This window comes from Armigeres subalbatus, chromosome 3 (assembly GCF_024139115.2).
Source record: "Armigeres subalbatus isolate Guangzhou_Male chromosome 3, GZ_Asu_2, whole genome shotgun sequence".
Classification (NCBI taxonomy): domain Eukaryota; kingdom Metazoa; phylum Arthropoda; class Insecta; order Diptera; family Culicidae; genus Armigeres; species Armigeres subalbatus.
In genome coordinates, this window is record NC_085141.1 from 172,940,792 (window position 1) to 173,191,630 (window position 250,839).

Genomic DNA, 250,839 nt, shown 5'->3' on the forward strand with positions numbered 1-250,839 from the left:
AGAAGTTGATCCTGAACAGACTGTCGCCGTACGTCGAGGAGGTAGGAGGATTATCGAGCGAGCAATTCGGCTTTCGGAGAGGAAGGTCTACTCTGGGTGCCATTAAATCGGTGGTTGACACTGCAAAGGTCGCCATCGAATGCAAGCGGCGCGGTATACGTTACTGCGCAGTAATAACACTCGACGTGCGGAATGCATTCAACAGTGCGTGCTGGATGGAGATCGCGAACTCGTTGCTTCGGCTGGGAGTACCGGTAGGGCTGTATAAGATTCTGGGAAGCTACTTTCAGAATCGATTATTGATCTACGAGACAGACGAAGGCTTGGCTACCGCCCCCATCACGGCAGGTGTCCCACAGGGATCAATTTTGGGTCCATTGCTGTGGAACGTGATGTACGATGGCGTGCTGCGGTTGAAGCTCCCGCCAGGAGTCAAGTTAGTGGGATTCGCCGATGACGTAACCATGACCGTGTACGGAGAATCCGTCGAAGAGGTCGAATTGACTGCAGCCTATTCGATCAGCCTAGTGGAGGAATGGTTGCGCAGCAAGAAGCTACAGTTGGCGCATCATAAAACGGAGATGATAGTCGTTAACAATCGGAAATCGGTTCAGGAGGCGACAATTAGAGTCGGCGGCTGCGATATCACTTCTAAGAGATTTCTGAAACAATTGGGTAATGCTCGATGATAAGTTGAGCTTTAAGTGTCATGTCGACTATGCCTGTAAGCGCGCGTCGACGGCGATAGCGGCACTATCGAGGATGATGGCGAACAGCTCTAGGGTGTGCTCCAGCAAGCGCAGGTTGCTGGCAAGCGTGGCGGTTTCAATACTACGATACAGAGGACCAGCCTGGGGATAAGCGTTGAGTGTAAACTGCAACGTGCGAAAGCTGGACAGTACTTATAGGCTAATGTGCCTGAGAGTCATCAGCGCATATCGCACCGTATCTCGCGAAGCGGCATGTGTACTCGCGGGCATGATGCCTATCAAACTGGTGGTGAGGAGGACGAGGAGTGCTACGCCCTTAGGGGCATCGATAACGCTCGAATGAATATCATGACAGCAACGGTAGCCAAATAGCAGAGGGAGTGGGACAACTCGGCTAAGGGAAGGTGGACCCATCGCTTAGTCCCAAGTGTGTCGGCATGGATAAGCAGACCTCATGGGGAGCTAAACTTTGGCTTGACCCAGTTCTTAACAGGCCATGGATGCTTCAAGTGATACCTACATAGGTTTGGTCACGCGGCTTCTCCCACCTGTCCGCAATGCCCAGACGTGACAGAAACGGCTGAACACATCCTGTTCACATGTCCTCGGTTCGAAACGGAGAGGAGTGCGATGTTGGGGGCATGCGGAACGGACACCAACACCGATAACATCGTCATAAAAATGTGCCAGAACCCAGAACAGTGGAGAGCGGTTGCAAGAGCGACGTCCAGGATAGCCGACATCCTGCAACGAAGTTGGCGCATAGAGCAGCAGCAGGCAGCCGTTACGGATAGCGGACCATGAGTCGTGGAAGTCGTGAATATATATGTCGATAATGGATGGGAACGACAGCGTCGCAACTGTATTCAGCTTGCGGCGAGCGCGTAGCCGCAGAACGTGGCGAAACGGCCGGGTTCGGAGGAGCTCCCGCTTTCGGGGAACTTCTCGTCGGAGTAGGTTAGATCCGCCGTCGGGGACTATCCGAGTCGTTCGCTATCGCGACCGAGGCGGGAGCTAAATGGCTCAATGAATAAGGTGAGAGCTGAATGGCTCAAGGCAAATGAAACTCGGTTATCGGAGTAGGCTAGGTCCACCGCCGGGGATCAGCTGAGTAGACCGTGGCGTGCGAATGTACCGGCTTCGGGTCGTCGGGGCACCATTGAACTGGAAGTTATCTCCACCCGGAATCTTTGGATTGACCTCGGCACTCGCCCGGTCACCCGTTGAGACGGGTCGTCGGTTACGGGGAAGCTTCCGACGTCGGGGAACTCCCTGTCGGAGTAGGATTGATCCACCGCCGGGGACTATCCGAGTAGTCCGCGACCAAGGTGAGAGCTGAATGGCTCATCGGTTAAGCAAGAAGCTGAAAGGCGCAATTCATGGGAAATCGGTTAATCGGAGTAGGCTAGGTCCACCGCCGGGGACCAGTTGAGTAGATCGTGCCGCGTGAATGCACCTGCTTCGGGTCGTCGGGGCACCACTGAACCGGAAGCTATCTCCACCCGGAATCTTTGGCCTGACCTCGGCACTCGTCCGGTCACCCGTTGAAGTGAGAATGTGCGTAGGACTTGAGCGGATCTATGAACATGCATACCAGGTGAATGTGTAGTGTTGGTAATGTAACAGCCATCCACGAATGCGGGTCGTCGGTATCGGGGAGCTTCCGCCGCCGGGGACTCCCCGTCGGAGTAGGGTAGATCCGCCGCCGGGGACTATCTGAGTAGCTTGCGAGCACGTTGAGAGCTAAATGGCTCTAAAATAAAAAGGAAAGTAGATGCGTTGCTGAATGGCACAAGGAAAAAAAGTAAAGGGCTTAAGGGCCCACGCTTTTGTGTGCTTGCTGGCACCAATAAGGAGCCAAAGGGCTCAGACGTATGACAAAACATCGAAGAGAGGCACTGTGAAAGGTGTTGTTTTGGGAGGAGTACTTTTAGTACTGCTTTCCCCCACAGAAGTAATACTGAAAGGTAGTCCCGGGGGGAATTGTGCATTAGAAGAGAGGGTAACTCAAGTAACCTTCTGTTGCTTGGGTGGGTTTAGTGGGTCCGGCGGTCTGGCCTTCTGCCAACCGCGTCAACCCCACTCCCTGAGTGATAATTTCAGGTGTCTGTATGCAGATTTGCCTTCATCCCTCTATAAAAAAAAAAAAAGCGGCATACGACAGTATAGACCGCGTAGAGCTATGGAAAATTAGGGACGAGAACAGCTTCCCTGGGAAGCAGGACCGGATTTCGACGGAAGGGGGCCCCGGGGCCGACAGCTTGTGGGGGCCCCAAAATGTACAAAAAAGGTTGGTTTTGGTACATAATATTTGTGGGGGCCCAGGGCCACGGCCCCCCAGCCCCCACTTAATCCGGCCCTGCTGGGAAGCTTACCAGACTGATCAAAGCAACGGTGGATGGTGTGCAAAACTGTGTGAAGATTTCGGGCGAACACTCCAGTTCGTTCGAATCGCGCCGGGGACTAAGACAAGGTGATGGACTTTCATGCCTGTTGTTCAACATTGCGCTAGAAGGTGTCATGCGGAGAGCCGGGGTACTATTTTCAACAGATCCAGTCAATTTATTTGCTTCGCGGATGACATGGACATTATCGGCCGAACATTTGCAAAGGTGGCAGAACTGTACACCCGCCTGAAACGTGAAGCAACAAAAGTTGGACTGGTGGTGAATGCGTCAAAGACAAGTACATGCTTGTGGGCGGAACCGAGCGCGACAGGGCCCGCCTGGGAAGCAGTGTTACGATTTACGGGGATACTTTCGAGGTGGTCGAGGAATTCGTCTACCTCGGATCCTTGCTAACGGCTGACAACAACGTTAGTCGTGAAAAACGAAGGCGCATCATCTGTGGAAGTCGGGCCTACTACGGGCTCCAGAAGAAACTGCGGTCGAAAAAGATTCGTCACCGCACCAAATGTGTCATGTACAAGACGCTAATAAGACCGGTTGTCCTCTACGGACATGAAACATGGACAATGCTCGAGAAGGACTTGCAAGCACTCGGAGTATTCGAGAGACGGGTGCTTAGGACCATCTTTGGCGGTGTGCAAGAAGACGGTGTGTGGCGGCGAAGAATGAACCATGAGCTCGCCCAACTCTACGGCGAACCCTGCATCCAGAAGGTAGCTAAAGCCGGAAGGGTACGATGGGCAGAACATGTTGCAAGAATGCCGGACAGCAACCCTGCAAAAATGGTGTTCACTTCCGATCCGGCAGGTACGAGACGGCGTGGAGCGCAGCGAGCGAGATGGGCAGACCAGGTGCAAAACGACTTGGCGAGCGTGGGGCGTATCCGAGGATGGAGAGATGCGGCCTCGAACCGTGCATTGTGGCGTCAAAATATACTGTTTTTAAGACCATACAGGAAGTTGTTTGTGTGCACAACATCTTGAACATCAATTATTAATTTTAGAAATTTTATACACGAATCGGGAAACTTAGTGTTGGTGATGGAGAATCGCGAATGAGTTTTGAAAAGGCCGGAACACATTTTTTTCAGTTTCCGAAATTAAAATTTGAAATATCTCAAAAACGGTAATACTTAGCATAGCATAGCATATGTGATTGTACAAATCGTGGGTGGCTATACAATGCTCAATTGAGCAATCTACTGTATATTGTCGCAAATTGGTACTTGGGATTAGTACCTTTTCCTATACAGTAGCAGTCGTATACCTGGCCACGTCCTTACAATCACGGAAGGAAGGGAAGGAATGTTAGTTCAACATCTACTAGTGAAGATGCAGGGCACCCATACTACCTTCATAGATGTCTCGGGAAGGAAAATTTGTGTTAGTGGGTAAGGTGAATAATAGGGAGCTCTATTCGACAATATAGAGCGTTTGTCAATAACAGTATATGCTGAAAAAATATTAAAATATATTCATCAATTTACTTACGAACCGTCCAAAGGAGGACAAAGTAGCCTGGATTTTACAAATGTTTCGCATTATATACAAAACACGTCCAACCGCACACTTATTCACCGAACATTAAAATCAGAACCAAAAACTCGGATTTTACGAATGTTCTAAATTCTACATGAAACACGTCCGATCACGCACCAATTGTTTACTCACTCGGCCGCGCGAACTATCTGCTTACTGAGCAGAAATACGAGAAACAGGCACTGACGGCCGCGTAATGCAAAACACAAAATTTCGGCAAATCGCGTGATTGTTCTGCCGTCCGAAACAAGAGCCAACTCGCACTGAACTAATTAACTTTATTACCGGCTGCGTAATGCAGAACACAAAATTTCGGCAAATCGCGTGATCGTTCTGCCGTCCGAAACAAGAGCCAACACGCACTGAATTAATTAACTTTATTACCGGCCGCGCAATCCAATACACAAAATTTCGGCAAATCGCGCGATCGTTCTGCCGTCCGAAACAAGAGCCAACTCGCACTGAACTGATTAACTTTACTACCGGCCGCGTAATGCAAAACACAATCATATCTCAAAAACGGTAATACATACTTAGGAAGAAAATATGTACCAGCTTTTTTGTTCAAAGATGACCAAGGAATCATAATTCGGCGTCAAATACATGTTTTCTTGTAAATAATCAATGTTTCAAAAATGAGCAAAAAATAGCTTCCACTAAAACTTTATTTTTAACTTCTTCATTGACCTGATGTTGTTAAAATGTGTATTTTGAAGTCAAGTTTTTGTGGTAAAAATTTGGTGAAAATATAAATACAGTGTTGACCCGATTTTGTCACTCCTCGATTTTGTCTACCCCCGATTTTATCATGTTTTCGACTCGATTTTATCATGTTTTCGACCCGATTTTGTCATTTCATTTTTTTTCATTTCATTTTTTTTATTTGAATATCGATTTTTTTCAGTGTAAAATATTTTATGTAACACTGGTAGTGTTATATTTTCTCTATAAAGTCCCCTACAGTTTGTTCTCAGACAGTTTTTTTCGTACAATGGACGGTTTCGGAGGTGCAATTTTTTTTTAAATTGATTTGCTCGAAAACACATCAAGACAAAATTTTCAAAACGACTTATCTGCTTTTGTAAACAAAGATTGAAACGACGATTTGACGAATCTGATAGCACTCCCACGCAAACCAACACCATCAACAGGTAGCGGAAACCTTCACCTATCTATTGGTGGTGTTGGTTTGCGTGGGAGAGCTATCAGATTCGTCAAATCGTCGTTTGAATCTTTGTTTACAAAAGCAGATAAGTCGTTTTGAAAATTTTGTCTTGACATGACCTCTTAATAAATTACTCGAGGGTCGATTTTTTTTTAAATTAGTTTAGGGCCAATTTCTTCACCTTCGCTTAACTCTTAAGCGGTGCTTACCCATACGTTTAAACCTGGTTTAAGGCCTAAGCGGAGGTGAAGAAATCGGCCCTTAGAATAGTCTTTCTCCAATACCGAAAATGTGTGACAAGTTTCAATCGAATCAACAATAATCAAGTTTGGTCGGTGTGTCATTCTGCGTGGAATACGTCAATAATAAGTGTACTTGCATTGTTCGATGTTCTATTTTGGTATGCTGTTCGCTGGGGTGGTCGCTCACGGACCGATCGGGGACATTGGAAGCGGAACTAAGGCTTGTCGGTTGGCTTCGGAGCGACGAAGACGATGTTTTACACTCCGAGCGAGCTTTTCAAACCGTTTTCGACTGGCTGGATGGCTGCAGGTCACGTTCTTGGAAACAGTACGCTGGCTGGACTGGCTGGCTGTGGACGACGACGACTCTTTTCGATTCAAGCAAGAGCTTCGAGGCGTGTTCAACTGGCGTTGTCACGTTCGGCGACTGCGGGGGTTTTGGTCGACGATGTTATGGCGTTGCACGGACCGATCGAATATCTTGGAAGCGGTACGCTGGCTGGAATGACAACCAAGATGACAATGCCAAATACCAGGTTTTTGTTTCAGTGTATTGAAGATTTACAGGCTTGCGGTAGAACTTTGATAGCTGCGAAAGAACTTTGCGAAATCCACAAAATGGAAAATTTTGAATAGATCCGCAATACCGGGTAGAATAAATTATGCCTATTACGCCCTTTTCGAATGTTTGTCTAGAATTAATATATTGACTTCTCCAAATGGGTAAAAGTGTGCCTGATTCCACTGTTTTCCTCTCAAAGTGTTTGTGATATTTTTTTCTGCAACCCTGCAACTGGATTACCACCCACTTTTATTTTATACATCCTACACAGTGACATAAGTGTTGGTGATTCTGGCTTTGGAGAACTCAATAGAGTAACTTAATGTAAATGTTCATACATCTAATAGTTTCCACCTGAAAAAATGCATATGACATCTCATGTCAAGATTCGCTTTATGAAGTAGAATAACTCATAATTTTCCAGAACAACACTGTGAAAACTCTCGACAGCTGGACATACAAAGTACGAGTGAAGTGACAAAAACGTGTCATTTCGCAAAATGATTTTTCTAGACATTTCCCATTCCGCGGAATGGCATTCCGCAATTTGTCATAAAACCGATTTTTCAGTCTCCTCCCCAGTTTTGTGACCAAATGTAATAATATGAGGGGAATTTCGAAATGCTATTGGGAAAATATTATCGCACTTTCATAGAAAATCTTGATGAATTTTTCGATTTTATCTAGGCATTTTTTATTTTATTTTCGCCCACGCCCTTTAGCTTAACTTAGCTAGCTTTCTTTCTAGCTTTGACTGATTACAAACTTAAGGTGGCTCAAAAAAACTTTTTCAAATTTTTTGATGTTTGCCCTCTGCTCATAGCTTTGCCGGGCAAACACTAATCTTTTCGCGGTTTTCAGCATTACATTCTGCATTAAATTCTTGAAGATCTAAATAAGTACCATAGTTCTTCATCGTAAATTTTGCCGTCTAAGGGAGCTATAAATTACGTAACCCTTAGAGGGGGAGAGGGGTTGCTCGAAGTGTGACAATCCATACAAATATGTTAGAGTCTTCCTACAAAAAGTGTGACATAGTGGAGAGGGGGAGTTGAAAATGGTCAATTTATGCGTTACGTTATTAATGGATCTTCCCCAACTGCAAATCAGTGTTTTTTATGTTACATTTTTGCTATAAACTTCCAACGAGTTTAGCACCGCCCAAACGTTGACCGATTTGGCTGAAATTTTGGGCGGCCCATCAAAAAATTGAAAAATGTTTTTTCCATACTGATTTGGGCTACCTCAACACACATATATAATTGCTACTACGTGATTTAGTGACTGACATGGATTATTCAGACATCTCAGTGTGCAAGCTTTAGTGACTCAAACTTTCAAATGATCAATGACGACGCCGGCCACGGCTTTGTAGTCAATTAGGGAAATGGAAGATATATTAGTAGGTGGTTTTTGCTGTTTGAAGACCAATGGCTCTGCGTCTTTACAAAAACCACAGGAATATTTATTAGTTGGTAGGTATCGTTGGATGATGCGACCGTGTCAGTTTTTTACTACAAAATTATTTTAACGAAATATTTACAAACCGTATCGATGGCTTCGGCACAGTGGAGGATATCGCTTATTTCGATCGAAGCGACGCATAATCTAAACACAAACACGGATGGCTGCAACCTGGTTGGAACTATCTCCATATTGAGAAGCAACTTGATCAAACGCGCACTAATGAATTTATTTTTCGTTTGCACAAAGCAGAATAAAACCGGTTAGCGCGAACTTTCTGCGTACCGACCTGAAACACCGTCAAACGAGCACTGAAATGGTTCCGATCTTACAGGTAAATGAGCCAAATTATCAACTACATATTTGATTGTAGAGTTAGTATTCCTAGAGAATACCTTTTAGCGAGCTTTTAGTAATGCTAAACTAAAGGTAAAATTTCTAAAGACTTTACACAGTACATTATGATTTCACTCTTTAGCGATATTTTGGGGTTGGTGATGTAAAGAAAAAAAATCGTTAATATTTCCGCTTCAGAGACACAATTTAATTGGAAAGTCTATTTAAAACTAGGCGACATAAAAAGTGAACATAACTTTTGAAAATAAAAGTTTACTATCATGTAATATAAACTATTCGGACACCGTATCCTTATTTGGATCACGCTCGGTCAATCTCAGTAAAAGTGGTATACAATTAAATAATTATAAGAGTAGCGCAGTGAACCTAATCGGCGATGATAAAGCGTTTCTTGAGTGTATGTGTGTAAAGTGTAGTTGTTGGAGTCTTGTATATTTTCCAGTGCTCGGATAATATGCTTTCTGGGAGAGAACGATGCTGTTTTTCTTAGTAGAACTGGGCACCATGGATGGGTTGTGAATGGTGGCTGTTGATGATTTGTTGAGTAGGTGTGGTGAACAGGGATGGAGAAATAGCGCCACCAATGAGTTGTTGTTGGGCTACATTCTGCGTTGAAGTGGCCGCACATGCGATCGTTGGGTTCATTGTCAGCTGTTGTGCCGGTGTTGTTTGCTGTTGTGACTGTTGCCTTCCAGTGCTGGAGATGAGCCCTGGATGAATGTTCGGTTGATTTCCGATCGGCATTAGGTTGGTGTTGATCATCGTCATGTCTACTTCCCCAAGGCCGTTCACTGTGATTCCATTTACGAGATTCACTGCATTTCGAGCCCCTTGAGCATCGAGCTGTCCCCAATACGCCTCACTTGGTGATGTAGTATTTGAGCCTGGCGGTGCCGGAACAGGAGCACCAGTGTATCGGAAGTACGGATTTTTAAGATCTAACGTGTTGGTGGAAGTTATCATCGTGCCTTCCAATTTCAAGTCGATTTCAACATCATAGCTTTGTCTTTGATTAGCTGCCAAAACTACTTTACCGGATAAAACCTGCCCTTGCTTAACGAATATGGGTGTTTGTAGTAAGCAGCGAACCTGATACCAATGGGTTAATGATTCCGTCGGAGCCGTTGATAGCCAAACTTGAGAGCAGGAGCCAGCAAACTCAACATCAAACCAGAATGCCAGCCCATGGCAAGTTCCTGTTTCAAGAATGTGAAATTCAACGTCTATTTGTATGCGATGCAAATCTTTTTCATCAGCAGTTAAAAAATTAGTGGTGTGTCTTATTGATTTTGCCATGCAAATGCGAATATCGAATGTATCAACGATAGGCTGACGGAAGTATTCCTTCATTGCAGCGTCCCTAAGCGACACCAAGTTTACGCCGTGAAACTCGGTTTGCATCCAAAAGTTTGCTTTATTGTATTGCTCCATGTAGAGAGCCTCGTCAGTGAATGGGGCCACATGTAGATCGCCTCGCGAAGGAAACATTTTTCCTTCTGGTCTAAGCCATTTTTTACCATGCAGATAAGTTTCCAACATGCGCTCATTGTACAGCATGTAGCCCATTGGCTCCGAAATGATGACATCAACCATCTCCGGGAGCTCAATTTCCTCAATCTTACCAGCGATTACGGTAATTTTTCCTTCTAGATTATTTGAGTGGACGAGTTGCTGCGCGTACTGGGCCATATTACTGGCTTCTACTGCGTAAACTTTAGCTGCACCTGCCTGAACGGCGAAAAAGGATAGAATGCCTGTAAATATGAGAAATATAAAGTTATGTAATTACTGTCATTACAGTTTATCAATCTACAACATCTAAACAAAATTAATATCTACAGCAATATATTCACTACCCAGGAGCTTTTTTAACTGGACTGATTTTAAACTGCGTGTTCATATGCCACGTGGTCAGTTTTAGATAACTCATATAAATTTTAAAAAAATGTGTATCGTGGACATTTGCCATTTGGCATGTTCTATTTGCTTTCGTGAATAATAATGGAGAAATTACAAAACAAACGAAAAACTTTGTTTTGGTATGTGCGTGGCCTACAAACTATCCTTGAGTTCAGAACTTGCAGTCTACAGTTACGATGCTAACTTCTTCCATCAAATTTCTTTGACTTTTATTAACTTTCTGAATTCTCCATGGACCTTAGCGATTCAATACCAATAAATCGTACCCCTTGTGAACCAGATTTCATACGCACTTTGGGATGAATTTGATTCCATAGATTTCAATAAATCCTTTCAAGTTTCTTTTTCACGTAGACCTCTAAAATCTATTTAAACTTGCTATGATTATAATGAAAGGTTGAAAATTTGGAATTAATCATATTTTTAGATTCCTGTCACTTTTCTAACTTCCAAAAACTTTGACAGACTTTTGAGCGCTTTTGGAATTGGAAAATAATTCCTATGGTCTTTAAAAACAATAAGTAAACTTTTTTTTAGGATCTTAGAAACCTTAGATGACTTCATACATAAACTACAGAACTATCTAACGTTTGATGATATTTCAAAGACTTAGAAAATCAGATTACCAGACAATATTGCAAGTAAAATAGTTACCTAGGTGATATGTTTCTACCAGCACAATGCCTGTCCCACCCAGGAATATTCATGCGTAGGAGGTGTCCTACTTGTCCTACCCACTCCCGGAGCCACTGACCATTTCCATAGCATCTTCCAAAAGATAAACAGACATGATAAGATGGTTTTGAGATATTGGCAATGTCCCAGTGGGGGATGTAATGCCAATAAAAAGAAGAAGAAGACCTTCTAGAAATTCTATATAAATGGTAACACAATTTTAGAGTGTAATTTTTGTTTAGGCTGTCGTGGGTCATCCGAACTGTGCTTGCATTAATAACTAGTGATCTATAGGTACGATATTAACTTTTTTTCACTCATAGTTACAGTATGTATTCAACATTTGTTTGGATGACCCAGAATATCCCAAAACTATCTGACGATATTTGTTGACCTTCCACGAGATGCATATCAAAACTTTGAGTAAAGGAAAAAATATCTCAGCAGTTGTAGAGTCCCGAACTCAAATACAGTTTGGATTATCAAGATTTTCCAGGAGATGTAATGGATACAACTCAATGTATAAAGAAACTTTGAGTAACGAAGAAAACTTTACAGCTGCTTTAGATTTCACTTCACTCTCAACCAGCAACTCCTATCCCTACCTCCCTGTGGTCCCGCCCGAAGTACGAGCAACCTTAGGGAAGATAAGGTAATCAATCCCGGTGGGAACTATGGTCGTATGTAGACAGTTCCCCATGTTAGGGGCGTTTGATCATCGTCTGAGTGCCAGCAGAACTATGCACCATGGTCAACCGAACATTAAGGGGCAGAGAATTATTTTTTCTTGTATGCGCATGGGAAACAAGCTCCAAAAGAGCCAACGACAAAGCTTTCACTTTCATTTATATAGTTTATATCTAAACAGATAACACTGAATCAACAATTTGACGCCACAATACACGGTTCGAGGCCGCATCTCTCCATGCTCGAATACACCCCACGCTCGCCAAGTCATTTTGTACCTGCCGGATCGGAAGCGAACACCATCTTCGCAGGGTTGCTGTCCGGCATTCTTGCAACATGTCCTGCCCAACGTACCCTTCCCGCTTTAGTTACCTTCTGAATGCTGAGTTCGCCGTAGAGCTGGGCGAGCTCGTGGTTCATACTTCGGCGCCACCCACCGTCTACTTGCATACGGCCAAAGATGGTCCTAAGCACCCGAGTGCTTGCATATCCTCCTCAAGCATTGCCCATGTTTCATGTCCGTAGAGGACTATCGGTTTTATCAGCGTCTTGTACATGACACATTTGGTGCGTTGGCGAATATTTTTTGACCGCAGTTTCTTCTGGAGCCCGTAGTAGGCCCGACTTCCGCAGATGATGCGCCTTCGTATTTCACGACTAACATTGTTATCAGCCCTTAGCAAGGATCCAAGGTAGTCGAAAACAAAGCTTTGTTTTTGTTGAATATAATAATGACAGAGGCGTCGCGTCCGCATGTGCAACCTGTGCACTGCACATGTTGCAATTTTATCCCCAACATTTAAACTCTAGATAGATTTCTTGTTTTTCTAAGCTAAGCATGTATTTGAATTATGTGCATTTGAAAGATGTTTCTTGCAAATTTGACTATTAGATACATAAACGCAAAGTATGCTTGTTTTTTTTATAGGCGGCATGTGATGTAAAGCAACCAAATGCTGCGATGGGAACGCGTTATATTTTTCTCTACGATACCGAACCGACCCACCGACACCACATGTTGTATCAAAACGGAACTTTCAGCCGAGAACGTTTTGTCATGCGTCATACACGCATTATTTTGTATGTGTGGATCATCTGATCTAACCGCAATCGGCGATGTATAGGTAGTCAAAGCGTTCCTCGCAGGCAGTGCACGATTTGGTGCCTATTGAGAACAGCTTCAAACAGCGCATGCGCGATTCGGTGAAGAGAGCGCGATCGGAACAAAATCGAAAGAGAAGAGTGAATCGCGAGCATTTCTGCTTCCTCAAAGCGTTCCATGATGAAAGTTCCGCTTTGTATAAGCAACGCGAAGCAAAAGCGCTTTTGATATTTGATGTTAAATGGGAAGGCCCGTTTACAATTCGAGAAATCCAATATACTGGCATACCTCGATTATATGGACTTTTTCGATGCAAAAAAGTCCATATAATCGAATTTTCCATATAATCGAAGCAAAAAAAAAATCTCAAAAAAAAATTTAAACTATGAAAATAGTTTTAATACAATAAAAGAAAATATCTATTTATTGCCTTACAGTGTAATCCGCATGTTTGGGCCCATTTTATGATGATTCAGAAAATTTTGATCTTTTTTTTAGATTGTAACCGTTTTTAAGTCGCTAGTTTGCAAACCATTCTGAGATTAAGTTAGTAATAAGACTTTTTTTCAACCAGTTCATTGATTTGGTAGGCTCAGTCGTGTGTGACAATTTGCGGAGCCACGATTCTCAGGTATGCTCATCCGGGCGTTTGACGTTGAAAACGGTTTTGCGTGGCGTCACGCTCACGATTTTGGTTTGTTAGGTAGCATCTTTCGGATGGCCAGTTTCGTGGTACACGCTACAGATAAACATAAGTAATAAAGACTTCTAGCTTAATGTGGACACAAAATTACACTTGTTTAAAAATACAGTTTACGGAGAGCTATATGTTCGCTTCAAAAACAAACTTTATATGGAAGCACTGGCACTTATCCATATTCGTTTTGATCGCAGCAAATTGAATTCGACGGGGATTTTTTCTCATTGTCTCCTATTGAAAATTGGCCGGATCAGACTATGGGCTCTGATGTTATGGCCTAAATACTTTATATGCAAAAACGCCTATAAACAATCACACTTGTCTGACACTTTTAAACCGATCCGCTTGCAACAAGTTGCGGTTGATGGGGATTCTTACAATTATTTTAAATGCATGTAAATATGGATCCTCAGTCCCCTATCAGTGACATTTTTTACCAGTGTCTATTGCCTTCACACCTTTAAAGTGGATATCAAGGTTTATATTTTGGACTATGTACCTGGGTGCTTTTGTTATTGGCAGTCAATTTCTAACTGAACAACGGAATGAAGAGGTGGACACCGTAACCAGAGGTCACGGTTATAATGATTGTAAAATCTAACTGAGCATATTCTTGATTATATTGTCGCAATTGAATCCTTCCTATCAATTTAAAATCATCATTAAATTCAAATAATTCTTGCTGCCTGCACCATTGGTAATTTTCTTTAAACAGCAAATCATTTAAGAACTGCTAACTTCTAACTAACCATATAATCGAAGTCCATATAATCGAGGGTCCATATAATCGAGGTATACCTGTATTTAGTTAGGGAGGGGGTAAGTCAAATGTCAATGGTCCACACAAATTTATGAAATTTTTTATGAGCAAGTTCCATGCTGATGGACGGAAAACTTCTCGACATCTGTCCAGTCCAGAATATTGATCAAAGATTTAAATTGTTAATAGAATAATTATTAATTGAGAAGAGTAAGGGCTATGAACTTCATTGTTCTCTTTATTGTACAGACTTTGTTTTTCTGATATGACATGCTAATTACAAATTATTATTAGAGCCTTTACATGATTGATATAGGGACACGGCAGGTATTTCCGTCCATCGTCATAGGGGCTAAAACCAAAGAAAGCAACGTACATTTGCTAGAACTCCACTATAGCAGAACGTTTCTCCTGAGCTTACGATTTGGTACGTATGAGTTTTACAAAAAAGCGTCTCTTTTATTGGTTTTCGAGACTATGACGAACAGACGAAAATACCTGCCGTGTCCCTACTCCAATTTCCTTTTCTGTATTTAAAACTTCGTCTCATTTTACGAATAACTCAAATTAGAATTGAAAGTGGCAGCTCAATAATTTCCGAATAGATATATTGCTTATTTGTCACCTTGGAAACGATTCTGATGATAGTAATTTTTAATTTTACTTAAATCACTTTGAAGCTTAGTTAAGTTTGAGTTAATTCAGAAAATAAGAAGTAGCTAAGAACTAGTTAGATGCAACAAAATAAGCAAACATAGAGGAGGACGGGGCAAGATGAGCACCCCTTAATTTTACCGCAATTATGTCTTTTTCGCTCTGAATAACCCCGCACACTGTTAAACTATAGTCCAACAAAAAGCTTGACACTGAAAAAATATTATAAAAATATAATTAATCTGAAATACAGATAAATTAGCAAAAGTTTGTAAAAACTTGGTTTTTCTTATAAGAAACCAGCATTAGAAAATAAAATTTTTAAAAACATAAACATTTTTTAATAGAAAAGTCTTAACCAACTAAACATTGTATATGACGTTCAAGCATATTTTAGGGCCATTTGCCTAGGGCGTATTGCGAAACGCGCTGGAAAATTATTTGTTTATCATTTCAGGTCCCTTATATGTGTTTTTTTTTTCGAATTATTGAAAAAGTGCACAGGTTGAAGAATTGATCACGCGACGCCTCTGAATAATGACAAAGATCCGAAAAAATTGTCAGCGACAAAAAAGAAGACAATTTTGTTGCTATTTTATCATTCCATTATTTTGCATTATCTTAACAGCAAATGTCAGTTTTATGCTATCATAGTTTCTGCTTTTATGGAAATATTCTATCTAACTAATATCTAACTATGGTTACAAAATGAGCATGTTATTCTCGGAAATATCAGAGTATGCAGGGCAAATGAAACTTGTCATATTATGTTTGGGTTCTGACAAAAGCTTGTTTCGAGGTGCGTTTGTCAGTAACAAACTCTGTTGACGACAAGGGTATATTGTTAGGCGTTGCTCGAATATTGATTCCCTATTAAGGGGAAACGGTCCTCTGGAAATTTAGGGGGTTTAGTGTCAGGCCCTGCAAGCCAGCTTCCATAATGATGGGCGATAAGCAAAAGCGCGTGATCGGGAGATGGCCGATCAATAATAGAATTTGCATGTTGAGGATCAAAGGCCGGTTCTTCAACTTTAGTATAATCAACGTCTATAGCCCACACTCCGGGGCCCCCTTAGCCGTGCGATAAAATGCGCGGCTGAAAAGCAAGACCATACTGAGGGTGTCTGGGTTCGATTCCCGGTGCCAGTCTAGACAATTTTCGGATTGGAAATTGTCTCAACTTTCCGTGTGTTTTTATCACAACGAAGGGAAACTTCAACAGGTTATAGGCCCAGCGGATAGCTGTAAAACCCAGACGAGCTCTAGATTCAGAGAGGATGGACCCGGAAGCGAGCGGTAGAGGAATCGGCGGCGGCAGTGGACTCAGCGGCAGCAGTGGAATCGCTAGCGACAGCGGCAACAGCGGAGGTGGTAGCTCTGGTGGTCAACCGAGCGATCGAACCGGCAGGGTCACTGTCGAGAGATCGTACACGGCGGTAGGATTTTTCCGTGGCGATCGAACACACATCTTCGATGGCAACGAGAAAAATTTCCCGGCGTGGAAATGGCGCATGGAGCACCATCTGGTTAAGATGAAGCTCATCCTTTGCCTCCGACGAACGCCGGACGAAGAGATGTATGCCGTTCCAGTTGCTGGTGCAACGCCGGAGGAAGAAAGAGAGCGTTTGGAGAAATATAGGAAGAGAGTAGAGGAAGACACCGACGCTATTGACGAATTAGTCATGGCAATCAGCAATGATGTATTGAATAAAATAGTAGGGGCTACCTACGCGAAAGATGCGATGGACATACTCATCCGAACGTATGAAAAGACAGGCACGGGTGCTCTCATGAGTATGCGTCAGCGGTTATGCATGCTCCAAATGAAGCGCTTCGAAAGCTTAGAAAGACTGTTCGATGAGTATGATCTAATCATACGCGAGTTAGATCGCATGAACGCTAACCTAACAAGCTCCGAAAAGTTCACGCTTTGCTGATGGCTGTACCGGAAAAATACAGCCATGTAAAAGGCGCTCTGGCTGTTCTTTCGAACGAGGAGCTGTGTCGTAAGCCGATTTACGACATCAAGCGAATGCTGCTGGATGCCGAACTCGCTTCGGTCCACATCGGAGGTCGTCCGGATGGATCCAGTGTTGCCTTGGTTAATAAATCAGGGAAGAAGAGCGCGGTTAAGTGCTTCGGATGCGGTGAAGCGGGGCACTATAAAAATCGCTGTCCGAAAACGAAGAAGCAGACGAAGAAGAATCATGGAGCGTACGCGCTGTTTGCTGGAAGAAAGATGACGGCGCAGAAGAAGAAGAAGGTTCGCTTCATTGTAGACTCTGGGGCAACCGAGCACATGGTCACCGACGAGTCACTTTTGGAGGACGTCAAGGTGCTGGACAAGCCCGTTGCAATTTCGACAGCAAAATCCGGTCAGGTACTTCGGGCTACGAAGAGTGGGAAAATGAAATTGAAATCGGTCATTATATTCAATAAAATAACAACCATTGCACTGTACAATGTTTTGTTTATTCCTGGTCTGGATTCGAATCTTCTTTCGGTGAGAAAGGCAAAGTTGCAAGTTCTGAGATGGGGAAGAAAGTCGGTTTTGTAAACGACAGTGTTTTTTCATTAGCTTTGGTGAGGTTATTGCTAAAGGAAGAGTGGTTGATGGACTCTTTTGTATGGAATTTCTCCACAATTCGATTGTCGACCCGTCAGCGCTGGTTGGTGCAAACTACGTAAGTAAGGAAAAGCTCCTTAGGCGTATGGGGCATTTGAGTTTTCTGGGATAGAAAAACTGATAAAGCATAACATGGTTGAGGGAATCAATCAATGTTCATCTACAGCAAAAGTCCAGAGGTATGTGAGAGTTGTTTGGCAGGGAAACAAAGCAGCAAGCGATTCGAGCATCAGGAGCTTCCAAGATCCAACAGGCCGCTTGAAATCATACATTCAGATGTATGCGGTCCTATGGAAGCGAAGACGTATAATGGCTATCGGTATTTCGTTACGTTTACCGATGATTATACACATTTTACTATTGCTTATTTAATAGCACGGAAAAGCGATGTCTTTGAGAAATTTCAAGAGTATATAGTCTTGGTAGAAGGACACTTCAGTCGAAGTATCTCCAAGATCAGGTGTGACAATGGCGGTGAATACATTGGAAATGAATTCCAAGGTTTTTGTAGAGCTAACGGAATTCAAATGTTATTCACAATACCCTACACTCCTCAACAAAACGGAGTAAGCGAGAGATTAAACCGGACTTTGATGGAAAAAGTTCGTGCGATGATACACGAAAGCGGAATGCCAAAGGAAATGTGGGGGGAAGCTCTACATTGTGCTGTTTATTTCACAAACAGATGCCCAACGAATGGACTTGTGGAAAACAAGACTCCATATGAAATGTTTTTCAATAAACGACCAGATGTGAGTAATCTGAGAGTTTTTGGGAGCACAGCTTATGCCCAAATTCCTAAGGAAAAACGGCTGAAATTAGATTCCAAGACTAAATGTCTTACTTTTGTGGGTTACGCAAATAATGGATACAGGCTGTGGAATAATAAATCTCGAATAATTGAATCATCACGAAGTGTAATATTTGATGAAGAGAAACTATTTAAAAATCATTCAGACAATCTTGGAGATGAGAAAGATGAAAGTTCCCCTGAAGAAAATATCACAATCGAGTATATTCCTATTTCACATGCAGAAGAAATTCAACAGCCTGAAGCAAATAGAGAAAGAGAAGAAAACATCTCTAGACAGACGAGTGTTAGTGATGAAAATACACTAACAGAAATATCACTAGAAAGTGATTATGAAAGTACTTTCGAAGATCAGTATTCAGAAGATGAATCTGATACGCAAGGAGTACGAAGAAGTAATCGAGAAAGAAAATTACCGGTTAGGTACACTGATTATAAAATGGCCAAAATTGCATCATCGCTTTCGGAGGTTGATCCGATTCCTCAAAACATTGAAGAATTGAAAAAGCGAGACGATTGGGAACAGTGGAAAGCTGCAATCGACAGTGAAATGCAATCTTTGGAAGTTAATCAAACTTGGAGAATGGCAGAGAAAAACATCACCAAGAAGCCAATTCAGTCGAAATGGATTTTTAATATTAAGGAGGACGGGCGATATAAGGCACGGCTAGTGGCCAAAGGCTGTTTGCAACGTCCCGGGTTCGATTATGGCGAAACATTTTCTCCAGTCGCAAAGATGGAGAGTGTTTGAACAATTTTATCCATGGCTAATGAGATGAAATTACAAATCCATCAAATGGATGTTAAGACGGCGTTTCTTAACGGAAACTTGGAAGAGGTTATCTACATGCAGTTACCGAAGGACTGTATGGATTAAAACAGGCTAGTAGAAGTTGGAACCAACGGTTTGATATAGCAATCAAAAATCTGGGATTTGAACAGTTAAAAAGTGATACTTGTGTCTACAAAAATAAAGAAAAAGGATTGATCCTTATTTTGTATGTAGATGATCTTTTAATTGTCGGAGCAAATCTTGACAGAATAAATTGGATTAAATCTGAGCTTGGAAAGTTATTCCACATGAAGGATTTATCCGAAGTAAGACATTTCCTGGGAATGGAAATAATACGAGATTTAAATAATCAAACATTAAAAATCTCTCAAACTGGCTACACTGAAAAGGTCTTGAGGCGATTTAGGATGTTTGATTGTAAACTCAATAGGAACACCGCTGGATGCGAATGTCAAATGGACAAAGAGTGATGGAAATGAGACACGACACCCATACAAGGAACTATTGGGTTGTTTACAATATTTAGCAATAACAACCAGGCCTGATATTTGTGCTGCGGTAAGCGCATTGAGTAAATATCAGAGCCATCCGTCGAACATCCACTGGACCGGACTAAAACGAATACTACGGTATTTGCGTGGAACAATGGACACATGCATAGTGTATCAACAACATAAGGTTCAAAGTGTGTTGATAGGATATGCAGATGCAGATTTCGCAAATGATGAGGATAATCGCAAATCTGTATCTGGATATGCTTTCCAGGTTTATGGAAATCTTGTCGCATGGGCGACGAAGAAACAACAAACAGTCAGTTTGTCCTCTTCTGAGGCAGAGTTAATAGCATTATCATATGCTGTTAAGGAAGGTTTGTGGTTAACACACCTTTTGGAAGAATTGGATGTGGCCAACATTCCATTAATTATCATGGAAGATAACATCCCTTGTATAAAGTATGCGGAGCAACCCAGGAGTCACCAAAGGATGAAACACTTGGACGTCAAGTACATGTTCATCCGCGATTTGATCAAGAAAGGTCAGTTAAAACTGAAGTTCCTTTCTTCTGAAGAACAACCTGCAGATGCCTTCACTAAAGGACTACCCAGGACACAACACAGATATTTATTTGAACGGCTGAACGTTCGAATTGAGGGAAGTGTTGAAATACCAATCGATTCACTCGAGTAGAACACTTGATAAACAATAACAACTCTCGTGAGGCCATCACGATTGTTTTGTAAACAATTCTCTTTTCACCCGTTCCCTTAATATACATGTAATAGTCAACTGTGGTAGGATGTATTTTATATGACATTTGTAGAGTTTCAATTTCGAATTATCCAAATGGCTGCACGGGCAGTGCAGCCAGTTCAGCTGAAAAACAACTTGTTTAATAAATAATATTTTATGTTTCACAACCATAACATGTAAAATATTAGCCAATACGGACGATGAAATTCAATATAGTTATCAGTTCTCAAACCTATTCCGTGTGTTTTTATCACAACGAAGGGAAACTTCAACAGAATCATCATTTTTCTGTGGGGGCTGCCTATCCGATTCTGTTTTTTGCACTTGTATAATGCCGTCATACGCATATTTGTCCCATGTTTGCTGGGATTTCCTATATACATGGGACAGTTATGCGTATAACGGCAGTACAAGTTTGATAAATTTGTTATCATGGCTTGTTATGATTCGGAACAGTTTTTGCCTCTCTTTTATCGTTGTTCGTTATCTATTGAGAGCGATTTCTGCAAACCCTGGTGACTGGTGATGGTTAAACTGCGCCCGAAACTCTCCGTCCGACGGCCGTCCCGGTACGACCTAGAGCGGCGGAAGTAACCTGATGTCGCCGCTGCATACGCACAGTATCTCGATGCAGCGTTGCCGGAAGAGGGTGAGCTCGATTTATTTTATTTATCATCAGACTAAGGCCGGAGTGGCCTGTTGTGCACATAAAAGACTTCTCCATTCAGCTTGGTTCATGGCTGCACTTCGCCAACCACGCAGTCTGCGGAGGGTCCGCAAGTCGTCCTCCACCTGATCGATCCACCTTGCCCGCTGTGCACCTCGCCTTCTTGTTCCCGTCGGATCGTTGTCGAGAACCATTTTCACCGGATTACTGTCCGACATTCTGACTACGTGCCCGGCCCACCGCAGTCTTCCGATTTTCGCGGTGTGAACGATGGATGGTTCTCCCAACAGCTGATGCAACTCGTGGTTCATTCGCCTCCTCCACGTACCGTCCGCCATCTGCAACCCACCATAGATGGTACGCAACACTTTCCTTTCGAAAACTCCCAGTGCGCGTTGGTCCTCCACGAGCATCGTCCAGGTCTCGTGTCCGTAGAGAACTACCGGTCTTATAAGCGTTTTGTAGATAGTCAGTTTGGTACGGCGGCGAACTCTATTCGATCGGAGCGTCTTGCGGAGTCCAAAGTACGTACGATTTCCAGCCACTATGCGTCTCCGAATTTCTCTGCTGGTATCGTTATCGGCGGTCACCAGTGAGCCCAAGTACACGAATTCTTCAACCACCTCGATTTCGTCACCACCGATACAAACTCGTGGTGGGTGGCTCACATTGACCTCTCTTGAGCCTCTTCCTATCATGTACTTCGTCTTCGACGTGTTGATGACTAGTCCAATCCGTTTAGCTTCGCTTTTCAGTCTGATGTAGGCTTCCTCCATCCTCTCAAAGTTACGTGCCATGATATCAATGTCGTCGGCGAAACCAAATAACTGGACGGACTTCGTGAAAATCGTACCACTCGTGTCAATCCCTGCCCTTCGTATTACTCCCTCCAAAGCGATGTTGAATAGCAGACACGAAAGACCATCACCTTGCCGTAACCCTCTACGGGTTTCGAAGGGACTCGAGAATGCCCCTGAAACTCGAACTACGCACATCACCCGATCCATCGTCGCCTTGATCAACCGTATCAGTTTATCCGGAAATCCGTTTTCGTGCATTAGCTGCCATAGCTGGTCCCGATCGATTGTATCATATGCGGCTTTGAAGTCGATAAATAGATGATGTGTGGGCACGTTGTATTCGCGGCATTTCTGCAATACCTGACGTATGGCGAACACCTGGTCTGTGGTAGAGCGTTCACCCATAAATCCCGCCTGGTACTGCCCCACGAACTCTCTTGCAATTGGTGTTAGTCGACGGCATAAAATTTGGGAGAGTACCTTGTAGGCGGCGTTCAGCAATGTGATTGCGCGGTAGTTGCTACAATCCAGCTTATCGCCCTTTTTGTAGATGGGACACACGACACCTTCCATCCACTCCTGCGGCAGAACCTCATCCTCCCAAACCTTGGTAATCACCCAGTGCAGCGCTCTAGCCAGTGCTTCACCACCGTGTTTAAACAGCTCTCCTGGTAGTTGGTCAACTCCAGGGGCTTTGTCGACCGATCTCCTTCTGGATTTCCTGGAGATTCGGAGCCGGAAGTCGCATGTCCTGCGCGCGTGCTCCTAGGTTCATTACCATACCGCCACCGTTGTCTGCCATATCGCCATTCAGGTGCTCTTCGTAGTGCTGCCGCCACCTTTGGATCACCTCACGCTCGTTTGTAAGAAGGTGTCCGTTTATGTCCTTACACATATCGGGCTGTGGCACGTGGCCCTTACGTGAACGGTTCAACTTCTCATAGAACTTTTGTGCGTTATTAGCGCGGTACAGTTCCTCCGTCTCTTCACGGTCTCGATCTTCCTGCTGGCGCTTTTTCCTCCGGAAAATCGAGTTTTGTCTGTTCCGCGCCCGTTTGTATCGTGCCTCGTTCGCCCTCGTGCGGTGTTGCAGCAATCTCGCCCATGCTGCATTCTTCTCCTCAACTAACTGCTCACATTCGCCGTCATACCAGTCGTTTCTCTGATCCGGAGCCACCGTGCCTAGTGCAGCGGTTGCGGTGCTTCCAATGGCGGATCGAATATCTCTCCAGCCATCTTCAAGAGATGCTGCGCCTAGCTGCTCTTCCGTTGGGAGTGCCACTTCCAGCTGCTGCGCGTAGTCTTGGGCTAGTCTACCGTCTTGTAGCTGCCCAATGTTAAGCCGCGGCGGACGACTCCGACGCGTGTTGATCACCGTCGAGAGTTTTGAGCGCAGACATACTGCGACGAGGTAGTGGTCGGATTCAATATTCGCACTGCGGTAAGTGCGTACGTTCGTGATGTCGGAGAAGAATTTACCGTCGATTAGAACGTGGTCGATTTGGTTTTCCGTTACTTGGTTAGGTGATTTCCATGTGGCCTTGTGGATATTCTTACGGGGAAGAAAGTGCTTCGGACTACCATTCCGCGGGAGGCTGCAAAGTTTATGCATCGTTGGCCGTTGTCGTTCGATACGGTATGCAGACTATCCGGTCCGATGACCGGTCTATACATTTCCTCCCTTCCTACCTGAGCGTTCATGTCACCGATGACGATTTTGACGTCCCGCAGTGAGCATCCATCGTATGTCTGCTCCAGCTGCGCATAGAACGCAGTGCACGTTGATGATGCTATAGTTGAAGAAACGGCCTTTTATCCTCAGCTTGCACATCCTTGCGTTGATTGGCTGCCACCCAATCACGCGTTGGCGCATCTTTCCCAGCACTATGAAGCCGGTTCCCAGCTCGTTGGTGGTGCCACAGCTTTGGTAGAAGGTAGCCGCTCGATGCCCGCTTTTCCACACTTTCTGTCCTGTCCAGCAGATTTCCTGCAGCGCTACGACATCGAAGTTGCGGGGATGTAATTCATCGTAGATTATCCTATCGCAACCTGCAAAGCCTAGCGACTTGCAGTTCCATGTTCCAAGCTTCCAATCGTGATCCTTTATTCGTCGCCTAAGTCGTTGCCGATTGTATCGAGTCGTATTATCTTCTATGTCGTTCGTAATAGTTGTTTTAAAGGCGGCTTATTGGGCCTGCGCAAACCTCCTGTCTCGTCGGAGGGCCGTCGTGTCAGGGCTGTTTAGCGTCCCACCTAACACCAGGACTTGGGCTTGTGCGCTTTGAGCGGCACACGGTCGCTTTGGCGGAGCCTACTTGCGGATACATGCAGCTTTTTATAGAGGTTCAACAGGGCCCACTGTCAAACCCCACCACATCCTAGGCAGGCGCCACAACTCGCAGATGGCCTGGGGAGGGATCGTCAAGCCCTTGGACATAGTCCCTGCTGCCCCCGGGTGAGCTCGATGGGACCTCTTTTAAGGACTGCAGGAGTACAGTTGAAACAGCCATTAACGACACAGCAGAGAGCAACGTCGGGCACGTGGGACGAAGTCGACGGAACAATTGGATTCTGGAAGAAAAGGACGCAGCGCTGGTGGAACGTGGAGACGGAAGTGGAGACAGCAGACCCGTCGTTTCAGGAGAAGAAACGCCGCCTAGGAGAAGCGGAGTTCGAGGAGATGGAACAGCTGTGCCGTTCTCAAGAAACACGCAAGTTCTATCAGAAGCTCGACGCATCCCGCAAAGGCTTAGCGCCACGAGCCGAGATGTGCAGGGATAAGAACCGACAAACGTGTGGTGATCGAAAAGTGGGAGCATCACTTCAAGGAACACCCAAATGGCACTGAGAACACAGGCAGTGAAGGTCAAGGTAGCGGAGCAGTTCTTGAGAGACCGCTCAATAACAGTAAAGCAGCTGGTAAGGATGGTGTCGGAGCTGAATACATCAAGACGGGCCCCGAAAAGCTGACTAATTGTTTGCACAGGCTGATAGTCAAAAACTTAAAAACAGGACATCTAGCGGAGGAGTAGAAAAAAGATGTCATCTACCAGATAGGCGACAATCTTTCGATCGATTACTATCCTAAATGTCGCCTTCAAAGTGATATCCCAGATCATTTTCTGCCATCTGTCAGTACCGATCTCATTGAAAATTGAAAGCATCAGTTGATAACGATAAGATTTGATTTCAATTGCCTGACTAGTATGCAACCGCAATTACTCAGAAATACTTCCAGTATTTTCCCACCAATATAGATAAATGATATTTAAGACAATGAAGATCAATGACCGATGTAAATAAGCACATTTTAAGATAAACAATAAGCTATTAGATTCCATATATTTCGAAGGGTATTTAACCCTAGTCCGCAACTAAGAAAGTTAATAGTCCGTCGTAATAGACCGTAATAAATAGCCCGTCTAAATAGTCCGTCTCAATAAACGAATCTTCGCGTGATGTCCAGGCTTATGTCCAATCACTATTCACTAAACGCACATCTTCACCGAATTAACCTGGTCGATAGCAATCTATGTAGGTGCGGAGCCGGTTACGATGACATCGATCACGTAGTTTGGTACTGCACGGAAAACGGCGCCTCCAGAGAGCAACTATTGGATACCCTTGTGGCCCGAGGTAAACAACCCTTCCGGGAAGTAAGAGGTGTTTTGGGAGACCGCGATGTGGTTTATATGCAGGCCATCTATGCCTTTCTTTGCTCGTCTGACATCAAAGTCTAATACTTCAATTTTTTGTTTCATTCTCAGTTTTTGTTTTGTCTCTGTCTTATTGTTCCGTGTACCATGAAGCACTGGCCATCCGGGAGATGCTCCCTGAAGTCAAAAAGTCAAATACCCGGATGAGCAGCTGAAATACCGTAAACCTAAATCCCAACCCCGTCCGTCCTCAAATTACGCAATCTAACCTTGAGTCACCACGAGTATCTTGGTCTATGTCCCTTCCCTTTTACTAACTGTAAATAATAATGATATCAATTGTAAATATCATAAAGAATTTCGGCTCCGTTAAGTGTTATACACACCTGAGCCTGTAAAATAAATTCAATAGATAAAAAAAAATAACGAGTCATAGTGAAAGAGTACGAAATAGATAGTCATCATTGTTAGTTACTGTACTTCCGTCAAGTATTACAGTCCAGCTTCCAAGTTTATGAAATACAAGTCAATGTTCTTGTGTTAAGATAAGTAGCTGTGTTTAGTCATAAATAGAAATAGAAGCAATCTGTTCTGTGTAAAACCGTATAGTTCTGACCCGCTAATCAATAAACCGACTCGTTCAGACTATCATCGCGATCGTTATTCAATTATCATTTGTGGAACTCCAGTGGTAATCAAATACCGACAATCCACCAGAGACGCTCTTATGTGCGTTAACAGAGTTCGTGAAAAGCATTCGTTGACGGCCGCTCGACAACGGACCAGATCTGTAATACTGTACGACAAATCTTTCAAAAATGCCGTAAATATCAGGTCCCAACGCATCATCTGTTTATCGATTTTAAGGCGACATACGATTATATAGATCGCGTATAGCTTTGAAAAAACATGGACGAGCAAACTGCCCCCAGTCGCATATCAGTCCCATACCGTTTTTTCGCATACTAAAATAATAGCCTTTGAAGTTCCAAAGGGCATCTTCCACATACAACTTCAAAAAAAATATAATAAATTGAAACATCGTCGGATCTTGTTGAAATTTTGCTGTGATGTTCAACATTCGATAAATTACCGTAAAACGATTTAGTTTGATCGAAACATTGTTTAGTTTTTTGCAATCAGGTCACGTAAATTCTTAATGGGACTGTTATGCGGGTACTTTCTATATGGGACGCATCTGCCGTCGGACGCATACAGTGACCGGCATAATAAAAAGCCCACTCGCCGTTTTTCATACAAAATGGTCAATTTTGGAGATCTAGATCTCGATTGCGTGTGAACCAATTTTGCTGAAAATTTGACCAGAGCTCTGATATAACTTGGATTTTACCACACCTTAGTTTCGACCATATTGATTCATATAGGGTAAAAAATTATTGCGGTAATACCAAAATGATTTTTTGGCAAAAATTTATTTTTTAAATGTCTCGAATTCTATAGGTTGTAAACTGATGACTTATTCAGCAAAAAAGCGTATTTTGGCAGTACAAAAAAGTTTGCGGAATATACTTGTATGTACACTAAGAGTTGTAGTTTTCAAGATTGTTGTGTCCTACACCGTTCATGTGCGATCCAACGGTGAGTTCGAATGAGATTATAAATCTAGTCGAAGAAAGAAAGACAAAGAAATGGAGTTGAGTTATAGACCTGAACACGAGTGGTTGTATTAATTGAACATTGGAAGAAATATTGAAACACTAAAGTGGCGACGAGGAGTGAAAGAACCTTATTAATAGATACGTTTTAATTTTTTATATTTTGAATTTATTTGAACTAGATACCAATATTTATTAGTTTTAATTGCTGAGCCGTTTTGTTGAGCTGTAAATCGGAGTTTTCTATACGTGTGTCTCTGGGCTGCCAATGTAAGTGTTTTGTATATAGTAGAATTAAAAAAAAAAATTGAACTGAATTAGAAATTGAAATAAATTATTTTATTAAAATTAGTATACATAGTTTGTTATGAATTTAGTGAAGATTGATGTGTAATTTTGTTCACATAGTGAAAAACAAATTTTGAAAGTCAGTTGACTAGAGATTACATTCCCGCCTTGCATAGACCACGCTTCTACAATCGCCATAGCAGTATACTGCCGTGAATCGCATATCTGTCCCATCTTTGCTGGGTTTCCTATTCATATGGGACAAATATGCGATTCACGGCAGTATAGTCATTGCATTGTGATAGGCTGTGATTATTGTGGACATATCTCACACGATATAAGTGAGCAGTGAGGATGACTACTTTCATTGGCTCGGTAGAACCATATATCCCAGGTACGTCATTCGGTGACTACGCAGAAAGACTACAATATGTGTTCAACTACAACAATGTGCCAGACGCTCATCGTAAATCGCTTTTCATTACGGTGAGTGGCGCTGCTGTGTTTACTGAGTTAAAAAAATTATATCCTGGTACGGACATAGAAACACTACAGTAGGTATAATGACATCATTACGAGACTCAAGAACCGTTTCGACAAGAAAGAGGGAAAGATGGTCCAAAAATCTCTTTTCTACGAACGGTGCCAGGATTTGATGAATCTGCCGAGGATTTTATTTTGGACGTAAAATTATTGGCTGAAAACTGTGGTTTTGGCGTTATGAAGGATGCTATTATCAGAGATCGTCTAGTGTTTGGTGCATATGATAAAAAAGTTCGAGAAAGATTAATCGAGGAAGAAGAACCTACTTTAGCAGATACGGAGCGCATTTTGATCACCAGAGAGCAGTTGGAAAAACAAAAACAACGTGTAGAACAAAATACAGAAAGAGTGAGCGCAATTGAACGACTAGGACCCTTCCAAAGTCGACGTGAGGATTACAGCTATAGAAACAGCCGAAGAGAAATGCACCCTAGAGCACACCGCGGTGCAGACAGACACTATTGTGTATCCGGAATAAATTTATACCGCTTTTTCGGAAGTCCCGACTTCCGAATTCTAACTTGGTGCTACGCCGACAATATTACCGCAGTCGAAGCGGTCGAAGCCGATCCGGATCGAGTGGCAACAGGAAGAGTGTTTTATGCAGTTACTGCAAGATACGCGGTCATGTGAGGAAACAATGCTTCAAACTACAGCGTTCACGTCAGTCAGTGCGTTTCGTTGATGATTCCATGGAAAATGATGCCATCGCTGATAATGGATATGACTTCAAGCGAAGAAATCATGTTTCGCAGAGTGACTCGGAAGGAGAATTGCAATACATGTCGGTTGGATTGAAGGTAAATGATCCTGTTTTTTTATATGCATTGATTTACGGAAAAAAGTTTTGCATGGAAATTGATACCGGCTCCGCGGTATCAGTTTTGAGTGAAAACAAATTTAACGAACATTTTAGTCACTTAACACTTCAAAAATGTAATAAAAAGCTATCTGTTGTGAATGGGGATAGACTCAACATATTAGGATATATTTCTGTGAACGTTACCATCCACAATATAACAAGCATTGTATATTTAGTTATTTTGGAAGGAGGTAATAAATTCTCACCCTTAATAGGGAGAGATTGGCTTGATATATTTTTTTCAGGCTGGAGAGTGAATTTTAATATTTCTCCGTCAGTGAATAAAATAGAAACAAAAGACGAACAAAATGCAATTGTGAATGATATAAAAAGCAAGTTTAAAACAGTCTTCAGCAATGATTTTACAACGCCAATTTCAGGTTATGAAGCAGACCTCATTCTTAGGGATAGTTACCCTATTTTTAAAAAAGCTTACACGGTTCCTTTAAGATTGAAAGAAAAAGTCATTGATCATTTAGACTTTTTAGAAAAAAGCGGAGTTATCACGCCAATACAAGCCAGTGAATATGCTTCACCAGTAGTGGCCTTAATTAAAAAAGATAACGACATTCGATTGGTGGTGGATTGCAAAGCAAAGTTTTTTGTAAATTGGATTTAGCAGGAGCATACACCCAATTGCAATTATCTAAGAGATCTAAAAGGATTATGACAATCAATACAATCAAAGGCCTCTACACATATAACAGGCTTCCTCAAGGTGCAGCTTCATCAGCTGCCATTTTCCAGCAGGTTATGGACCAAGTGCTAATAGGAATAGAAGGAGTTTCGTGCTACCTTGACGATGTATTGATTGCTGGAGAAGATCTGGAAGATTGTAAAGCTAAACTGTATAAAGTCTTAGAAAGATTGAAAGAAGCAAACATTAAGGTGAAACTAATGTGAATTTTTTGTTGATAAACTACCATCATTTCTAGGCTACAAGGTGACTGATGATGGCTTGAAGCCTAATCCTGATAAGGTGGACACAATTGCTAGAGCTAACCCTCCCAAAAATGCGACCGAACTCAAGGCTTTTCTTGGGTTGATAAATTTTTACGGGAAATTCATACCTAATTTATCATCTAGATTGAACTGTTTCTATAATCTTTTAAAAAAAGATACCAAATTTGAGTGGGATCCAAACTGTCAAGAACAATTTGAAAAGTGTAAGACAATGTTGACCAAACCAACTGTTTTGGAATATTTTGATCCAAAGAAACCTTTGATAGTGGTGACGGACGCATGCAGCTACGGAATTGGCGGTGTGTTGGCTCATGAAATAAACGGACAGGAAAAACCGATTTGCTTCACTTCGTTCACTTTAAACGACGCACAGAAGAAGTACCCGATACTGCATCTGGAAGCTATGGCAGTGGTGAGCTGCATAAAAAAGTTCCATACATATCTTTATGGTCAGCCATTTATTGTATACACCGATCACAAACCGCTCCTAGGCGTGTTTGGAAAAGAAGGAAGAAATGCAATTTTTGTAACTCGTTTGCAAAGATTTATTATGGAATTAGCAATTTATAACTTTCAAATTAGATATCGACCTTCTAACAAAATGGGAAACGCCGATTTTTGTTCGCGTTTTCCTTTGCCTTGCTCAGTACCTGATTATTTAGATAAAAGTTTTGTAAATAGTATCAATTTTTCAAGCGAACTACCATTAGACTTCACCTTGGTAGCCAGTGAGACAAAAAAAGACGTTTTGCTATCACAGGTCATGGAACATCTTGAGAGAGGTTGGACAAATCATGTAGACAAGTCGTTAAGAGACTTTAAAGCAAAATCACATGATCTTGAAATGTCTTTTAACTGTTTGCTGTTTAGGGGGAGAATAGTTGTTCCAAAATCGCTACAAAAGAAAATTTTACAAATGCTACACTCTAATCACGATGGCATTGTTAAAATAAAACAATTAGCCAGACGTACCGTTTTTTGGCTAGGAATAAATGCCGACATAGAACGTTTCGTGAAGGATTGTAATGCATGTAATCGAACGCTTGTTACGCCGAAGAAGAGGATAGAAACGTCTTGGACACCTACTTGCCGGCCCTTCAGCAGAGTGCATGCTGACTTTTTCTATTTTGGCGAAAAAGTATTTTTACTTATTGTGGACAGTTATTCAAAATGGGTCGAACTGGAATATATGAAATACGGAACAGATACAAAAAAGGTAATAAAAAAGTTTTTAACTGTGTTTGCTCGATTCGGTCTTCCAGACGTCTTAGTAACGGATGGCGGACCACCCTTTAATGCATCCGAGTTTGTATATTTCATGCAAAGACAGGGTATAATAGTGTTAAAAAGTCCACCATACCACCCAGCCAGCAACGGTCAGGCGGAGAGGACTGTAAGAACGGTAAAAGACGTATTTAAGAAATTTTTGGTGGATTCAAAAATCAAGTTTGCTGATATCGACGATCAACTAAATTACTTTTTGATCAACTACCGGAATAGTTGTTTAACAAATAGTGGAAACTTTCCTAGTGAACTTGTTTTTAAGTATAAACCGAAAACACTGTTAGATCTGTTGAACCCTAAAAGTCATTACAAAAATAATCTAGCTCCGATTCAACAAAAACCTATACCAAAGAAAGATGATTCATATGAACAAAAGAAAGTTGTTGATGATACTTTTGATAAATTAATTCCAGGCGATATACTATGGTATCGCAACCATAGTTTAGGCCTTAGGAAGCAGAACGTTGGTTAGAAGCTACATACGTGAAGAGGGTTTCCTTAAATGTTTTTCAAGTTTCGGTAAATGGACATATAATATCAGCACACCGAGAACAATTGCGTGTTACTAACAATAAAAAAGTTACTAGATGTGTGTTGTATAAACAAAATAGTAAAAGAAAGCGTAGCGAAGACGATGAGCCAGAATTCCTAGGGTTTTCCGAAGAAAATCTCTCAGAGAGCTCTAATAATCAGATAACTAACGAACATTTCAATAATCTTCTTTCAGGAACTAGAAGATCTGAGCGAATAAAGGCAAGACAAGCATGTTTAGGAATTAATAAGGAATCAGTTTTAAATAAAAGCTATCGATTTGGATTCAAAAGAAGAAGATTGTAAAATAAGTTAAAAGCATAAGATGCTATCGAACTTTGGATAAATCTAATTATTATTTAATGCTAAATGAATTATTCGATCAATTACTATTCTATTATTTTGTTATGTTACTGAGAATTGACTTATTAAAGAAGGGAGGACTGTTGTGTCCTACACCGTTCATGTGAGATCCAACGGTGAGTTCGAATGAGATTATAAATCTAGTCGAAGAAAGAAAGACAAAGAAATGGAGTTGAGTTATAGACCTGAACACGAGTGGTTGTATTAATTGAACATTGGAAGAAATATTGAAACACTAAAAAGATATTATAAAATCAATTTTTTGCCAAAATAATCGTTTTGGTATTACCGCGATAATTTTTTACCCTATGAATCAATATGGTCGAAACTTAAGTGTAGTAAAATTCAAGTTTTCTAGAATAAAACCTCTGCTTTGACAAAATATTTCAAAAATACGTATCAAATTAAGACATCAAAATCTCAAAAATTTTAAAATGTAGCATGTGACATTTATGCGTCCAACGGCAGCGACTTGCTATTTTTTTCACTCATGGACATACAAAATCACAATTTTTATTATGTTTTATAAAAGAACGTTAGAAAGGAAAACTATTCATTGGGTTAACTCAAAAGTGACGAAAAGTCAAATGGGACTGTTATGCGAGTGGGGGCAGAAAAGGTTTTCCCGAAAAGCATACGATAAATTGTGTCAAGATGTGCGGCGAATATAACAGTTCGTTCAAATCCCGCCGGGGACTACGACAAGGTGATGGATGTTCGTGCCTGTTGTCCAATATTGTGCTAGAAGATGTAATGCAAAGATCCGGGTGTAACAGCCAAGGAACGATTTAATAGAAAATATAACTAGTCAATTTATTTGTTTCATGGGTGATATGATCATTGTCGGCCGAACATTGAAAATGATGGAAGAACTGTACACCCGCCTGAAACGTGAGGCAATAGATCGCCTTTTGTCTCGCCTTGTCTTAGCCCATTAGCCATAGCCTGTATTTACCAAGCAATTATTTTGATAAGAATATTATTTAGAACTTTTTTGTGGAATATCTTCACTTGTCATTTAATTCCACCACTTGAGTCAAGTATGAAACACTGAAGATGGCGTTACTGTTAGAGTCGAAATACGTATCTGCAAAATAACAATCAAATGGTGGAATTAAATGGTATAGTACTAACTAGTTTTATGGCATGTGAGATCGTCTTTGTTGCGAACGATCTGTTTTCAAAAACCGGTTAAGTTAAATGAAAGTATTTACTATTCACAGATATGCCGAAAAACGGCTGTATATTGACAAAGCAATGCTTCCAACACCCACCACCCAGTCTGTATGTGACTAAAAGCCTCAAAATACCATGATACAAACATAAAACCTACTTTTAGGGACATTTTGAGGTTTTGGCCATCCTTTGTTCTTGAGCGAACCACTGTGCGCTGATAAGACCGGTAGTCCTCTACGGACAAGAAACATGGGCAATGCTCGAGGAGGACTTGCAAGCACTCTGAGTATTCGAGAGGCGGGTGCTTAGGACCATGTTTGGTGGTGTGCAAGAAGACGGTGTGTATCGGCGAAGAATGAATCACGATCCCGCCCAGCTCTACGGTAAACCCAGTATCCATAAGGGGAAGGGTACGATGTGTAGGGCATGTTGCAAGAATGCCGGACAGCAACCTTGCCAAGATGGTGTTTGCTTCCGACCCGGCGAGTACAAAAACGAGAGAAGCGCAGCGAGATGGGCTGACCATGTATAGAACGACTTGGCCAGCGTGGGGCGTTATCGAAGATGGATAGATGTACCTAGAACCGTGTATTGTGGGGTCAAATGGTTGATTCAGTGTTATCTGTTTATAATATTAACAATATTCAACAGAGAACCAGATAGAGGCCGGCGATTTCGTGGAAGGCCACGAACACGCTGGCTGCCGCCGGTGGAAACAAACCTGAAGGAACATCCCCCAAGATCGACGATGATGGAGCTCTACAATACGCCAGGCATAGTGTATCGACGCTGAAGCCAACCAGGTATCCAGGTAGGTTATCTTTTTAGATGTCAACTAAATAAATAAAATGAAGCCGTTGCAAGCTGCCTTCGGCTGATTTTAATTTTTTTGAAAATTCAATTTCAAATGAAAATGGTAAAGAACTCTCCGAAAGTTTTTGGATAGGAATGTAGGTACAAAATATCATCGCCATTCGGGGCTATCATATGATTTATTTTCACTTCATTCGAATATATCTACTCATGAAGGGTCAAAAATATCCTAATGTGTAAGAATGTTTTCGAATCTACTCTTAACCTGATCTACAATAGGACTAATGATGTCTAGGCAAATATGATAGTCACTCTCAAACTGCGTTTGAGACCCGTGTTCGAGTCAAGTATGAGACACTGAAGACGGCCTTAATGTTGAGGTCGAAATACGTATCTGTCAATAGTTACATAAAGTGGTGGAATTAAATAGGATAGTACGTCTTATGACAAGTGCAGACATTCCATTAAAAGCTTAAATAATTTTCTTATTATACTCGTACCTCCCTCTAAGTGCTGGGGTAGGCTTTTGAGATTTTATTGTTCATCAATTCTTCTCGACAATCATATCAAGCAAAAATGATATGCACCTTTGTGCTATTTTAAATCATCTTACCCTAAACAATTGTATCAATCTTCATCATTAAATTCATAAACAGGACCAATAAGTAAACTGCAGGACAAACAAAAGGGTAACAGATTCGATGCAAGCCAATTCCAGTTCACCACCCAGTTCGTAATTTGGTATATTCCGCCGATTTAAATTGATAGCGTGTCACCGTAACATTCAGTACAAGTTAAATCGATTGACATACTGACGAAACATAAATAACCTTAAATATGATTGATTTACTTACCGGAGCCCGCGCCCACATCCAGCACGATCTTGTTGTGGAAGTCCTGTGAGTTGCTGTAGATGGCTCGCTGATAGGTGCTCGTTCGGACGAAATCCTGCATCATGTTTTGCTGCTGCGAGAGATAGCCGTAGAACTGAAAATACTGTGATGCTGACGAATCCTCCGTGCGGAGGTTGAATACTGAGTTGACCTTGCCGGACATCTTCTGCAGTAGCTGCCGGAACAACTGACAGTCCGACTTGGTGCCGAATTTGATGTAGATCATGTCGCCCCCGACGACGAGAATGTGTGATGTGATGCCATGGTTCAGATGGGTCGTTTTCGCGTTGACGGGGTACTCTTCCAGCTGCTGATTGCCGCCTTCCCGAAACACTCGGACACTCATTCCTTGCGGATCGTAGCCGCATACGATTGCTACGTTGTGGCCATATTTGTTGACGAGGTTGTCATTGTCGCCGATGACGAAAATGTTACAGCCATGCAGTCTTGCCAATTGTTCGCACATTTTCCACAAAATTTTGTTTCGACTTAAATAGTAGCAACCGAATGACGCCTAATTTACGTCCGAAATGCTCGGGTTTTGCGTTAAATTATATTTTTGCACCGCCTCCGTGCGCGGATAGAACTTCTCAACTTCACAGTCAGTTTCGGCTCGGCTGTCGCCCTTTGTAGCTCAACTCCTTGCGTGCATACGCACGTACACCAATTTAAAACCGCCGCTTATTTCAATGTGTGTGTGTTTATGCACACACAGCTTCGACAACCGAATCCCATGCAGCATATCGGAAAACAAAATTCGACACTGTTGTTTCATAAGGGCCAATGAATGTAAGGGATTTTATAATGTCGAATTCGTTTTTAAAAAGTTCCAACCTAGGTTGGAACCAGTTCCAACCTAAGTGCTGTCAAAGTGTTTTTTTATTCGCTCAGGTTGGAACTAGGTTCGCACTAGTTCCAACCCAAAAGCGGTCGGGTTCGCACTGTGTTGTTTCACGGTTTCGCACCGGGTTCACCAATACAACTGTACTACAACTGTCAAAACCACGTGGGTGGGTGGGACTGGGCGGAATAAACAAGCAGAAGGGAGAAACGAAACTGTCTGTTTATTAAAATAAAATGCGCATTGAAAATATTTTTTCTGGGAATGTTGTGATATTTGTTGTTGTAGTTTAAAATTAAATTAATCCGGTACTGTTGTCTAGATTCAGTTTTAAAAATAATTGTTAGGGAAGTTATGTATTCATAAGTTCATTCAGGTTTTCCTCACAGATGGTGTCCTAAATTAGGTCGGTGGATGGAATTATGTAGTTTGGGAATTCCTCCTGAAACCCGTTCACAAAATCCGCTAAGAATTGTCAGAAAAAAATATTTGAGGAATAAATACCGAATAGAATTATTTCTTATGCAGTATTTCTTTTGAAATTCTTCCAAAAACTCTTTCGCGCGTTTCAGAATTTACTTCGGGAATTCTGCCAGAAACTACTTCAGAAATTCTTTCTTGAATTTTTGGCGATACATATCTTTCAGACATTCCTCCATATTTTTTCCAAAAGATCCTTTCGAGATAAATTCTTTTGAAAATTCTTCTAGGAATATCTTTGAATACTGTTCCAGGATTTTCTCTGGAAGTTGCTCCATGAATTATTTTGGAAATTCCAACAATATAATTCCTTCAGGAAATCCTTCTAGAATACAGGCACATACTCGAAGTATCCTTCGGGAATTGCTACGCAAGTTTCGTACATAAATTCCCCCGGAAGTACCTTGAGCAATTCCTCCGGGAGATTCTTGAAAATTGAAAATGCACGGGGCCCAAAATCCGGCGGAAAATTTTCCCAAGGTGTGAGGCTACCTTTATCAGGAGAGGTAGCGAGGAAAAAAAATTAGCGAATCCTGGACAATTTTTATTACATGCTTCTGAGTGTTCTCCGAAAAAAAAAACTTTTGCAGAAATAGATGAATTTACGGAAATACGGAAAATACGGAATTCGTGGTATAAAAATGTGCACGGGATTATTGAATATAATTAAATAGGGGAACTGTATCGATCTCCATCTCACTGAACTTATATTCATCTCAACGGGAAACAAAGAAATGCAGCACCAATTTCGTCGCCTCTTTTTGTCAACATGCTTGTTCTCACTGCTGAGAAAAATCACAAAAATAATAAACAATCCAAAGTTTCCCTGTTTATATCCACCCAAAAGTTATTTCCACTATCCGCAAAAATCAGTTCACGCACTTAAACATATTTTTTTATCATGATCTGATTAGTCAACGCCAACTCACTGCCAGTGCACTGGATGTCCTGGATCATATGTTTCGAATCAAAACAAACACGATGCTACGCACACCAACATATCCAATGACAGATGGAACTGAAAATGTTTTTTTATTCAGGGTTCGGGTTGGCACTGACCCAGGTTTAAAAACGAATTCGACATAAGACAGTTCGAATCAGCTGTTTTCTCCAACCCGCATATAGTGATGAACTTAATTTTAAAATTTAAAAATCACTTGAATAAAGTTTAAAAAAATCCAACCCGGATTACCATTAGATCAATAGTATAAACAATTAATTGAGTTGTTTAGCAAAGTGCTCTAGGAATAATTCGTATTTCGTTTACTTTTTAATTAAATACAAAAAATAATAAAAAGGTTTTTTCTAGGACGCCTAGAACAGATGCTACTTGGAAATCCTTTCAGATTCCTAGGAAATCGGGAAGAGCGGAACATAGCTTCGGATGTATTCGATCGGCTCAGGCGAAATCTTAAACTGTTTTTATATTGGACAACGACTTTTTTACAGGTCGGAAGCCTATTATGAGTTATTGGTATGAGCAGGCTTCAGGTTGGTCATCGATTCTTGCGGATTCTGACATCTGGGTAATATGTGATAGCCGATGGCATTGGACAAATCAAAGGTCGAGATCGTTTCGTTATACAATACTATGAGAACTTGAAACTATCCCGATTCAATGGGGAAGTGGGCTATGCGGTGATGGGATGTATTCATTTATATATCGGAATCAAAAATTGTTTTAGGTTATATTAAATTGTATACTACTTTGGAATTCCTGTTTCATTTTAGTCCTATCGTTCTGCGATTTATTTCAAATCGTTTCATTAAAAAACTAAGAGCGATTCATTAATTTGGTAAGGTTTTTTCTCTCTTCATCCTCATAATAAATTTCATGAAATTTTCTCGAGTGTTAAGCATCAACAACTGTCAGACCGCTATTCCTTCCCAAGCCCTTCCGTGATTATGTATTGTAGTTTACCTGAGAATTCAATCTTCCCCCCGTTCAACACTCTTTAGAAACTTGCAGTGTTTGTCCATGATGTCGTTGAGGTAACTCTCAGGTTATCTCAGAGGATGGCAGATCCTAACTTTTAAGTCAGTTGCGCGGCTGTTAGATGATCATTAAGACGGCTATTGGCTTGCCTTTTGGTTTTTTACATCACCCTGTGACCACGAATTCATAAGGATTTTACATTAAAAATACCATTGGAGAAAATTTACAAGAAAACGAATTGCTCCCGTCTATAAGAAAACAATTTTCTGCAGCATTCCAGAGTTTCACATAATGCACATTGCAGCAGTAATAATTATTGTTGTACAACGCGCATATGCTGGTCATATATATTACGAAAAACGGTGCCCCGGAGAAAAATTGTGAGTAATATTCAAATGCATACCCCTGAATCGTGCCAGACATATATCTTTCTTTTCTTCCATTTATTTCTACTATTAGTTATCATACATCTTTGTCCATCCGGGCACACAGAAGAAGCAGACATTAAAAATATGTTTATAAGAGTATAACCATTGACGAATACATAGACCTCAATGTCCGGTACAAACTGTTGTAATTTCGGGCACCATGTCTTCTTCTTTATTTTACGAAAAATACCCCTCGGGAGTGACGAATTACATTTAATTTCGCGACAGTTGGCTTACCCCTCTCGATGGTCTGACATTTTGTTGCTGTCAAAAATCGGCAATGCGAGGTGTCAAACTCTTTGTTTACTTTAGTAATTGAATTGTGGTCTTACGTCTTGCGACTAATTAAAGTTTGTAGAATATTTATTTAGTTAAATAGTGAATAAGTTATATCACGATTTATGAGGCCCGTCCGATTGAAAGGCGATACGGGTCGTGCGAAGGATAGGTAACCTAAAACCGCTTCCAAAATGGGACCGGCTCGATACATCAACCATCTGCGGCTGCTGCGGGTGGAGCATACAACCTACAGTGGATGTCCAGCATGTTACAGTAGCTGCTGTAGTAAATAGAATCTTTGGCTTTGCATCGGACAGTTTGGCGTTGCAGCAGCACCCCGTTATTCATCCAGGTGAAAGCTCACATAAACTGTTGAGCCGCGAATGAATTGCTTACTTTTAAACAAACGGCGCAGTCTGGACCGATTCTTCGATGTAAAAAAACAAGAGCAGTTAGCTTGCCTCGCCTTATGGGAATGGGACTGCAGTGCTAAACTCCCGGAAATAAACCGAAAAAAGCGACTGACATATCTTGGTTTAGTAGGCTATGGTATGGCCGGAATCTATGTTGACGATCGTATTCTACCGAAATTTATCGGAAACATTATTTCAAAACCGTTTGGCAAAGACATCTCTCGGAATAGTAGGTACGCAGGTACGGTAATGCTGTTGATTAATATTATTTATATGAAATTTATACTTCAGAAACTAGGACATGACCGGTAGCGCAAACTCTGTTGAGAACCTGGCGAGCATGCGAAAAATAAATGGGAACAGTGACATCTGGATCGCAAGAGTAAGCCATCAGGTGAGTAGTTTTCCGAAATAGTTTATTGCGGTTCCAGTTGAAAATCGTTATGAGCTCACGCGACAATTAAAATTTCTCTCATTTACGGATGTCGCAATTGCCTCCCGAATAGTACGTATATAAACGCACAACTATGGCATAAATTCGAACTACTGGGAAATGGGAGAAAACTCGATTCGTTGGTTCAGCTCACTTCGATTTTCAATCGTATTTATTATGTCTTCCGGTTCCTGATATATTTACGGTTTTATTACAAACTGATTATTCTGAACTTGTAATATGATTTGTAAAGCGCTTATTTTTCATAAATACGTTGGGTTTAGTTATTCGAGTTTGACGTGGTTAAACTTGATTGTTTTTATTGATCTCGATTCAGTTTAGTTCAAAGAGTGAATTGGTAAATTATTTTCAATTCAAGTAATTACAGACTTTCCGGTCAATTCACATGAACCATCTTACCCTGGTTACCCGCAATTTGAAAATTCCCATCTTGCGGCTTAGAGTAAAATCAGCAGTGATTCAAATCGTTCGGGGCTGTCAGTTTGAATATGAATCTGAATCATGCACTTTCCCAGCAGTGGCTCAAGATTCATTTTTTATAACAGTCGAGATTCAAAAGCTTAAAACTGTTATACCGCTCAGTTCTATTTTCTGCAGATTTGAACCACGAATGAATCACGAGATTCAAATATTTTTCAATTGTTTTGGTGTATGAATGCGTCATTTTATGTACAGATCAATCCACTTTGCATTAACCGCACCTTCCTCAGCAGCAACATAATCATTTCATTTAATGGAAAAAAAATCAAACATGAATAGAACACTGCTGTGGAAGCCTGTGAGTTTGTTCTATTTTGGCTCATATTCAAACTAGAATAGTATTCGAAAATTTGCAACCAAACTGAATCACTACTGATTTCACCCTTAGTGTTCATTACGACTCCTGCAGTTATAACTGCGGGATTTTAAATCAAGTTACCTTTTATGTTTTCGCATTATGACTAACACTAGTATTGTGACTGAATATTCTTATGGGAAGTCGAAACCGAAGTGGGAGGAAAAGAAACACGGTCGGACGGATAGACATGTTCAGTTCGTCGAGCTGAGTCGATTGGTATTTAACACTATGGGTCTACGAGCCTTCTAAAAAAAAGTTCGTTCTCGGAGTGAAATGATAGCCTTTCGGTACAACTTTGTTGTACGAGAAAGACAAAAGCGCAGCTTAATGTCTTCTAGGTACTTCAAAGGGAAACATATTGGGATCCCGAAGAGCATCGTTTTAGAATCAAAAGGGAATTCCTTTTGGCATACTTAACCTTTTCAGAACGCCCGCCCATTTTTGTAACACGAGCACGCGTGCGTTGTATTTTGTACTACACTTTTTGTATTTATTATGGTTATCATCTCTAAAAGCTAAGGAAATAAACGCTTACAATCTTCAATAAACTTGTTCAGAACATCCAGACCTTTAACCTAAAATGCAGAATAGTTGGGAATTAATCCGTTTGGCAGCGCTAGCATATGCGCGATGATTTAATGTGGTGGATATTTTAAGACCTATTATATAACACATAGGCAGCTTTGCCCTAGAATGTGGTCCTTCCATGATTTCCAAACGCTAGCGATCCTCGCGGTGGAAGGCAAGCTTCAATGAACAACGCGTATTTATAAGACAGAGCAGCATCGCATGCTTTGCTGTCTCTTACTTTCGCCTTGGATATATGGGAGTGCCGCCCGTCAATTGTTGATATGTACACAAAGAGCTTACTTTGAAAATAGCAGTTTGTCCTATGATGCCTATCTGTTTTGTGCCTTTTATTTATTTTCAGACTAAGGCCGGAGTGGCCTGTGCAGTGCATAAAGCCCCAAACGCAATACAACGGAACGGCGACGGAAACGGAAAATTTGACAGTTAGTCCATATATTTTCTGTCAAATTTGCCGTTTCCGTCGCCGTTCCGTTATATTGCGTGAAACTTGCCAACTCGAGGACTTTGGGTTTGGAATCTACAGGGTCGTTATTGCTATGATTTTGAGCATAAACATCGCCACTTGTCGGCAGGGGGTACACATACTCGGCAGGAACAGTACTTACATTTTAACTTTGGGTGGAACACTGGTTAATTATGAATTCGGGAAAATGGAACTTGTGGTGGAGCTACAAGTAGGATTTGTAACCGACGGTTACAATACCCCATCGTCCCTCCTTCCAAAATGATTGAATTTTCATTAGAGTAAATTTTATTTACGGGTTTTAGCATTTTATGCACATCATTAGCCCTTTGCAAATCTTAAATCTTCATCACTCATGCGAGGAAGGAAAGATACAAACATGGTAACTCAGTTCTGCCTTCGGAACTGTCAAACCATTGACTAATAAACCAATGTTTACCTTTCGACGCGAGTCAAAACAAAAACGATTTCGCGATTCTCCGTTTTTCCCAGGTGAATCTTACACCAATCGCGCGTTATATGACGATTTTCCGCGGGTTAACCGGTTTCGTGAACCGAAAACTACTCGGCCGGGTTCCCATTTGTCGGTAAATGGCAACGGTGAGAAATGCATCTCCTTTTCGCGGCCGAGGATAATTGGTATTCACCTGGTAAGAGAAATGTTTTTTGTAAACAAAGGTATCTAATTGGTTGCTTTTTTTTCAGAATCTCAACCTCATTCATTAACATCCGCGTCCGGACATCTGAATGGTGAGTAATTAATGAGATAATACGACTGATCTGAAGAAACTTCAATGACCAGTTTCGGTTTCAGATTCGGAATTTTGATCGTCCGCCGAATATTTGGGACGGGATTGCCGGCAGCGCCAGTTCTCCTCGAACTGGTCCCGTTAGAAGAAGATGGGAATCATTACCAGCAGAGCACACATCCTGTGGAAAGGATGGGTCCGCTACAAATTTGATCGGATTGTTTCATCCGGATTAACCCTCAGGTGGTGACCCGAGAAAAATACTTTTTAATACTCTCGCTGTATTTCAGGAGAAAAAAATAAAAGTCATTGTAGGTTGTTTTCATACTTTTTTCAGGAAAATATCCTTAGTCTGAATGTCGACGCGTCCGGTAAATGCGTTGTTATTTGTCAACATGATAAATGTAAACGAATGAAATAGTCGAAATAGGTGCCACTGATTACGGGCGTGGAATTTACACGGATTCGGAAATACTTTTAACGAGCTAACTACTTGATCTGTCGATGGAACTAAAACGAACGAGAAAACGTCCGCGATCAATCGTCATTAGTGCTGCCGTTTTGGCGCATATTTCGCGTTTGTTTACCGCCGTAGACAATATCGATCATTTTAATCGCGCTATTGGTTTACTTTCACGTCGAGTTCCGCGCCGTATGAGCTTTTTATCGGGTTTGCTCAATATGCTATTGAGATTTCCCATTGTGAATGAATAATCATCCGGCGTTTCTACGCGAATGAATGAAAATCTAATTAAGTACGCAATACACTATCGTTTAATGGGCCGCTAATTGAAATATCCTAAAATTTGTTCAAGCGTTTCCTAATTTATTAAACTGCGCTTTGAAACGCATTTGGGGAATAAATTTCTGAGAAATTTATCACTTTTCAAAACAACTGTTCCAAAAGAACCTTCGTTTGGAGAACGAAGCAAGTTACCAAAAACAAATAGGGCTTTGTTTTTCTCGTCCCCACCGGGGGAAATGAAAATTCAAAATCATTTTGGTTTAGTCAGGCGCCAATTGAAACTTGCCAACTCAGGGACTTTGGGTTTGGAATCTACAGGGTCGTTATTGCTATGATTTTGAGCATAAACATCGCCACTTGTCGGCAGGGGGTACACATACTCGGCAGGAACAGTACTTACATTTTACTTTGGGTGGAACACTGGTTAATTATGAATTCGGGAAAATGGAACTTGTGGTGGAGCTACAAGTAGGATTTGTAACCGACGGTTACATGCGTTTGGGGCTTAAAAGTCTTCTCCATTCAGCTCGGTCCGCAAGTCGTCCTCCACTTGATCGATCCACCTGGCTCGGTGTGCACCTCGCCTTCTTGTTCCCGTCGGATCGTTGTCGAGAACCATTTTTACCCGATTGCTGTCCGACATTCTGGCTACGTGCCCGGCCCACTGCAGTCTTCCGATTTTCGCGATGTGAACGATGGATGGTTCTCCCAACAGCTGATGCAACTCGTGGTTCATTCGCCTCCTACACGTACCGTCCGCCATCTGCACCCCACCATAGATGGTACGCAGCACTTTCCTTTCAAAAACTCCTAGTGCGCGTTGGTCCTTCACGAGCATCGTCAAGGTCTCGTGTCCTTGGAGAACTAGCGGTATAATAAGCGTTTTATAGATAGTCAGTTTGGTACGGCGGCGATCTCTATTTGATCGGTTACGATTTCCTGCTATGATGCGTCTCCGAATTTCTCTGCTGGTATCGTTATCGGAGGTCACCTGTGAGCACATGTACACGAATTCTTCAACCACCTCGATTTCGTCACCACCGATAGAATCCGTTTAGCTTCCATTTTCAATCTGATGTAGGCTTCCTCCATCTTCTCAAAGTTACGTGTCGTCGGCGAAACCAAATAGCTGGACAGACTTCGTGAAAATCGTACCACTCGTGTCGATCCTTGACCTTCGTATTACCCCCTCTAAAGCGAATAGCAGACACGAAAGGCCATCACCTTGCCGTAATCCTTTGCACGTTTCAAATGGACTCGAGAATGCCCCTGAAACGCACATCACCCGATCCATCGTCGTCTTGACCAACCGTATCTGTTTATCCGGAAATTCGTTTCGTGCATTATAGCTGCCATAGCTGGTCCCGATCGATTGTATCATATGCGGCGTTGAAGTCGATAAATAGATTATGTAGGGGCACGTTGTATTTGCGGCATTTTTGCCTATAGGATTTATAAAGTTATTACTTTACTTATGGGTCCTGTACACCTCCAGTGTTGCAAAGGGCCGACTTGAATTTCCATCCTGAGCGATTTCCAGCTATCGGTTTAACCCGTTTCGGTCTGACCTACAAATCAAAATTAAAATAACCCGTGTGGGCTCATTTTTCGTCCGATTGCCATGAAATTTTCAGGGAAGAAGCGTCATCATGTCTGGGGGGTTCTGGGGGGTGCAGTCAAAAACGGGTCATGTTTTTTAAAACCATTGATAAATGAACAAAAGAGCCCAGAATGTTGATCCAAACGTGGTTAATCATCATTGACCAGCACCAGAAGTAAGTTTTGATACAATTGGATCACCAGGACATGGTTCCGGATGTTCCGGGAACCTGGTTCCCTGGGGTAGTGGACACTTTTCAAGTGGTGTAAAAACCAGTCTTGCGACATATCAAACTTCATGATTTTGGAAGACAATCTCAATAGATGAGTTTTTGAAAGGTTTTGGATACATTGGTCACGGCCGGAAGTGTTCCCGGAAACCTGGTTCCTTCAAAGAAGTGGACAAATTTCGATTAGCACCGAAACCAATCTTGCGACCAGTCTTCCCAACAAACATCAAACTCGCTCGGTACAAGAGTACGCGTCCTCGGTTTGTACTCTCTCCTTCCGTTCGAACCGCAACGCACGATGATATACTCAAACCCGAACTTGAGTTCGAGTTCATTTTCAAACCCAAGTTCAAACTTTGGTACGGTAAGGGTACACCTGACGTGTTGTGTTTTACACTTAGTTTAGTTTGTCGCTTCGTGTGCTGTGCATGTATTCTGCTCAAGTGCTTTGGTTTGCGGCGGCAATTTGCGTCTATAAGCTAGTGAATAGTGAACTTTATTGATAAGTGGCTCTAATCTGTGGTTACGAAAAAGTGAATATTGAGATTTCATCACACTACCAGGGTGGCGTTGAGGGTGAGTAAATACAAAAGATATTTTAGTTACTAGATAAAGATTGTCGCTGTCGTCGCTGTCCGGAACATCTTTTGCTGGCGAGGATAGGGGAGCTAAATGTCAAAGAAGAAAAATCCATACGATTTGACAGGTATGTACCACACATGTTTCGGACAGCAGAACAAAGGGAACCGAAGCGACAATCTTTATCTAGTAACTAAAATATCTTTTGTAAATACCATAACAATACAACAAATATCCACAAGCGCATCAATAAGCTGATCCTTTTGAAGAGCCGCACTGCAATGAATCCTCATTCTTGTTACTCGTTAAAGCATTGGTGATCAACATATAATTTGGGTAACATCTAAATTTCGCTAATATATGGCTTCCAAATTTTTGGGAGGAACCAAAAAAATGTCTGGAGAGCAACCAACAAAATGCTATTTATTCAGCGATTTAACACCTACGATAAGATGCACCATTATGAGTGCCGAAGTATATGGATAGTGCTTTTTTCAATGCGATTGCGTACTCGGATCATGGCACTACCACCAAACCAGCGACTGGTTGAAAATAATACTCGCCAGCAAAATCAGATGAGAATGTTTTCAACCCGCAAGCTGCGTTAGTATCTGTGACGTCGCGTGCGCAGTGCGTTGGCAGCATGGTTTGAAAAGTCAGAGGCTTGAGCCGAATGCGTTTTTAGACATGTTTATTCATCTTCTTCTTCTTATTGGCATTACATCCCCACACTGGGACAGAGCCGCCTCGCAGCTTAGTGTTCATTAAGCACTTCTACAGTTATTAACTGCGAGGTTTCTAAGCCAGATTACCATTTTGCATTCGTATATCATGAGGCTAACACGATGATACTTTTATGCCCAGGGAAGTTGAGACAATTTCCAATCCGAAAATTGCCTAGACCGGCACCGGGAATCGAACCCAGCCACCCTCAGCATGGTCTTGCTTTGTAGCCGCGCGTCTTACCGCACGGCTAAGGAGGGCCCCTATGTTTATTCATCAGTAATGTTAAATGTCGTGTGAATCAATACAAAACGTTTGTTAAATGTCACTATCACTATATATATTGTTTAAAGACACTGATTTTTCCTTTTACTATGGATTTTGTTGAAATGGTGATAGAATTAATATTTTTTTAGCGACTTCTTTTTAAATATTTTTTTTTGTTCTAAAAGCAGTTTTAATAGCTGTGGCATTTATTCAGAATACGAAGGCATTCTAAAATAAATTTAAAAAAATAATGCATATTGGAACTCGTTACCAAATGAACTCACTATAAATTCGTCAGGGATGGGATTTAGGCGTAGATGTTTTGAGCACTTCGTGTAAGTAAACTTTAAAGCAAGTTATTAATTGTTAGTTTTTCAAATATTGTTCAATTAAAACGTGACACTTATTCTATTTTCTTCTATGTTATGTTACAAAGGCAGTATGTCTTAAGTTGCGAATTGAATAAACAAATAATAATAATAATAATTAGAATTATTACACTTTTAGCATTATTGTAATGACAAATTGTATTTAAATCTGTCAGGCGTTGCTTACCTGTATTACAATAATAAGGAATTATTATTTAAACAGTGGACATTCACTGGAAAAGATATAATCTTTTTTTAAATCTATATAAAATTTTCAGATTTTTACAAAAAATAAAAAATAACTCATGTGCAAAAAAGTAAATGGCTTTTAATTTTTTTACGAATTATTTTGAAATAAATACACGTTAAATGCTGTATATCAGCCCATATGAATTAATAAAGAGGAAGAAGTCCTAATCAGTTATCCAATTTACCAGGTTTAACAACAAAATGTCGCAAACAAAGCTTGACATCAAGCAAAAGTTTTTCAAGCATGACACAGAGAATGGTCTGTACATATGTACAATTGACCAATGTGGCGTAAGCTTCAAAGGTGCACTGAATTGCTTGAAAAGGCACATCGCAAATTTACATCCAGATGTTGCTAAATCGGTAGGACTTGACCATTACAAGACAAACAAGAGCTGCAATAAAGATAACGAGCCGAAATCGAAGAAATCCAAAACTGTACCTGTTGAGATAGATCCGGACGAGTTTGTTTCAGGATTGGTCGAAACGGCAGCATTTTCAGGGGTGGCTCTTAATTACTTCGACAGTTCTGGATTCAAGAAAACTGCTGGGGTGCTGGCAAAGGCACTTGGACTCCCCAGCCACACGGATGCTGTTGTGGTCTTGATCGACGATGTCGCTGTAAGGGTCCGTGAAATGATTTCAGCAGAAATGCAAAACACATTGGTTTGCCTCAAGTTTGACGGAGCGTGTCGGCGGAACCGAAAATTTTTGGGGATATCGGTACAATATGCTATAAACGGCAAAATCGTATCGAGGATCCTGTCAGTAGAAGAAATGACAGTGCGTCAAACCGCAGAAAATATAAAAGAAAGGATTAACAAAGTGCTAACCCGATTCAGACTGAACCTAAAACATGTTTACGCATCGACTACCGATAATGGTAAGAACATGGTCAAATGTACTGAAAATATGCGGAAGCAGCAGGAGCTTGAAATCGCGGAGGATCCAACGATAATTTCCGGAGAAGAGGACATCGAAATAGATCTGGAAAGAACAATTGCCGAGAATGATGAGGACGTGGATAATTTGATAACAACTGTTGATGAAATCATCGACAATGGAGAAGGGTGCATTGAATCCATCAAGTGTGGTGCGCACACTTTCAATCTTGTTGTAAAAGACGCCCTGGCAACGGTTAGCGACGATTGGCTGAAAGAGGTACGAAAGATTGTTAAAATGGCGAAACGCATGGAATACCGAGCACTGTTTGATCTTGCCAAAGTTTCTCTTCCAAAAATTGATGTTGAGACAAGATGGTCGTCTACCTGGGATATGATAGAAAGTATTCTAAAGCATGAGATAATGGTGAAAGAAATTGCAGCCAAATGTTCCGCTCTGAGAATTTCGGAAGGGACCTGGACTAAAATGAAGGAGTTTCAAAATGCGTTTGACGAAATATATGGTGCATTAATAAAACTGCAAAATGATAATATTGTAATGGGAGATCTGCTCAAGATTATCAAACAGTGCCAATTCCACGTAAAAAAACTTCCCTCTGACAACCCTTTCGCTAAAGGCCTACATGAGGCGCTCGAAAAACGTTTGAAGAATCTCGTGCAGAATAATGCATTCAGGGCAGCAATTTTATTTGATCAGCGTTGGTGCTTTCTGGATTCTCCCTTTTTCTCAAGAGAAGACAAGCTTCAGGCAATTGTGAGTATATATCATTAATTTCGTAATATTTAAGAGTTATATATATAAATAGTACTGGTCATAAGTAAATCACCTCGATCAATTTATTTCACTTTTCTATACACTTTTTCACTAATTTGAGCCACCCTAGCCCAGATGCATAGGAGTGGAAGTGATATTTTTTTATCGGAAATGTGTTAAAAATTCTTTTCATTTGTTTCAAATAGGATCATGTGCTCAAGGTTGCGAATTTGCTTAAGACTGTGAAAAATACGCTTCCCGAGGTTTCACCACAAAATACATCAGGCCAAGGCCAACATGACGACTTCGAAGATATGTTGCAGCAGGAGTGTAGTGTGGCATCGACCTCAGTCAGTTTTTCACAAATCGATCTAAAGGTAAAATTGATCCAGCTAGCAAACACAAAAACTCGACTGCCATCATCGACAGATATTTTAAAATACTGGGAAGCTAAACGTTACGAGGATCCAGAACTATATGAAATTGCCATGGTAGTTCTGTCTGCTGCCGTGACACAGGTAACTGTAGAGCGCTGTTTTTCAGCAGTGAAACTGCTACTGGAAGATCATCGTCTGAATATGTCCTCAAAAAGATTGGATGATTTGCTAATTATTCGATGCAACAAAGACCTTCTGCCAGATGCGATTCAGAGATACCAGCAGAAGTTGTAAGATAGTATTCCGGACTTTTGCTGAACTTGCCAACATTCATGCTGTTTGCTTTTATTATTCTTTTCGATTCTCTGACTAAAATAAAACAAATAAAAACAAAATGATTCTAACTTTTCTTTCGGCATATAAAAAGAACGCTGGTTCAGAACACTAGCATTCAACTCTAATCTTTTCAGCTGTTTCTCCCATTCTCCCTTCGCTTCTTTTCGTCGAAGTTTACAGTAACATACTTCGTCTTTCGCTCGGACATAGTTCGTTTGTGTTTGGTGCACCACAGTTCGAACCGAAGTTTTGTACTTCAGTTTCAACATGTACCGCTCGGTACACGGTATACACCCGAACCTGAGTACAGCAGCGATGCGGGTTTAGTGTTCAACTCAAGTAAAGAAAAATATACTTAAGTTGAACTCCGTTCAGGTTCGTGGGAAGACTGCTTGCGACATATCAAACTCCATGATTTTGAAAGACAAGCTCAATAGATGAGTTTTTCAGAGGTTTTGAACACATTGGCCACGTCCGGAAGTGTTCCCGGGAACCTGGTTCCCTCAAGGAAGTGGACAAATTTCGATTAGCGCCGAAACCCATCTTGCGGCACATCAAACTTCATAATTTTGGAAGACAATCTCAATATATTAGTTTTTTAAAGGCTTTGAATACATTGGCCACGTCCGGAAGTGTTCCCGGCGGCCTGGTTCCCTCAGAAGCGGACAAATTTTGATTAGCACCGTAACCCATCTTGCGACATATCAAACTCCATGATTTTGAACGACAAGCTTCTTCTTCTTCTTCGTTGGCATTACATCCCCCACTGGGACATTGCCGCCTCGCAGCTTGCGTTCATTAAGCACTTCCACAGTTATTAACCGCGAGGTTTCTAAGCCAAGTTACCATTTCTGCATTCGTATATTATGATGCTAGCAAGATGATACTTTAATGCCCAGGGAAGTCGAGACGATTTCCAAGCCGAAAATTATCTAGACCGGCACCGGGAATCGAATCTAGCCACCCTCAGCATGATCTTGCTTTGTAGCCGCGCATTTTACCGCACGGCTAAGGAGGGCCCCAACGACAAGCTCAATGCATCAATTTTTTTAGAGATTTTTAACACATTGGCCACGTCCGGAAGTGTTCCCGGGAACCTGGTTCCCTCAGGAGACCGGACAAATTGCGATTAGCACCGAAACCCATATTGCGACATGTCAAACTCCATGATTTTGAAAGATAAGCTCAATACATGAATTTTTGATAAATTTTTGGACACATTGGCCACGTCCGTAAGTGTTCCCAGGAACCTGGTTCCCTCAGTGGACCGTACAAATTTCGATTAGCACGGAAACCCATTTCGCGGCATGTCAAACTCCATGATTTTGAATCACAAGCTCAATAGATGAGGTTTTGAGGGGTTCGGACACATTGACCACGTTCGAAAACGTTCCTGAGAACCTGAATCCAAATCCGGAAGTCAAGGAGACCTGATTCGCTAAGTGAGGTAGGCAAATAACAATTAGCGCCGAAACCCAATTTTCGACGTATCGAACACCATGACTTTGAAAGACAAGCTCAATAGATTAATTTGAAACTTTGACCATATCGGCCATATGGAGTGTTCCCTGCAGCCTGGTTCTCTCAAGGAATTGGAGGATTTTTAGTTAACCACGAAACCTACTTTGCGATACATTAGAATTCATTATTTAGAAAGACAAACCAAGTGACAAGTACAATTGATAAACTATGCCCAAGAAGTCGATAATGTTTCCCATCCGTAAACATCCTTGGCCGGACCAAGAATCGAACTCGCCATCTCCGAATTGACAATCCTACGTCTTTTCTCGCAAGGCTAACTGGAGACCCGGATCCATCAGTATAGTGGACAAATTTATATTTGCCTCGAATCCCATTTTACGAAATAATTAATTACATAATTACGAAAGACAAGCTCAGCAAAGAGTCCGGTCAATATGTCTGAACTTGAGAGCATCAACTCATCTTGTTTTGACTTTCAAAATCTAAGTTTGATTCGTAGCAAGATAGATTTCTGAGCTAATAAAAATGTGTGCACTTTCCCATGAACACTTCCGGACGTGGCCAACGTGTCCAAAAAATATTAAAAAATTATCTATAGAGCTTGTTTTTCAAAATCATGAACCAAGAAAATTATTTAACTTTTTTTAGTGGAATGTTTTTACTGTCATAAGACGAGTATACAGTATAACCTCCTTGAGTCGATATTGAAGGGACCGTCGACTCATGGAAATATCGAGATGTGGAATAGAAAATCCTTCAAGTAGCCGTTTGAAGGGACCAAAGTAACCCCGACAATATTTTTTTTTTATTATTGAATAATAATGAATCAAGGAAGCAATTGAGTCGATATCGAGTCATAGAACATCGACTCATGGAGGCTTGCCTGTAGTACAATTCCATTTAATTCCACTACGACGTGGTGGAATTAAATGGAATTGTACTAAACTCATCTTATGATAGTGAAAATCATGGAGTTTTATATGTCGCAAGATAAGTTTCGTAGCTAATCAAAATGTTATCGCTCCCCTCAGAGCACCAGGATCCAAGGAACACTTCCGGACGTGGCCAATGTGTCTTAAACATCTCAAAAACTCATCTATTGAGCTTGTCTTTCAAAATCGTGGAGTTTGATAAGTCACAAGATGGGTCCCGCAGTTAACCAGGTTCCCGGGAACACTTCCGGCCGTGGCCAATGTGTCCGAAACGCTTGAAATGCTCATCTTGTGAGCTTATCTTTCAAAATCATGAAGTTTGACATGTCGCAAGATGGGTTTCAGAGCTAATCCAAATTGTGTACTTTCCTGAGGAAACCAGGCTCCGCACGTGGCCGCATGTGTCCAACATCTCTCAAAATTTCATTTGTTGAGATTATCTTCCAAAATTATGAAGTTTGATATGTCGCCTGATAGGTTTCAGGGCTAATCGAAATTTGATCGCTTCCCTGAGAAAACCAGGCTCCCGGGAACACTTCCGGACGTGGCCAATATGTTCAAACCTCTGAAAATCTCATCTATTGAGCTTGTCTTTCAAAATCATGGAGTTTGATATGTCGCAAGATTGGTTTCGGTGCTAATCGAAATTTGTCCACTTTCTTGAAGGAAACAGGCTCCCGGGAACACATCCGGATGTGGTCAATGTATCCAAAACCTCTCAAAAACTCATCTTTTGGGCTTGTCTTTCAAAAGCATCCCTGAGGGAATCAGGTTCCCGGGAACACTTCCGGACGTGGCCAATGTGTCAAAAATCTTTTAGAAAAATGCAAGTATTGAACTTGTCTTTCAAAATCATGGATCAAGATGGGTTACGGTGCTAATCGAAATTTGTCCGTTTCTGGGGAACCATGCCGCCGGGAACACTTCCGGACGTGGCCAATGTATCCAAAACCTTTCAAAAACTAATATATTGAACTTGTCTTTCAAAATCATGGAGTGTGATATGTTGCAAGATGGGTTTTGGTGCTAGGCGAGATTTGTCCACTTTCTTGAGGGAACCAGGTTCCCGGGAACAATTCTGAACGTGGTCAATGTGTTCAAAACCTCTGAAAACTCATCTATTGAGCAAGGTTTTGGTACTAGGCGAGATTTGTCCACTTTATTGAGAGAACCAGGTTTCCGGGAATACTTCCGGATGTGGCCAATGTGTTCAAAACCTCTCAAAAACTCATCTATTGGGCTTGTCCTTCAAAATCATGGAGTTTGATATGTCGCAAGATGGGTCCTGCAGTTTACCAGGTTTCCGGGAACACTTTCGGCCGCGACCAATGTATCCAAAACCTTTCAAAAACTCATCTAAGGAGATTGTCTTCCAAAATCATGAAGTTTGATATGTCGCAAGACTGGGTTTTATACCACATGAAAAGTGTCCACTACCCCAGGGAACCAGGTTCCCGGAACATCCGGAACCATGTCCTGGTGATCCAATTGTATCAAAACTTACTTCTGATGCTAGTCAATGATGATTGACCACGTTTGCATCAACATTCTGGGCACTTTCGTTCATTTATCAATGGTTTTTTAAAAAAAACATGACCCGTTTTTGACTGCACCTGACCCAGGACCCCCCTCAATAAATCCTGCCGGATTGGCACCATGGTCAAATCAAGTCATGTACCAAAAAATAGACATGTTGACGCTTCTTTCCTGAAAATTTCATGCAAACGGACGAAAAATGAGCCTACACGAGTTATTTCAATTTTGATTTGTAGGTCAGACCGAAACGGTTGCCAGGCTAGATTTCGGTCGACTTGAGCCTCTGGGTCTGCATCTGCTGCGATGTCCCAGGGGGTTCCAGTTTAATGCTTGTTTATAGAATTCGTTTCCCGCCCCTACGCAAAGTGTGTCTTACCCAGTCTCACTTCCGATCCCAAATTTCTGTTGCTATCGGCCTCTGGTGACAACGACGATGAAGCTCTTTGTTTGAGATCCAGTTGTGAGGCCACCAGGCACGAATTATTTATCGCGGACATCTGTTGATGAATACCTGCACTGTTGTTCTACGCATAATTGTCCCATGTACATAGGAAATCCCAGCAAACATGGGACAAACATGCGTATGACGGCAGTGACGCTATTTTGCTACCAAGATATTGAAAGCTTTCAACATTCTTCTCTGATTGCCTTGCTACTATAAAACTGTAAGTTGTCGCCGTGTTTACATCGAACGATTTGGTTTTGATGACTAAACCTGCCGAGGAAGAGTGCTCAGAGCATATCAGAGCGCCGTTGAGCGGAATATCACACCCCCTTGCGTCTCAGGGCGCCCCACATATTATCTTGATTGAGACGGTCAAAAGCTTTTTCGTAGTCAATGAATATCAAGTAAAAGGACTCTTGGAATTCGTTAACCTGCTCCAGAATGATGCGAAGCGTGACAATACGGTCCACGCAGGATCCTCCGATACGGAATGGACCGGAGATTCGCAGCGATCTTCTCCTGAATCCGGGCTAGAATAACTTTGCATCGAACTTTGAGAACGGTACACAGCAACATAATGCCTCGCCAGTGCATACAGTCAGGCCACCTTTTTAGGGCACCTTCACTAAGATACCTTGCCTTCAGTCGACCGGTTGCGGTGTCCCAGATATTACGAAATAAACGGTGCAGTAGTTAAGCGGATGGCATGGGGTCAGCATTGAGCACCTCGACTGATATGTGATCGGCCCCTGGAGCTTGGTTCTATTTCATTCTTTGGTTGACTCGGTCAATAACTGACCATTTGCGTCTTTCACAGGCATCGTTGCATTCATCTACGGCTTAAGCGTCGTGAGATATCGTAGAGGAGACAAATGTCCCCGGTTGCTGCGGCTATCTCTCCTTCGTCAACCAGAGAGTCCACCCCCGCTCGCTTGTCCCGTCGACATGACCGTTTCAGTTCCTTCTCCAAACCCGAGTATCGTTGGCGTGCTAAATCTTTGACTTCTCTGGTTATTGTTCGCTCTATCGCGGCTATACCTTCCTCCATGTCTCATCGGTTATCCATTGTTTTCTCTGGGTGCGCAGTTCGCCCATATCTGCCAGGTAAAGCCATTCTTGATAGCGGTCCATTAGCTTAGTTTAGCTTTTAGCTTTAGCTTTGACTGACTACACATATCTATGGTTGCTACTCCGTGATTGACCAGAATCAGTGAAATTGCACAAAGAATTAACTGAATGATTGACTGGGATTGTTCAAGCATTGATTCTTGATAGCGGTCCATTAGACTTCAATACTGCCACCTCCGGAATATCTGGAGCACGTGTCTCCAGTTTTTCAATAAAGAACCGTCTCACTTAGAGGCCTAGATAGTATCCAGGCTCTAGTTTCACCGTAGCATCTTCCAGTCGAGGGGTCTTCAGTAGCCTTGCGAGCAAAGGCGTAGGATTGCCAATCCGGGGATGGCGAGTTTGATTCTCGGTCCGGTCTTGTGTTTTCGGGTTGGAAACTTTCTCGACACCCTGGGCATAGTGTATCCATTGTACTTGCCACACAAGATACATACTCTTGCAATGGCGGGCATAGAAAAGCTTACAATTAATAACTGAGGAAATGCTAATAGAATACTAAGTTGAAAAGCCAGGCCAAGTTCCAGATGGCCTGTAGAGCCATGGAGAAGAAGAAGAAGATCTTCCAATCGAAGTGTTGAACCGTCGTCCAACTCTCTCTTCCTGACAACGAATCCCTCAGGTACCTGGAGATTGTCGAAGGAATTTCATGAAGTTATTTTGTGAAGGAATTCCCGAAGAAATTTCGAGTGGCAATCCTAAAGGCATCGATGCATCTGAATACGAGAACACGTGTTCGTGTTCAAAACGTTCTGAACACTGCACACTGTTCAAGAGCACTGACCTAACTTAGCAACTTGACAACTTAATTTATTGGCTTTCTTCGGCTGCTAATCTTCAGTTTCTATTCATTTCACACTTGCCGCTCGCTTGCGGCAACGAATCCGCTCCAAAATGCAATGCTTTGAAAAAGTAACCTTATGAAAAATGTATCGCTTTTTTCAGACTGTTAACGAACAAATTATTTAAATATGATACTTTTTAAAATTAAATGGTAAGTGTGAACTAACTGATTTTCTTGATGCGATTCTATTCTAGCAGGGTCTATACGATCGTACACGACCAATACATCAACCACCACCAGCTAAATGGATTCGGCATTCTCCAACCTACGAGTCAGAAAAGGGTCCATCGCCTAAGCCCAGAGAATCGTTTGTGTATAATAGCGCTAGCTGGAGCTTCCAGCGCTAGCTGTAACCGATCGCCTTGTAGAAAGATGTAAGCTATATGCTATTGGAGCTTCGACACGTGTCAAAATTCAAGGTTAAGTGGAACCACATAGACCAAACAATATCCATCCATCCGGCTTGAAGGAATCTATTATTGAATGCAGTAGGGAATGATTAGGAAAAATAGTCTACTAGATTTGAGCAACAAGAAAAATATGCGCATAACAAAGAACAGAAGAAACGAAGGCTCCTCCGCAAGCTCGATATTCTATTGACCAATTGTTCCTGTCTTTGAGAGTACGTGTGCGTGAAAAATATTACCAATGTGAAGGTAATCTGCGACATCCTGATTTACAGGTAACATTTGGACTACATTCAATTATTCTAAGTTAACCTACATTTATTTCCTTCAACAGGATTGAATCGAATGGGAAGAATGATGGCAGAATCACTCAGAACTCTACTAACTAAACCACCAATAGTGATTTATGAAAACAACACAACCATATGCAGAACTCTTAACCCCCGGAGGCACAGAAGGAAAAATCTAAAACGATGCCGAAAGCACTGTCTCATATCACGATGTTAGAAACGAACATTCATCGAAACTCTAAAGGGGAAAGGCATCACTGATCGTCCTTGGAGCTCATCAAGAACTTTATATCGGTTTACTACAAATATATCGCCAGTGCACTTTGACTTCAATCATAGACCAATCATTCAATCATAGGCCTAATAATCAATCAGACCAATCAATCAATTATAGACAATCAATCATAGACGAAACAATCAATCATAGACCAATAAATTATTAATAAACCAATCAATCAATCCCGTGATGAACTTATTTTTAAGATACAAAATCTCGTTAATAAAGTATTAAAAAACTCAATCAATCATGGATCAATCAACTATAGGCCAACCAATATCAATCATAGGGCGATCAATTAATAATAAACCAGTCAATCAATCATATACCAATCAATTAATCATAGGCCAATCAATCAATCAGGTCAAGCAATCAATCATAGATCAATCAATCAGTCATAAACCAATCAATTAATCATAGGCCAATCAATAAGTCATAGGCCAATCAATTAATCATAGGCCAATCAATTAATCATAGGCCAATCAATCAATCATAGACCAATAAATCAATCATAGGCCAATCAATATCAATCATAGATCAAGCAGGGAGCCCTTCTTAGCCGTGCGGTAAGATGCGCGGCTACCAAGCAGTACCATGCTGTGGGTGGCTGGGTTCGATTCCCGTCGCCGGTCTAGGCAATTTTCGGTTTGGAAATTGTCTCGACTTCCCTGGGCATAAAAGTATCATCGTGTTAGCCTCATGATATATAAATGCAGAAATGGTAACTTGGCTTAGAAACCTCGCAGTTAATAACTGTGGAAGTGAATGATCACTAAACTACGATACGACAATGCCTCAGTGAGGGAATTAATGCCAATGAAGAAGAAGAAGAAGAAGATTAAGCAATGAATCATTTTAGTTCTTTATTTAAGTGATTTTTTAATGTGAAATTAAGTTCATCACTGCAATCAATCATAGGCCAATGAATTAATCATAGACCAATCAATCAGTCATAAACCAATCAATCAATCACAGATCAATCAATCAATCATAGGACAATCAATCAATCATAGACCAATCAATCAATCATAGACCAATCAATTATTCATAGGCCAATCAATAAGTCATAGACCAATCAAATAATCATAGGCCAATCAATCAATTGTAGATCAATCAATCAATCATAGCCCAATCAATTAATCATAAGCCAATCAATAAATCATAAACCAATCAATCAATCATAGACCAATCAATTAATCATAGGCCAATCAATCAATCATGGACCATACAATCAATTAATCATAAGCCAATCAATAAATCATAAACCAATCAATCAATCATAGACCAATCAATTAATCATAGGCCAATCAATCAATCATAGACCAAGCAATAATGGGCCAACCAATCAATCATAGGTCAATCAATCAGTCATAGGCCAATAAATCAGTCATGAATCAATCAATCATAGGGCAATCATAGGCAAATCAATCAATCATAAACCGATCAATCAATCAATCAATCATAGGCCAATCAATCAATCAATGATAGACCAGTCAATCGATTATAGGCCAATATATTATAGACCTATCAATCAATCATAGATCAATCAATTAACCATAGGACAATCAATCAATCATAGGCCAATCAATTAATCATAGACCAATAGATTCGTCGATTGATATTTATATTACACTATGGATCTCCGGCTCCTCTATCAAAAGTGCGTTTCGAAGTGAGTTGACACCGTATTATGTATGAAATATATATTGATTTGAAATAAAATAAAGTGATTTTAAGATAAATCTAAATTAATCTTCTTCATCTTATTGGCATTACATACCCACACTGGGACAGAGCCGCCTCACAGCTTAGTGTTTATTAAGCACTTCCACAGTTATTAACTGGGAGGTTTCTAAGCCATGTTACCATTTTTGCATACGTATATCATGAGGCTAGCACGATGATACTTTTATGCCCAGGGAAGTCGAGACAATCTAAATTAAATTGAAGTTAAAAAGTTAAAATGAAACGAACTTTTCACTTTCGGACTACACACATGGACTACATTCAAACACAAATGCAAACTACTAAAACTAAACCAATTTCAATGAAACTTCATAAAATTTTCGTATTGCTAAGTAACAAATTTAAGAGTAGAGTGCACTAATTATTTTTTTAATAAATATCTCAGTGTATCATCTCATTTGGCTCTCTAGTTTTCCATGCGAGCACAAGTATAGCATTAGCTATCCAAAGATCCAAAGATCCCATTCGGCCTAGGATGTTTTCGGGTGGAAAACATACTCTGCTCCCAGGGCATAAAAAAGCTGTTAATAATAATTCTGGAAATGCTTAGAAAACACGTTGTATTTAAAAAAAACAGGGCAAGTTCAACATGATAATAATATAACTCCTTTATAACTCTTCAATGGCTCAGGAACATGACCTGCTTTTCTATTTAGGGTTCTTCAAAGTACGAAATTTGATGTAAAAAAACGTTTGGCACTAGTTATTCATGACTGTTTATTATTACGTAAGCTATTTTTTATTAAAGTATTAAACTTCATGCACATTTTGTTTGATTTCAAAGTTCACACAATTAGCCATGACCATGGGCACAAACCTGTTTTGTTTTCAGATGACTTTCATAACTTGCACATGAATACGGTGGAATGGCAAAGGTTCGAATCAACCGTGTCGCATTTGGTTGCCGCCAACCGAAAAATTACTGATATTTCAAGCCTATACCTTTTACGTCTGGAAGTCACTCTCAGATTTTTGATTATTCTGGTTTATTTATCTGATTTCCTGTGGTGATATATGACATTATTCATAATGCTTCTCTACAACCTGCAAGAAATTAGAATGTTTTGTTAGTGTATTTGGTCAAGTTGCGATAGTAACCCGGGCATACCTGATGTGTCTGATAATCTTAACCGGTGGCAATATAGCCGACCGCGCTGGATCTGACATGTAATAATAGAGCGATTCCAAGCAACAGCATCAAAATTTAAGAAAATTTTTAATTCATGATTTTCTATTGAGTTGAAACTTTGCACAGTTTTTCAATTTCATCTAAATCGTCATTTTTCGATATCAAATCTTCATATTGAGTCACGACTAACTTTTCAAAAGGGTGTATGTGAAAATGGTTCAAAAATATTTAAAAAGCTGCACAGCAAAAACGGAATGTTCGATTGTTATGATTTTTTCAGCAAAGTTAGACAACTAAATGGTGATTCTTAAGAAAATGTGCACAGTAAAAAAAAAAAAATTTTTGCCTTTAAAAATATTATTTTTGTCACAAAAATTCAAATATCTCAAAACACTATCTTTTTTCGAACGTAATTTTTTTAGGGAAAACGGTCCATTATATTAGCTATCTACCATAAAAATTTGGTGATGGTAAACTAATAAACAAAAAAGTTATGACATTTCAAACATTTCACAATTTTCACATATAGTAAACAAAAAAAATTTCCGTGTATTTTTTTTTCAAGAATCGCAGTTTGATGCTGATTTTATTGTTAAGGGCCTTGCGTGAGTTAAACAAGTTGTTTGTATGATATTCCATATTTATGTATTCATCGATATTATGTATATTATATGTATAAATATTATATGTATAAATAAATAAAAATGAATTAATATTATCCTAAGTATTAAATTAAATGTGGCAGTTACACAATGTTGTTATAGAAACTCTAAGAGTTTTGGGTTTGAATTTTGGTATGGGTTATGATATCATGAAAACAGTTTATTAATACTTATTTTTTATTTATTTTTATTCAATTTTTTTAAAATATCGAACACTTTTGACACAGAGAAACAGACGTCTCACTTAGAACAAAATGCAATCAAAATCATCGTCGCGGAAGCATTATCGCCCAGTGCTAAATGCAGTGTGTGTGGTCAAACGGCAACCAGATGGCGGTAGTGTGCAAACGTCAAACACAAGCAAATCCGATGGAAGCGCCATCGGTGGCCGATTGACCACCTACAAAAATTTGAATCCTCCGTTAAAAAGGTGAACGATGGAACATGTGTTGAGTGAGACGTCTGTTTCTCTGTGCTTTTGAATTATTATCAGCACAGTTTGAGTATAGTTTTGCTTTAATTTTATTTTCCGACAATGGAATGAAACAGTGAAATTTTTGGGTTCCTTGGATCGTTTTCGCGTTATTAAATTGCTCGCTGAGCTCTGAAGCCTTTATTTCGTACTCTTCAGTAGTAAAGCCTGTCCACGTTAAATTTCGGACACCCATCATCCCAAGCAATTTTTTAAATTTTCACAAACCACTGAGGAGATCAATTTACACGACAGTTGAATCTCTCCGCTTCATGTTATTCTTTCAGTGGGTTTTCCTTCTCGTACAAAGAGATAAAATGGCTACAAATCAGTTGCACATTGTCTCAGTGTCCGAAATTTAACATGGACAGGCTTTAGTAAAACAAAATGATAATTTGGTTAAATCTTTTCTTTTCTACGATTTGCCCAATCAAAAAGTTCTTTCGCAGTTTTAATTGGATGCTCACGTTCTTTGGCTAAACTTGCTCTTGTGGCCATGCGCTTTATTGTTCCTCCAATAGCATCACAAGGACCTTTGCCATGTGATGTAGCAAAAAATGCCATTCTGCATCAATTCCGTACATTGATTTAAATTGACATAGGCTCGAAAAATTCTTACGATTTTTGTACTGCGACGCTGCTCCATCAGACATGAAATATATCTTTTGACTTCTTTATGCTTATCAAAGCGTAAAAAGTTAATCATTTTCAATGAACAAGTTTACGGATACTGAATCGTGTCTTAAATCTTCGGAAATTATAATAAAACTTAAGTGTTAAATTTGCGTACTTCCATTAAAATAAATAACGAATGGATGAATTGTAGCTTGTTGTACGTTCCAGTGATGGGACTGCACTTCATCTTGCAATACAAAGCTGTAATTTTCAGAAAAATCACAAATGACTAAAATTCACCATTTTGTAATGTATTTTTCGTATTTTTAAAAAGCTGGATTGTTCTGTTTTAATGAAATCGTGAGGGATTAAACTTTCTAATTTAAAAAAAAATATATGACACAAACTCATCTACAGGTTTTACAATAGTTTCTATGTCACACCTATCCGTGGTCACCCATTGCTCAAATGATAACTGATCAATATATTTTTCTTCAAACTCAGCGAATAAAGTATTTTCCAATGATAAAGAATCTGGACAATCCGAACAAGATCGTAGATAGCAATTTGATGTTGTATTTTCACACTACTTCACACACTACACCACTTTTCAGACTACCAGTTAACATTTTAATATCCTTTGTTAAATTGATTCTTTTCAAACTATGTAAAATAAGATTAATATTCTCATGGGTTGTGCACACACACACATTATGTGTTCCTGAATTGGAAAGAAGCTTACATTGCCTTGGCCGAAGGCTTGCAAATGAGGAAAAACCTATTTTAATATTATCGTGAATTTCCTTGAAGCGTGTGTACGCTTCTTTCAAAGTCGTCATCATTAATCGTTTTTGGATTGCTTGACGCTTTCCATCTTTTTTACTGATACATAATCTTTTGACCAGGCATAGCTCGACTTACTTCATCATCTTCAAAATATTGAACTACTATTTCTTTTGTCTCATCTGTTAATGCAGTACTAGACCTAGTATTTTTGGTTGAAAGACAGTTATTCTTCAATTGTTTTGCCTCTTTTACTGTATTTCTATTGGTTTTGAACTCATCAATGGCATCCTGAATAGACCACGAACTTGGCAGCATCGACAAAATCAATAATTTTTCTTTCCTTGTCGTGGCTGCATTCGAGAACCTTTCCTTCATATTTATAATTACCTCATCGTAGTCTGTATTTTCCACATCATCAGGTCCTAATTTGAAGAGGTTTCTTCGTACAGCTTCGTTTATTTCACGGTATTTTTTCTCCGGGTAATAAACGTAGTCCATCTTACTCCATTTAATCGGAGTCACTTTTATCCCAGCTATGCCCTCGTTAAAGCGTTCGATGTTGACCTTTTGGATACACTCATCTTCCGATTGATTTGTTGAAACAGATTTCGCTGATGGTACGGTGGCAAGGCTCTCAGCACTTAATACTTTTGGTAATTCCTCAGTTGTTGTCGATACATCTGGCAATTCCTCAGTTGCTGTCGTTTTCGAACTTCCTGCGCTCTGCTCAACCGATGATATACAGATTGCTCTTTTGTCAACGTTTAGACGGCAGGACGTGCAAATGCGTAAATTTGTATTCAATGTGGACATTGGAGCATAACCAGTCGCTTTCAGTTTATCTATGGTGCTTTCGGTGAGATTTCGTAACTCTTTTGAACACTTTTTCCATCAAACGGCCTACAACAGTTGAGAAAGCGGCTACTCATGTTGTTCGTAATATTTCAATAAACAAAATCACTTTTAAGTTTTTACTGACTAGTTTGGTGTCATTTGCTTGACTGAAGAAAAAATTACTATAAGATCTTTAACAACCTTAGTAGTAGTAATTTTTTTGCTTTTTCGTGAGCATTGTCATGGTATGTACCTATCATGCATTTGTTGTTGTTGAAGATACCCGTTTCCTCCCGATCATAAAGTCTATTCTCTAAGAGGTATATTTTTTGCAGGTAAACTATAGACGTACACATGTATATAAATCTTTGATTTTGCAGCTTTTGTCTTAAAAATAACATTTCTGATATGTTTCTATCAACGTTATTATCAACAGGTTTCAACACTATTAAAAGAATTTTTCGCCAGTCACGTGCAATGAAAATTATGACACTATCAATACTTTTGATCACAACACTGGATCATGTCTAAGTTTCTTATAGATGCTATGAATAATTAAATCAAAATATCATGAAAACAACTTGTTTAAATCACGTCCCTTAGGATCTGTCTCAATTGGATAATTAAACTGAAATTAAACTTAGAAGTGACATTTCCATAATTATCGAATAACCCTGCTCGCAGAGCAAGATTACTTTTGACAGATATCGAATCATTTTCCATCGATGTCCTATTGGAATTGCTGGGTAGCACCAGCCATTTTTATAACGGGGTGATTTTTTAATTTTCGAACTGTCACTTTTAAGTTTAATTCTCCAAATGAGACAGACCCTTAACAATAAAATCTGCATCAAACTGCAATTCTCGAAATAACTTACACAGAAAAAAATTTTTTTTTACTAAATGTGAAAATTGTGAAATGTTTGAAATGTCATAACTTTTTTGTTTATTAGTTTACCATCACCAAATTTTTATGGTAGAAAGCTAATATAATGGACCGTTTTCCCTAAAAAAATTACGTTCGAAAAAAGATAGGGTTTTGAGGTTTTTGAGTTTTTGTGACAAAATGATATTTTTAAAGGCAAAAAAAATTTTTTTACTGTGCACATTTTCTTAAGAATCACCATTTAGTTGTCTAACTTTGCTGAAAAAATCATAACAATCGAACATTCCGTTTTTGCTGTGCAGCTTTTTAAATATTTTTGAACCATTTTCACATACACCCTTTTGAAAAGTTAGTCGTGACTCAATATGAAGATTTGATATCGAAAAATGACGATTTAGATGAAATTGAAAAACTGTGCAGAGTTTCAAATATTTTCGAAATGGTCGCTCAGGATCGACTGACATGCCCCCGTGGAATGCCTCAATAGGGGAATTAATTTCGGCCAAACAGTGATTTGTGAATTAGCAACCGGGGGTGATTGTTCCATTTTACGACAAACATATGTGATAATCAGTAATGACAGGATTCCAAGCTTGACAACCTCCTGTTTTCAGCCGTTGAGCAAACCGACTGAACATATCATGAGCCGGACCAAGCCGCATGTAATACGATTCGAAAAATTTCGATCATAATGAGAGCAAATGTCGTGCTGCCTGACATGAAGTTACTGTTTTTCAATTCTATCATCGTTTGATAATCGTTGCGTTGGTGTGAGATAAGTACTTTCAATATTTCCAATATTTTTTCTTAAATGTTATTACAAGCACTCACTTCCGTTATGTACTTCGGCTATGGCCAAGCTTCCGATTGATATGGAAATCCCGGTGTAATTGATACTTTCACGGCAGCAGCAGGCAGAAGAAATTTCCTTTATATTTGGATGGGACCGACTCAGATAGAAAGAAACAACGTACAAAATCCGCGGAAACGAATAAAAATTTTTGCACGCCGTCACTGGATGCCGATAATTTCGCCACGATCCCTGACAAATTCTCAAACGTAACTTGGAACTCCGTTTACGTTGGAAATAAAACTCTCACGCAAAATAATGTAAACAAATGAACTGTCAATTTTTTCGTAAATTTAATTGGGGGGCTTCCCAATGGTCGAATGACTGTAATAATTGTAATCGGTCACTCCCCAGGGGTACTAAGTGGTGCTCCGAAAAATGGCCACCACTCCGTCTATGTATTCGTCAATGGTATAACAATTATTAGTTTTAGGGAAAAACGGAAAAACTAGTATTTGAAACAAAATGACAGTTTAATGTTTTTACTGAGAACTTCAACCAGTCACAGATTGCTATGACCAAATTATAAAAATTATCCAGTATTGTGCGCTCGATAATGGCGGCCTGGTGAGTTCCGACGAGTTCCTTTTTGACATTCAAGAGGTAGAAAATATTTACATATTTTGATCAATGTAGGCTTTGATTCATTGACAAAAATTGGCACTCACCGGGATTGTTAAAAACAAACATAACGTCAAAATATTTTACTCAAGAATTTCATTGCTTACACACTTAAAATAAATCGCCGAATTCGGTAAAATTTTACCGAAATCTCAACAGCAGAACTGTTCGGTAAATAATTTAACTGATTTTCGGTGATTTTGACAGTTGAGCAATGGAAAAAATTACAAAAAATCTGTAAAATAAATTACCGAACAGTTCTGCTGTTGAGATTTCGGTAAAATTTACCGAATACGGTGAAATGAGATAAGTGTGTAGGTTCAACTCTTCCAATATTTAAATTTTATTATCTAGGAATGTAAACCCCATAATAAATTGATAAAGCCAGGACATGGGCCAAGCTATGGAAATATTGATAGTTAATAAGTGTGCATCTCAAACTCAAACTCGCAATTTCAACCAGAGTTTCTGATCTGAGTTTGGACTGATGTCAATTTTATTGTAGAATCCCGCGAAACAAAGGTAATTTGGAAACCGACGAACAACCAGAGGGAAACCATGTTTACCTTTGTTTCGTCGGATTCTACAGTGTTGACTATAGACTGTTGCAAATTGATAGTGATATTATGCACTGGGAAACAAATCCTATGCCCCCCTAGGCGCTTATTAGGCGGAGCAACTACTAAATTACGGCTAGCATGCTCATCTTCATAAGACCCTCCAATAATTATCAGCATTTCTATTAACATTCACCACATGCCCAGCTCAGAATATCATTTTATTGTGCACTATGCTGACGTCAGAAGCATGGCGGTTTCGACTACTAGTAATTTTGCCATGTAGGTATTTCAAATGAAGGATTTCACAATTTAGGAAGACTCGTTCAATTAAGGGATCTGGTGGTGTAATAAGCTACACATAAAAAAAAAATAAAATGAATTGTCCTATTTGGAAAACATTTTATTTTTCCGTTATCGATAACTGTTCTTTAATGCGTGGCTTCAACTCGAAAACGTAGAGTGTAAAAAAGTATTCCTTCGAGAGTGAATATTGAGGATAATGTTTCTGATGATTCCTCCCATCATAATCAATTCTTGAAATCCATTGATGAGATCGCATGATGCCTACAATAAACCAAAATATGTATTTGAATTAAAGCAATTTGGATTTGAAAATATTTCAAGCCTTGCGTGTTCTTTGACATCTGTTTATTTACGAATAGTTTTCATGCAATTCAAGGCTAACCTGATGAGTGCCAATGTTTTCTACCTCTTGAATGTCAAACTGGGAGGAACTCATGCCGCCATTACCGTGCGCAAAATACTGGATAGTGGACACAGTATGTGTCAAAAGGGGTGATTCAAAGTATTATGGCACATTTGTGTAAAAAGCTGGATAGAGGACAATTGTCGCTGCAATTCCCTTTGTTATCGTCCCCAAACATACCTATACCTATCTGCCAAAACGTACTGATTTTTCCTTTGTTGACATTTAGTGCCCTATCCTCGCCAGCAAAAGATGTTTCGCCAGTGACGACTGCGACAATATTCCTCTATAGTTTATTAGCTCTATTCGAAAGATGTTTTAGTTACAAGCAGTGTTGCCACATGTACAGATTTATCTGAAAAGGTACAGATTTTTTGGCAAATTTTGGTACAGATTCTGTACGGTACAGATTACAGATTTTCTCCAATAAGTACAGATTGGTACAGATTTTTTTACAAACCAAGCCTTAGAAAAAAGTATTTCATTGCATTTTTCTTCAAATAGTTGCTTCTGCTATAAAAAATATTTAATTAATGGAAATCAAATCGAAGAGTTCGTATTATATTCTGTTTTACAGTTTCAATAGTATCGTGACAACGTATTTTATACTACAGTCATACATATTTTTTTTCCTAGATTATATTCACATATAAATACTACGGAGACAAGAAGGATTTTTTGAAAACCGGATAATCCTCTCGACAGTTAATTCGTGATAAATGAAATGTCAACTCATCGTTATTAATTCAGACGAAAATCCTAATCCAAATTTATTAATATTTAAATTCCAACAACATTTCAGTATTGATTATTGGAAGGCTCGATTATCCGTAAAAAATGCTTGACTATATCGCTTGTATGATTACATTAACAAAACAACCATTCCAGATTCCTAAATCTACATTTATATTTGATTGTATATGAGAGGATGACAATCAGAAACAGATGGAAATTAACATGTTTTATTTATAAAATTTGTTTGGCGATTTATTTTTATATTTCCGGATAATGAATCGCCTGCTTTGAGCGTGCATACAGCGGCACAGAAGGAGTTAACTTTCTGAAATCAGTATGGCGAAAGGCATCTACGGTTCGATTACTCGAAATTAAGCGCCTTAATCGAAAAAATATTTGGTAGGCGTAGTAGCGGACACCATCCTTCATAACCGGTACCAAATAGTTTTTCATGAAAAGTTCATAATCTTGAGAAAACCCGCGTTAGATATCTTTCGCCATACAAATTTCTGGCGGTTAACTCATGCTGGCTATTTTCGCATATACTATAGCGCCGGGATGTGATAGCGACGAGTAGAAAATCAGCCACTGCCAATAATTCATTGTGTCCGACTTTCATAATAATTTACTCTTCCAAACCCTCGCAATTTTTTTAGAGGTATTTGCTCCAAAAAATTATTTTATTATCATTATTATTATTATTATTATTGTTGTCTTTATTAAAGAGACTTCCAGCCCTCGGCTGGTTCATCTCTGAAAAAATATTCCAAATAAGATATTAGAGAATTTAATTATACACTTTTAGATGTTGTGAAAAAAAACTTGGAGATACTTTTCAAAAATTAACCAAGATTTTTTCATCTACGCTCTCAAAGAAAATCACCCAAATTAAAAAAAAAAACTTTTTTCAATAATAAATTGGGTTGCATTGCATATTTGTCCTATGGTTTTTAGATATTTACTCACAAATTTTTCATACTGCCTGGTACAGATTATGGTACAGATTTTTGAAGATTTCGGTACAGATGAAAAAGATTTTTGAGCACATGGTACAGATAAAAATGTGGCAACACTGGTTACAAGATAAAGATTGTCGCTTCGGTTCCCTTTGTTCTCCTGTGCGAAACATGTCGGTCGGAACACTGTCAAATCGTATGGATTTATCCTGTATTGACATTAAGCGCCCTATCTTCATCAGCAAAAGATGTTCCGGACAGCGACGACTTGTCGCTGTCTAATCTAATCATGTATTGCGCATAAATCCCAAAATTGTATTCCCACCTTTGGGTTTCCGCGCCGAGCACTCAGCGCCAAGACTCGGCGACAAGGGAAAAGTTATCAAGTTGGTAACCCTGATTTTTGACAATTAATGTCGATTGGTTGTGTGAGTACACCGATGTCAAAAAATAGAGCTTTTAGCTGAATTTTTTATTGTCAAATGCAAGTTTTGACAGTATTATTTATGTATGAGTGGATAACATGTACAAATGGTCTATCGAGGAAGCAGTTTCTTTTTTTTTCCTCAACAATGGAGGGGGAATCTGCTCAACAGACATCCTGGGTTGTCCAGGAAGTGCGGGGTTAGGGATCACCTCCAACAGCAAACGAGGCAGGACTACATCCCCGACCCGCTAAACCGTTTCCATTGCCGCCAAGCCCATAGTCCCTTAGGTACAACCAGAAAGTAATGCTTCAAAGGGGGGCCAGTCTTATTCGATGTACGTCGGCGCTGAGTTCACCGAGCTTGACGTCACTCCTCATCGCCTTCAAGACGTCCGAGTACTTAGCCTCGTCCGTTTTGATGACTAGGGCATCGCCCCTGGAGCGATTGGCGCCTACCCTAGACTTCTTGCTACCCTCATTCCCCTGGGCCTTCTTTTCGGCCCTTGACGTCTTCGGTTTCCTCTTGTACTTGACCAGGGTCCAGGAGGCGTCACCCCCTCTATTTCTCTGGTCTGGTGCGGCTGGGAGCTCTCAGCCTGCCGTAAAGGTTACCTTACACCTCGGGAAAATTTTCCGCCGGAATTTGGTCCCCATGTATTTTAAATGAGACCGGGATTTGGATTTTCAGTGCTCAAATCCCGAAAACACTACCCTTGTTCGGGGTAGTAACCCTCCTCTTTTGGAGCGGCCCCCAGGGAGCTCATCCCCTGGAGACTGTCTCCCCCGTTTTTGTGTCTGCTCCGTTGGAGCAGTCACCCCCGACGTACCCGCAAATACTTGAGCCTCAGTCTGGGTAGACTTTGGTACCACCGTCTTCGCTGGCACCCCAAGTAACCATAGAGCTATATATGATTGCAAATAATACAGCCATTAAAGTTGACTTAAAGTGGAAAAAGGGCCTTTTACGACCGAAATAATGCTTCATTACTTTGATATGTTGGAATAAAACATAAGTAATGCATCGCTGCATTCGTAACGCTAAACTAGTGTATCGTTGCTTGACAGTTGATGAATAAATGCATCTTTACATTATTATTATTTATTCAGACTAAGGCCGAAGTGGCCTGTGCGGTATGTAAGAGTCTTCTCCATTCGGCTCGGTCCATGGCAACACGTCGCCAGCCACGCAGTCTACGGAGGGTCCGCAAGTCATCTTCCACCTGATCGATCCACCTTGCCCGCTGCGCACCTCGCCTTCTTGTGCCCGTCGGATCGTTGTCGAGAACCATTTTCACCGGGTTATTGTCCGACATTCTGGCTACGTGCCCGGCCCACCGCAGTCGTCCGATTTTCGCGGTGTGAACGATGGATGGTTCTCCCAACAGCTGATGCAACTTGTGGTTCATTCGCCTCCTCCATGTACCGTCCGCCATCTGCACCCCACCATAGATGGTACGCAGCACTTTCCTTTCGAAAACTCCCAGTGCGCGTTGGTCCTCCACGAGCATCGTCCAGGTCTCGTGTCCGTAGAGGACTACCGGTCTAATGAGCGTTTTGTAGATGGTCAGTTTGGTACGGCGGCGAACTCTATTCGATCGAAGCGTCTTGCGGAGTCCAAAGTATGCACGATTTCCAGCCACTATACGCCTCCGAATTTCTCTGCTGGTATCATTTTCGGCAGTCACCAGTGAGCCCAAGTACACAAATTCTTCTACCACCTCGATTTCATCACCACCGATGCCAACTCGCGGTGGGTGGCTCACATTGTCTTCTCTTGAACCTCTTCCTATCATGTACTTCGTCTTCGACGTGTTGATGACTAGTCCGATCCGCTTGGCTTCCCTCTTCAGTCTGATGTAGGCTTCCTCCATCTTCTCAAAGTTACGTGCCATAATATCTATGTCGTCGGCGAAGCCAAATAGCTGGACGGACTTATTGAAAATTGTGCCACTCGTGTTAATCCCTGCTCTTCGTATTACCCCTTCCAAAGCGATGTTGAATAGCAGACACGAAAGACCATCACCTTGCCGTAACCCTCTGCGGGTTTCGAAGGGACTCGAGAATGCCCCTGAAACTCGAACTACGCACATCACCCGATCCATCGTCGCTTTGATCAACCGTGTCAGTTTATCCGGAAATCCGTTTTCGTGCATTAGCTGCCATAGCTGGTCCCGATCGATTGTATCATATGCGGCTTTGAAGTCGATGAATAGATGATGTGTGGGCACGTTGTATTCGCGGCACTTCTGCAGTACTTGGCGAATGGCGAACACCTGGTCCATGGTGGAGCGTTCGCCCATAAAACCCGCCTGGTACTGCCCCACGAACTCCCTTGCAATTGGTGCTAGTCGACGGCATAAAATTTGGGAGAGTACCTTGTAGGCGGCGTTCAGCAATGTGATTGCGCGGTAGTTGCTACAATCCAGCTTATCGCCCTTTTTGTAGATGGGACACACGACACCTTCCATCCACTCCTGCGGCAAAACTTCCTCCTCCCAAATCTTGGTAATGACCCAGTGCAGCGCTCTAGCCAGTGCCTCACCACCGTGTTTAAATAGCTCTTCTGGTAGTTGGTCAACCCCAGGGGCTTTGTTGTTCTTCAGCCGGCCAATCTCCTCCTGGATTTCCTGGAGATCCGGGGCCGGTAGAATTATGTCCTGCGCGCGTTCCCCTAGGTCCATCACCATACCGCCATCTTCGTCTGCCACATCGCCATTCAGGTGCTCTTCGTAGTGCTGCTGCCACCTTTGGATCACCTCACGCTCGTTCGTAAGAAGGTTCCCGTTTACGTCCTTGCACATATCAGGCTGTGGCACGTGGCCCTTACGTGAACGGTTTAACTTCTCATAGAACTTTCGTGTGTTATTAGTGCGGTACAGTTGCTCCGTCTCTTCACGGTCTCGATCTTCCTGCTGACGCTTTTTCCTCCGGAAAATCGAGTTTTGTCTGTTCCGCGCCTGTTTATATCGTGCCTCATTCGCCCTCGTGCGGTGTTGCAGCAATCTCGCCCATGCTGCATTCTTCTCTTCTACTAACTGCTCACATTCGCCGTTATACCAGTCGTTTCTCCGATCCGGGGACACCGTGCCAAGTGCAGCGGTTGCGGTGCTACCAATGGCGGATCGAATATCTCTCCAGCCATCTTCAAGAGACGCTGCGCCTAGCTGCTCTTCCGTTGGGAGTGCCACTTCCAGCTGCTGCGCGTATACTTGGGCTAGCCTACCGTCTTGTAGCCGCCCAATATTAAGCCGCGGCGTCCGACTTCGACGCGTGTTGTACACCGTCGAGAGTTTTGAGCGCAGGCAAACTGCAACGAGGTAGTGGTCGGATTCAATATTCGCACTGCGGTAAGTGCGGACGTTCGTGATGTCGGAGAAGAATTTACCGTCGGGGCAGCAGGGACTTTGTCCAAGGGCTTGACGATCCCTCCCCAGGCCATCTGCGAGTTGTGGCGCCTGCCTAGGATGTGGTGGGGTTTGACAGTGGGCCCTGTTAAACCTCTATAAAAAGCTGCATGTATCCGCAAGTAGGCTCCGCCAAAGCGACCGTGTGCCGCTCAAAGCGCACAAGCCCAAGTCCTGGTGTTAGGTGGGACGCTAAACAGCCCTGACACGACGGCCCTCCGGCGAGACAGGAGGTTTGCGCAGGCCCAATAAGCCGCCTGGAAAACCAATAATTACGAACAATATAAGAGATAATGCGACTCGATATAATCGGCAAAGACCTAGGCGACGAATAAAGGATCTTTACATAGTTAAAACTGATATAATGCAAATAGCATTTAATATGCTTATCTGTGATTGAATACATGCATTAATTAATGCTTGGTGGTTACTTGGGACGCCTTCGGTCGCCTGCTTCCTTACCATCTTCGATCTACATCTACAGCGAAGCGTCGCACACTACCTGATATTCCAAAACTCTTCCTTAGTGTGCACGCCTCGCAACTCTCATGGCTCCTTCTAACACCGAGCCTCCCGTCCAGAGCACCTCCTCGCCGAACAATTCCGCCTGGCCCAATCCGTTGCCCGTACAAATGGCCTCTATCCGAAGTTTGCACAGCACCCTCTGTTGACCAGCTCTTGAATGTTCCGACGCTCCTCCTGGACGCCTGCTGACCAGCCAGCATCCTACCGAACGTTCCAACCTCCTGATGAATTCCGTCCGACGCTACCCAAGACTTACGTGGCTGATCCATGATCCCACTGCGCCACGCCACTTATGCGGCCGATCCATGATCCCACTGCGACAACGTCGACGGCAATAACATCCCACTAAGCTGGAGAACGGGAATCGTTCCTGGGCCCATAACCTGTTGGCCAGATAAGGGAACCCCCTCACGAAGAACAACAAATACTAGAGTTCCCTCTCTACACCACGGCAGGCTACTGACTGATAATTCTGCCAGTAGTTGCAGTTCTCTTTATTCAACAATAGATATTGCTTTTTGCATTGAAACTTTTCGTTTCGTCACTGAAACCATTGACACTTGTCTTCAGCGGCTGCTTCCGCGATAGAGCATTTGCACATTTTATTCACTCATACATCTATATTTCTGTCAAAATGTGCATTTGACAATTAAATTTTCAGCTAAAAGCTCTATTATTTGACACCGGTGCACTCACACAACCAGTCGACATCAGTTGTCAAAAAATCAGGAGTACCAACTTGACCAGTATTCCTTGTCGCCGAGTCTGGCGCTGAGTGCTCGGCGCGGAAACCCAAAGGTGGGAATAAAATTTTGGGGCTTATGCGCAATATATACAATACAACCATAATAATATTCCTTAATCTACCCATGAGCAACTACAACCAACTGGCGCCTGCTTCCTTACCATCTTCGATCTACATCTACAGCGAAGCGTCGCACACTACCTGATATTCCAACAATTTCACCCTCCTGGCCATGCATCCCCTTGGCACGGGTCGCTTGACGCCTTGGGATTAGGGGTTAGGGACGATGGTCCCGGTCTAACTCGCAGTGGCCATGGGGAGGGGTCGTCAAGCCCTTGGATAAAGTCCCTGCTGCCCCCACGGGGAAGCAGTCGATGAAGACAAGTGTCATTGTTTTCAACGACGAAATGAAAAGTTTCTATGCAAAAAGCAATAACTAAAATATCTTTTCTCTATTCCCTAGTAAATAAACCGAATTATGGCTGTTTCGCCATTTGTAAATGTTGGTCTAGACTTTCAGTTTTCCGTGTAATAACAACCAATATTCTGCAAGGGCAGAAATTGAAAAAAAAAAAAAACAATTTTGACAGTAGTTCGCGTCATCTTACAAACTCGTTTGTTTTCTCCCATCGTTTTTTCTGGTTTTGTTCGAGAAATTGTTGAAAAGGTTCTTATTTCTAATTTGAATTCAATAATCAATTATTACAAAACAACTTTATCAATTTTAATAAATGTTCACAGATACACAATCATGTTTGAAGTTTGCTGTCGGCTTTGCTTACAACAGGTGCCTTTGCAAAACATTCATTCGCTTTACGGCAAGCACAAGGAGTTTCTAATCCGGGACAAAATTTTCGAACTGTTTGAAATTGAGGTAAAATCGGATACTGATTTTTAATTCCTATTAAATTTTAATTTCATCCATTATATCAGTTTTCAGACACGGAAAAATTGTCAGCAGTTTGCAATGATTGTTTGGAAAAAATCGAAACTGTCGATGCGATTCGAACTTTTTTCTTGGATGCAGACCAGAAGTTTAAAAACATCTTGGCCGGGTAAGACTTATAAGACGTAAACTCTATCCAAAAGTGGGTAGTGATAGCAAGTAGTATATTTTCACTTGATTTCTCTATTTGAAACCGGAGTGGAGTAACCAAAAATGAAATTTTTCTTTGACATGAATCTAAAATCCATTGTATCGTACTGCAAATCGTTTTCCTAAGTATGATAAATTACTAAGGAATTAGATTATTAATGTTTTTTTATGTTTCAGAACAACTGGTACATCATCCATCAAGTCTCATGATGAGGAAACTAACGCAAAACTTGTTGAGAATGAAAATGAAGAGCAAAGTAATGAACAATCTGAAGCTCTCATCCAAGATAACGAAGATTATCTTTCCAACTCAAATAAGATTGCCAAAACAATCAAAGCAGAAATTGAATCACCCAATCACGATCTGGATGATGTTGAAATTCTTCAAATTGAGCAAGAATCCGATAATGATTCGGTTATCCTTAACGTTTGTCAGAACGAAAATCTCTCCGATTTGGAAGTGTCACTACTTGCTATGAACAAGATACCTGGAACTCCCCACGAAAGTTTAGAAAATGACGATGATGAAGAATATATCATGTCCCAAAGTGGAGTTATGTATGCCTCAGATCAAAGCTGCGATCTGACAACTATAGATGATCCAGCATCCATGTCAGATATTATAACAGATGAAGAAGCTTCTAATATGAGAGATTTTACAGAACAACCGGAAAGTGTTTCGGGAGAACAAGTTTATGATATAGTAACACTCGAATATCAATGCAATGTGTGCAATGACATTTTCGAAACTGCTGTATCCTTAATCGAGCACATAAACTCATTTCATATTAATGAATATCCTCATCAGTGCAAGCATTGTCATTTGGTTTACAAAACTAAAGAGGAATTGCACGTTCATGATTGTTCAGTGAAGCCGAAGATATTCAATTGTTCAAACTGTTCAGACTCCCATCGGACACTAAAAGATTTGCGCAATCACACCCGAAATTGCCATGGATCCACTCAAGCTCTTAGCAAAGCGCCTAAGAAAGATAACCTATTCAAGTGCGATTACTGTACCTTGACCTTGAATAATAATCAACATTTAATAGACCATGTTCAAACACTTCACCCAAACGATTACGTCCTACATCCGTGCGATCAATGTGACAGAACATTTGGAAACACACAGTCTCTGAGGGCCCACCTGGCGGCCCATGATCGCAATTACAAGTGCAGTTTCTGTGGCAAGCTGTGCCCAACTGCTGTTTCACTAGCTGGTCACGAAAATACGCACACGAAGGAACAACCGTTCCAGTGTGCTCAGTGTGGCCGAAGCTTCGCGCAGTACACCAGTATGCGCCGGCACATGAAAATTCATTTCAATGAGAAGGCATATCAGTGCGATATGTGCCCGAAGCGCTTCCGTCAGAAGACGGTTATGCAAACCCATCGCCGAATTCACACAGGGGAAAAGCCGTTCGTCTGTGACACCTGTAGTAAAACGTTCCGTGACCACAGCACATTGGCAAAGCATAGGAAAATTCACGAGAAGAAAATAACGAAGGTTGAACGGAAATAAATGATTTTTCCATTTTTTTTACCGAAAATTCAATAAAGAACTGTATGAGCTTGTAAATTACAAGTTACAATTTAATTCACGTTTATAAAGCCTAAAAATCCGAAATGCAACTACAAAACCCATTCAATTTTGGCAGCACAAAAAATGAGTGTCCTAAAAAGGCAGAAACACGAAAGTGGGCTTTAAGCCTCAAACGCAATACCAGCGGAAACGGCAAATTTGACATAACATACATGGACTAAATCAAATCTTGCCGTCCCCGTTCTGTTGCATTGCTTGAGGGCTTTAGGGTCTGTCTCTCTTAAGAAAAATTACAAAATCACCCGCGGGCGCCAGCTAAATCATCATGTTATTCTTTTTCTTCGGAAAAAATTGTGTTTCTATCTTCCTTTATCAGCGGCAGGGATTGAGCTTATCATTTCATTATCATTTAGTATTCAGCCAATAACTCATTCCAGAGACGGAATTCCGAAAAGTGTTGTATGGCGGACTTTTAGCACTGATTTTTTTTTTTTTTTTTTTTTCTTCTCCTAATTTTGGCACAGACCTGTTGATCCATATTTTGCCAAGGTGTCAAGTGATGTTATTTAAAATGACAGTTTACGACGCGAAACAAAAATTGGTTTTCTTCGCAAGAATTGTTCAAAAATATTCTGAACAGGTCTAGTAGTCTTTCTATTGTTGAATCAGTGTAGATTTTTATTTAAATTGTGTCAACAGCTCGCGATTTTAACGTATTCAAACATTTACTCTGGTCTCCTCCAAAAAGCCGGCAATCTGAGCGTATTCATCACATCTTTTATTTTTTAGGATGTCGTATAGTAAACATTTGTTACTGAGTATGGGGTACTTCCTCCTTACAGACGACAGTTTAGAGCAATCGAAGAGTATATGGAAAAGGTCCTCTTTAACCTGGCAAGATTCACATAAGTCTGACCTAATAAGATTCCACTTCGCTAGCCGATCCTTTGTAGCTGTATGAAAGGTGCGTATTCTTCCTAAAGTAATTATTTGATATGTTGGTAAATCTATATTTCTAAACCAAGGTTCTAGTTGTATTTTTGGCATTATCTTAAAGTGTTCCTTTGTCTTGAGATGTTTCTACGTATTCCTCATTCCATTCTGTTGCAATTTCTTTTTTAAAACCCAAAAGGCAGTCACTGATAGTGAGGCGATAGTTTTCTATTTCTAATCTATTTATCCCTAATTTTGCTGCTCTGTCTGCTCTATCGTTCCCCACTATGTCTATGTGCCCTGGAATCCACTGTATTATCACTTCCTGTATATTATTTAAATGTAATATGGTGTAAAGGTGATTAATTAGGTAGTTATCTTTCTGTCTATTATTATTTAACATATTGCAACTACTTTGTGAATCTGTGAAAATAACGATTTTGAATTCATTCATACTGATTGCGTATTCTATTGCTTCTATAATTCCAACTAGTTCTGCGTTCATTATGGTAAAGTTTTGGTTCAATCTGTAGCTAAATGATGACTTGGTTTGATGATCATAAATTCCATACCCTACTCCATCTGAGGTTTTTGACCCATCTGTAAATATTTGATAGTGTTGCTGGTATTTTTCATTAATTAGCTGTAGAACTATTGATTTTTGAATTTCCTTTGGGGTGTTATTTTTGTTTATTGAAGTTATTTTAGAAATTATTATTATGTTATTTAGTGGAGGTGTATTTATTGGGTTTTGATTAAGATTGCATTGAAGTATGTGGTAGTTGTTTATTGACGCTATTTTAAGAAGGTAACTTGTGAATTTCGGCATTTCATCTGAAGTAATCAGTTCATTGAGATTTGTAGTAATGGGGCTATTATTATAGTATAGATTTTTAAGTATTTCTTTCATTGCTAGATATTGCGCTCTATATTTGAATGGTAATTCACCTGTTTCTGCATATAGTATATGGTTTGGAGTTGATTGTAAATATCTAAATGCGGTTCTCAAAGACAAATTCTGGACTTTCTCTATTTTTTGAAGATCTGTTTTACATGCTGCTGAGTATATCGTAATTCCATAATCCAGTTGTGATCTAACTATTGCTTTATTTATGTTGCCTAATGTTGTTGGATGAGTTCCTCCTTTTTTTCTGCTAAGCATTTTGAGAATATTGATTTTCTTTTTTGCCTTGTTAGTCGTTTCCGTTATGTGTTTTTTAAAATTTAGTTTCTTGTCTATCCAAATTCCTAAGTATTAATGGAAATATTTAATTTCTACTGGACTATTGTTTATCTTGATGGGTAAGTTATCGGGGATATTATTATTAAAACAAATAGCTGCTGATTTACTGGGATTAACTGTTAGTTCTAGATTATGCAAAGCTGTATAAACTAAATTCAAATCGTTATTCATGTTATTTATGGCTGTTGACAAGTTTATGTGTTTAATAAATAATGCAAAGTCGTCTGCAAATTGTATGAGAACTCCTTCTGTGACTATTTCATGGATTGAGCTTGTGTAGATGTTAAAAAGTATGGGAGATAGGGGGCATCCTTGAGGAAGCCCTTTATTTGTTGTTCTTTCTATTATTGTACCGTCGTTCATAGTTATTTTAACCGTTCTTTCTCTAAGGTAATAGTAACACCAATCTATTATTTCGTCTGGAATTTTTTTCTGTTTTAGGATATGTAGAAGCTTTTCGATGTTTACACTGTCAAATGCTTTTGATAAATCTAAGAATGTACATATTGAATATTCCTTTTCATTTCTCGCTTCATTGATTTTAGTTATTAACATATTTACACAGTTAATTGCGGAGGTTTTTTGCTTGAAACCAAAAGATAGTTGTGGAATTAGTTCGTTCAATTTTAAGAAAGTTACAAGTAGTTTTTTGTAGGAGATGTTTATTGTTTTAAGGAACACTGGAAGTAAACAAATTGGTCGATAGGAATTTGAATTATTTTCATCTTTGTCTGGTTTCAAAATAGCTATTGTTTTAATTTCAAGCCAACTTTTGGGAATTACTTTTGAAGATGCTACTGAATTGCACATGTCTGTTATTTTAATTATTAAGTTTAAATTTATTTGTTTCAAGAAATAATACGAAATGTTATCTGGTCCTGGAGCTGAAGTTTCCTTTTTTGTTTTAATTATGGATTGAATTTCTTTTAAAGTTATTCGATTTGTAACTATTGGGTTAGAAGGGGTAAAATTGATATCATTAATTTTAGTGGGAAAGTTTAAGTCCATGAAACTTGTAGCTAGTTTTTTATCATTTAAAAGTTTAATATTATTTTTTTTCGGGAAACCTCCACTTATCATTTTTACTGTCGTCCAGAGTTGTTTTAAGTTCATGTCTGGAGTGAGACTGTCTGTTAATTCTCTGTATGATTTTCGCTTTTCTTTTCGAATTGCAGCCTTCATTATCGTTCTTGCTTTTTGAAAAAGGAGAAAATTTTCTAACGTCAAATTATCAAAGTATTTTTTTAGTTTTTCGTTTTTATCCTCGTATAATTTTTTAATTTCAGTATTCCACCAGTGGTCTTTTAGTATTGGATGGTTTAAATTTAGCTTTGTTTATGTTTTCTATAAAAATTGTACTTAATTGTTCCGGGTTTTCTATTTCTTCTGGTTTAATCTGGTTCAAATATTCTATTGCTTTCTTTTTGTTTATTTGGATTAAGTTGTATTTGTATTTTTTTGCCTGGTCTATCAACTCGAAAAGTATAGCCCTATGTTCACCGCATATTTCTTCGTCTAAAACTGACCATTCTATTTTTGGTGCTATATTGGAAGATACTATTGTTAAGTCTATTGCTGATTGTGTAGAATTAGGGGATCTGATCGTTGTAGGATTTCCATCGTTCATTACTATCAGATTTGTGTTTTCTAGTATTTGAGCTAACATTTCTCCCCGAGGACATGATTTATTTAAATTATTCCATGTGGGGTGATGCGAGTTAAAATCACCTGCCAAAATAGTTGTAACATTTGATTTGTCAATTAAATCTATCAGATTTAGTAAAGAGGGCTTTAATTGACTATTTCCTATGGATGGTGGAATATAAACTGAGATGATCATGAGTGTATCTTTCGTATTGATTGTTTTTATTGCTATTGCTTCGATGGGGTGTAGTTGTGGTAATGAAATCACTGAGTAAGCGATCTCGTTACTGATCAACAATCCTACTCCTTATCCCTTATCTCTGCATTTTTTAACGAATTTATATCCAGTGAAATTAAAACTTTCATCAGATTTAATCCAAATTTCTGAGAGTATAGCTATGTCTATTTTATGTTGTTGTAAAAGGTTTGTTAAAAGTGAACGGTTTACTGCTGGTCTTAAGCTATTAATGTTATTTTGTAAAATGGTTAAATTTCTGACAGGATCCATTAATGTTTATTTGGTTGAGTTATTCGGGGGTTAATGCTTGGTTTAAGAGATGTTGGGTTCACTTGTGTTGGGTTGGGATCAGTACTCGGTTTCAGAAATTCCGGGTTTATTATTTCATTGAGTTGTTCGCTGATATTTTTAAGTACTTGGACATTGTTTGTTTTTGTTGGTTTGTCTGTATTTATGGCAACATCGATCTGCCCTGCGATTTGTTTTATTTTACTTATTAGTTTGTTCATATTCAGTTGTTTTACTAGTTCCATTTTAAGTGAATTCACGATTTTCTCAAGTTCGGATTTGGTAATGTATTTTTCTGTTGGGTTTTCATGAGTGTTCTTTCCTGACCAGTTAATTTCTGCTTGAATATTTTCCTTATTGCTGTCAATTGGGGGGAAATCTTCGTTCGATTGTAGTCTTATTTCTGTTTGTGTTTGTCTTGGGTATCTTTTTTCTGCTTCACTGAATGTTAATTTGTTGTATGCCATTGATTTATTTATATTGTCCTGTCTGAATCTTTCTTTGCAGTTGACATCAAAAGCTTTATGCGACCCTGCACAGTGAAAGCATCTTACATCAAGTGATGTACAGGTGTTTCCCTCATGCTCTGGATTCGCACAGACATAACATCTCGTTTGCCCTGACTTGCAAGCTTTAACTCTGTGGCCGTATCTGAGACATCTCAAGCAGTATTTCAAAGGAAAAATGAACACATCTACAACCCTAGGAATACCAAAATGGACACTTCTTTGGGCAATTTTTCACCTTCTGCGAATATTTTCACACTGTAGGTTGGTACTAATTTCCTTTTACCATTTTCTGAATCCTTTCTACCTTAGTGATCTTAACCCTCTCTGATTCAAGCTTTTCGAATATCTCTTCATCTGGTAAACTCGGTGGAATGTCCCTAACTACGCCGATGGTTTGCTTGAACATGCTTGGTACATAAATTCTGTATTTAAAGGTTTCCGTTAGAATTTTTGAATTAATCAAGTTTTCTGCGTGTCTTGGGTTCGAGAAAGTTATCTTGTATCGGTTTTTCCTGCTGTCTTCAATTCCGTGTAGTTAGTGATTTTGATGCTATGGAGGGTGCGGGCTATTTCCATGATATGAATGTGCTTGCTTTCCTCTGTTGGTTCAATGAAAAGGTTTTGAATGTCTTATTCTGTTCCCAATCATGTTCAAGAAAACCATCGCGTTCCCTGTACTTGTCTCCTGTGTCCTTTTTCGATTTCACTTTAGTTTTGCTGGGTTCGCCATCTTGTTTTTCCCTGTCTTTATCCTTTCTCCTTTTCTTCTTTTCTTTTTTCTGATCATCCTCACTTTCGCTACTCATTTTCCTACGTTGGGTGGTTAACCCTTCGCAAGCTGATTCGTATCCTGTACCTGAGTCTAGCTCCTTATCTTTGCCGTCTGGAAGGTTCGAGGGCCTTCCACACTCTTCATGTTCCGACATCCAACGAGGTTTTGCAACCTCGTGGTTTGGTGATTCCTACTAAGGCTTGTGCGCGATAAAATCTGGACACCTTTACACACGTATAACTTTTGAAATACCTTATCAACGAGTGAAATAGTTTGTAGAGTGATGAATATATGTCCATACTTACTGAAAATATATTTCTTATAACTGTTACAAGTACTTAGTGAATGATTGCGTCGAAGAAATTGGAGATTCGAAAAGCAATTGTGTGCAGCCGCAATAAAAATTCGGGACTCTCAATCCGGAAACTGGCTGAAAACTTTTTGTATTCATGTGAACACTGCTCATAGCGTTTTGAAATTTGTCGATGCTTGTTTGACAATATCTAACACGTCGGAGAGTAAAACAAAAACAGATTCTATTGAGGATACAAGACCTTTCGGCACGTATTATTTATCGGGAAAATCAAATGTCATCAACTTTCATGCATACATAGAATCATCGACAATGAATGAAGCCATTTGAAGTGAAAACTGTGCCGGATTAAACCAACTACAGCTTATTTTTATTCCTAAAGATATGTGTCCAGATTTTGGCGCGAACAAGCCTTACAAACGCCAGCCCCACGGAGGGCGCCTGAGAAACGATCAGCGGATATGTATCTAATTGCTTTAGAGATCGAGCAGATGCATAATTTTTGTTGTATTTTGCTGTATTTACCGTAATCTGTCCCGATTCCGCAAACCGCCTAATACCGTGGTTTCTATCAGAAAAGATGAATATGGAGAAACTGACCATCTTCTGTTATTCTGTTATTATCAACGTATACCTGGTGGAGGACCTCGGCCAATCTGCGATGTCTTAACATCACGTCTACCCAGTTACGTAGCCAGAAAATTGGTGGGGGGGGGGGGTGTTTTCTTAACATTTTTTCAATTCGGTTCGAATTGAAGGTTCGAAAAAAAAATTCTTCTAAAAATTTGTCTCTGGGGAGGAAGTCTATGTCCAAAATACAAATAACTTGAGTCCTGAATGAATAAACTTCAAAAGTACGGAATAACTTCGGAAATAACGTAGTTCCCGATATGGTGAGTCCGTTCCATGATTGTACATATTGTAAAAAACTGATTTCACTAAATTTCACTCACTCACTCACACGCTAGGATTAAAGATATATATCATTGACATACAATTTTAAATCCCGGAAATGTAAATGCATTGCATATATCCATTTGATATCTGGATGTATTTATGTGGCGCTCACTGTGCTGAAAATTACCTTATATCTACAGGACTAAAATTGTAATGTTTGCATCAATGAATAATAAAAATTATCAACTAGTAGATGAAGACATTTTATTCATTTATTAAGGCCGGAGTGGCCTGTGCAATACATGAAAGTCTTTTCTATTCAGCTCGGTCCATGGCTGCACTTCGCCAGCCACGCAGTCTGCGGAGGGTCCGCAAATCGTCCTCCACCTGATCGATCCACCTTGCCCGCTGTGCACCTCGCCTTCCTGTTCCCGTCGGATCGTTGTCGAGAACCATTTTCACCGGAACTAGCTACGTGCCCGGCCCACCGCAGTCTTCCGATTTTTGCGGTGTGAACGATGGATGGTTCTCCCAACAGCTGATGCAACTCGTGGTTCATTCGCCTCTTCCACGTAAAGTCCGCCATCTGCACCCCACCATAGATGGTACGCTTCTTCTTCATCTTCTTCTTATTGGCATAACATTCCCACACTGGGACAGAGCCGCCTCGCAGCTTAGTGTTCATTAAGCACTTCCACAGTTATTAACTGCGAGGATTCTAAGCCAGGTTATCATTTTTGCATTCATATATATCATAAGGCTAACACGATAATACTTTTATGCTCAGGGAAGTCGAGACAATTTCCAATCCTAAAATTGCCTGGAACGGCACCGGGAATCGAACCCAGCCACCCTCAGCATGGCCTTGCTTTATAGCCGACTTTCCGCACGGCCAAAGAGGGCCCCCAGATGGTACGCAGCACTTTTTTTCGAAAACTCCCAGTACGCATTGGTCCTCCACGAGCATCGTCCAGGTCTCGTGTCCGTAGAGAATTACCAGTCTAATAAGCGTTTAGTAGATAGTCAGTTGGTACGGCGGCGAACTCTATTCGATCGAAGCGTTTTGCGGAGTCCAAAGTACGTACGATTTCCTGCCATGATGCGTCTCCGAATTTCTCTGCTAGTATCGTTATCGGCGGTCACCAGTGAGCCCAAGTACACGAATTCTCCAACCACCAGGCTTCCTCCATCTTCTCAAAGTTACGCGCCATAATATCTATGTCGTCGGCGAAGCCAAATAGCTGGACGGACTTATTGAAAATTGTACCACTCGTGTTAATCCCTGCACTTCGTATTACCCCTTCCAAAGCGATGTTGAATAGCAGACACGAAAGACCATCACCTTGCCGTAACCCTCTGCGGGTTTCGAAGGGACTCGAGAATGCCCCTGAAACTCGAACTACGCACACCACCCAATCCATCGTCGCTTTGATCAACCGTGTCAGTTTATCCGAAACTCCGTGTTCGTGCATTAGCTGCCATAGCTGGTCCCGATCGATTGTATCATATGCGGCTTTGAAGTCGATGAATAGATGATGTGTGAGCACGTTGTATTCGCGGCATTTCTGCAGTACCTGGCGAATGGCGAACACCTGGTCTGTGGAGCGTTTGCCCATAAAACCCGCCTGGTACTGCCCCACGAACTCCCTTGCAATTGGTGCTAGTCGACGGCATAAAATTTGGGAGAGTACCTTGTAGGCGGCATTCAGCAATGTGATTGCGCGGTAGTTGCTACAATCCAACTTATCGCTCTTTTTGTAGATGGGACACACTACACCTTCCATCCACTCCTGCGGCAAAACTTCCTCCTCCCAAATCTTGGTAATGACCTAGTGCAGCGCTCTAGCCAGTGCCTCAACACCGTGTTCAAATAGCTCTCTTGGTAGTTGGTCAACCCCAGGGGCTTTGTTGTTCTTCAGCCAGACAATCTCCTCCTGGATTTCCTGGAGATCCGGAGCCGGTAGAATTAAGTCCTGCGCGCGTTCCCCCAGGTCCATCACCATTCCGCCATTTTCGTCTGCCACATGCCATTCAGGTGCTCTTCGTAGTGCTGCCGCCACCTTTGGATCACCTCACGCTCGTTCGCAAGAAGGTTCCCGTTTATGTCCTTACACATATCAGGCTGTGGCACGTGGCCCTTACGTGAACGGTTCAACTTCTCATAGAACTAAGTCCCGTAAGTCCCGTATCCTACCAAAAAAAAAGAAGGAATGAAAAAACTTTAACGATTCCACGCACAGAGCTCTTGGCGGCTTTGCTTTGCTTTGTACTGGCGTGGATTAGGAAGTCGCCGCACTTGCTACACACCTACGTCTCAAATCGGGTAAATGAAATCCAAAAATTATCGTCAAATTACTGTTGGAGCTACATACCCACGCACGAGAATCCTGCCGATCCCGTGGAAAGCAACCTAAAAAGCTTGTTGCATCCAAGATGTGGTGGAATGAACCAACAATTTAGAAACTGTTAAGCCGATAGAAGAAGAAGAAATACACGACGAAAATCTCCCTGAAATGCGAGCAGGCGTGGTACTGGCACTGGCGACACCCACACGAATGGCGATTTTTGACAAGATGAGCAGTTTTACAAAGGTCGTGTGTTCTATGGCCTACTTGACGCGTTTTGCAAGTTACATCAAATCCGAGAAGAAAATAGTGATGAAAGGTCCACTCACTGTTAATGAAACTAAGAAAGCGATCCTGTTGATAGTAAGGTTGGTCCAACACGAAACATTCCACCCCGAAGTTCATGCGTTACGAGACGGCGCGGATGCGAAAAATCGACTTAACGGACTGAAAGCTTTTCTAGATCCAGATGACGGCATACTAAGAGTAGGAGGTCGAATAAAACGTGCCTTCATTCCATACGATAGTCGTCACCAAATGCTGCTCCCAGCAAAACACCCGATCACCGAAGCACTCGTTAGACACTTGCATCTGCAAAATCTGCACATCGGACAGCGTTACTGGCCACTCAACGCAAAGACCACAATTAGGAAGGTGATTCGAAATTGTGTAATTTGTTTCAAGGCGAATCCTCGATTGATGAGCAACTTACCGTCATATCGTGTACGACTAGCACCAGTCTTCTCAAGCACCGGTGTCGACTATGCTGGTCCATTTTGAATTAAGTCATCTTCTACAGCGCGCAAACCATTTATCACCAAGGCATACGTAAGCCTGTTTGTATGTATGCAGACCCGTGCTATTCATCTCGAATTAGTCTCTGACTTGACGACAGATGCGTTTCCTGCACCATTGAGAAGCTTCACAAGTCGACGCGGGTATCCAAGAACGATGCGCTCCGATAATGCAACAAATTTTGTCGGGGCCAAAACAGAACTTCACGAGCTATGGAAGCTACTTCAGTATGAGAATACCATCAAGAAGATCACGAGTTTTCGCACCGAAAAAGGAATAGAGTGGTGTTTCATTCCGGCGAGAAGTCCCCATTTTGGTGGCATATGGGAGGCCGGTGTAAAGCAGGTCAAGCATCATCTAACCCAAATAGTTGGTGGTCGTAAGCTATCGTACGAAGAATTATACAAAACGTTGATGCAAATAGAGGCGATACTAAATTCACGGCCGCTGGCGCCATGCTCTGAGGACCCTAGCGACTACACTGCCATAACTCCAGCGCACTTTTTACCCGACCCATCCAGGCGACGATGGCGTGGTTCGCATCGTTACGGTGAGAGCTCCAAACAGAGGAGAGTTTAAGAGGGCGGTTACCGAAATCTGCTTGCTGCCGTTATATTACGATAATGTTTGAGATTAGTATTTCAACCCGGGGAGTATGTTGACTTCTTGAACACCCCTACATAATGTGTATCTCTATTTCAACTCTACACGTAAAAAAAATTAATGTTGTTTATTATTAATATTTCTAATACTTTTTTGCCAAAGCAGGCGCTTAATGACATGTATAAGAAAAAACTTATACATCGCATTAGTCACATATATTCGGAAACTTATACTTTTCATTAACTTATGAATGTTATTAGCTTTTTGATATTGGATCATTCATTAGGTGGCATAATGAAGAGTATAAGTATTTTCGAATGGTTTTTTGCCATAACATATAAGGTAATTTTTTTACGTGTACACATGGTTGTATGTCTATAATTTTGACGTAGAATACGTCCTTCGGGAAAACATAGGGGGGTCATTCTGCAGAATCAAATTTAAGACCGACGCGAAAAGTGGTCAGGAAGTATGGGCTAAGGGTCTGTCTCAATTGGATAAATAAACTGAAATTAAACTTAAAAGTGACATTTCTTTAAATATCAAATAACCCTGCACGCAGAGCAAGATTACTTTTGACATATATCGAATCATTTTCTATCGATGTCCTATTGGAATTGCTGGGTAGCACCAGCCATTCTTGAAACGGGGTGATTTTTTAATTTTCGAACTGTCACTATTAAGTTTAATTCTCCAAATGAGACAGACCCTAATAACTCAGCCATCTGCCAACCGATTTTGATGATTTGTATATCAATCGATTGACAAACTCTTTAAGATTTTGCACAACTATTAAAAACAATTCAACAAAGGCGCTAAACGATTGAAAAATTGAATTACATCAGGCATTGTTGAAAACTTGTTATACACAGTTAATTGCCTACATTTCGGCTATTAGTCATCTGGCGCGTGAATTGATAAATGTTAAAAATCAAATTAAAAAAATGATTAAAGTCAAGAAACTTATAATTACTGTTCTGAGTCGCTACACTCTAATACGTAATTCTACGTTGATTTTGCTGTCGTGTCTCTGATACAACCTTCTACTTTTTTAACCTAAATAAATAAGTTTTTATGTATGAGCACTCGATGGAATAAGACTCGTTTGTTTTCTCTCGAACCAAAACCTGAAAAAATAGGAAAATACAGTCCATTAAGGCTACCTTACACCTCGGGAAAAATTTCCGCCGGAGTTTGATCCCCGTGCATTTTAAAGGGAGCCGGGATTTTTATTTCCCGTGCCCAAATTCCGAAAACATCGCATATGCAAAAATACATGGGGACAAAATCCGCGGACCAAATTCCCGAGGTGTGAGGCTACCTTTACCTAAATCAGTAGGAACAGTATTCGAAGAACATAATGCCGTGCTGGATGTTTGGAGGCAGCACTTGCAGCGGCACAAACCCTTACGCTTCTGTGATAACGACCAATAATTATTGACTGCCATAAGACGTTTTATGACAATTGACAACATTCCACAAAAAGAGCTTAAATATTTTTTCTCAATAATTATTGCACAAAATGGTTCCGAACAACGTTTCGAGATTTTAATAGCTTTGCTTAGCTTAGCTTAATTGACCGTCCACAGTTGCTATCTCATTATGACCAGATCAACTGTTCCTGCACAGAGAACCAACAGATGCTTGCTTGGGACTAGCACTCATCTTCAACGTACAAGTACTGGTGATTTCAATTGTTTGGTCACACTAGTTGCCTGTAAGTCAGAATGCAGTCAATGTGGGGAAGGGGTAGGAAATGATGATGCAGTCACTCGCCCACTGCAAGCTGTGTTTACCTCTCATAGGTACCACGGAAGGTTTAGGAGCTGGTAGCTGGTAAAGCAGAAGGAATAGTTTCGGTGGAACGTGAAACACAGAGAGAACTACAGACATACAGCATAGGAAAAGGAAGAGCATGCGATCGAACCCACGACCTCCTGCTTATAGGCAGAAGCAGTTTACAACACAAATATATTTTTCTTAATGTATGTATGTGTATGTTCTTATGTATCTTAATGTAATATTTAAGTACATGAAAAATTGAAAATTGTTAGTTTAAAATACCTACGATGCAAGATCTACTCATATTCTTTGTATCGAGCTAACAATACCCGAAATCGGATGTAAGACGGCGAAAATACGACCAAAAATTTTTGCCTATATTTTTCGAGGCTGAACCCATTTTTTTGGCCGGGAGTGTATATTTTTTTTTCTTCCTAAGCAATGGAGGGGAAATCCGCTCAACAGACATCCTGGGTTGTCCAGGAAGTGCGGGGTTAGGGACCACCTCCAACAGCAAACGAGGGAGGCAGGACTACATCCCCGACCCGCTAAACCGTTTCCATCCATGCACATGTGGTGCATGGGGAGTGTCCCTGCTTCGGCAGGGTAGCGTGTGGTCTGCTTCGGCAGTGGTGTGATTGATCTGCTCGTGCTGAGGCAGGAGTGTCGTAGCGTAATATCTGTAGGCCCAGGCAGTTACGGCTATTGACACCTCGAGGCATGGCAGCGGAGCGCCTGGGAGAGCATCCAAGTAAGACTCAAATGGTGTGAATGGTGTGCGAGCACCCAAGTCAGTCTCGCATGGGACGGGTGCCTGTGTGAGCGATAATGAGCGAGTACGTTTAGTACTGCCATCCCCCAGAAGTAGTACTGGGAGGTAGTTCCTGGGGGAAACGATGGTGGAGCCCAAGGGAGTTTAGTCGGTATTACCGGTATTACCGGTATGGTCCAGTACACTTCCGTGTGGTAGTTTGGCAACTACAATGCACGTGTACTGGGTAAGTGTGTAAATGCAATCTCCCTTGTAAAAAAAAAAAAACCGTTTCCATTGCCACCAAGCCCATAGTCCCTTCGGTACAACCAGAAAGTAATGCTTCAAAGGGGGGCCAGTGCACAACGCACCCTCGAGGCTAGCTGCGTGTCCTTGCAGCACCGAACATCGTGACTCGCTTTTTTAGAAGAACACCATGGTATCGGTGCCAGCGCATTGCCGGCTTTCCAGGTGGCCTTACCACGCCCTATGTCCTCGGAAGGTGGAAAGGGTCGACTTCGCGCCTGCTTCCCTCTGCACGACTGGTATCAAGAATGATGATGCCGCGTGCACCCCAAATTGACCTCTCTGCGACAGGGTCTATTCGCCAACACACAGAGGGACTTGCCGACGCGGTGCCTACGCCTGCCCCAGCCTTGACGAGGACCCCTTTCCGTCCTCGGGCTCGGAACCCGCCCGGTTGACCGACGCCGCGAAAGCGACGATACCATGTTGTTCTTCGCGCGGCCACTTGTTCAATAAAAGGATCGAGTTCGACCACAGAGCATGACCACCGGTATGACCCATGAAGCCGACTCCGATCCCTTGGACCACCTCTTATTTGCGCCTGAACTAGCCATCCTTGAGTCCACGCGCCACCTTCTGTGTAGCTCCGAGACGATTAAAACGGCGTTCCAGCCAACTTCATTTACACATCCTCCGAACTAGGTTGTCCGGGGTAGTGTCCAGACCACATGTGGCAAGCATGTGGTCATGCATTGCGCGAAAACGTGAGCACACGATCAACGCGTTTTCCACCGTTTCCTCTAAACCTGCGCATACCAAACACTCGGGCGAGGCCGAGCAAGCCAGCTGCGTTACCTGCACTGTGATTTTGCAGCACGCTTAAACGCCGGGCACATCGAACCCCCCATGGGGTGCTTGCTGTTCACAGCTTTGCTGGAACAAATCAAACAATTGGGAGGGTTCGTACAGCATTGTGCCTTATGTCCCTCCAATCCGCAGCGTCGGCAGAGATTGCTTCTGTCAGGGCCTTTGCAGTCCCATTGCTTGTGCCCCGGTTCCAGGCACTTGAAGCAAACTTCGGGTTGCTCGTATATGCCCACAGGGCATACCGACCATCCCACCTTGACGCTCCCTAACTTGACTACCTTGGAGGCGTCCGCTGCAGATAGCCGAACCAATGCTACCTGCGTCCCTGCCGGACCTTTCCGTAGCCGAACGGCTGCGGTTGGCGTCTCCACTTCACACTGTCGCCGCAGTGCCGTGACGAGCTCTTCGACTTCGGTGATCTCGTCCAGGTCTTTAACCCTTAGATTCACCCTCGTCGAGAGTGCCCCACCTTGACCGTCTCGCCTAGGACTTCCTCCGCCAACTTCTTTTGCGAGACGCCCCGTTTCAGCTCGAGGATCATCTCGCCCATCCGGGTACGTCTTATTCGACGTACGTCGGCGCCGAGTTCACCAAGCTTGACGTCACTCCTCATCGCCTTCAAGACGTCCGAGTACTTAGCCTCGTCCGTTTTGATGACTAGGGCATCGCCCCTGGAGCGATTGGCGCCTACCCTAGACTCTTTGCTACCCTCAATCGCCTGGGCCTTCTTTTCGGCCCTTAATGTCTTCGGTTTCCTCTTGTTCTTGACCAGGGTCCAGGAGGCGTCATCCCCCTCTATTTCCCTGGTCTGGGGTAAAGAGGTCCACCACGCCAGAGCCCAGCATGACGCGGTAAGGGATAATTACTGTGGAGGGTGCCCAGGTACCCCACAGGCTCCGTTAAAGGCCTAGCTCATTATTTCACCCCCCTGGCCATGCATCCCCTCAGCACGGGTCGCTTAACGCCTTGGGATTAGGGGTTAGGGACGATGGTCCCGTTGGTCGCACCCACTCACTCTAGCTGATGTCAGAAGGACAACAGTGCCCAGGCTGCACTACCAGCTAAGTACGCAACCCTTAGCTGGCGGTCAATTGTCATCGGAAGACCCGTGGAAGCGTGAGATTGGAACTTGTGAGGACCAGAGCTGTGTAGGTCGATCCTTCTCAGATGTCAACTCACCATTTCGCAGCCCACCGGGAGTGTATATGTATTTGTGTATATGTATATATATATATGTGTGTGCGATTGTGTGGGTGCCTGTTTAAATATGTTTACAGTTAATCAAAGTATTACCTCTGTCTGTGAGGACCACCCTATTCTCCGTTCAAGTAACCACCGCACGAGCTGCAGTAGCAGCTGCAGTACACACAGCAGAAGAGCAAACCACAAACGGCATGAAGTTAATTGCCAGTTAATAAATACAAGCGTAAGAAATCTTGACCGATACACACTCGATCATTTGGAGGCTGACCGATTGAGAGCACAAGGAGAGGATAAAGAGAGTGATAAGGATAGGATAAGAGGGAATTGGGTCAGTGCGCCATAGCAATAGGTCAAGAACGGTCCTGCGTGTCCGAAATGTGATAATTTAAGTATCGATGTTTAGCAGTTAAGAAAAATAAATGTAGTGTTTTTGCATTTAGTGTTTCCTTAAAAAATGGACTTTTAATGTGACCAAGAAATAGTGAACCGAATCGTTACTTCCCTGAATGACGAGTAGAGACGCCGCCAGTAATCCAGACCAAAAATATTCGTCCGTCCCAGAAATAACAATTGGAGCTCTATGGCATAAGAGCATAGAAGAACGAAACGGAACCAATCTGTTAGTGGTTCAGGTGTACTACAACCTCTTTTCCTCAATTATTCTGATGCTGAACATGTTTGAGCATTTACAAAGGCTTGATCGCAATATTAGCAAGGGCATTGCCCTTGATAACAATTGATCAGCCATGGCATGCCCGAACATGCGCGCGTCTTCAATAGCTGTAGCATTTTTTTTATCTAATTTTATTGCACTACACATTTGTTTCGACCGTGCTTAATGAACACTAAGCTGCGAGGCGGCTCTGTCCCAGTGTGGGGATGTAATGCCAATAAGAAGAAGAAGAAGAAGCAGAACTTGAACATTGATGCCCGACGCCATTTTGAAATCCAAGATGGCGATCGAAATTCAACATGGCGGCCATATGGACCAATTATTTAACCTGAAACCATGCAAAATGGGATCATCAAGCCCTTAGATATAGTCCCTGGCTGCCCCTAAGGTGGGTGCTATGGAAAGGGATATTTACGATCGACTTTTCGCGATATGCGGACTAGGGACATGCAAAATTTGAGCTCAATCGGACATGATTGGGGTGCCTAAAATTCATCAAAGTTTTTAAATTTTTACCCATGAAATTTTTTTCAAAAGGGGACCAAATGAAAAGTCGAAAATCGAATTTTCGTTTTTGATTTCAAATGACCTAGAAATGCATGAAACGTCGAGATCTAATGTAATTTCAAAAAATAAATTTTGAAAAAATCGTTTTTTCTCTTAGAACATTTTTGGGACTTAGAAATTGTTTCAGATGATGAAAATTTTTTTCATCGGGTTTTAACACCGGACGATGCACAAACGTTTTCGTAGCCAAAATTATCCCCCTATGCCAAATTTGAGCTAAACTAAAAAAAAATTAAAAATTTATGGTTGATCAAAATTAATCAAAACTTTTTTTTTCTCACAAGGGGGAATTTTTTTTTTTTTGGTTTTTTGATGCCAAAGAACTCAAAATGCATGAAACTTTAAGAATATTTTTTTTGAAAAAATCGATTAAAAAGGGGACTGGAAAAAAATCTTATGGCGAAAACAATTTTTCATCAAATTTAAAGGAAGTTACGCAAACATTTCTTGAAAGTAGCCTCGGACAATCCGCGGATTTTTCCCCATGTGTTTTTACAGGGTATACCCCGTTAGGCATAAAGACGTTAGGCATAAGTACGTTAGGCATAATGGACGTTAGGCATAACGGACGTTAGGCATAATGTACATTAGGCATAATGGACGTTAGGCATAAAATGACCCAAATAACAGCCTATGACATAAAGTAGGCAGAATTATGCCAAACGTCCATTATGCCTAACGTCCGTTATGCCTAACGTACTTGTGCCTAACGTCGCGGACCCGTTTTTACATATGCGATGTTTTCGGGATTTGGGCACGGAAAACCTAAATCCCGGCCCCATTTAAAATGCACGGGTACCAAAATCCGCCGGAAAATTCTCCCGAGGTGTAAGGTAGCCTTAAGCCCTAAAATATGCCCCTATGCGAAATTTGAGCTCCAGCGGTCATGATTTAGGGGTGCGGGTAAAGATCAAGATGTAAAAACACGATTCATGTCATTGCGGAACTTTTTTTTAATGGTTTTATTTTTATCGGATTTTTGAAATAACCCGATTTTTCACGTCGGTTTTTTTAAACAACGCGGTTTTGATTTACGTTGAAAAAAATCGACGTAGAAAAAACCTTTGTGTATTGATCTAAAGTGAAATAGATGATCCTGATTTGTAAAATAAATAAGTAAAGAAGTTTGAAAAGTAATTCAATAAATTACGTGAGTAATGTGAAAAAGGAGTTGCTATATTGGCATACTGTTTTATTCAATAAACTACATGGTTCTTCTAAATGAGCTAAGATTTTTTCGGACTTTTGTATATTTTTCGATGTTCTCAACTAACTGTAGAATACACTGTTTTTGATCCTCATCTACTGAGAGTTTGAAATAGGACGGGGTCAAAGGTGCTGATTGAAAGAGATGACGCCACACCATTTGAAGTAAAAATGAATTTTCTCGTATGTATAAATCACCCGTTCTCACTAACTACGCATCACGGCGATATGTGACCTAGGTAGAAAAGTTACAAATATTTTTTAGATTTTTCATATCCTTGTTGCATTTTGCAGCTCCAAACAATAAATGAGATCTGATTACAGCTCCATACAAAACTCGAGCGGTTTACTACAAATTTCTTTATGACTGCTCTCCACCTAGAGCAGCGATTCTCAACCTTTTTCTTCAGAGGTACTCCTTCGAACTTTTGCATATATTGAGGTACCCCTATTAAATAGAGCCTATTTTGTTCGCTGTAAAAAATAAGCGTTTTTCACAAGATATATGCAAAACAGACCTGAGAACTAACTGCTCTCCAAAAAAATGTCTGAAATGTTCGTAATTCCATGAAAGTTTCCAATTAAATTTACGTTTAGACATCATTACAACTGTAATGGCATTTGGAGTCTTCCGAGCCTCTTAAATGAAGGCTTCCGAGCCTCTTGAAAGGAGGCTCAAGACCATCTTGGAAAGAGGCCTTAAAGCCTCTTGAAAGAATAATTTCTATCCTCTTGAAAGAATATTTCCAAACCTTTTGGGAGGACGCTTCCAAACCTCTTGAAAGAAGGGCTTTCGAAATCCATGAAAGGAGGGTTCTGAGAGAAGGCTTCTGACCCTCTTAAAAGGAGGCTTCCGAGCCTCTTGGAGGGAGGCTTCCGAGCATCTTGAGAGGAGGCTTCCGAGCCTTTTGAAAGTGGGCTTCCGAGCCTCTTGAAAGGAGGCTTCCGAGCCTCTTGAAAGGCGGCTTCAGAGCCGCTTGAAAGGAGGCTTCCGAGCCGCTTGAAAGGAGGCTTCCGAGCCTCTTGAAAGGAGGCTTCCGAGCCTCTTGAAAGGAGGCTTCCGAGCCTCTTGAAAGGAGGCTCTGAGCCTCTTGAAAGGAGGCTTCTGAGCCTCTTGAAAGGAGGCTGAGCCTCTTGAAAGGAGGCTTCTGAGCCTCTTGAAAGGAGGCTTCTGAGCCTCTTGAAAGGAGGCTTCTGAGCCTCTTGAAAGGAGGCTCTGAGGCCTCTTGAAAGGAGGCCTGAGCCTCTTGAAAGGAGGCTCTGAGCCTCTTGAAAGGAGGCTTCTGAGCCTCTTGAAAGGAGGCTTCTGAGCCTCTTGAAAGGAGGCTCTGAGCCTCTTGAAAGGAGGCTTCCTGAGCCTCTTGAAAGGAGGCTTCTGAGCCTCTTGAAAGGAGGCTCTGAGCCTCTTGAAAGGAGGCTCTGAGCCTCTTGAAAGGAGGCTTCCTGAGCCTCTTGAAAGGAGGCCTGAGCCTCTTGAAAGGAGGCTGAGCCTCTTGAAAGGAGGCTTCCGAGCCTCTTGAAGGAGGCTCTGAGCCTCTTGAAAGGAGGCTTCCTGAGCCTCTTGAAAGGAGGCCTGAGCCTCTTGAAAGGAGGCTTCCAGGCCTCTTGAAAGGAGGCCTGAGCCTCTTGAAAGGAGGCTTCTGAGCCTCTTGAAAGGAGGCTTCCGAGCCTCTTGAAAGGAGGCTTCCGAGCCTCTTGAAAGGAGGCTTCCGAGCCTCTTGAAAGGAGGCTTCCGAGCCTCTTGAAAGGAGGCTTCCGAGCCTCTTGGAAGGAGGCTTCCGAGCCTCTTGAAAGGAGGCTTCCGAGCCTCTTGAAAGGAGGCTTCCGAGCTGCTTGAAAGGAAGCTATTGAGCCTTTCAGAAAAATGCCTTCATGTGTCTCGAATGAAGTCTTTCGAACCTTTAGATTCTATATTACAGATCTGAGACATATTCTTAACATATTACAGTCGCCTCTTTACATCTCTAATGAAGGGACCATCGAGATAAGGAGAGATCGAGGAATGGAAGGAAAATTGAAATGGGTACCGTCAACTGGGGGGAAGCTGATCATTGAGGTGAAGATGATCATTCGATGTGTCAGTCAAAAGTTCCAAATTTTTTTATGCTACCGCTAGGTAGAAATCCGAGTTTTTCGATTATAATCATGAAAATGTATTTTGTGGAAGAAAGAGAGAGATAGTCATAAATGACGCTATTTTCGTTTCAAATATTGACTTCGTAGACTTCTTTACGTAGTAAATTCAACATTCATACAAATAACCTAGTGTATTTAGACTACTAGGTCATAACGATTTTAGTAGAGCTGTCTTGATCAACTTCACCCCAAACCAGATTACTCAAAAAACGTGTGATAATTTAATTTATTTTAATAAATGCGAACGTATTTCAGAAAACTAAAGTTGTTGATTATTGCAACGTGTAGCAGTACATGTTTTGAAAATATTTGTTTCGATTTAAAATGTAAACACACATTGTTATTGCATGTTTTGTCTTAAAAATGATCATCTTCCCCCCAGTTGACGGTACTAGATCCAAAAAAGCTCGTTGCTATGAAAAACAACAATAAAAAAATGTCGTTTCCTGTTGTTGATGTGTTTGTTATTGTCCAAAGATGGTCTAGTAAGTAGCCTGAAAATCTGACCATATCGACATAAGGAGAGTGAATCCTGAACAAAATATGATCAGAACCCATCGAGATAGAGAGGTATCGAGATAGGGAGGTTATCGAGATGTAGAAAGCCCAAATGTATGTAGATTAAAGGGACTGAGGAAACCATCGACATAGGGAGAGCTATCGAGATGTAGAACATCGAGATGTGGAGATTCGACTGTATTCAACATTCTGTCTCGATCACGTGGATTACATTGAAGATTGTCTATTCTACGTTTTGTCCCTTTGTTTATTTTGTCTTACACTCCTTCATTTAGTGTGCTGGTTCGGGTAAGCATGATTCAAAAGTCTTTGATTTACTGATCGCCATTCATGTCAAGTACAATGCAAAGTTTTAGAATCATAATTTATTGAAACTTTATCAACAAGTTTGTATTAAAATTGTTATACGCCCGCCATTACGCATCTTTTTCCGAGGTACCCCCTAGGGCCAGTGAAGGTACCCCCAGGGGTACATGTACCCCAGGTTGAGAACCGCTGACCTAGAGTGTACAAAAGTAACATTCATAACTTACGCCATGCACCAACAGTTGTCATTGCTGTTTATGCAAAATCGCACGAAATAGTGCAACTCGATCGTTGAAATTTCATGCGCCTCAACTATAGATTTTGCAGAATCAATTTTCTGTGTCTCTGTAAATGATAAGATAATTAGAAACTCATAGTCTAAAAAAAATACCTGGTGCAAAAATGTCTTAGTTCTGTAGATGGGTTAAAAAGCCTTTGTGAAGTAATTTTGCAACATTACATTATTACATTACATTATCCTGATCAATAATTTTAATAAATTGAGGTTTATTTGCCGATATTGCAGCACATGAGCTAATAAACCAGTTTTTCAAATAAATGCTAATCGATCTCTAGTGTTGTTAGGCATATTATACGTGTATTATTTGTGCTAATCACCGCGTGTTTACTTATTAATTAATCTGCTAGATTGGCTTTTCTCGGTGATAAATATCAGCGAGAAAAGCCAATCTAGCGGATTATTTAATATTATACGTGTGCCTATAAATGAACATTTTTAAAGAGTAAATAATTTTTGCCATCCACCTTGCATTATGGAAAGCACCAGGAGCTCTAATTTGCAATTTTCCATCAGGTTTTCCACCCAAAAACATTATGCCAAATTGGAAAACTTCCCGATAATCTTCGCGGTGATGTCGCTCTTTAAGCTGTCGTCCAAAAAATTCTAATAAGGAACTTCTCTCGTTTTCTGTTATTGATGATTTAATGAATGTATCGTTCATACCTGAGTGACACAAACTCTTTTGTAGGCCATTCCGTCTGAAATCGCTTAAAAATGTCGATATTCGACTTTGTTTAGCAGTTGGTTTCTCAGCTCGCAAATGAAACGAAGAACTTCACCATACGACGGCAAATTAGATGACTTGGGAAACAATGGCAAATATTCCCCAAGAAACAGAATGTCCTCCATTTCATAAAAAAAAAAAAATAAACAGTGTGACTGCTTTCACTTCTAAAGTTCAAATAAGTACAGGTAATGAGAAAACCTAGAATGAAAAAAAATGTACTACCGTGACCTGCCCTAATTCCGCGTATCGCCTAATACCGTGGTTCTCATAAAAAACCAGAACCTGGCTATCATGGACATCGTATTATTTGGTGAAATGTTCAAACATATTATGTTTGAACATTTCATCAAATAATGTGATGTCCATGATAGCCAAGTTATGATTTTTTTATGAAAACCACGGTATTAGGCGATGCGCGGAATTAGGGCAGGTCACGGTATAAGAGATGTTAATGGTAATATATATGGTATATATGGTAATGAACCTAGGAGCACGCGCGCAAGACATGCGACTTCCAGCTCCGAATCTCCAGGAAATCCAGGAGGAGATCGGCCGGCTGAAAAACAACAAAGCCCCTGGAGTTGACCAACTACCAGGAGAGCTGTTTAAACACGGTGGTGAGGCACTGGCTAGAGCGCTGCACTGGGTGATTACCAAGGTTTGGGAGGATGAGGTTTTGCCGCAGGAGTGGATGGAAGGTGTCGTGTGTCCCATCTACAAAAAGGGTGATAAGCTGGATTGTAGCAACTACCGCGCAATCACATTGCTAAACGCCGCCTCTACCAAATTTTATGCCGCCGACTAACACCAATTGCAAGAGAGATCATGGGGCAGTACCAGGCGGGATTTATGGGTGAACGCTCTACCACAGACCAGGTATTCGCCATACGTCAGGTATTGCAGAAATGCCGCGAATACAACGTGCCCACACATCATCTATTTATCGACTTCAAAGCCGCATATGATACAATCGATCGGGACCAGCTATGGCAGCTTATGCACGAAAACGGCTTTCCGGATAAACTGATACGATTGATCAAGGCAACGATGGATCGGGTGATGTGCGTAGTTCGAGTTTCAGGGGCATTCTCGAGTCCCTTCGAAACGCGTAGAGGGTTACGGCAAGGTGATGGTCTTTCGTGTCTGCTATTCAACATCGCTTTGGAGGGAGTAATGCGAAGGGCAGGGATTGACACGAGTGGTACGATTTTCACGAAGTCCATCCAGTTATTTGGTTTCGCCGACGACGTAACTTTGAGAGGATGGAGGAAGCCTACTGAAAAGCGAAGCCAAATGGATTGGACTAGTCATCAACACGTCGAAGACGAAGTAAATGATAGGAAGAGGCTCAAGAGAGGTCAATGTAAGCCACCCACCACGAGTTTCTATCGGTGGTGACGAAATCGAGGTGGTTGAAGAATTTGTGTACTTGGGCTCACTGGTGACCGCCGATAACGATACCAGCAGAGAAATTCGGAAACGCATAGTGGCTGGAAATCGTACGTACTTTGGACTCCGCAAGACGCTCCGATCGAATAGAGTTCGCCTCCGTACCAAACTGACTATCTACAAAACGCTTATAAGACCGGTAGTTCTCTACGGACACGAGACCTGGACGATGCTCGTGGAGGACCAACGCGCACTGGGAGTTTTCGAAAGGAAAGTGTTGCGTACCATCTATGGTGGGGTGCAGATGGCGGACGGTACGTGGAGGAGGCGAATGAACCACGAGTTGCATCAGCTGTTGAGAGAACCATCCATCGTCCACACCGCGAAAATCGGAAGACTGCGGTGGGCCGGGCACGTGGCCAGAATGTCGGACAGTAATCCGGTGGAAATGGCAACGATCCGATGGGAACAAGAAGGCGAGGTGCACAGCGGGCAAGGTGGATCGATCAGGTGGAGGACGATTTGCGGACCCTCCGCAGACTGCGTGGTTGGCGAAGTGCAGCCATGGACCGAGCTGAATGGAGAAGACTTTTATGTGCAGCACAGGCCACTCCGGCTTTAATCTGTTAATAAATAAATAAATAACGGTATAAGAGAAACGGTATAAGAAACAGCCATAGACCGAGTGGAATGGAGAAATCTGTTACGTACGGCACACACCACTACAGTAGAAAATAGATTTAAAAAAATCGTATTGCACGAGAAAAGCAAAAAGCACTGCTTTATTTCACATTTTTGATTTTATTGCAGGTAGAGCATGACTTTGCCGAAAAGTTAAAACTTTAGTGCATATAAGCAATTTCTTTGTGATACCGGAAGTTGGGAAGCTTCATCTTCACCATAAACTTATGAACTTACTTTTTTTTGTGGTGTCTGTTGTCAGACAGCTGGGATCAATCATGATCCATCTCGCCTATTTATGTACTTACAGATTCGTTTTGTTGATTTTTATGATACTGAGAAAACACATGCGCACGTTGAAATAGTCACAGACCGTTCCAAAAAAACAGCCGGTTCATTCATGAAAATAAAACTCCTTACAATCAACAGCTGATTACTACAATATTTACAAAACAAAATATCAACAAGTTGCCGGTTGAGGGGAGTGCAAATATGTAAGGGGAAATTGTTGGAAAAATCGAGTAACCAATCAGATGGCTACATTTCGTAAACAAACCTGTTGCTTCAAACACCTGTTGCTCAGGCGGGGAAGGTGGAAAATTCCATTTTTTCCAGCGAAATATGTGTAACTAATGGTGAAAATTTTAACTATCTACGCACTCAGCAGGTGTCGCCAGTATAGGAAATTGTGAAAAACAACACTTCCATGAAAATAATCTTTTTTGAATGTACATCACTGTTTGCGGAAACGGTTAAAGAGCTGACAAAATTAGTTTTCTCATCAAATTCAATAGACAATTTTGGCTAGAGGTTAATAAAACCAATGAGCGTTACAGTTCGTTAGCCTAATTTGTAAAAATATTGTCTATTCTGGTTAAAATTTGCTTCATTTCGCAGTAGATATGAAGTTCAAACATATGCTAATATCAACGTTGTACCACATACTTCTTTTTGTAAAATGAACAGGTGTTTTATAAAGATTTGTGTATTAGGTTTAAAATCCACATAAACGAAAGTATAATTGGTTGTAGGTTCGTGCGCACTTTCTTTATTCAGTTGTTACTCAGGTTACATAGTCAATTAGCAGTTATTGCACAATATAAGCGACCAAGTTCAACGTGCGCAAACTCCATTTCGTGTTTTCCAGCAAGGTGCCGTGGTTCAATATCGATTTGTAATAGGTTTTTCGTAGTAAAACAGTTGAGTCGTAGAACTGTTGCAGAGCACAAGCTCATGTTAAAAGATTTTTCCTTAATTATAAATAAAATGACATAGGGTAATAAAAGCTAAAAATAAATACTTATATCTAAGTTACGGCAATACATTTCTATCAGAAATAGTATTCACTGATATGTTACAAGGAATTACTCAGTGTTATGTAAATACAATTTTTAGACCCTACATAAAAAAGTTATGCTATTGATCTTTTCCAATGTGAGTTCGAACAAAGAATATGGAAAACCCATCAACTAACAGATGCAAGCATAAACTCGCTAAAATTTTCCGTGCCCTCTACTAAGGGTGTGGTTTCTGGAGTCCGAATTGCACCGAACGGCAGCCATATTGTGAAAAGTGAAAAATGCTGGGTAGAAAGCAAAGCATTAAGGGTGAATCCATCCTCGCAGATTACGGCCCGGAAGAATCTCTCAACGAAAGCGCCGATATCGAATGGGTCAACAAGGTTTTCTGACTGCTTAATCAATTCATTTCGTTGTAAATTTTTCATTTCGATGGTTGGTGTTGTGATTATAATAGTCAGTCGGTGTTGTATCTATATAGTAGTTTGTTGACAAGTTAACCCATTTATACATGGTAGAAGAGCTAGCGAAAAAACAAAATCTGACCATGCGCTGTAGAAGGTACTCTTTCCAGACAGACGAACCTATAGACTAAAATGCATTTCTCGTTCGCTGGCGCACTCATGTTGATGCTGAACTCTAATGAGCACGATGCACGTAAGATGCTTTCGTAGATGTTTTTCACTTTTTCAAGCACGCTGTTTTGATAAGAACTAGAAATAATATACTATATAATAATTTATAAAGATTGTATTGCATGCATAGTATTAAAATATTACTAACAATTGAAAAGCAAATTGATTCAAAAAATGAATTTTAGGACAGTTTGCATTACAAAGATTATATGTCCTAAGAGCCACGGACAAACAGAAATAATAGACAGATCATATCGCGAAAAAACTCCTATTATATACATTTGACTTGCTCATTGAATTATAATTCAATTCGGGAGGCTGTACCGGTTATAGTGGTGTATTAATAATAGTGGGAACTTTATTATCACTGGAATTTTATAATTTTCATTTTTGAAAACTACTTCATATTTAGCATAGCGCTTGCTTATGCCTAATAGGTGAAACTGTTCGAATTTATTTTTTTTTAATTTTCCGGGAAATACAGAAAACATTATTTTCCCTTAACTTTTTTGCTTCCTTGCAGAAATAGGAACAGAAATTAGCAAGTACCACTATTACTTGTCCATGTCCCATATACCTAGTTGAGGAAGCGATTTCGAAAAGTATTTAATAGTATTTATAGAAATAGTATTTTGAAGAATCAATTTTCTAAAAAAGTAGAAAATAACAGCTTCCTGCCAATATAATAACATCACTGGAAATGTATTCCTATCATTTGGCACGAATTAAGTTTTCGGATTGGAAAATTTGTAGACTTCATAGGGATCAGGGAATCAATATTCGAGCAACGCCTAACAATATACCCTTTATTGCCGTCAACAGGCTTGGTTACTGACAAACGCACCTCGCAACAAGCTTTTATCAGAACCCAAACATAATATGCCAAGAATCATTCGCTTTGCATGCTTTGATATTTCCGAGAATACGATGCTAAATCTAAATTCATAGTCAGATTCTCGAATATTTCCATAAAAGTAGAAACTATGATAGCATAAAACCGAAATTTGGTGTAGAGAATCTCTACTAGAGATAATGCAAAATAACGGAATGAAAAGTTAGCAATTGTCTTATTTTTTGTTGCTGACAATTTTTTTCGGATCTTTGTCATTATTATCTCCGACAAAAACAAAGCTTTGTCGTAGGTTGTCTTTTGTCGCTTTTTCGCATATGCATCCAAGAAAAATTGATTCTCTGATAGGGATAATTCCTAAAAATGCCAAAATCAGTTATCCGACGGCTGGTTTTCTATCAGGAACCAGATCATGAAGAGAAGAACAGTGCAGAATGTACCCCAGGGCAAAATAGACTAACTCATATAATCCTTCGTAGACCACGATTATTATTATTACAATTCAATATTATTTATTCATTATAATAGAGCTGCAATGATAAAAATTGAACAAAATCCCTCTATTTTCACCTTAATTTGACAATTTGCGATTTCGTCACCTTAACCGTAAGATTTGCGTTCAATCTGTTAAGACAAAACAAAATAAAAGGCGACTTATCCGATGCTATATTTGCTTCTCTTGTGTGGTCTCAAAGTGGCAGCTCAATAAGAATTCCCTGATTTTTCTAGGTTTTCTAGGGTTTTCGTTAAATTTCCAGAATTATAAAAAATACATCGAAAACACACATAACGTTCAGAAGCAGATTTCACGGTTTTATGTTATACATGGTCCAGATAATTTTATGCATTTTCGAAATCTTTCCCTTTTTGCCTTACTCGTATACAAAGTATACGTAAAGGCTATATGTTCGCTCCAAAACCAAACTTTTTATAGGAGGCCTGGAGGTGGAGACCCGTAGTATTATATACCAATCGACTCAGCTCGACGAATTAAGGTGATGTCTATTTGTGTGTATGTATATATGTGTGTGTTTGTGTGTATGTGTGTATGTGTACAAAATTTTGTAGACACACTTTTTGGAACTTAGCATTGGCCGAATTACTCGCATCAAGTTTCATTCGACGGGAAATCCTGTCCCATTGATTGGACTATGGGATCAAAAGTTATGGCAAAATACTATTTTCTATGCGCAAAACACGCTAAAAAAACACTCACTCATATTTTTCAGTATATTTTTGCACGAGAAAGGCACTAACACCGCTAGGCGGATTAATCAGGGATTTTATATATGAAAATGAATTTCTGTTTTGTCTAACCATTATAGACTCGGAAACTACTGAACCGATCGACGTGAATTTTTTTATGCCGGGGCTTTTGGGGTCGGATAAGGTTTTTATGATGGTCCGAAGCCCCTCGCTCCTTTGGAAAGGAGGGCTGCTATACAAATGAAACACATTTCTACATAACTATATCATAAAATTAATCAAGTAAATTGAATCAGATTTGGGATATGGAGTACAGTGGGGCGTCATGGTCATTTTTTTGAAATCAATGGTTTTTCGAAGCAATTTTGGTTTCAAATCAATGGTTTTTCGGCACAATTCTGGGTGCCAAACAACTGTGCAGAATTTGGGCCCGATTTGTTGCATCCTTGCTTTCCGCATCGCGTTTAAAGTTTATATGGAAATTAGTATGAGAAAGCGTATATTTTTGCATTTTTACTTCTAGAGGTTTCAGTTCATCATAAAACAAGTGGCACATCACATTAAATTATAAGCCAAAGGATGCCGAAAAGTTTTGCTGAAGAAGGTACATTACGTCCACGAAAAATGTTACCTATAACTCTTCAAAGATTGATTGTTCAAACCTTCCAGCTACGCACCTTTTTCGGCATCTTTCAGATTATATGCTAACGTATTGAGTCACGTGATTGACGATAAATTAAAGCCGCTAAAAGCAAAAATGTAAAAAATGTAATCTCCATATAAATTTAAAACGCGATGCGGAAAGCGAGGACGCAACCAATCAAGCCCATATTTTACACAGTTGATTGGGGTCCCAACACGATTACAAAAAACCTTGATCTTACTTTATTGGATGAAGTTTGTGTTTTTCCATACAACTGCGCCGCACTCTAATATATGGAGGTTTTTGAAGACAAGAAATGATTCTATAGCAGGCCTGGTAGCGAGTCACTTTTTAGTGACTTGGTCACTATTTTGAGTCTAGTCACCAAAAAGTCACTATTTGCATCCAAAAGTCACTAAAGTCACTATTTTCCGTAAAATGGTCACTAAAGTCACTATTGTAAAAAAATCAATTAAAAATCATTTGTATTTACTGTTGTTATCAACCAAATCAAATATGAATCTGGTGGCAATATATAAAATTTGGGAAATATGCACCAAAAAAGTTCGAAGTGTGTTGTGAGGTTTGTGAGTTGTGGAATCTTGAGTTTGTTTCCGGAAAAATCGACTATGATCTTCTACTTCACGAATGGAGTTTGTTGCGAAAGGTTGACCTCGAGCATAGATTACCGAATTGAGGAGTATTGGAACTAGAACTACGTCTGTTGGTGAACTGTTTTACCCCCCGGTGACAAAGATAGTGCACAACTTTTAAGTTTAATTCTCTAAATGAGACAGACCCCAAATCCGCCTTCGGGAAAAGCCACAAAAAAGAAATTGTACAGCAAGTTATGTCAGAAGTAATTCTGGCCCAAGCCCAAACTAGATGGCGTTTTGGCCGTGCGTGAAAACAGGCTTTGAGAAAATGAGTTCGGATCATATGCAGGAAGTCGTGATAGAAAAAATGCTTGTTTAATGGCTTCTTCAAGAAGAAAAACAAAATGACACGACGCTGCTCATTTTTGCTAACGAGGGTGTTCATTTTTTACTATAATTTAGTGCCCCTAACTCCGGTAAGATTTGTATGAAAAAAGCTCGAGAATTAAATCGCCTTGAAAAAGGGATCATGGTGTAATTCAAAACTTTGAGATTGAAATTATTTTAGAAATATCTCATGTTTATAAAACTGATTTTGTTTATTAATAATTAAGAATAGCCAAAAAACTAGTGTGGAGGTGAATGAATTAGTCGGTTTTTAATCTAATTTAAAACAACAAACTAATTAGATTTAAAAGATTTTTTTACTCGAGATTACTTGGCCACCCTTCTATTAATTTCAATACTAAAGTCGGCCATTTAGGAATTATAGTTTATTAAAATTTCTGGATTTCTAATAAAAGACCATGATTTTATTGGATCCTCAAGTACAAGACACTGAAGACGACCTTACTGTTGAGGTCGAAATACGTATCTGTCAAGGTACAATCAAGTGGTGGAATTAAATTGGAAGGTACAAACTCGTCTTATGACAAGTGCATCCTCAATATCCAACTCCGTGGTACTTATGAGAGTGTCACAGTTACTGGCCTCTTGGTTCTATCCTCTTCCTCCTTACGGTGAAGATGGGCGTGGTCAGTAGCAGTAATATTCATGCTTTTGTTGTTTTTGCCTTTTCTTGATTTGTGATAGCATTCTAGATAAGGATTTCAAAAATAAAACACTAGTTTGCAATCTACAAATTATATTAAAACAATGGTAATGCAACTTGTAGCTCTATCCCCGGTTTAAAACTTCATGCGAAAGTCACACTTTTTCTGCAATTCAAAGTCACTATTTGGTCACTTTTTCGTCATCGTTGGTCACTAATTTGAACGGCATTCATCGCTACCAGCCCTGCTATAGTAATTTGAGACCTATCCCCCAATTAAATATAATATATTGACTACTTTACTTTTTCTGCCCTAACCGTCACAATAGGACTGATCTTCAAAAAATATCGCAACGATAGGCAACTGCGTCCTATAATTGCAATAGTTTATTTTTATTGTGATAAGAACAAAACAACATAAGTCTAGCACAATATACGTAATATATACAGGACTTGTGTTTTTTTTTAAATCTTTATTAAGGTGTTTTTTACGAGACTTGAGTTAAAGAGCACCGTATTCGATTACTATAATGTAAAAAAAAGATAAACAGTTTTTTAACGGGTGGTCACTAAAAAACGGGAATTTCAATACGTTTCTATGAGAAAGATTTCTTTATTTCATTTTCATTTTTATTTTGCAGCGTTTGGTGGGGCAATGAGCGCGCAAGTCAATCCAAAGTCGATAATAGAGAGGGTAATGGCAGAAGAGTCCTTGCAGACCACTTGAACGCCATGGGGTAGGATAAGGATGGGGTGAAGTGAGGTTCGGATTTGGAATCGACTCGACACTAATGCAAAATGTAATTGAATGCAAACTAGTCAATGATCAAAGGCTAAAATGATAATTTCAAGATTTCTAGTACAACGTTTTTCTAGTTATTAAAAGCAATGTTTAAAATGCAATGTCTTCTTTTTTGCCTTGGAAGCAGCTGATGTGGTTTGAAAGGCCACTTAGTCATATAGTACAATTATAAGTTATTTAATGTGTTAGCTTTTTGTTACCACATTGAAAACATAAAAAAAAATTATGCGTATTAGTTTTCTATTTTTTAACTTTTTTTATTCAGAATGAAAATTAATTGACTTTGTTGGGTCTGAGCGTAGGTTATGCGTTCGTCAAATCATTTTGTTTACCTAAGTCATTGTTTCGTAAATGTTTTTAAGCTGTGTCGACACTACAAACTCAATGTAAGCTGTATCATGTAAAAGTGGAAACTGCTGAAGAATTTAGTTTGTTCCATTATATTTTTGTCAAGGTTGCCTATAGCTTTAAACTGTTCTAACAAGTAGCTTTATCGTTGATTAATTACGATGATTATCTATTAAGTTCTAATCAAGGTCAGCTATAGGATTCCCTTTTCGATGGCAAACTAAAGCTTCATCACGCCTAGTGCCTATCTATTTGTAAAAATTATCGAAAATGAAGCTGTTATAAGATTGTTCATATACCATCATTATAATGTGTGGTATTTTTTATTATTGCTCTTCAAAGTGAGGCATAACAAAATAAAACTGGCACCACGTTCCTAGTTTTGAAAAAACTTCTACTCAGTGAATCCAGCAGTCGATTCCCTACGAATGTCTTGAATACTTTCCTTTTCTTGTCATAAGACAAGTTTATACAATCCCATTGAATTCCACCACTTAATTGTATCTTGACAGATACGTATTTCGACCTCAACAGTAAGGCCGTCTTCAGTGTCTCGTACTTGACTCGACTGAATACTTTGTTTTTCAATAAATGCCTAGCTAGCTATATGTAAGCGTGGCTACGACTCAGCGTCACAGGGAACGCATCAGAAAAGTATTGCTGAAAAGAAGAGAACTCACATCATTATCACTGATGAAAAAGGCATCTGCCTGACTGCACTACCATTCAAGGCTCCAATACACGATGTCCGTTGGATCACATGCAAATACCGTAAATTAGTGCGTCAATGCCAGATATGTAACGCAGCACCAAACAAAAATAGTCAACATGTGATACCACCACGACAGGATATGTCTTTGTTTGCCATCTCAGTGCTAATGGGGTAAGCCGACCCACCGCGGCAAGGTAACATATCCGAGGGGAAGTGTTGCGGACGATGAGTACCCCTCGAGCACGATGCAATGTGGGCCTATTGGGCAAAAGTGGGTAACGCTCTAAACCTGTCAAACGACGAAATGTCACTTTGAATGTGTCACTCGGGATGAATTGCGAATTATAAATTGAGAATTCTACAAGGCAGTATTATAAAAAGTAAATCCTTTTTTTTTATTATTTCCACATTAATTCTAAAACTTTTTCTCAGTTCCTTATAGATTATTATTATTAATCTCTAAATTGTTAAGTTCTGTGCGATTGAATTAATTTGGACACTAATCCGTAAGTTAGAAATTATAACTTTGTGAGTTGCTCTAATTAAATCCGTATTGCAGCTTTAGCAATACTTTGCGGTAAAAGCGAGTTTGCTTAAAGGTATCCGAAACGATAAAGGTATCCGAAACGAAACGTATATCGCACCAACAGAAACTAAAGGGATTATGGATCCGCGCGGTATCGTGCACCGGAGATCGGTCGTACGGCAAACTCGATCGCGGACGCGGTTAGCAGAAGAATATGATGACGATCAACATGAGGTTGTATCTGTGACGTCATCGGATGCAAACTTTGAAGCTACTGTAGTCGATGATAAACGAGCGGATGAAAAGATTGCGGCGCTTGTAAACGTCCCAATAAGGCCGAGTGGTTCATGGTGCAGTGTAAGGATTGTGAGAAGTGGTACCATTTTTCCTGCGCCGGAGTGAGTCACAGAACAGTTCACTCTCAGCCGTTTTCGTGTGTACTTTGCGTCCCTCGAATAACGAATCCACCACCAACTTCGGCATCTATGCGGTCAAGCACATCTAGTTCACGAAGGGTTCGATTGGAACGTGAGATGCAACGCCTAGAGGAGGAACGTGCATTGCAAGAGAAGATTCAACAGGCTACCCTAGATAAGTTGGAGCGTGAGAAAGAGTACATCGCGCGGAAGTATGATCTCTTAGAGCAGCATGACGAAGCTTCGAGCGTGCATAGTGGTCAGACGAATCAGACTAGCAGAGTAAGAAACTGGATCCAGCAACAAAACTGTGCTGCGGGATCGAACAACGAGGTCGGGAAGTCAACCGGCGGATGTGTTGAGAGCAGTCATACATTAGCCAGGGATTCGGTGGAACGCAAAAAGGTACAGATTACATCCACACCACTGAAGACGGGATCTTGTGCAATAGAAACAATCTATGAAGTCAACGAGAGTCACCCATCTTCTAGCATTGGAGGCGTAGCAAACACTGATTTGGAGAAGACGTTTGGTAGCATATCCGTCGGAGGTGATGAATGCCAGGCAAAAGCAGTGAACCCGGAGAGTATTGTGCCCCTGGTAGACGTTCAGCATTTCGTGGATCTGCTTGAATGTTCTACACTTCAAACTACCGAGAGAGGTGCTCGTCCGAAGAACCCATTGCCCTTGTACGAGAAGTGGCGTAGAGAGACCGAGGATCTACGAAGAAAACACGGGTTACACGAAGAGGAAATCGAAATACGGCGAAAACGAGAGTTGGATCTAGTTAATAAACTCAATCAATTGAAAGATATCAACGAAGAACAGTTCCAGTTACAGCGTCAAAGGGAAAACGACCTAGTGCGGCAACTACAACAGCGAGAAAATGTAGAGATCGAGCTTAAAAAGCAACGAGAGTTGGAGTTGGACAAAAAGAAATGCGGAGTTGCAGCGGTTACGTAAGATAGAGCGAGAATTCCTGGACATGAAGGCGTGTTTCGAGGAGAAGCAAGACGGCGCTTGTGGAAATGTGAACGACATGGTTTCAGCGACGCCACGTCAAGAGGGGTTTCCATCACCAGTGCTGTTAATGAGCGAAGCGAGTATCGGAAGAATACTACCACAAAGTAGTACACAAGCAGGACCAGGTAACCCACAATGCCAAATCACTACCCCGGTAAGTGCACCACATTTATCCACAATACCATGGAATTCAATAAACACAGCCCCTTTGAGTACCCCCCCTCCTCTCAATATGCCAGATAAGTTTTCGATTCCCACACCAACTGGTTGTCGATCTCAATATACTACCACGTCGCCAATGCCAATGTTCACCTCATATGTAAACTCGCCACATGAATTGCCAATGAATTTACCCATGTTCCCCCCCCATGTCGATCCACAACATGATCATCGACAAGCTTTCAACCAGGTAAGCTTCCCCGTTGAGAACTATGGTTCAACCTTATTTCCCTCTGGACCATCACAACAACAAATTGCGGCCAGGCAAGTTATCTCTAGAGAGCTCCCTCCCTTCACTGGAGATCCTACAGACTGGCCAATGTTCTATAGCAGTTATTTGCATTCTACAAACGCGTGTGGATACACAAACTCGGAGAATTTGCTAAGGCTACAGCGATGTCTCAAAGGTACGGCTAGAGATGCAGTTAGCAGTCTTCTTTTACACCCGTCATCGATCCCTCAGATCATCTCGACGTTGCAGACCTTGTATGGACGACCGGAGCACATCGTAAACACCATGATCTTGAAAGTGCGCAATACTCCAGCCCCGCGGTCGGATCGATTGGAGACCTGGGTCAGTTTTGGTTTAATGGTGCAAAACTTGTGTGGTCATTTGAGAGCAGTCGGGATGGAAAATCATTTATCCAATCCCATTCTATTGCAGGAGCTGGTTGAGAAACTACCCGCTACCGTTAAGTTTAACTGGGCGCTTTATCAGCAAAGCCTGCCAATCGTAGATCTTAGTAGTTTTGGTGACTACATGCAGAAGGTTGCATCCGCAACCAGTAGTGTGGCCACGCCTCTGATAAGCCAACCAAGAGTAAGTAAGGATGATCGACCTAGGGGCAAAGATAAGGCGTTCGTGAATGCCCATGCAATGCTAGACTCAAGTCAAGGTAAAACTTTCGGGGCATCTTATCAGGATCATAAACAGAGCAAGTTGTCCATTCCGCCGAAGAAAACCGAAGTCGTATTGCAATGTCTAACCTGCGGCGGAGGAAGTCACCAGACACCCAATTGTGCAACGTTCAACAAACTGTGCATTGAAGATCGCTGGAAGGAGGTGAAGGAGAAGAAACTTTGTGGTCGGTGCCTGACGGCGCACACTCGTTGGCCGTGTCGTGGAGAAATTTGTGGAGTGAACGGTTGTCAGAAGCGTCATCATCGGTTACTACATAGCGAACAGACAAAGACGACGAAAGAAGGAGCAAAGGATGTTACTGTTGCAGTTCACCGTAAAGTTACGTCATCAACATTGTTCCGTGTACTACCCGTTACGCTTTATGGGCCTAAAGGTCAAGTCAACACGTTCGCCTTTCTCGACGATGGATCTTCCGTTACCATGTTAGAACAGTCGACTGCGGACGCGCTTGGGCTTGAAGGGAATACTGAATCCTTGTGTATCCATTGGACCGGTGGAATTCAAAAGAAATTGTGTGCTCAGCAGGTGGCAGTGGAAGTTTCTGCGTTTGGTAGTGATAAGCTGTTCAAGGCTTCCGAAGTATATATTGTTGAAAATCTAGGCTTACCTGCGCAAACCATCGATTTCCAGGAATTGGCCCAACGATATGAATATCTTAGAGGATTACCAGTCAAAAGTTTCACCGCAGCAGTTCCTGGATTGATGATTGGGCTGAGCAACATTCACCTACTGGCAACCCTGAAATTGCGTGAAGGGCGGGTTGGTGAGCCAATAGCAACGAAGACGCGCATTGGATGGACGATTTACGGAAGTTTGCGCGGAGAAATTGAACAGCTTCCACACCGCCAAATGTTCATAGACACGAAATCATCAAGTGAAGCGCTACATTCATATGTACAAGAATTTTTCGCGCTTGAAAGTCTCGGTATTGCAGTGGTTTCAGAAGTAGAATCTGTGGAAGAGCAACGGGCCCGAAAAATTCTAGAGGAGACAACGAAACGCACTGTGAGCGGTAGGTTCGAAACGGGTCTGCTGTGGAAGAATGATATAGTTCAATTTCCAGATAGCGAACTCATGGCAGAGAAGCGTCTCGTCTGCCTCGAGAAGCGGCTCAATAGAGACCCAGAGCTATACATCAACGTCCGCCGACAAATAACAGAGATGCAGGAAAAGGGCTATACCCATAAAGCCACCGCTGCAGAGTTGGCCGCGTTTGAGCGTGGACGTGTATGGTTCCTACCGCTTGGGGTGGTATTAAATCCAAAAAAACCTGAAAAGGTGCGAGTGATTTGGGATGCGGCAGCAAAGGTCAAAGGAGTTTCCTTGAATACAGAGTTATTAAGTGGCCCGGATTTACTCGTTCCGTTGTTGAGAGTTATGTTTGGATTCCGTGAACGACAAGTGGCCATTTGTGCGGACATAATGGAAATGTTCCACCAGATACAAATTCGCAAAGAAGATCGCTCTGCACAACTATACAAGTGGAGGGACTCACCAAACCTGCCGATGGATACGATGGTAATGGACGTGGCAATTTTCGGTGCAACATGCTCTCCCACTCATTCGCAGTTTGTGAAAAATAGAAACGCCGATGATCACGAGACAACGCACCCTAGAGCAGCCAAGGCAATCAAGGAGAGGCATTATGTCGATGACTATCTCGACAGTCTTGACACAACACAAGAGGCGGTCCAGTTAGCGCTGGAAGTGGCTGAAGTTCATAAGGCAGGAGGTTTCTTCATTCGGAACTGGATATCGAACGATGAAAATGTGTTGGAATGTATAGGACAAAATAACCCCACTACAGTAAAACGTTTTGTTGGGGATACCCAAGCTGAACGTCTGCTAGGAATCGTCTGGCTCCCCGAGAAGGATGTATTCACCTTTACGTTGAACTTTCGGGAGGACATTCGTGAATTGATCGAAGGTACATTAGTGCCGACCAAACGGGAAATGTTGCGAGTGGTTATGAGCATCTACGACCCATTGGGACTTGTGGCAACCTTCGTTATCCACGGAAAAATCTTAATCCAGGATGTCTGGAGGTCTAGCATCGACTGGGATCAACAGATTCCATTGGATATCTTTGGGCGCTGGAAACTATGGTTAATGGTCCTGCGGAAAATGAATGATGTGAGGATCCCACGATGTTATTTCCCGGGGTACAATCCAGCTAGCTACCGTTCGTTGCAACTACACATCTTCGTAGATGCCAGCGAACAGGCTTTCGCAGCTTGTGCATATTTCCGTATCGTTGATGGACAGAAGGTTCGTTGTTGTCTCGTTGCATCAAAGACTAAAGTTGCACCACTCAAGCCATTATCGATTCCTCGCCTAGAGTTGATGGCAGCAGTGATAGGAGCTCGGTTGAAGAAAACAATAATTGAAAATCATTCTCTGGAGATTCAAAAAACGTTTTTTCATAGCGATGCGTGGACCGTCCTTTCATGGATCCGTAACGATCCTCGTCGTTTTCGCCAGTTCGTTGCATTCCGCGTAAGTGAAATTTTGAGCTTGTCAACAGCGGAAGAATGGCGGTGGGTGCCAACAAAGCTCAATGTGGCCGATGAAGCCACGAAGTGGGGAAGAGGAGCGACATTGGAAGCAGGTAGCAGAATTATGGAGGGGCCTCTATTCCTATATGACGATCAACCGGAGTGGCCGAAAGAGATACGATCAAGCGCGAAGGAGACGCAAGAAGAATTACGTCCAGCGTATATAATGAGTCATCTACTGATGAAACCATTTTTGAGTTACGAAAAATTTTCAAAGTGGGAGAGATTATTAAGATGCGTTGCCTACGTGCATCGTTTCGTAACTAACTTGAAACGACGCTGCAAGATAGTGCCAGAAGAAAAAGGATGTCTCACGACGGCGGAGTTGCAGAGTGCAGAACAAATACTTTGGAGGCTGGTACAGTCTGATGCATATCCGGATGAAGTAGCTGTATTGAAGAACAACACACAAGCAAGCAGCGCGAAGAGACTGGAGAAAACAAGCCAGCTGATGAAGTTGTCACCGGTTATGGATAAACATGGTGTTATACGTATGGACGGTAGGATCAACAGAAGTGACTACGTAGCTTACGATGCTAAGTACCCCATAATACTAGCGAAGGGACATGCCGTAACCACATTGCTGATCGACTGGTATCATCGCAGATTTCGTCATGCCAACAACGAGACCGTGATCAATGAGGTTCGGCAGAGATTTCACATACCAGGTCTGAGAGTCCAAGTTCGGTTAGTGAAAAAACAGTGTATGTGGTGCAAGGTGAATAATGTTAAACCGGTACCACCGAGGATGGGACCGTTGCCGCAAGCAAGACTGACACCATTCAGGCGAGCGTTCACTTATACCGGATTAGACTACTTCGGGCCATATTACGTTAAAGTTGGACGATCTGCAGTAAAAAGATGGGTCGCTCTATTTACATGTCTAGCGACGCGGGCGATCCATCTCGAGATAGCCAGTAGTTTGTCAACCGACTCATGCAAGAAAGCGATACGGAGGTTCATAGCGCGTAGAGGAGCACCAGTGGAGTTTTACTCGGACCGAGGGACTAACTTCGTCGGTGCCAATCGGGAATTGGTGAGCGAGATCAAGCTTATCAATGCCCAACTCAGCAGTACTTTTACGGATCATCAGACACAATGGAAGTTTAATCCACCGGCAGCTCCACACATGGGGGGATGTTGGGAGAGAATGGTTCGGTCTGTCAAAGTTGCGCTGGGAGAACTGCCTTTCGAACGGAAGCTTGACGAGGAATCCTTAGCTACGTTTCTAGCCGAAGCCGAGAATATGATTAACTCGCGGCCCCTAACATTTGTGCCGATTGAAAGTGACAATCACGAATCATTGACCCCGAATCATTTTCTGATGTTGAATTCAAGTGGGGTGAAACAACCTGAAAAAACACCGATGGAGGAGGGCTTGGCTCTGAAGGGAAGTTGGAATAGGATACAACACACGCTGGACAACTTTTGGCGTCGTTGGTTGAAAGAGTACATGCCGACAATAACACGGCGAACGAAATGGTTCCAAGATGTTCGACATATACGAGAGGGTGACTTGGTGGTAATAGCGGATGAGAGAGTGAGGAATAGGTGGCTCAGGGGTCGTATAGTGAGGGCATATCCGGGTAAAGATGGCATAGCACGTCGGGCAGACGTACAAATTCCTGATGGGTCGGTGCTGCGAGATCGACCAGTAATAAAGTTGGCGTTGTTGGACGTTTGTAATAGTAGTGACGCCGAACCAGATGCGAAGTTCTAGCGACACGTGGGGGAGAATGTTGCGGACGATGAGTACCCCTCGAGCACGATGCAATGTGGGCCTATTGGGCAAAAGTGGGTAACGCTCTAAACCTGTCAAACGACGAAATGTCACTTTGAATGTGTCACTCGGGATGAATTGCGAATTATAAATTGAGAATTCTACAAGGCAGTATTATAAAAAGTAAATCCTTTTTTTTTATTATTTCCACATTAATTCTAAAACTTTTTCTCAGTTCCTTATAGATTATTATTATTAATCTCTAAATTGTTAAGTTCTGTGCGATTGAATTAATTTGGACACTAATCCGTAAGTTAGAAATTATAACTTTGTGAGTTGCTCTAATTAAATCCGTATTGCAGCTTTAGCAATACTTTGCGGTAAAAGCGAGTTTGCTTAAAGGTATCCGAAACGATAATCGTATATCGCACCAACAGGAAGGCTTTCAGAGAAAGATTTCTTTATGTGAATAAATCCTTAGAATATTCAGAAAATGTCGCCCACACACTTTTACTCCAACATGTTTAGTTGTTTAAAACATGCCGTCAAAACAGGAAGTAGGGCTAGGGACAATAGGGGAAATATGAACATACGGGGTAATATGAGCCACCCTCAATTTGAGCTTATTGACAAGTCTTATCATGTAAAAGTTATATTATCTTTAAAAGAATGCTCCAAATATGCCTCAACGTGAAAACCGCATTAAAATTCAATTCAAACATGAAAATACACTTGAAAATGTAAATTTTCGCTGCATAGGCAGAATAATTATAAGATTTGAAGTTTATAAATAAGGTTTTGACGCAAAATTTATATCAGGGCTTAATATACGAATAAGTTCCAATTCCAGTTGCCGCATGCAAGAATATTATCATCTAGGGAAAGTGCACCGGTTTTGGCCAACTTAGTGTCTAATTTGGCCAACCCTGAAAAATACATGTTTTTCGAAATAATCCATCAAATAATCCAGTTGAAAGCAGCGTTGAAGGATGAGGGATATATCTCTTGCTGGAACTAATAAAACCCTTGCGAATTGGTTTATTTTTGGAGTTATTCGCAAAATTGGCCAAATTAGGAACATGGCCAAAACCGGTACAGTTCGCCTATGTTAGATTTATTACGGATAAATTACAACACCGCATTACTGGGATAGCAAAAATGAACATAGACAAAAGATATTTTAGTTACCAGATAAAGATTGTCGCTGTCGTCGCTGTCCGGAACATCTTTTGCTGGCGAGGATAGGGGAGCTAAATGTCAAAGAAGGAAAATCCATACGATTTGACAGCTTGGTACCCAAGATGTTCCGGACAAGAACCAAGGGAAGGGAACCAAAGCGACAATCTTTATCTAGTAACTAAAATATCTTTTACATAGACCAATTAAAATGTGTTTGTGCAAACGGTGAAGAGTGGCAAATCGGTTCGTTCCGCTGTTGTGCGGTTCATTAATCTCATTTTGAATATAATACTTTAAACTGTTGGAAGAATATCATATTCATCCATATTACAACACTTTTATCTCCCAGAGAAACATTTTGGATGGGTGGCCCGTACTGCCCCAAATGATGGCTCATATTGCCCCGTATAGCCGGGAGCACACATTAAAATCAATACAATTTCAAAAGCGCATTCCAACAATTTCCAAACGTGGAAGGCCTAAGGCACGATGCAACTCATAAATGAATCATTTGTTTGGGAAACTGCATTTTACACAATTTCGAGAAAACAACAAAAAATGTTTTAGAACAAATTAGCACCAAATCTTTCGATTTCTTCGATATAGATTAATAGTTTTTGTCAAAACTCAACGCCCTGGGGCACTTCCAGTGCAAGAACTGTAAGCTATTATTCTAAGTTTGAAGACTTCTTAGGCCAACTCTTCATAATATAACATATATCAGATTGAACTGTACTACTTTGTAGTTTTCTTCTCGAGCGGGAATGGCTTTTGATTCGTGATTCTTAACTCCTTGACTCCATAATAGGTCGTTTTACCCTACATCAATTCGTTTTCGCTGAAAATTCCATTCCTATGGAAAATCCATTCCCTCGAAAATTCCAGAAATTCCTTCAAAAATTCTAGGATGAAATTCTAGGGTTTTCAAAAAAAAGGAGTTCCGAATAATTGCCTAAGGAATTTCAGATAGAATTCCAGAATAAATTTCTTACATCCTTAAATTTCTCCATGAATTCTATCAAATATGCCCTCAAAAGTTCCATCTGATTTTTTTTAGGAATTCTGTTCAATGCTCCTTTAGAAATTTCTTCGAAAATCCCTTTAGAAAGTCTTTTGTTTTTTTTTTCAGAAATTCCAAAAATTCTACGAGAAATTCATTCGAAAATTCCTTTAGGAATTCCTCCGGAATATTTCCTAATAATTTCTTCCGGAATTCCTCTGAAAATGCTTTTGTAAATGCTTCAATAATTGTTTCAGGAAAAATTTTCGAACAAAATTATAAATTAATTTTTAAAGTAATTTTGGAATGAATTTCCAGAGAAATTTATGAAGAAATTTTAGAAGGATTTTTTAAATAAATGTTTGGAGGAATTTTCCACTGAATTCTTGAATATCTGATAGAATTCCTGAATTCCCCGAAAAATATTTTTGAAGGAGAGCATGAAGAGATTTTTGAAAGAATTTCCAAAGATATTCCAGAGGCTATTTCTATCAGAATTTTCGACGAAATTTCTAAATACATCCAGGAAATGCTTCAAAAAGTTTTGCTGGAACTTCTTCGAAATTTTTTTTATTAAATTGAAAAATCAAAATCAGAATTCAGAATTCACGGGATATATTAAAATTTTATAAAAATATTCAATTTATCTCCGCCAGTGTTCAAGCCCACAAGAAACAAAACCTATCCTTCTTAGGTTATGAGGCGAGTTGTTTGCCAGCGGGTTTGTGGCTTATTTGCCTATGGCATGCACCATTTTTTTCTTACTTTAAGACGTGCATTTTTGACCATTTATTTGAACCTTTGAATAAGCGATTTAAATACAACATGTTAACTTTCTCCTTAGTCTCCTTAGTCTGAATAAATAAATAATAATGTTCACTTTCTCTCTTGCCGATTTCCCTTATTGACCCAAGAATTTCCTGATAATTCCCTAATTTTTCCAGGTTGACAATAATTCCCAGATAATTCCAGGTTTTCATGCTGTTATTACAGTACCAAACGCGTAAAAAAATATTATTCGTTTGGTAATCAAATGCCTGAACATGTTATGCCTAAATTATTTTATGGTATTAGTTTTTATGGTACAATTTTTTTAAACGTTTAGACTATCTCGCAATTGAGGGTTTCATCCAGATGTCCTCTATTTTTGAATGTTCTATTATAAGAGAACATGCAGAAATACCACAAAATGGTTCGGGACCTATAAATTGTCGAGATGAATTAAGTCTTGCCTACGTCTCGTCCTGCGTCTGGTTGGCTAGTCACCGGACAGACAAACAGGGGTATTATATATTTAAAAAATATATGCTTTTTCGGCGTAAGCATAAATTAGAACATTGAAATATTTATTCCTGGGATAGTCACACCTGCTCCAACTCGATTGTTCAGCTTCGAACCATCGGTGTAAAATACAATCGACCAGAGCGAAGATTTGGTCCATCATTTGTCATGATTAAATACTTCAAAACAGTTGTATTCTTCTCTGCTTCTAATTGAATGCATTGATCCCATTGTAGCATGTTCGGCGTGCTTATCATTTCACCAGTTATTGGAAGAGTAGCTAGTCTTTGAAGTTTTTCCAACTTCTTCTGCACCACCATTCCGTTTAATGCAGTGTATGACATTCTGGGTTTTACATACACCGTATAGATCCATTGCATTATTTTTGTTTATAGTCTCCACTTTTTACCGAACGTCGCCTAACTTATCCATAAAGCATTTGTAGCTTTACTAACAAACGTTTCTCAAACAAACGAAAAAAATATATATGATAAGATGCGCAGCTATAAAACTGGTTTCGATTCCCAGTGGGGTCTAGGAAATTTTTTAGGCTTCCTTGGGATGGTAATGGGTGATAGCATAGCATATCTGAGCTTCCTTGGGATGGTAATGGGTGATGTTAGTAAAATTGGCACAATGTTTACACCCCCGGAAATTATTATAAAGCATTCGCTGATTTTCATACAAAATGGTCATGTTTGAAGATCAGTATCTCGATAAATCCGAGTTCTACCCAGATAGCTTCTCCATAAACGAGACCTCTAAGTTGTCCAACCAAGACGAGTCGATTGTGTTTTCTAAACACAAACTTAATATCAATTTGTCCATTTTTAAGCGCATATGCGTAGTCAAATAATTTAGCAATCCGCTGAAAAAAAATGAAGTTCGGTTAAGAAATGAAATTCACAGTATTTGTTGAACTTCAACGAAGTTTCAGTTGTCAGATAAAACACTTAAAATTGGGCGCAGGAAGTCATTATTCATTTAATTTCTAGATTTCATATTATTAGTACATATTTAAATTTTCACCTCTATGATTTAGTTTTATTGTCAATATTTGCATGCTGAATATGTACTTGTTAGCGTAAGCACTGAACTGGAATTACACGCAGATTTTCACGAGCTTTTCATTCCGCCGTATTTTATCATTCTTAATCACGTGGAACATATTTTTCTATAATTATGCTTTTTCTCCAGCTATGGGTCCGACGTTTAATGCGTTTGTGCGCATTGGTATCGCTTACATCGGTATCGATGAACACACCGAAAACTTTCGAGCGATACCCATTTCTGCAGTATTTCACGTTATGCAGCGACACCATCGTGACTTTGTTGTTTACGGCGGAAATGATTGCCAAAATCCACATACGTGGCCTGATACGGGTAAGTTGAGTAAGTTGCAATAGCATTCTTTTTTGTTTGTTCTAAATCTAATTTTCCACCATATTACAGGGAGAAGCTCCATATCTCAAGGATCACTGGTGCCAATTCGATGCTTCCATGGTATTCTTCCTCTGGGCTTCCGTAGTGTTACACATCTTCGAGATGCTTGGAATACTACCCAAGTTTCACTATCTCACGATCCTGCGGGCACCACGACCCCTGATAATGATTCGCTTCCTTAGAGTCTTCCTCAAATTTTCGATGCCAAAAAGTCGGATCAATCAAATATTCAAACGATCCAGCCAACAAATCTACAATGTCACGCTGTTCTTCCTGTTCTTTATGTCCTTGTATGGGTTGTTGGGAGTGCAATTTTTTGGCGAATTGAAAAACCATTGCGTTCTCAACACAACGGAGAAAGAGTAAGAATTTGATTGTCCTTTAATATAATGATCAGGGTCTAATGGAAAATACGTTTCGTTTACAGAGGTCTCACAGTAAACTCCCTGGCAATACCAGATACTTTCTGTTCAACAGATCCCGACTCTGGATATCAATGTCCAACCGGCATGAAATGCATGAAAATGGACTTTCTCTCCAATTATGTGCAAGGATTCAACGGGTTTGAAGATATCGGTAGACACCTCTGTTTAAATAATGCTTACAATTGCAATTGAAAAAATATCTTTATTCTAGCCACAAGCATATTTACGGTTTATCAGGCAGCATCCCAGGAGGGATGGGTTTTTATTATGTACCGTGCCATTGACAGTCTTCCAGCTTGGCGAGCAGCGTTCTACTTCAGCACGATGATCTTCTTCCTGGCGTGGTTGGTGAAGAATGTTTTCATCGCCGTCATCACCGAGACGTTCAATGAAATCCGAGTTCAATTTCAGCAGATGTGGGGAGTTCGTGGGCACATTCAGAACAGCACTGCTTCACAGACCATAACGGGAGATGATACTGGCTGGAAGCTTATTACCATTGACGACAATAAGCATGGTGGCTTGGCCAATGAGACTTGCCACACTATTTTGAAATCTCCATACTTCAGACTCCTGGTAATGTCTACTATACTGGCGAATGGCATTGTAACGGCAACAATGCACTTTAAGCATGACGGGCGACCGAGACAGGTTTTCTACGAAAAGTATTACTACATAGAAATGACGTTCACTTTTCTGCTGGATCTGGAAACTTTATTTAAAATATATTGCCTCGGTTGGAGAGGCTACTTTAAGCACTCGATACACAAGTTTGAATTGCTGCTAGCCATTGGAACAAGCCTCCACATCATACCTGGCTTGTACCTTTCTGGATTCACCTATTTCCAAGTGCTTCGAGTAGTTCGACTGATTAAAGCGTCACCTATGTTGGAAGGATTCGTATATAAGATCTTTGGCCCAGGGAAGAAGTTAGGATCATTGATCATCTTTACCATGTGCTTGTTGATTATTAGTTCAAGTATATCGATGCAACTGTTCTGCTTTCTCTGTGATTACACAAAGTTTGAAAGCTTCCCTGATGCATTTATGTCTATGTTTCAAATCCTGACACAAGAAGCTTGGGTTGAAGTAATGGATGAGACTATGATACGAACAAGTAAGACGCTCACTCCTCTTGTTGCAGTTTACTTTATATTATATCACCTGTTCGTCACTTTGGTAAGACATTCAAATATTTTGTTTAAAATGCATATAAAAATAACTAATTATTCCAGATTGTGTTAAGTTTGTTCGTGGCGGTTATTCTGGACAACTTGGAGTTAGACGAAGATATCAAAAAGTTGAAGCAGTTGAAATTTCGCGAACAAAGCGCAGAAATCAAGGAAACCCTACCGTTTCGCTTAAGAATTTTTGAAAAATTTCCAGATTCGCCGCAGATGACTATCTTGCATAAAATTCCCAACGATTTCACACTACCGAAGGTTCGCGAATCATTCATGAAGCAATTTGTGATAGATATGGATCCCGAAGATCCGGCATGTGTAGAGGGTTACAAACGACCCGTTTCCGAATGTTGGGAATCGAAGGTAGTGTATCGGAAGCAGAAACCAGTAAATGTGATGAACAAAACGGCTAAAGTTCGATCGGTGGGAAGCAGTTTGAGGAAAATGGCCATAACTCATATCATCAATGATTCCAACAACCAGCGGTTGATGCTAGGGGATTCGGCCATAATCCCAGTAGCTGGAGCAAAATCCGGACTAAAACCACAAGGCACTATAACGCAACACAAACCATGGAGAATGGATCAGAAGAAGTTTGGTTCGAGGTCGATTCGCCGTAGCGTTCGAAGTGGTTCAATAAAATTAAAACAAACATATGAGCACCTGATGGAGAATGGAGATATTGGAGGTACTGGACGTGTGACATCTTCCCGAGCTAGGCCGCATGACTTGGATATCAAAATATTGCAAGCCAAACGGCAGCAAGCGGAGATGCGACGAAATCAACGAGAAGAAGATCTGCGAGAAAATCATCCCTTTTTCGATACGCCACTTTTTGCCGTGCCACGAGAGAGCAAGTTTAGAAAGATATGCCAACGAATCGTACACGGCCGATACGATGCTAGGCTGAAGGATCCACTGACTGGAAATGAGAGAAAAGTGCAGTACAAAAGTATGCAGTAAGTATTCAATTACTGCTTATTACTTTTAATTTTGAGGACTTCTAGTAGACTATGTCCGACGTAAAACATTTTCTTTCAGTCCGGCATTACCAAATGTTTATTGGGCTTAATTTATTGTCGTAGGACTACATCTTTGTTTTCAATACGTTTTATGGAGTACATTTCAAAATTTAGAGAAAAAATCGCCATTGCATGAGTATTCCCAACGTATCGAGAAAGTTTCCAACCCGAAAACATCCTAGACCGAACCAAGAATCGAACTCGAATCCTGTTGTTGATTTATATCCGGTTGAATGTTCTTTGTTTATAAGCTTTGTCTTAATTCAAATATTTTTGAATAATGAAGTTGGTAGAATCAGACTAAGGCCGGAGTGGCCTGTGCTGCTCATAAAAGTCTTCTCCATTCAGCTCGATCCATGGCTGCACTTTGCCAACCACACAGTCTGCGGAGAGTCCGCATATCGTCCTCCACCTGATCGATCCACTTTGCCCGCTGTGCACCTCGCCTTCTTGTTCCCGTCAGATCGTTGTCGAGAACCATTTTCACCGGATTACTGTCCGACATTCTGGCTACGTGCCCGGCCCACCGCAGTCTTCCGATTTTCGCGGTGTGGACGATGGATGGTTCTCCCAACAGCTGATGCAACTCGTGGTTCATTCGCCTCCTCCAAGTACCGTCCGCCATCTGCACCCCACCATAGATGGTACGCAACATTTTCCTTTCGAGAACTCCCAGTGCGCGTTGGTCCTCCACGAGCATCATCCAGGTCTCGTGTCCGTAGAGAACTACCGGTCTAATAAGCGTTTTGTAGACAGTCAGTTTGGGACAGCGGCGAACTCTATTCCATCGGAGCGTCTTGCGGAGTCCAAAGCAGAGTCTCTTAATTCTCGTGTATACACAGATGAGACAGTGTGCCATGAGCTACAAAAGCTCACGTAGCACCGATTCTGTGCGACGAGAGAAGCTAGCGCGCGCATAAAATAACTGAGTGAGCGAGTCTCAATGTACGTCTCATGAGACTCATCTCATGCGCTTGGAATGCATAGCTGGCGTTACTTAGGCGACGATATTATTGAATGAAAATTTCCCGCCCAAGCAGTTTTACGCACTTTCGCTGTTGTTTGTAAAGGTTTGCCATGGCAAACATCGCATGAGCTGATCGCATTGAGATGTCTCAATGCGACTCACCAATGTTAATGTGAGGTACACAAGCCTCGTGAGACTCGCGTGCGCTAAATTTTATGTGCGCGTAGCAGTCGTTGCTCAATCTCATCCTTTTTTGTACGCGTGCATGATGTCTGGTCCAAAGTACGTACGATTTCCAGCCACTATGCGTCTTCGAATTTCTCTGCTGCTATCGTTATCGGCGGTCACCAGTGAGCCCAAGTACACGAATTCTTCAACCACCTCGATTTCGTCATCACCGATAGAAACTCGGGGTGGGCGGCTTACATTGACCTCTTTAGAGCCTCTTCCTATCATGTACTTCGTCTTCGACGTGTTGATGACTAGTCCAATCCGTTTAACTTGGCTTTTCAGTCTGATGTAGTCTTCCTCCATCCTCTCAAAGTTACGTGCCATGATATCAATGTCGTCGGCGAAACCAAATAATTGGACGGACTTCGTGAAAATCGTACCACTCGTGTCAATCCCTGCCCTTCGTATTACTTCTTTCAAAGCGATGTTGAATAGCAGACACGAAAGACCATCACTTTGCCGTAACCCTCTGCGCGTTTCGAAGGAACTCGAGAATGCCCCTGAAATTCGAACTACGCACATCACCCGATCCATCGTCGCCTTGATCAACCGTATCAGTTTATCCGGAAATCCGTTTTCGTGCATTAGCTGCCATTAGACATTAGCTGTATCATATGCGGCTTTGAAGTCGATAAATAAATGATGTGTGGGCACGTTGTATTCGCGGGATTTCTGCAATACCTGACGTATGGCGAACTCCTGGTCTGCGGAAGAGCGTTCAACCATAAATCCCGCCTGGTACTGCCCCACGAACTCTCTTGCAATTGGTGTTAGTCGGCGGCATAAAATTTGGGGGAGTACCTTGTAGGCGGCGTTCAGCAATGTGACCAGCTTATCGCCTTTTTTGTAGATGGGACACACGATACCTTCCAACCACTCCTACGGCAGAACCTCATCCTCCCAAACCATGGTAATAACCCAGTGCAGCGCTCTAGCCAGTGCCTCACCACCGTGTATAAACAGCTCTCCTGGTAGTTGGTCAACTCCAGGGGCTTTGTTGTTTTTCAGCCGGCCGATCTCCTCCTGGATTTCCTGGAGATTCGGAGCCGCATGTCCTGCGCGCGTGCTCCTAGGTTCATTACCATACCGCCACCGTTGTTTGCCATATCGCCATTCAGGTGCTCTTCGTAGTGCTGCCGCCACCTTTGGATCACCTCACGCTCGTTTGTAAGAAGGTTCCCGTTTATGTCCTTACACATATCGGGCTGTGGCACGTGGCCCTTACGTGAACGGTTCAACTTCTCATAGAACTTTCGTGCGTTATTAGCGCGGTACAGTTCCTCCGTTTCTTCACGGTCTCGATATTCCTGCTGGCGCTTTTTTCAGCGGAAAATCGAGTTTTGTCTGTACCGCGCCCGTTTGTATCGTGCCTCGTTGGCCCTCGTGCGGTGTTGCAGCAATCTCGCCCATGCTGCATTCTTCTCCTCAACTAACTGCTCACATTCGCCGTCATACCAGTCGTTTCTCTAATCCGGAGTCACCGTGCCTAGTGCAACGATTGCGGTGCTTCCAATGGCGGATCGAATATCTCTCCAGCCATCTTCAAGAGATGTTGCGCCTAGCTGCTCTTCCGTTGGGAGTGCCACTTCCAGCTGCTGCACGTAGTCTTGGGCTAGTCTACCGTCTTGTAGTCGCCCAATGCTTAACCGCGGCGGACGACTCCGACGCGTATTATACACCGTCGAGAGTTTTGAGCGCAGACATACTGCAGCAAGGTAGTGGTCGGACTCAATATTCGCACTGCGGTGAGTGCGTACGTTCGTGATGTCGGAGAAGAGTTTTCTGTCGATTAGAACGTGGTCGATTTGGTTTTCCGTTACTTGATTAGTTGATTTCCATGTGGCCTTGTGGATATTCTTGCGGGGGGAAAAGTGCTTCAGACTACCATTCCGCGGGAGGCTGCAAAGTTTATGCCTCGTTGGCCGTTGTCGTTCGATACGATATGCAGACTATCCGGTCCGATGACCGGTCTATACATTTCCTCCCTTCCTACCTGAGCGTTCATGTCACAGATGACGATTTTCACGTCCCGCAGTGGGCATCCATCGTATGTCTGCTCCAGCTGTGCATAGAACACTTCTTTCTCGTCGTCGGGTCTCCCTTCGTGTGGGCAGTGCACGTTGATGATGCTATAGTTGAAGAAACGGCCGTTTATCCTCAGCATGCACATCCTTGCGTTGATTGGCTGCCACCCAATCACGCATTGGCGCATCTTTCCCAGCACTATGAAGCCGGTCCCCAGCCCGTTGGTGGTGCCACAGCTTTGTAGAAGGTAACCGCTCGATGCCCGCTTTTCCACACTTTCTGTCCTATCCAGCAGATTTCCTGCAACGCTACGACGTCGAAGTTGCGGGGATGTAATTCATCGTAGATTATCCTGTCGCAACCTGCGAAGCCTAGCGACTAGCAGTTCCATGTTCCAAGCTTCCAATCGTGATCCTTTATTCGTCGCCTAGGTCGTTGCCGATTGTATCGAGTCGTATTATCTTCTATGTCGTTCGTAATGGGCTGTTTAGCGTCCCACCTAACACCAGGACTTGGGCTTGTGCGCTTTGAGCGGCACACGGTCGCTTTGGAGGAGCCTACTTGCGGATACATGCAGCTTTTTATAGAGGTTTAACAGGGCCCACTGTCAAACCCCACCACATCCTAGGGGGCCACATCCGCAGGCGCCACAACAGGCGTCATCGTTGAATAATGAAGGTGATGGCAAATAAGCAACAAATTTATAACTTGATATATTGAAAAACTTAGTAGGGAAAGCACCTGTCTAGCGTACTAGTTTCGTGGGATCAAACGCCACCGAAGAAAGTGGTTACCCTCCAATACATTTTTCGAACTAAATCTTTCATTTGTTGTGCAATTGCAAAAATCGATTTTCAGACATAGTAAGTAATTTCCACTCTGGGAGGTGGTCCATTCTGGCAAATTGATTCTGCCAAATGGTTTTCTGGCAAATGTCATACAATCAACGCACCACCAACTCTACACACTTAGCTCATTTCACCGTATTCGGTAAATTTTACCGAAATCTCAACAGCAGAACTGTTCGGTAATTTATTTTACAGATTTTTTGTATTTTTTTCCATTGTTCAACTGTCAAAATCACCGAAAATCAGTTAAATTATTTACCGAACAGTTCTGCTGTTGAGATTTCGGTAAAATTTTACCGAATTCGGCGATTTATTTTAAATGTGAGGTGGAATATTTTATTTTATTTTCTTTTTTAATAAAACTAAATTTAAAATTTCAGTCACATTTTGCTTAGTTTTTTTAGATAGATTTTAAAGCGAAATCTGAAACAGAGCCTATATATTAAAAAAGTATCTTCAATACAACAAAATATTATTTCACTTGTCTTGTCTACTCTTATCGTTCCAGCAACTTCCTCGGCCTGGTGACGTATCTAGACTGGGTGATGATATTCGTAACTACTCTGTCTTGCATATCAATGATGTTTGAAACACCACAGTACCGTGTGATGGAACATGTCACACTACAGATCGCCGAATATATTTTTGTTATATTCATGAGCCTTGAACTCGCACTGAAAATCCTAGCAGATGGACTGTTCTTCACCCCCAAAGCGTACATCAAAGACGTGGCATCCGTGTTGGACGTGTTCATCTACATTGTATCCCTTTCGTTCTTGATATGGATGCCCCGACAAGTACCGAGCAGCTCGTCAGCACAGCTATTGATGATCTTGCGTTGTTTGAAACCATTGCGGATATTCACGTTGGTACCGCACATGCGGAAGGTGGTGTACGAACTGTGCCGCGGCTTTAAGGAAATTTTACTCGTATCGACGTTACTTATTCTGCTTATGTTTATCTTTGCTAGCTACGGTGTGCAGCTCTACGGAGGTCGTTTGGCACGCTGTAATGATCCAACGATTATTAAGCGAGATGATTGCGTTGGCGTGTTCATGAGACGGGTGTTTGTGACAAAGATGAAACTAACCCCAGGTGTGAACGAATCTTATCCAGCAATGTTGGTACCGAGAGTTTGGGCTAATCCCAGAAGATTCAACTTTGACAACATAGGAGATGCTATGCTAGCATTGTTCGAAGTGCTTTCCTACAAAGGTTGGATCGATGTGAGGGATGTCCTGATTAAAGCGCTGGGTCCAGTGCACGCCATCTACATACACGTGTACATTTTCTTGGGCTGTATGATCGGGTTGACTCTATTTGTTGGCGTGGTTATTGCCAACTATTCTGAGAACAAGGGAACAGCTCTTCTAACTGTAGATCAGCGCAGGTGGTGCGACTTGAAGAAGAGATTGAAGATTGCCCAGCCTCTTCATTTGCCGCCACGCCCGGATGGACGTAAATTCCGTGCTTTCGTGTACGACATAACGCAGCACATTGCGTTCAAACGATGCATTGCGGTAGTAGTACTAGTGAACAGCATGCTACTTTCGATAACGGTAATAACGTATCTATCTAAGCTTGAACAGCACCAACGTATTTATACGTATTCTATTATTTCAGTGGACGAAAGATGAAATCCACACAGAACGCCTGGTTATTGTAAGCACATTGCTTACATTTGTTTTCGTGATAGAGGTGGTCATGAAGAATATTGCTTTCACTCCCCGAGGATATTGGCAATCGCGACGTAATCGATACGATCTATTGGTCACTGTGGCGGGAGTAGTTTGGATTTTCCTCCAAACAACACTGAGAGTAAGTCATCCACTAATCAAACTTATGTTCCCAATCATAACTTTGTCTTGTTTTAGAGCGACTTATCATATTTCATTGGCTTTATGGTTGTCATATTGAGATTTTTCACAATAACTGGCAAGCATACGACCTTGAAAATGTTGATGCTTACGGTCGGTGTCTCAGTGTGTAAATCGTTTTTCATTATCTTTGGAATGTTTCTGCTAGTATTCTTCTACGCACTAGCAGGGACGATTCTATTCGGTACGGTAAAATACGGCGAGGGAATCGGGCGGTAAGTACACTGTTAGCACGATAGCCATGTAGCGTCGTCATTCGTTTCTTTGGTTTATCATACACATTCCCATCATGTTTCGAGCACCTTCAATGGCTAAGCGCAAAAACAAGCAAAATTCACTCTGTAGTTAAACATACTCGTCACTGTCCCCGCAGCGAGTAAGGAAATATCCGATGAATTAAGTACAAGCAGATCTCCCGTTGAACCGGATTTCACCTCACGAGAGATGAAATCTCGGTTGAGATCACCCCAAGAAAGCTTACTATTTCGAAAAATACTGCTTAGTTCATTCGATAATTCCAGAGTTTTTGGTTCTGCAGGCTGAGTCTTGCTTCAACGTTGAATAAAAGACAAAACATCAAATAGTTTTGAAACAACGAAACGGTAAGATTTAAACGGAAATAAAACAAATCATAGCAATTTTGATATAGAAAATTAGTTTGAGCTTTTTAGTGGAATGTCTTCACTTGTCATAAGACAAGTTAGTACTATCCCATTTAATTCCACTACTCGCTTGTAATTTTACAAATCCGTACTTCGACCTAAACAGAAAGGCCGTCTTCAGTGTCTGGTACTTGATTCGACTTCCGAGTTGAAACAAGCTCAATAATGTTTGGCAAGCACAATAATGAATACGCCGCCCAGAGAGTCGAGAATGTTTCCCACCCGAAAACATCCGTTACCGGACCAAGAATTAAACTCGTCATCTCCAGATTGGCAATCCTGCGCTTTTGCCCGCATGACTAAATGGAGATCCTATGACAGAGAACTACCGTCCATCTATCAGAACGTGTTCGATTTATGATTCTATCTGCAGTGTTTACCGATGCGGAAGTCTCTGCTTGAAATAGGTTCTGCGAATGGCCATATTCATGCGGCAAAGTCGATTAGTCGGCGGCCGTTTTCATTCATCAGACGGTTGTCGCTGAACTTCCAAGAGTCGGTTTAAGTTCCTCCTTCTGGCCAATCTGAGCGTTTAAATCTCCTACGATGATAATGATGACCTGACTTGACGCGTATAATACGTCCTTATCATCATCAGCGCTTCCGGAGTGTGGGCTGTTGACGTTGCTAAAGTTGAAGCACCGGCTTTTGATCTCTATCCTGCGCATTCTGTCATTGAACAGTAAGCTTCGGGTCAAGCGCCTTTGCATATCCCCATCACTGTGAAGCTGGTTACCCGATATTCCCTAAGATTACTCGTACGCCGGATTTCATCACAAGGAGGTAGGGATAGGAGTTGCTGGGCAAGAGGCTAATGACCACTCAATGGTGCACGAAGTACCCATGTTACGTATTACCCAGTATTTATTTAACGTGTCAGAGAGAGCTTGCTAGTGGTATAAGCAAAACAGTTTTTGTTAGAATAATTTTAAATATTATTGCCAACATTTGGAATAAATCCATTTTAGGGCAAGCCTCCCGGAATAACCAACTAAATGCACTCGCGTTTTTAAGGGCATGCTGCATGCTGCGACGCACCAATGCAGGAATATTATGCGTCTCGAGAAAAACACAAATATTGCGGATTCCTGCTGGTTGCCTCTCAGAAAATCGCAACAGTCACTAAATTCAACAGAGTCAATATGAATTTTCTTGGGCTGAAAGTCTCGTTAATAAAGACAAAAAATGTGAATTTTCCCGATCGTATGCACTTGCCATGAAGAACACTATCTGTGTGCTCAGTGCTTCCGGTGCTTCCGGTTGTCTTTCACTAATACAATCAAACACTGCTGACATTTGGCAAAAAACAATTAGTGGTTTTGTTTTCAGCTCCTGTCTTTTTACCTCGCGGCTTTCTTGGCTTAACGTTTACTTCCGCAGTCGAGTCTGCGAGTGTAAGAGCGCCACCAAAGACTAATTAAGACGTTCATGTCCCATACAACTGCCCAGTTTTTTTGCGCTCATGCAGTACTAGCATAGAAATTATCATACCCCCATCTGAAATCACCTTGCTCTATAAAAAAAAACTAAGCAACTATTACTTCATCCTTAACTTCATCATAGTTGCCAAGGCGATTTGATAAATGTTTGAAAAGTCAAAACATAATGCACCGTTGAAACAGGATTGGTTTTAAGAAATGGCTTTAATTGTACCTAAAACTGGATAACTTATTTATTATTTCAGGGTGAAAAGGAGGAAACAAATCAGTAATCTTATAAATAATATCAGACGATGGAAATACAACCATTATGAGTTGAGTGCTTGCTGAAAGTACTCTATAAGGAGTCTGTTCTGCCCAGTTGTCGACAAATCTGATATTTCACAAATGTCTAGGTCGATCCACAAAAGGTTTATTTTATCACCCTGTAGATATCGCGCATCCAAATGAAATCACATCTATCGGGAAGCCGGAATAGTTACTCTGGTATTTTGATTAACATTTGGAACCTTTATCACGGAGACCTTATAGCCCTGTGTGACTGGAAAAGAAAAGTCGTTGAAGTCTGAATGTTTCCAGTTGTAATTAAATGTGTTGGGAAAACCTTCAAAATGTTTCCACATATTGTCGACATGTATATAACCTAAGAAAGCTTTAACAACAATAGTTATATTGTAGATTGATTGACTTAATGTCATTACATTAGGGTGCTTTTGAAACTTAGTATGGGTTGGTATAGTTTGAACCTAGGTTTGAACATGAAAGACCGCTTTTTCTCTGTACAGATATCAGACCAATCAATGGTATTTTTAAGACTGCGTCTTGTAATTTGAGTTTTTACTAAGACAAATTTTGCCATTCCTCTTTTCAATGGGCTATTTTGTTTTGAAGTACTGTAATTATAATATACCATGCAAATATTTGTTGAAAACCACAGATCATGCATAATTTTCCATGGGAAATCCTGTATAATAGTTGTAACATTGTTCCGACGAAATTGTATAGCAAATTCATTTAACATTACAGAATATTTTAAACTAAATTTTCTACAAGCAAAACAAACAAACTATTTGGATTCAAACAATTAGTCGTCGTTGCCATCGACTACCACTGATGCAAATTCATCGCAAGGTAGATCAAAAATGGGGGAATCTCTGAAATGTCAAACTTGGGTACCGAGGGACCAAATGACGTACTAGAAGTGGTCCCTCGAAAGAGCTCTACAGTGACGTCTTAATTAGTCTTTGGCGCCACGGTAGGTATTCTAAAAAAAGATAATCGCAGTAACATTTTTTCATGAATTAATTTGAATACGACAATCAATAGCTTTCATGTTGTTCTGTTGATTGCGCTATTCAAATTAATTCATGAAAAAATGTTACTTAGGTCCTTTTGAAAAGTTAAGCAAGAAACTAAAGTTATGCGTGACTTCCGTTTTGAATGGGGTGACCTTGAAAACATGAGTGCGTTTTGTTTTAGATTCCCAGATGCTTGTCGTTAAATCATTATGAAATTATATTTCCGCCAGGTCTCTTTAGAACTCTGATAGTCTGAATGTAGGATTCCCGCATTCATAAAATCAAACTTCCACATTTTATGGTCAATTGTGATAATCGACCATCAAAACAACTTGGATTTCATTTCAAACAACTATAATAAGTCAGCGTGCGACATGTCGAACGTCATGATTTTACAAAACAAGTTAAATTGAGACCATCTTGACATATTTTAAACAAGGTGGATATTCGCAGTAATGTTCCGGAAACTTGGTCCACTGGTGAAAATGGTAATTTCAAACCATAGCATGCGACATAGAATGGCATCCACCTGAATAAAAACTAATTTTTATCTTCTTCTCAAAAGGCCCTACATTCCAACTGGTATCTGGTTATTAGTGTTCTATTGACCTTTTTACAGATATTAATTGAAAGCTTTTCTATGCCCGTCAATGCATGAATATTAGGGTGTCCCAAAAAAAATCGATGTTCGAAAAGTCATGAAATGAAAGATATACCTGTCTGGATAATTTTTGTAGAACAATTTCTAAAAAAATCGTTTAGAGGTCGCGCCAGATCGATTTTTGAAAAATGAGCTTTTTTAAGATAAAAAATCAAATTTATTCCCATTCCCATTTATTTGCTTTTGAATTGTTTTTAATTTAAATTAAAATATTGGCGCAATCTTGATGAAATTATAACATGTAAAGAAAAAGTACCGAATTTGTACACCTTTTGACTATTTACTAAAACTGCAATATCTCAGCCCCAGAACAACATTTCTTGGATCTTTTTTTATGAAAATACTCCTTATAAATAGCTCTTTCTAGTATGTATTTTTTTCTGAACGAAAAAAAAAATTTTTTTGTGTGAGGATGAAATAACTTCGAATTCTTTTCTATATTTAAAAAGTTCTGCAGACTGTAAAAACGCATAATACCAAAAACTAAATCATGGAAAATATGGGCAAAGATCCACAGAAAAATTAAAAAAATATAAAACGTGAATGGGTGACCCTTAAAAAAAATTGTGAAACGATCCAATATTTGATTTTTTACCTTAAAAAAGCTCATTTTTCGAAAATCGATCTGGCGCGACCTCTAAACGATTTTTAAGGAAATTCGATTTGTTCTACAAAAATTATCCAGACAGGTATATCTTTCATTTCAGGGTTGAGCACCATTACTTTTCGAACATCGATTTTTTTGGGACACCCTAATGAATATGTATCTTGTGGCTAGTACAAGGGACACACTATACCCAGGGGAAACGAGAAAGTTTCCCACCGGAAAACATCATAGGCCGGACCAAGAATCGTACTGAACGAGTGTTTCGTGTTGGACGTAGAACTTGTTGATTGGGCGATTTATCGTGTTTCGATATGTACGCAGAACGGTCGAGATCTGATCTGATTTTTTTCCTTTTTAGTTCCGCAACGTTTATAATTCGCATTTTATATAATCCCTTACCAAAGTGAAGCCATATAATGTATCTCTTGAAACTAACATAACACCATATCCTAAGATAATCGTGGAGATGCAGAGGTGTTCTCGGCCACTAGCAGCAACGATAATCAACCTAACAATCCTTCCTTCTTAATATGATTATATGGACGTGGCCGGCGCCGTTATTGACATAGAAAATGGACAGCTAATTACACGCCCTATTTACACGGTTCTCTGTAAAATTTCGCAAGTTCTAGTCAATCACGAAGTAGCAACTACGAATTGTACGGTTATAATGATCATGCTTATTTACTCAGCGTATTTATAACAAGTACAAATTAATCAACATAGCCTTCACTAAAGGTAAAATGTATGAGTAATCAAATGGATTTACTTATTTGATTTTTAAAAAACTTAATAATGACCATTTCGCACTGATTTATAGAAAAAGTCGACAAAAATTATTCAGGGCGGAATTCCCTGCTATTTTTTTTAACCGGAAGTACGTACTACGCTTGACTGGAAAAGTCAGAAGAAATTCATTAGCTATTCTGCTTCTATAAAGCGAATGTTATAAAATTAATTCTACTTTAATTATAATTGAACATTAAACTGCGATCTCTGGATGTTTTACAATTTCTTAATGTTTCTTCAGAGCTTTCAAGAATTCCTTCAACAATGCATCTACCTTGTTCTCAAATCCAATTAAAACTCAAAACACTGCAATCAAAGGAGAATGTCGAGTTACAATATAATTGTAACATCTTCTCGACGACATTACTTATATTCCTATACACCTCCAATGAAATTTCAACTGTTCTAATAGCTATACGATTTTTCCTATGTGATTTTTCAAAATATCGCCCTAAAATGATCAATAATAGGTTTCGTTCTAATAATTTGAAAATCAAAACTCACTTTTGTGGGGCCCCTTCTTGCTATTTATTCGCATAACAGTCACATTTCAGATTTTGATACACTTTTGAACAAAAAATAAAATATATAGCGATAGTCTTTGTCCTCATCTGCAGAAGATAAAGACAATGTTGCGTACCATTTGATTTGCAACAACTATGGAGAGATAATTGTTGTGAACTTTTTAAATTGCGATAACTTGTATATTTCGGAAGTAAAACAAATATCATTTTAACAGACGGTAAAGTTTATGTCTAATCATTGATAAGTGATACTTATTTAACCAAAAACATCATCGGAAACATACTTTTTCTCTAAATGCGTGGCATGCGATCATTGTCCTATTCCGTTGCAGTTTGGGTCAAACGCTTGTTGCGAGTTGAGTTTGTCCCAACATTTATAATGCAACGTACACACCAGTCAAGCAGTTTGACGAACATTGACTCCGCCCCCAAGAAAACGCTTCGGTTGCTGCTTTATTTGAACGTGTGTGAAGTTGTTCGAACAACCATTTGACAGTTGGCGGCTCGGTTGGAAAAAATTAAAACGGTTTGATTTTGGTTTGAGTTGTCGGGGGTGGAGTCAAGGTTCGCCGAACATGTTTGAGCATTTGTAGTGAAGTTGCACAAACCCCCATATATTTTTTGTTGGTTGGTGCTCAAGTTGGCGCTTCGGTCGTTCGTGTGTGATATTGTTGGTCGAATAAATTGATTGTTCGTGCCGCTGTTGGTAAATCTTGATGGATGTTTGAACAAACGAGAGGTGGAGTCAATGTTGGTCGAACTGCTTGACCGTGTGTACGTTCCATAAGAGAGGACAATGTCGTTGACATTGGCAATGTTTTTGTTCTACATTCCCTGGAGAAAACACTATTTAAACAATCACACAAGCTGACTGAGCAAAATGTAGTCATGTAATTACTGTTCTAATATTGGTTTTCCATTATTGAACCCAAATGATATATTTTTTTGCAATTCGTGACCATGATACAACCTGGTTTACAATTCGCGTTTGAGTGATAAAACAGCCTAATTTTCTATACCAATGAAATCCATTACAACACTCATTTGGTTGCTATAATGAAAAACCAACATCAGAACAGTAGTTACATGACTAAATTTTTCTTAATTAGCTTGGGTAAGTGTTGAAATAGTGTATTCTCTGCACCGCATAATGAATGAAATAGTTTGATGGATGTGACATCAAAATTTCCCTAAGGCAAGTTCATCTATCGCTTCATGGCTTGGCACGATAACATTGTATCTGCGTGTTCACTGCACCAATATGATTTATTGGTAAGAATGATCAAGAAGTAAATCAGACTACAATTTTTGTGCAGATTTATCATATTAACACTTTTCGTCATTGCAAAAAATAGCATGCGCAACTCGTTGCAAAACTCGATTTTTTTAGCATTCGTAGTATTTATCCAACGAGGCTTGCCGTACATCTCGTTAGCCTAGCTTAGCTTAGCTTGATTGATTGGCCAAAAAACAACAAAATTTGTTTAATATGCACAGCTCACCAATTGAATAGCCTTTTTGTGATTAGAAAACTTAAGAAAATTATTTTGAGCTTTTTAGTGGAATGTCTTCACTTGTCATAAGACGAGTTTGTACAATCCCATTTAATTCCACCCCTTAATTGTAGTTTAACAGATACGTATTTCGACCTCAACAGTAAGTTCGTCTCGACTTAGTCGAGTCAAGTACGAGACACTGAAGACGACCTTACTGTTGAGGTCGAAACACGTACAGGGGTTAGACAAAAAGGTTGAGATAGGCAAAAATTTGTCAACGTTCAAATCAGCATAACTTTGCGTAGAATGATCCGATTTTGATCAAATTGGGACCATCGGACGCGGAAACTCTTCTAGTATACTGGCCCTATGCGTAACTCCCGATTGGTCCTTGGCCACCGGTGGTGTTCCGGGTTTTCCGAGGGTATGTTAAAAATGCATTTTTTCTGCTGCTTGTCATTTTATATGACGTTTACTGCCATCATGTTTTATGCTTTCCCCAGAAACTAGAGCTAATATGCTGACCAATGCTGGCTGCAAATCGAAAATCCGTTAGGTATACGCAGATATATGGCCATTTTCGTGAAAACGATACGGGATTGGCCATACACCCTGAACATATGTCACTTTCGCAGAACTTCCGGAACCTGTTACAAATTGGCCAAAGAGTTTTACAGTCCTCAAAATATATCTCTAATAAAGATCCTATATTCATCGTCTTGGGAAAACATGAATTTTGACACCCATATATGCATGGTTCCAGATGGTGCCAAAACCGGCCCCTCCTGGAAGGCCCATGGAACCTGCTATAAGGGTGGCAGTGGACACTATCATTCTGGAAATGTTTCTGTAATCATTGTCTCGCAAAGCCATGAAGTCAGATACTCATATTTGCATTATTCCGATCTGTTATCATTTCATCATGTTCCCGGTACCGTTTTTACGGAAATGGTCGTATCTCTATGTAGTTTTGATGGATTCTCGATCTATAGCCACCATTTGCCAGCATATTAGTTCTAGTTTTCGGAGAAAGCATAAAACATGATGAAAGTTAACGTCACATAAAATGACAAGCAGTGGAAAAAATGCATATTGAACATACCCTCGGAAAACCCGGAACATTTCCGGTGGCCAAGAACCAATCTCAGGTTTTGTAGAGGGACAGTATACTAGAAGAGTGTCCGCTTCTGATGGTCCTGGTTTTATCAAAATCGGATTATTATACGCAAAGTTATGCTGATTTTAATTTCGACTTATTTTCACCTATCTCAACATTTTTGTCTAATCCCTGTATCAGTCAAGGTACAATTAAGTAGTGGAAACTCGTCTTATGACAAGATTAAAAAACTATTCTCACTGTACATTAAGGTGGCTCAAATATTATGAAAAAAAAACGTTGGCCGATATGGCTGAAATTTTGTTCAGAGAACAAATAGAACAGAATAAGAGGGCGATCCATCACGAAGTTTGAAAGTGTTTTTTAACCCACTTTACTGTACATACTTTGGAGTTTCATAAATTCAAGACTAATAACGATGCCGGCCACGACGCCTCACAATCAATTTAGGATTAGGAGAGGTAAAATTAGTTCAACACTCATTGCTACAAGAGACCGAATAATACACTGCATCTCCGTGACCACCACGGGAAAGGAATAGTTGGTTAGTTGGAGAAGGTAATTCATGGAAAGTCATCTTGGTAAGCGACTAAATACCCAGTCAACACAAGATCGCATATGATGTTACATAATATGCTAAAGTGGAGGCGATATAGATACTTCCCCATACAACATGTGCGTATATCGCCTCCACTTTTGTATCTTATGTTGCATCATATAAGATTTTGTATTGACTGGGTATTTATTGTGAGCGAATTTATTTTCAAGACACGAAAACGAAAATCGGGTTTCAAATCAAACCAACGCGAAATCATTATGGTTCGTTTAATAAGCTTCTATAACACGACCAATCCCACACTAATAAATGGTCTGCTCTTTGAGGAATTTCTATTCGGAGCAATGTTAAAAGACTTTATCTACCGAAGATGGATTTTTTTAAGATAGAGGCCAACTATCCAACTTCGGAAGTAGTGTGCTGGATTCGTCAAAAAAGCGCTAAAGAAAGTATTATTTAGTTTGACAGATAAAACTTTGGAAGAAAGTCCTTACTTCCGAATTCTAAATTAAACTCCGACAATACTTTATTCACTTCACGCTCTCCCTGATTAGGGAGAGATCCATGAAGTACGTCACCCGAAAAAAAAATGATAATTTTCAACCACCCCATCCTCCATCGTCACGTTTTTTGTATGACTTCTCCATAAATTTTGTATGGATCGTCACGCTTCTCGAAACCCCTCTCCCCCCTAGAGGTGTGACGTACTTTGTGGATGGCCCCTAACTGGAATGCTTATCAACAACACGATCGATCCCGCGCCAATTAAAATGCAGAAATCAATTTTTTAACTTCGCTTTCTCCCGGATTGGCAGCGTATACGATCGAACTGATTGATTTTCTGCTCTGCGATGCAGAAATTGTTTTTTTTTTTACTTCGCGTTCTCTCGGACTCCCGGACAATACAAATTCTTCATAGAATTCGATAGCCCTTCTGTAGTAGAGTGCGCTGTAAGAGTTTGAGAATTTTGATAGATATAGCGTTTGTTAACATTCAGACTACTTTTATCTTTCAACTATTAAAGCTGAAAAACACTCTTGATGTTATTGCGCCAAAGTACTTGGTCTGCATCTGTTCCACTTTGTGAACAACCATAAAAGTATCATCGTGTTAGCCTCATGATATACGAATGCAGAAATGGTAGCTTGGCTTAGAAACCTCACAGTTAATTACTGTGGAAGTGCTTAATTAGCGGTGAGGCGGCAATGTCCCAGTGGGGGATGTAATGCCAATGAAGAATGAAGCTTATCGGAGAACAGAAACAACACATCTGTAACGATCCGTTTATTATTTAAATTTATCTTAGGATGGTATCATTCTAAGCGCAGCTACATTGCCGAAGCCGATCAACGCATAACTGTTTATGGAAGGTTGTGTCTTGCCACAATTTGATTTTTAGTGGATGCCAAAAGGCTTAAGTATAATCTATTAATACAGAAGAATAACTCACAACAACGCAACAGGCTTAATATCAATCGATTTAATTCGCATCAAGCTCTTTTTATATATTACATATACTGCATATGATCTCTTATCACTTCCATTTCTTCTGGGTTTAAATTCATATGGGACTGATAAGCTATCATAAGCTGTACACAGATTATCCACAATATACGCTTTTTACGTAAACACAACACTTGGTAATTTTAGCTTCAATATTTCTTTAAAAAAAAGCAGATGTGCTGAATAAACAGAGGTTAGCTGTTCTAATATATCGTTTAATTATATTTGTTATGTACTAAGTCTTTACATGATGCATTTTTTCAATAGTTTATTAACATTTATATTCCCATTGCTACGTATTCAATATTCCTGTTTATTTCCTTAAACCAATGTTACATTCATTGTCGATGTCGTATTTCTACCTTCATAAAATATAGCTATAAATAGCTAGTAAGCCATTCTATACAAGCCTCTTCCATCAATGCTCACCAACAACCAAGTGCATGTTGGCATGCAGTTCAGTAAATCATGTTGACAAAGCTGTGCCGATTAATTTATCATTTACCTCGCTATCTAAATATGTTGCAACCTTGAATACTATAAATTACTTTTTTTATAATTTCAAATTTTGCTCCTCGTATTTACCGGGCGAATGCATTCTGTACATGACTTATGTGACTCCAGATGAAATGTTATGAAAAAGAACCAAACACTCCTCGCCACTGCTTTCGAGTTTTTCAATGTTCTAGAAAATACCTATACCGTTAATTTACCCTGTTCCAATCAACTATACTCACCACCGCTACAATGTCTACTCACTTTTTTTTTCTTTACTCGAATCATGTATAGTTAATCGTTACATTATATAATGTTGTGAAAAGTTTTCCTTTACTACCCAGTAGCTGTTTCGGAATCGATGCTTTTTTCTTTGATCTGTGTTTCTCTCTCTGTTATATGTATGTATCTGAACAATTCTAGCCGAGCAAATTTCGGCACACCAGTGACAGGAGTGGCCATGCTGTTCCGTATCGTAACCGGCGAGGACTGGAACAAAATTATGCATGACTGTATGGTTCAACCTCCTTACTGTACACCGGCTGCCAACTATTGGGAAACAGATTGTGGAAATTTCACCGCCAGCCTTATCTATTTCTGCACCTTCTACGTAATCATTACATACATTGTACTGAATCTACTTGTCGGTAGGGTTACTGAAATCGACGTTTATATTACGGCGCAGATTCAAACGGAGACATTCTATCTCTTATAGCTATTATTATGGAGAACTTTTCATTGTTTTACTCGAATGAAGAGGATGCCTTACTGTCCTACGCAGATATAAGGAACTTCCAAAACACATGGAATATCGTGGACATACATCAACGAGGCGTAATACCCGTTCGAAGAGTGAAATTCATCCTGCGACTATTGAAAGGCAGACTAGAGTGCGATCCTCAAAAGGACCGACTTCTTTTCAAGTATATGTGCTACGAGTTGGATAAGTTGCATAACGGCGAAGATGTTACTTTCCACGACGTTATAAAGTAAGACACAGTAAATTATATACGATTACGAAATTCGCGACAAATTTGGAAACTTTATCCCACAGTATGCTGTCATACCGCTCCGTAGACATCAGGAAAGCGCTTCAACTGGAGGAACTATTGGCGCGTGAGGAGTTCGAATACATAATAGAAGAAGAAGTAGCTAAGCAAACAATACGAACATGGTTGGAAGGCTGTCTGAAGAAAATTAGAGCTAATAATCAGGTAATATTCTAATTAAAACATGTAATTTTCTGCGCAATACCTAGCGCAAGTTTATAATCTCATTAATGATCATTTCAGAAAACATACTACAACCAAGCATTACTAGTTCTGAGCATTTTTTGTTAACTAATTCTTTTCATTCATAGAAAGCGCATAATCCACTGATTGCTGGTCTGCGAGCAACGAACGACAACCTCCAGAAGCAACATCAGCAACAACAACAACAAAACCCTCAACAGGATCAAGTAGAAGAGCCCGTTCTGAGCAAGGAGGTCAACCCTGAGTCTGAATCGGCGGAACAAGCAGCAAAGGAAATAGAGAACAACGCTAAAAATCGGAAGAAAAATCAAAACAATTTGATCCGATCGGATTCCACCGGAAGCACCAGCGGTCGCAAGTTCCTGGCGCCGACTCTTTCGGACCCACAAGCAAAAAATGAGAAAGACCGATACTTGAAGAAGAAATCCCAGCGACAGCAGGGCTCGAATACCAAAACCATAACTCAGATCAACGAGTTGAACCATAGCCACACGTTGCACCAGCACTATCACCATTTAACGCATGGAAGTGAAATGCAGCAGAGTAACAGCAGCAAGGCAGGTCATCCCCATATTAGTATGGTCTACGAGGTACACGATTGGTGGCAGGAGCAGGTTATCTGTACACATAGCGACGATGAAGATGTGTAGTATTTATAATGGTTTAACTGATAGTTCTAGTAACTTAAATTTAGAGCCCACCAAGATATTTTCCTTGATTGAAATAAGCTCTAGAAATGTTGCAAGCACAGGATTTTATACAAAAATAAAGAAAGGCGAAAATGTAGGTGCATAGATTGAAACTTTTTTTTTCTATATTTTATATACAAAGGTATAACACATTAGTATTATAGAAGTATTATTTCCTTGTTAATTATCATATTTTATGATAAATTGAAACGTATAGCGATAGTAGGAATACAGCAAATTGACATTATACGGTTTTCTAGTGGTGACGAACGGTGTTTTTTGTTAAACCTTCCGAAAAAGTGTTCGCTGGTCATTTGTATCTGCAACTTTAGGAACCGTATTACGGGTCCCTAATCTTAATTCAGGCCTTTGAAGAGTACCTATAAGTTGTTCAACTTCTCGGCGTTTCGACAGAGGTCTCTCCATTAAACAACTGACGTTTCAAGGCCCTGCCAAGACTGCTGCCTCCTGAATGAAAAATGAAAAGTCATTTAAATATAGTGAATTGAATTCCGGCTACCATTTATCCGCCCCCAAGAAAACGCTTCGGTTGCTGCTTTGTTGGAACGTGTGTGAAGTTGTTCGAACAACCATTTGACAGTTGGCGGCTCGGTTGGAAAAAATTAAAACGGTTTGATTTTGGTTTGAGTTGTCGGGGGTGGAGTCAAGGTTCGCCGAACATGTTTGAGCATTTGTAGTGAAGTTGCACAAACCCCCATATATTTTTTTATGGTTGGTGCTCAAGTTGGCGCGTCGGTCGTTCGTATGTGATATTGTTGGTCGAATATGTTGGTCGATGTTGGTAAAACTTGATGGATGTTTGAATAAACGAGAGGTGGAGTCAATGTTGGTCAAACTGCTTGACCGTGTGTATGTTCCATAAGGGTTACATCGTTTATGAAAAGCGAGAATAGTAATGGTCCAAGGGTGCTACTGCTACCTTGTGGAACTCCAGAAAGGTTCGAGAAATAGTCGGATGAATTATTTCCAATAGGGGAGACTAGGTAGACTTGATCCCCTTTTCTGATTTCGGATGTATTACAACCAAAAATAAATAAACATACACGATTTCCACACAGACTCTCTAAGAAATATAGGATTTAACTTTACTGATGTATGACAGTCCTTAAATTATTGTTGTTATTGATACACAATCGATTTTTTGGAGAAATTTGGGGAGACTTGATCCCCTTTCTATGAGATCTACACAATAAATAATTTTTCCTGCCAACCCTTCATCAAATCCGTCAAATCTAAAAAAAAATTAGAAGCATAAGAACAGATTCATATTTTTTTGAATTTTTTCGCCAAATTCTTGTATGGAAGAATAATAGGGGATCAAGTGTCCCCATATTGAGGCAACAACTTCAAATCCTAATATCTCAAAACATTGATGGAATGTTGACATTTTCATCAGTACAGATCAATAAGCATATTTATGGCTTGTTGCTGTGAAAAAATGAAAGACTTTGGTCATTATTATGAAAAGTTGTTCAAATTTTGCGTGGCCAATAAAAAAATCTTTATGAAGGTCAAAACATACAAACCGCCCTGCAGAATAAACAAGGTTGTCAATCCAAAGAATAACTCACCACATAAAGGTCATTTGTCTAGAGGGTCTATACTAAAAAAATACGCTAGAACAAAACTACTTTAGTTCTCGATAAAACAGGGGGTGATCAAGTCTCCCCGGGGATCAAGTCTACCCACCTTCCCCTATTGACCGACATTCGGCGTCCAACCAGATAAGATCGAAGCCAAGTGCATAAAGCAAAAGAATAGTCCATTTTTTCTAGTTATTTGTAAGCAGCAGGTCATGGTTAACTTTGTCAAAAGCAGATTTGAGATCGGTGTAAACGGCATCTATTTGCAATTTTTTACTCACGTTCTCCATGAAAAACGTAGTAAAACTGACAAGATTCGTTTCCACAGAGCGACCAGGAAAGAAACCTTGCTGAAAACGGGCTGATGTAATTCTTGCAGGTAGCGGTAATTCTATCGTTCATCAGCGACTCGAACACTTTCGACTCCACTCCAAGTGATGTAATGCCATGGTAGTTTCACACATCTCGTTTGTCGCTTTTCTTGAAAACTGGGAACATAGTAGAACCACAGATAACAGATATTTAAGCTAGAACAAATTTTTTCGAGAAACTTGTGTAAATATTTGAAATAAAATACGTTGGAAAATCTCAGCTCACTGCCGCCATCTACTCAACTAATTGCTACATCTCATCTAAAAAAAAGAAGAAGAAGAGAATCAGGATCTGACATCTATGACCTTCACTCACGAACATTGCCAACAAAAACATTACGCGCTTAGCAAAACAAAAAATGTTCTTCAAGTGCAGCGGACGGAAAAAAGTTTTCGCGTGTTTATTAGGTGCTTTTTATAAATTACTATCAACGGATACATTCAACCTCATTCAACTATTCATCCATAGCAATGGAATGCGTGGTATGTACAATCATAGTGGAATCAGAAATGTAATCGAACTCGATGATTCATACAGTTCAATTTGGTGTTTGTATTGCATTTTGCAGGAGGACGTGTCTAAATTTGTGTACCTAGTTACCCGAAGAACACGGATGCATTCAGAACAATTATTATATCATGCAGTTTTAAGGAATGGCCGCCCGGAAGAAGGAAGTTTAAGAAGATTGCTCATCGACGTTGTAGATGCCGAGTGTTTATATTGAATCTTGTAGCTAAACGCTTGCTAGCAATGACATGAAGCAGTGCGATGTTCTGTTCGTGGCAATGTACTGGATCCGATGGAAATACAAAATACATCGAACGTCAGAACCTGGTCAGAGCGACGGAATCATCAGATCTGCAGACGACCAAACGGGTTTCTTAGTGGTGTATGATGTACCTATGATAGGACCTCGAATTACGAAAACGAAGTTTAACTCAACGACCAATTTTATTGCACTTATAATGAATCACATACAGTGGCTGGTTCCCTACCTACCGCTGCCAGAATCCAGGCGCTATCGTATATGTAAAAATAGCCAGCATGAGTTAACCACCTGAAGTTTGTATGGCGAAAGACATCTAACGCAGGTTTTCTCAACAGCAGGAACTTTTCACGAGAATCTATTTGGTACCAGTTATGTAGGAAGGTGTATGCTACTACGCCTACCAAATATTTTTTTCAATTAGGGTGATTATTTTCGAGATATTAACCTTCAGATGCCTTTCGCCATACTGGTTTCCGGAAGTTAACTCCTAGTGTGCCGCTCAAAGTGGGCGATTCATTTGAGACACCGTGAAGATCCAATAGTTTCGAGACACTGAAGCATAAAATATGTGATGATCGATTTTGAGTCCGATATACAGTTATGTGTCTTAAAACAGGGAAAGAAGATTATAAGTGCTCTCACGAAAGGAAGTTGTTTATTTTATTATTGTATTTCATTATTCAAATAACAGTAGCACATGTGAAACAATAAACAGACGATAAATTAAAAAAAACGGTTGCACGAGAAAGGCAAAACACTCCTACAAGAATTCCGAGCTATATGTGAAAAGAAGACTGAGACATATTAAAAATAACCTTGACTGAAAGTATAATAGAAAGAAGACAATCAATTCCATTGGCACCAAACAATACTACAAATAACTCATGGGCGTTCCGGCAAACTCATGCGGTTAGCTTTTCGGTTCCGTTTTGCTCTAAGTTTAGTATTCTTCGCTAACTTACTTTTGAAACGGGTTTCTCTTAAAAACCCTTGAATAAAAGTATTAAAAAGACAATCCATCAATTTGTGAAAACACGCTTTACAAATAGTTGTGCCGAAATATTCATATGTGACATACTCTTTCATACGCGCTTTGACATCTTTGCGATTTTCAAATAAAAATTTCCTAAAATATTTCTGGAACACTGCGTATGCTACTATTCCTACATCATACAGTATACTGTTGGGAATGTTAATATGATTATTCAATGCCTGTGCTTTTAGCTTAACAAAAGAGTACTCCTCATTTTGCAAGCATTCATCATTTTTGCTGGCCTTCAATCGCGAGCGACATTTTTCATGGACAAGTTTACGTACTGCTGATCCTAGGACATATACTAGCGCGTTCAAATCCTTTTTAAGAAACCTAAAGGGTTCATCTACATTCAATGACTCAAATTCGAACGAATGGGTTTTCAAATTTTGTGTTTGAATACTTTCAATATCATTTTCGTTTAAAAGAAATGGCACTTTGTCGTCTTGACAATTTGCACCTTCGTTGAATGTATTGTTGGGATCATGAATAGCTGATACCATGGCATATTTAAATGCGCTGCTGAATTGAAATACGTTTGGAGTATCATCGAGGAAATTTAAATGTATTGATCTATCTGTGATCGGAGCTCTGTAAGGCTATAGGAAGAAAATCATGCTGATGAAATTGTGCGGAATGGTCAATCATTTAAGTGGCTGTTCGGCCACATTGAGAGTTGACGTAAAGTCAATGTCAACTTCTCTCCACGAACAGCCTAGATAGCCGTGTGGTGTCGGCAGCCGGTTGTCTGGCTAAGAATAACGCTACGGATTGCCTGTTCCAGTCCACCATACAGGTGACCCCTAACTCTTGGTGTGATGCGACTTTATGCTTACCGTGCCTATGAATGAAATGGTTAGGGGGTCTAAAATGAACCTAACCGCTAACGGAGCTCAGAAGCACCAGGGCACCCTTCACAGTATTGAGCCCTTATTGCGCCAACCGGAGGTATGGCGTAGTTGACTTATTGCTTCTCCGGAATAATCGGCTACTCTTATTCAATCTCAACTTGAGGTTAAATAAGGTGGGATTATGAGTATGTTTTATTTAGTTTTTTATCTAATTGTCACCTATATGGATTCGCTTTATGCGTTTTTCACAGTGTACTCTGTGTTTCGTCTTTGACGTTCTTGATACGATACCGACTTGGTTTCATCGTTGCTGTTCACATAAATGTTGAAGTTGTGGAGTGTATTATCGTAATTCGCAATGGCTACAGTTAGGATAGCTCAAATCAATCTTCAGCACAAAAGAACAGCAACGATTAATCTTTGTAGACTTATGCAAAATGGCAAATCCCAAGTGGCTTTGGTGCAGGAACCCTATTTTCGCAAGGGTAGCTTTTACCTAGGTAACCTAGTGAACCCGGTTTTTGCTGCTTTCAGTAATGAAATGGCAAACTCTCGATCAATGCCGCGTGCATGTGTACTTGTTAACAACGCTATCGTTGCTACACTTATCTCTGAACTAACAACCAGAGATGTATGTGCTGTCACAATTGATGCAACTGGCGGATCCCCCGTCAGGAAATACGTCTATTGTTCGGTTTATTTACCACATGATGAACCATCCCCTACGGATGCTTTCAAACAGGTGGTCAGTTATTGCACGTCAAAAGGCCTTCCGCTAATTGTCGGTAGTGATGCTAATGCTCATCACATCATCTGGGGTAGCTCGGATATCAATCTGAGAGGCTCCAGCTTGATGGAATACTTAAGTAGTACCGAACTTGGTTTACTTAACATAGGCAATCGCCCAACCTTTATGGTATCTAATAGAGCAGAAGTATTAGACATAACTCTCTGCTCCAATAGAATCAGTCACGAGTTGACGAATTGGCATGTGTCAGATGAGGAATCCATATCTGACCATCGCTACATCTATTTTGATCAGTTGAATGTTTCTTCGCAGACCTTGCGTTTTAGAAATCTCGTTCAACCAACTGGGATCTCTATACAGAGTTGCTCTCGACAAAATTTCATGGATATCTACCATCCATTGAAACTCCTACCGACTTGGATGATGCCGTTGATACTACAACGTTGCATATCGTGGAAGCTTTTGAAGAAGCTTGCCCTTGCGTTCTGTGAAAACCTCAAGAGGAACCCCGTGGTGGAATTCGATTTGGCTAAGCTCAGGAAGCAGTGTAGAAGGAGTTGGAACAGACGCCATTCAGCAGGGACGGATTCTTTCAAGTTGGCTCGCAAAGCTTACAAGAAGGCTCTACGATCTGCTGAACGATTCGGCTGGAAAAACCTTTGTGCAAATGTTTCAAATTTGAGTGAAGCCACTCGATTGAACAAAATTCTTGCGAGATCCAAGGATTTCCAAGTTGGCGAAATTCGCAAGCCAAATGAGCGACTACACTTCTTCTGACGAAGAAGCGTTAGAGCACTTATTTGATACACACTTCCCTGGATGTGTAGATATTGCATCTTCGGATGTTCCTGATGTCTTTTCATGTAGTTATGGGTCTTGGGCTCAGGCTCGTAGAATCATAACTACTGAATCGATTCAATGGGCTCTTAATAGTTTTGCTCCTCATAAATCTCCAGGGAAGATGGGATCTATCCTGTCCTTCTTCAGAAGGGTTTTGAGCATATCAAACATGTTTTGAAAAACTTTTAGTATGCAGTTTTGCTACTGGGTATATTCCCATATCCTGGCGGGATGTCACTGTAAAGTTTATCCCAAAAGGAGGACGTGCTTCGTATGAAGAAGCAAAGAGTTTTAGACCCATCAGTCTGACCTCATTTCTTCTGAAATGCTTAGAACGCATTATCGATCATCACATTCGTGATGACTGTTTGGCAAACATGCCTCTTCATGTTAATCAACATGCTTACCAATCTGGAAAGTCCACCGTGACTCTTCTACACAAGGTTGCCTACGACATCGAAAAAGCATTTGCTCAAAAGCAATCATGCTTGGGTGCGTTTTTAGATATTGAGGTGCTTTTGACAACGTGTCTTTCGATGCAATATTGGAAGCCGCACGTTGTCATGGGCTACCTAATATAATTACCAAATGGATTCACCAGATGCTTAAAAACCGACATCTCTACTCGACATTACGTCAAGCAGCGATTAGGAAATTAAGTGTCTGTGGCTGCCCTCAAGGGGGAGTATTATCTCCACTTTTGTGGAACCTCGTTGCAGATACGCTATTAAGATTACTCAATAATGGCGGTTTTCCTACCTATGGATTTGCCGACGACTATCTAATATTAATAGCCGGTTTGTGTATTACTACTTTATTCGACCTGATGCAAAATGCTCTTCAGGCAGTCGAAAATTGGTGTCGCCAATATGGCCTTTCGGTCAATCCGAATAAAACATCTATTGTACTTTTCACGGAAAAACGTAACCGTAATGGTATTCGCCCATTACATCTTTTTGACTCTGAAATCAATGTAACGGATCAGGTAAAGTATGTGGGACTAATTCTTGATTCCAAGCTCTCCTGGACTCCTAACATTGAGTTCAGAGTCAAAAAGGCGTGTATGGCTTTCGGTCAATGCCGACGAACTTTTGGTAAAACTTGGGGTCTTAAACCTAAATATATCAAATGGATTTACACAACAGTTGTACGACCAATTTTGGCTTATGGATGTCTTGTGTGGTGGCAAAAGGGTGAAGTGAGGACAATTCAGTCTAAATTAGGCCATCTTCAAAGGATGTGCCTAATGGCAATGACTGGTGCGTTCTCTTCGACTCCCACGGCTGCTCTCGAGGTTCTTCTCGACGTTGTCCCACTACACATACATCTCAAACAAGAAGCACTTTCTTGTACTTACCGATTATGGGTTCTCGGTTTCATGGAAGAGAATCCTGTAAACCGCAGTTCTACACACACTTCGTTGTTACAACTCATGGTTGATTGGGACAGAACAGTCCTTGCTCCAAGTGATCTCACACTCGCTAGTAGTTTCCCTTATAGGACATTTTCAACACAATTCCCCTCGCGGGATGAGTGGACATCTGGCTATTTGGAGAGAAGTATGTCGGACAGCATTGTTTGTTATACTGACGGCTCCCTCTTCGAAGGTAGAGCGGGTGCAGGTGTCTACTCGCGTGAGCTAAGATTGGAACAGTCCCACTCACTGGGTAGACACTGCACTGTCTTTCAAGCGGAAATATTTGCCATTATGTGTGGAGTGCAATCCGCACTGCAGAAACACATAATGGGCAAAAGTAATATACTTCTGTTCAGATAGTCAAGCAGCTATCAAAGCCCTCGCTTCGGCCAACTCAAGGTCGAAGTTAGTAATCGCATGTCGAACTCAAATAGAGGAACTGAATTCAGTTAATACATTGCACCTTATATGGGTACCTGGCCATTCTTCCATAGCTGGAAACGAATTGGCTGATGAGGTAGCTCGCACTGGAGCATCACAAGACTTATTTGTTCCTTAGCCAGCTATTCCAATATCTAAGTGTTGGGTGAAGCGCTTGATTAGCTCTTGGGCTTCCACTCAGCACAAACAGTATTGGAGTAGTTTGGATTCATGTCGACAAACAAAATTGTATATCCGAGAGCCATCTCCGGTAGTAGCTAACTATTTAGCTAATCTGTCTAAACAGAATTGCAGTGTCTTAGTCAAGGCCTTGACAGGTCACTGCCGACTCAACTATCACATGGCAAATATTCAACGTGTTGAATCCTTTGTCTGTGATGGTTGTGAATCCGATTATGGAACTTCTTATCATCTTATATGTAACTGCCCAGTTTATGCGCAACTGCGTTTCCAAATATTTGGTAAACACTTACTAAGTGAAATTGACTACAGAAACCTGAACCTTCAAAGTATTCTGTTGTTCATAACCCGTTGTGGTAAGGAGCTATGAGCTTTTGTACGTGTTGTATACGTTGTATGCCCTCTTCAAGGGTACCTTTCCCAAACTTCACATTTTTCTCCCATCCATATTCCTTTCCTTTTTGTTCACTTCCTTTTCCGTCAGGTGCGTGATGAGAAAGGCTGTGAAGGCGATGGCACAAATCTCCCGAATTGAGGTGAACGTGCCCCTGGAGCCGACGTTCTGATACCTGATACCTGATCATCGAGGAAATTTAAATGTATTGATCTATCCGTGATCGGAGCTCTGTAAGGCTATAGGAAGAAAATCATGCTGATGAAATTGTGCGGAATGGTCAATCATTAGATATAATTTTCTGCACGAAAAGCATGGAGTAAAGAATCGTATAATCTAATCAATAATACTTCGGGGCGAAGAGATTGACAACGGCAATTTATTGTTCCATTAGTTTATACAAAGGCTTAAGCTTAAGGCGATCGCATAAATTTGAAGGAGTTGATAGACTGTTAACTTAAAATGGATTTAAACCAAATTTCATATTATTAACTTACCTTGCCAATTGAATTAGCATAACGTTCTTTCGAGTTGAATGTATCGAAGATCTTATCGTGAAGAGAAGCAAACGATGATGTTTGCAACGATTCGTTCGGGAGTGATTGTGCTTCTACGTAATGCTTAATGGCAGTTGCTGTGGATTCGCTTAAAGTTCTTGTTGCCATTGCCACATTCATTTTTGTGAATGGCGGAAGATTGATAGTTTTATGTTGAATTTTTGGTACCAAACGCAACGTTGATGTCACATCTATTTCATAAAGATGTTTAATGTGTTTGAACGATGCTATTTGATTGTCGAAAACTGCATTGTATTTGTACAGGGCGTTTCGAGCGTTCTTCAATAGGTGTGGTGTGTCAAACATAGCAATATTTTCGTTGTGAATTTTGATTATCGGATTGTCCATTGTTGCTCCTACCTCACGTGCCATTTTTTGGTTGGTCGTGGACTGGTCCATCACAAGGGCAATCGGAATTAGTTTTGTTTCACGAATAGCTTTAACAGTTTTCTTGATAAATTTCATTTGTATTTCACTGCCAAGACTATTGTGAGCCAGAAGATATCCAATCGGCTGCAAATAGAATGAATAATATAGATGTATATTTATTAGCACGCCAAATACCGTGATCAGAAAATCAAATTTTCAAACAGCTGGTGCTCAAGCGTCTTTCGACCGATTTTCACATTCTCTTACGAATGTCTTACCTATCTAGTTTCACTATACTGGTGAGTAATATTTCGAGGGATGCTCAATTTTTCCCTAGAGAGGCGTGCGTAAGGATGGAAATATAGCACATTTTGATTTACATGACGTATGTCATGTATGTATGTTTAGTGTGATCAACACATACAGGTTCAAAAAATGTTTTATAACACTATTTTAGCATTGACTAAACTATGTGTGAATAATATGTTTCTTTTGGACATCCCTAGTGACCACGGATACCCGTCATGTCCATGTAAGTCCAATGATGCCATGCGTACGATATTCCACTCGGTTTAGCACAAACCAGATGTTCTAGGTTCTCTCTGTTCTAGAGCTTGGATCAATTGGTCTACCAGGTCAACTGCGCTCGATTGCTATATGAAACCGACCAGTCATCTCCCCATCCAATTCCGTAGAGCCCACGTATATGATTTGCAACCTACTTATATTAAAACCAGATGTTCTAGGTTTTCCTAACTGTTCTGGAATTCCGTAGTTTTCTTTGTCAAAATTTGTATATAATCTTCATCAGTATAGAAGTCATTTTCGAGTCACTAGAGATGTCCAAAACAAATATATTGTTCACACATAGTATAGTTAATGCTAAAATAGTGTTATGGAATATTGTTTGGACCTATAAGTGTTGTTCACACTGAAGTATGTCATGTAATTCAAAATCTACCATATATGTTTAAAAAAAAAACATTCTTAGACACGCCCTTGTGGGGAAAAAGTGAGCATCCCCAGAAATATAACTGACCAGTATGGCGAAACTGGACGAGATGGGTAGGACGTCCGTAAAAGAAATATAAATCGGTCAAGAGACGCCTGAGGTACAGTTTGAAAATTTAGTTTCTATGATTTTCTGATCACGGTAGTCCGCGTTAGTAATTTTATCTCAGTAGTCGTAGTGTTAAACAGCTTAGTAGATGATATCATACCTGTTTGAAGCTGCGGTATATCCCAGACACCATAACTACAACTGCTTCAGTCGCTAATTTTGAAGGGTCATTTTTTTCAATTTTTCGAAGTAAGCCATGATTTGGAAAGCCGTAAAATGTATCCGATTTCGCGCAGTAGGTTAGCTCTGGTTTTACTGACATTCCGTCGATACAGATCATAACTATTTTATCCATTTTAGATCGCATCCGCTTCACCTTACTCTTCATTAAATTCAGAATAACTTCATTCAGACCTGGCTCCAATCGAATATTTTTGTTGTAGTTATAAACGGTGCTTTTGTGGGGCAGTACAATATGCTTGGAGTTCCTGATGAATCGATATGTACGCGGACACTTAGATAAATTCCGGCAGCAAACTTAATCGTCGCTGGATGATACCGACGAGCCTTTGGACGCCGATTCGCATTATTCAAAAAATCCCTAATTACGGGATTCGCAGCCGCTTGTGCGCCAAGTTTTTCTACTGATGATTTTTGTTTTTTCAAAGCATTCATTTCGTTCCTCATCTTCAAGATGGTGCGTCTATTCCTATTAGCAGTAGCCAAGCGACGGTTGCTTGTTTGCTCAGAAACGAACAGCCTGCGACGGACAGATTTGAGTTGTAGCTTGAGATAATCGTTATGTTTTGTCTGTGCCTTTTTGAGTTCAAGAAACCTAACGCTGTCATGAGGCTGGATAGCCGAAATACCATGAAGCATTTTTTGGCCCATTTCGTCTTTCACATTGACCAATTTCTCGTCATACATGGTAGCGTGCTGTTGCCACTGTTCAAGAGATAGCTCACTATGCTGCACACATTGCTGAACATCCACGTTGAAAGTTGTTTGGTGGTGTTGACCAGATGTTAACACCTCCATCAGTTGTCGTTCGCCACTTTCTACAGTTCTGAAATTGTCGATCTTATCACAAGTGGTTAACACTGACAGAGACGCTTCGCCTAATTGAACGCTGTCGTGGATATCATCCTTGCAATCGGAATCGGGGCTGTCGGTCAGAAATTCGTTTTTCACACTGGGCATTTTCTCGTCGCGCACGGCAAGGTGATGTTGACACTGTCCAAAGGATAGCTCCATACCATGCTGCTCACCCAGCGGTACATCCACGTAGGAAGCTTGTTGAAACAGTTTCTCGTGCGACCTGTTTTTCCACGAATCGAAATCGGGGTCGTCGGTCACGCTGGACAATGGCACGTCGTACATAATAGTGTGATGTTGGCGCTGTTCAGGAGATTGCTTCAAACCTTGTTCCAGCTTTACATCCACGTAGGAAGCGCTTTGGTGGTGCTGATCATATGTCCAGCCTAGCACATGTGGTTTGTCACTGTTCATATTGTTATTAACGTCTGTCGTATCACGTTTAACAAATGTGCGAGACACTTCGCCAAACTGAACGAGTTTAATTTCTTCCTCATATGCTTGCTGCAATGATTTCTCACAAGGTTCTTCGTGCAAGCTACTTTGCCACAAATCAAAATCAGGGTCTTCGGTCAAGCATTCGACGTTTGATTCCGGAAGTTCGAAGCTCTTCTGTTTGCTATCCTCAAATGCAAAACCGACGCAGGTTATTGGAACAGCACCACTAATCAATCTAAAAAATAATGGCCATAGAATCGAGCAGTTGTATGTTATGTTTGTATTTACCCTTTATCTGTCCCAAGCAGTCCTTGAACGAAGCTGTCTTGAAATGCACAGAGCATACCTTCTTCTTCCTCAGTGCCTGTACTCCATGTAGCTCAAACATTCTACTTGTTTCCTGAGAGTTGCAGGCTTGAACCCATAAGGAACATCTGGAATTATTGTAATGCTGCTTAGATACAAAACTATAAATTAATAATACCTATAATACTTACTGATCGTGGCTTCTCGGAAAACTGTAAAATGATTTGTTTCCACTTCCTGATGGTTTCCACAGGTATAAAATTCACATTTACGGCCCATATTTTACGTTTAAACGCGAATACTTTAGGTGGTGGTAGAGTGCAGATTATATGGGATTCATCTCAAAACAAAACAAGCGTTTGACAGTTCTGTCGAAACATTTGAAAACACTCAGAAGGAAAATTTTAAGTATAATTAGATAACATATTTTGTTTTTGTGGTAAAAAAAATAGTAAAAAAAAGTTTTTATTTTAAATTGTTCTATAAGTAATTTAGGTTTAGATGCATAACGCTATATTATTTGAAATTCGCATACTGTTGCACTTTCTCGATTATGGAATTGAATTAAAATATAGGATATTTTTAAATAGCAAACTAGAGATAAGTTACTGCTGCAAGCCATCGATTGCAGCTCCATCTGCAAACTGTTGCTAGTTGGAGTTCGATTGCGGATCTGATTTAAAATGACAGTTGCGAGAATTTACACATGGGTTGTATGGGTGCCTAAATATCTGTTATCTGTGGTAGAACATTTCCACGGCACAGGAAATTTCCTCTGCTGGAGTGATAGGTTGAATAGTAGACCAAGTGGGACAGCACGGCTGATGGAAGAACGCTAGGTCCAGGAGAAAATGATGTTTTGTTCTGACGTATCGCTGACGGTACCATTTGAACGCCTATCGTCATCCACATCCATTGCTAGGCATCCCATTTACAGCTCTATCAATGTCAACTTGAGAAGGCGAAAGGCCCGATAATACTTTTGAGAAGTGTTTAGCGAAAAGCCTGTATTTATGCTCAGTATTCAGCGCAATGTCGTTATCGAGAAAAACACTTGATGGCAGTCCAAATTCCTTCCTTTTAGAATTCACGAAAGACCAAAATTTCTTGGGGTAACGTTGGAAAATTTGTTGCGTGAGATGAGCGTAGTGTTTGTAACAGAGATTATTATTGCACCAATAATGATTGCTGGCAATGTTGAAGTTCCGTTTAGTGAAGGCACACCGTCGAAGGTATAAGCGCGAAGATCTCGTAAGGTTCCGTAAAAGAGCATTAGTCCACGGTGGTTTCTTCGGTTCGGAGGCTTTCGCTTTAGTTGAAGCGGTCTACAGCTGATTCGATGTCCAGACGATCTAAAACATTCCAGTCAATATACGGGACAAGCATTGTCGGAGCTATTGAAAATCGGTTTTGCGAAAATTGAGCCGATCGTCACTCATAGGTCCATCGAAACGTAGATTAAATGCGTTGTCAATTGATGTATCCAACGCAGGATGATAGTTGTCAAGCGGCACAACGGCGCCCGTCGCCTCAACGACAGTGCATTCGTGCAGTAAAGAATCATTGATGAACACCAAGTCGAGCATGTTTGTCCAAGAGTCCAAGAAAAGCAATCCCATCGACTAGTTGGCGGTTAGCAGGTATAGTTGTAGACAAAAGCGGATCAGGAAACGTATATCCGTGGTGGGAGCGAGACCAGACAAGTCCTAGTTGATTGAAGTCTCCAAACAGAAGAATCACATCCGATGGTAAGGCCAAAGCGGAGGCAAATTCTGTATCAGTAAGGTGAAGTTGTATTACACTACAATCATGTCGTCGGTCAGGAGGAATGTACGAGGGACCGATGATAACGTTGCGACCAGTCTATTATATAGAGTTACGCAAAGAGTGAAGCCAAATCTACATATTGAACTGTCAAACCGTCTACCTATCGAGCAAAGTAAACAACTGCTTGTTGGTAAGACGGAAGTATAGTTATCGCCTAATGATTATTAGGTATAAATGTATTAGACTTGTTCTAGAAACAGCTTAAAAACACTTCAATACACCTAATAAATAATAAAGTAGCAACAGAAACTCACGAGTTTGCAATCTGTGGGTGACTTAGTTATCGAATTAAAAAGCTTTAGTAGTGAACACTCCTGTGAAGTCACTTGAAGGGTTGAACAAAAACGAAAGTTGCCAAAGTAACAAGAACATAATTCAGAATAAGTGTAAGAAGATCCTCTTTGGGCAACTTTATATTTAATCAGAAACTTTGGTTGCGACTAGAGAGACTTATTTTGGCTCAAACAGTCTCAATTAAATTGAGACGGTCGGCGACGGTCTAGCAGGAAATAAGCTGATTGGAAACTGCAACTAGAACATCACCATCGCGCACGCGAGAGCTATAGACCAGTGCATGATGACGTAGGTTGACAGTTCACAGAGCTTTTTCACCGGGACTTAGCCTCTGGCGAAGCTTCCGATAAAATTGTTTCGTCATTTTATTCGCATGTAGATGTCCTTTGCGATTGATTTCATGCTGAATGCAAAGAATATCATTGAAATATTCGGATCGCAGCAATTTTAAACTAAAAATATGAATTTTAATTTTCTCCTCATCGATTTTTTTTCTAACACCTTGTAAACAAGCTCTGTGAACTGTCAAATAAGTGAGGTTAGATCAAGATCTTGCATTGGTCTATTGAATATACTGCGGTCCACTCTATAAACAGCGAAATTGTCACCGAAAAGTTGAAGTGAGTTGATTCTCTCATCAAGCCAGGTTTCGGTGAACACATAAACATCATAATCGCCGTCAAGCACAGCCAGATAAACGTCGTCCAATTTGGTAGAAAATCCTCTAGTATTTTGGTAATATGCCGGTAGACTCCTAGTGGGAGGAGCGGTGTCCATGACGGAAGTCGAAACTGAACTGAAAAGCGGCGAATTTTCAGGCAGCGACAGATCATTAACGTGATTATACTCGGAAGTCCAGTATACCATCACCGACCACAGGACCGGAACGGCGACGATGGCGGGTGGCAGTGTATGGCACGACTGTGTCGGAAGGCTTAGGGACTTGTAATAGGGTGTCCCGGATCTAAAGTTGCAGTAACTGCCGATAGTATGCTTGATTCCGATATCGATGTTATACGATATTTAAACAAAGAGAATAAAGTTCAACACTATCCAAATATAACCCAAATCCAATACAAAACTAATCAAAATCATGGATTCCGTGAAGTGTGACAACCAAATTTCAGATGCTTCATACAAAACGTGTAATATAGGGGGAGGGGTCTAAAAAGTCCTATTTAAGCGTTACGTAATTAATGGATCCAAAACATTGATTTTACTACTAGGACAAACTACCCACATACTAGAGGCGCGAACGAGTTATTTAGAAGCAATGCATGCACGAACATATGATTAGTACGCATAAAAAAACGTGGTCCGTCTAAATTCAATAATCTCCCAAATGACTTCAAATCAATTTCAAGGTAACAATATTTTCAAAAGCAAATTGAAGCAGCATTTATATAGGAATCTAAGTAAATACATACTTTAAATGTGTCAACCATTTTTTTTTGCAGGTTTGTCTAACACTTGTTAGTTTGCCCTGCTTGTTAAAAGTAATTTTAGTTTATAATTTTGTTCATGATTTTCAGCCACAGAAGTCCATATATTTTATAATAAAGTTTAATTCATTTGAAACGTGATTCCCTTCAAAGAATCAATAGTTTCAGTGGGATCTCGCATTGTATTTTTTAATTGCTTGTTTTATTTTCCCGCGATTGTTTATCTTATAGTAAGAGTCCACTACCAGGGGGCTCTCATAGAGCTCTTTCGTGTGGGGTTAGAGATGGGACCACAAAAATAGAAAAATGAATCCAATCTAAATCGAATTTAAATTCAATCCAAATCAAATCCAATTCAATTTTATTCCCAATTCATCCCAATCTACATCCAATTAAAGTCCAATCCAAATCTAATTCATATCCAAATACAATCCTAAGCAACAGGGTTGTTAATCGTTAATTTATCGTTATCGCCGATAAAGTTGATTGTGATCAACGTTATCGGTTGCTACGATAACGATGAATCAACTGAATTATTATCGTAGTTCGATAATTTAACGTAAGTTAACTCGATAATTTTGCGATAATGTGGTTACTAGATTACGCGAATAAAGTTTGTGTAAATTTTGACAGAAACCGAAGCTGGTTGATCAGAGTTAATTTTGATTGAAGCGGGACACTCTAAAATTATTGCTTAATGCATGCTGCTCTACGAAACGATGAGAAGTGAGGTGCTCTGTTGGTGGTTAGCGTTTTTTTAGATGTCATCGACAATATATTGGGATCCCAGTACTAGAAATTAATTTGATGCAGCGATCTGTAGTGCTGCATTCCAGGCAGCACCAGTACCAAGTGAACATTCTCTCAACAGATTGGTGGACTAACCTCGTCACCTTTGATTTGGTTAGACTAAGGAGTTTAGTTTAAACTGTGAGTCATAAAATGTTCATATAACTGGGTGCTCCGGATCTTCAAAACAGAAGTTTTGTTAATAATGCTAGATTAAACATAAGTATAGGTAGACATTAAAAATGCTCTCAGATTCTCTACTATGGATAACTGCGACTCTGTAAGAACTTTAATGATTGAACGAAATAATGTGATGGTCAATTCGGTGACCTCCTTGAATCCCAATTTAATTCCAGGATTTAAAGGCGTTCTCGAATATTGTAAGGCGATACAATATTTTTAAAATAGATATTGCAAATTCAGTTTGTGAATATTTGCACTTCAAACTGTAGTACATGTTACAGTTAACTCGATAATTATCGATAAATCATATACGATAACGATAACGTTAATTCAACGCTCATTTTATCGTCAACGAAGCATTATCGTAAAAGTGTTATCGTTATCGAAGTTGGCGTTAAATAAACGATGATAATTTATCGATTAACAACCCTGCTAAGCAAATCTAAATCCAATCTAAATCCCATCCAAATCCAATTCAAATAGAGAAAAAAAATGTGACGAATTTTTGGAAAATCAATTTATTATGAATTCATCAATTAAAGGTGAACTCATTTTTATCCAATTCCTAAAAATCAATGCTTTTGGCACGTGGTGGGTCGCAAGCAATATGGGACTCTGCTAGGTGGGTCGCATATCCAAAAAGTTTGGAAACCTCTGGTTTAGACGCGAATGCTGCTCGCTAACTGGGCTGACCTGTCAAACGCTGATGGACACCGAGGGTGATGTCGATGCAATGTTTTGAATTGCTTTTTAAAAACAATAAAAATATGCAACACGAGTAATTTGCCAATTGAGCGAATCTAACCAAATGCAAACAACTCAACCACAATTATTTACATTACATACTAAAAGACCTCACTCCTTGTTTGTTGTGTTGCTTTTAAATTATTCATTTGTACAAGATATTCTTGATTTTATTCAAACAACTAGCTAAAGCCTAGTACGCTGCTCTTACGGAATGGGTTTACGGAAAATTTGATCAAATTACCAAGGTAAATTTGACAGCTGATTCAGTATGGGAGAAATGTTACTTTTCCGTACGGAATAATGGTACGGAATATATTTCGGTAAGGAAAAGTGATAGCTCCCAGAAAAGAGCTTACCCAGCATTTTTACGAAATTTTCTCTACTTGTCAGCTCCGTACTACTCACGGAATTTCAGTAGCGGAATCATTCCGTGACCATTCCGTATCCTATCTATTAGCACAGTACTTTTCAGTAGCCTACTAGCTTTAAGTCATGCATTATTGTTTGGCAGCAATTTTAAAAATGTAAGCAGCAATTGGGCAATTGATCCTATTATTAACACATTTTTTTTATTCAAGATTATTTTTAAATAGTTCCCGCGTACCGAAATTCATTAAATTTTGAATTGAAAATGTCATTTATAACCACAGAGAAATAACCATCAAACTGCTGAACTTTAAATGGTTCACAATGGTGGAATGGTTCACATTCTGAATTTTAGTTGTGGCCATGTTCATAAATTTCAACTACCGAGATTATTGATTCAACTGATCCGGGTTTATTATGAGGGTACTTCTTACAGATTAACAGATTTTAACGGTAGATATTGAAATGGGTGCGATTGATTTCGATTTCGATTGATTACTCGCTTTCGGGCACGAAGTTAATTTTTAAAAGGTCTTCCACATTCCTGAACATTATTTTGCGACCCTAATTATTGTTTTAATTTCTGAATAGAAATAATAATTGGTTTACGCCCGATTATCATGTTACTCGAGAATCAATTATATTCACTCGTCTCCCTTTTGCATGCCCCTTGCTAGCTTTGACAATGAGATGTCAAACTACTTTTGACGTCTATTTTTTGACGGTTGTCTGCTTTTTAACTGGGCTGTAGCCCAGTTAGCGAACGCCCAGTTAAAAAGCAGCCCAGGTTAAGAGCGCCCAGTTAGCGAATGGTTACTGTCTGGGAGCTGCGGATAGCGTCAAAACGAGTGCCAAAAAATCTCCAAGGTAAGCTGTCAAAAAGTATCCATCGCATCGAGAGAGGTTTTGTGCATTTTGAGCGCAGCCGAGAGAGTACACGTATAAATCAACTCATACTAAATATAGCTCATTTTGAACAAATTTCAATTTTCTGGCGTCATTTTAAATATATAGACGGATTCAAAATAAGTGGAGGGTATGAATTAATTAAATATTCGACACGTTAATTCATGCGATGCAGTAAATTGACGAAATCTTTATAATTAATTCTATAAAGATAAATACAATGATAATTCAATGTGAGAAAATCGTAACGTGCACATTGAACACCGAGAGGAAATTTGCGAGTTTCAAGCAAAATATCTTGAAAATTGGATTCGATCGAGTCCGCAGCTCCCAGGTTACTGTATATATTTTCTGGCGTGAAGCTTCAAAGTCAATCAATTTAATCAAGTTCAAGACTGATATGCTACTGTTGGCAATATAGCGCCTATAATTGCATATCAGACCTTTCTTTGATAGAATTCCTATTCTAATGGGGCTGATGTGATTACGGGCACTATGAATAATTTGAATAATAGTATGTCAAGGACTTCGGAATTGCTTAGACTGTGTATGCATAGATTATTTAAAATGGTACATCTCAGGTTTAATGTTGAAAGAAAACAAAGCTTATACGCTATTCGTCACTGACACAGCGTAGCTTTTTCCTGTGAACGTGCAGCATCGAAATGTTTCGAAACCGCAGCCCACAGCTGTTGCACATGTAAGGCTTCTCCTTAGTATGACTCCTGATGTGATCTTTCAGATCTCCTGCTTGGCGGAAAGCGCGTTCACAAATCTCACATTTGTATGGCAGTTCACCTTGAAGAAGATAATTTGAATTTTTTGAGAGCCTTTATTCTGTATTCTTGCATTGGACATTCAAATCGGAAAGTATGGCAAATATAGATCATTTTCAACATATCTATTTTTCATAGTTTTACAATTTCAAATTGCATGTAGCCATTAGAAGTTCAAACTTCGTATTTCTTTGTATTATAAATTTAATTATTCTTAGTGCTTAGGTACGACTTACCCGTGTGTATCATGAGATGTCTCGTCAAATTTTTCCTGGCGGTAAACTCTTTGCCACACACTTCGCATGCGTGGGTCGGCGGTGGAGGTCCGTGTGTGAGTTCATGTTTCTTCAGGTACAGGTTGTTCGGAGCCGATTGCCCACAAAATTTACAGTGGAACGTTCTCAGCTTTTGTTTGTCGGCAAAGCCGTCAATGTTCTTCTGAATTTTCACCTTTAGACGATGTATTTTACGCTCATGAGTTAGACTATTTTCTCTAGTGAAAAACCGCAATTCACAAATACGGCACTTGTGCGGGCGTTCGTCTTCGTCGTGAAGCGCTAAATGTTTACTGGCCTGGCGTACACTTTTAAACACTATGTTGTCACATTTCTCACAAACCAGCGGCACTTCCGCAAAGTGAACATGAAGATGTTCAGTGAAAGCAAGCTCTGTCTCGAAAACTGTTTTACAGAAATAACATTTATGGTTTGGAATTTGTTGATTTAATCGAATTTTCCTGTAGGATATTTTAGATTTAGGAGTTTTTGGTTTTACTGTGTTGGGGGATGGATCAATATCCAATGATACATCTATAGGAGGGCTGTGGTCAACCTCAACACTTCCTGTGCTACTATCAATCACTACACCTGCTAACGAACTATCATTTAACAGTTTGTCATCTAATATCACCGATGGGGTTTCAAGGAATTCAATTTCCTCTTCATTCCTGATATCCACTTCTCTAGGTTCTTCTTCAAAGTCTACCGGTTCGTTTTTCATAGGCACCAATTCAACTTCATCATCAGGTTGCTTCGCGTTTTGATTTAAAACAATTTCATCAATTACTAGCACTTCAACTTCTTCCGATTCTTCTTTAAACTTTTCTAGCAATTGTTTCAAATTTTCATTGCTTTGTATAAACTGTTGATAGATAGCTCTAACTGTATTGATCCGATCCATACATTCTACACAAACGTTGGTTAGGAAATCCTCTTTGGATATCTATAGGAAAAAAAAGAACAAAAATGGTAACTGTACTTTTTGGTAATTTAACTGCGATCATACATATCTCTGGCAGTAGGCAGAGTAACTTAGTAAGTTTTAGATTTGAATTTATTCGGTAAACGCTCAAGCTTTCTACCTTTTGTTTCTGTATTATTTTCAAGATCCTGCAAAGATGCGAATCCCAAAACCAACCTATTGAATTTAATTCAGAGTACATAAAAAAAAACCTAACAAAATCGACTTTAAGAAACTTTATTGTTACCTACTTCTTATTGAAAATGTTGGTAATCGTACGTAAGTCTATTTAGGTATTTCTTTACATCAGGTTAAGGAAGAAACATTAGTTTAGCAATGTTAACATTTGAATTATTTTTCTCTTATATACATAAAAATGAATTTCTGTCTGTCTGAACCTTATAGACTCAAAAACTACTGAGCCGATCGGCGTGAAAAATTGTATGCTGGCACATAATCCTGGGGGTTTTGGGCCCGGGGAAGATTCTTAAGATGGTTCGAGACCCTACATAACTGATCAGAGAATAAATCAATTTTAGGCGAAACGTAGTTCGTCGGGTGTGCTAGTATGAAATAAAAAAAAATGAACTCCGAAAATGAACTCTTAGGTATGCATTGATACAATAATCATAAGACCTACCTTAATCCCGAATAGTTGTTCAATCATTTCCCTGAGTGGCCTTCCTTTAAACGTATCGGATACCGAAAATGTTAACGCACCTTCACCCGGAATGCAAAGACACATTCTACAGCTCAAAAGGCTGAATGATTCCATACTGTTTTCTGAAGAACTATAATATGTAATAGCATTGATAAGATTGATATGACATTATTACCAAGTTTTTACTTTTTCACAAAGAAAAGCGTGAAATTTATGAGCGACTGGCGACACAACTTTCCTGTGCTTGCTTGCTTGTTTATTTTTGAATAAATTTTCTGCGGGTTTGTGTTTGTTGTTTATTTATATCATTTGTAAACATACACAGAAAACGAAAACTACCCAAAAGTAGGCTATTTTCATTCAAAACCGTACTTCGAACCAGCTTCGAACCAAAAACCAAATTTTGAGTCCTAATCTACTAAAAGATATTTTAGTTTACTACACGGACAGATAAATCAACCCAAACTTTGAGTTCAATATACGCACTATTGAGAATATCGCAGAAAAAATTTACCCAAATTTGGGTAGTTTTCCCTTTCTTTCCCATGATTGCTATCAAAACTAGAGCAAGATGCAAACACCTCACCGAGGTTGTTTCAGCCCAATAACCCAAATTTGAGTAAATTCAATATTCTCTATTTTGGGTTGATCAAGGTCCGCTTTGGATAAATTAAACTCAGCTTTGGGTAAATTGTTTACATGGGATTAAAGGCAAACTACCTAGTGCCAGAAAAGCCATTTTACTCAAATTTGGGTTATTGGCCCAAACCACGGTTTTGAGTGCAAACAACCCACTTTTGGGTAGTTTTGGTTTTCAGTGTAGATAAAGATTGTCGCTTCGGTTCCCTTTGTTCTGCTGTCCGAAACATGTGTGGTACATACCTGGGTGGTGCGAATAGAATCGATTTGGTTGTCAAACTGAAGCCAAACTTTTCTATTGTGCCGGAGCCAATCCAGGCCAAACATTGATGATTGTGGTTATGTTCGTTTCAGATCCTATATTGAGAAGTATTGTTATTATTCGGGAAAAAAATAAAAACAAATTTAGTTTGAGTTGTATATTCTTTGTAACAAATATGTTTATATTATATTTCGAGTGGAAAATTAGTAAGAATGCAATTAAAAAGTACTCATTGCGAAATTTCACGAGATTCAACAGCTGATTGGAGCAGGAATGTATGTAAACCATCGTAAAGTCATGCAGAGTCTCGCGCATGTGTGCGCCCTCATGAAGCATGAAGAGCGGGAAATGTTTGACAGCCAAGGAACTGCAAAATAATTCTGCTTATGGGATTGATTTCAAAATATCCCTCTACTCTCTTGAGAGCAGAAAATCGGCTCTATCCGCAGCACCCAGGTACATACCTGTCAAATCGTATGGATTTTCCTTCTTTGACATTTAGCTCCCCTATCCTCGCCAGCAAAATATGTTCCGTACAGCGACTACAGTGACAATCTTTATCTAGTAACTAAAATATCTTTTAATTTACCTTTCTATAGAAAATATAGATAGTTGCACATGGTTAATTCTACCTAGCAACCCTATAACCAGAGACCGGCGGAGTGAAAAACTGTCGAAATGGCAACGTATGAAAATGCATGAAATCGAGAAAATGATACTGGCAGCACTTGAACTTTTTGCTTGCTTCTTATGGATGCAAAAAGTAAACAAGTCGAAATGGAACCGCTTTTGACGGTTCGATTGGAAACAAGATGGCGTCTTCGCCGATCTCTTATGCTACGTTTAGACAAGGCAAGTGAATTGAGCAAGTCGCTTGAATCGAACGCGAACTGAACGTGTAAACACCTTAATTCAATTCACTTGAACGAAAAGAAAGTTGAACAAGTTCAACTTTTGGCAAGTCAATTGAATTCAACTGAGTTGTTCAATTCACTTGCCCTGTCAAAACGTAGCATTATTGTAGTATTTCTAATTCTACCTATAGATAGTGGAATATATAGATGAGCGAAGATAAATCTTCTGTCTCCAAACGAACTGTCAAACGTGTCTCCAAACGAGCATGACGTCACGATTTCAATTAGGCTTTCAGCGATCGTGTACGTACACGCACGTTTCACTCACACTTTTACTCGGTTTGTTTGCAACCACGAGCAGCTGTCACGGCAAAATCAAATGGGATTGTTTGCAACCACGAACCTGCGTTCGTGTTGGTGAGAAATGTCGGCGGGACCCTATAATGGAAACGTTAAGGGGGCTGTGACGCGTGCACGTGCAAAAAAATCGACTCAGCCATGCTTTCGCTCATCTATAGATTCCACTATTGTGTATCCGGAATAAATTTATACCGCTTTTTATATTATCAATTTCCCACCTTATCGGCCGCGACGATTTGAAATCGTCGCAAACCAAATTGACGCCAAAATCGTCGCCAGCAGAAATGGCCATAAGATCTATCAAATCAACTACAGTGATCGTTCGCTAATTGGGGCACGACCTCACCCCAACTAGCGAATGCCGTTCGCTAATTGAGGCGGTTTGACAAGCGTCAATGTTGTTTACTTTTTGCATTGAACAAAAGAAAATTTTACGCGCCAGAAAATATCGATCCCGCCAAACACGGAAACAAAACGTCAACGCGTTTTTGACATCACATTCTGACGTTTAGCTGCTTTTTAATTGGGTTTCGCCCCAATTAGCGAACCCCCAACTAAAAAGCGCCCCAACTAGAAAACCCCCAATTAGCGAACGTTCACTGTAATGGCCAATTAACAACAGAGGAACTTCCGAATTAGGAATTACTATTTTTCAGATACAAAAACGTGTGCTTTATTCAGTTTGGTTAAAATACAATGACAGTTTTCAAGAGTGCAGTGTGGCTAGTATTATTTGAAGTGTATCCGATCAAATGAAAATTATATTCCAACACTCCTCCTCAATTTGATTGGTAGGGATGGTACTGCTTCAAATGATACCCATATTCTCAGCAAACACGTTGGTTTTAATCGTTCCAAGGGGCTTAGTCAATGCATCAGCAACCATATCCTCGGAACATAAATGGGCGCAAAACCTCCTCTTCTTTTCATATCAACAGAAAATACAATGCTTCCAAATGATATAAGTACTGCAACCTTATCACATCCTTACGACAAAGATCCTGAACGAACATTTGCTTTGTCTCAATATGCTTTGAACGTCTTGTCGTTCGTTCGGATTTTGCGAATGCTATACAAGACTGATTATCCTCGTATCCAGCTTTCCACGCTAGCCATAATGGCGACTGCTATAAACTAATCTGACAGTAACTGCTTCCGACGCTGTACTGTTTATCGACGCCTAACTTTTCTCGACGCGGGTTGCTTCTTAGTAACCATTTTCACATTGTTTATTTATTGTTATGAGAATTGGTACGGCTTGAAAATACTGAAGACAATTTGTTTTAAATTTCGTAGCACGCTTCAAATAAATGTATCCAGTTTTTGATATCACAAATTAATCGTAATTGTTTATATTTCAGGTCGAAGTAATGCTTCAAGATAATATCGGAGGAAGGGAATTTACAATGAAACTTTTAACAGATACAATTCTGCTTGCTATAGCACTAACATGATTCTAACATGAAACGCTTCCGTTGAGTTTCGGGAGGTTCCGATACGAATAGTATGGACAATTGTTCATAGCTTTACGTTCTTTTGAATAAGATTTTAGATAATCTAGTGGCTTCACTGGTTCAACAAGTCCCTGTAAATAAATTTAGGAAAGTCCTCATGTACAGCTAGAATGCAGATTGTCAGTGTTTATAAAATTGGGAAATTTCGACAATACTAAGGTCTTATCGGCAAAAACTGGTGTTCGTAATGATGTTCGTTTGGTTGCGTTGCTTGGAGAAACTTCAATAGCTGGTAGTTCAATTCGTCACACGACCCAACCTTTTTACCATGTCAAAAAGAATGATGATTTTGTATTATTTCCTCGATAAATTTAAACGAAATAATAAAACTCGCATTATGCTTACCAAAAAACAACAAAAAAGTTTAAACATGAAAGAATATAACAATACTAAGCTATTTTTAATTCTCTAAGAATTTTATTTAAAGCAACATGGTGCTAACCCTATTAAAAAAATCCCGTGGTTTTTGTAGTTATGCGTCAAACTCAAAGGAACTAGATAATTTACAACTATAATGCTCGCATTATTTAAATCGGATCAACCCGAAAAACTAGTGACATGGATAAATTTCGTTTATTTTGCGTTTCATTATGGGGTTTCGTGTTAGGCAGATAATCAGTGCCAGAATTGTGTCGCTCGAAAGTGCTGTGAAAGGTCTGTATACCATATCTTGAAGAACGACCTAAAATATAAATTTTAGCAGTTAATGTATAATATCTAGGTAATCAGTAAATAAATTTAATTATTTGAAGCTTGTTACAAAAGTCAAATTTTTCTTCAATATTTTTCAAGCCGTACCGATCCTCATTACAATAAATAAACAATGGGAAAACGTTGCTGAGATACGACCCGCGCCGAGAACAGCGTCGAAAACAGTTCAGCGTCGGAAGCAGTTACTGTCAGATTAATTTATAGCAGTCGCCATTATGGCTAGCGTGGAAAGCTGGATAATGTTGTAGGGTCTTCTTGTTTCACGCCAATGTCTTGTAGCACCCGCCTTAGCCAGATCGTCTCCTGAGCCGCATCACATAATGCAACGTACTCAGACTCCATTGATGAGAGTGATACCGAATTCTGTTTTGTGCTTTTCCATGATACTGCAGCTCCTCCGAACAAGAAAACATAGCCGGACGTCGATTTTCTGGATTTACAGTCGCCTGCCCAGTCTGCATCTGTGTAGCCTGTTAGCTCTAAAATAGATCCGTTGAAATACAACTTCTTGTTCACGGTGCCTTGCAAATATCTGACCACTCGTTTGGCAGCCACCCAGTCGGCTTCGGTTGGTTGAGTAACTTTGCGGCCCAATACTGAGGTTGCATATGCTACATCTGGTCTTGCATGAACTGATATGTAGAGCAATGCTCCTACTAGGCTTCGGTAGTCGGAATTATTAGTTAACGGAGAACTCTCCACTTCGCCACGAGCATAGCATTCATCCATTGGCGTGCGTGCCGGCTTGCATTCTCCTAAACCAATTCTTTGAGCAGTTCGCTTGATGTATCCCGACAGACACACACTGTAATTTCCGTCAATACAGTCCACCTCAAGCCCGAGAAAATATTTTAGGTTTCCCAAGCAAGTTACATCGAAATACTTTTTCAATTCGACATACACTTGGTCAATCAAATATTCGTCTTCGCACCCAACTACAATATCATCCACGTATAGCAATATGTATACCTTTTTACCTTTCCACTCCCGTGTGTACAGACATGGGTCGGCCGAACTCTGTTTGAAACCCATATTTTTGAGTACTTCATCCACACGGTTATTCCAGCATCTAGCGGACTGACGGAGTCCGTAAATGCTCTTCTGAAGGTGGCACACCATTTGTTCTCGACCAGGCTCAGCGAAACCATGAGGTTGGCGCATGAATACTTCCTCATTAAGATCCCCGTGAAGGTATGCAGTTCGGACGTCTAGATGTTTAAGGTGCAACTTACGATGGCTTGCGATGGCTAACAAAATCCTTAGCGTTGCATACTTGGCAACGGGTGCATATACTTCCGCAAAATCAACACCGAGTATCTGGCCGCAACCCTGAGCGACTAATCGAGCCTTGTATTTGACGGCATCACCTTCTTCGTTTCGTTTAACTTTATACACCCATCTGCTACCTATGGTCTTCTTCCCGGGTGGAAGCTCTACCAGCTTCCATGTTCCCAGCTCTCGATGTGATGCTAGCTCCTCGTGCATTGCTTCCAACCAAGCGTTCTTTTTCGGACACTTAATTGCATCTTGGTATGATGATGGCTCGAACTCCTCCTGTGTACTGGCAGCATTTATCTCTTCAATAAATCGTATCGGTGGTTTTCCCTTGTTGTGTCGCTGTGACCGACGCCGTATGTCATCTTCCTCAAATCCTTCGAAATCAGACTCCTCGGTTTCGTGGTCCATAGGGAGAAAAACTTTATCCGATGCACTGAACCATTCTGCTTCGCTTTGATCATCATGAGCGGAATACAAATCATCCACGTTGACAACTTCTGAAGGATCTATCATGACATCCTTTCTTGGTGTTATATCCTTGACGGTCTCTTGGCCTGCGAGTTCTTCGACGAACTTTGCGTCTCGGCTGATCACCACCTTATCCGTATCGGGGTTGAGGAAGCGATACGCTTTTCTCCCTTCAGCGTACCCAACGAAAATCATACGAACACCTTTGTTGTCCAGCTTTTTCCTACGCTCTTTAGGAATATGAACGAAGGCAGTAGAACCAAAAACTTTCATATGACTATAGCTCGGTTTGTCTCCAAACCAAAGCTCATGTGGTGTTCTGCCAGTTGACGATGCCGGTACACGATTTAGAATATAATTGGCAGTACATACCCCTTCGCCCCAATACTTCCTGGGTAAACCAGCCTCAGAAAGCAAGCAACGTGTCATCTCGATAAGCGTTCGGTTCTTTCTTTCGGCTTTCCCGTTTTGTTGTGGGCAATAAGGTGCAGTTAGCTGCTGGATAATACCGTTTCTTTTGAGCAAACTTTTCACTGACTCATTGATGTACTCGCCGCCACCATCACTTCTGATGACTTTCGGTACCTTCCCGAATTGCGTACGAACCATGTTGATATAGTCCAGGATTTTCTCCTCTACCTGAGACTTCCGTTGAAGCAGGTATACTACACAATAGCGACTATAATCATCAATCATAGTCATGATGTAACGATTACGCCCTGGTGTTTGAACATCCATCTGTCCACATAAGTCTGTGTGGACGAGATCCAGCAATACCTTTGATTTCGCTTGTGATTGTTTGGGAAATGGTAAACATGACAGCTTACCTTGACAGCAAATAGAACAGACCGAGCGAATACCACAGTCGACCAGCTTCAATCCGTTTCCTAGTTCTTCTCGTACAATCTTGCTAATGTCCTCGTGGTGGCGGTGTCCTAAGCGACGATGCCAAAGATGTTGACAATCTTCTCGATGCCGCGCAGCAACTTGCAGCGATCGTTCACCACGAAGCTTCAGTTGATACAAGTTTCCGTTTCGAGATCCAACGACGACAACTATATTATTCTTTCGGATTTGACAGCCGTTTCGATTAAACACCACTTCGTACCCTTCGTCAGCGATTTTGCTGACGGATAGCAGATTGTTCGTCAAAACTGGTACGTGAAGCACATTCTTCAACCTCAAATCAACTGCGCCATATTCACCGTTATCAGCTGCAAGCTTTCTGTCACCGATGCCTTAGGTGAACACAACTTTGCCATCTGCCAAGCATATTTGTTCCCGGTGCGAAGAATCAGTAATTTCCAATTTCGTAATATCTCCGGTCATATGCGATGTACATCCTGAGTCCAAATACCAAACGTCATCCGCCGCATCAGATCGTACACCAAAACACACTTGTCCATCTGATCCTGCTTTATTCACTTTTTGCTTTCTTTCGCCTGCTTCATCCCGATCAGGCGCACGGATTCTGTCATTTTGCTTTCCAGCATTTGTGATCTGCTTCCGTTGCTGATCTTGCTTGAACTTCCGACAATCCCGCTTGTAATGCCCTTCCTTGCCGCAATAGTGGCACTTAAACTTTGTTTTACCGGTATGCAGCGCAGATTCCTCATGAAGCGATGGCTGCTGACCGTGTTCACAACGGCGTCTCCATTCTTCCAATAAGCGGCCTTTAACAAAATCCATTGTCAAATCTTCTTCCGGGCGCGATTCCATTGACATAACCAACACGTTATACGACTCCGGGAGGCTTGAAAGAATGACGGCAATTAACCAGTGGTCTGCTAACTTTTCTCCTATTCCGGTAAGGCGATTCACGAGCATGGTGATCTGCGACAAATGCTCGGCCATATTTCCCTTGTCCGACAAACGCAACGAAATCAGCCGACGAAGTAGGTAAACTTTCCCCGACATCGACTTTCGTTCGTGGTACTGCTGAAGAGAATCCCACATCTCCTTTGCAGTTGCTTTCTCCATTACATGGCACAATTGAGAATCCTCCAGTGCCAGACCGATGACCGACTGAGCAATTCCATCTCGCGATAGCCAATCCTTTGTTATGGTTTGGGGAGGATTTGCTTTAACAACGTCCGCTAGGCCTTTTTCTCCGAGCACTAACATAACCTTATACTTCCACAGGGGCCAGTTATGATCCCCTAGTTTTTCCAGCATAACGCGCTCGGACATTTTTCCGGCAAATTCCGACGAACGAAAAACGATACTTCCGCGAACCGAATTACCCGAAAACTACTGGGCCCATAACCTAATGGCCAATTAACAACAGAGGAACTTCCGAATTAGGAATTACTATTTTTCAGATACAAAAACGTGTGCTTTATTCAGTTTAGTTAAAATACAATGACAGTTTTCAAGAGTGCAGTGTGGCTAGTATTATTTGAAGTGTATCCGATCAAATGAAAATTATATTCCAACATCAACTGTGAACAAAATTTTATATACTCAATAATCACATTATTTCCCAAAATTGAGCCCTGTTTTTAATGCAGATTGACATTATTTTCTTATAAAACTAACATAATTTTAGAATAAAGATGTTGGCGACGATTTTGATAGTGCCTAAAAAATAGTCGGCGCGTTTTGTTACCAAGGAAACAGACAATACCGAAGTTGGATTTTTCTCCAGATACAGGCAACTTTCCCAACTTCGGAAGTAGTGCGCTGGATTCGCCTAAAGATGCGCTAAACAACGCATCAATTGACAAATAAAACTCCGGAAGAAAGTTCGGTTCGGAAGTCCCGACTTCCGAATTCTAACTTGGTGCTACGCCGATGTCGTATTTCACGGGAAAAACGCTGTACAAAATTCCACTGCGACACAAACGATTTTTACGGAAGACAGTCGTGTTGCAGTGTGTCGCAGTGGAATTTTGTACAGCGTTTTCCCGTGAAATACGACAGCCGACAATATCTATAGTAGGGGAACTGTTTCGATCTCAATCTCACTGTACACATATCAATCTCATCGCTAAACAAAAAAATACGGCACCAAATTCGTCGCTTCTTTTTGTCAACATGCGTGCTCACTGCTGAAAAAAATCACAAAAATAATAAACAAACCAAATTCCTTTCCATTTCTTTGTTTTTGATGGGGAGCTGTATGAGATGAAGTGGCGAACCGCGCTTTCTACACCTCGTTTACTTGATTCTTATGGGTGAATATAGCATTGCGCTGTTTCGTTGGCGGCCGTGCTTTTCGACAGACATTCGCCGCGTGAAGATTTGTGCAAGTACCCATTTGGGAACATTACAAACGCCGCGCAGTGTATCATATCCAGAAAATCTGACAATAGTACGACAATATGCTACACGCACATTTTTTTATCTTCATTGCTTTTGACAGCTCCCTTCTACTTCGAGCTTAGTTCGTGCGCACGGTGCGCACTTCAGGGATGCCAGATATACAGACAGCCCCCGGGAAATCGACAACCAGTGTACTGGTGGTCTGACACGATTGCAGATCTTCGTAGAACCTGTCTTAGAGCTAAAAAAAGGTTGCGACGTGCTAAAACAGACGCTGAGCGACTCGATAGACGTGGGGTATTCCAGACAGCGAGCAGAGCTCTGAACTACGAGATTAAATGTAGCAAGCGAGCCTGCTTCGAACAGCTGTGCAGGATGGCGAATGACACCCCGTGGGGAGATGCATACAGGATAGTGATGTGTAGGACCAATAGCACACCTGAAAGATCCCCAGAGATGTTAGCTGGTATAGTAGAGGGAGTCAGTCACGCTACCCCGTACGAGTCAGTTGACGTGGTACCGCTAGTGACTAACGAAGAGCTTATCGTAGCCGCAAGAAAACTTAAGCTCAATAAGGCGCCAGGCCCGGATGGTATTCCAAACCTGGCTTTTAAACACGCCATTCTTGCCAATCCAGATATGTTCAGGAGCGGCCTCCAGAGATGCATGGACGAAGGAAACTTGCCAGATCGATGGAAACGGCAGAAATTGGTGCTATTTCCGAAGCCTGGCAAACAGCCAGGGGGTTCTTCGGCATACAGACCAATTTGCCTACTCGACACAGCTGGGAAGCTGCTAGAGAGGGTCATTCTGAATAGATTGTCGGCTTATACAGAGTGTGCTGGTGGCTTATCCAGCAACCAGTATGGCTTCCGCAAGGGCCGTTCTACCATCGAAGCAATTCGAGCGGTAACGGATACGGCCAAGATAGCGAGAGGTTTAAACAGAAGAGGTATTAGGTACTGCGCGTTGATTACACTTGATGTAAAAAACGCGTTTAACAATGCTAACTGGGCAGCAATTGCTGACTCCCTGCACCGATTGAGAGTTCCGGATTACCTGTGCAGGATACTGAAAAGTTATTTTCAGAACAGGGTGCTGTTAAACGACACTGATGCTGGTCAAAAGTCGATCGTAGTGTCTGCGGGTGTTCCACAGGGATCGATCCTCGGACCGGTTCTGTGGAATATTATGTACAACGGAGTATTACGCTTAAGTCTCCCGGCCGGTGTGAAGATAGGCTTCGCGGATGACGTAATGCTAGAAGTAGCAGGTGACACTCTCGACGAAGTCAGACTGAAGGCTTCATACGCGATTGGCAGAGTGGAGGAATGGCTCAACTCGAGACGGTTGTCCCTTGCACACCACAAGACGGAAGTCGTGGTAGTGCATAACCGCCATGGGTTGCAGCAAGCGAGGATAAGAGTAGGGGCCTGCACAGTTAACTCCGTGAGGTCTCTCAAGCATCTGGGCGTGATGATCGATGATAAGCTCAATTTTACAAGCCACGTCGATTATGCATGTCAGCGGGCTTCATTGGCGATAAAATCTTTAACACGAATGATGTCCAACAGATCGGCGGTGCATAGTCAAGTGCGTAGGCTGATAGCTAGCGTAGCATTGTCTATCATCCGTTATGGCGTGCCGGCATGGGCCGTAGCACTAAAAGCCGAGTACAATGTAAAGAAATTGATCAGAGTACATCGGCTGATGTGCCTACGTGTCGCGAGCGCATATCGCACCATATCATATCAGGCGGTGTGCGTTATAGCTGGAACGATGCCGATTGACATACTCCTAGAGGAAGATGTGGAGTGCTACAACGAAAGGGACTCGGTGCAAGTGCGACGTGTCAAGAGAGCAGCTTCGTTGCTTAAATGGCAAAGAGCATGGGACACCTCAGTCAAAGGTCGTTGGACCCACATATTAATTCCGGATGTGTCCAACTGGGTTGATAGGAAGCATGGTCAAGTCAACTTCCACCTAACACAGGTGCACAGAAAGAAAAAACACTATTAAAATTAAAAAAACCATTGGTGAAAATAAAAAGTTGCGTTGGTTCTTTTTCGTAGAGAGTTGTGAATGTTCAAAATAAAAGTACGTTCACTCTCGCAACAACCATGATATAAAAGTAGCTTGCCGTTCTGAAATTAAAAGTTCGAACTTTTAAAAATAAATTGTGGTACTGTCAAATGAAATGGCTGCACTGTGAAAATAGTATGTGTAATTTTTAGTTTACTATTAATCGAAAATTGGCCAAACCTGCTAACCCACCCTCTCCCCGCGGGATTTTCCCTCCATTTTATTTTAAATGAAAGTTTCGTTTGTATTCATGAGTTTATTTTTAATTTTTATTCCATTTTGAACTTACATCATCACTATTCTGTATGGTCATGTGTGTATAGAATGTTCCTATTTTGCTTTTCCGTCCGTAAACCATCTGTTTCCGAATTTTGTTTCGCTGGCATTTTTAGACCTATAGAGCAAATTCCAGTTTTTATTACGATCAAGATCAAGAAGTGATATCTAATTATTTACACAAACAAACCTGTTTATCAGCTTCCACACGTTGGCAATATACAACTTTTCGAAAAATGCCCACTTTTTGTTCCGCTTAGTGCTCGAAGAGGTCGTTTTTTCCTTCGATAAACCATCTGCAGATGGATATAAACGATTCTTTCGCTGGGATCGATTCTCTAAAATGAATTACTGGTTCTAATCACAAAACTTAATAAATTGTTATTTCAATCGAACGAACCTGCTTTACTATCCGATTATTTGGGATCTGCATTCCATCGTTGGAATCCGGTTGGCGTTTCAGAAGTCAGCCAGTTTTCCGGAACTTCTGTTTTGCGATGACGGAATAAAAATACAATAACTCCGAATGCTTAGACGAGATGAATACACTGTGAGAAATGTATTTGAAAGTTTAGCATAAGTGAAATTGCATTCTATATAAATAGTTTGTTGCTAATTTGATTGTTATATGCATGGTAAGAGTTGAAAGCGGTTAAATTTGTAGTTAAATAAATATTAAAACATGTTTTGCCATTACTTGAAATGCCTTTTTTGCCCGAGTTTACCACTTGATGTGAAATGAGTAATTCATTTTATTTTTCTTAAGGTGTCCCAATCTAAAATGTTGTGCTGAGCTTTTATTATGTGATCTGACAGTTCGACAATTTTCATGGGTAAAGTATGAACTTTTAAATGTATAACTGAAAGAGAAAATAAATACTTTTAGAACAATTAATTGACTTTTGCGATGCGCAATTCAACTTTTATTTTTACGAAAATAAATCACTTTTTAATTGTAAAGTAGGACATATTTAGAAAAACAGTATTATTTTTTTCTGTGTGTTGTCTGAACATGGTTGCTTTAAAAAATTCCTACACAGGTTTGGCTTTGCAGATTCTGCGGAGTGTCCTGAATGTGTAGGTGAGGTAGAATCGGCAGAGCATGTGATGTTCGCATGCCCGCGATTCGAGGTAGAACGCAATGCCATGCTGCTTATTAGTGGTATGGATACAACCCCGGACAACCTCGTCGAGAGGATGTGCCGGGAGGAAGCTATATGGAATGCGGTGAACACAGCATCTCAACAGATTATGTCGAAACTGCAGCGGTGGTGGCGTCTTGAACAAAACCAACGAGTGCAGTAAGGGCACCTGTGATGCAGTGAATACTTTGCTCACCCCGACAACCAACATGTCGCGGGTGGGCTGCGGGGACCTCAGTATGTAGATATAGATGTTATTGCGGTTCATGCGCGGTGGTTGTTGTCGGGGTGCTCGTCTCCAACGTGAGATTATGATACAGACTGCTAGGTTACTATCAAAGCTTGCGATCGACGGGTGGTGAGGTAGCCACCCTTGAAGTCGATGTTGTGTGTATTGACGTCAAGTGCGTTAGCATAGGCGTGAGCGTTCTCAATAGTCCTCCCCTGATGTATTGCTTAATTGCGGGCCGGGGGTACGGACTGGCGAAAGGGTTTTGGTTTTAGTGGGTCGGGTTAGAGTTACATGACATACCCATCCCCACACTACCTGAGTTACCTCCTTACGTATCTGGTTGCAGATTTCCGTTTACCTTTGCTCAAGAAAAAAAAGAAAGATCTACAGACATGTCTGTATTCATACAGACTTTTGGTCTTGCATACAGACATCATGCAGATTACAGACATTATACAGACTTTTGATTGATGTTACAGACTTTTACGGACATTTGTTATCTTTAGAGGAAAACCGAAGCAGAAATAAACATGAAAACCTGAGAATCTCCGATGATGATTCCAGTATAAATTAAAACCTAATGTTGCTTCTGAAAATATTACGTAGGGAATTCTGAGAGAACAACACCAAAGAAAATCGAATCAATTTTTCTGAGCACCCCGGAATCGTTCGGAATTCTTGAAGAAAGCCTGGAATATGCTTAAATGTATATTCTTTGGAATAATTGTATGAACTTCATAAAGATTTTATAAGTAATTCGAAGGTGAACTTGGACACTTGAATGGAAGAACTTGATTTTACAAGCATCCACTGACAAAATGCTCCACAGAGTTGCTAACGTCACAGACATTGCAGATAGTACAGAAAGGGCTCCTACCGAAATTATGCAAGGGCCGCCTGTGTCCGATTCGGAGCCGGGAGATTTGCTGTTCTTTAAAATAGGGAAGCTATGTCCACGACGATGTGGTCCCTTTAATTTTCCGGAGGTAAACGGATGTAGTTGTCCAGTTTTTTCAAGTTTAAACCTGTGTGTATCTGTGGCTCAACCACCGACCTTCTAAGAGCCACGGAATTGTCACCCCTGCGGAAATTACAAACTATTTATTCGCCGCATGCAGGCCGTAGTGTGCCGGCGAATGAGCCGGCTAACGGCAGATGGCCGCCAGCGTACGGTGGCAAAAAGGCAGAATGCCAACCTCGGCACAGGCAGACTCGGCTGGTGTTGCGAGTAACAATTCTGAGGCGGCTCGAACGTAGGAATTGAAGGACCTCCTGTTGTTGATTCGATGAGGATGAGACAAGGTCCGAACCACGTTGTCTCTCGTCCGACAATTTACTTAGAGTTCGCGGAAGGAACGAGAGTCTCCGATCAATGGAGACTCCGAGAACTTCCACAATCTTTTTGTTGGAGATTGGTTAGTCACCCAACCAGCGGAATGAGGACGTGTCCTTGAACGCATTTGCTGGTTGTCAGAGTCTACCAAGTTCCGGACAAAAGCTAGGAGGTTGCCGGAAAATCCCCATTCTTGCCACTGTTAGAAGTCCTGACAAGGCCTTGGAAATGTTCTAGATCCGCGTGCTTGCCATCGTTGTGCAGTACATCTTCCAGATATGCGAAGTATGTGCCCGTGCCGTATTCCGGGCGGAACGCTTGTTAGCGAAAGCCGAACCTATTATCGACTTCTAATTTACAGCCGCTGATTTACAAACCTTTCCACGGCTTTGAAGACACCTCTTGTCAGAGAAATAGCCCGGTACATTGTGACATCTCGAGAGGAAATGTTGTTTTTGTGGATGGGTACAACGAGGCTTTTCCGCCATTTATCCGGAAAGATTCGATCAGACCAAGCTTGGTTGATCAACCCCAGAACCAGATTTTGGCGGAGTTGGGAAAGTTTTTGATGATGAAATAACCAACCATATCGAGCCCTGTTGATTTTCCATTACTCATTGAGAGTGCGAAAGCAGCTCTGAGGCGGAAAACGCAGAATTGAAATTGGCGTTTTGTGAATCCGTGGGACTCGAAAGATGTAGAGTGGCCGCTGAATCTCAGCTGGATAATAGCTAACGGAAACTAAATGAATTACAATTGTTTTCATTATACATTGTTAATTATTTCATGCAACGAAAACTTATTTCGAATTTCAGATTATTGAAGTCTTGATATTCGATGATATCAAAAATGTATGGTTTTGAGTAATTTTCTATTTCCAGTATAAACTCTGAAGCGCCTTACAGACAAATACAGACATTTTACTGAGATTAACACAGACATTTAAAAATTGTATCTGGCATCCCTGGCGCACTTACCGATAAAAGAAAAGATATTTTAGTGACTAACTAATTTAGTAACTAAAAGATCTTTTGATAAAAGTCAATTAAAAATTCAAACAAGAATCTCACAGTGATGGAATCTCCTAAATTAATACGTTTGGCTCTGTCATTTTTTTTTTTCGGATAAGACACTTCTGATCAAATGTGAGTATATTGTATATTTGCAAACAATAATGATAAAAATACCTAACAAAAAATATTATTTAATACTTTAAACTATACTTTGTACACAAATTGTTGCTTGCTCGCCAGGCGAGATTACTTTTTCGGATTCAAAATTCGAATCAACGAGCTCCACGCTTCCTTGCATGTGGGATCCACGTGGATGGCTTTTTGAGCCAGTATTTTTCGCCGTTGCACATCAACTGGTCGTACCGCTTCACTAGCTACCGCCAACCATTTGGCAGCATCCCGAGCGATTGTGCTACGTTGTTTGTCCTGCAAATCGAGAACAAGAGCACTCTCCGCAATGTTACTCGCCACAATTAAGTTCTTTTTCGGGGTTCGGTGATTTTTAAGCAAAGATACGGCCAATACTTGACGCAGTTTGGGACGGTCCGGGAACTTATGCACTTGCGAAATCAAATATGCTAAGGATTGACTCTTTTGTTTCTAAAATAATAGTAAAGAGTGTGAACTGTAGAAAACGATGTATGACAACATGTGAGCATGACTTACATTACTAAAATAGAACTGAGAAACAAGATATACCACGTGATGCCCGTGTTTGGGATCATTTTCATATTTGCGAAGTTCTTTGATGACTAGTTCGGTGAGAACTGTATCCTTGTGGAGCAGTCCTAGTGCACAGGCAGAAAAGAGAGCTTCGATAGGAGGTGCCGGCAGAGTGATGCTGAAAACGTTTTGGCAGAGTGTTATTGGTGACACTTGAGCTTAATCAGTGGTGAAATCAGGAAATTCGAATAGTTTTTACTAAAGAAATCTATATTGAAAATCCTTGAACGCGGGTTTCTGTCTGTCTGATGGAATTGATGAACTTACCTTTGGAATAGAATTGTTTTAGCATCTGCCTCTCCCTGGAATGCATACACCATAGCGGACATTGCAATCAAAACGTAAGCTTTCTCCAGATCGCTGTTGGCTAACCAATTTAGGGCGCTTTCATATTCGGCATATGATTCTTGATACTGACCAGCTTTGAAGAAGGCTAGCGCCTTCCCGATAACAGAATGATAGGTGGCTTCTGCTACTTGTTGGTAACAATTAACTGCTTCCATGTGTTTTTTCTGCTTCATTAAACAATATCCTAAATCACATAGAATTTTATCTTTTTGGGTACCACTGGCCTTACTAACAGCTTTCTGAAATGCGTCAGATGCTGTTTTCCACAAACCAAGTCGATTACTAATATTACCTAGAAAGCAAAGTGACTCTATAGAGGCGTCATCATGCTTATCAGCGCAGTGCCAAACAATCGAATCATGTGAAACAGGTAAGGCATGCATGTTTTCTATTGCAAATTTATAGTGGCGATTTTTTCTGTACTCCTCTTCATTCAACACTGAGCAAACCCAATGGGGATATCCCAAAGAAGATTCTGGATGATAACCAAGTTGGGTGCAATGCCTAAATAAATCCATCGCCTCGTCAACTTGGCCGATTTGTTCTGCTATCAATGCTTGCCCAATCCATGCATTTATACATGCTGTGTCCGTCTGCTGTGCTCTTCCGAAAGCTTTGTTCGCCAAACTAGCAGATCCTTGATTCAAATACATCACTCCAAGATTTGACCACCCTAACGCGGCAGTTTTCTTATCCAGAGAAATAGCTTCAATGAAACAATGTTGAGCCAGTGCCAAGTTATTAATCTCCTTTGATGCGCATATTACACCAAGTAGATTCCAGTTTTCCCACCGACTTGGTTCTAATTTGATCGACTGCTTTGCAGCATCCACGGCGGATTGCATTAACTTTGTGCTGTCGTCCTGAGAGAAGCCGAATCGTAAGGCCCTACGGTACAGGTTGGAAGCCAGCTCATACCACAGCAAGCTGTCATCCGGACTTAGTTTTATTGCTCGACTAAAGCTCCTACTTGCCAGTTCATATAATTTTTCGCCTTCCAGTAGAGCTTGTCTACGATGCGGGACACCAGCCAAACTTCCTTCCACGAACAATTGGGATCTCGAGTTTGGAAACTCAGCGACCGTACTTAACATATTTCCCAGCATTTTCCACAAACAAACGAAATTGGGTTTGATTTTGATTGCCCTGAAATGATGGTTGGGTAGTTTTAGTTCTCGATCAGTGCTGTTGAACACATTTATGTGCATACCTAGTTAAATAGTCAACGCAGCGCTGCGCATGATCACGACTTCTTCCAATTATTCTGTTTCCGATGCAGTGATAGCAAAGACCGCTATGAGCTTCAGCCAGACCTTTCAGTGCTGGAAAGTATTTGCCATTGGCGACCAGAAGTTCTTCGAACAGTGGAATCGAATCTTGATGTTGTTTGAGGATCTGAAATGATGAACGAATAAATAAGCATTTGCATTAACAATATATCCAATATATCCATGAACATAGAAAAAAAACCCAACCTAATTCACCGAAAAGTGATACTGCCTTTCTCGCATTTAGCCAAGACACCAACCTTAGATGGTTCAATCGAATGTTCAATGAACCATTTTCTTAATAACTTTTGAACACAATGGTCGATCGTCACAAAATTCAATAGTGATCTACAAGGGCTTACCACCTTTCGAATGCAACTTGTTGCAAGAAAATCGGTTAAGGATTACTATATGAAAAGTTGTCTAATGTTTTACTTAGCTTTTGTGCACATGCACACACATACACACACACATACACACATACATATACACGGACAGACAGACATGTGCTCAGTTCGTCGAGCTTAGTCGATTGGTATATAACACTATGGGTCGCGTGGCTTCTATAAAAAGTTCGTTTTCGGAGTGAAATGATAGCCTTTCGGTATAACTTTGTTGTACGAGAAAGACAAAAATGATAACAAATGCTCGCGTTTTCAGATTCAAAAACTATCGTCATCCATGATGACCATGAAATATAAAACAAGGATTGGCCATACTAAACAGGATTTATTCCAAAAAGATTGGTAAAACTTCCGTTGTAACAAAACAAGTTAAAAGGCTACTGATTGAATCCGTGGTACTTCGGAGAGAGCAGTTCTGAAAAACGAATTACACCATGCCATTTAATTCCACTACTTGATTTTTATATCAACATTTTTAATGTTTGACTCATGTCACTATACCGTGGTCCCCAGCATGCTTTCTATCGAGGGCCGCATTGCAATTTTCAACTGTTGAAGTGGGCCGCGGTACATTTTCAACAATTGTTTTTTATTTCAAGCAGAATTTTAAATAATTAATAGTACTAAATTTTAACAATATTCCTGTGAATCTTCAAGTGATTTTATCAAAATTGTAAGGACATTCAATTCTGCAGGTTTTATCGCCGTATCGATATTACTGTTTCTGCTCTTTTCGACTTGACAAGAAATTTCTTTTCAGTTCAGTTGACAGATAAAAAATATTGTTGTCGCGGAAAGAATGACTGCATGTTTAAAAAGTATTTATGATGCCAGGCAGTGTTTAATAGAAATCGAGTAAATCTGAATTCTGAACGTTGCTTTCACGTTTTCCTATCAATTGAATTTTCTGAAACCTTTTCTTCATCAATATCAGAGCTTGAAAAAAACCTTGATTTCGTTCAATATTTTTCGTAGCTTAAGGTCACTCCTCACGGAATCCAAGTTTCAAAGTGCTCGCGTTTTCGGGGGCACACTACTCGATACGGAGGCGGCGCACAACTCTATTTTTTTGTTGATTTAGCTTTGCTGCGTCGCAGCATGCGTGAAATTATAAAAATGACAGTTGTGCGTTGCTTCCGTATTGAGTGGTGTGCCCCCGAAAACGCGAGCATTTTGAAACTTGGATTCCGTAAGGAGTGACCTTAAAGCACGTTGACATAATATCACGGAGAAAAAAGTATGGTAAAGACAAGCATATTTTAGTTCAATTCAACCAAAGCTTTAGGTTGATTTAGGTCCAAACAAAATTTTACTTTGAAATGACATTTGGCAATGGTTGAAACAAACTAAAATTTGATGTTGATTGTTTTTCGATATTTAGGTAAAATCAACCAAAATTTTGTTTGGAACAACCATTACGTTAGCTGTTTCATTTTGACAGCTTTACAAACGAACATAAATTTAGGTTGTTTCAAACATCGAGTTTAGTTTGATATAAACAAATCTCAGTGTGAAACAATGGAAAGAATTTGTTTAAATCAAGCATTTTGTAGGTTGGTTCTATATAAAGATTATTCAAACCACACCCCTCCCCCCTCTCCTCCCGTTACCCCTCTCACCACAACACATTACATATAATTTTCAACTTACCATACCGATATTGGAATATATTATTCTTTTGTTCGACAATGAAAAAATCTTTTTTTTTTAGATTTTTACGACACGAAATCAAGTTGATTACTTAGGGTCTGTCTCATTTGGAGAATTAAACTTAAAAGTGACAGTTCGAAAATTAGCAAATCACCCGGTAATAAGAATGGCTGGTGCTGCCCAGCAATTCCAATAAGACATCGATGCAAAATTATTCGATATCTGTCAAAAGTAATCTTGCTCTGCGAGCAGGGTTATTTGATAATTATTGAAATGTCACTTTTAAGTTTAATTTCAGTTTAATTCTCCAAATGAGACAGACCCTTAAGAGACAACACAGACTGAATAAGACGATGTGAACAATCTCAACATTCAGTTCAATTCAAACTATAGTTTTGGTTGTTTTCCCGTCAAGCAAAGTGAACATTTCAATCAGCTTGTTCCTTTGGTTGAAGCAACCTAAAATTTCAGTTTGTATCTATTGATCTTTGACAATAAATGAACGACCCGAATATTGATAGAAATAAGCTAATTTATAGTTGAACCAAACAAAATTAATAGTTTGAAATTAATATAATCAAGGTTGAAATGACATAAAACAATAGCTCAAAACGACCAGACAAACAAATTTGTTCCAAACAAAACTACCATTTTGAAACAACAAAATTCAATGTAGAAATAACCAATTTTTTTAGTTTGAATTTCAACCAAATGATTGGTTGTTTCAAACTAGACTGTTTTATCTCCGTGTAGTTGATAGTCACCGGGTGTTTCCTTGAGTTAATAATCTAGCAATTCTTCGAATTTCGCTGAGCCCTAACTTGTTTTGATGAATAAAACGAAACAATGTATGGCAACATAATTTTGACATGAAGTTCAACATTAGGGTCTCGCCGACATTTCTCACCAACACGAACGCAGGTTCGTGGTTGCAAACAATCCCATTTGATTTTGCCGTGACAGCTGCTCGTGGTTGCAAACAAACCGAGTAAAAGTGTGAGTGAAACGTGCGTGTACGTACACGATCGCTGAAAGCCTAATTAAGCTTGTTTGAATCCGCGATAAAACAGACATATATGTTTGGCACGGCAAATGCTGGGTAAAGCGTACCATTGGTACTTCGCGTACCTGAAGGAATAAAATAGATCCCATCTCGCGGTCCTTAGCCTCTTACCCAGCAACTCCTATCCCTACCTCCCCGCGGTGCTGGCCGGGATACGAGCAACCTTAGGGAAGATCGGGTAACCAACCCCGGTGGGAACTATGGTCGTATGCTGACAGGGAAGGGGGGGGTTTGCTCCTCTGGAAATTGGAAATTTAGGGGGTTTGGTGTCAGGCCCTGCAAGCCAGCCTTTAAAAAATCATAAGCAACGAACAATCAACAAGAGAGAAATATTAGAAATATCTGGAAAAACAGGCAGATAAGTGAACGCACCAAAATACGAATTTTCAACTCTAACGTGAAATCTGTGCTGTTATACGCTAGCGAAACATGGTGTGTATCAGTGGAGAACACTCAACGGCTGCAGGTGTTCATTAACAGATGCCTGCGGTATATAATTCGGGCCTGGTGGCCTCACAACTGGATCTCAAACAACGAGCTCCATCGTCGTTGTCACCAGAGGCCGATAACAACAGAAATTCGGGATCGGAAGTGGGGCTGGGTCGGCCACACTCTACGTAGGGGCGGAAACGAAATCTGTAAGCAAGCATTAGACTGGAACCCAGCGGGACATCGCAGCAGAGGCAGACCCAGAGGCTCATGGCGGCGAAGCCTCAATAAAGAAATAAAAGAAGTCGACCGAAATCTAACCTGGCAACAGGTTAAAGCGATAGCCGGGCATCGCTCAGGATGGAGATCTTTCAAGTCGGCCCTTTGCACCACCGGAGGTGTACAGGATCCATAAGTAAAAAGTAAATCAACAAGAGAGTACGGACCGGAACCATCGGCGAAGACCACTGCGACGAAAAGCGACTAGCGATTGGAAACTCGGTTCGTGGAACTGCAAATCTGCAAAACATAAGTACTTCGGAGAGAGCAGTTCTGAAAAACGAATTACACCATGCCATTTAGTTCCACTACTTGATTTTTATATCAACATCTTTAATGTTTGACTCATGTACGATACACTATACCAACAGTAAACGAGAAGGAAAGACGGTCGAGGAAATTTCAAAACAGCGCGAACGCGCGCGCAATGGAAAAATGAAACGAAATTTGCCTCCATGTTTGCATCACTCTCAGTCCGACTACTGATTCAGCAACATCGCGACGCGCCTAGTTTAGTGTAATTTCTATATGTTGGCGTAGTAGGCAATCGTTTATATAGCCCCTAATTACCATTGAGCTGCAAAGCATACATAGCAACGCTAGGCGACTTGTTAGAAAAAAAAAAATATTGTATTCAGATCCAACTTGTAGCTCATACTGATCGGACGCTTCAATAAAACTTGTTACTGTTCTGTTACCTCTGCTTGTTTAAACCCAAATAATTACAAGAGGTTATGGGCACCATCGTTAAGGACCTGACCGGTAACATACCGTTATTGAGGGGAAATGGAGCTGATTTTCAAAATTGGAGCTACCGTGTGAGGTTGTTTCTCGAAGCAAAGGGCGTAGCCGAAGTGCTCACTGGAGATGCTCCGGAAGCAGCAGCCGAAAAAGTCAAATTCGATGAAATGGACCGAATTTCGAAAGCGTTATTGGTGGGGTGCCTATCGGATGAATGTCTTGAAATCGTTCGAGACAAGGCTACCACCAAGGCTATGTGGACCAGTTTAGAAGCTACTTTTGCCAAGAAATCTGTTGCTAGCCAGACGATTATACGAAAGCAACTGGCTCGATTGCGGATGAAAGAAGGTACGGACATGAGAACTCATTTGCTGGAATTCGACGGAATAGTGAGAAAACTGAAGACTGCTGGAGCTACGTTAGTAGAAGCAGATGGTATCGCAGTTATTCTTAACGTTACCGGATTCGTTCGACCCTCTCGTAACGGCTCTGGAGAACGTCGCGGAAGAAGACTTGTCTTTGGATCTTGTAAAACAGCGTCTATTGGCTGAGGAAAGCAAGCGTTCGGACCGACATGGTGAAACCGTGGAAGACAAGTTGGCAGCATTTTCCGGCGATTCGAAGAAACGAATAATGAAGTTCAACGGTAAGTGCCATAAGTGTGGCCGACGAGGGCATATGAAGAAAGACTGTCGTCAACGTGAAGCCAATACAGCAAAGAAGAGTGCGGTAAGCTTCATGGCAGATTCCGATGTTGGTGACCGAAAGCCTGGACGAATCGTATTCAAGCTGGACTCTGGGTGCAGCGATCACCTGGTGAGCGACAGGAATTTGTTTGCAGTTCTGCGGAAAATGGACAATGAAGTAGAGATAAAGGTGGCCAAGGAAGGTGAAGCCATGATTGCTCGACAGATTGGTGAAATCAATGCAGTAAGTAATAAGGGTGTAGAATTCAACATGAAGAATGTCCTATACGTTCCTGAATTACGTGAAAACTTGATATCAATCAAAAAGATGGCTAAAGCAGGAATAGATGTGCTATTTTCTGGAAGCATAGCAGTGCTGAAGAAAGATGGTAATGTTTTTGGCTACGGGACATCTACGTGGAAATCTGTATGATCTTGAACTATCGTTGGTGGAAGCAATAGCAAATCATTGTGAAGCAGAAACTGCAAATCTGTGGCATCGTCGACTAGGGCATATTGGTCAGAGCGGATTGGAGATCTTGATTCGTAGAGGAATGTTGAAAGGAGTTCACAAAACGATAAAGTAAGCCGATTTCTGCGATGCATGTGCTCAAGGTAAGCAGTGCCGTGTACCGTTTAAAGGAACCCGTGTAAAGGCCAGCCGGCCGCTTGAACGAATTCATTCGGATGTGTGCGGACCAATCGACCCGCCAGCATGGGATGGATCTCGATACATCGTAGTATTCATTGACGACTATTCCCATTTCGCGATGATTTATTTGCTGAAACGGAAATCTGAAGTGTCTGAGAAATTTCAATAATATGAAGCCCTGGTCACTGCAATGTTTGAGAAGCCTATTTCAAAACTAACGGTCGATCAAGGTAGGGAATATTGCTCAGCAAATCAGATACAATTCTTCAAGAAGAAAGGTATTCAGATGGAAACAACAGTCGCTTACACTCCGCAGCAGAATGGTGTGGCAGAAAGATTTAATCGAACATTGATTGAAAAAGTTCGTTCGGTGCTGATCGAGTCCAAGGTTCCGAAGCGTCTGTGGTCAGAAGCTGCTCTGGCTTGCGTTTACCTGCTGAATAGGAGTCCAACAAGTGTGTTACCTAATGGTTCTACTCCTGCAGAGATGTGGTTTGGTTTCAAGCCAAACATGGACAAGCTTAGAGTGTTCGGTTGCAAGGTTTTTACGTGGATTCCAAAACAGCAGCGCAAAAAGTTGGACCCTAAGAGTACGGAGATGATTATGGTTGGATATGCTCCAAATGGCTACCGGCTCTGGGACCCGGTTGCTCGAAAGATCGCAATTGCCCGTGACGTGAAATTTGATGAGTCGTCCTTCCCTTACGCTACCAAGATGAAAGAAGAAGATGTACCATTGATCATTCATTTCCCGTTGGAGCAAGAGGGGGAGAACAACGAACTAATAGCTGATCTTGAAGCTTGTCAACCGTGTGGAGAAATCAGAGTAGATGATGAAATTGATCCCATTGTCACTGAACCGGATAACGCGCTCCCTTCGCACGCAGAACAACACGAGATTCGAAGTGAACCGTTGTTGAGGTCCAGCGAACGGGAGCGCAGGCTTACCGGTAAGTTGTTCGATTATTTTATCGGCTACAGAGCAACTTCTGGCGAATTAATTTCCGCAGATGTACCCAAATCATTTGACGAACTGGCAGATCGTATTGATCGTGACGAATGGATGACGGCCATACATGACGAGCTCCGCTCCATGGAGGAAAATAAAGTTTGGCGTATCACAAGTTGTCCAGATAACATCAAACCGTTGAAAACGAAATGGGTGTTCCGACTGAAGGACGATATTAACGGCAATCCTGTTAAGTACAAGGCGAGGCTCGTTGCGAAAGGATTCCTGCAAAAAGCTGGTTTAGACTACGAGGAGACCTTCGCTCCGGTGGCAAGGCTTGCCACTATTCGCACGGTTCTCGCAGCTGGCGTGCAGCAACGTTTCTTCTTCCACCAAATGGATGTGAAGACAGCATTTCTTCATGGAGACCTAAAAGAAGAACTGTACATGTCGATTCCTGCTGGTATTATAGCACCTCCCAATGCAGTATGTCGTCTACTCAAGTCACTGTATGGGCTCAAGCAATCGCCAAGATGTTGGAATGAAAAATTAAATAACATATTGCTGAGTTTAGGATTCAATCGGTCAAAGCATGACTACTGCATGTATACGCGTATATTACCTGGGGATGAAATCTCGCTTAACTTTTCAAAAGGACCTAAGTAACATATTTTTCATGAATTAATTTGAATACTGCATTCAATACCTTTCATGTTGTTCTGTTGATTGCGCTATTCAAATTAATTCATGAAAAAAATGTTACTTAGGTCCTTTTGAAAAGTTAAGCGAGAAATGTATATTATCCTATACGTAGACGATTTGCTTATCGCTGGCAGAAAAATTGAGTCAATAATAAAACTAAAGAAGCAGCTGAGTTTAAATTTCTCGATGACGGACTGTGGAGAAGTTAAGCATTTCCTAGGCATGAAGATTGCATATAACCACCACACAAGCACAATGAATCTTTCACAGGAAATGAATATCGACAAACTAGTGGCTCGATTCAAGATGACAGACTGCAACCCTGCGAAAACACCCATGGAAAAGGGGCTGCAAGTTCCTCGGGATGGTAATGCAACCAATGAACCTTACCGTGAGCTTCTGGGCACGATTATGTACATAATGCTTTGTACCAGACCAGACTTATGTTTCTCCGTTGGATTTTTGGGACGATATCAGCAGAAACCAACAACAACACAATGGCAGTGCCTGAAGCGTGTAGTACGTTACCTAAAGGGATCAAAATCAAAACATCTGCAGTATACACGAGACGACTCTGCGGAACCATTAGTCGGATATGCTGACGCTGATTGGGCATCTGACGCGGAGGATAGGAAATCTGTTAGCGGATACGTATTTAAAGTATTTGGAAATGTCGTATCTTGGTCAAGCAAGAAACAAGTAACCATTGCCACATCGTCAAGTGAAGCGGAGTATGTCTCTATAAGTTCTGCTGTTTCGGAGGGCATTTGGTTGTCAGGAGTGCTAGCAGATCTTCAGCTCATGCAGTCAACAGATCCTATCATTATTTTCGAAGACAATCAAGGGGCCATAGGTATGACGAAAAATTGCGAAAATAAGAGATCGAAGCATATTGATATTAAACATCACTTCATAAGGGACCATATTGCAAATGGACGAGTTACGGTGAAATACATCAATACGAGAAATCAGCTGGCAGATTTATTCACGAAATCATTGGATTCGGTACACTTCAATGAGCTGTGTAAAGGTATAGGATTGACCGATTGAGAGGGGGTGTTGGCGTAGTAGGCAATCGTTTATATAGCCCCTAATTACCATTGAGCTGCAAAGCATACATAGCAACGCTAGGCGACTTGTTAGAAAAAAACAATATTGTATTCAGATCCAACTTGTAGCTCATACTGATCGGACGCTTCAATAAAACTTGTTACTGTTCTGTTACCTCTGCTTGTTTAAACCCAAATAATTACAAGACTATAATTATTCCGACCGCGAGTCAAAACTCCAAAAGATTGTCCGCTTGCAATAAACCGTGCTAAGAAGTCCCGAAGTAATACAATCCACCTTGTGTCCGCGGAAACCCGATTTTCTCCGCGACCGAACACATACAATGCAGCATATATGCTTCTTAACCTTACTGACTCCATCGTAGGTAGTCGTTGGTATGGCTCACAGGGCAATATTGGATGCAAGCTTTTGTTACACTGAAGAGGGAGATAGATTTGACCATTAACTCTAACAAGATGAAGTACATGGTTATGGGTAGGCACAATGATAGATCTAGATATTGGTGCTGAATAGTGCTAAAAGAAAATGTGTGAAGTTATTAAAGAAATTATTTATCTTGGAACGCTTGTGACGTGTAACAATGACGTTTCCCTTGACTGCCCATGATTTCATAGTTGACGTAACAACCATTGCACTTTCGCATGTATATCGAATAATTTATGGACAAACATCACACATTTAAATCATTTCAACCCGAAGACACTTAAATGAGAGTTGAAATAACGTATCGATATTGCGGCGGTTGAATATTCCTTAAAAACGCGTAATAAGTTAAATTCGCTGAAATTTCAAATTGTTGATACGTCAACTATGAAATCATGGGCGGTTGACGTCAAAACATGTAATGCTGCTTCGATTATGGAATTCTACGCATTAGGTAATCAATTTAGGATCCGCCACCTTTACAAACATAAAGCGTCGATGTTGAAAGAGATACATCGAAAAGCTTTCGGGGTTTTAGGAGCGAGAGGTATTGCATACAAGAGTTCCTACAAACAATATTGTGAACTGTTCAGCTATTGAGGAGCTATTAAAACGAATCGGTAATCTATTACATTATTCAAAAATAATTATCATATATTAATAATCCAACATTACTTACGTTCTTAATATTTGCCAATTGTAGCTTGGGATATGGATTATTCGGTTCAAGTTCGGCCGTTTTCTCAAAAACCTTCAAAGCCGAGGTATACGATCCGCGACCCATGTAGGCGTCGGCCAGTCCTTCCCAAGCGGTGATATTGTTCACTTCGTAACGGATCACCGAACGGAAGGCTGCGATGGACTCGTCGTACGACTGCTGACCCAAATGATGCAATCCAAGCTGCAGCTGTGCCCATGATGAACTTGTGCCGTTGACGAAACTAACAGAATTCTGCAGTAACTGATGATTGGCGCCCCACTCGGACAGTGACCGATACAATGAGCTGAGCAATATGATAGCGTCCTTGTGACTGGGATTTAGAGAGATGCTCTTTTCCAAACACTTCCGGGCACGGGTAGTATCCGAACTGTGAATATAGAGTTTGCCCAACCAGAAAAAGCAATTCGCATTTTCTGGTTCCAGCTTTGTAGCTTTCAAGGCACATACAAAACTATTTTCGATGTCTAATTTTTTAAAGTGTATACTAGCTAGTGTTAAAAGACAATCACAATCGCTTTCATGTTTTTGCAATATTTCTTGGGCATCGGCAAGCCTGTCTTCTTTTATACAATGCAGTGCAGTTAAATATTCACATTTCACTGGAGATATATCTGACGCTTTCAAATTACTGATTTCGTCTTCTAAATTAGCAACTGTATTTAATAATATTTTCAGCTTTAAAAAGTAAAATAAAAGTTCTGCACTGTGATTATTTTCAAGAACTTTTGCACTAATCGAATAGGCTTCCCTTAACTTCTCCGGATCTCCATTCTCGACCAAAGCAACGAAATAATTTGCATTGATTATCTTCAATTGTCGATAAATATTTTCAGCTAATTCATATGCTTTACGTAGATAATAGATTTCAGCTAGCTCTTTCAGACAAATGTCCCAATTCGGTTGTATAGTATCGACCTTTTTCAACATTATTTCAGCCTGCTTCACTTCTCCTGAGCGATGATACAGTATTCCTCTTGCGACCAGGGCAAGGGGGGATGTGGGATTCAAAAGAATTGCTTTATCGAATAGTGTACTGAGAGGCGTTTCCAGTAATGTTTGCAATTGAGGCTCGGGTACTAAATTTTCCGCGTATACCTTGCATATCCATTCCAGGGGATAAATATCATTGCAGAACCTGTTATTCATTAAGGATGCTTTTTGGACCAATTTCTCATACATTTTCAAGCGGTGTAGCAACTTCAAATACCGCTTGAACTTCTCGCTTAGGAAGGGATCGTCGCTGTTATTGGTCTCTTGATCTAGGATGCGTTCCACCAGCAACTCGTATTTTAATTCTAATGATTGATCATATTGCAAAAGTTTGGACAAACTAGCTAGTGCTGATTTCCTACGTTCCTCTTGATCGATACTAAGCTCTAGTTCGAACAATTTGACTACTTTGTCTAATTGTGACCCATTACGAGCAACGGTTTCCAACTTATGATGTAAATCGAGAAATTTGTCCCTAGAAATAGAAAAAAATAAGCTTAGATTTATCGAAACTTTCGGACGAAAAATCTTTAAATCTTTTTTGACCTAATCTGAAGTGTTATAATGTCCCAGGTTGTAACTAGCAACAAACTTATAATTTCTATAAATCAGACCACGGACCACGGTAGTTGTAAAAGTGAACATTGACTTCATACTCATACTCACGGTGTCAATTCTAGCAACTTGCTGCACACATCCGGAAGGTCCACATCGTCGGCGCAGTTAGCCAGTCCCTGGAGAGCCACCGTCGGATCGCTACTACGAGTAAGAGCGCGCTTCAAGAAGGCAGCTGCTTCTTTCTTGTCGGTATCCTGATAAGAAGCGCCCATCAGCAGGAGAGCCATATAATTTTCGGCATCTTCCTTGAGGATTTTCTACGGAAAATAATATAAGACTTTCGTACAAATATCCTTGATTGAGTTCGAATCACTCACATTGCACAACTTGATTGCTTCGGAGAACTTTTTATTTTTGACCGCTTCCCGAGCATCCTTTAGGGCTGCTTTTATCTCTTTTGACATGATGTATAATTCTTTCTGCAGAACAGGCATATGGAATATGAAAAGAAATATAGAACACTTACCGAAATATCGAAATATTTTAAATGAACTTACTTAAAATTAGGAAATTCTGAAAACCAAAAAACTACTTACGTAGAACACCAAGGAACGCACCGACGGCGACGTGATTTGAATTTATTTCGACTCTCAGATTTTGACGTTTCTCGGTTCTGTATGACTGTCATCATCATCATGACGCATCGGATTGATGAAAATTTATTACGTGTATAGTAGAAAATCGAAAATTTGTTTTCAATAGAATGAAATATCTGCAGTTATCAGACGTCGCAACTCATTTCTGATTAGTGCGCATGATAGTACATCCATGCGTGCATAATGCGCACTACTAATGAAATATTTCAAAATGTCGCGACTCGCGTCGCAGCGCGCGCGGTCCGGTTTGGTGCCGGCCCGACAATATTAAAATATTGACGATTAAAGGTTGCATGAAGAAGAAAGAAGTCGAAGGATGATATTTGAAAAATATTGCACGGGGAAGCATACAGGAAGTTTTTTAAAACTCTTCTTAAAAATTCTAGGAGCAATTTAATTAAAAACGGTTAGCAGTACGGGGTTGGACTTTCCTTCTACTGCATAATAAACGCAATTTTTCGGTTTGGGGCCGTTCAAAAATTACGTCCAAGGTTTAAGGGGGGGAGGGGGGTCAGAGTTTTGTGACAGTTTGTGACAGGAGAAGGGAGGGGGTTCGTCTTATGTGACGTCCATCCACAAGAAAAAATACTGCAAGCATTTTAGGAACAACTTGCATTTTAAAAACATATTCAAACTGTTAGTAAGGGACATAACTCATTATGTTATTGTAAGAATAAAAGATATTTTAGTTACTAGATAAAGATTGTCGCTTCGGTTCCCTTTGTTCTGCTGTCCGAAACATGTGTGGTATCAAACTGTCAAATCGTATGTATTTTTCCTTCATTGACATTTAGATCCTCTATCCTCGCCAGCAAAAGATGTTCCGGACAGCGACGAAAGCGACAATCTTTATCTAGTAACTAAAATATCTTTTGTAAAAATAGTGTACGAAAAAGAAAAACCAAAATAATCGCCAAAATAAAAATGACACATGTACGTACAGGGGGAGGGGGGAGTCAATGATTTGTGACAGTTTGTTACAGGAGGGGGGGGAGGGGGCTAAAAAAGCCGAAAAATGGTGGACGTAATTTTTGAACGATCCCTTTCAAATTTTATTTTATGATATCAAGACAAAATTTTCAAAACGACTTATCTGCTTTTGTAAACAAAGATTCAAACGACGATTAGGCGAATCTGATAGCTCTCCCACGCAAACCAGCACCATCAACAGGTAGCGGAATCCTTCACCTACCTATTGATGGTGTTGGTTTGCGTGGGAGAGCTATCAGATTCGTCAAATCGTCGTTTGAATCTTTGTTTACAAAAGCAGATAAGTCGTTTTGAAAATTTTGTCTTGTCTTAATACACAGTACACAGGGTCTGTCTCAATTGGATAATTAAACTGAAATTAAACTTAAAAGTGACATTTCAATAATTATCAAATAACCCTGCTCGCAGAGCAAGATTACTTTTGACAGATATCGAATCATTTTCCATCGATGTCCTATTGGAATTGCTGGGTAGCACCAGCCATTCTTATAACGGGGTGATTTTTTAATTTTCGAACTGTCACTTTTAAGTTTAATTCTCCAAATGAGACAGACCCACAGTATGTACAGTGATCGTTCGCTAATTGGGGCACGACCTCACCCCAACTAGCGAATGCCGTTCGCTAATTGAGGCGGTTTGACAAGCGTCAATGTTGTTTACTTTTTGCATTGAACAAAAGAAAATTTTACGCGCCAGAAAATATCGATCCCGCCAAACACGGAAACAAAACGTCAACGCGTTTTTGACATCACATTCTGACGTTTAGCTGCTTTTTAATTGGGTTTCGCCCCAATTAGCGAACCCCCAACTAAAAAGCGCCCCAACTAGAAAACCCCCAATTAGCGAACGTTCACTGTATAAGGAAAGTCCAACCCCGTACTGCTTTCCGTTTTTAATTAAATCGTTTCTAGAATTTTTTAGAAGTTTTAAAAAAATTTCCGTATGCTTCCGCATTAAATATTTTTCTAATATCATCCTTCGACTTCTTCTTCTTCATGCAACCTTTAATCGCCAATAGACCAATGCAAACTCTAACTTAACCTCACTTATTTTGACAGTTCACACAGCTTGTTTACAACGGAGACGAGCCAGCCTCGGGCTGAAAGTCTCCTTAATAAAGACAAAAAAAAAAAAAAAAAAAAAAAAAAGCTTGTTTACAAGGTGTTAGAAGAAAAATCGATGAAGAGAAAATTAAAATTCATATTTTTAGTTAAAAATTGCTGTGATCCGAATATTTTAGTGTTATTCCCGCGCGCGGGAAGCACGAACAATCATCAAAATTTGGTTTAATCGTCATTATTTTCATCATCGACTGCTCATCTTTGAGATCGTTTAAAAATTACGTCCATCGTTTTTCGGCATTTCTAAAGAGGCTGCACTCATAACAAAGAGATGAAGTGTCAAAATTGGAACAGCGCATTTGCTGTCAAATCAGTTGTTCCAATTGAGCACAAGGTTGTTAAAGGTAGGAGTATTGCGTTTCTTTGTTTTTAATCCAGGCTCGTTATAACATTTCAACTCTGAAACTGATCATATTCTAGACTGAATTTTGAATAGGTCGTATGTAACAAAATTGGATATTTCGAGCTTATTACGTTAAAAGATAGAGAATATATCGTTCCTTTCGTTAAAAAAAATTGTGCCGACATTTTAATATTTTAATAAAATATTATTGCAAACATTTCGACGTAGGGTAAAGTGCCCAATAGTGGACCCCTAACCAATAGTGGATCCTCCAGCCATTTTTGCATTATTACAGCACAATGTCAACATTTTCCTATGAAATTCTATCGGGAGAACCTACCTTACAGTCCTATGATTTGATTAAATGCATTGGAAATGCTATGGAAAGTAAAATTAGATGATTTTTTACAATTCTATAAAAAATTAACACGAGAGTGTCCATTATAGGAATATTTTGGGGGGTCCATAATAGGGAAGAAGAACGTCCCGAAACGGGACATGAAAATCAAATGATGTGTCGACTACAGGGAAGCAATTTCCTATTATAGACCCCCAAGGGGTCTACTATAGGGCGAATTCAGTTAGACTTTAAAATGTTAATTTTGACGAATAACGTCGTGTATCTTGGTGTTTTATGTATGTATCGAGAAGAGGAGATGCAGAGCTTGTTGTTCGATATCAAGCAGAATTTATATGTTGAAAATTTCTACTCCTTATGACAGGAAGAGCAAAATTCCGCTACTATAGGGGGTACACTGTTGGGCATTTTACCCTAATTGACGAAACCTCCTGACCCGAGATTTTTATAAAAAAGTAATGATGGCAATGATGGTTTGAATATTTAACCCCGCAGCTCTGGCACTGTTTTTGTTTATATTTTATTTTACAAATCGAGTCCAACCGGTGCAGCAGAAAAAGTAACAGAAGTGTGGATAAACGTTTTATTTAATTTATCAAAACTTCATCGTGAGTTAGTCAGTATTTGCACCGGTAGGATTACAAATTAGTAAGGAATTTTAAAATGGATAACAAAGAAGAGTTCGCACATCCAAGACATACGGTAGTGACCGAATATTCTCGTGAAAGTTTGCCGTTCCTCGATGCGAAGGTGAGCATTAGGCCAGTTAAGATGATTTTAAATGCAGGCAAAATAATGCTTGTCTGGATCTGAGATGTCTGGATCATAATTTATGACATAATTAATGACCAATAGTGGACCCCTAGTAGCGGATTTTTTCACTTGCCGCAATTAAATTCGCGTAGATGTGAAAGATTAATTTATCACTTATAACAATGAAAAAACCGTTAATACCTTATTATTCAACAGGAAACATATTGCCAAACAACAGAACAAGCGCGTACGACCGAAAAAGGAAACAACATAGAAATAATTATGAACAGCAATGCTCACGATATAAAAAATGTAAGCAAGAAACGGCCCAGAAACGAGAACGATTGTCCTACCCAGAGATCCGTGAAAAAGCCAAGGAAAATTTTCCAGTATGGAAACTACGACCGATATTACGGGTATCGAAATATCAACGAAACTCCAAAGGAAGACGTTCGCCTTCAAGCATTCATCGTACAGAAAAGGATGATAACCGGAAAGCAACTGTTGGACATCGGCTGCAATAACGGATCCCTGACTCTTTTGATAGTCAAACATTGCCGACCAGCAAGGACGGTTGGCATAGATATAGATGGCGATTTAATCGGTAGGTTGCTTTGAGTAATAGATTTTGAGTCGGTTGTGTTATATTTAATTAATTTATTATAGGAAGTGCTCGAAGACACCAATCTAACATGCTGAAATCATGCTCCGATGATCAAGATGTATTCGATGCCTTGAAACGAGTAGAGTTCAAAAAGGCAAATTACGTTTATCAGGATGAATCACTGCTCGTCAGCGAGAAGCCCCAGTTCGATGTGATATTATGCCTATCAGTTACCAAGTGGATTCATCTGAATTTTGGAGATGCCGCGGTGAAGCTCATTTTCAAGCGAGTTTATCGTCAGTTAAATGATGGTGGTTTATTCATACTGGAGGCACAACCGTGGAGCAGCTACAAGAAGAAGAAAAAGTTAACGGATGCGATATTTGAGCAGTTCAAACAAATCACATTTCGTCCGGATGAGTTCAATCGATATTTGCTGAGTGAGGAGATTAATTTTCGCGAGATGTTTGAACTTAAAGTAACCGATCATATGATGAAAGGTTTTCGTAGACCGATCTATGCCTTTAGGAAGTAGAAAGGTAAGTGGTATGTGATATGGGAATTATTATTTAGATTGTTTAGCTACATCATTGCGGAAGATTTGTGAATTCCTAAGTTTTTCTAATAAGATGTTTTCATTAGAAAGAAACTTCCTTTATATTTACTGTAGTTTATATTCACTCTTATTCTTGTTTACGAGCGACCGAAAATTTCGAACGAATGCGATACGTTTTTGCCTGTCTCGTAAAGTAGAGTTGTACCGAAACGCTATCATCATTTAACTCCAAAAACATTTTTGCCTTTCTCGTACAACAAAGTTGTACCGAAAGGCTATCATTTCACTCCAAAATCGAACTTTTTATAGAAGTCTCGGAGACCCATGATGTTATATACCAATCGACTCAGCTGGTCGAACTGAACAAATGTCTGTCTGTCCGTGTGTATGTGTGTGTGTGTGCACACGAAAACCGAAAAACATTAGCCAATTTTTTGAAGGTGTAACCCTTTGTGGCGCATCTAGCAACACGTCTTCGCATAACGACAACCATGCAGAGCGACAACCATGCAGAGTGACAGCTGTGCATGGTACCAACCGTCAAGAGAATAAAACGGAAGAGACTTGTCTCGCGCCAAAAATGTATTTCCTTTTGAATTCGAGAATAAACTTTTTTCATTAGTTGTTTGACTGTGTTACAGAACGCATCGTGTTTTATTTCAAGAGGTTATGTGCCCAGTAAAGTGAGAAGTGCGTGTAGCCACGAGTTGTTAAAATGGAGCGCCTAGGAATTCCGAAGCTCAATAATCAGAACTATGGCAGCTGGAAATTCACTGTCGAGCTACTACTGGTGAGGGAGGACCTGTGGAAATATGTAAACCCAGGTAATCCTCCGGTAGCGAGTGCTGCGACCGAAGGAAATACCGGAAATGCTGCGGAAGTTGCTGCGTGGAAAGCTGGAGACCAGAAGGCAAGAGCAACCATTGGATTGCTGGTAGAGGAGACACAACATGCTCTCATCCGTAACACGGCGACAGCAAAAGAAGCGTGGCAAAGTTTGCAGAAACACCACGAAAAAGTGACGCTGTCGGCCAAAGTTGGAATTTTTTATCGTCTTTGTGATATACGGTACACCGACGGTGAAAACATTGAGCAGCATCTGTATGAAATGGAACAGTTGTTCGAGAAGTTGTCGAAAGCTGGGACGAATCTCGGAAGGGAGCTAGAGGTGATGATGGTCCTCCGTAGCCTTCCGAAGTCTTTCAGTACTCTAACGACGGCATTGGACTGCCGTAAAGAAGAAGAGATAACCCTAGAATTAGTGAAGCAAAAGGTCATGGATGAAGTCATGAAACGTAAAGGGGACGAAAAAAGTGAGAAAGCTTTGAAGGTGAACGAAAAAGCGTCGGGCAGGAAAAGTGTTGTTTGCCACAACTGCCACAAAGTTGGACATAAGAAAAAAGACTGCCGAGTGAAACAAAAATTTCATGAGATTACTCGGGACGTTGCAAAGCCAAAAAGTGCACAGACCAAAGTTGCATCCTACATGGAAGATGGAGATGCATTCGCGTTCGTGGTTGGTGACTCAATCGGTGAGTGGACAGTAGACTCTGGTTCTTCGTGGCATATTTGCGCAAATCGTGAGTATTTTGAAAGTATCGAGGATCGCAATTTGGAAACACCAACTGTAGTGATAGTGGCCGATGGTCGCAAGTGCGTAGTGAAAGGCGAAGGAACATGTCGGATCAGCTGCATCGTGCAAGATCGTGGAGTCAAGCAAGTGGTGCTTTCTAGAGTTTTGTTCGTACCGGAAATGAACGCCAATTTGATTTCTGTTGGATGTTTGGTCAGGAAAGGAGCCGAGGTGAGTTTTTCTGCTTCTGGTTGTACTATTTCTTGTAATGGTCGAACAGCAGGCGAAGCTGTACTAGTTGGTGGATTGTACTTGTTAAAAACGCTTGGAAACCCAACCACAGCAGTGGCCAAGAGCCATAACCCACTATGCATTCACGAATGGCATCGAAGGCTAGGGCATCGGGATCCAGAGGCTATTTTTGAACTGGAAAGAAAAGGACTTGCAAATGGCTTTTGTATTCAGCCATGTGGTATTCGAGCAGTGTGTGAATGTTGCCTTAAAGGCAAGATGGCTAGGCTTCCATTTCCGAAAAAGGCTGACCAGAAATCGTTTGCCATATTTGATATTATCCATAGTGATGTTTGTGGACCCATGAACACTCCAACACCCGGAGGTTGTCGATATTTCGTAACGTTCATCGACGATTATAGTCGTTATAGCTGGATCTTTTTTCTTCGTAAAAAGTCGGAAACGGAAGAATGCTTCAAACGTTTCGTGCGGATGGTGAAAACGCAGTTTGGAAGGCCACCGAAGATTCTTCGTTCCGACCAGGGTGGCGAGTACAGGAGTAAATCTATGGAAAGCTTCTGTGCTCAGGAAGGTATATTACAGCAATATACTACTGCGTACACACCACAACAAAATGGTGTTTCGGAGCGCAAAAATCGGTCGCTGGTAGAGATGGGTCGGTGTATGCTCCTGGATGCCAACATGGGCTATCGTTATTGGGCGGAAGCTATTAATACTGCTAATTTTTTGCAAAATATGCTTCCGACACGGGGAAAAGATAAAACGCCGTTTGAAATCATACATCAGCAGAAGCCGAATCTGGCGACCATCCACGTGTTCGGATCACAGGCGTGTGTTCATGTGCCATCAGAGAAGCGCACAAAATTGGAACCGAAGGCTGTGCGGATGACATTCATCGGATATTCGTCGCAACATAAGGGCTATCGCATGATCGATCTGAAGACTGACAAAATCGTCATTAGCAGGGATGTGCGATTCTTGAAGCAGGAGGAGTTGGAAATTTTCCGTCCTACACAGCAATCATCGGAGAAAGCAGTAGTAGATTTCCCGCTAACAGTAATTCCAAATGACCCTGAAAAAGAATGCGAAAATGAAAGTGTTGTGAGTGAATATGAAGATGCTGATGAAGTAGATTTTGAAGGTTTTTCGACAAGTTCAATTTTCCACGGTGAAGAACAGGATAATCTAGACAGTAAAGTTCGTCGATCATTGCGGAGTAATATTGGAGTTCCACCTCAGCGCTATCAGGTGAATGGCCCGGTGAAGGGGCTGCCAAACGAGCCGCGTTCATATAAGGAAGCTATTACTGGACCTGAAAGTGAGCAATGGAAGCAAGCAATTCGTGATGAACTTAAGTCGCTACATGATAACCAGACTTGGGAAGAAGCTGTGCTGCCAGTAGGAAGGAAGATCGTTGGATGCCGTTGGGTGTTTAAACGTAAATACGATGAGTATGGTAATGCAAATCGACACAAAGCACGTCTCGTTGCACAAGGTTTTAACCAAGTCTACGGTGTTGATTTTGACGAGATTTTCGCACCGGTTGCGAAACAAGTAACTTTTCGTGTACTACTTACCATCGCTGCGAGGAGAGGTATGTTTGTCAAACACATTGACGTCAAAACCGCATATCTCAATGGTGACTTGGATGAGCAAATTTATATGCGTGTGCCCCAAGGAGTAACAACGGTGAAGAGTGGTTCGGTTTTATTATTGAAGAAAAGCATTTATGGACTTCGACAATCAGCAAGGATGTGGAACCGTAAGATAGATAGTGTTCTATGTCGAATGGGATCAAACCATCCAATGCGGACTCCTGTTTGTATGTGCGTCATCGAGGTAAAAAATCGACATTCATTTTGTTGTACGTCGATGACATGCTGGTTGCGAGTTTAAGTCAAGATGAGTATGACGAGATTTTCGATAACTTGCGAGTCGAATTTGATTTGACTCAACTTGGTGACGTGCAACATTTCGTTGGGATACAGGTAGAAAAGGAAGGAAAACACTATTACCTAAACCAGAAGGCGTATATTCGGAAGCTAGCAGATCGATTTGGTATGCAAGATGCAAAGGCGTCGAAGATTCCGATGGACACAGGCTTCGTACAGCAAAAGGAGGAGAATGAAAGGTTACCTGATAATGAAAAGTACCAAAGTTTAATTGGAGGTTTGCTTTATCTCGCTGTGCATACCCGTCCCGACATTGCCATTAGCACGTCCATTCTAGGAAGAAAGGTGAGCCAACCTACAACTGCTGATTGGGTAGAGGCCAAACGAGTTCTTCGTTATCTGATCGGTACTTGTGATTTGAAACTGTGCATAGGTGGAGATGGTGATCTTGAAGGTTTTGCGGATGCCGATTGGGCTGGAAGTGTTCACGACCGGAAGTCAAATTCTGGTTACATGTTCCGACTTGGCGATGGAACTATATCTTGGTCGGCAAGAAAGCAAACTTGTGTTGCACTGTCGAGTACAGAGGCGGAGTACATATCGTTATCCGAATGCTGTCAAGATCTACTATGGATACTGAAGCTTATCAAAGATTTCGGCGAAGAAGTTCAGCAGCCTGTGAAAATAAATGAAGATAATCAGAGCTGCATTAAACTACTAAAACAAGATGGAGGAACAAAGCGATCCAAGCATGTAGACACACGATATCATTTCGTACGTGACATGGCTGAGCAGATGCGGATTGATGTCGTGTACTGTCCAACAAGTGACATGCTAGCAGATGTGTTAACTAAACCATTGGCAAGAGTTAAATTGGAAACCCTACGAGAGAAGATCGGTCTGCGAACGACTCGTTGAGGAGGAGTGAAGGTGTAACCCTTTGTGGCGCATCTAGCAACACGTCTTCGCATAACGACAACCATGCAGAGCGACAACCATGCAGAGTGACAGCTGTGCATGGTACCAACCGTCAAGAGAATAAAACGGAAGAGACTTGTCTCGCGCCAAAAATGTATTTCCTTTTGAATTCGAGAATAAACTTTTTTCATTAGTTGTTTGACTGTGTTACAGAACGCATCGTGTTTTATTTCAAGATTTTTCATATAGTAATTCTTAACCGATTTTCTCGCAACAAGTTGTATTCGACAGGGGACAAAGCCTTGTTGATCACTATTGAATTTGATAACGATCGACCATTGCGTTTAAAAGTTATTAAGAAAATGGAATCAAACTGTATAAGCACCATATAAGGTTGGTGTCTTGGCTAAATGCGAGAAAGGCAGTATCACCACTCGGTGAATTAAGTTGGGTTTTTTTGCCTTTTTTATAGAAGCCTGGGAGGTCCATAGTGGTTTCTGTATGTGTGTGTGTGTGCACAAAGAAGCTAATAAAAACATTAGCCAACTTTTTGTATAGTAACCCTTAACAGATTTTCTCGCATCAAGGGAAAAACCTAGTTGATCACTATTGAATTTGATAACGATCGACCGTTGCTTTTGGGAATTATGAAGAAAATAGTGCATCGAACCATATAAGGTTGGTGTCTTTGCTAAATATCACTACTCGACGAATAAGTTGGGTTTTGATTTTCTCGTACAACAAAGTTGCTATCATTTCACTCCAAAAACTAACTTTGTTTTAGAAGGCTCGGGGACTCATGTTGTTATACATATACCAATCCACTCAACTCGACAAACTGAGCGAATGTCTGTGTCCGTATGGGTAGGTATTCAGTTGGAGCTTGGTTCGACCAGGCTGAATCCTTCTCCACGTTCGCACTGCTACGACAAAGACCCACATTGGACTAGCCTGTGGCCACTTGAACATTGTGTTATTAGTTAGGTCTTGTGCCGGAGTAGTTCTTTTATTTGCAGTTTCCCAATCAAAAGTGTGACGGCGAGTAGGCTAGTCTTTATCATATAATACGCTAGATAATCTGGAAACTCTATATAAAGGCCTTCTATTGACAGTTTTGCAAAAGGCATTGAATTGGAAGATGAATTAGCATAAATCGAAGGATAAACAATATTTATAATTTTTTGCCTAATTACGGAAATTCTATTAATAAATCTAATTTGGGTTGAGTTGCATATTTTCCCAATCGATTAAAGATAGATAGCGCGTTAGACTATTACTGATCTACCTGAAAGTAGACATTGCTCCAATGAATCTATTTCGTTATGCACGATGTTTGTTCCATTTTGTAGATTTATATTGAATTAGGAGTTGTTGAAACCATTGAAAATTCTCATCAAAAAGACGGTTAAAGTAGCCCATACTGCAAAAGATACCGTAAGTATGATATGCATATGAAAAGCTTTTGTTAACAAGGATTATATCAACAGACGGCTACTAATACTAATCGGAAGTGCTAAGAGAGGATCCTAGTGAAGTCATATTGAAAATTTGTAAGTAGAGAATGTAAGATTAAGAAGTTGCATTATTCGAATAAATCTTTACAGTTATAGTCGCCCTGAAGCTACGTTGTGGTTCCGCTGGTAAAAAATCGGTGTTGACAAGTAGCGTTCGCGTCATTCTTCTCTTTCTTATTGGCATTACATCCCCACACTAGGGCAGAGCTGTCTCGCAGCTTAGTGTTCATTAAGCACTTCCACAGTTATTAACTGCGAGGTTTCTAAGCCAGGTTACCATTTTTGCATTCGTATATTATGAGGCTAGCACGATGATACTTTTATGCCCAGGGAAGTCGAGACAATTTCCAATCCGAAAATTGCCAAGACCGGCAACGGGAATCGAACCCAGCCACCCTCAGCATGGTTTTGCTTTGTAGCCGCGCGTCTTACCGCAGGAGGTCCCCAGCGTTCGCGTCATGTTAAGGCTACTTTACACCTCGGGAAAATTTACCGCCGGAATTTTGTCCCCGTGTATTTTAAAGGGGGCCGGGATTTTGATTTTCCGTGTCCAAATTCCGAAAACATCGCATATGCAAAAATGCATGGGGAAAAAATCCGCAAACCAAATTCCCGAGGTGTGAGGCTACCTTTACCATCAAAAAACAAAAGCTTCAAAGTTCAAAGCTTGTTCAATATTTGATTAGTTAACCACCAATCACACATGCCAGTCAATGACAGACCTAACGGAATCCAAATTAAAATCTCGCGTTTTCGAGGATTTACCACTTAATATGGAAGCAACACACAACTGTCATCCGAACACTACAAAACAACACAATGTTGAGAATGCCTTTTCATGGAACCAATTAAAGTATGGTTGGCGCCATTTGTGGACTTCAACAATTGTTTTCTAGAGTCCCAGCGATGTTATTATTACATTCCTCGGCAGACACTGGGCTGAAGTTTCCATCATTTTCGGCAGAACAGTAAACCATTGTGCACGTTTCATTAAATAAGTTTTAAATTGATTTTATTTTTAGTTTTATGCCATCATTAGGACTAAGTAAGTCTGTTGATGTTGACTTATTGTCCATACGGACAAATATTAGACCGATTTTTATACCGAAGTTGGATTTTTCTCCAGATACAGGCAACTTTCCCAACTTCGGAAATAGTGCGCTAGATTCGCCTAAAGATGCGCTAAACAACGCATCAATTAGTTTGACAGATAAAACTTCGGAAGAAAGTTCGGTTCGGAAGTCCCGACTTCCGAATTCTAAGTTGGTGCTACGCCGACAATAAATAAATAAATCCATGCGTTTTGAGTGGTGTGTACCCTTAAAACGCGAGTGAATTAAATTTTGGATCCCGGGCGGCTTGTCCATAACCTATATTTCATTTACGTAGTTTACATCTAACCCTTTCCTTCCCATGGTAGCTGTAGAGCTCCATCAAATTTTGCACCTTCCAACATTCATCGAATTATTTCAACGAAAAAAAGCAGTATTTGGCACAACTTTATGGTTTCATTAAACTGCAAACATAATCAATTTTGTGTAAAAATAGTTAAACTATTGAAAACAATCAAGTAACTATTGATTTACAATTAAAAACTTTTTTTTTCGTTTTCCACTAATTTTAGCTATTTCAAATAACTTTTGTTCTAGCATTTTTATCATATCATTAGCATTTTATCATCATCACTTCGTATTGAAATCCTTGAAAAAAGTCGTGGGAAAGAGAGGGCTAAACAGATACCGTCGTTCGGGGTGACATTGGGCCTAGGGGGTAAGATTGGGCCAAAAACGAAAAATGTTTCAACTCCTAATATCTCAGAAACTGTTATGAATTTTGATCAAAACTTCAAACGGTTCAAAATTATAGCAAAATTCACGTCTAGGAAATCACACAACAAATTCCAAGAACTAATTGTGCTCGTACCATAATGCTTGGAATTTGAATGTAAAACTATTGATCGAATGAACCCGTATTAAAATAGTGTCAGTAATGCCCCACAAATCTATTACATAACTAGTTTTTAGATCGATGGATACCTGGTTATCATGTTACGATAATCTGTTGTTGTATTATCGAATTTTATGCATATTTATATAGGGGAAAGACGGCTTTGGCAGGTTTTGTTCTATTATTGGCAGGGGGGTTTTTGTCGACCAAATTTTATGAAATGTGGCCACAATATTCTTTGATATGCAAAGAAAACCCGACTTAACCCTTAAAGGCGCAAGGCGATTTTTTTAGAATTTGTCGGAAATATTTTTAACGTAAATAACCATTGCAATTATTAACATTAAACGTATTTTCGGTTTGTTGTTTTAAAACAACATTGCGCATTTAAGGGTTAATCCACCTACAGTGAATGGAACCCTTCTTACACCTTTGAAAGGTTATGGGTGCACTGCATATTACAATTTCTATGCATAAATATGAACTTTAATTGTTGTTGTGTAAACGAAATTTTATGCTCGAAAAAAAGTTCGAATCTTTAGTTGGTAATTTTTTTTCGGATTTCAGAGATATCAGCAGGATCCAATATCCGATTGAAAAAATGCATTTCATGGCAATATTTTAGCTTCCGCTTATAGTTAAGAGTGCTCAATCAGATAGCAAACTATTGAGATCTTGAAGTGGCACTATCTTGTAACATACACATTTTATATCTAGTTCTTTGATCTGAGTTGATAGGTATGCAATTATGGTAATAGTAAAAGGGAAAAAAACTATTATTTAATATTTTTACAAATAAAATAATTCAAGCAGCATCAAGACACAAGTGTGAAAGTCGTATATTAATAGAAAGCGAAATAAACATAAAGCAAACATTGGTCGCTAAGGAAACGCTAGTGATATTTTTTTATCGTCTTCAATATAAAAAACCCGACTTAATCCACCTACAGTGAATGGAACCCTTCTTACACTTTTGAAAGGTTATGGGTGCACTGCATATTATAATTTCTATGCATAAACATAAACTTTGATTGGATAACAAATAAACGAAGTTTTATGCTCGAAAAAAAGTTCGAATCAGTTGGTAATTTTTTTTCGGATTTCAGAGATATCAGCAGCAAGTGTGGAAGTCGTATATTAATAAAAAAGCGAAATAAGCTAAGAAAACACTAGGGATATTTTTTTTTATCGATTTCAATATGTAAGGGTAAGAATGGTAAAAAGGGATATCTTTGGATTTAAAAAAAAAATTCAATAACAATACACAAAGGCTGCAGATTTGATTTGCAACCAAGCCCGATGATTTGCAACCGTTGAAGCCCGAACGAGTTCAAATCGAACCATAGATGGCTGAGATATTGATGTGGCAATTTTTTATGTTTTCTAAAAATATGCCTCATGTTCGTATTTCACAGATATCTCTGGAACCCAATATCTGATTCCAAAAAAAAAATTAATGGGTTCTATCACGAAGCCATAGCTCTCGTATAAAAATGAAAGCATGCAAATCGGATCACAGACGGCTGAGATCATTATGTGACATTATTTTGTTAGTTTTCTGAAAATGCACTTAAGAATCGTATTTCACGAATATCTCTGAAACTTAATTTCCGATTGCAAAAAAATTCAATGCGTTCGATGGCAAAGACATAGCTTTCGTTTAAAGATAAAATCATGCAGACCGTTTCACAGACGGCTGAGATCTGGATGTGACATTATTTTGCACCTAATGTTCGTATTTCTTAAATATCTCGGAAACTAAATGTCCGATTGCAAAAAATTTCAATGCGTTCTAGGGCAAAGGCATAGCTTTCGTTTAAAGATAAAATCATGCAAATCGGTTCACAGACGGCTGAGATCTAGATGTGACATTTTTTTGTAACGCACATACGCACACACGCACACACGTACACACACACACATACATACACATGCTCAGTTCGCCGAGCTGAGTTGATTGGTATATATGACTTGGGTCTCCGAGTCTCGGATAAAAAGTCGATTTTTCAAGTGATCTTAATACCCTTCTTAGGGTGTAAGAAAGGGTCAAACCCCCTGCCAATAATAGAACAAAACCTGCCAAAGCCGTCATTCCCCCTAGCGGTTCTGGTTTTTCGTAGCAACGAGCAATGCACGCTAAAAAGGGGTGAGATTGGGCCAAACCTTTGGTTAATTTGCCATACATAGTTGGTAAGAGCCGTAATGTAGTCAATTATTTTTAACAGGGTTTCGACTTTTCGTTTCAATGAGACCAAAGCAAGCGATTTTCGTACCAAGGGAAAATCTTGTTTCGTTGTTCATGTTGAGGATCATCTTTCACCCATCAATCTTTTCTCTAGAATTAGCATTTGGAAGATGAACGAAAATCTTGCCTATTAGATGAAAATCCTTTTTCGTTTCATTACTTTTACCTCTCACTCACTTTTCGCGAGAATTATCGCAGAACAATTACCAGAGGCGTCTCGTGGATCGTAAAGCTGGTTGTGCACCCGACCAATATTTTTCCAGAAAAAAAACAATCGTTTCGTGTTTAAAAAAAAAAAAAGTTTTTTGCTGTATTTATTGTAAATCATTCAAGAATATTACATCAATCGAACTTATTATTTGTACAGTAGCTGAACTCTACGATCTACTCGGCGAGCAAAACGATCAATTATTTCATCGAAGAAATTACTATCCAGTTTCAACTGATGAAGTAGGGCATTTTCGACCGACATTAACATCAGCCATTTGAGTCGCTCCTCTGCCATTGTCGACCGCAGATACGTTTTGATTCTTCTTAGAATTGAGAAACTCCTTTCGACCGATGCTGTTGTCGAGGGAAGCGTTAGTATTAGCCTAGCTAATCGATGTGTCTCAGAGAAAATGTCTTCTAGGTTGTCTGTAACCAACACGTTCATAATTTCAGCCACTTTCCTCCCAGCAAACTCATCTTTAGTGTAGAACACTTTAAGTTCATTTGTCAGCTTCACTTTGTCAAAGTTGGAGAAACGTGAGCAAACATCATCAACAAGTTCCTTTGGAAATTTATCGCAATACGCTTTGAACTTCGTAGAATCGAGTAGGCTTAAATAGCTCTGTTTATTAAGATCAGCAAAGCGTTCGTCCAATTCGGAGATAATACGATCGATAATCGAGATGTACGTTTTGAAATATTGTTTGAACTGCTTTCCGTCACTATTGCCACCAGTCATGGTTACGGTCTCTTCCCAAATTACTTTAAATTTCGCTTCATTTCGTAATTTGTGTATGTTGGTTCGAGCATTTCGCACACTTCTACCACATTCAACGTAGTCCAATTCTTTCAACTGCAGTATTTGATATAGAACGTCCGTGAAAGAAAAACAGAGGCAAATAATTTCAAGTAGAAGATGGTATCAAACTCGATCAGGAAGCTATGGAGCCCTCTTGCTAAAGTCCGTGTTTCACCGTCCCACTGAATATCTCCCATGCATATTTCACCCAAGCAAGTGGTAATGTCAGCATGATGTGTTTCAACTATGTTGATCATTCTTGAAGTATATGCCCATTTTACTTTGCAAACATTAGGAATTTTCTGTTGCATATAATTTTTCAACTCAGCATCTCTTTTGGACTTTGCGTGAAAAAGGAAGCGAGAGCAGAAAGTGTTGAAAAACTTTTAGTGTCTCTTTGATTAGTGCAAGCGTGTAACAAAACAAGATTAAGAACATGGGCTTTGCAATGAATGTAATCAGCGTTTGGATACGACTTTTTTACTATTGCCTGCGTTCCTCCGCTCGCACCTGACATTACACGTGCTCCATCATACGTCTGTGCCACAAGTTTCGTGGCAGGCACCTGAAATTTTTTCAGCAAGGCAACTATTTCATCTGCGAGTGCCACAGCCGATTTGTTACTGCTCACATCATCCAAGCTCACAAATCTTTCTACGGTTGTACCTAGAAGAGTTCGATTGAATTTTTATCAATATTACAAAACTATAAACATGTAATTCAACGGAGAATCATTGTTACCGGAAGGCTACTTACCATTTTTTAAACAGTACCGTAATGTGGTAGCAAGTTGTGATTTCCTGGAAATATCTGTTGTTTCATCCACCATTACTGCAACGAATTCAGCTTCATCAACTTCACGCGAAATTTGCTCAATCATCAACGATCCAATCACTTCAATGAGTTCGTTTTGAATGGTTGCAGACATTCCCGAAAACACTTGACTACTAGTAGTGAACTCCAAGAATGATGAATCTCTTGTAGCAATGAATTCACATAGGTCTTTGTAGTTTCCTCTATTCACAGAGTTTTCGGTTTCGTTATGGCCACGGAAGCTCAGACCATGTGATCCGAGATAGCAGATGAGATCAATCAAAGTTTTCATACCATCTCTATTCTTTTTCACCTGAAAATTATGGTTTCTCCTCGAAACTTCCCGCGCGTGATCCATTGCTTCATCAATGCGGATTTTTCCAAATGTCCTGTGTGCCATGGCATTGGCAATATGCTCCTTGCTTGCCGAATGAATCTTAATGGCAGCTGACAAGTGATTTAAATCATTGAAGCCTTCCTTAATCCACACGCATTTGTCCTCCGGATTTTGGAACAATAAACACGGCCAACAGAACAGCTTATTTCGCACCTTCGAACCGCTCAACCATTTGGTATCGTATGCTGATACGTTGAAATTACGAGTAATAACTTTCCCTCCTCTGGAGAACTGCGATTTCAAGTTCTCAAGCTTAGGCTGTGGCACAGGTGTGCTTGAAATAAGCAGCTTTTCTTGAAATGATCGTCTAGCAAATGGGTTGAGAAGAATATCATCCACGGTATCGTTTTCCATTTTCTTTTAGTGTTCAATTACCACGAAAGACCGCACTACCGCGACGTACCGAAAATACAGAATGAAGCTATTAATTCATTCAACAATGTAAGCGAGAAAAACAACGTGTTTAATCGGTGAAAGAAGCATGGGGTGACAAATTAAATTCTCAGAGAGCAGAAAAATCCAAGAGCGACGCTGTCATCGGCAACGTTCTCACACCGGGCTGATGCCGAATCATTTCGTCGCATATGATGCCGATTCGTTTCGTCTCCGTCCCGTATTAACGTCGTGCATTGAGAGAAGTGCACCAATTTTTACTAACACACCGACAATTTAGCTGAATGCTTTTCAATACATTCAGACGTGGGCTTCGTGTACATATGCGGCGTTCTTGTGTACTTCCAGCAGTGAACCAAGCTAAGCCAAATTCGCTCATTGCGATGACGCATCGTTTGAGCACATTGCAGTGTGTGGTGTGCGTGGTGCGTCGCATTGGGCGTCAAAGAGTGAGGTAATCTCTTTTGATCATTATTTTGTTCACCGATGATGTTACACAAGTGAGGTAGCGACCAGGCGACCAAATGAAATTGATTTTCTTGCAATAATAACTTGGTAATTTTATTCATTATTGACGTGGGACTACGTCTGTGTTTTATATATTCAGAAACACTTTGTGATTTTTTTCTATGAAGAAATGTTAACTGTGTAGTGCACGTAGTGCACCAGAGGGCGAGACGCCACTGACAATTACAAAATTGTATGGCCGCGCCGGGATTCGAACCCAGAATAGTAACAATAATAGCTGTTGGGATGCGCTTACTTTAGCCACACCACCACGCTATCTGTATGAAAGGGTTAAGTTATTTGTTCCACATAAGCTACTACCATTTGCATTGATGATGTCACGAAAAGACTCGAACATGAAAGAAAAAGAGCAAACCAACGTTTAGCGGCAATCGAAGTGAGCGAAAAATTGTTATCACTCTCCAGGCTGTTTTTCTTTCCCGAAAAGCGATTTCTCCCCGAAAACTTTCGTGAGGGAAAATCATGTGCTCCTGAGATTGAGTGAGCATTACGAACCCTGATTTTTAATGAACGATTGAATCGTTGCATCGTCAGTGCTGAACTTTATTGTACTTGGCCCAATGTCACCTCCTGTGACGGGTGAGAATGGGCCAATTTTAAACAACATTTAACTTTATTATTTTTTCCCACACAGTGGTAAACTTATTATTCAAGCTTGTACCAAACTAATTAAAACTTGAATCCAATGTTAACTACTAGAGCTTTGTAACATTTACTTGAACCATACCACATTTTAACCCAATGACACCCCCGTAGACGGTAACACTTATTGAAATTTGACGCCACAATACACGGTTCAAGGCCGCATCTCTCCATCCTCGAATGCGTCCAGTCGTTTTGTACCTGGTCTGCCCACCTCGCTCGCTGCGCTCCACGCCGTCTCGTACCTGCCGTATCGGAAGCGAACATCATCTTTGCAGGGTTGCTGTCCAGCATACTTGCAACATGTCCTGCCGATCGTACTCTTCCGGCTTTAGCTACCTTCTGGATACTGGGTTCGCTGTAGAGCTGGGCGAGCTGATAATAGCGTAGAGGACTACCGGTCTTATCAGCATCTTGAACATGACACATTTGCTGTGGTGAATCTTTTTTTTTCCTTCACCATATTGCGCCCTTATTCTCGTTCATATGGAAACACAATAACCACGTTGACCAACCGTTTTCATCATTTCCCATTTATATCAACAACTACCAAATAGGAATAACAAAAACCATGTGGTTCTACCGTCAAACTCTCCTTTCTCTAATGTGGTTATGTCATGGTTATTAACCAACACCTCCACCCTTTCCCCAATATATCTTGCTCCAAGGTATTCGAAATAATCATGAACGACGTTTTATTCAGTGCCAGTAAAGCGTACATATCTACAGCACAGCACGGCTTCTATCCAAAGCGCTCTGTAGAAACGAATTTAATAGAGTTTGTTTCGCTTTGTGTTCGTACCATGGACTCCGGTGGCCAAGTTGATGCAGTTTATACGGATTTAAAACCAGCGTTCGACCGCGTCGACCATGGAATATTGCTTGCAAAGTTAGAACAACTTGGAGTTAGTCGTCATCTAGTGTGCTGGTTCAAATCATATCTGTCTAACCGTTTGCTTTCTGTGAAAATCGGTTCTTCACAGTCTGAATACTTCTCCAATACTTCTGGTGTACCACAAGGAAGTAATCTGGGACCTCTCTTGTTCACGCTGTTCATCAACGAACTCTCTCGACTGCTACCTCCTGGTTGTCGTTTGTTTTATGCAGATGATGTTAAAATGTTTATGATTATCAACAGCATCGAGGATTGTGAAGAACTGCAGTCGCGTGTGGATAGAATGGCGAACTGGTGCACTACTAATCTCCTGGCGCTCAGTATTCAAAAATGTAATGCTATTTCCTTTTACCGGAAACACAAGCCGATAGTTTTTGATTATTGTATCTCTGGTACTACCCTTGAGAGAGTGAATAAGATTAAGGATTTAGGAGTCACACTGGATCAAGACATGACATTCAAGCCGCACTATAACGACATCATCGCAAAAGCTAATAGGCAACTCGGATTCATTTTCAAACTATCTGAAGACTTCCGGGACCCTCAATGCCTAAAATCTCTGTACTGCTCTCTAGTTCGTTCTATCCTTGAATTTTGTGCTGTAGTTTGGAGCCCTTATCATAGCATCTGGATCTCAAGGCTAGAAACCGTGCAGCGTAGATTCGTGCGTTATGCACTCCGGCACCTACCATGGAGGAATCCCGCTCATCTTCCCGCATATGAGGATCGATGTAGACTACTTGGTATTGACACTCTTCAAATGAGAAGGAATAGATCGCAGGTTGCCTTCGTGGCCAGAATCGCGACTGGTGAAATTGACTCTCCGGAACTTCTGATGAGATTAAATATTTATGCTCCGGAACGAACAATGCGTCAACGAGATTTCCTGCACCTTTCTCCACGTAATCGAATGTATGGCATGAATGAACCTTTCCGTGCTGCTGCGGCTGCTTTTAACAGCATTTATAGGCTATTTGATTTTAACTTACCATTGACCACCTTTTTAAGAAGATTGTAATCGTTTAATGTATACTTGTTTAAAATTTACTATATTCATTAAGACCACTAAATGTCAGATGAATCTATACAATAAACATAAACATAAACATAAACATATGCTCACGTGGTTTCTGGATGGTCCCAAAGTGTCGGCAATAAATAGTATAATATTGGTTTGATTGCTTTAGCCCTTCTGATGTTCATCTTGTTAAAAATTAAAGAATGTTTTTTTTTTCTAATTCATATTGTATATTTTGTATTTGTACATGCCGCGTTACATTATCGAATCACATTAGCTTCAGTAAAATCACTGATCAAAAGCAATAGCGCACCTGTCTCTCAAAATTTATTTTACTAGGGATTATCGTAAATTTTCGATATGCCATTCGGTTACTGGTTTAGTGTTTTTCAATATAAATTAACGCATCTTTTTAAAATCGTGTCATTTCTGTGCACTTTATTTAACCTTTTTGGGATGACTTTAATTCAATTTCTTCTTTATCGTTTTCATTAAGGAACAGGGTATACATTGTACCGTCCTCGATCAGATCACAGAAATTGTTTTATTCTAGTTGTGTTTTTTTGTGTGCAGTGTTTTTAAATTTTCACTCGTGCCTTCACGTCTAACAATGGACAACATGCTAATAGCTCAACATAAAATATATGAAAAAGGCCGTAAGCTAAGCTTTTATAATTCAAAATTTGCCACTTCTAACAATATCAAACAACTTCTGATAGGTCTACTTTAAGCTAGCCATAAAACTTATCGTATTATAATTTGGAAGCCAAAAATTATTTCCGTTTAAAGAGGAGTTTATAGCAGGTAATTAAGCTTAATGAGTTGAGCAATAACTTTGCGGACAAAGGCTTTTGAATATTGCAGCGAATTTAAGGGGCATACGTTGCTATCGCCAGTTGCTTACGGTGGATGAGATCATCAGGAATTGTACCTAGAACACTGGTTTAGTTTTCATAAACTCTCTGGATTGTGACGCTGCAAAACGCTGTTTATTTTCAATCGCAGGGGCGATAAGTCAATTTTAGCGAATCGCGGTAATGATCCAAAGCGCTTTCCATTTCCCACTGGGAGCGGATCTGCCCCTTTCCGTGCTGAGATTTTTTCCTGATACTTGCTGGGGGATGTGGAAGCTCCTCGTGCGATAGTTGCGTACTTTTTGTACAGTTTCTGGGTTGGAGTTGCTTCTGGTGGGTTGTTTTCACTGTTTCTAGTAGGAGAACTGTCTGTTATAGTGATTATAGGACCTGAGGATGATCCGCGTTCTGAACTAATGCTTCTAGTCGTTACTCTGGATTTATGACACAGCGGTTTTTGAGGTGACTTACTCAATCGAGGAATGGTCGATATGTTCTGGGTAGATGTTTTTCGATGGGTGTTTTTAGGTGATGTCGTGTAATGGCTTGCTGAACGCGTAGAGTTAGATCTTTTTACGCTTTCTCCGATAGAGTTACCTTCTGTGGTTGAACTAGGCTCGATCTTTTTTGGCAATCGAAAATCTTCGTTCGGATAATATGAAGCGATTTTATCGTCAACAGAATTGCGGTTTCTATTCGTATTGCTCGAATTGCTTCCGTTGCTGTAGATGCTACTTACTCCGCTGGATGTTGAACTAGAGCGGCTCCCTTCTTCGCTCACTCTTCCTTTACCTTCCATATTCATGTAGATAGATTCAGCATTGCAGGTGTCGCCTGTATTTGTACGCAGTTCCACGCATTCCAACATTTGGCGATTGAAACCTGTTCCGGGTGCACCCATTTCGCAATAGCCTTGCGGAAGTGACAGTGAAGTAGGATCTTTTTCGGTCACTGGAATTATACAGTCCCAACCTGCCAGGTTTACATTTGATGTATTGCATGATATGTTGAAATTAGGCACAATTTTTTCAGAAACATTCATTTCTTGCCTTTCATGCTCCTCGTCATTAATTAGCAAATTTGCCATTGACTCTTCAATAGAAGAGCATTTTGAAGCAGTTAAAAGTTCTGTCGACCTTAAACAATTTTCTTCAATGAATTCATCATCCTGTTGAACGTAGAATTCCGAGCTGCATGATCCTCCATTGGAGAGACTATCTGTTGAGCCTCCATCTACTTTCAGCAAACTAAGGTCTGGGCTGGAGAAACTGTTTCTTTTGTTTTCGGCAAACCGTAGATGAGCTACCTTATCCCGGTGAACCACTTTCTGGCTCATCTCTAGCAGTATTGTCTTCTTTGTGCCATTTTCTGTTGCAGCTGCAGGTTTCAGATCACTTCCATTGCCGATACTAGCGGATCCACTGTTTGTCCTTCGTCGGCCGAACATGGATTCGAACAAGTGCCAGTGCTTTTTCTTTTTTAAGAAATCCGCTTCCGGTGTGGTGAACGATCTCTGCAACTCAAATTCATTGGTGTGTGACCTTGGGCGGGGAGGCAACGGAGGAGGTGGCACGTCATCAGCGACTGGGTCTTTAGAAGCGCTGAAACAAAAAAATGAACAAAAGTTAAAGGGTTTGATACTATTATAATGTGATAAGGGTCTGATAGTAGGGGAGGAGGTTCGGTTGTGGGCACCGTTCGGTTATGGGCACCCCTACGTATCTTTTGACAGATAACAGATGCTGTCATTCTGACAACCGTTATTAGTTTGCTATTGTAACATGATGTTTTGTGCTCAATATTAAATCAGATGGGATCTCTACTTTGAACAAGGAACAAATCATTTTTTTCTTACAAAAAAAACAAAACGAAAGTTTTTTTTTACCTTTTTTTAAAGTGTTATAAATTGAAATGATTTTATTAAAAAAGTGTGTTCCAATGCATATTTATACAGTATATTTAATCAATGACGATTGCCATTAAAATTTCAGTGCAATTTTCTTCTTCTTCATTTTCCTAAAAGGCTGCGAAATTCGGTTGTGGGCACCTTTATTGGTTCGGTTATGGGCACCCTTATTTTGCTGACAAATCATTCAATATCATTTTAGTTGTTCCCTAACTTATTTCAAATAACGTTTTTATGCAGTTTTTATAATTGTTTAGACATAATTGATTGACTGTGAGGTATATCAATAAAACGTAAATCAATGGAAAATTGAAACCCATTTACCTAAAGTGCTATTTTAGATTCTTATGTGATTTTTTTCAATATCCTCCCTAATGCACCGATGAAGGCATCATCACTGCAAGGTGGATTGATTTGATTTTTTTAGTGCCTCCTGGCTATTAGAGTGAATATATTATTCCTTCTCTTTAAATCTGGGTGGTTTCTATTCATGTTTCTTTATTGTTACTGATAAAAATGGGCTTAGCTACCGTTTCTGATGCATACGTAGGAAGTCGCGGGTTTTATCCCAGGCCCGTTACATTCTCTTACACGGTAACATAGGAATACTCATTTTAGGAGTACTTTCTGATCTTCTTCTTCTTCTTCTAATTGGCATTACATCCCCGCACTGGGGCAGAGCCTAGAGATGTCGTAAAATTCCGATTAATCGATTAGTAACTAGTCGATTACTCTCGATCCTTGTCGATTATTGAATCGATTAATCGTTGGATATTAATCGATTCAAAATTAATCGATTATCGCAACGATGAATCGATCAATCGAGGTAATCAATCCAATTGCGACATCCTTATGATGTCGTGAAATCCTGATTAATCGATTAGTAACTAATCGATTACTCTCGATTCCTCTCGATTATTGAATCGATTAATCGTTTGGTAATAATCGATTCAAAATTAATCGATTATCACGTCGATGAATCGATTTATCCAAGTAGCTTAGCTTAGCTTAGTTTAGACTGACTGTACATATCAATGGTTGCTACTCCGTGATTGATCAGAACTGGTGCAAATTGCACTACGATCCAAGTGAATAGTGGTTGGGATTTACCAACTATTCTCGAAGTGCACGTTTCAGCAGCTCGCAAATGTTGATCAATAACGGCGCCGGCCAAGTCCTTACAGTCAGTTGGGAAAGGGAGAGAATGTGAGTGTGTGGTAATTGTTGCTACTAGAGACCGAGAATACCTCTGCATCTCCACATTTACCACGGGAAGGAAGTAGTGTTAGTTGGGTGGGGTAATCAGTAACATAGATCGGGATTCACCATGGAAAGTGATGTGACCTATGAAACTTCTACACAGCAGTATTAGCATTTCCTTAATTTGTTCAATTGTTCGTTCTTCGCGAGAATAAACAATCAATCGCTCAAAGTGAGCGATTGTTCATTTGAATTTCGGATTCGCGTTATCATTTCATTAACGTAAGAAAAGTAAAAAAGAAACGGGATTAAAATTGAAAATAATTGATAGTAATCGGAAAGCTAATGTTATTCAGCAACCCTTATTTTATCTCTATTTCACGTTAAGTAAGAATGTCAGTTTACGTTCATTTTACATGTCGTTTATTTTGCATTACTTTCGCGCGCGTGTGTGTGTCACTGACCAGTATACCGTAATCAGGATCTCACTGGTATTAATCCTGATGTGCCGGTTGGCACTCGTGTTGGGCTTGTGCGCTTTGAGCGGCACACGGTCGCTTCCCAGTCTACACAAAATCGCACACGGTGCAATACAAGATGCTAAATTGGAGACGATATACATACACGTTGTGTGGAAAAGTACCTCTATCGCCTGCACTTCAGCATCCTACACGACACCATATACGTTCATGTGCTGACTGGGTTTGATAGGGCCTGCTTATGGACACATGCAGCTTTTTGTAGAGGTTTAACAGAGCCCACTGTCAAACCCCACCACATCCTAGGCAGGCCCCCTAACTCGCAGTGGCCATGGGGAGGGGTCGTCAAGCCCTTGGACATAGTCCCTGCACGTCGATGAATCGATTTATCCAAGTAATCGATTAATTTGCGACATCTCTAGCAGAGCCGCCTCGGTGCTTAGTGTTCATTAAGCACTTCCACAGTTATTAACTGCGAGGTTTCTAAGCCAGGTTACCATTTTTGCATTCGTATATCACGAGGCTAACACGATGATACTTTTATGCCCAGGGAAGTCGAGACAATTTCCAATCCGAAAATTGCCTAGACCGGCACCGGGAATCGAACCCAGCCACCCTCAGCAGAAAGGAGGGTCCCACTTTCTGATCACTTTAGAGAATATTGCATATCGTCAAAAAAAGCATACTTTTGAGTTATTATCGGGGGGCTAGTTTTTACGCTTTCCGGAGTATGCAAACAAATTGAAAAATGCGTAAAAAGTAGTCTTTTGTGAGAAAAGAAAATTTCCAATTTGCTGTCATTACCGAAATAGATTTTCATGGTTTTGGCAAAGTTTTTATCAGTTTAATCGCTTAATTTGAAATTTTTACTGGAGTTTGGATACTGAACGGTGGGTGAAAAGTTTTGCAAAGCGGGTAAGTACAAAATAATCCTTATGTTTTCAAATTTGCTGATAATTCAATCATTTTTATTTGCAAGGATTCATGTTGGAGAAAGGGATACGCGAAATTCCACGACCTCATTGTCCGCAAAGTTATAAGTCCCATGGCCAGATGTTATATCAGAAAATCGTATGGAACATTATATAACGGTAAGCAAATCAAATCATATGGATAAATTCACATAGGTTCTATTTACTCCTCGATTTTTTCATGTTTTAGATACTCAAGATCTACACCTCGGTCTACTGCTGAAGCCATGACGAAAATCCATCGAGCCGTTTTTAATTTACGCGGATACGAACAACAACCAATTCATTTTTATGAATTCTAACGTCATTTCTAACGTCAAATATTTGTACAAAATTCAAAATAACTACGACGATACTACGCTTCGCCGTCCCGCCAAATCCATGTGTGGTATCGGAACTGGCGCCACAGATTCTGATCTAGTCGCATCGCTTTCTTCGGAGCATGATCCAAATAAATTCTGGCCTTATCTGTCTTGCCAAAAGTTTCCGATGAAAAGGTAACCGAACTAGCTCAGTCTAGATTGGGAACTTCGGACCTGCATATTGTGAAACTGGTCGTGCGTGGTAACACTAGCACACTCCTACAAAGTTGGAATGCCGCTCGATTTCAAACTGGTTGCGCTGGCAACTGAAACATGGCCTCGTGGGATTAGGTTTCGGGAATTTGAGAACATTGGCAGCAAACAGCAGTTTTTTTGGGGACCGGAAACGATGTCAATCGATCCGGCAGTAGCGAGCGAGACACTGAGAACTGTACTTGTTCATCGTCATTAAATTTCACTCGGCCGACCATTGTCCTGGAAAACATCAACCGATTTGCTGTAGATAGCATTTCCCGTCATCCCGATCCCGTCGCCACCGAAGTTGATCATTCTCAACATTCTCATCCCAAGCACTGCCATCTGTTCCGCTTACCGTCTATTACCATAACGTCGGTGGTATGCGCACAAAAACTAATGATTTTTTTCCTGGCTGCTGCTAGTGATTACGATGTCATTGTGCTAACTGAAACTTGGCTTCGAAGCGACGTGCTAAACTCGGAACTGGCTTCTAACTACAACATTTACCGGTGTAACCGTAGTAGTTCAAATAGTCAATTTCAACGAGGTGGCGGAGTACTAATTGCGGTGAAGTGCTCTTTGGTCAGCGCATCGTTTTACCTCCCAGAAAGTGATTCTCTGGAACAGGTCATCGTCAAAATAACTCTCGTCGATAAATCCGTCTACATTTGTGGTATTTACCTGAAGCCAAATAGTAAGTAACTCAGAAAGCTTTGCGGCACATTCCGTCTGCGTGCATCAGTTAGTAGATAGAGCTGCAGATTGCGACACAGTTATCATGCTCGGTGATTACAATCTCCCTCAACTTCTGTGGGCTTAAAATGACGACGTTAGGGGCTATTTACCTACGAGCGCGTCCTCCGAACAAGAACTTATTCTCACCGAGAATCTCATCTCCTCTGGTCTGCTGCAAATATGTGATGTGCTCAACGCCAATGGTAGACTATTAGATCTGGCATTTGTAAGTAACGTCAATGAAACTGAACTGATTGAAGCGCCATCCACGATGTTAAGACCAGACCGCCATCATAAACCGTTTGTTATACGTTTGAACATACAACGTACTTTGGATCGTTCTCGAAGTATCATCTCTAATCAAGAATTAGATTTCACACGTTGTGACTTTGACGCTGTAAAGCAGGGATTGAACTTATCATTTTATTATCATTTAGTATTCAGCCAATAACTCATTCCAGAGGCGGAATTCCGAAAAGTGTTGTATGGCGGACTTCTAGCACTGATTGCTCTATGTCTAATATTCACCGCAGGAAATGCTAGTATCATTTTATATACTAAATGATAATAACACTTATTATCATTTAGTATATTGAGTGTTCCTAGCGTTTCACGCTGTTAATATTAGACATAGAGCAATGTACCCTTAGACAAAGTTGTAGAGGGGAATCAGCGCTAGAAGTCCGCCATACTTTTCAAAATTCCGCCTCTGGAATGAGTTATTGGCCGAATACTTTTTTTTTAACATTCTAATGAATTTCGTCGACATCTTCACCAGAAATTCTTCTTAATTTCCAAAAGAAGTTTTTCGAACATTTTAAGGAGTACGCTTCAAAATGTTCAGTCTCCAGTTAGCCTTGCGAGCAAAGGCGTAGGATTGCCAATCCAGAGATGGCGAGTTTGATTCTCGTTCCTGTCTAGGATGTTTTCGGGTGGGAAACATTCTCGACACTCTAAGTATGGTGTATCCATCGTACTTGCTACACAAGATATATAATCGTGCAATGGCTGGCATATAAAAGCTTTCCATTTATAACTGAGGAAATGCTAATAGAATATACTAAGTTGAAAAGGAGACCAACTTCCAGCTGGAATATGGAGCCATAGAAGAAGAAGAAGAAGAAGACTTCTAATTTTTTTCAAGAAAAATCTTCTGAATTTTCAAGAGATATTAAACAGCCAATGCCACATGAAACACTTTGATATTACCGTTGATTTTTTGTTCTTGAATTTCTTTTCAAATTTGGAATTTTGAAATAAAAAAATTTCGGAAACTTTTTTACGCTCTTTGTGAATTCACATTTTTTTAAATTCACATTTTTTTAAATTTCCCAAGTATTTTTTTATTCGAGGCATTATTTAGAATTTCCACGGAAGAGTCTATGGATTATCTTCAAAAAATTCTATGGGTTTTCAAAGAATAAATCCTTAGAATTCTCAAGGTCCATGTTTTTTTTTAATTTGCACCATAATTTCATCGGGAATTCATTCTTCTTCGGGAAGTCATTTTGATTTCTTTGTAGGTTCAGCTAAACATTTCTTTAAATCTTTACCATGCAAAGATGCACAGGAAATGATTTAGAAATTTTAAGGAATTTTCACATCAGAAAATCTTTAAAATTTTGATTAAATTTTTTCAGGAATTCCTATTGGAAATGCTTCCAAAGTACAACCTTTACAAGTACTACGAAAGTACTGGGGTCGTGGGATCAAACCCCACCGAAGGGGCGGTTACCCTCCAATACCTTTTCCGAACTAAATCTATCACATGTTGTACATATGCATAATCAAGTTTCAGACATAGTAATTAATTTCCACTCCGGGTGGCTTAATACCCGGCATATAGGCAATTAACTTTGAATGTACTGACGAAAGTACAATTTTTTCGTTGTTTCCACTTGTAAAAACATCGAAATTTCCTCGGGAAATTCATTATAGGTGTTTCAGATGAACTTTTTTCGATTTTCTACTGGAAAATCTTAGGAATTTCCATCGGAAATATTTTGGCATATTCCGAATAATTTCTTTTGGAAATTAAAAAAAACTGCTGAAAATTTCTAAAAATTTCTATTGGAAAACGAAAAAAAATTCCATTGGAAATTTAGAAGAATTTCCTTTAATTATTTAATTCATTAAAGTTGCCCAGGATTTCGAAAAATATAGAGATGCTGTAAAAAAAGTAAGCTGGATTTTTTTTTTCTAATTTATACTGGAAAATCTTCGGAATTTGATGTTTATTGGAATGCGAATCATGCATTCCGGATCCTTCTATGGATTCTTCAAGTTCTTCAAAATTTCTACCGAACATTTTTCGGAACTCTTCCACAGAATTTCGGAAAAAATGTCGTTAAAATTCTAAACATTTTTCCGTGGAGACTCCGAAGAGACCCATTGCAATGATTGTGACTATTTTACATGCAAGAACAATTTTCCCTCATTTTGCAATTGAAAATCATTATTTTGTGTTTTTTGCCGCTGAAGGTTTCGTAAATATAAAACATTATTTTTTCTACAGTTCATGGATATTTTACTTAGGGCAAATTTCTTCACCTTCGCTTAACTCTTGAGCGGTGCTTACTCATACGTTTAAACCTGGTTTAGGGCTTAAGCAGAGGTGAATAAATTGACCCTTAATGAGAAAGTGGAAGTTTATTTCTTGTCTGGTCGTGTTTCTCCAGTAAGCGGATCGGCCGGTCATCAAAATTTAGTTTTGATTTGTGCGGAAGGCAAAACGATCGGCCGGTCGCCGTAATTTTGTTTTGCTTTGCGCGGGTGAGTGAATAAATCAGAAAGTGAAAATTCCAGACACCGATAGTGTTATTTCCCATCCCATAGATCGCATCACTTACCGAAGTGAATCCAGATAAATTATCCTTTGTAACTAAAACGATATCCTATCCCAAGACAATCGTGGAGATGCAGAGGTATACTCGGTCTCTAGTAGCAACGAGAGTCGGACTAACAATCCTTCCCTTCCTATATGACCGTAAGGACGTGGCCGGCGCCGTTATTGACTTTAGATATTTGAGCTCCCGAAACGTGTACATTGAGAATGGGTAGCTAGTCCCAAGCCCCATTTATTGTGTTCTCTGTACAATTTCGCAAGTTCTAGTCAATCACGGAGTAGCAACTACGAATTGTTCGGTCATAATGCTCATGCTCATGCTCAATACTAAATGATAATGAAATGATAAGTTCAATCCCTGCTGTAAAATCGGAGTTCGGCTCACTCGATTGGCATCAAATCGTTGGTGAAACCGATGTAAATATGGCTATCTCATCGTTCTACAGTACTGTGTATGATACGGTCAGAAGGCATACTTCTATTCGTAGATGTTCAACGCGTCGGACACTCAAGCAACCTTGGTGGAATGCAGACTTACAACACATGCGTAAAGTTCTCCGCAAGGCACGACGACGGTATTTCAAAAACCGGAATTTTGAGAATAGAACATTTCTTCAACGTATGGCGAATTCGTTAACACTACTTTCCGTAACTACATTTTTCGTGTCCAAGAGGAAGTTAAGTCGAACCCATCATCGTTTTAGCGGTCCATTAACAGCAGGAAGAACTCACAGCAGGTTCCTTCGGAAATGTCATTTGGCGACGTTACTTCCAGCGGCACCTCTGAAGCAGCTGAACTTTTTGCCAGTTTCTTCAAATCTGTGTATAACACCGCGTCTCCTCCAAACTCAGTTGGCGCTATAGACTCACTTCAATCGTACTACATCAATTTTCCACGCCCGATATTCTCTACCTCAGAAATAGTAAGCGCATTGAACTCTATTGATCCATCAAAGGGCTCTGGTCCGGATAAACTGCCGCCAAGCTTTATTCATAAGTGCTTTTCGAATAGTATCTTCGCTTGTCGACTGCTTTGCTCTACAGCATGATCTCGATACCATAGCCCAATGGTGTGTGCTGAATGGCATGGATTTGAATTCCAAAAAGTGCAAAATCATCAAGGACGCAAATCGATTTCAACTACTCATCAGATGAAATTTCACTGAATCGCGTCTCTTCCATCAATGATCTTGGCGTAACAATGGACAAAAAACTCAATTTCAGCGAGCATATATCTGTGACCACCGCCAAAGCTTTTGCAGTTCTCGGTTCCATTCGTCGCAACGGCGCGGAATTCAACGACGTATATGCTTTGAAAAGTTTGTACAGCTGTCTTGTTCGCAGCATACTTGAATATGTCGTACCAGTTTGGGCACCGTTCCATGAAGTGCAGTCAGCCCGTATCGAACGAGTTCAACGTAGTCTTGTCCGGTTCACCCTTGCCCTGGACCAATCCTTTGCGATTACCACAGTACGAGGATCGTTGTCAGCTAATACACTTGGAACCGCTCCGCCAAAGTCGTGCATATTTGCAGAGGATGTTCGCCTTTGACCTGCTAAGCCACCGGCTGGACTGCGATGAGCTACTACAGCGTGTCATCTTTTATGGTCCGGCTCGCCGCTCCCGTCAGCGGCAACTATTTTGGGCTAGAAGACATACCGTTTCCGGCCAGAACCATCCGCTAGAAAAATGTTTCAACCTTCTCAATGACTTGTCTGATTTTGATTTTAACGTTAACAGGACTTCCTTTAAAAATAGCATTAGATGTAAGTTGATTTTAGAAGCAGCAGTCTGTACATCATAGCTGAAGACGAAGAAATAAATAAATAAAATTTATGCATAGAGCTAATAACTTTGGGGGTAAAAAGTATACATTTTACATTTTCTTCGTAGTAAAAGATACGCATTTTTCACGTCAGAACAAGGAGTAAAAAGTATGCTCATTTTGACGTATGTGTAATATACTCTTTAATAAGTAAACGCAATATACTCCTTTTAGGAGTAGTTCCATTTTTCCAAGATTATGCGTGCTTTATAGTCCTAAAAGAGTATATTCCGGTCTCCTAGTACTTTGTATCTTTCCGCCTTATTTCTCAACTATTAATTGATTCTATACCGTTTTCTTCTTGTATTTTCAACTATTGTAGCATTCTGTTTGAATTTGGAAATAGACGGAAAATGTTTGAAAAACTGCTTATATGACACTTTTGGCCAAAATGAGATTTTTTATATTCTGAATCCAAAAATACGTATTTTGGAAAAAAATGCGTAAAAAAAATGTTGTTTATGAAATGTATGATTTTTTTTCGTTTGTTCGAGAAATATATAGGGGGAAAGACGGCTTTGGCAGGTTTTGTTCTATTATTGGCAGGGGGGTTTTTGTCGACCGAATTTTATGAAATTTGGCCACAATATTCTTTGATATGCAAAGAATGCTTAGGCCAAATTTGAGCATAGTCAGTCATAAAAAACCCCCCTGCCAATAATAGAACAAAACCTGCCAAAGCCGTCATTCCCCCTATTTACAGGCACTTTGAAGAGCAATTATGGAATACAGCTTGCAGTTTTTGATTTAGGAGTACCCTAGCTTGTTGAGTTTTGCCGAAAACTACTGATCTGTATCGAAGGAATTGAAAGATTTGAAGCCAATTTGTTCAAAAAAGTTAAACCGTTTGTTTGAGAAACTGCATATGTGACATTTTTGAGAATGAATCCTCGTCCAAAAATACGTATTCTGGCAAAAAATACGGAAATGTATAAAGAATTTTTCATTTGTTTGAGAAACTACATTTGTACACGCACTTTGAAGAGCAATTATGAAGTACTGCTTGCAGTTTTCAAACTGGAAGTACCTCAAAATCAAAAGATTTGATGCCAATTTGTTCAAAAACAGTTTCTTGTTGTTTTCTCGGGATAGTGAAAAATAAATATATGCAGTTTCTCAAACAAATGATTCAGTTGTTTTGTTGTTTTCTCGGAATTGTGTAAAATAAATATATATGCAGTTTCTCAAATAAATTATTCATATATTCCTATAACATCACAACCAAGACGAACCTCTGTCATAGAACCTAACCCCCAAATTCTAATAAAGTTCCGCGGAATTTAAAAGATATAGGAACAGGGTGTCTTTGGCATAGTGGCTTAAAATACGATCCAATACAGTTTTCCCGAAGACACTAAACGCATATCTGTGTATCTGTGTTTATAATTGTAGAATATTCCCGTTTCGGTAAATTGGAAGAACCCTTAATGAAATTGTACATAACTTGTCAATAGAAATATAATTTGTATGGAGTGGAATTGGATATAAAAGCAGGCCTGAATAAATGAAGAGACTGAAGTTTTTAACAGCAATCTATAGTTGAACACTTATTTCTTAGTTCACGAGAAACGTCTTAAACATTTTAACAGTGAACATAACAACGCCATCCCGCCATTTGTCGTTGACAGATTACAACGTGGTGGAATTAAATGGAATAGTATAAAACTCGTCTTATGACAGGTGAAAAATTAGATGCTAAAATTTTCAGAAATTAAATCTTTTTTGTAATTTTATACGTTCGGGCAGTTTTTCTGTCTTTATTTTATGAATTTTCTAAGCTGCGGGAGTTTTTTTGAAAATTTTCCGGTTCATATTTTTGGAGCACGTTAAAATTTTTTTTTGCATTTTCAACAAGACTTTGTTTCCATTACACTTCGTTCTTCAGTTATGCTTTTTCCAAATTGGTGGGATCTGGACTTCAAAAATTCTAAAATTGATGGGTACGTTATCTTGAAGTTCGTACATGCAATCAAATATTTTTGTGATAAACAAAACCCTTCTATAGTTCAAAAAGAAAAAAAAAAGAAACTAAGAATCAAAGAACAATCTTTTTTTCAGCGTAGGTTCAGTAAACCACCTCTGTATGGACTGAAATAGGTTTAAGTTGCATTAATTATTAAACTTACCTTTCGGCATTCTCCCTAATGTCTGCCAACTTCATTTCCTCATAAATTCCGGAAGCAATTGAAGCGCGAGAAATTCGTGATCCGTTAGCAAAGACTGGGCCATTTGGCTGTTTGTAATCAAAAATCTCCTCGTATATGCCGGAAACACTGGATATTCTGCGCGCCATGCTCAAGTCCGACTGGTCCGGAACGTTAGGCAGCGGTCCAAGGATGTCGTACACATCGGCCATATTCTGTGTGAAATCGAGATTCTGGTACAGCCCCAAATCGTTGTTCGACGAACTCGGTTGCATCTCACTGCGGATTTCGTGGATCGGCGTCCGACTGGCACGTCGCAGCTGGAGAATTTCCTGTCGGTATAGCTCCAGATTCCGGATCGATTTCTTCATCCACCGCAGATGACGTTCGCACAGCAACTGAGACGGTAGGGCAAAATATGCGCAGCACCGTTTGCGATTGTGCTTCCAAAACAGCCCATAAGAATGCGCCCGCGTACGTGAGGTGGCCATTTGGACAGTCAAGCCGGGAATATTGATGCGCACAATCAAATCCGTACTCTCGTCAGTGTGCGCTTTGAAGAACGATATTTTGACGTAGCATGGAAAGCACTTGACGGCTTCAACACGCACAAAATAACGCGTCCAAGACTGTAAATGGAAATAATGATCTTTTATTAATTATTGCGATACAAATGATGGTGGTGTGGAAATAAATAGGCGATAAAAATGTGACCTTTGAAATCTCGAGTCTTAAGTCTTGCAGCGTTGGAAGATGGACTACTACATTTACCTAAATGCAAAAAAGCTGAATCATTCTTCAATTCTGATATCAAAATCGAAGATTGTTTTGAATTCTAGAAATGACTGTAAATATTTGAGTTAGCTAAGAAGGGTGGGTGCTCAAAGAACTTGATTTGCAGCATATGCATGCAAGGATTGAAGAATTCGCTCTCAATTGGTAATAAACGACAATAAATGAGAGAAATCGCATTTATCAGTCATAACATGCAAGTGAAAACAAGTTTATCGAAATCTGATACAAAAGCGAAAAAATAAACAGTATCTGAGATCAGTCCCACCCTACCGACGAGCTACAATAAAACTTCATTCTCTCTCAATCGCCATTGAGACCAAGATTTTTTCGAAGAACTATGTAAAACAAGTTAAAATGAATCATCAGCACTGGTGTCCCCAGCAATTGGAGCATTGTTTATAGGAATCATTATCACATCTACATACTCGTCACAGCTTGCAGAAAACTGCGCTTACGATATGATACATATCGTGAGTGAAATGGAAGTGATACGTGTAAAATTTTATTTTCATTTCTTTTTGGATTCAAAGCATATGCAATCTTTCTGTTATTACGAAGAAACATCAGAGTTAAAAATCAGATTTTATATTTAGAGCAATTCATAGTTTTTGAAAATGCATTGCATTGATCATTCGCCAATTTCGGACACGCAATCTATGTAAAGCAATATATTATCAGACAAATTTGATTTCAAGACCATTCCAGGGTTATAATAGGTTTATCAAAAACAATGAAATGCTTCACATGCAAATGCGATTTTTCAACTGTGATTATTGTATGTGAGTGAGTAAGTTATTTTTTCCTTCTTTATTCATATAAAATTTTTTTGACGGTGCTCAAGTTGGTTTTCATTGAAAAAACTATATGAGGTGTGCCTTTCTTTTAGTTAGAAATAGGTATTTATGCAGCACCCTTATTCGGTTGGTTCTTAAGGTTTGTGCGCAAAGACGTATGAGCTCAAAGTTGAAAAACAGGCCAAGTTTCAATTGTGATGTGTAGTGTACAGTCATTTAAAAGAAATAAAAGAAGTTAGCTCCCGTATGCCAGTAATGAATGCCATGGATGGGAATATGGGTGTCGCCCATGTAGTTATTCTCCCTAGCATTCATATAATGATTTAATATTTGTCTCATTATCATAACTTGCATTCATAACAAAAGTTTGAATTATTTTTTACAGTTATTTTATCTAACGTTATTTATTAAATAAAATCAGAAACCTTATTTGACTACATATCTCAACGATTGAAAGAACAAACAATAGACGTGCGCAACAACAATTTTAGCTTACCTTGAGGTGAGAAAACTCCAGCTTCCGCTCGCGGATATCCAGTTTTACATCCATAAACATACTGATGACGTTCTCCTCCATCTTTGGCGCTTCTCCGGTCCAATAGCGATGCCAGTTTCAATATTGATTTATAACCGAATTGTTTTGGATTGCTGATCACGTTCTGGAATTTGAATAATTTATATTTATAAATTACACTAGTGGCTACCAGCATAATGGTCGGAACAAGTCTATTTTTGATCGTGTTGCTGATGCGGTTTTCACTCTTTGCACACTTGTTTGGTCTGCATTATTAATATGTAGATACCTGTCTGATCAACCTCTTCAACGGGTAGGTGGAAAATCTCACTGGTTGTTTTAAAACTGTGTACGATAACTACACTACATGCGAAAGTGATTATCAGACGGGTTCAAAATTATTTCCTCGTTACTTTTGAATGCAATAAACAACTGTTTTCAAGTTCAATAACAAAATTTGCGGTTTATTTAAATAATACTAAATCTCAGAATGTGCCATTGCATAATCTTATTTGTCGAAATGAATAACATAACTAATTACATGATGGAGTAGATCAATTCGTTTTCCCTCGGATTTTGTTACTAATCAGCACGAAGTGACTAAAAAAAATTGGACTGTTTTTGACTTCTGTTTTGTTAATTAAATGCTACGTTATATAATCGGTGAGCGATAATTCTTGTAAGGAAACTGTCAAACAATATATTATAGCAACTATATCTTTTCTACTGAATTCAACAAAGCAAAATTCATTTTTTAATCGGAATAAAATTTACCATATTGGTAAGCAAAGCTAAATTTGAAGCAGTATATCAATTATTCGAATTTGATATTTCCGAACCGGTCTGGTAGATACGATCACACTTGTGCGACAATAGCCATTCAAGCGGTAATAAAAAAAGGTACAAAGATTATTTACCTATTGACGCGAATGGCTGTTAGTAATTATAACGATGCTTCGGCGTTTGTATCGTACGGTACCACTATTATTTTGCTTTTACACTCGATCACCACACTAAAATCCCATATACATTTTTTTGTAATTTCTATAGATGGCAGGGTCTGGGGTTTCTGCCAGACGTTTCCAAAGCAGATTAGACCACTTTTAACTATCTGCAGACGATCGATGCAGTCTCATCAAAGATATCTTCTCCTATATATTAGAACTTTTGAATTACTGATATGTGACGGTATGTTTAACTCAATATTCGCTTTAAAATTATATTTAAAATTATTGCTTTTGCTGCTGGACTTGCCCAACAACACAACCACCACACCCGTGTGCCAAACGAAAATAAAATCTATAAGCATACACATCATAGCATTTTTTGCGCCTGCTCGTTATAGCTTGCCGCCGCCAGTAGACCTAAGGACTGAAATCAACAATCTGCAAGGAAGGGAAGGCAATGAGAAGGTTTCTGGTTGCTGTCAGGTACCTATAAAATTTATTTACACAGATGCTTTCACGGTTGGTCAACGGAGAGCAATATACGCACATACTTACTCTCCGTGTGCTTTTAGCGATGTTCAAATTTACCTGGCAAACAGACGCCAAGGTGCGAAATAATAACGGGCTTACCCAAAGGTTTTACCAGTTTTCCGGGAAATGGGTTGAATATGTTTATTATGATGTGGGACATAAATTAGGTTCCAATAAATTAAATAAAGGGTTCAAGTCTATCTAATTGCATAGTCTTTCCCTTTTTGTGGGACAGACCTGTTGGTCCATATATATTGCATAGTCTGTTAATGAAGAGCTGGATTTCACATTCGTATGAGACAAATACGCGATTATAGGCAACAAATCATAACTGAACTTTTTGAACTGAATTTTTTTTAACAGGAAATCGGAAGAGCCATATGCTGAATTTAATGAACTGTTATGGTGTATGTATGTGTTAGTTAGTTAGAGGTCCATCACTCCGAATGACGCAAAGAGCCGACACGAAAAGTATCGATCTTTGCCGCCTTCCAGCTATGCACCGATGATTTGATTCGTTCTACGAGACACAATTGTGAAGCCACCACGCTGGAATTGTGTACCGCAGGCATCGGTTGATAAACACCTGCTGCCGTTGAGTGTTTGCTACTAAAGCTTCACTATCGTGTAAACTCGCAAAGACAGGCTTCTAGATCCGAGCAGGTATTCCGATCTTGGTATCACTCTCTGATGCCAATTTGCAATCAAGGTATTGGAAGTTTTCTCCATTCTTCACGGATTGTCCGGCTGAAAAATGGTCGCTGTGTTCACATCCAACGACTTGGTTTTGTTGATGTTGATAATTAAACCTGTCAATGAGAAGCGTTCGGAAAGGTGGCTGACCTTACTTTGCATATCAGAACGCTGTTGAGCTTCACTCCGGCGTCCAAGCTGGCACATGGCAAACTTGTTCGCATCACTCGAACCAGCATTTCAGCTGGTCAGTTAGGTAGGTCAATAACTGACCGGTGGTCGCGTCTTTCACAGGCATTGTAGCATTCCTTTCAGATTTGCTGAGGCGTTGTGAGATATCGTGGAGAAGGCGAATGTCTCCGGTAGTTGTCAGAACCGTATCGTTGAAGTGCAGACTCTGGCTCCACTGGTTTATGATTACCCTATCGCGACTTTGGCCTCTCTTTGCTTTCCAAGTTTCACTAGTGATCCATTGCTCTTCTACGCTACGACTTTCTGAAATATCTACAACTCGATTCATTAACGTCACAGCGTCATCTTATAGTCGGATATGTTGAACATTCGTCCATTTATTTCCTTTCACGGAAATAAACAAGATTTCGAACAAGCCAACGCCATTGATACATTCCCCGAAATTCAATCGATGGCCGCTGATCAATGAACCTGCTTACTTACTTTACTTATGAATCCCGTACACCTCCGGTGGTGCATAGGGTCGACTTGAAAGATCTCCATCCTGAGCGTTGCCCATCATTAACCTGTTGCCAGGTTAGATTTCGGTCGACTTCTTTTATTTCTTTATTGAGGCTTCGCCGCCAAGAGCCTCTGGGTCTGCCTCTGCTGCGATGTCCCGCGGGTTCCAGTCTAATGCTTGTTTACAGATTTCTTTTCCGCCCCTACGTAGAGTGTGGCCGACCCAGCGCCACTTTCGATCCCGAATTTCTGTTGCTATCGGCCTCTGATTACAACGACGATGAAGCTCGTTGTTTGAGATCCAGTTGTGAGGCCACCAGGACCGAATTATATACCGCAAGCATCTGTTTATGAACACCTGCAGCCGTTGAGTGTTCTCCACTGATACACACCATGTTTCGCTAGCGTAGCGTATAACAACACAGATTTCACGTTAGAGTTGAAAATTCGTATTTTGGTGCGTTCACTTATCTGCCTGTTTTTTCAAATATTTCTTAAAATCGCAAATACAGCCCTTGCTTTCTTGATCCGTGTACCTTTGTCGATCTTGGAACCGCCGTCTAACGCCATTTGGCTACCAAGATATTGCAAGCTTTCAACATTCTCCACTGGTTGCCCGGCTACTGTGAAACTTGAAGGAGTCACCGTGTTTACATCCAACGATTTGGCTTTGTTGACGTTGATGACTAAACCTGCCGAAGAGGAGCGCTCGGCAAGGTCGTTGAGCTTACTTTGCATATCAGAGCGCCGTTGCGCGAGGAGTGCAACGTCATCAGCCAATTCGAAGTCGTTTAGGTGCTCCATAGTTACAGGCTGCCATAACAGCCCGCGGTTTGGTTCACGGTCAATCGCATCTACAAGAATCTCGTCGATTACGATGAGGAACAGTAACGGTGATAGAATACATCCTTGCCTCACACCAGCTACGACCCGGATAGGGTCGGACAAGACCCCATTGTGCAGCACTCTACACGAAAAGGCCTCGTACTGTGCTTCGATGAGGCCGATGATTTTCTCAGGAACCCCCTTGCGTCTCAGGGCGCCCCACATATTCTTGTGATTGAGACGGTCGAAAGCTTTCTCGTAGTCGATGAATACCAAGTAAATGATACGGAGCGTGACAATGTGGTCCACACAGAATCTTTCTTCACGGAATCCGGCCTGCTGCCACCGGAGAGTCGCATCGATCTTCTCCTGAATCCGGGCTAGGATAATTTTGCATAGAACTTTGAGAACGGTACACAGCAACATAATGCCTCGTCAATTATCGCATACGGTGAAAAGTTGCGGTGTCCCAGATATTACGAAATAAACGATGCAGTAGTTCAGCGGATGTCATGGGGTCAGCTTTGAGCATCTCGGCTGATATGCGATCGACCCCTGGGGCTTTATTCGATTTCATGCTTTGGATGGCTGTTTGAATCTCTAGCAGTGATGGAGCTTCGGTATTGACGCGTGTTATACGTTGGATCCTAGGCAGACCATGCCGAGGTGGTGATGGCCATGAAAAAGTTTTTCGAAGTGCTCGAACCAGCGTTTCAGCTGGTCAGTTGGGTCGGTCAATAACTGATCAATCGCGTCTTTCACATGCATCGTTGCATTCATCTTCGCTTAAGCGTCGTTGATATCGTAGAGGAGGCGAATATCCCCGGTTGCGGCGGCACTCCCTCCTTCGTCGGCCAGAGAGTCTGCCCATGCTCGCTTGTCCCGTCGGCATGAGCGTTTTACTTCCTTCTCGAGAGCCGCGTATCGTTAACGGGCTAAGACTTTGGCTCCTCTGGGTTTTGATCGCTCTATCTCGGCTTTGGCTTCTCTTCGTTCCTCTATCTTCCTCCAGGTCTAATCGGTAATCCATTATTTTCTCTGGGCGCGCAGTTAGCCCAGATTGTTCTCGCTGGTGGCGATGAAGGCATTCTTGATGGCGGTCCATTGGTCTTCCACGCTGCCACCTTCCGGAATATCTGCAGCACGCGTCTCCAGTTCTTCAACGAAGAACCGTTTCACCGTGGCATCTTCCAGTCGGCGTGTGTTGAACCGTCGTCCAACTCTCTCCTCCTGCCGACGAATCCGCGCAATGCGCAGGCGTATTTCGCCAATGAGGAGGTGATGATCAGACGCGATATCGGCACTACGTTTATTCCGTACATCAAGAAGGCTCCGTTTCCATTTTCGGCTGATGCAGATGTGGTCGATTTGATTTTCTGTAAAGCCGTCACGGGAGACCCACGTGACATTGTGAACCGGTCGATGAGGGAAGAGCGATCCCCCGATCACCATGTCGTTATTACCACAAAATTCTGCGAACAGCTCTCCGTTTTCGCTCATTTCTCCGAGATCATGGCGTCCCATAATGCGCTCATGGTTCGAGTTGTCGGATCCGAACTTCGCATTGAAGTCGCCCAAACAGATCTTGATATCACCCTTCGGAATTCTATCTACGACGGCATTGAGTTGACTGTAGAAGTTCTCTTTGTCTTGCATTTCGGGAGCATCGGTGTGCGCATAACATTGGATTATAGTAAGGTTTCGGACCCGTGTTCTAAATCTGGCAACGATTATCCTTTCACTTATAGGTTCCCACTTCATAAGCGCAGTGTGCCTGAGCGCTTAGTAGGAAGCCAACTCCGCGATGCCGGGGAGCGTGTTCACCTCGTAAACCCGAGTATAGCAGAACTTGCCCCGACGGCGTTCTGTGTTCTCCAAAGTTTGGCAAACGGACTTCACTCAGTCCCAGGATCTCAAGCTTCATGCGGCGTGCCTCATTGGCAAGTTGTGCCAATTTACCCTGCTGGGCTAGAGTTAAAACGTTCCATGTTCCTATTCGTGTCCGTTGTTTCGCGCTAAGAGTCGTCGCCGTAAAATCAGTCCAAATTCTTTCATTATCGGATTCTCGAACAAATTGATGTTTCGGGAACAGTAGGTTGTTGGCCCAAGGTTCCCTATCCATCGGGATGGGACTGCCATCTTAGGTATAGCTTCCGGGGAATAGCATTTCATACTCAGCCGCTGGATGCCAGAACAGACGCTGTTGGAGTAGAACTAGGCTAGTGCGCTTTGAGCGGCACACGGTCGCTTTGATAGGGCCTGCTTGGGGACACATGCAGCTTTTTATAGAAGTTCAACAGAGCCCACTGTCGAACCTCACCACATCCTATAGGCAGACTGCACAGGACGCACCCTCTCACTCTAGCTGATGTCAGTGCCCAGGCTTCACTACCAGCTAAGTACGCAACCCTTAGCTGGCGGTCAATTGTCATCGGAAGACCCGTGGAAGCGTGAGTATTGGAACTTGTGAGGACCAGAGCTATGTTAGGCGCTCCTTCCCGTCAACTCACCATGTCGTAGCCCAATGAACCTGCACGTCCTGCTAAACGACCACGAATCGACTAGATTCGTTTAAGCCCATTTCAGAATGTCAATCCGGTTCAAAGCAGCTCAGTGAAAACGTTATCTCTGTACGCGTCAGTGTCAAACCAGCAAACCAATTTTGGCTCTACTTATCTCGCATAAGACCTGATGTAACGAACGAAGTGATCTCCGAAATGGTGAAAGCGAATTTACTACTAGTTAGTGATCCAGAAGTCATTAAACTAGTTGCAAAAGGAGTGGATACCAGTGATATCCCAACAAACAACGACAAGCTACAAATAAGCATCTAGGTTGAATTATTGTTTATTTGTGATATTCGTAGCTGAATAAAATGTATGCTGAATAATTCGCTAGACGGATTTCATTTCAGCATTTAATCTAACTAATATTCGACATGACCTATTTATTTGTTTACTACCTTTATTTGAAGTCAAACTAACGTTTTCGTTTTATCACATTTCAGCACATTGGGGAAGTTTAACAGTGTGCTGAACTAATGATTTTTAAAGTTCTCTGTTCGACTATGATGTGATGCTCTGAAAGGGTGGTCGAATTGAGTTTGAATAGTAAGTTAATAAGCAAGCATTTAGACATCCTTCTTAACCTTTGTCCTTCTTAACCATTGGATTTTCCATTTATCTGATCTATCGCACAGTGGAAAAAAACATGCTCTTTCAGTTTGAGAGAAAATCTGGATGCTAGATCTGGAAAATTTGATTTATAGAAAAAATGGATACTGAATAATACAAATAGACATAAATAAATCAATTAAGACAATAAAATAATTATTTATTTTCAAAACATGCTTTTTATATTCGTGATTTATTAAGCTGTCGGACATTATATCAAACAAAACTGCTGGAGCAATAAAAAAATCATGCATTCATGCGGAAATAAATTTACTAAAAGCCGGATATAACGCCGTTGAATAACGTCGGAAAATTATTGAATCTTTGATGTGTGGAATCAAAAGATATTTTAGTTACTAGATAAAGATTGTCGCTTCGGTTCCCTTTGTTCTGCTGTCCAAAACATGTGCGGTACCTAACTGTCAAATCGTATGTATTTTTCAATCATTGACATTTAGATCCACTATCCTCGCCATGAAAAGATGTTCCGGACAGCGACGACAGCGAGTAACTAAAATATCTTCTGTGGAATCCCAATATTGTCGAATGGATGTTGATCTTTATTGGAATAATCTTAGCATTTGACAATCATATCGCAACCGTTTATCAAGAGATTCTGAGGAAGGCCGAATATACTTTGATTTTATTTTCATAAATTCATAAATAGCATTGGGAATGGATTTTATTTTATCGTTTATCGACACTATTTTTACGTATTTTTCCTAGTGTGCGAAGGTTATGACTGGCTGAACAATGGTTGAAATAAAAATCTTGTTCAGTTATTTACAAACTGTACCCAACAAACAACGACAAGCTACAAATAAGCATCTAGGTTGAATTATTGTTTATTTGTGATATTCGTAGCTGAATAAAATGTATGCTGAATAATTCGCTAGACGGATTTCATTTCAGCATTTAATCTAACTAATATTCGACATGACCTATTTATTTGTTTACTACCTTTATTTGAAGTCAAACTAACGTTTTCGTTTTATCACATTTCAGCACATTGGGGAAGTTTAACAGTGTGCTGAACTAATGATTTTTAAAGTTCTCTGTTCGACTATGATGTGATGCTCTGAAAGGGTGGTCGAATTGAGTTTGAATAGTAAGTTAATAAGCAAGCATTTAGACATCCTTCTTAACCTTTGTCCTTCTTAACCATTGGATTTTCCATTTATCTGATCTATCGCACAGTGGAAAAAAACATGCTCTTTCAGTTTGAGAGAAAATCTGGATGCTAGATCTGGAAAATTTGATTTATAGAAAAAATGGATACTGAATAATACAAATAGACATAAATAAATCAATTAAGACAATAAAATAATTATTTATTTTCAAAACATGCTTTTTATATTCGTGATTTATTAAGCTGTCGGACATTATATCAAACAAAACTGCTGGAGCAATAAAAAAATCATGCATTCATGCGGAAATAAATTTACTAAAAGCCGGATATAACGCCTTTGAATAACGTCGGAAAATTATTGAATCTTTGATGTGTGGAATCAAAAGATATTTTAGTTACTAGATAAAGATTGTCGCTTCGGTTCCCTTTGTTCTGCTGTCCAAAACATGTGCGGTACCTAACTGTCAAATCGTATGTATTTTTCAATCATTGACATTTAGATCCACTATCCTCGCCATGAAAAGATGTTCCGGACAGCGACGACAGCGATAATCTTTATCTGGTAACTAAAATATCTTCTGTGGAATCCCAATATTGTCGAATGGATGTTGATCTTTATTGGAATAATCTTAGCATTTGACAATCATATCGCAACCGTTTATCAAGAGATTCTGAGGAAGGCCGAATATACTTTGATTTTATTTTCATAAATTCATAAATAGCATTGGGAATGGATTTTATTTTATCGTTTATCGACACTATTTTTACGTATTTTTCCTAGTGTGCGAAGGTTATGACTGGCTGAACAATGGTTGAAATAAAAATCTTGTTCAGTTATTTACAAACTGTAGTTTGACAGATCGACTTATTGAATAAGACTCCAATTATGATTCATATTCAGCAATAAGATTATTTATGTTATGCATTGAGTGAGCCATATCTAACAAATCAAGGATGGCGCGGATGACAACGTTACCGGCGGATGATCAAATGACAGCAGTTCGAGACCCGATTTAGGAAAATTTTAAAATGATTATATGAAAATAACAATTGCTTCAAAATACGCTCATTGGAGATCTTGATGATGTTACCTTCTATGCGTTATTATTTTCGAAGAATTCACATGTAGCTGAATTGAGGCTTAGTAAAATGCATATTAAAGGTTTAACGAATCAGTTAATAAAGTTGTTTTTCAAAATGAGATGTTGTAGTTGTATAACTTCGCCAAAATTGTGTGAACAAAGCTTGAACAGATGTTGTGATAAGAAATAGTACAGACATAATTCAACACAGCGCTGAATTAAATCATCACACTGATGTTAGTTCAACTAGTGAATGTTTGTTGGGATGTCATTCGTCTCGTTCAAAGTTGTACTCGATCCAGCCTCGAAGAACGATGCTCTCGATGCATCAACTTGGCCAGAAGGAATTATGTTCCGGGAGTTTGATGACTACGGTTCCAACAAATTTTGGAGACTTTCCGCTGTCAACCTCACCCCTTCACCATAACTTCAAACTAGTTTCTGCGTATCATCATCCCGTAGAAGACCCTACTATCGCCTATAACCGACACTATACACATCCAGGACGCATTGCCAACAGTACTGAGGGAGTCCTTGAGCCACCCGATCAAGTCGAGCTCGCCAAAAGTTTCAGTCCTGGCCCTTCGGTCGCGGTTGATGATGGGATCTCGACAACTGCTCCCAGGCAAGTATGCGTGCTTTAGCACCGTCGCCTAATTCTTCAAAAAGTTCCGGCTGCTCCAGTTTCATTACCGCTCACAAAATTGAACGTCTATTAAACTATGACGATCAATATCCAACGACCGTTTTTCGGATTACGAGACGCAACCATTCTACGACACATCAATCAAGCTGCATCGCAAATGACATTCCCGAATTATCATCCTCTTCAAATATCCACCATACTTCGCCCTAGTTGCGCGAGCGCCAATTGTTTATTTGCGCGATTTACGTTCCTCCAGATCGGACACGTGATATCGAGTACATAGAAACACACTACAACTGTATATTTCGAGTTCTCAAGGAGGATAATTCAGTTGACGAAATTATAGTTTTGGGTAACTTCAACCAAGCTACCTTTTCGTGGAATACTTCTTCCAACGGATTCCTGTTCCCGGATATCGACAATAATTCCGTTCTTCACTCTGGTGCGGCGAAGCTTCTAGATTTCTACAGCTCAGCAACGCTATCTCAGTTCAATTCTTTCGCCAATGAAAATAATCTCTACCTGAATTTGTGTTTGGCAACCAAGTCTACAATCGTAGATCTAGCTCCACTCCCTCTGGTTAAACGAGTAGCACATCATCCAGCGCTTGAATTGACTGCAGTATTCCACACCAAACGGATGTCTCGCCTGTTTGATTCTTTTATAATTTTCGTGAAGCTGATCATCGTCGTATCAGTCAGTTTCTATCTTCTCCACGAGACGAGCCACAGCCTTAGGCTGAAAGTCTCGCTAATAAAGATATAAAATAAAATCTTCTCTCGACTGAGAAGCTGTTCGCAACTCGGAAACATAGAAAATGCGGCACAAGCGTTCTCCAACGTTTTAGCATACGTTATCGATCGATACGTTCCCAAACGATCGAGTGATACAAATAACGGCCCGTCTGCGCCTTGGCAAACACGTGCACTGAGAAGAATGAAATCTATGAACCGAGCGGCTCTACGCAAATTCACTAAGCATCGAACTGTTTCGCTGAGAAACTACTATGTTAAGCTCAATCACGACTACAAGCGAGTCAGTCAGGATTGCTATTCTCGATATCAGCAAAATATTCAACGGAACCTAAAATCACATCCGAAACGTTTCTGGAAGTATGTAAAAGATCAACGTAAAATAATCTGGATTGCCGTTGTCCATGGTATTTAATGGATCTACAGCAAATAACACCCAGGAAATCTGTTCGTTTTTCTCGGATAAGGATACGAGGAGTTTAGTGATTACCAAATTGAATACGTTCCACTCATGGGTCAAGCTGTCAGTGCTATTGGTATAGATGAAACGATGATATCCGGAGACCACCCAGTTGCGACCACCCACCACCCTAATTGCGTTAGGCTCGATGCTCACGTAGCATCTTTTCAACTCTGCGTGCACACGGAGTTAAAAAGACGCAGGCGTGTAACGGAAAAAAGCATTAACGCAGCGTCACCGCGTCGATGCACACCTGCGTTATTTTAACGCTGTGTGCACGCTGCGATGAAAAGACGCTACGTGGATATCGAGCCTTAGGCCCGATGTCCACGTAGCGTATTTTCAACGCTGCGTGCACACGGCGTTCAAAGGACGCATGTGTGCATCGGGAAAAAGCGGTAACGCAGCGTCGCCGCACCGATGCACATCTGCGTTTTTTCAACGCCACGTGCACGCAGCGTTGAAAAAACGCAGATGTGCATCGGTGCGGCGACGCTGCGTTACCGCTTTTTCCCGATGCACACATGCGTCCTTTTAACGCCGTGTGCACGCAGCATTGAAAATACGCTACGTGGGCATCGGGCCTTAAACTGCGATCCTCGAAAAAATTTAAACGGAAAAAAATACGTTTGTAAAAAAGATAGGGTTTTGAGATAAGGTACCCCGGGGCAAGTAGGTGTATGACTATGACTGCAGATGAATCGATTAACGTTTTTAATGGTAATAATGTTCTAGGAAGATAAAGCAGAACTATAATCGAATTCACCCGACACAAACATATTTTGAATCAAAACCATTTGAGGCACCATGCTAATGTTATTGCCTGATCATGACTTTAAACTACCGAGAAAATCTATCACTTTTATTTTAATTCAATGGATTTCCAACTAAATAGTAGTTTCTAAATTTATCATTTATGTGGAAAGTTAGTATTTTGAACAATTAAATAATTGTGTGACATCGAAAACGATTTAAAATTTTTAATTAAAGTCAAAATCTGCCATTTTCATTTGCCCTTGAGTTTTTACATACATGGGGCAAGTGGGACATATTTGAACAACATTTTCGATAAAGCTATTTTAGTTGTTTTTAGATGGTTGTCTAGTGATTTTTTTTTTTTGTCTTTATTATCGAGACTTTCAGCCCAAGGCTGGCTCGTCTCGTAAAGTCTAGTGAAAAATAATTTCGTCATTCATATATCATATGGATCTGAATCAGATGCAGTTTGATTTCGTTGTTAAAAAGTAGTGTACAGTTAATTACCAAATGTGTAATTTACATTCTGAAAATTATCTCCCGCATGAAAAAACAGCAATGCCTATAACTATGCGATATTCTTCCATTTACCGTGCAAATCATATATATATATATATATATATATATATATATATATATATATATATATATATATTAGGGTGGCTCAAATAAGTATGGGAAAAACTTTTTTCAATTTTTTTGATGGGCCGCCCTCTTATTCGGTTCTATTTGATGCCCTGATGCTCTGGACAAAATTTCAGCCAAATCGGTCAACGTTTGGGCGGTGCTAAACTCGTTGGAAGTTTATATGGAAAAATGTATGCAGAAACATCAAAAAACAGTAATTTGCTGCTGGACTACACAACTAACGATGAAGAACTATGATACTTATCCAGATCTTGGAGAATTTAATACAGAATGTTATGCAGAAAACCGCGAGAAGATTCGAGTTTGCCCGGCTGTGTTATTAGCATTTCTCTGCAGTGGGGTTTGAGCAAATTTCGTTTCTTTTACCTTTGAAAAGAAATAAATTCACCCTTACAACACTCCAGTAAAATGCTAATATCTTTGTGTAATAAACTCTAATCTTCTCGCGGTTTTCAGCATAACATTCTGTACTTTATTTTACAAGAACTGAATGAGTATCATGGTTCTTGATCGTAAATTGTGCCGTCCAACTGCAAATCACTGTTTTTGGATGTTTCTGCATACATTTTTCCATATAAACTTCCAACGAGTTTAGCACTACCCAAACGTTGACCGATTTGGCTGAAATTTTGTCCAGAGCATCAGGGCGTCGAATAGAACCGAATAAGAGAGCGGCCCATCAAAAAATTTGAAAAAGTGTTTTTTGAGCCACCCTAATATATATATATATATATATATACAGCGATTCCACGGGAAAAGAATAGAGTTGAAAAAAAAGTTGTCCAATTTTGCTCAAAATCGCTTGGTATGTTCTTCATCGAAAATAATTAGACCCGTATTTTTTTATTTTTTATTAGGGTGACCATGTTCGATATAGGGTTACCAGAAAAATCGCTATTTTTCGAAATTTTTTATTTATAAAAAATCATAACTTTTGAACCACTGGATCGATTTGCAATATTTTTTTATGGATAGAAAGCTTATTACTTCTAGTTCTTACTAAAAGTTTTGGTTTGGTGTATTGGTGTACTCAAATTTGCTAAAATGGTCAAAATATTCGTTTTTTAAGATTTTTTAATTGTTGGACCACAACGACTATATATTTTTATATTTTTTTATGAAAATTCAAATATTTTTACATAACATATCAAAAAATTAGAAATGTTCATCGAGCCGTTTTTGAGTTACATTTTTTTGAAAATTTCAAGTTTTCTGCCCATACACACATGGAATGAACGTTCAGCGATTCCACGGAAAAAGAATAGAGTTGAAAAAAAAAGTTGTCCAATTTTGCACAAAATCGCTTGGTATGTTCTTCATCGAAAATAATTAGACCCGTATTTTTTTATTTTTTTTATTAGGGTGACCATGTTCGATATAGGGTTACCAGAAAAATCTCTATTTTTCAAAATTTTTTATTTTAAAAAAAATCATAACTTTTAAACCACTGTATCGATTTGCAATGTTTTTTTATGGATAGAAAGCTTATTACTTCTAGTCTTTACTAAGAATATTGGTTTGGTGTATTGGTGTACTCAAATTTGCTAAAATGGCCAAAATATTCGTTTTTTATGATTTTTGAAATGTTGGACCACAACGACTATATATTTTTATATTTTTTTATGAAAATTCAAACATTTTTTGATAACATATCAAAAAATTAGAAGCCGTTTTTGTGTTACATTTTTTTGAAAATTTCAAGTTTTCTGAACATGCACACATGGATTGAGCATAATTTTCCATCACTTCAAAATAACTGCGGGAATCATTCTGTTGAAGTTATCAAACTTATTCCTAATTAATTCATGATAACCATGTTTACAAATCTAGTTTTATTTGTGAAGTAATGTACCTATCAAAAGTAGGGGAGGCTTGTCCAATTCTGACCCTATTAAATGTAAGAACTATAAATCACCCTCAAATTGTTTAAAAGCAGAGACCAACATTGCTAGGGTTTACTCAACCATGGTTTACGCTTTAACTGGAACCACAATGGTCCGTTAGCGTCCTAATTCAGCATGAGTGCTCATAAGGGTTGCAGAGGCACTCATGCCGAATTTGAGTGGTAGCGTAAACCACGACTGAGTAAACTTAACTATTTTGAATTATTCCACAAAAGGGTCATTTTGAGTGAAACGAACTGAAACTAGAATATATATTTTTTTAGCGTGTAGATTTTTTTTTTATATTTAGACGATCCCCACCAGTGCGTAAATAAAGCCAAAATAGCAACCTCTATCATGACGCGAACTCGCACCGGTCGTTGGTAAACGGGTTTGGGAAATGTAAACGCAACCTTCGGTGAATAGCGAGTTGGCAAATTTGGCGACCCGCTCCAACCGTTGCCAAACCATCACACGGAAATATAGAGTAACGCATAAATAAAAAATGTGCCGTCTTTTGAAAAATTGTTCGGTTATTCATCATCAAAACCATTGTGATGGAGGTCAGTTTAGTTTGGATTTCAACTGATTGGCGGCGCTAGTGAATATGAAATAACCTGATAGGTTAGATATCTCGAAATCTGGAATTTTTAGAATATTGGCGTCTTCTACAAAGTTGTTCGGGTGGTCAAAACCATCATGACAAAAACAAGTTTAATTTGAAATACAACCGCTTGGCGGCGCTAGTGAATTGGAAATAACCTTAAAGGAAAAATATTTCGATAGTTGAAATCTTAAGAATATTGCCGTCTTCTACAAAGTTGTTCGGATGATTAAAACCATCATGACGAAAGCAAGTTTAGTTAATAATTCAACCGCTTGGCAGCGCTAGTGTATTAGAAATAACCTGATAGGTCAGGTATTTAAATAAGAAATAACCTGCTAGGTTAGATATTTCAAAAACTGAAATTTTTAGAATATTGCCATATTCCACAAAGGTGTTCGGGTGGTGAAAACCGTCATGATGCAAGCAAGTTTAGTTTTAAACACAATCGCTTAGCGGCGCTAGTGTATAAGAAATAAACTGATAGGTTAAATATATCAAAATCTGGAATTTTCAGAATATTGCCGTATTCTACAAAGTTACTTGCCATAAGACGAGTTCGTACAATTCCATTTAATTCCACCACTTGGTTGTACCTTTGACAGATACTTATTTCGACTTCTACAGTAAGGCCATCTTCAGTGTCTCGTACTTGACTCGATTCGACTCAACTCGAGCGCCAACGAGTATTGCGGTTTCAAACTAAACTTCTGATTTTGACTACCCTTTTAAATCTTACATAATAACCAAACTAAAAGATAATTCGGATAACTTTGTAGAAGATGGCCACTTTCTAACTCTAACGGATTTAGAAATATTTAACCTAACAGGTTATTTCTCATACACTAGCGCCGCTATGCGTATGAATTCCAAACTAAACTAGTCTCCATCATAAATGTTATGGCAACCCGAACAACTTTGTAGAAGACAAAATCTTTCTAAGTCTTATAGATCTCGAGATATCCACCTCACTAAATTATTGCATATAAGCTAGCGCCACCTAGCAGATGTGTGTCTAGCTAATCTGATAATCACAAAATGCATTACGCACATACTTATATTACAAAAGTTGGAGCGCGTTCTGAAAGATTTGAAAATAAATAATTTATTTTTGGAAAATATATTAAGCTCTTTTAGTGGAATGTATTAAACCGTCTAAGACGAATTAAGTACTGTCCATTTAATTCCACCAGTTAATTTTTTTTTCTGATTTTATTTATTTCCGTGTTTGCCTCAATAGCAACCGGATATTCACCACCGGTGCGAAGCATGATTGCACTTCAACAACCTTGATAGAAACAACCGGTGCGAGAACAAGTGCATAAATAAAATATGAACGCATTTCGTTCCTATACTAGACACTCATTTGGATACACATCGGTGGGGATCGTCTTAGTGAAGTTAAAAAATCAATTTTTAAGTCCAATGAAGTCCGACCAATGAAATCTACGTTGAAATTCTTTGTGTAATGAATGCTTTCCATTGGTATTATTAAAAATTTGGCAACCAGCGCTGTCTGAGAGAATCTTGGCTCTGCTATATTGAGGAATGGTAGCTCAAATCTCAAAGCTTTAGACTACAAGCAATGGTTTTCTCTGATTACCTTCAATTAAAACTCAGCATTTAATTTGATTATTTTTATTTTTCATAATTCATCAAAAAAAATATTACACAGCAAAATTCTTACAATTTAACACACTTTTCTTCATCTGAAAACGAAAACCGTTTCACGATAATGTAATTTTCATTTTGTGGTTTAAGGTAATGAAACGATTGTGTCCCAGAGATTTGTTTTACACGAGTATAACGGTTCTTTATTTTCTTTTCCATTGTATTGTAATCTTTTTCCGAGAAAAACTCGTAATATATTTTGGAATCTACTTTAGAAACAGCCCAAGAGTAAAGTTCGTACGCAGTTGTAATATGATGGCCTTGTAAACTTGCTTTTGAAGCGTTTCGTTTTAGAACACCTCCTAAAGCGTCACAAGGCCCTTTTCCATGGCAAGTGGCAAAAAAATTTCACTCTGCTTTAAGACCTAAGTCTTTGTACATGTTGCACAAATTGAAAGCAGTCATCTTATTTTTGTATTGACTGCCTGATCCATCAGAAAAAAAATGGATATTTTTCAGGTAAGGTAGTTTTTTTTTTAATGAAATTCACACAATTTGTTATAAACAGCCGAACGGCAACATGGTTATGTTTAGTTAATTCTGCGATTGCTATGAAGCTTGTAAACTTTAAATTTTGTGCTTCATCCTTATAATATATGACAAAAGGATGGATTGTGCATTGAGCGTTTGCCCAATGAAAACCTTGTATAGCGTCCTGAATAACAAAAGAGTAATTTTCAGAGAAGTCAGCAATTATAATGCAATCAGTTGCTTCCAAATTAATTTTAAGTAGTTTCCTTAAGGACATAGTTGGATGAGTACCACGATGGCAGTCAATATGGCACCGGACCCTCCACGGGTCAACCCCACACCTCCCGCACTCTCCCACCAACATTCGACTGCATCGAACAGCATCGAACAAAAGTATAATATTCAAATTACTAACCTGTTCACAGCATATTTATACACTTCCCGTGATAATGAACATGTTTCTTCAAAGAGTCCTATGAATTTCAGCTTGAATTTCATCGTAAATCAGCAGTTTCGTGCCAATTTAATTGCCGTTCGCGATTCGATGGGCTTATCACTGCACTTCACTTCTTCTCAAAGGGCATAGAAAAATCAAGTTTTTACTCACTTCTCCGCACATGAGCAGCCCGAAATGTTGATAGAATGCAAATTAAACATCACTTTTTGAAATCAGTCACTCGTTTGAACCGAAAACTTAATATAAACTACTATTTTTGCCCGAAAAAACGATCAAAAACTGACCGCGGAGCGAATGTAAACACCGGCAGCGGCAGCAGCAAACTAATACATAGGGTGGTTCAAAAAATGATTTTACTCCGCCGCGCTCAGTCGATTATGATTCATAATTTGGGTGTCATCCGATGGTTTGGGTTGGTTTGAATAGAGGCTTACTGTGTACAGGTCGTTTCAGGTTTGTATGACAGTTGATATGGCGAGGTTGAATTTTACATTATTTTGATTGTGGCACTCCGTCATTGGGCGCTGGCGAGGGGGGACACCATGTGACTGGATGAAATATTCAAGAGCTTCAATTCCATATAGACAATGAACATTGAATGGTCGTTTCAATGGTTGGGAGTCAATTTTAATCGAGGTTGCGATAATTAAGCATGAATAAGCTTATTTTTTGCGTTACATTATCAATGGATCTTTCCTGCGGTGCAGTTTTCGTTCAGTGAAGTTTCCGGAATGTTGCTTTAAGCTATGTGGGTTCTCTTTTCGCCAGCGTTTGGAGGGAAGGCGCTTTAGCCAGTGTAATGAAAGGTTTAGTTTCTCATACTAGTTTTCATACAAACTTGAACCGGCTAGTGTTCAACCAGTTTTTGTTCAAATCGGTTTTTGGAGGACACTCGGAGTATGGGACGGAATCGGGTGAGCGTGGTGGAGCTGGGTCGTTTTTTGAACCACCCTACTAATATTCTTTGTTTTTTATAAATACGACACGAATACTACTACAGTATATGACAGTTTTTATTGTACCAATACTTTCAAAGCTTTGTTTTGGTACTCAACCCACCTTCACCTTAAAATTATGCGGAGATAATTCGCTTATTTTTTCTAAAAATGTTTCCACATACTCTTCTGCATCCATTCGCACTGAATTTAAATGACAACGATCTGTTTGCTTCCATTGTTTAAATTCTAAGGAATCGACATTTTCAAGAAAATTCATCAGGTCATTCTCCAGGTTCTGCGTACCCGGGCAATGATCACAGATTTTCAACCAACATTTCTCTGTAGGATTTTCACAAAGTATTTTAAAAAACAAGTCATGATACGTTTTTAAATGGTTATGAATAAGTTTCTTGTCCTTAAGGGTTTTAAACATTAATTTAACATTCTGATGATAAATGCATACGCAGACAGTATGCGTTCCACTTGAACCAGCTAGAATACATTTTTTTGGGCGGCTGCGGGAAAACATTGAAAATCCAATTTTAAAAGTAAAATATTGCTCTTTGAAAATTGAATAAATTTCACGAAGGTTACATAAAAGTAACCTGCGCTGTACATGCACTTTTTCTCCTGCCATATTTTCAACAACGAAATCCCTTTTCCCAGGACATGCTCTGCTTATCTCGTCACTTTTATAAAAGTCCCTAACTACAGTTAGAGTATCATCGCTCAAAGACAACATATTTACTCTGGTCTCCGGTGTGCTCATAAAACCTTTTTCAATCTGTAATTTCTTTGCACGTTGAGCAGTTCGTTGCGAAACACCGAATTCTTGCATCATTTTGTACGCAGTCCAGGATTTGGGAAGGGAAGTTAGAATCCTATACTGCCGTAATCTGGAAAAGTGACGTAACAGCCATTTTACAACATGCATGTTTTCCATTTTTCTGTTAAAGAGCGCGATGAGTGGTACTCGTTAACACCATTTTTGGAAAATGGCGTATACGTCACTTTTTCAGATTACGGCAGTATATCGATCGTTTCTGTCAGATATTTCATCAAATTTTGCCTTCATTTGTTGAAGAATTTCCTGACCGTCTCCGGTTTTCTGGGCACCAGCGCTACCAATTGATTCAGCACTCGTTGATTCCAAAGAAAACAAAGATTCTGAAAACAAGATGGAAAAATAACTATTAGTTAGGAGCATGTTTCTTCATATAATGTAATACATATTGTATTCGATTATTCTATTTTGTTGCATGATAGGCAACTGCTCTACAAATTGAGCTACTAGGTCGGATTAGGTAAGATTATACGGAACTGATGTTTTTCAATTTTCTGAATAATCGAGTACAACTAGTATAACGTAGCAAATCATGATGTCTGAATGAACAAAAAGAAGAGATTATTCTACTTACCAACACTAGGAACAGCGTCAATTTCCGATGATCCAGCGGCATTGGGATCGATTATTTCGAAACCACCATTATTGATGTTTGCTGGTGCGGCGAAATTGTTCACTCTAGATGGTCCCGCCACGGCGAAATTATTGGTGCCTGATGGTCCGGCAACGGCGAGATCATCAAGTTTCGATGGTTCAGAAACGGTGAGCTCTTGATTTTCCCATCCTATATTAACTGCACTTGGAGCTGCTGGCTCGTTTCCTTTCTTGATAATGCGATAAAGTCGGCAATAGCAGGTATTACAAATGTAGGAACAGCTTTTATCCAATTTTATTCTCCTTTCCGCTGCATAATCATACAGTTTAGGAGTAAGTTTCCTGTAACAATTACTCCAAACATGGCAATTTGAGCATTCGTGCTTCATTGTATTAAACGTTTCTTCAGTAAGGCAACTGGACAATTTCACTGATTTTCTTGACTGACATATACTTTATCTTATAGACCACTTTAAATAGTCCCTTTGGGTATCATTTAGGTAGAGTGAACAAGGAAAAGGAGACAGATGAATCAAAAATATTGAAAACATATAAACAAAGCAGGTAACCTATTGTATGGATCGCTGAAAACCAACCTTTTTGAAAAACGACATATTGCTTTGCCGATTTTGGAGAATGAAGTCATCAATAACAACACCAGACTATTCCGATTGAATTATTTTCAACTATTGCGATTCGTAAATTCTTCTAATAAACGAGACCAAACAAACGCTCTTGAATAACATTTTCATACTTTTGATTTAATTTGAGCTATTTGAAATAGTGGAGAATAACGTTCATTCCATGTGTGTATGGGCAGAAAACTTGAAATTTTCAAAAAAATGTAACTCAAAAACGGCTCGATGAACATTTCTAATTTTTTGATATGTTATGTAAAAATATTTGAATTTTCATAAAAAAATATAAAAATATATAGTCGGTGTGGTCCAACATTTAAAAAATCTTTAAAAACGAATATTTTGACCATTTTAGCTAATTTGAGTACACCAATACACCAAACCAAAATTTTTAGTAAGAACTAGAAGTAATAAGCTTTCTATCCAT

At 40.3% G+C, this 250,839-nt stretch overlaps 9 protein-coding genes and 3 long non-coding RNA genes across 22 annotated transcripts; 5 read left to right on the plus strand and 7 right to left on the minus strand.

The window, feature by feature from the left end:
- Positions 1–8,611: 8,611 nt before the first annotated feature.
- Positions 8,612–164,142, minus strand: LOC134224623 (histone-arginine methyltransferase CARMER). Of its 3 annotated transcripts, none has more exons than XM_062704052.1 (4): positions 164,028–164,142; positions 163,832–163,974; positions 162,189–163,173; positions 8,612–10,200 (listed from the first exon to the last, which is right to left on the minus strand). In XM_062704052.1, the coding sequence occupies exons 2-4, from the start codon at positions 163,964–163,966 to the stop codon at positions 8,933–8,935; spliced, it is 2,388 nt and encodes a 795-aa protein (XP_062560036.1). In that variant the 5' UTR covers positions 163,967–163,974; positions 164,028–164,142; the 3' UTR covers positions 8,612–8,932. The 3 variants fall into 3 exon arrangements, with proteins under 3 accessions (XP_062560036.1, XP_062560037.1, XP_062560038.1); XM_062704053.1 differs by having other exon boundaries at positions 162,189–162,632; positions 163,134–163,173; positions 163,832–164,114; XM_062704054.1 differs by lacking the exons at positions 162,189–163,173; positions 163,832–163,974; positions 164,028–164,142 and adding an exon at positions 34,842–35,525.
- LOC134219539 (uncharacterized) lies at positions 38,897–58,915 on the plus strand. Its single transcript, XR_009981602.1, has 4 exons — positions 38,897–39,490; positions 39,549–39,651; positions 56,043–56,530; positions 56,590–58,915. It is a non-coding gene; the product is annotated as an uncharacterized LOC134219539 (long non-coding RNA).
- Positions 41,780–43,527, plus strand: LOC134220294 (uncharacterized). The gene is made up of 3 exons (XR_009981843.1): positions 41,780–42,253; positions 42,309–42,353; positions 42,418–43,527. It is a non-coding gene; the product is annotated as an uncharacterized LOC134220294 (long non-coding RNA).
- Positions 74,032–76,174, plus strand: LOC134226239 (zinc finger protein ZFP2-like). Its single transcript, XM_062706886.1, has 4 exons — positions 74,032–74,148; positions 74,223–74,355; positions 74,415–74,536; positions 74,755–76,174. Exons 2-4 carry the CDS (start codon positions 74,233–74,235, stop codon positions 76,097–76,099), a joined length of 1,590 nt encoding a protein of 529 aa, XP_062562870.1. The 5' UTR covers positions 74,032–74,148; positions 74,223–74,232; the 3' UTR covers positions 76,100–76,174.
- On the plus strand, positions 101,248–142,414 carry LOC134224866 (sodium leak channel NALCN). Of its 6 annotated transcripts, none has more exons than XM_062704504.1 (13): positions 101,248–101,735; positions 120,234–120,419; positions 120,489–120,841; positions 120,907–121,055; positions 121,116–122,083; positions 122,140–123,047; positions 127,690–128,740; positions 128,805–128,999; positions 129,056–129,273; positions 140,630–140,853; positions 140,922–141,195; positions 141,261–141,420; positions 141,567–142,414. In XM_062704504.1, exons 1-13 carry the CDS (start codon positions 101,634–101,636, stop codon positions 142,107–142,109), a joined length of 5,331 nt encoding a protein of 1,776 aa, XP_062560488.1. In that variant the 5' UTR covers positions 101,248–101,633; the 3' UTR covers positions 142,110–142,414. The 6 variants fall into 6 exon arrangements, with proteins under 6 accessions (XP_062560488.1, XP_062560489.1, XP_062560492.1 ...); XM_062704505.1 differs by having other exon boundaries at positions 101,248–101,726; XM_062704508.1 differs by having other exon boundaries at positions 101,311–101,330.
- LOC134219150 (uncharacterized) lies at positions 151,011–154,292 on the minus strand. The gene is made up of 4 exons (XM_062697844.1): positions 153,541–154,292; positions 152,944–153,271; positions 151,295–151,867; positions 151,011–151,055 (listed from the first exon to the last, which is right to left on the minus strand). The coding sequence occupies exons 1-4, from the start codon at positions 154,290–154,292 to the stop codon at positions 151,011–151,013; spliced, it is 1,698 nt and encodes a 565-aa protein (XP_062553828.1).
- Positions 164,143–175,526: 11,384 nt separating the features above from the next.
- On the minus strand, positions 175,527–176,113 carry LOC134221364 (uncharacterized). The gene is made up of 3 exons (XR_009982340.1): positions 175,961–176,113; positions 175,751–175,898; positions 175,527–175,678 (listed from the first exon to the last, which is right to left on the minus strand). It is a non-coding gene; the product is annotated as an uncharacterized LOC134221364 (long non-coding RNA).
- Positions 176,114–179,411: 3,298 nt separating this feature from the next.
- Positions 179,412–193,670, minus strand: LOC134226296 (tetratricopeptide repeat protein 37). 3 transcript variants are annotated; one of them, XM_062706978.1, is made up of 8 exons: positions 193,534–193,670; positions 193,315–193,416; positions 193,046–193,254; positions 191,348–192,854; positions 181,562–181,746; positions 180,271–181,497; positions 179,947–180,121; positions 179,412–179,880 (listed from the first exon to the last, which is right to left on the minus strand). In XM_062706978.1, the coding sequence occupies exons 2-8, from the start codon at positions 193,399–193,401 to the stop codon at positions 179,527–179,529; spliced, it is 3,744 nt and encodes a 1,247-aa protein (XP_062562962.1). In that variant the 5' UTR covers positions 193,402–193,416; positions 193,534–193,670; the 3' UTR covers positions 179,412–179,526. The 3 variants fall into 3 exon arrangements, with proteins under 3 accessions (XP_062562962.1, XP_062562961.1, XP_062562963.1); XM_062706977.1 differs by having other exon boundaries at positions 193,315–193,458; positions 193,534–193,609; XM_062706979.1 differs by having other exon boundaries at positions 193,495–193,537.
- Positions 193,671–196,915: 3,245 nt separating this feature from the next.
- On the plus strand, positions 196,916–198,436 carry LOC134220322 (probable RNA methyltransferase CG1239). The gene is made up of 3 exons (XM_062699342.1): positions 196,916–197,155; positions 197,375–197,762; positions 197,825–198,436. Exons 1-3 carry the CDS (start codon positions 197,069–197,071, stop codon positions 198,295–198,297), a joined length of 948 nt encoding a protein of 315 aa, XP_062555326.1. The 5' UTR covers positions 196,916–197,068; the 3' UTR covers positions 198,298–198,436.
- Positions 198,437–209,014: 10,578 nt separating this feature from the next.
- LOC134222141 (uncharacterized) lies at positions 209,015–211,232 on the minus strand. Its single transcript, XM_062701285.1, has 3 exons — positions 210,425–211,232; positions 210,153–210,334; positions 209,015–209,722 (listed from the first exon to the last, which is right to left on the minus strand). The coding sequence occupies exons 1-3, from the start codon at positions 211,230–211,232 to the stop codon at positions 209,015–209,017; spliced, it is 1,698 nt and encodes a 565-aa protein (XP_062557269.1).
- Positions 211,233–214,763: 3,531 nt separating this feature from the next.
- LOC134225934 (uncharacterized) lies at positions 214,764–231,270 on the minus strand. 2 transcript variants are annotated; one of them, XM_062706379.1, is made up of 4 exons: positions 230,895–231,270; positions 229,960–230,122; positions 227,857–228,503; positions 214,764–216,809 (listed from the first exon to the last, which is right to left on the minus strand). In XM_062706379.1, exons 2-4 carry the CDS (start codon positions 230,038–230,040, stop codon positions 215,306–215,308), a joined length of 2,232 nt encoding a protein of 743 aa, XP_062562363.1. In that variant the 5' UTR covers positions 230,041–230,122; positions 230,895–231,270; the 3' UTR covers positions 214,764–215,305. The 2 variants fall into 2 exon arrangements, with proteins under 2 accessions (XP_062562363.1, XP_062562364.1); XM_062706380.1 differs by lacking the exon at positions 230,895–231,270 and adding an exon at positions 230,267–230,394.
- A 17,939-nt stretch (positions 231,271–249,209) lies between these two features.
- LOC134222142 (uncharacterized) lies at positions 249,210–250,300 on the minus strand. Its single transcript, XM_062701286.1, has 3 exons — positions 249,755–250,300; positions 249,432–249,503; positions 249,210–249,232 (listed from the first exon to the last, which is right to left on the minus strand). The coding sequence occupies exons 1-3, from the start codon at positions 250,161–250,163 to the stop codon at positions 249,210–249,212; spliced, it is 504 nt and encodes a 167-aa protein (XP_062557270.1). The 5' UTR covers positions 250,164–250,300.
- Between the last annotated feature and the right edge of the window lie 539 nt (positions 250,301–250,839).

Excerpts from the sequence above, each read along its gene's own strand:
- LOC134226239 (XM_062706886.1), top strand. The coding sequence starts at position 74,233 with ATGTTTGAAGTTTGCTGTCGGCTTTGCTTACAACAGGTGCCTTTGCAA. Across the intron at positions 74,356-74,414 it reads TCGAACTGTTTGAAATTGAG|TTTTCAGACACGGAAAAATT; the intron begins GTAAAATCGGAT and ends CCATTATATCAG. Across the intron at positions 74,537-74,754 it reads TTTAAAAACATCTTGGCCGG|AACAACTGGTACATCATCCA; the intron begins GTAAGACTTATA and ends TTTATGTTTCAG.
- LOC134224866 (XM_062704504.1), top strand. The coding sequence starts at position 101,634 with ATGCTGGGTAGAAAGCAAAGCATTAAGGGTGAATCCATCCTCGCAGAT. Across the intron at positions 128,741-128,804 it reads GCATGCTACTTTCGATAACG|TGGACGAAAGATGAAATCCA; the intron begins GTAATAACGTAT and ends CTATTATTTCAG. Across the intron at positions 141,421-141,566 it reads AAATTAGAGCTAATAATCAG|AAAGCGCATAATCCACTGAT; the intron begins GTAATATTCTAA and ends TTTCATTCATAG.
- LOC134219150 (XM_062697844.1), bottom strand. The coding sequence starts at position 154,292 with ATGAACAGTGACAAACCACATGTGCTAGGCTGGACATATGATCAGCAC. Across the intron at positions 153,272-153,540 it reads AAATCTGTCCGTCGCAGGCT|GAACTCCAAGCATATTGTAC; the intron begins GTTCGTTTCTGA and ends TCGATTCATCAG. Across the intron at positions 151,868-152,943 it reads TATACCGCAGCTTCAAACAG|CCGATTGGATATCTTCTGGC; the intron begins GTATGATATCAT and ends TTCTATTTGCAG.
- LOC134224623 (XM_062704052.1), bottom strand. The coding sequence starts at position 163,966 with ATGGAATCATTCAGCCTTTTGAGCTGTAGAATGTGTCTTTGCATTCCG. Across the intron at positions 163,174-163,831 it reads AACAACTATTCGGGATTAAG|ATATCCAAAGAGGATTTCCT; the intron begins GTAGGTCTTATG and ends TTTTTCCTATAG. Across the intron at positions 10,201-162,188 it reads ACATCTCATGATACACACGG|GCATTCTATCCTTTTTCGCC; the intron begins GTAAGTCGTACC and ends TCATATTTACAG.
- LOC134226296 (XM_062706977.1), bottom strand. The coding sequence starts at position 193,431 with ATGCCTGTTCTGCAGAAAGAATTATACATCATGTCAAAAGAGATAAAA. Across the intron at positions 180,122-180,270 it reads AAAACAATTCTATTCCAAAG|CATCACTCTGCCGGCACCTC; the intron begins GTAAGTTCATCA and ends AAACGTTTTCAG. Across the intron at positions 179,881-179,946 it reads CTCAGTTCTATTTTAGTAAT|AAACAAAAGAGTCAATCCTT; the intron begins GTAAGTCATGCT and ends CTATTATTTTAG.
- LOC134220322 (XM_062699342.1), top strand. The coding sequence starts at position 197,069 with ATGGATAACAAAGAAGAGTTCGCACATCCAAGACATACGGTAGTGACC. Across the intron at positions 197,156-197,374 it reads TGCCGTTCCTCGATGCGAAG|GAAACATATTGCCAAACAAC; the intron begins GTGAGCATTAGG and ends ATTATTCAACAG. Across the intron at positions 197,763-197,824 it reads TATAGATGGCGATTTAATCG|GAAGTGCTCGAAGACACCAA; the intron begins GTAGGTTGCTTT and ends AATTTATTATAG.
- LOC134222141 (XM_062701285.1), bottom strand. The coding sequence starts at position 211,232 with ATGGAAAACGATACCGTGGATGATATTCTTCTCAACCCATTTGCTAGA. Across the intron at positions 210,335-210,424 it reads ACGGTACTGTTTAAAAAATG|GTACAACCGTAGAAAGATTT; the intron begins GTAAGTAGCCTT and ends GAACTCTTCTAG. Across the intron at positions 209,723-210,152 it reads GCGGAGGAACGCAGGCAATA|TTGAAAGAATTGGACTACGT; the intron begins GTAAAAAAGTCG and ends CAAATACTGCAG.
- LOC134225934 (XM_062706379.1), bottom strand. The coding sequence starts at position 230,040 with ATGGAGGAGAACGTCATCAGTATGTTTATGGATGTAAAACTGGATATC. Across the intron at positions 228,504-229,959 it reads TGGAGTTTTCTCACCTCAAG|TCTTGGACGCGTTATTTTGT; the intron begins GTAAGCTAAAAT and ends TTCCATTTACAG. Across the intron at positions 216,810-227,856 it reads ATTAGGGAGAATGCCGAAAG|CGCTTCTAAAGACCCAGTCG; the intron begins GTAAGTTTAATA and ends TTTTTGTTTCAG.
- LOC134222142 (XM_062701286.1), bottom strand. The coding sequence starts at position 250,163 with ATGAAGCACGAATGCTCAAATTGCCATGTTTGGAGTAATTGTTACAGG. Across the intron at positions 249,504-249,754 it reads TGACGCTGTTCCTAGTGTTG|AATCTTTGTTTTCTTTGGAA; the intron begins GTAAGTAGAATA and ends TCTTGTTTTCAG. Across the intron at positions 249,233-249,431 it reads TGCCCAGAAAACCGGAGACG|ATTACGGCAGTATAGGATTC; the intron begins GTCAGGAAATTC and ends TCACTTTTCCAG.